General features: G+C 41.6%; 7 protein-coding genes and 1 long non-coding RNA gene across 17 annotated transcripts; 6 read left to right on the top strand and 2 right to left on the bottom strand.

The window, feature by feature from the left end:
• Window positions 1–9,841: 9,841 nt before the first annotated feature.
• CHN1 (chimerin 1) lies at window positions 9,842–106,386 on the top strand. The gene is made up of 13 exons (XM_039554891.1): window positions 9,842–10,039; window positions 31,615–31,653; window positions 34,945–35,000; window positions 42,369–42,400; window positions 43,282–43,395; window positions 56,866–57,154; window positions 76,759–76,836; window positions 89,592–89,676; window positions 101,026–101,199; window positions 101,903–101,980; window positions 103,120–103,257; window positions 104,257–104,362; window positions 105,456–106,386. The coding sequence occupies exons 1-13, from the start codon at window positions 9,937–9,939 to the stop codon at window positions 105,625–105,627; spliced, it is 1,464 nt and encodes a 487-aa protein (XP_039410825.1). The 5' UTR covers window positions 9,842–9,936; the 3' UTR covers window positions 105,628–106,386.
• Window positions 106,387–119,061: 12,675 nt separating this feature from the next.
• CHRNA1 (cholinergic receptor nicotinic alpha 1 subunit) lies at window positions 119,062–130,131 on the top strand. Its single transcript, XM_010406749.4, has 9 exons — window positions 119,062–119,160; window positions 121,007–121,152; window positions 121,298–121,342; window positions 121,784–121,893; window positions 122,124–122,319; window positions 122,926–123,163; window positions 124,253–124,476; window positions 125,774–126,013; window positions 127,953–130,131. The coding sequence occupies exons 1-9, from the start codon at window positions 119,118–119,120 to the stop codon at window positions 128,082–128,084; spliced, it is 1,374 nt and encodes a 457-aa protein (XP_010405051.2). The 5' UTR covers window positions 119,062–119,117; the 3' UTR covers window positions 128,085–130,131.
• A 4,131-nt stretch (window positions 130,132–134,262) lies between these two features.
• Window positions 134,263–190,570, top strand: WIPF1 (WAS/WASL interacting protein family member 1). 4 transcript variants are annotated; one of them, XM_039555099.1, is made up of 10 exons: window positions 134,263–134,385; window positions 136,756–136,850; window positions 154,901–155,012; window positions 173,712–173,800; window positions 175,250–175,379; window positions 177,588–177,764; window positions 178,989–179,750; window positions 182,476–182,688; window positions 184,322–184,435; window positions 185,730–190,570. In XM_039555099.1, exons 4-10 carry the CDS (start codon window positions 173,750–173,752, stop codon window positions 185,783–185,785), a joined length of 1,503 nt encoding a protein of 500 aa, XP_039411033.1. In that variant the 5' UTR covers window positions 134,263–134,385; window positions 136,756–136,850; window positions 154,901–155,012; window positions 173,712–173,749; the 3' UTR covers window positions 185,786–190,570. The 4 variants fall into 4 exon arrangements, with proteins under 4 accessions (XP_039411033.1, XP_039411031.1, XP_039411032.1 ...); XM_039555097.1 differs by having other exon boundaries at window positions 136,753–136,850; XM_039555098.1 differs by lacking the exon at window positions 136,756–136,850 and having other exon boundaries at window positions 134,264–134,385.
• A 2,099-nt stretch (window positions 190,571–192,669) lies between these two features.
• On the top strand, window positions 192,670–229,962 carry GPR155 (G protein-coupled receptor 155). Of its 7 annotated transcripts, XM_010406752.4 has the most exons (17): window positions 200,837–200,983; window positions 205,239–205,744; window positions 209,152–209,551; window positions 210,879–211,044; window positions 212,289–212,444; window positions 213,474–213,557; window positions 214,848–214,968; window positions 215,949–216,033; window positions 216,115–216,205; window positions 217,211–217,493; window positions 218,126–218,227; window positions 219,877–220,010; window positions 221,496–221,591; window positions 222,420–222,484; window positions 223,177–223,314; window positions 225,380–225,626; window positions 228,619–229,962. In XM_010406752.4, the coding sequence occupies exons 2-16, from the start codon at window positions 205,285–205,287 to the stop codon at window positions 225,600–225,602; spliced, it is 2,604 nt and encodes an 867-aa protein (XP_010405054.2). In that variant the 5' UTR covers window positions 200,837–200,983; window positions 205,239–205,284; the 3' UTR covers window positions 225,603–225,626; window positions 228,619–229,962. The 7 variants fall into 7 exon arrangements, with proteins under 7 accessions (XP_019145878.2, XP_010405056.2, XP_010405054.2 ...); XM_019290333.3 differs by lacking the exons at window positions 200,837–200,983; window positions 228,619–229,962 and adding an exon at window positions 192,670–192,690 and having other exon boundaries at window positions 225,380–227,364; XM_010406754.4 differs by lacking the exon at window positions 228,619–229,962 and having other exon boundaries at window positions 200,836–200,983; window positions 225,327–225,413.
• Window positions 229,426–237,343, bottom strand: SCRN3 (secernin 3). The gene is given in 8 exon segments (XM_039554819.1): window positions 229,426–230,999; window positions 231,762–231,942; window positions 232,293–232,455; window positions 234,990–235,202; window positions 235,872–236,071; window positions 236,857–237,038; window positions 237,175–237,294; window positions 237,296–237,343. Coding segments are annotated over 8 exon segments (1,263 nt in total). The 3' UTR covers window positions 229,426–230,843.
• Window positions 237,344–237,450: 107 nt separating this feature from the next.
• Window positions 237,451–259,074, top strand: CIR1 (corepressor interacting with RBPJ, CIR1). The gene is made up of 10 exons (XM_010406755.3): window positions 237,451–237,610; window positions 238,314–238,408; window positions 238,926–238,999; window positions 240,167–240,180; window positions 240,274–240,329; window positions 240,684–240,732; window positions 240,941–241,058; window positions 254,189–254,295; window positions 255,739–255,824; window positions 257,508–259,074. Exons 1-10 carry the CDS (start codon window positions 237,539–237,541, stop codon window positions 258,232–258,234), a joined length of 1,398 nt encoding a protein of 465 aa, XP_010405057.1. The 5' UTR covers window positions 237,451–237,538; the 3' UTR covers window positions 258,235–259,074.
• A 5,871-nt stretch (window positions 259,075–264,945) lies between these two features.
• SP9 (Sp9 transcription factor) lies at window positions 264,946–267,525 on the bottom strand. Its single transcript, XM_039554561.1, is given in 5 exon segments — window positions 264,946–265,817; window positions 265,819–265,864; window positions 265,866–266,409; window positions 266,412–266,628; window positions 267,345–267,525. Coding segments are annotated over 5 exon segments (1,599 nt in total). The 5' UTR covers window positions 267,366–267,525; the 3' UTR covers window positions 264,946–265,046.
• Window positions 267,526–275,020: 7,495 nt separating this feature from the next.
• Window positions 275,021–282,315, top strand: LOC104693860. Its single transcript, XR_752635.2, has 3 exons — window positions 275,021–275,158; window positions 275,865–275,940; window positions 282,175–282,315. It is a non-coding gene; the product is annotated as an uncharacterized LOC104693860 (long non-coding RNA).
• Window positions 282,316–285,495: the final 3,180 nt, after the last annotated feature.

Here is a 285,495-nt window from a genome sequence, read left to right as displayed (position 1 = left end):
TCCCAAACCTGTGAGTTTTGTAATTTCTCAGGAACAAAATGCCATCTAGTGGTAACTGCTGGATATTTTGAGCAAATACTTTTTTTATATTGACATCAAGTTTTCATATTTTTTTTCCTGGTATTCTACATTTTACAGCACATTAAGGTCTTGAGAGAAGAAGATAAAGAGCTGGGGGGAAGGTACAGTCCCCTCAAGCTGGACCAGCGGTGGCAGGGGCGACACGCTTCCCAGCTGCTTGGGAGCTCTCTTTCTGCCTCTGCAGCTGGCCTCAGGCAGGTCAGGCAGGTTTCCCCTGCCAAGCATTGGGTAAAATTTCATACCTAGTTGGTAGGCCACACCTTACTGTTACTTGATACTAAAATACAATCTGGCCATTGTGGTATGAAAAGAGCTGAAAGCCACCTCTGCTTCACTGACTGCTCATCTGTCTCTCCTGGTTGGAGGCTTTTCCCTCTAGGTTGTCATTCTCCAAGGAGCTAAGGGGAAGCCATCTCTTCTGCTCTTCCAGTGAACTACCAGGGAATGCTATAAGCTTCTCCATGGCGTAGTTTGCCTACTTGACTCCTCAGAGTAGAATATAAACTAAAAAATATTAACACTAAAATTTGGCTTCTAGAACAGACTCCTGAAAAAGTAACTGCCATAAACTGGCTTTTAGAGTTGAATAACAGAGTTTATTTGTACAGCAAGAATAAATAATAAAAATAAAACCTTATGGTTCTATTTAAATATATTCATTAATGTAAACAGGGCCTAGGAGCCTGCATGTGATATGAGCGCACTGATGGAGATAATCTGGCTTTACACATGGAGCCGACTGCGGAGAGCTCTGCAGCATTTCATCTTTCCATGGGTTTGTGCTTCATTGTGATAGAGGTTGTGGTGTTGTTTATGGGTCTGCTTTTTCCATGCACTGTTTGAATTCCTCCATCTGCTGGTCCATGTTGCCCTATTCCATTGCAAGATGCTGGCAGCAGCAGTTGCCAGGGCTGTAATCAGACCGCGGGTCTCTGGGATGTGTTCTGCAGGCTGGTGCAGAAATCTAATCTGTACCACTGACGTCACTGTAGAAGTCTATGAAGATGGCATGGCATCGGTTTTACTGGGCTGGGAAGGAGTTTGTGCCTAGCTAAAGAAATCCTTAACCTTTACTCTTGTTTTATATGCTATTTAAAGTAAATTGCAGCAGACTAAAGAGTCTGATTAACAAGGGCACTACCAGCACAGGTCTTTAAGAGGGTCATCTGAGAGTTTGGGCAGCTCTGCAGTCGCTGCTGTTGCTGTGATGCAGCACTCATGCACTCGTCTGTCTCTCTGGAGTGCTGCGGGTTATTTTCCTAGACACTGGCATTGGCCAACAGCCAGTGCAGCTGCAGAGAAACAGGAGGGAGCAGAAACAGGACTAGAGCAGCGCTGCTTTAGGTGGGAGTAAATTGTCATGGAAGCATGTTTAGGTAGGCAGAACAAGAAGAGTTTGGGGAGCATTAGCAAATGCAGACTGAAAAGCACCAAGAAATCTGTCTTGCTTGTGCTTGCTAAAAATAGATGAGGAAATCCCTGGATCTGGGACAATTTCTTAAAGCTAGAATAGTGGCTTTCTCTGAGTAACAACTGCAGTCTTGCATTGCAGCTGTTGCAGCTGCATCTGCCCTTCACTCTCAAGTTTACAGAGCAGCAGGATGCTTTAAGGAGGGTATGATTCTCCACAGTCAGAAGAAAGGCATTCTGTTGTGCACACAGTAAAGAAATTTTAAGAGCAAGTGGCCCTGCGATGAAACCTTGAAACAAAGGAGTAATAGGGGTAACAACTGATCAGTAATGATCCACCTGAACTTTGCATCTTTTTTTGAAGCTGTTTAGCTCCATTCAAAAACAAGTGAAATAGAATATAGTGCCTACACAATGTTTTTCATTCCTTCAAAGAACTGGGCAGAATGCAGATAATGTCACTTCCAGTGTTTTTATGGGGATTTTTTGTCTTTATATGGCTAATGGTTATATGCTATAAGGAGGAAATTATTTTAATGCTATATAACATTATAGTCTGGATTATTGCTTTTGATTTAAACACTCAGACAATAAACTAATTGGATTTTTTTTGGCCCCTGTTCTCCTAAAACAGTTTATGACACATTTGTCATGAAAATGCATCCACGTGGGAGCAGAAAGGAGAGCAGTTTTCCAAAGAAGGACCAAAGAAGCTGTTTTCTGGGGGACCAAAGAAGCTGTTTTCTGACAACAAGCAGCAAAGTGGCCGTTGAAATGTTGCTGCAATGCCCACAGAAATGGTGAGGGTCTGGGTCCCTCTGCTCCTGCAGTATTGCACAGGGTTTGCCAAAGAGCTTTGCTCGGTTTTGTCTTTTCAAAATGTATTTTCTTGACTTACTGGACTTTAAGAAAAAAAACAAAAAACAAAACCAAACTTCTTTGGAAAGTACTCCCTTATCAGTGACTCGTTGGTGCAGATAAACTGAATTCTGAAGTCATTGTGTTGGCACTGAAAGCATTGGTATCACATCTCTGTGTAGAAAACCACTAGAAACTGAGTGTTGGAATAAACCAGGAATTAGTTTCCTACATATCTGCTTGATTGAGGATTGCATGACTTTACAATTGAATACATGAGGTTGAATTCCAGATCTGAGCTTGGTGTGGTGATGTGCAAGTCAGGTTTCAACATCAGTTATCTCTGATTTTGTTTAAAATAAAACTTCCTCTTGCACAGCTGAAAAGCTGCCAAGTCTTAGTCTAATTTAGTTCTGATTTGCTTAGGGGTTTTCCACATGTCTTGGTTAACAATAAGCAAAATGTGCACCACCATGGGATGTAATTATTTTATTATTAAAGAAACGGGAAATAATGCTTTTGTCCTCCCTTCCTTCTTTCCTCCTCCCCCAGGAAAAAAAACAGTGACATCAGGCACAGAAAAGAGAAATTTCTCTCTGCGTGGGCCACATAGTAAATAATGTATTTTGGCTCAGAAGGAATCAGGTAATTTTCTCCTTTCATAAGGAATCTTACTGTTGTAAACTTACAGTTCACTAAAACCATTGTGATACTGGCAGATAAATTAACGAATAGTGAAAAATCTCAAATCCTAATTAAATCCCACTATTACTTCCAGGACAGGTTTATCTCCTCTTCAGGAATACTTGTTTTGAACAGCTTGTTTAACAGGAAGAGCTATTGATCCCTTCGATGACACTTTAGAATCATTAAGAGGAAAAACTTTAATCTCCTTCAGCTCTTTGAAGTTGCTTTGGTTAATGTCATCTCTCTGCGATCCTGAAGAGCTAATGATGTTCTGGAAAGATATTTCCAACATTATTCTCCCTCGCATTTTGTGCCCTGCTGCCATTACCTGCCTGCTCACAGAGTTAGCTGTGCAGTAAAGCAGAGAGGTACCAGTAGTGCATGTGCTTGCCTGCTCAGTTTGGAAGGTTCTATATTCTCCTTCAAAAGTCTTCCTGGTGGAAATATCAGAGATTTTTCGAACTTCAAATTAGTTATCCCGTGCTTCTGCTATCTCAACACTTTGAGGCTTGGACTTAGAAGCATCTTCAAGTCATTAAATTTCATTCTACAAAGGCCCTTGATAACTTGATTGCAAGTAGAATAGAGCAGGAAATTATCAGAATGTTTCTAGACTTAATTTCTTACTTGTTTTTCTAAACTATTACATAAAATTCAACTTTAAATCTGACACAGTTTGCCTTACCAGGGCCCACACATCCTTGTTCATGTAAAGTGCATTACTGAGCCTTAAAATACCCTTAGATGTTTCATGTGATCTAAATCATGGACATTAGCTCCCAGAACCCTAAATATTCTAGAAGGTGCAACTCTGTCTGAGAAGCAGGTTGCATGAGATGGCTAATACCCTCATTAAAAACTATATTTTTGACTGGCTTCAGTAACACATACATTGGCTTCTCTAAGAATGTAGAAATTACTTGGAGGGACTGATATCAGAATATCCAATAACTGCACCAAGAGTATGTCGGTTCTATACAGCACTTCAGAATTGCTGAATTGTTATGAGAAGGTTCAATTTCTTTAAAAATTCCTCACATCCATCCAGGGGATCTAGAATTGGAGCCAGTAGTTCTAGAAGCCTCAACTACTTGCATGCAGAGCCACTGCCAGTTCTGCGGCACAGCTTACGGCTTCAAGTAGGAGATCATCACTCAGGGTTAAAGACATTTTCAAAGATGGGACTAGAAGTATCTTGCAGATTTTTTTTTTTTTGATGGCTAGCTTGTTCTTGGTTTTTAGTGTTTGTGGAGGAAATTATAGTCGTAACAGTTTATTCCTGACTGCTTTGCCAGTGGCTTGCCTTCTGTTTTTTAATTTGCAATTACCAAGCTTTTTTCCAAATACATACAAGCACCACTTCAACTAATGCTTAATATGAATTTCTAAGCATGGTATAAAACAAAATATTATGAAAATTAAATAGAAGGTATAAGCTGCATTTTACAGCCAGTATAAACACACTTGGGTGTTTTATAGCCATCAGTATTATCTCCTTTGACACTTGAGGCTTGTCCCTAGCAGACAGAAAGCAGAAACTTCCTGGAATTTCTTTAATTAGCCTGTTCATTTCACTTAATAAAACAAGAAATCAAAACCATATTGTGTTTCTTACACAGGACTCTTAGAAAATGTAACTTAAGAGTATGTAGCTCTTATATCTGAGCAAAAGTGCGAGCAATTTTGAAATTTCCTAGTATTTTAATAATTTTGTTACTAGCTGATTTCACATTAGGAGTCTATGCTTAGGGGATATGCCAGTAAGTGTGCACATGAGCAATAAGAAAGCTCATAAAAAGTCTAGTGTTCAAATGCATTCAGAGCAACTGCAAATGAAAAAAAAAAAAAAGCCCCTTTTGCAATTATAAATAGTTTTGATATTATTAGCTCTAAACATCACCTGGAACCTGCTGCAAGAGAAATGCCGTGCATGTCAGCATCAAAGTTTAAGATCATATGATTTTGCCAAGATAATATAGGTAGCATCAACTATATCCTATCCATAGTACTTGTTCATGATGTAATTCTCACCACATTTATGCACATCTTGGAAATCCAATTAAGCAGAGTCATGACGCAAAGTTCCTTAAGAGTTCTTTCACGGAGGACTTTGTTCAGGAAACATAGGCAAGAGGGAGCTTTTTTCCTCTGATGCAGTTCCATTCAAAAATGGCACAATGTCTTGTAACATCAGTCTAAACACAGCACATTCTTTAGACTTCAAGCAAACACCATTAGTTTAGTTTTAAAAATAAGACTGTTCTTGTGTGCTCTTCCCCTTAGATCTTGTGGCATTCACTTCTACTGTAACCCGAAAAAAATCCACCTCTAAAGGCTGTCATTGTCACCTATTTCTGTCAAATATTTTTTCATGACCCAGAGAACCAAAAGCAGGTGTGTTAAGCCCATTTTTCATTTCACTGATGTACACCATCCACTGTGTACCAAACTGCTCTAAGTTGTTATGGGACATAGTGCTAGATCATGATAGGATGCCAAATGTGAGTTTCTAATGTGGTAGCTGTGATTCTGTGATTTAAAACAGGAGCTGTGGTAGATGTTATGCGTATCTCACTTTCTTTAGCAATGATCATAAAATTCAAGGTGCAAGCTCCTTCTAGTAACTGTTACTTTGCTAGTCTGTACCCTGTAGATAAAAGAAAAAAAATTATCTCCAAAATCTACAGACTAGCATAAATCCTAGTAAAACACTGATTATGTCTGATTTGCGAAGGTTGTTCATAGCTGCTGCAGTTGATGCAGGATTCTCTCTCCCTCTATGCCTGTGCAGTGTTTGGTAATATTGGGTTTTTTAAATGACTTTGCCATTAATAATGAACAACAGCAGCATCCAAAAGGCAGGCTCAAATGGCACTTCTCTCATCAAAGGGAGAAAGATTATCCAAAATGCTGGCAATGTGCAATGGTAGTTCTGGGTTTGCTGATAGGCTGGATGTTATGTTGAAATAACTGTCATCTATATAAATATTATAATTAGCAAGCTTGGTAGTCAGCCTTCAAACTTTTTATTGATTACTTTTAAACTAGCTAAAATAATTGAATTTACCTTACTGAACAAGTGGTAGAAATCTGCCTTGCTGTTTTCCAAGGAGTAAATGTTCCATTGCAAAAACTGTGAACTCCAAATCTGCTCAGTAAGGCAGCCCTTGGCCACTTCCCTGCCTGCCCCACGAACTCCCAGCAATTACATATTATAAGCTAAATTAAATTCTGTACGTGATAAGGCTTCTACCAATGCTTTTTTCCTGCTGTCAAGAGGATCTGTAGCAGGGAGGCACTAACTGTGATAAGATGCTACCCCTATTCATCAGGTGACATCTCACCATGTCTTTACTTTTACTGCTTCCCATTAATACAGGACAGCTTTAATTTATGGTGGGTTGGGTTTTCTTTTCCTTCACACAACATTATATTTACTAGCTGGGAACCTGTTTTTACAGTTGTGTATAAATCTTTAAAAATGTCAGTGATTAATTTTAAAGTCTCATTTATCACTATATGATTGGTGAATTAGTTAAGGTTTGAAGAATGTCAAGTAATTAGAATCAGTTTTGTACCAGACTCTCAGACAAGGTGATGGATCACAGAAAAGCCACTGGAAAATGGGCCACTGGTCCCACAGTGCTCAGCACCCAGAGCAAGACAGCAAAAGCAGAGGGGCCAAAATAAAAAAAAACCCCTAAACACTAGAAACCAACCCCAAATCCTAGTGATGAAATTTGACATGAATAATGAAGCTGTAGTAACTGACTGCAGTTCCTAAAGAACTTTGAGGTTTGAGAGATGAGGCAAGAAACCTCTGAAGGACAATGAGAAGGCCAGAAAATAGCATGTCACACACGTATTTCTCTTCTGGAGCCTTTATCCTTGAGGTGCACTTTGTAAATCACCCTCAAATATTCCTACCAGGTGGCAAATCTAATAGCACCTTTGCTACACAAAGCAATGCTAACAAGCCAGTTTTGCAAGGGAGGGCTTTTCAAGGGCTAGAGAACCAGGGGAACAAAACACCAAGCTCATCCTTGCTGCCATTTAAACCAAGGTCGCGCACACCGGGATTCTCTTTTGTGCTCTCCCCTGCGAAAGAGCAAACCTGTGAGCTGGGGTGTCTCGGAAGGAGCAGCCCCTCTGGCTGAAGAGGGCCAGGTGGGAGCTGTGTGCCGGCTGCTCCCGAGCATCTGCATTTCCTCCCTTGGTCCCCGTGCACAGCGACAGGGCTGGTGCTTGGGGAGCTCCAGCTCTTTGCTAATGAAATTCCCAGAGTTGTAGTTAAATCATTGTTATCACTTGAGCATGAGATGTGCTGGCTTGATAAGGCATTACGTAATTTTAAGATAATATTGTTGTTAAACAGAAATCTCCATGAGGATTTCAGGTCCATTCAAAAGCAGGATATGGTGGCAGGGGCCTCCGCCTAGTGAATTTCGGGCTAATTTTTTTTCTGCTTTGCACCCTTGATTTCCTCCCTCTGTGATGAGGCTATCAGCCCCTGTAAAAGCCAGAGCTGCCCTGGGTTACATGGCACATACTGTGTTCGGGCACACTCCATGCTGGCCCGTCACTTGCCAACACCTGTGAGGGCTCTGGATAGGAGCCTGACGGTGAAGTCCTTCCAAAAGCTGCTGCTGTTCCTGAAAGCTGCTGGAGCTGGGGCCAAAACATCCTCCTAAGCCAAGCAAAGAATCTAATCAGAAATAACGATTGAGCTCTGTTTTGAAAACTCTGATGGGCTACTCTTCCAGGCACAGTAAAATACAGCTCCAGTAACTAACTGCGAAATGACCAACACGCTTCCCTAGGTTTTAGCAATAACTGCACTACTAGCAAAGGCATTATTAGACAATTGAAATGACTAATCAAATCACTCAGACTGATCTTAACTGTAGTATTGATACTGCCTATTATGAAAAATAGATTTACACTCTGAACAGGAAAGCATTTTTAATGTAAACATCCAGTTGAATAGTTAGCAAAAAAGCTTTGGGAGTAGTGGAAGAGTAAAAGTTGACCATTTAATTGAAGGAAGCTGGAATGAAAGCTTGAGATTTAATTCCAGGAAATGCAAGGGGAAAAAAATCTGAAGATCCAACTTATTTCCAAAAAGCCAAGGAAAACACTCCGTACACACAAAGGTCAAATCATGCAGGCAGAATTGCAAAGATATTTTGTGTTGCTTTATTCCAAACCCATTTTCATATATTTTTAACCTTCTTCTAGCTCTGTGATTAAAATATTGTTTCTTGGTAATCCATCTGCTCAGTAAACTTTTGCACTTTATACATGCAAAATGAAAAAGTTTTGTGAAATTCGGTCCATCATGCTAGAATTAATTTTGGGAGGAATAAAAAGAAGGAAACAACCACTCTCCATTTATTTTTTTTAACTTTGCACACTAAGTAAAGTATATCAACAAAAAAACCTATGTTTTGAAATATTTGACAAATAACAAATGACATGTTTTTTTCTTAAAGAATATTTAGAAATACTAAAAACTCTCACAATCTTTTCCTTTGGTTCTCTACAACAAAGATTAGGTAGAATTTTGAGCATGAAAACCTGAGTGCAGCTAACTGCCTACACCATCTATTTTTTAAGACAGACCTTTATGCTTTAGTTGCCTTGTAGAAGGAAAGGTGTTTCAGTCATTGCTGACCCTGAGCTGCGTTCACAGAACTGGAACCACTAATTGCAGCCTATGTAGATGCTTTTCTTCCTTCAGGCTCTTCTCTGTCAAAAGCCTTCCCTTAAAGGCAGGCTTCCCACTGCACGCCCGCCACCCCAGTGCCCCAGGAGAAGGTAGAACAGGCTCCATGGCGTCCACCACGACACCTGCAAAGCCTGCTTGCCCTGGCTGAGATCTCCGAAGTCTCTGCTGAAGGCGGTGGATTCGTACAGCTGTAGCGGATTAAATTTGCGGGGATTGTGCTGGGGCTGGATTTGAATTCTCGGCGCGCACAACTCGCACCTGAGAGGGGAAGCGATCCCTGCGGGTGGGGAGCTGCTCTACCGCCAGGAGACACGGGCTGGCCACCCTGCCGGGGGGCTGCCGAGTACTCGCCAACCTCTGTGGTGTCTGCTTTCGGGTTAAAAATGCAAGCTGCACAAGAGAGTTACACCAGGAGCGGTGTTGTATTTTCAATCAATTGCTTTTAGCGCTGAAATTTACAGTCCTGGACAGCGAAAAACGATGACAGCTGGGCTGAGTGAAATTTCTCACACGAAATATTTTGAGGGGAAATCTGTGGGTTTGCTCTCTTCATGCTTGCTGGCATTTAAATGGAATTTTCCCCCTCGCTTTGAAAAGAGTCATGTTTTTCACAGGACCGTTGGCTCCTCCGCCGGACCAGGCAGGCGCAGCCCTGTCCTGTCACGGCTGAGGAGACACCGGCCGGGGGAGCGTTGCTTTCCACAGGGCATCTCCTCAGAGGAGCAGCGGTGCCCGGGACGGCCCCAGCGGTGCCCGAGGGCCGAGCCGGAGCCGCTCGCGGGGATGGGCCCGGGGCTCCCCGCCGGCCGTCCCGCGGGAGCGGACGCGCTTCCCTTTGTGCCCGGCGGCGGGGCGGCCGCGTTGCCATGGGAACCGTCCCGGCGGCCGCGGCGGGCGGAGGCGGGCTGTGCGCGGCGCAAGATGGCTCCCCGAGGCGGCGGGACGCAGCGTGAGTAGCGGGCGGGGGGCGGGCGCGGGCTGCCCCCGGTGCCGCGAGTCCCCGGCCACCTTCCCCCGCCACCTTCCCCCGGCCCGGCCCTGCCCTCCCCTCCCCTCCCCTGCGGGCTTCGGCCCGCCCCGCCCCGCGGCAGCAAGTGGCAGCGGCCGCCGGTGCCGCGGGGCGCGCTGACAGCCCCGCGCCCAACTTGTGTTGCAGGCGCGCCCCGCCGCTGATGCGAGAGCTGCCGCCGCGCCAATGCCAGCGCCGCACCGCCCGGCCAGCCCCCGCCGCCCCCCGGGCCCGCCCCGCCGCCGCGATGGCTCTGACCTTGTTCGGTGAGTAAAGCGCCGCCGCCTCGGCCCGGCGGGCGCGGGGCTGCCGCCCCCATTGTCTGCGGCGCGCAGTGCCTGGGCGTGGGCGCCGCCCCGCAGGGCCGGGCCGGGGCTGCGGGAATAACGCCCCGCCGGGGCAGCCCCACGCCGGCCCGGCCGGGGCTCGGCTGCCACGGGCGGGGGAAAGTTAGGGCGCCTCGGGAAGCCCCGGCAGCCGAGGGGCTGCGCGGCGGAGCCGCGGGCCGGCTCGGGGGGACCCCCGGGAGCGTCGGGGCACACCGGGCGCAGCTCCCCGCGGTGAGCCGGTGCCTTCCTGCCGCGGGCAGGTCCGGGAAAGGAGGTTTTGGGAGTGCTGCTCTGGCCGTGCTTCACAGCCTGGGACGGCGTGGTGGGAACCGGCTTGAGAAAACTCTCGTTCAAACTGTTGAACATGTGGGTTCTCTTAAGTAACGTTTTTAAATAAGGCTTGCTTATGCTTAACATGTGCAATTTACAGCGGGCAAACAATAAAAAAAAAGGCTTCAAATTGTGTTTGGCAACATTAGGTTACTGCAGCAATGCAAAGGAAAGCAGAAATTAGTATAACTAAGGTCAGTACAGAGTTAACAGGATAATCGGGATACCCCTTCTTGAAAGAAGCTCGTGCACCACAAGTGATTTCTAGTGAATAGGTTTAACTGAGGATGCAAAGTCTGTTCATAGTGTTTAGACTGTGGATTTTATTTCATATGTAAACAAACGGCTTGCTTTCATTCATCTCCTGATTCCTGCACTGGTACAATTTCTTAAAAGAATAAAACCAGGTTTTTTTTGTTTTCTTAAAAATTGACACCTGCTATATTATTGTAGCATATTGAGCCCCATCTAAAAACGAGATTAGCACATGTTACAAGATAGCTCTCTGCAAATAAAATCTGTGCTGTATTGGATTTAGCTACAGTGCTGTCTCCCATATTTATATTTCCTGCTCGAGTTTTTCAGGATGCAAAAGGTTCATAGGTCACAGTAAACTGTCTCTGTCATTATAGGCCTGATCTTGTCACTGAGTTCTCGGGACTTCAGGAGGTGCAGGTGGGGGGGCCCTGCAGGTTGTCAGGTGCAGGGGTGAGGATCAAGCTCTTTAACTGAGAAGTGAAAGTGAACACAGAAATCAAATGGCAGATCGGTGGTTTTAAAACCACCTCTGTGCATGTTACATTGTATCATTTTAAATTAGATTGTTAGAAAACATGTAGTTTGTTGCGCTGGCACTGGAGGTAAATATTGTAGTTGTCCCTAACAGAAAAAAACTTTTAGGCTGAAATACACACATTCTCCATGCTGAGTGTCATTACAATCTTTGCAAAAATTAAGAATATTTTCATTTTAGCTTTTAAAGGAAGTGGCATTCCTATATCAGGTACCCTTTTTTTTAAACTTATGTGATTCTTTTCTAATTTGTGTGTGTTTGATCGACTGCATGACATGTTCTATTAATACAAATTTGTGTTACAAAGTAACTTGATGTTTTTTGTGTTATCACATCTGTTGTTACAGTAAATGACATTGATACATGTTAATGAGTCAAGAGAAGATAGAGTGGGGCGCTCTGCTGTGTCTGTCTAGTTTTTAAACATTATCTTGCTGATGGTAAAACCTCAGGGTTGCACCCTTTTAAGAAAACAAAAAGTAACGCTAAAACAATGCAACAAATATGGCTCATGTGCATCAACAAATGAATGTGGTGCCTTTCACAAATGTAAAAGCTTTAGAGCACGTCTTAAACTATGAATGTGAGAGTGTGAGTTGTGTAAATGCAGAAATGTAAGGGAGTGCAATATGTTTGCAGATGTGGTTGTGATTAATTTATGGTTGAGCTAGCACAGCTTACTGTGTTGCTGTGAGTCCTCTGAGCTGAGGTAGCTTGCCACACTTTGTCTCAGCACATAACAAAGACAGACTACAACATGCTTGCTTTGAGCTTCAGGAACAGTGTTCAGCCTTTATTTTGAATTTTGGCTGCCGGTGGATAGTTGCATTTTCAGTTACTGTGCCGGAGCTGACCCATAGTAAACCATTAAAAATATACAAAAGAGTGGGCTTTTTTTTGTTTCAACACAACCCCCTACCAAAGCAATGTCAGCGAATCTGAGGAAAGGCAAAATAAATGTCTGAATTAATGTATCTGTTTTAAGGCCTTAAGCAGCTGTAATTTTACAATTTTAAATTCGCATCTATCTTAATCTGGTAAAATTGTCCTGAGCAGACAGGTCTCAGGGGAGTGGTTTCTTTGGTTCTGCTCACTCTCATAAATTCTAGGTGCAATATTGCATTTTTATTTTCCCTAGCCCATAATGATATATCACACTGAACCAAATTTCAGCATTCTCAGGTTGCTTTCTAATAAGTTGTGCTCCAAAAGCATGTAAAATTTGAGATAAATTGCCATGTCAACTTGGGGGGGGGAGAAAATTCACCAAGTTTCCTGGGCCCCTTTCAATTAGCGTGTACTTGTGTGAGCACAGCCAGGGAGAGGAGAGAGTTGGGAAATGTCATAATGTGGTTTCTCCACACTCTTGGGAGTGTTTTATGACTCTCTTGGTGCATAGTCCAAAGACGCTACTAGAAGAGGACTGGCCTAGAGATCAGGGTGACATTGTTGCAGATCCTGGATTAACAGGGACACACACTTACCAGGCAGTTGAAAGTCAGGTCCTGTTGGAGGTTGCCCTTTGCCATTGTCCTCAGAGCAGCCCCACGTTGCCACAGGAGTACTGTCTGCAGTTTGCACCTTTGAGGTGGCACCTTGAGACTCTTGGGAAAGTTAGTTGTGAAAAGAGTTTTTAGTATTAACAGCATTTTTCTGCTACAAAACAAGGCTGTTACCCTTGGGCTTTATGTACCTCCTGACTTACCTAACCTTTTCAGTTACAGCTTATTGGCAAGATTATGATGCAACAATAAAGTACAAGGGAGAAAAACATTAAGACTCTTCACTTTCTCAGTTTTAGTTATTTTGAAATTCTTTTATTCATCTTGTCATTGCCTCTCACTCACGACCTTCCAAGATATCCTGTGCTGACAGCTGGCTGTATGGAAGACAGATAGGGGGCTGCCCATGTTCCCCTGGTGCAGTGGTACAGATGATGAGTCTGTTTGTGGTGTGGGTTATGGGAAAGAGGAGTTCAGCTGCGCCACAGATGGGAAGAGGAAGAGCAGCCCCTGTTGGAAGCGGTCAGCAAGGGGAGAGCCTGGAAGTTTTTAGCTGGAAACATACCTCTGTTACCTCAATCATATGGGCTACTTCAGGCAAACCAGCAGGGTTCATAGTTACACAGAGTTAACACTCACAGACATATGGTGTGATTTTGGCCTGTGCAGGACCAGAACTTGGACTCCATGATCCTTTTGGGTCCCTTGCAACTCAGGATATTCAGTGATTATGTGATAAAGTTACAGAGGCAGAAGCAGCCTGTTGTGACCACAGGTGGTCACCCATATGTGCTGTGCCTTTTGTGGTACCAGTAGGGTACCACAGTAGGGGCAGTAGGGTTTCACCAGTACATTCAGTCTGTGTTCCAGTGGCCAAGCACTTGCAATACAAGTTTGATCTAACAGTGGAAAGCAGATTCTGCACATGGACTGCATCAGCAAAAGACTGGAAGACAGTCAGTTTCTCTGAGAAGTGGAAAAAAAAAATTGCTGTCTGATCCTTTTGTTTGTTGCAAATAACAGATGCAATAGGTTTGATATCCATGTGAATTGCTTATTAAGAGTTGGTGGGGATTTTAAAAACATCTTAGTCCACACAAAGTGCACATTTTCACATACAGTGTGTGTAAATGTCTGGAACTTGAGCAGATGTCCAGTTCTAGTGCTGTTTTTCCTCCTACAGCACAGTCATGTTGTGGTGGTTACAGGTGTAGCCTCCTTTTTCTCTCTATTTCTTCCTGCCTGATGCAGCAGCTGGAATGGTGTTGAAGCCAGTGTCCTTCTCTGCCATCTCAGCACAAAGTCCGGTGGCTGCATGCCCAGCCTTTGGGGAGCTGGGTTGAAGCCACTTGCTGGTTTAGCAGAGAGGTGGCTCAGGGATACCCACCAGTCCCGCTGTGCTGAATCCCTGCAGGGTAGCAGCTTCCTAGTGACAGGAAGAGCAATCAGTCACGTTTCTATGGCTAGACTTCCTAAAGCCATCTGTTAATACCCTAAGATGTGAGACTGCACAGGGACACGGCTGAGGTGTGTGCTGTCATTCCACTTGGATGACTCAACTATTGGAAATATAACAAACAATGTAGAGGGAAAAGGAGGGGAAGTATTAAGTTATCCCACTGTTTGCTTATGTCTTTGAATATCCTGAAAAGTGCTTAAAGAAAGTCAACACTGTACTTTGAAAGAAAAATAGTTTTGTTATGTTAAGTGCTTGTGAGTTGTCCTTGTCTTTTATGAATTCCCTTCCTGTTCATTTATTTGCTCATCAACTCTCTTCTGTGAACAAAGGAAGACATTTCAAAACAGCCAGGAGAGATCTTCATGGACATATTTGTCATTAGTTATTCATGCTCTTGCCTTCTTGCTCACAGCCTGCCAATGGATGAAAACTCATCCCTGAGTATTGGTGGTTAAGAAATGAGAAGTGAAGCAATTCTCTTTTAATCTTCGAAGTGCTTGCACTCTGATGAGTGGCTACAGATGAATGGGATTACAGACAGAGCTGTAGTCAGCATGACAGATACGGTTTTACAAGATGATGAACAAGGGCAGTTTTTAGAGAAATCTATAGGGAAAATACCAGAATGAAAGAAATGAGCAACACACTGCTACAGGCAGAAAGGGCAGGGACAAAGAAGCCAATGATACCTCCATTTCAGGTGTCCATACATTTCTAAAAGAGCACATAAATATTAATTTGCTCACTTCACATAATTGCTTCCATGGCTGTGAGCTCTGATGTCATACTGAACAGAATTAATTTTCTATGACTCTATTTACTACTACAGGTATGAAGTGAGCCTTTTAAAATAAGTTGTTCCATACTTGAAATACTAATTAACAAATTACTATTTCAAGTTCTATGCATCTGTGATTACTGTTCTCCATGCAAACTGTACTTACTGACTCATGGCTGCTTCAAAAGGTAAGATATGCTTATATTGGTTCAAGCACATATTTTCTAATGTGTCTGTCTTAAAGAGAGAAATTTTCCTCTAAATAAATTTTTTGTTTGCTTGGGAAAGGGCATTAAATTTTAGAGTGCTTGGTTAGCACAGGTACATAAAAGTAAGTGTTCCTCTAAAAATGGCTCACAACAGGTAATGCTGCAGATTCTCTGTAGGATAAGGAATACACAAAAATTAATCTGTTTGTTTCTTGTCTTGTGTGCAGAGCCTTCTAAGAACAGGAAATAAACAGACTGCCTACAATTCAAGTTCTTCTCTATATTTATATATGTGGCTCTGAACTATGCTTAAAACTTGTGGTTACCTGTGTTGGTAAAGTTTACTGACAGAGACCCTTAACTAAAGAGTCCAGTCATACCAGAAAAGTGTTCTCTGAATATGATCCTTAACTGATGTAGGTAATGGTTGTTCATGGAATTGGGACATTTATAATAGGGCTTTTGTCACTACAGGGAACATAAATGTAGGATGCTATAGGAACAGTACCTGTAGGCAGGTACTAGATGCTTCTAGGCCAAAAAAAAAAAAAAAGTGTAAAGAACTTTGAAAACTTTCAGAGCATAAGATAAGCAACAAAGTGAATACATATCCTGTGTGGCACTGCCTGTGCTGGGTCTTTTTCACCAGAAAAGCAGTGAATTCAAAGTGACCTTTTTAACCTGGTGGCAATAGATTCTCTTGAAGTGGTTAGCCCTTGCTTAAAATACTTGGGCTTCATTCAGTACTGACTGATACCAAGCTAATTTTAGAGGACATTTAAGCAATTTAACATCTAGTCACAATGGGAACTACAAGTAGTCTAATTAGATGAAACAATTTAGGAATATTAGTACAATGTTTAGGTTTGGGGTTTTTTTAACAGGATTTAAAAATGAAGGTGATTTGTTAAAAATTGAAACCATTTTAGAGAGAAACTAGACCTTCCAACTCCCATTCATGCCTCTGGGAGGAAAAGTATTCAAGTGCTGAGAGTCCTAAAAATATCTTCTCCTAGGTGCTGGGCTAGTCTTTCATGATTTATAGAACCTAATGAAAAAAATAAGGAGAGCAGGCTTGAAAAGGTTTTGACAGCAATGCAATCAAAATAAAAACCTGTATAGGATCTATTAACTAGTAAGTTGGTACAAATTGATCAAAATATCAGAGAAGTGACGCTAACAGTATAGACAAGGATGAAAAAACTTGAGTCATGGCTTCTCAGCTTAGTGCTTAGAAGCATGCTTCACACAGTGACTAGTATAAAATTGTATTTCCTTTCAATTGTGAGTATTGTATAAGAATCTAAAGAAATCAGAAGTTTGAGGGTTGTTGCTGCATCTGGGAAGGATGTGCCCAATTGTGTGCTCAAGTAATGAATTAAGGTGAGATTTAAAAATTTAAAAATTTTAGAAAGGAGATTCTCTTGTGCTATCATCAGCTCAGGGACATCCTTGAACAATCGCATCCCTTTCCTCCATGATGCCCCCAGATCCACTAAGAATGGAGACAGTCTGTGTAACACAGAATCTCTTCTGATTATGTTGGAGTGAAAGACACTCTGGATGTGAGGATCTAGGAAGAGTTCCCCAGCTTTCCTAATGCATGCTTCACATCAGCCAAGGACTGGTGTTTCAGGTGTAAATGTGGGGTTTCTTCTATTTGTTTTGGGCTCAGCTGATGCTTTTTGCTTTGTCACTTTATTCCCTCACTAAGTCTCTCCAAGAGATCTTAACTGGTTTTTTAGGTGTACGAAAAGTTTTCCATTGATAGAAAGCACATCTCAGTGTCAAGAAAAGATTGTGTTTACTCTCAGTGGCAGTACTACAGTCATAATTTAAATACTGCTTTAATCAGTAAGCTCAAAGCATAAAGCCAGTACAAGCCTTGAGGAAGACTCACGCTATTTTTGTTGAATAAAGGCAGATTAATCAGGTTTCCCCAGGGATGCAGACACAGGTAACTGCTCTGTGCAGTCTAAGCTGAATGTGCATTGTTGGACAATTCTTGTTTTCTGAACGTGGGGTGTAGCATCCACAGCTCAGGCTACTGAGCTGCTCCACCCTGTGGACAGAGATTGTACAGTTCTGCACACAAATGAAACAAAACAGACCCGAGACCTGGCCCAAGGGCACTTTTGTGGTTATTAGCAGAATGTGAGATGCTTCCTTCTCCCTGATAAAATCATAAACTGGCTTGGTTATTCTTTCAGTGGCATGGATTGTATCTGTCTTGTAACTCTTCGCAAATGATAGCGGAAAATTAAAAATCCTCTAGATTTTGCTTTTTTGAGTCTGTGTTGAAACAAGGAAAAATGCCATTTAAAGTCTCTGAAATGTTTGGTCTTCTAAAGCATTTAACAATATAGCTAGGACTTTGTAATTGTATGACATCTGGGCCTCAAGCACCCTCGCTGGCCATGCCCAAGAAGAAGCTGGGAAGAGTTCCTGCAGTTCTCCATGCTGTTCTGAGGGTTTGGCTGTGTGTAGAGTGAGTGGTTGGTCAATGTCCTGATTCTAATCGGGGGAGGGAGGAATGTTGGTCACACCTAGCTGGGAAGCCAATAGTATTGCTATGTGTGCAGCAGCCTCTGTGAATGTGTAAAAATTGGCTGACATTTGACTTTTACAGCACTCCGAATGAAAAAGGTATATAAAATGAAAATGGTATCTATGAAATGATTTCACAGTTGCTGGAAATCGTGCTCATAAAATTCTATTTATTCCTGTGTGAGTCTAATTTCCATGATCTATTTTGATATATTCATACCTGAATTTATTTTTGTGACTTTATTAGCAGTTCTGTGATAAGCATCATGGAAGGCTGGTTTGCTTTTGGTTAAAATATTGTTAATGCTGACAGGATGTGATAAAGTGGTCTGTTTTTCATGTGACTGAATCTTAGTCCCTTGGGAGAATGCATTAGGAAAACTGCATCCTCTGGTTGTGGGCCTCTGAAGAAGCTGCAGGCTAGACCTTCCTGCTCACAGCGAGCAGGTAACTTCCTTTTGGCCTCTGTCAGTTCTGCAAGGAAGCCCACTGTCACGTCAAGCTTTGGAGCAGGTGGCAGGATCTGGCTCTGCTGAAAACATCACATGGTTGGGTCTGGATACTCCTGGTGCTGATGGGAAGTGGTGATTTCCTCTCTGCTACAGTCCTCATCTCCATCTCCTTTTTGCTTCCTTTGTTGCAAGAGAAGTCTTGCCATTGAAGAAGCTGAAATAAAAATACATGTATTCTGATCTTGATCAAAAACTGAATCTCCCAAGGCAGCTTGCTTGTGTGAAATTTCACTCTAAAAGTAAAGGTAAAACTCTGCTTCCTAAACACTAGAATCGTTTTGTTGCCCACTGCATTGTGGTGTGCTACCACAGCTAGAGAACCACAACTGCAACCATTTAAATTACATAGCAAGTACAATAGAGCGTCATAGAATCACAGAGGGGTTTCAGTTGGAAGGGACCTTAAAGGTCATCTAGTTCCTACACCCCTTGCTATGGGCAGGGACACCTGCCACTAGATCAGAGCTCTGTCCTACCTGGCCTTGAACACTTTCAGAGGTGGGGCAGTCACAGCTTCTCTGGGCAACATGTTCCAGTGCCTCAGCACCCTCACGGTAAAGTATTTAATGTCGGAAATTTTAGAGTACTGCTGCAGCAATGGATAAGGAGAGACTAAAATATTTATTGTGTGGTGTAAATAGGGGACTGTGGAAAAAGCAGAACAGTTCTGAAAAACAGCCCCAGTGCATTAGTACAGTACCTGACCATTCCTTGTGCTCGCATTGGCAGGGTACAAGTCAGTCTCCTCAATGCTGAATTAGTATCTGATCCGTATACAGACTATAGAGTAGTATAGACTACAGAGTAGTCTACAGACTATAGAAGTCACTGATCATTATTTGGTAGGGCCAGTCTTCCAGTGTTTTTCAGCTGTGCTTTATGGTTTCCATGTGAATCTGGATGCAATGTTTCAGTACAATCTTGGATCGTTTTTCATTTAAAAAAAGCAGCCTACAAAAAAACACCTATACAGGATGTACTTCTTCCTCACCTCTGCCTTACAGGCAGAACATGTATACATGGGTATATCCTTCCAATAAAGACAGCTTGATTTTGACACAGCAATTAATTCTTCTGGTTCCTTTTGGGTTTTTTTTTGTTTTTGGTTTGGTTTGGTTTTTTGGGTTTTTTTTTTTAGTATATTTATAAATGGGACTTAACAAATGTTGACAAAAATCTTCACTGGTTTAATAGAAGCAGGAGGAGAGGAAGCTTGTCACAGCATTTGTTTCCAGTGGTGAGCTCATATGCCCATAGCTGTGCTGGTGCTGTGTTGTGGTGCTCAAGGAGCTCCTGGCTGACCTATGTATCTCTCCAATGCCATGTCAAAGCAAGATGTGGTCACAGTCCCCTCCCAGCATCCTTGTGCACCCCTCCAAGGTGGCAGAGCAGCAAGCACAGCAGTAACTCGATGGAGCATTTCTTATTCCTTAGCCTTTGTTGAAGCTGTACCATATAAGAAGATACCCCACCCCAATCCACCTCCAGCTGCATTAGACCAAAGACGAGGATTTTGTCTCGACTTGCGCTTTTGCAGGCTCAGAATTAGCAGGAGCTGAACCGTAGCCCCTGTGTCACAGCTGTCCCAAAGCGAGATGAACCCCAGGGTGGGACAGAGCACGCAGAACTCCTGGGACAGGAACTTGGGAGATGCCTCCCAAGCAGCCTCTGAGATGGGTGAGTTGCAGACTGCTCTGCCAGGGGGAGAGCTCACTCTGGCTAACTCTGCTTGTTGAGCTTTCTTGTCACTTAGAAAGGTCTGTGAGAAGCAGAAAGATCTTTTTTTATTGCTTTTTTGGTGGGGTGCTGCTGGTAGTCATGACTTTTAAATGTAAAAAACTGGCATCTTCCTTCTCCCACTGCTGTGCAAGAGCAGCTGAGGAAGACACAGGCAGGGCTTGCTGTGTCTTAGAGCTGTCTTAGCATTTGCCCTTCTTTCTGTACAGAAATCCTGTGTATCAGAGTCTCTGACAATTGCTTGCAACGTTCTGCCTCACAGTAGTTCTCACCAAGCCATGTAGTCAGGCCAGGACCATTTTTAAATTATAAAATGGATTTTTGGTCTGTCACATCCTATCACTATCCTTGCATCTGTCTGTATGTGTTTTCCTGTGCTGTCAATTGCCACAATAGGGTACATTTTATAAAGTCAAAGTGGAGCTGAAGGCACCAAAAAAGCTGTTATCCAGAGAGACAATGCTGGCTGGGGGAATACTGGGTTAGCAAGACTTGGGAATAGAGATACTGATCTTTCTTTGATCTATAGGAGGGCCTCTGCTTCTCTCGCCAGCCACTATTTTCTGTTTAGATGTCTTATTATGTAAGACTAAGTCTGCTTTTCACTTGTGGACACTCCATGGGATCTTAGTTCCAGTAAGGATGCTTTGATATCCTAGAAATGTAGCTAATAATTGTTGGAAACCTGTTTAATGTACTGCCATGATAACATGAGAGCTAATAACTCAGGTTTCCATTATTTGTGGACCAATTCGTCTTTCTTCTAATTAGTGGGAAAAAAGGAGAAAGAAAACAATTTCAAAACAGAGACAAGAAAACCATCTGAATTAATCTCCTGTAGGGGGAAAGAAACATATGGAGTTACCTGAAAAAGGACTTGGAGGTTATCTCTGAACATTGATCACATCAAGCTTTCCAGCTATTTCTTCCATTCTTTCAGGGCAGTAGCAAACCTTTGTTCAGCTCTGCTTCCATGATCTCAGCAGCCTGTTCGCAGCTCTGCTGACCTGCTTTTCTCCTCCCAAGCACAGAAGGAACTGAGGACAAATGAGAACCCCACACAGAAAACCTCTCAGTGCTTGCAGAGCTGCTAAAGCACCTCTGAGACCGTTTGGCTGCTGCTCCAGCCCCACAGTGTGCTGGGTGGTGCAGGAATGCACCCAGAGCACAGGTTCTCCATGGACTGGTCCTGCTCTCTCTTCTTTGTCTGGTTCCTGCCTAGTGCAGCAGATGAGCCTGCCAAGGAGGAAAACATTATGAAAAAGATGGTTGTAATGCGATAAATGGGGAGGTGCTGTTGGGTGACTACCTTTCACCATAGTTCTTTGACTGCAGTTACAATAGTGAGTCATGGAATTGCCAAAAGTAATGTGAAGTTTTTGGCTTTTCTCCCTGAAACATCCTAATTCGTTTCATTGGAGGTCTCTTGGATGTTCTATATGAGAGTAGGAAAAGAGTGGTACATCTTTCAGACTGGGGAGAAGCTTACAGCAATTGGAGAATGCCTTTTGGAATAAAAACTTAAATTCAAATTAAAAGAAAAGGCATCCCTCCACATTGTTTCCATTTCCTGTCTCAGACCCTGCCAATAATTTTTTTTAGGACTTTCCTTCATGACACTATGAAAAACAATAATGATCCTGGGCAGGGGTACTTCACTTGGTAGTTGCATCTGTTCTGGAAATAAGGACGTAAATACAAACCAGATTTTTGCCTGAGCTAGTTGTGTGTGTTATTGACAACTGTTTTAGAAAATGAAAAATCTGTTTGTAATAGGAATCATAATAGGTTCGTTATAACTTGATGGTCTAAGAGTTTAAATGGGTCAAGTTTGAGGATGGAGGGGCTACATCTATTTGACATCTGCCACAGAGAGACATGCTTTGGAACATGTGAGTCTGTCTTGATGCCAGTTATAACAGCAGTCAGAAATCAGATCTGCTCTTAATTTTCTGTGGAAGGCTCTGATTTTTGCCTGGGCTGCTAATGGGTGGTTTGGCTTAGTTTTTTCTTACCCCAGGAGGCTGATGAATGCACAGCAGCTATCTTGGTCTAAAATGCAAGGGCAGACAAGTTCTCAGCAGGTTTTTACCAATGGATAGGGTGGCAGAGTCAGTCTTGTGCTCTTTTATTGAGGTTTAGCTTTTGGTAAAGCTACAACACTACTTAAAGGTATATTTTAGAGCAGGAAAGTGAACTTATATTCCTTATCTTGGTGTTGTGTGTGGAAAAACAATTCAAAGCAACCAAACAAACAGTGATAAAGCATGTCTCCCCATCCAGCAAATTAGGGTATTATGCAGTGGATGGAGGGGTTGTATTTCAAAAGTGCTTGTTCTTTTTTTAGGGTCTCTTCTGCTCAACTTTCACAGACATTGTATTCAGGGGAGAAGATTAATTTACAGCTAGAAGATACTTTTACACCGTATCACGTTGTTCTTTTTCGCTAGTAGGGTAACTGTTCAGAATATTTGTGTAATCCAGCTCCAATCAATATTCCCTGTTAGATGTGTTAGAGAAATGAAGACAAAAACTAATTTTGTGAATGCTGTGAGGCTGTGACTATAACAATTGTCACTGGCTTGAAGTAATGGTAAAACTGATGTTCCCTTGTTAGTATTATTAATGTTTGGAAGAAGTGAAGCAAGCAGTGGGAAATGAGCTTTGTCTATGTGCAGGCAGACTTTTAAAATAGGAGACAAAGAAGGATTTGCCGAAGAGACAATAGGAAAGGAGATGTCAAAGGGTAGATGTTTTCTCCTGTATTGTCCCTTGTCAGGGTTGGAATAAGAGCAAATAGCCTCAATAGATATTTCTCCAGCCTTCCTTGTGAACTTCACTGGCCATGACCAAAACAGTGTCTACAAAAAACCAGTCTGGATTTAAAAGCAAAATTTGATTACAGTATTCAAGCTTGTGTTACCTGACATTACTCTGAATTTACAGTAAACAAGAGTTTGCTGTACTGATCTAAAAGATACTTGGAAAAATTTTCTATTAAATCTAATAGAGGTAATTCATCCAGAAAAGGCCTATTTCTGAAAATTTTGACCTTGCAAAATTAGTTTGCAATAGACCTTTTAAATAACCCATAGGGAGGATGGGAAACTGCCAAAGTCATTGATCCAGCACTTCAGGCCTGCAGTCAGAGACAGTTTTGTCACAATAAATTAAAAAAAAAAAAAAAAAGACAGGCTGTTTTTCTTTTAAACAGATAATTAGAGGGGCATATTTGATTTTGACAACATCATCAGTTGGAAGTTGTTTGCTGTGTAAATTGGACATTTCAGGATATATGTGAGCTATCATAACTCCTGGTGGTGATGTAAATCAGAGGGTTACAAGACAGCCTTTGGCCTGACTCAGTTGTTATACCTGCAGCTGACCTGCAGAGCCATGCCAGGAAGCAATTCCCATCGTGTCTGTCTTTTCTTAGAGAGCAAAGGTGGTGTTCCCAGTACTACTGAAAATCAGCAGCAGCCTGTTGTCTGGAGACTGAGATAGCCCCCTGGAAACAGAAAGCAACATTAAATTCTGTCTTTATTAAATGCCCACAAGGTGGCTCTTGTCATCTTTTTATCTCTCTGAGACCCAAATTTTTATACTTTCAGCAACACTAAGAAATAATACTAGATGTTTGGAAATTTGTCTTAAACAGTAAGCTACCTGTGCTTTCAGGGGGTATTTCCCCACTCCTCCATTAAACTACTGTCTAGAGAAAAACAGCTGTGTTTTGCTTGTTGTCATTGCATCTGTGAAAATTTCACCTTAAAATTTGAGATTAATTTTCTTTTTTTTGCTGTAAAGGATTTTTTAAAAAATTATTTCTCATTACTCATGCAGTCATATGCCATCTATCTAGCAAAGAGGAGAAAAAATGAATACTTGCTTCCCTTGATTTGGTTAAATGAAAATCTAGAAAGGAATGATTTGCAGCCTGGTCTAATCACTTAGAGGATGAGTTCATTTCACTGCAGCAGTGCTTGTGATGAGCAAGATATTACTTCTTAAAATTTCCCATCATTCATAAAGAGGCAATAATAATAGACCTGCTCATAAAAGGCATTGAACTCTGGCTGTTTTCAGTGGGTCTCTCATTCAACCCCATTAGAAGCATTCCCACAGAATTTATTGTTGCCAGATCAGACGTTTGTAGAAACAGGATGGCAATGTGATCCGGTTTTTTTCCCCCTCAAGACTGATGTAATTATCAGAGCATGCCCTTCTTTAACCCCCTTCACTTTTGCTGAGTGTGCTTTCTTGTCTCCCTCTTGGTCACATCAGAGAAATGCCATTAGCCTGTGTAGCTTTCTGGGGCATTGTTCACACTGACTTTCTCTTAATCATTTTTTCTCCAGTAATAATTAGAAAACTAATTGTACTTTGTTGGAGTGGTAAAAGCAAAAGCATGAGAGGATAAAAGAGCAAATAAAAAATAAAATGTCCTATTAAAAATTCCTGGAGCACAGTGTGCGTGATGTGGTGCCATCTTGCAACTGAAGGGATGCTTTCATTATTGGTGCCTGTTCTCAGGGATTTGCATTTTTCCCTTAGACTGTATTTTGCTCTTGCTCTCCTCCCAGATGGGAATGCCTTTGAAAAAGAGAAGAAAATACATTGAACTGTTATCTTGCTTAGATAACTGAAACATCATTTAATTTTAAAAGTCCAAAGCATTTAAAAGACCACATGCATTGGAATTTATGGGCACTGAGGAGTGTAGTAGCTACCTGTGCCAAAGGGCAAGGCAAAGGAGTAAAAGACTTTGTGTAGGAAGAGTTGTCGCTGGTGGCTGTCGCCTCTACCCACAAGCTTGGGCACATCCCTGTGGGTGGATGGCTTTAGCGGTGGAGTGCCTTTCTTGTGTGCCAGCTTTCCCAGGGCTGGCCTGGGAGCAGCTGGGTGTGCTTGAGCTGGCTGCCTGTGACCTCTGCCTGCAAATTGCCGTCTCCTGGAGGAGGGGAACCATGTAAGCTGGCGATAGCTCCTTTTTAGACCTAGAGGTAATTCATCTCTGTGGTCAGACTGGGATTTAGTTGGCATTTAGCAGCTACCTCACTCCAGCTCCCCATCACGGCGGGTTGTGTCAGCAGCATGTTGGGTTCAGAGCAGGGGGTGTTCTGCTGGGAGGATTTGCTGTCTGCGCACCACTGGGGTGCATGCTGAGCTCTAACATCTGCCAGCATGTTAAACTGGATGCCTGTCTGATGTCTTTTCCCTACGTGGAGAAGGTGGAGAAAATCTGTGGTGGTTTATTTGGAGACTTGCACTGAAGCTCCTTACAGCAATGGTGTCTTAGGAAGAGCCTTGATATGTCTAAAAGTTTTCAAAGCATTTTTCTTTTTCTTAATTCAAAGGAAATCATATGCCAAAGATAACATTAAAGTAGCATCAAAGACTCAATAACAGTCTAGAGGTATTAGTCATCATTGCTGAGTGTCATACAGTATATTGTACATTCAGGAATTGGCAGAAATGTGGTGCTTATTGCCTGGGGTGTTCTCAGCCCTGCGGGGATCTTCCCATAAACAAAGGAAACTCTGTGATGCCCTGGTTGTGAAACCCTAAGTGTTTTCTGCACGGCCCCAGGCCATATGTGCCATCAGGTTCTTGTCATTAATGTCTTTGTTTTAAGGCACTAACAGAGCAACGTTACGTTTGGGTTAACATTATTTATTCAGTGACTTTTAAACCCCGGCTTTTTTTGTAAAATAACAGTGTAAGAGGTTTTGTTTAAGAGAAAAGGAATATTCCAAAAAGTTGTATGACATATCTTTAAAAATGTTCTGTAAGTCTGTGCAAGATATTTTGGTCAGAAATAGTTTGTTGCCCCTTTGCTTTGGGAAGGTGAAGGAAGGACAGGATTGAGCCAGAGGATCATTTCCCTTTTTGTATTCATGTGGAGGACTTAAATGCTGAAAAAGTATTTGTTTCTAAGAAAACATTCCTTGCCAGGTAAGAAAGCCTGACCACAGCTTTCCGTGTTGTTTATTGACACCAACTGAAGTGCAGTTTTCTGCAGCCTTTGGCAGCTGTGTGTGGCCCCCTGAAGCCGGGGGGGTGAGTTGGTTTCCACAGGACCTCATGTAATGGGCAGTAGCCACGCATGTGACACTTGCTCTTTGCATCAAGGTCCTGCTCCTGCCCACCACCCCATTACAGATTGTCATTTAACTTACTGCTCCTGGTAGCAGAGGGGTGGAAAGAGGCTTTGTGGAAAGAAGGGGCATCCTAAGGTCTTGTGTAGGAGCGACAAAGGATGTTTGGTGTGTGCCCCTTACTTCTTCAGCACACATGGTATAGACAGGGATGGTTTGGTGTTTTCTGCACCCTCCACCCTGTTGCCCCTTTCCAGAAGCTACCTGGCATCATCTTCCCCTCCTGCTGCCAGCTGCACAGGGACTTCTGCAAAACACTTCCAGTGCTGCTGCAGCCAAGGATCAGCTTCTCATATTTACCCTGAAACCATGGAGTTGTAGCCCATCTGTTTTAGCGCTGCTGCCTAGGGCAGTGGCTGTATTCATCCTTCAATTAACTCAGTGCTGTTTGAGTTTTATTTTGGTTGGAGTGTGTAAAAGCCCTAACTGCTAGGGCCTGCTTGGCTGCTGCTGAAAACATTTTGTGATGGCTTGAGTTTAGTTTCTGAAATGCTGTTGGCACTTGTACTCTGAAAGACAGAGAAGAAATTACATTTTCTGTTCAACTGCACTGTTTTTTGTGGCTTGAGAATCTCACCAGCAAATAAATTACAGCTTTGTTTCTCTAAGTCAAGTGATTTTTTAATGTGCATCCTTTGGGCATAGAAAAGGTGCTAATAAGGAAGATCTGGGGGCTGAAGAGGAATTTTCTAGAAGCTGCTTTTCAGGCACAAAAAGGAGTCTGTTGTATGGGTCAGCAACTGGCCGTATCTGCTGGGCTGGTTGTGAATCTCTCCAGGAGTTAATTTTTGACACATGCTGCTGCCAAACAAAGCAAGATTAGCATCTTACGACACATGCTTTTTGGTTAGTGCCTAGGCTGCAGCTTAAAGGAGAATGTTTATACTTTCTTGCATCTTTTCATGTTTGTGACTTACACCAGTCTTTGGCCCTAGATCAGTTCAGAGCATGAAATCAGACTTTTCTTCTCCTGATCGTGTTGGTATTTGGTCCACATGGCTGAGAACTGGCCTCTTCCACAAAGGTCACCACCTGAGGCCTCACCTCTGTTCAATAGAGATATTAGCAAATAAAATCAAAGGTTGGCGTAAGAGCTGCTGTGTCAGCAGATAGATGATTATTTCTTCCCAGACAGCATTAACCTCTGATGTTAGAGATGACCAAGCTGCAGGTACTGATGGCCAGTAAAAGAAAACTAAAACTGAATTCTCTACAGGTAATATCTCTGTAAGTCCTATGTTGCTTTATGGGGTTACCATGCAGAGTTAAGCTGGTGCTGCTCTTCTACCCTAGAGCTGGCTAATCTCCACAGGGAGAGAATCAGCCATTTCAAGCAGAGGTAAACATTTTTATTCTTTCTTTAAAAGGAATACACAAAGACAAGCACTCTAAACAATTTGAGGCAATAGTAACAGTTTTCATATCTGCAGTTAAAGTGTACACTATGAAAGTACTGCAGTTGTCCAGATTTATATAGTGTATAAAGTAGGAGTGGGTAAGAAAGAAGCAAAATAATGAAGGGAAATGCTACATTGTAATGTCACAATTAGTCACATTTGTGTTTATGGAAAATCTGAGATGTTCTCCTAGTGTTTGTGTCTGTATATGAACTTCTAAATGGCTGTATGATTGTCTTTTGGCAGAAGCCCATTTCTGATGGTCAGTCTGTGCTTTTCAATTCTTAATTGCAGGTGATTCATGCTCAGGAGGCATAGGTTCCTTTTTTTTTTTTCCCCTCCCCTTCATGAATTGGTGTACTCAAAGCAGGGCCTGCTGGACCCAGAGAGCAATGCTCCTGCCCACTGTGACATTTCTGGCTGTTGCCAGAAGCTGCCTGTTCTGCTGTTCTGGGCTTTCTGTCTCTGTTTTCTCTGCATTTAAGCAAATTGCAAGGAACCTTTGAGTAGAGATGAGATGAGACAAGATGGCTTGAGAATGAGGTGCTGAGCAGATAGAGTGGGATGGATAGGTGAGTCCTAACAGGACAACATTGGGAAGCAAACCAAAGCACAGCTTAAGGATGAGGGGAGAGGTCTTGCATGCAGATGGAGATTGCTAAGGCTGGGGGAAGGCAAAGTCCTGGAAAAGAGAGGAGTGTGTTTGTGAGTAAAGAAGATGATGGCAAGAAAGTGCTGAGTATCCCGAATTTCTCCTGTGCTTAGAATATAAGGAAAGGAAAGGTAGATCTTCAGGAAACATTGTACTTCTGAATGGCTTGAAACAAAGTGAGAAAGGATGAGCTACTTGGATCACATCATCCTCAGGATTCGACCTATGTGAACTGACAGCATTAAATATTGCTTGTATAAACTGCCAAAGTAAGAACAAATACTGTGTCTGAGTTGCTCTGAGTAAAGTTGGTATAACAGTACTTGTCAGAAGCTTTATAGAAAGCTGAAGAAAAGTGTTTACTGTCTTAACATGGTAAATTTGGCTTGTGGGAAATCTGTGTGGTTTTTAAGTACATATGATCTGTGCTGTGTATGTAACCCAGCTAATTCTGAGTGAAAGTATCTGTCAGCTTGAAACTGGTCTCAGTTTGAAATTGCAATTTATGTACATGGACAGTGTCCCTGATCGAAAATGTCCTTGCTGATGGGAGTGCCTTTGTACTGACAAAAATCTGACCAATGCTGGTAGGATCACATCTGGACAGAGCTGATTGCATCAGCTTATGTATTTATGTTTTCTGTAGTGCTCTAGGCCTTTGGAGAAGAGCAGCTTTAAGCTGAATTGCATCTCACTTAGGCCAGAAAATACCATTAAGATAGAACCTGATGCACAGCTTGTAGAAAATGATTTTATCGTGGAAACATTTAGCAGAGCTGAGTTACTGTGAAAAAATCTGAGAACTGACAGTGTAGAGTTTACTGCATTAATTAGGAAGTGCTGCAGCATTAGTGAGAAAATGTATTTTGGATTCCACATTTTCTGTGGGTTTTTTAATCAGGCCTGTAAGTGCTTTTCAGATGCCTAATTGGAGATGCCATACGTGGAAGCCTGTACTATCTGAAAATCAAACCCTTTTCCTAATAATGCATTTCCAAATACTTTTTGTGTATCAGATGAGACCACATCAGTTAACCTTTAAAAACAGGTAACTAATAGACAGGGTTGGTGTTTATGCTTATTCTATTTCATCCAGTGTAGTAGGTTAGTTTTAGTAATAGAAACATTCTTGCTCAGAAACACACACTACAGACCCTCTGCTTCACTGTTTCACTGTGCTTGTACTTGCTACTACACTGGTTTATATTAGATAACTTTTTTTTAAAATCACAATAGAAATGACCTTTTGTTTTTTCATTACCTCGTGTAGGATGGCTGGAGGGTATTCTCACACTGTAAAGGCAATAAAGCTCACCGACAGATTTTTTTCTAACAAAATCTTTGTGCACAGCTGCGTAACATAAATCATTCCTTCCCATTTCTGAATGTTAGATATTTGTTGTATGAAAGTAACTGCTGTTCTTGCCTGACTTTAACAAGGTTTGAGGTATTTTGTTTGGCACAAATACTGTCTCTTTTTAGCTTTATAACCGTACTGCCCTTAGTTTTAACAATTGCATGGCTTGAGTGTGAGCAAGATTAGACTGCCAAGATGTTTGTATTTTCATAACAGTCAGCTCATATTTTAAAAATACAGTGTGTGTTGTCCTTTACTTAAATTATTTATTTGTAAATTCAACTAGTGCATATATTGCCAGAACCCAGAGTATATCAAAAGCAAATTCAGGTAGTAGAAGAGTTGTCTTCTGGGACTAAAGTAATGCTTTTTACTTACAATTTTGGCCCCTTTTCCATGTGACATTGCATTGCTAAGGGATCATGTTACAATGCTTCTGGAATGAATCGACTTGCACTGCCTTAATTAAAGGTATCAAAGCAGGAATGAATAACCCTGGCTGCATCTGTTGCTGCTGATTTGCTTTTACTGCCACAGTGAAGCACAAGCTGCTTAGGGTCTCTCTGCAGATTCAAGGTGTTCTTGCTGATCTGCAGGATGTGGTAGAGCATCTGCAGGACCTTCCAAAGATCAAACCCCATCATATTCAGGGGGATGGCAGTTTAACTGAGTGCTGCCTTAATAATAAAGTCATAATGAATTGTATTTATAAAACCCACTGCCACCGAGGTGGTCTGCAAGGACTGCACCCTCTTCATGTGTAGAGCTAAAATACAGGGTAAAAAATTGAACAAAATTGCAGTGCAGTTAGGGCAGAGAGTGTTTTGGGAGGGTCTGGCAAAGTCTGTGCCAATTAAACTGGAAAATATCTTATTCCACTAAGCTGTATTTTAGAGATTTTTGACATGAGTCTATGTGTGAGAGATGGACTACAGCAAGTATCTGAAGACAGATTGTGTACTCTAAGGGGAAGCAAAGCAAAATCCTTTCCCAGCTTCAGGCTCAATTTTGGTGGCCTTAAGGACTCTCAAGTGGAGATGCCACTCAGGCCAAAAGTCAAGCAACAGTTTCCCAGATTGCTTGATCTTTATGTAACCTTACAATAAAAGCTAGAAATTCGTGTTTTGTTGGATGCAGCAGGTAGTTCCAGTGAGCAGACAATTGCAAACAGAGCTAAGGCAGGAACGCTGCAGTCGGAAGTGGCTTCAGACAGCAGTGCTGGCTGTGTGGGTGGCTCAGCTTGTGACCCTGTGGTGTGATGAGGATGGAAAAACTCTCATCAGCTCCAAGGCAGATAAGCACAGCATCTTGCAGAAAGCCTCGGTGATTTGTGGCATCAGAACTGCAGCTGGTCAGAGCAGTAAAACAGTGGATCAGAGTCGAAGTTTGCAACATAGCCCTGAGCTCAAAATGTCAGATCAGTTGTAAAGCAAGTCATAAGAGCGACAGAACTTAGAAGATGTTGGGATTTTATTTCTTAAAAAATTGATTTGAGAATTAAAATTTGGGATTAGAAATATGTTGGTACTTTTAATATTTACTCATTACTTCCAAAAAGAGCTTGTAGTCAGTTTAAAAAAAAAACAACCTCCTTTTTTCCAAAATATTTTGCGGTCCTTGCATACTCTGATTTTATTTTAGCAGTGTTAATTGCCATCCAGAAGAGGAAAAACCTAATGGCAGGAATAAGTTGCATGGAAACTCATTTATTGGAATTTAAATTGAGATTGAAAAAAATCTTTCTGGTGTAGTTTAAAATGGAATTTATAGATATATACATAGCAAAATAATATATATTCTCCTTCCTCCTCACAGTATGTTGGCTTCTGATCTGCATGTTTGCCATTTTTCAAATGTGTTTCTACAGTTTCAGTTCTAGCTGGATAAAGAAAATACCTTTTCACATTTTTAGTTTAAGTAAAAAGGGGGAAATCTTAACAAGTTGTTCTATACTCTAATAGTAAAAAGGAAGTTTAGAACCTAGGTGCCATATTATCTTAATAATTCTGCAAGGGCTTCTGCAGTTATTTCTGTGTTGAAGTGTTTCCAACAAAACATCAAGATTTTTTGTTTTCTTTCAGATACTGATGAATACAGACCACCTGTTTGGAAATCTTACTGTAAGTATCTCAGCGTTTTGGGGTTTTTTTCCAAGTCAGAGCTGGAAAAGTTTCAGTTTGATTCTTTAAAAGGCTCATTTCTCTTTTCATCAGAAAGTGAGTTTAAGAAGCCTCAAAGGGGTTCATTTCTGTTTAGAGATAGGTGCAGCCAAACTACCCCCCAGGACAAGTCAGCATAGATTATTTGGAGGAGTAGATTCTCTGCCCCTTATTAACATAAGTTGTCCCACTCCTGGTTGGTCTCACTTATAGTAGTTTGTCTGTCTAGACCAGAGCTTACATAAGCTCCATTCATGCCTTAAATTTTGTATCCTTGCAAACTCCTAGGGCTCCTGTGATCTTGTACCTTGCATCACTACAGCTAAGCTTGAGCTGGTTAAAAAAACTCAAAATAAACTGCTTTCCTCAGGAATTTGCTGATGTATTAAAATGAGAGCATTTGTTTGGCGTGGTGTGACAAATCACAAGCCGGTTTTTTGAAGCCCTGACTAGAAGGGCCTGGTTTGCTACTAACCTGCCTGTGCTCTGCAGGTCTTGGTGTGTGTGCCCTAGCCCAGGGGGAGCTGGCTTTGCAGGCTGCCTTAGTCAGGTGTGCAGGGCAGCAGTCCAGGTGCCTTGCCCTGGGATCAGAGTGCCACTCTCTTGGGAACCTCACAACTTGCTGTTTTCATTTCAAAAAACAAACCCAAACCAAATAAACCACACCCACAAAAAAGCAAACAGCCATTTTTAAATGCAAAGGAATTCCGTGTAAAGGAATGACCTGTTGTTTGGCTGTGCTAATGGAGGTTTAGTGACATGAAAGACAGCATGAGAAAAATGTAAAAGAGCATCGTAACTTCCCACAGTGCCTCACCTTTAAATTCTAGTTCTTTATAGACAGAAAAGCCAAAATGTGAGGCATTTTGAGACTTGAGGAACCACAGCAAGACAGAAGAGTCTTCTGTGAAAAGCAGATTTTGAAAACAGAATGTTTGTGTGTATAACACACTTAACAGTTTAGGGATGTCAGACTTACATTTGCATTACTTTGTATATATTCAGCTTGGTGTCTTCAGGCTGGATAAAGGGATTTTTACTCAAGCAACATTTCACATCAACAAAATGTTTGCTCTCTAAAGGTTGAGGAGATTTAGTACTTGAGAAAATGCAGTTATTTCAAAAGGTTTCCATCCTGCTGTGGGAGACTTTTCAATTAGAGATGTGGAATTAAAGGCTTGGTGAGAACCACGGTTAGAAAGACAGCAAGTGTAAGAGGGCAGATTAAATTATTTTTTCAGCTCTGTACCTTCTGTGAACTCAGGGAACACTGCTTCCTTGTTCAGTTTATTGCATGCCATAATCTATAACAGAGAGGTTCAACCTCTCTAATACCGGATCTTTATTGGCAGCTTGACAGCAGCTGAAAGCCTGGGCACGTGCAAATGCATGTGCACCCACTTTCCAACATGGTTTGCATGTATGGTTTGTGTGCACCCACTCTCCTACAACATCATGGTCTGCCTGCCATGGTGAACCTTCCTGTGGTTCAGAAGTAAGCTTTGAATCCCAAGGTTTGATTAGATTTCTGTCTCATGGCAGATGAAGAGGAATGTCTTGTTTGACTTCCCTGGCAATAATTACAGCAAGGAAACTGGTGTTGAACAGTCTGAATTGCATACATCAGTTAGAGGAGGAGGGATAGGAGTCCTGTTTTGTAACTTAGCTAGTCAGCTTGCTGTGCTTCTTACTAGAACAGAAGAAAGGTATTGCCATTGGTGAAAAAGAATTTCCTTTCAGAAAATCTTTTCATCCTGGCTTGAAGTAAGGTGGGAAACAGTTTTCAGCCAGTTTCTGTGGAGCATGCTGATTGTGGGTCTCCACTGCTCTTTTTTGAAATTCAGAAAAGTCTTTACTTGCTCTTTGATTTTATTTTTTTTTTCCTTTGAACTTGGTGCTGCAGTTCTCAGAGTTCCATATGGACGAGGTCCAGTGCCATCAAATACAACTTTTACAATGGAAGCTAGGGAATCTCTGTGCTGGCAGTGTAAATGCTCATGCTATGCTTAAAATGATACTTGCAGTTTTATGTACCAATGTGGTGTTGTTCATCACTTGCAAAAATAATTTTCGTATTACCAGTACAGTATGGAAATGACTGATTTTAATAACAACAGGAAAAACCATTAGGATTTTTTATTTGGAACAAAAGGAGTATTTTTTCCAGTTTATCTTATGATTCTGTGATCATTGGGCATCTTGCCATTTTCTCCATTCCCATGTAGCTTGATACATAAATACAGCATTTGCCAGTGGAAAAGACTTGGGATCAAATGAGAATTGTAATGAAGTCAAATCGTATCAGTCGAATTAATGTGTGGTCTTATTATGTGAAGAAGGTGATAGCAAATGTTATTAGACCTTGGTTTTAGTACTAATGATTGAAGCATAATTTAATTTTGAAAGATTACAATTCCAAATGTCCATTTTGCCAGTTATAATGTACTATTGAAATACTAACTTAGTGTTGACAGCCTCATTTTGAAGGTGGCTTGCCAAACTAGATTCAGTTGGGATGGAAGTTGAAAGTCATTCCTTTGGTATTATACTAAAAAGTCCACACATACTGGTAGCATTAAATTTACATCTGGTTCCAAAAATCTGTTCTGCCTTGATAGAGCTTATTTTAAAAATAGAGTAAAAGGAGGAGGGAAGATGTAAATATAAGTAAGTGTATGTCATAATTTGGGCCTTAGCTAGTTTATGCTGCTACTCAACTCGTTATGTTTTGCAGATCTTTAGATCTGCAAATGCAAAGGCTATCTTTCTCTTTCTTCAGAAGGGTCCTCACTGAGCAGTGGCAAAGGCAGAGGGTTTGATACCACACAGTTCTTAGTGATTCTTGTAAAGTCTTGACATATTGAAGGTGACTGGATGTGTGCCCAGCATAGTAGGATTGGGCTCCATCTGCTTGCTGAAGAAAGTCTGACAGCTGCCTGATTTGGCATATAATGAACTTTAATTTGTGTTTATTATGATTCTTTTTCTAATCTGTTTGTTGGAAACTTGTCAGGTCTCACCTAGTTATTCCATATTACTTGATCAATTGATTGTAAAGAAAATCAATATCCTGTTTTGGCTTGCAACATTCTTTTTTTCTGACCACTTGTTAGTCAATTTTTATATCCTTGGTATCCTTGCATTAGACTTTGCAGAATGTCTCCTTTATATAAACAGCAGTGTTTAATGTTAAATGCTTACCTTACACAGTGATTCTGTATTAATTAGAATTTAACTTCTGCTTCCTCCCAGTATATCAGTTACAACAGGAAGCTCCCCATCCTAGAAGAATAACCTGCACTCGTGAGGTAGGTATCACAGAGTTCAGTTTTATACAGTCCAGCAATTCCATGTCTGTACTTAATTGTGTCCAGCCCAAAGAGTGGCTCCTTGGGACACTTTGTGCTGTGATTAGAGTGAGTAGCCTTGGGGGTGCTGATACTCGGAAATCCATTTATTCTAAAAATGAAATTTAAAGGATTTTGATGTGTATCATCATTTACTGAGAATCATTTACTACTTTTCGATTCCTAGATACATGGAAACACACCTTTTCTCCTCCTTTTTGCATCAGAAATTCACAGAAGCAAGAGCAGAGCTGTACAGGGGAACTATGCACCTGTTCGTACAGACATCACTGCTAGGTGTGTAAAATAAATCAGCAGAGGGAAGACTAAAACCTCCCCTGGTGCTGTTATTTGAGTCACAGTACTTCAGACTCATTAATAGCAGGAGCTGAGCTATGCAGAGCCACAGATTTTACGGACTGAAGTGGTAACAATGGGATCCCCTCAATAGACAGTGATATGGAAGCATCTGCTCATGGGATAAGCTGTCGAGGTAGACCCCACATTGCTACTGTGCCCTGAGCTGCCATTCAGCAGAGCAGCACCTCTCCAGGGTTGTGGTGTTGGAGGGTTTAACTGACACCAAACATTGGTGCCAGCAAGATTTAGTCATAACTACATCCATCTTGCAGCTTCAGTGAAGAACCTGGGAAACATTAATTTCAATTTCAAAAATGCTGAAATGTTAGGCAGTATTACAAAACACAGCTCTTACTGAATAACTGGAAGTTATTACATTTCTGCAATAAAACTTGAGTATTTTTGTCATGTGCCAAGAGAAAGGAAATTAATCTTTGAGATATGTTATTTGCTTCAATGTAGTGTTAAATACAGAGGGATGTAGCACTGTCTGGAGGGAACATTAATAGCTTATAGTTTTGATCACAAGGAGGAATTCTTGATAGAATTAAGCAGGCAATTTTCTGTCCTTTTTTCAAAAGTCCAAGTATAATTCTATGAAGTAGTCTGGCAATTTTCAAAATAAAATGTAGAGATTTAACAGAAATGAAGTATTGTGTTTAATGGAAGCACTCATTTTCCTCTGTTAATTTGATGTTTCGAAAAAAGGTATAGCTATAACTTACTGCACTTAAGCAAGATATAGCTACAGGAAAGAACAATACATGAATTTTGCAAGAATGATAGCAAAATTTTTTGTTTTGACAAGGATTTCTACTGTTAATGAGCGTCCAAGAAGAGGTATTCTGGTTAAAATTGTTGTGCAGGTACCTTAGGTACATCAAATAAGGTCAGATGGACATTTGAAGGAAAGACAGCTACAGAAGATAAGATCCAAGCTGTGAAAAAATTGAAGTTTTTCCAGTTTTTTATTCCCATTGCAACATTATTAAGAAGGTTCTGTTCTATTTTGAGTGTTCTCTATGGTACATATTTTCATTACATTAATATACAAAGTGTCTGAAGTCTTGTAAAAGCTTAGTATTACAATACAGGTTTATGATTCAGAGTGCTCACCTGGATAGGATAAAGTATTTTATTCCTTGCCTCCAATGGATTGTGCTTATTGTTGTAAAGTGCTGTTGCATAGTTGCTTTTTCCTTCCTCTCCTCAGAAGTATTTCACTGGTGGAAGAATTGGTAGTATGTGTGTGGTTATAGGTACACAGGCATATTGTAAAACATTGAAGGGATTTTTGGTAGCATTCTGACCCTGTTTCTTGAGGTGCTGACATTACGCACGTACGATCACTGTAGCCTTTTCTTTTCTGAGCCTTATCTCTGAGTCCTGCTCTTGTTTACTCCTGTAGTGACAGACTGAAAGTGTAATGCTCATAAAGTAGCCTGACTTGTGGTGAGGGGTGAAAATTTTTCTGTTTCTTCAGTTAGATGCTATGAGAACCTCATCTGTGAATGTTTTAATTCCCACAGAATTAGAACCTTCATTTTTTGTATATATTTTGATTTCTTTAAAAGGAAAAAAACCAAAACCAACAAAGAAATGGAAAAAACCCAAACAAATCCATAATAGAAAGTACCAGCACAGTTAAGGAAATCATACAGTGCTTAACATGACAATTGTAATTATTTTGTAATTATTTGGCTGCACAAAGTATATGTACTCTGTAGTCAGGGAGATACTGTAAACTGATCAAGTAGTCTGGGATATTCAGTAAGAAATGTTGGCATTATATCCCAGGCTAGTTTGACTGCAGAGAAGGGCTTGGGGATCTTTTGCCCTAGTGGTAAGACCTCACTAGCAGATTTCATACTAAGTTCTTCTTCATAGTATTTCTTAGAATACTATTAGCTAATCCAGTCAAATAAGCAGAGGCATAAATGTGTATTCAGTATCTGAAAATTAAAAATTTTTCCTGCCTCTGGAGTGATGGAAATTGTTCAGCTATTGATCAGATACAATTGTCCTCTTTTTAGAACAGAACAAGAAACTTGCCAGCCAAGTATAAAAACATCTGCGTAAAGCTTCTTCAAATACGAATCACAGTGACTACTACAACTTTGTCATCCTCATTTTCACTGAATTTAAATTCTGTTAATTGGAAAGTTTTATTAGCTGTAATAGAGATAGTAATTGAAAAGTCGGACTGATTTATGAAGGAAAATTTGCTATGGGTGAATGGTGTCCTCTAGCCTGTTACAGTCAATGGAGGATTTGCAAAAGTACCACAAACAGTCAAAACACTCTGCTAAGTCCTGTCATGATTGGAGAAAGAAATGCAACACATTGGTGTCTCTAATGTCATATTTCTATGAATTTATTCCAAAACAAGATTATGACATATGACAAACTTTAAGTAAGTGTAAAACTATCCCTGTGTCAGAGTGAACAGAAAAATGATACATTCTGTGTTATTTTAAAATAGCTTCTTGAACTCTGCTGAGTAAACTGGTGTCTGTACCGTGAACATTGTTGTAGAAACTGAGAAATAAAAGCTGCAGATCTAGAAGCTAGTGAGAATTGAAGTAAGTAACACAAAACTATGAAATAATTAGTCAGGTATTCAGCTGCAGAACAGAGCTTATTAAATACACATTTTATCATTGAAGAATTAGTTTATTTTTTTATAAAAAATAGTTATTGGAAGCTTATTTTTAAGTAGTAAAGGTAAAATTGAAAGAATACATTATCAGTGTGCATTTTCGTACTTCTGCATTAATTCTTTATAATGCAGATAACAGTTTTTCATTATAAGTGTTGAACAATTTATGCAGCTGAGCTGATTTGAAGTGAAAATATATTCAGCAAGCAGTAACTTGTTTAACCTTTCTCTCTGGTCTCAGCCTCTCCTGCTTGTGTTGAGCTTTGTGATCTGTTCTTTCTCAGCTGGGTTTCTATTAGCAGCCATGCATGAGTCAATGGGGAGCAGAATCTTTTCCTAAGTGGTTGAATTATTCAGCCGTATAAACAAATTCATAAATATTAGGAAGAGAATTTTGGTCCTGAGAACATCAAAGAGGTCAGTAAGAATGAACAATATGTAGTTTGGTGAGGTATTAGCACATAAATTGCTCTTCTTGCCTTTTTGTAATCCACCTGTTGACAAAAGCAAGAGTGATGATTAGGGGGAAAAGCTCTTGTTAAAGAATAATTGGAAATCACATCATAAAAAACCCCCAGCCCTTTATTTCACGTGCAAAGGCACACATTGTACAAGTGCTGATACTGAGAGGTGTATTCAACAGAATGACCTACTTAACATGAAATGCTTCTCAAATACAAAGAATTCAAGTTTCTGCTCTGCTACACCAGTTTCATATCAGAGCAACACACAGATCAGTGGAGAGACGCTGAAGTAAAAAGAGCATTGCATTCATTTGGGATTTTTTATTGTGAAGGTGTAGCAGAGTCAAGTCTGTTAATACTCCATGAGGTTAAAGTTGATGATTCCATAACATTCTAAGGTTATTTGACTTCTGCATGAGGCTTGCCTGCAAATTATAATGTTGTTTGTCCCATTAATACTGTATTTCCTCCATGAAATTCATATTTGTTGTGCTTCTAATCTTACATACATGTGTGCATGTACAGGCATATTTAGGACAGCCTTGACTGCTATATGAATGAAATGCATTAATGAATGAAAGCATTCCACGAAAAATTTTAAATAACTATACGAAAGGATACATATTGTGGAGATAATTAAAATCACTGGCCTTTTCTGTCCTCTTAGGAGGCTTCATCCTAATTCAGTGCTAATAGTTAACAAGCCTGTTAACCAGCATCTCTGTGTAGTATTGTGAAAACGGTAAAGAAACACGGAATAGATGGGCATATATAATGCACAGCCTTCTTAGAGCTGTTTGTAAGGTGGCTTTATCAGCATGATAGTCAATCAGGATGGCTTTCCAAATTTCATGGTAGGTAAGCTCCTTTCCAAACGCATGTCTACTGTAAGGTACTTGCCAAGTCTGCCTGATTTGCCTGTTCATAAATTTGGTTTCATTGCCTTCACACCTCCATTTAAAAAAAAAAAGGGGAAATTAAGCAATGGTAGATATCTTGTTGACCTTTGTGTTTCTTGCAGGTATCATAGGGAGACCTTAATTTTTTCCCATGGCCTCTACATTAGTGATATACAAATAAACACATTGAAAGCAAATATCTCATGCTTTTTTTCCCCTTTGTTTTTCCTAGGTAGAAGCAATTTTTAAACCCTTGCCAAGCAAACAGCAATAGGAAATTTTTCCCATAAATAAAAGTCCTGAGAAGTCAAAAGGCAGCATGCAGCTGATCTTTCCTGGATACAGAGAAAAAGAAGCAGCTAAGGCTGCCCTTACACTCAGCAATGCTTTGGTCCAAAAATATTGCCAAATCAGAAAGAAACTCTGCAGAGGATAATTACACACTGTATTTTCAGCTATCAGCTTTAGCTAATAGGACCGATTTCTTGCTATCATCTTATTTAAAAATGTATTTCCTTTCTTAGGTGGGTTTAGTTCCAGTCCAGATGTTTTGGTTTTGTCTCCTTAAGGATGACGGACTGTGAAAGTTAGACTAATGAAGCTTCTGAGCTAAACTGTTTTGGCTCTCAGTGTTCATGTGCAAAGGGAAGATACATGGGTGCCTGTGATTGTAATTTGTAGAATTAATTTTGTAGCATACAGTCTGGCAGGAACTTCTTGAAGTCCAAGCAAACACAAAAGACCAAGAAAGCTGCACATTGCTTCTGGTTCTGGTGCAGTTAAGGATGCCTAAAGTAAGAACAAACACTGTGTCTAAGCTGCAAGGGGTACAGTTGGTGTAACAACACCTGTCAGAAGCTTTATAGAAAGCTTGAGAACAGTGTTTACTGTCTTACATGGTAAATTTGGCTTATGGGCAATCTGTGTGGTTTTCTGAGTACACACAAACTGCACTGGGTATGTAGCCCAGTTATTCTGAGTGAATTAGAAGGCCCCTGCTGAGTTCTGATGGAATTTTCTTGAAGTCTTAACATATGTTATTATAGATGTGAAAACCCCCTAATATTATCATAAATGTAAAAACTTATGAAAAAAACACTAACAGGCAGTAAAATTCAGTGAATTGAGGTTCCAGCTGCACTGAGTCTTATGCAAGCAAAAAGTGTTGCATATTGACATTTATACTGAAGTTTTTGCAAGTTGGTAAAACTGATCAGTAGAGACAGAGTGTTAACAGAAGTGGTTATTTTCCTCTTTAACTCATCATCCACCAAATGAACTGCAAACCCAGTTAAAAATGCCTGAAAGTCCTGTGGAGGTTTTTTCAGATGCTTTGTTCCAGTCATCTTCCCATTCACATTTTCAAATGTTTGCACACAGAGTATATCATAAATTGTCTTAGGATTTGCAAGTACTCTGAAGATGCCCTGTCAAGTTACTAATCCGTTTCCGAAAATGAATGTTTTGCTTATATAAATTTTCCAGTACTGTCTTATAAATTCACTGAGATAAATATAAAATCTCACTAGACAGACAACAAAATCTTATTCAAGGATTCTTCTTTTAACAACTGCCCTAAAACTAGTATTTTGGCGTAAGGGTTTTAGTTAAGAATTGTTTCAAGTTTCTGTAACAACAGCAATAAAATGCTTTCATTTTTTCTCTGTTTATGTTGATATCTTCTTATTGAAGAAATAGCCTACATTTAACAAAAAGTATCTAAGACCTTTCTTCTTTCTTGAAATGATCCAGTCTCTTCAGGCCCTTTGAAAACAGCTATCACACCAGTCAACTCTTGTTTTCTGTTATAAAGGAAAAGGAAATCTTTTAGAACATGATAAATCTTTCCAATGATGGAATGTTTTTTCCAAAGTGATGAACTATTACAATAGCTTTCTATTTGCTGGGAATGTGGAAGAATTGTTATTAGACTATACATCAGGATGCATGTTGTTTTTTTGTTGTTTTGGACATCTGAAATCTATACTCCACTGAAATAACTGGAAAGATGTGCTAATATTAATAGGCTTTTTGTTGAAAACATGGAAAGAAGAAACTAAAGTGGCATTCTGTGTTTCAGCATACCTGGATTGTTTTATACTTTTGTAGTTCAGGTTGTATAACTGTAGACTTTTACTCCCCAAAGGGTTTCCTCTTTTAAATTTAGCAAGAAAGGATAATCTGGTGGTTTAGATTATTAGCTGATTTCTGTGAGGTCTGCTGTTCCTCACTTGGCTCTAGACTTCCTGGACAAATGCAGACGCATTCCTTAATCTAAAATAATTATCAGGCAAATCGTACTCTGGCACCCCGCATGTTGTTTGCATTTATACTGTAAGGTCTCTAGAGCACAGACAAGGTGGAGTTACACTACATAACACATGCACACCTGCTTTTGAAGTCTTTTAGGTGATATTGCAGAGCACACAGTTTAATGAAGTCGAGAAGTACAAGACTTAGGCACCTGATGATTTGCCCTCTCTGAGGGGCTGTATAGTAGTGCCTTTATTTCAGCAGTGGCACCAACAGCTCTGTGATGGAAGGTAACCTATACATTTAAGAGTTTCGTAGATGTTTCACTGCACTAGTGCACTCAACAGCGTGGTGCACTTACATGCATGAAATTCAAACTCGTTTCCCCTTTTTGGCACTTTGTAGGAGCAATATTGAATGCCATCAGTTTGTATATGCAGTCCTGAGGATGACATGGTCCAAGTGGCTCATCCTTTCTCACTCCGTTTTAAACCATTCACAAGTGTGATGTTTTCTGAAGGTCTCCCTTTGGTTTCCCTGTGTTCTAATCGCAGGAGAAGTTCTGCAGTAGATGATTTTTGCCTGCACTTTCAGATTATATCCCTTTCTATTTTTGATACTATATTGTAAACAGTCCACTTACTGTATAGCTTCGCTTGTTATGCAACATTACAATTTCTGTTGTTTCTTCTAGGTAGAGAACAGACCCAAATATTATGGAAGAGAGTAAGTAGCAAACATCTCTGAAAGTGGTTTATCCTGACATATTGGTTGATAATAGTTACAGAAAAGGTGGCAAGTGTTTACTCTGTGCCCTTTGTTTCTTCTGTGTGTTTTACAGCAGTGTGTCTTACCATCAGATCATTATTACAGTGCCATCACTTTTGCCTGCCTAAAATTACAGCTGCAATTTCTGATGGATATGGATATCACTGAGTGCTACTTTAACTGAGAAAAACATACATATGTTTCTGTACTTTGAAAGGATTGTGGTTTTTTACCTCCCTCTCCAGCTGGCTTTGCAAAAAAGGTGTTCTGTTTAGGTAAAAAAGATATTTGGATCCCAAACATATATTGGTATGTTCAGTCTACATGTGTCTTCTCTTTCAGGTTGCTAATGTAAAGATGGTTAGATCTAGAGTGGAGAAACAAAGTATATCTTATTTATGTTTATTTTGGTAGAAGATGTGTAGTGTTGCTGGGTTATTACATCAGCAATTACTGAGATTATGGCAACTTGCTAAAATCTCAGGGATTGCATAAAATATCCTTGAATGCTTCAAAATGTTTGATTGCATGCCACTAGCACAAAACATGTGAAGCCGGCAGGAGAAAACAGATTTATTTCTACATATTAAATTGACAGATGCAGATTTAAAAACAATATACTTGTTTCATAGATATTCTTTCCTAGAAGCCTTTCTAAACCATTTAAAGTGACTTCAAATACAGGCAGAAAGGGAGATTAATTTAAACTGTAGATTCCTGCAAATCAGTCATTTTTATGTTTGCTTCTTTTTTAATTACTCTTGGTGCTTTTTAAAGAAGACCAAAAGGTGATTTAAAAGAGAAGAGGCATGTGTTTCAAAAAAATGTTTGTTCCTTAGATTCCATGGGATGATCTCAAGGGAGGAAGCTGACCAATTATTAAGTGTTGCAGAGGGAAGCTATCTCATTCGTGAAAGCCAAAGGCAACCTGGAACCTACACTTTGGCATTAAGGTCAGTAATTAATACTTCATTTTAAAATTTATAAAATATTCAGAAGATTATACTGTGTTGCTGACCTCAGGTCATAAAATCTCTTGTGATTGTTTTCATTTTTTTTTAATCACTGTACTTTTTCACCCTAGTTACAAATTTGGTATCTTTAACCTTCTCTGTCCTTTCTTGAGGTGCTAACACTCCTTATTGTTTGCCCCATCAGGGTAACAGCAATTGTGGTTTTGCTGGTGGTGCTTCATTTTGCCCTTCTGCCACTGTGTTACAGATGTGACCCCATGCAGATGTTGGGAGAGCAGGTGATCAAGAAATAAAAGACATCTCATGAGTTCCCCTGACTAGTCTGCCGTGTGGGTACTGGCTAGGTAGCTGTTGCTGAAGAAGACTTAGTTCTCTCTTGTCTCTCCATGGGATGGCAACAAATCAGGAGGCCTTTTTCACCTGAATACTTGTTAGCTACCAATGTTTGCAGATCTACTTCTTCATTCTGCAAAGTTCTGACAAGTGGATTAGCTATAAATAAAAAAGTCAAATAAAAAATAGTTGTAAGTTTTAAATAGCTTAATTGCTTTTAAAGTATTGGAGGTTATTTTGGCCTGTGCTGTACACCTAAGTACCCAGATGGGAGATAGTGATCATTAGCAATGTTTTAAATCTAAGTGGGACAGAAAAACATTGAAGGAGAAGATGCAGTTACTGAAAGTTTTATATGGGTAAAATAAGATTATAATTAAAATAATAATGTCTTGGAATAAAAATGATGAATTAGTTTTTCAGGGGAAAAAAGAGTGTATTTTAATGAGATATTTGTTTCTGTAGTAATAAGATTTCAAAGAGAAACAGCGTTGACATTTACACTGACTTGCATTAACAGTGTAAATTTGGTATTTCTTGTTAAAATAATACTCAGTTTCATCATCTGCTCTTGCAATATTCTTTTAAAGCTAAAAAGAAATCAGTTGTAACACCTGGCTCGAAGGCAGAGCTCCTGGCCCTTGCTTCTAATGGAGCAGAAGGCACAGGGCCTATAGACTAAGATGATGCTGTAACCCCTTTGAAAGCAATAAAATCAATTTTATCCCAAATAGAAAGAAGAATGGATAGTTGTTCGTAATCAGCTCGGGAAAAGGTTTCAAATGATAGCAAAGTTGTTATCATTGATTTATTTTGATGAAATTCAGCGTTTGGGAAAATACATCAGAATCTGAAACTGCAGCATCTTGCAGCCATTTCATTATGAAGTGCTGAATAACTCACGTATCAAAGGCAGTGGGTCTAGGTGGCTGCTTTCCTGCCCACAGCAGATAATGCTCTGTTGTCTCACTGTTGGCCTTCAAAGTGTATGGATGAGGGTGTTTACTCTCATACCTTAGGTGGAACTCTGTGAACTGCAGTGCTGTGTCTTTCACACATTGGAATTTTACCACTAGGATTTCTTCTTAATCACTACTAGGAAGTGTAGCAGGAGTCTGCATTTCCATTGACTGGAGGGAGAGTTTTGCTCAGTTTCTATTTTTCCTTTTCCTGGAATTATAGATGCAGAATACAACCATTAGCCAAAATGCCCACTGACTGTGTTTCTGAAATTGTAGCCTCTCTTTAAAGACTAGGTCCTTTCTGCAGTCTCTCTGTGCATCCTGACTGTGAGAAGTTTGCTGTGATTGCCATGATAAGTTTATGTAATTTTATCAGTTTTTGAGAGCATCACTTGTGTTTGGGTCACTACACTGCCAGATGGCAAAGATAGCCCTGTCTGCAGTTTAGATAATCCCAGCAGGAATTTAAGAATGTAATTTCCACTGCCAAAAACGGAGCTTGTCAGTAGGATGGTATGTATGAGCAAAACTTTTCCAAGTTCAACAGAAGGCTTCGATTGAGTTCAGGGTCTCTAATTTCACCCTTTCTCTTCTAGCTGTATGAACCAATTTGATATTTTCATACTAGGTTTAAGTGCCCCTCTCTCCCTTAAGCAGTCGTGCTAACTTTAGGATCACTTCGGTATGATTTTTGCTTTTCCTTCTTTACCTTTGTTTTACCCCTTGGAAGCTGTGGGAGGAAAGAAAACTTGGTCAGCTGTTACATAGAAAAACAGACACAGAACAGGTTTCAAAGAATTTTATTAAGTTAACGCAGCAATTCTCTACAGGTGCCCTAATTCTGTAATAACAATAGTGACCAAACATAAAATGAAATATCCTTGTTTTCTGATTGGTTTTCAGGCACATTTTGGTAAAAAAAATGGAAAAAATTGAGTAAAATTTAGATTCTTGAAGGTACCATCAACTCTTGGCATAAATACTTGGTTCCCTCTGTATTTCTGTGTTCTACTCAATCTCTCTCTCACTGTTTGTAGCCTGATGTGTCAGTCTTTGACGGCCTGTCCGTTCTGATTAGGGCAAATTGGAAACTGCCTATGAAGTGCGATTGCATCATGAAATCCCAGTTCATCAAGACATAAAAGTCTTGTGGTAGCTCTGGGTAGAGCAGCTGATGTTGAGACTGAGACAGGTTTGTTTCCTGGCTTGTAGCTGCCGATGGTTCTGCTGGGGAGGCAGGCAATTCAGTGAGACAGACGGCCCAGCACGTCCAGTTCTGGCAGATGTCTTCTTCCTGTGTTTGTGTCAGCATGCCTGGGAATCCTGAAAAACCCAGTGCATCCAGTCGTGAAGAGCAGTTTAGTGAAACAGGATCATATCCCTTCCTGTGGCAAGGTATGATGTCTCTGTAATGAAATGTTTCCAGTCATCTTTTCTGCAATGGAGAAGAACAAGCTTTTTGTGATTTGTCCTGAGGACCCAAGCCAGACATTTCCTCAAATTATCATGGAACACTTTCAGTGTTACATTTGAGTCCACCAGCTATTGTAGCTGATGTCCAAAATCTCAGTATTCATACCAGCCAGGACTGCACATCCTGTTCAAGATGAACTGTGCCACATTTTAGTTCTTTGTTCCCCAAACCTTTCTAAATGAGTTTTTGACCACTATGAAGCATTAGGCTGTGGTACTTTTATGGAACTAGCTTTAGTAGATTTAAAGATCTTGTTCCTGAGCTGCAATAGCGACAGACATAGCCTAGCGCCACTTAAATGACCAAATATAGGACAGGAAAAATAATACTTTTTGCAAGCTTAAGCAAGGCGGTCAACTGTTCTTTGTGCAATACTGTGAAATAGTTGAGTTCAAAGTGAAGATTTTTAATATTTTTTTCTCAGCAAGATAGGGAAAGTGAGTCTTATCCAAAAAAACTTTTCCGTTTTTAAAGTTGCTGTTGACTTACTGTAAAATCTGCTTTCCACTTACATAACAAGCTGCATTTTGCTCGTCTTATGATGAGCTATTTTTGCCTACTTTCATCCATTATTGTGCAATTAATTTGCATCAGGACTTTTTTAAAGGCAGACTACCTTTTAAATCTAAATTTGAAACAAAAGATGGTAAGGTTTTTTCAGAAAATAAATTTCTCAGAATTTGTAACAGAGGTAGAAGTATGTTCTTAAAGAAAAAGAAAATGATAATTTAAATGTTGTTTTAAGTGTGTAAATTTAACTAAATATTCAGAGCTGTCCTTCAAAGAAAATTGATGTTTAGAGCCTAAGAAGGGCTGTAAAATTGTGTCAGCTCAGATACCATATAAAGGAGAATGAAGCATAAACACAACTGAGAGCAGCAAATCAGCACCCTACTATATATAATGCCTGTCCTTAATTATGGATGCATTCACCAATCTTTACTAATTAATTAATCAGAGAATGCCACTGAAAATGTTTTGCAATCTTGAGGTTTAAAAAAAATTGCTAAAGGGAGAAAACTATCATAGATATATATGTGTGTCCATACATATCAGCAAGTCTCTGTTAGAATAAAAATATTTAAAATACATTGTAATGTGGATTCAATGGTCCAAACAGATTAAAAGAATGAAAGTTCCTAACTCACTTCTGGAGCTATTAGATCTGCTTTTAGATTGGCAAAAGAGTAAGTAGTACACTGCTTAATGTTAAGACCTATAGCAAATGACAGTAACAGTAAGACATGGTTTGCAATGTAGCCTTTTGTGGTGGAGAGCTTGTTTAATAACTAGGATGAGGATAAAGAGGAAATGGGTAGAGATTGTACTAGTGGTAGGCGTTGAAGTGTGATGGTACTGCATGTTCTTTTGAGTAGATAGCTGCTGTAGCACATTTAATTGGTTACCATGGTTTCCCTTCCTGCAAATTCTATTGTTGTGATACGGATAATGAATTGAAATAAGGTTCTGCAGCATGATTTTTTAGAAAAAAAAGGTAATAATGTGAGCCATGATTATGAGTCATGTTTTCTTTATGTTTGGGGTTTTGGACACATTGAAGATTATGTAGCACCAGGAAAGAATTCTTCAGGTGAAATAAATGTCAAAAATCAGTAATCTTTATTTTAGTCAACAAATTACATGTATTGTGCAAATTCATACATATATTCTCTATCCCTAAATTATGAAATTTTGTTAAGAAACTAGCCACTGGCATTTTAAAAGAAGACCTAATTGTTAGGCTATTAGAGCATAATGCTGCAAATGAACCTTTTAAATTTCAGAGGACGACTGCTTTGGTAGCTGGATGCTGTTTATTTTCAGTGGGCTCTTTTGGGACACACGTGTAGTGCTGTTCCAGAACATGTGTTGGTTGCTGTGGGATCACTTACATGTGTAGAATTCAACATCTGCAAAAGGCTTCTTGAATTCAGAGATTAAAACCGTTGATCTGCATTCTGCTGAAAAGCCTCATTGTACATACTGGGACAAGGGAGAGCAACTGGAGAAAGAAGAATTGTTTGAAACTACTTTCTACATGATAATAGCTGAATTATGTTTTTTGAATAACGAATGCATCAAAATCTGATCATAGTTTATCCTACATCTATAGCTGATCTATAAGTAGTCAGAAGGAGCCCAGCAAAGCAGTAGCTAACTGCATCTCTTCACTTTACCATGGTAACAGTATCCTGACATCGTGCTAGTTGGTAGGAAAAAATTATAAAGATCATTTTAAAGACTAAACTTTGCATATCTTTCTGTGTATTTTTTTTACCTGATTTGCAAATGCAGTGATTGGCAGTAGCAAAGGCTGAATTCAGTTTCTAGAAACCTTTCTAAAATATTCATACAATATTCCTTGTTTGCTAAATGAAGAAAACCAGAGGAAAAGGTGGTGATAAATTCTGGAGCTTGCTTTTCTGCTCTCAAGTAAAACAATTGGCCCTCTATTTAAATTATCTTCCATGTAAAAAGTTTCTTTCCCTGCATAAAATTTCACACTAAATAATTTACTCTCTTAGTTTGTCAATAACATGAAAGGTTCAGCTACCAGTGAACAGCTTAAGTATCCAGCTTGTCACCTGCATTTTGTGAGTGCACCTGGGCACTACTGAGATGGTTTCACTTAAGTATTTAGTATAATAATAAATAGCTACTAACCTTAATGAGTAATTAACTGGCTACCTAGGTCCTCCCACAGACTAGAATGCTTTTTTCCTTATGGTTCATGTCTTCTTGCTGTGTTCCTGTTCTCCTTCCCTCCTCTTCCCATCTGTTGTTGTTGTCAGCTCTGTTTTCTTTTGGCTAGTGTCTAATTTATCTTTGGCAATTCAGCTTGCTGCAGTCTTTCTCCTGCTCGTGTTAAGTTCAGCACTTCTCAGAGGAATATTCTCTGCTTCAACGTGTTGTGAACTTTTTTGGGAGAACTTGTCCAAGAGATGCCTGTGCTCAGTGTACACAGCTCATGCTCATTTTATGCCATGTCCTTCACCCTGGCTGTAGTTCCTGCTGTGCCACAAAGGTCTGCTGTGATCTGGTGAACAGCAGAGGCACTGCACTTGTGGTGAGGTACCATGGTGGAGCTCAGAAGGTCTAGGCTCACTTCTTGGTTTCATGTATGATTTGGCTTTAGGCCATTAAGTTCTGAAGGCCTCATTTCTCAGTTAGAGAAGATGTTTTCTCTTCTCTATTGTCTCACATTGCTTGTTCAGTACAAAAGTCTAGGATATTTAAAAATGGCCCAAACAGACTGAAAGTTGCATCCCATCTCTCAGACTACCCCTTGTCACAGCTCCTGAGCAGGAATGTGTTGGACTTTGCTGTTTTTATGGTGCATAATGTCTGCCTGGTTGAAAGCTTCTAAGCAGTGTCGGAGTTGAAATAATAATTGAAAAAATCAAATTGTAATGCAATCAGTTGATAATTAAATTGTATATGCAAGTACATAGTGCTTTCCTCTCCTGTCAAAAGCATACATATCTTTTCTGTCTTCTGCAAGTTCTATTGGAATCCCTCTTTTTCTCTACTGCTTTTAGAAAATGCTAGTTAGAAATCTATCTTCAAGTTAGTCCTTTTGATTGGCCTCTTCTTTTGTAATTTATGAAATACATATTTAGGAATTTTTTTATTTGGAGAAACACCTTTATTCCTGTACTTCATCAGCTGTAGATACTGTGGATGCTTTATAGACATGTTTCCAAGATAACACACAGTAGCCTTACATTGTTGTTTAATGTCATTATTGTTTTCATCAAAATATTTATTAATTATTCAAACACCAAAACAACTGACAGCAGTAAGTGTTATCTGGCCCAGTTTTCCTTTTCCTTCTCCCTCCTTTATACTTGGTGAAGCTCAGCTGAGTTGAGTATGGTTCCTCCTGATTTGATAGGTGCTAGAAAGAGAATCAAGCTAATTTTTTTTTATTTTGTATCTTGAGATGAGTAGATGAACTCTAACAGTCTCAGTAATAAATTGACATCTGCCCCATTTATTGCTGCACTTGCATGAAAGAAGAAATTTTATTCTAGAAAAACAGAATATAATAGTAAAAAAGCTATTAATCTTCATTGATGAACTGTTAGTAGCCCCAAGAATTCTAATAATGCATGTTATGTATGCAGGAACCATTTCATTTTGTGTTGTTATGCTTGTTTATTGTTAAGGAATGTAGCTTTGAGGAAAAACCATTTAGAGAGCAGGATGAGTATATTGGTGAATCTCTCACTGTTTGCAAAAAAGTGATGAGTGAGTACTGGAAGATTAGAGGTAGAATATGTTGAGAAAACAAGTTAAGTGAATAGCAAATTCTGTAATACCTTTAAGTAAGTTAAGTAAACCTGCATTGTAAGATTTGCATTAGCAGTGGCTTAAGGCAAATCAGATTTGACAAAATCTCTCTGGAACAGAAATCCTACTGTAGTTTTTTTTAGTCTAAGTAAATTTGGGTTTTCTTGAGACCTTGAACAACAACCTGCTGTATACATTTAAAAAAACCCCAAACAAACAGGAACAACAACTAAAACAATGTTGTTCCACTCTGCTCTCCAAGAACTCTTTCTGGACTTGCAAAGCTATTTTACAATGAGAACATTTCTTTGGTTTTTCACTTGATGTCTTCCACTCAGGTTTCCTTGATACACTGAATTAAAATATCTATATTGTTTTAGTAGGATAAATTAAGAGCAAGTTACTTTCAGTGTGAGAAAATCCCTAGAAGCAAAAGAGAAATAGGGCAGCCATGATTAACTTTTAAACTAAAAGAGGGTCGATTTAGAGTAGATAAAAAAGAAAATCTTTTGTGGTGAGGGTGGTGAAACACTGGAACAGGCTGCCCAGAGAAGTAGTAGATGTTCCATCCCTGGAAAAATTCACTGGATGAGGCTCTGAGCATCCTGGTCTAGGTTGAGATGTCCCTGCTTATTGCAGGGGGATTGGACTAGACAACCTTTAAAGGTGGCCTTTCAACCCAGACCATTCTTTGTCTCTATGAACTTTAGCCCTTGTAGGAAAAGCTCTTCTAAGTGAAACAAAAACGAACATGATTGAACATTATGCTGTGGCAGTTTTCTCTCCATAATACACAACTGCAGTGGAATTCCTGCTACATTTCTGATGTTGTTCTACTTCAAAAATATACCAGAAAAACAATATCATATATGACCTAAAATGAAAATGTTATATGTAGAGTAAAATTTACATACACATTTTAAAGTTTGCTGAGTAGACACTGGTAGGGTTGATACCTTAATTCAGATGAATTGAAACACAGTTCTATTTTAAAGTAATATGAAAGCTTTTTGTAGCATGAAGTCACATGGTAAAATTAACTCTTGAAGAACATTTCTTTAAAAATTTTGGTAAACATAATTATTTACTTAGTAGGAAACTATGAAAGTTAGTAACATTCCTGCTAGTAACATGTCCCGATGATCTTTATCCAGGCAAGCTGGCATAGGTCTCCAAATATTGCCTTCATGTAAAGAGAAGATACCAGGCTTTTAATACGTTCCCATATGCATGTAGAATTCAAAGGTGTCTTAACAACTAACCACAGTGAGTCTATTTCCAGGAAGCATGGAACTTTCATCAGGTAGAAAAGGAAGGAAAACAATGCCCAAAACATTGGTATTGATTCTGATTCAATCATCAAATCAATCCCAGCAATTTATATCAAGTTTAAAATTGAATAAGCCATGCAAGCACAGTACTAAGAAGAGGTAATGCATCTGTTCAAACCAAACAGATTATTTTCAAAGTCTTACCACTGATCAAGAACAGTAACATTTACCTTAAGTATTAAGTGATCTTAGTGCATATTAATAACATACATAGTCCTTGATCAGCTGATACTTTTTCAAAATTTTAAGATAGTGAAAATCAGCTGTTAATAATAAAATAATACATTGAGGCGAAAGAATTATTTTCTTATTTTGTTAGATTTATTTGTGAAATTCTCCATTACAGGTGCCAAGGGCCGATAACACTTTTTCTTCATTGTTTTCAGCAACTGTTGCCTACTGCTGATGCCCTAGAGCAGTTGGTTTGTCCCTGACAGTGCTTATGATCCACAGGGAAGTGCCATTGCTCTGGTCCTCACTGCCTGCTGTTGGCAGCACACTATTTACGCAGTATTGTTTTCCCTCTTGGACAAGGAAGTTTGGGCAGTGATGCAGGTAAATAGTCTTCAGCCTCAGTAGAGAGAGTCTGCTGGGAAGCTGTTATCAGGGATAATATACAAGCTCTGAACTTTTTTATAGGATCCAGGTCAGAAAGAGGGAGTCAAAGGTTGTGTCTGCATTGGCAGGGGATAGACATGTTGCAGTACCAGCTCTAGAATTTGTTTTCTTTTTTCAAGGATGCCATACTTTTTTCCATGCTGAAGTATCATGCATTCAGCCAGTGCATGGGTCTTACCAGGTTTTAGGGATAAGTTTATACTAAATTAATATTCATCAAGCAACAGTCAGCTAGCCAGTACTGCCCCTCCAAATGGCTCTGGAAAACTATCCATAGTGACTGTACTGACTGTACTCTCCCACCCTTCCCAGCCATATCAGCGAGGATTTTTTGTCTCCATTTGCATTAACCCCTAATGCATTTGATTTCATTTATACACACTGTGTTCCTGTAAAATACTGCTCTGGTTTTGAAAACGATGTTATTTGTCAGGCAGGTATTCTGGGAAGTTGGCAAGTTCCAGAGTTCCCTGGCCATCGTCAGAAATGTTGTTGCCAATGAAAGTTAAAAAAAAAAAAAAAAAATAGCTGCTCTCAGGAGCTGGAGACCTTCAGGGATAACTGTGTAGAAGAGGTTTTGGCTGCATGCAAGGCTTGTGCTTCTTTGACAAGGAAATGGGCCAAAAGAGGATCTGTGGAATAATTTGTTTTCACTCCCAAGAACACAGCTTGATTAAGAGACATTCGTGAGTGCAAGATTGCTTATATTGCTGTGGCTTTTTATGGAGTGTCAAGACTTTAGTCATAACTGTTGGTTGAGAGCTTTCAGAAGATAGAACTGAAATTCTGGCACCTAATTTTAAGCAAGACTTCTGCCTTCTGGCTGCAAAGCACATTAAGACTCTTTCTCCAAGGGAAGATTAAGTCCAAGTGACCCTTAGGCTCAGACTTAAGTTTTCCCTGTTCAGTGAATGAAGTTGCTTGAAGCTAAGGAGGACACGAGTAGTCCTGAGGGGCATTAAATTTGTCATTTGGTTGCAGCTACACATTCTAAACAATGCCTTTGTCTAGAAACTCTGCTCATCGTAAAATAGCCTGTAAAAGTGGTGAAAAGCTGCTGTACGATTCTGTATATGGACTATAAAATCCACCTTCTCAGATGGTAAGAGAGTGTGTCTGGGCTCTCAATCCATCACTTCTTCCTTTGTTTTATCACTGACTGCTGCATGCAGGTAGGTGGCTGATTCTGAAGCCTGTCTCTCTCATGGTATGATACCGAATTCAACCCCTCAGTCCTTTATTATCCTTTATTAGCACACATATGCTCTACTGTTTAATACATTTTCCCACATTATCTACTCTGCCCCACTGGCAACCAAAGGAACTGGACAAAGTGATTGCTTTTCAGACAACTTGGAATAAAAAAAGTCTTTTATCTGTAGTCCTGCTGCTTGCAAACAAATGCACAGTGGACACAATGAGACTGTTTGACATGTCAGAGGTCTAATTATTTTTCTTGGAAAAACATCTGATGTTCCCCTGTTTAAACCAAAAGAGAACATAGTTTATCTGTGTCCCACTTTCTACTTATTAAACAAAAAGCAGCTGGTACTAGTACTTGCCTTTAGGAGGAGAGCATCAGGAAGTTGAAATAGCAAATCTTGGCTCTACTTAGTTGCCACGGTGATGTATAATTAACCAGGCTGCAGGAATGTTACAGAAAGTAAACATAAGGAAGTAGTCTTGCTAATGGAAAAATTTAAACCACAGTTTTAAGTAAGACTGAAGGGACTGATGATTAAATCTTTGTTTAATCTTTAGTATCTTTAGCAATAATTTTTAATTGAAAATCTGTGTTTCTTTTTATATTGTAATTTGATAAAAATCGTGTCATCGTGTGGTCAGGAAAAAATTTAAATGAGTTTGAAAGAAATAAAACAGGATTCTGAGACACATTGTTGATGGTACAGTCTTTGTAAAAGATTGGTGTTTCATTGATCTGTGGGGATTTTGGGGGTTTATCTCCTTGTTACTGGTAGGATTCTATTTGAAAACCAGTACATTTCTCCACAAAATATCCAATTAGAAAGGAATAGACAAAAAAATTTGATTTGGAACAAATGGGAATTTAGATGAAGGCAAACCATTCATCTCTTGGAAACTCTGTTCCTTGTAGTATTTCTCAAAGACACACTTCACATGCATCAGTCTCAACAGATGAGTACAGCATAGAGGCTGCTCAGTAAAACATACCTGTGATAGGAGGGTGCACTTTCTGACCCTGATGGAAAGACAGCTGATCTTTTAAGAAGTTCTGTTTGCTTTCTGCGTTTGGTCATCTTGTTCTTCAGACCTGGTTTTCGACTTTGAGGGACGTTGCTAAAATCAAGACATTACGTGTACTTAGTAATAGGCCTTACCATGCTTTTCTGTGCCTTATCCTCTCTTGATAAAATTAGTGTAATACTTTTTCTTCTAGAAAGCTAAGAGCAGTAAGTGTTCTCCAGCCTGCTTGAAACTGCTTTAAGTAGTCAAAGCAGATATCACTGATTAGAGTAGCAATTTACCTGCCTCTCTTAATATAAGTAATTCTAATGTATATTGTATTTAAGGCCCATTATTCTTCACCTTCAAACTTATTTGGTTCTCCCAATGAAGTGAGAACCATCAAGGTGCTTGTATGTGCTCAATGTGCATTATTCCCACTGACTTGAAGAGATGACAGTGAAGGTTGCTCACTTTGGCACTGCAGAGTGCTGAGCGCTCTTGGCTCATGTTGACTTCTCTGACAGTCAAGGGTGTACAAGGAGGATGTCTCATGGTCAAAGCTTGTTTGCCATACACTGTGTTGAATATAAAGGTGCCCTGAAGAGTAAGTCTGAATACATCCACCCCTTCTGCTATGACTTAGGACATTATCTTTCTACCTTCTGAATGACTTGTATTCACTCAGATCTGCATCTTGTGATGAAATTAGTGTTGGGTAAAAATGTATTTCTTTCTGTCATTTTGTAATTTCTCATGTTTGATTCAATGAACCTTTAGTTTGTGTGGCATAAAAATATGCATGGAAGTACCAGTTAATTTGCAGGAAAATGCCCATATAGTTCCTACACACTGTGTCCTCTTTCCTTACTGAGCAGGATGCAGATTCTTGAGGGCCCCTCACATTTGAGTGTTATGTAGAAATAGGAGCTTCTGAAGTTGCTGTCACTGTGAGACTATTGATAGGGTGATGGGAAGGCTTTGCGTTTTGATGTAGAACAGAGAAAATAATACAGACTCCAGAACCATGTATTTTTGCCCGTATTTGTAAGAAGAATGCAATATTTCACCTGAAGCAAGGTCTATAATTATGCTTCCCCCTGTTTGGCGAGGCCCTGCTGAGAAGAGGAGCCACTTCAGCAAAGTATCATTATTTACTGTGTTCCTTAACATCTCCAATGAAGCATTTGCTTGTAAAGTGAAACCAATCCATCCTTTCAAATTTAGTTCTTAATACTTATTTAGCAGATCTGACCTCATAAGGGGGCCCAGTACCCTTGCTGCTGTCTGACCAAGGAACAACACTGGAGTGAGCTGTGAAAGCAGCTTCTTGCCTCCATCTTCTCTGCAGGAAATGTTGCCAAGTGCAAACACTGCTGTATTTTCACATGTTTAGACTGCTTTGAGGCACAAAATGGTTGCAGATTCTAAGTACGGTTTTTTAAAATATGCTACTGTTCAGGTAAATTCAGCATTCCTATGGTTGCTGAGAGCCTGTATCAAAATGCTGTTCTGTCCTGATGCAAAATGGCTGGTGTTGGATCGCTTTCGTGTTATATATCCTGTATGTTACAAAGATTTGCTTGAAGCTTGGGACTTAACAAGCATAACACAGAAGGACTTTTGTACAAAGCTTGAAGAGTTAGTCCTGGGCCTTTGGCCAGGAATAAAGAATGCTTGCCCTTGTGCCATTTTGTGCTGTGCTGCTCCGGTTCTGGCAGCAGTTCTGCTTCAGTGTAATTGTTGGCACTGGAGCTCAGCTGAACCTTGAATGGCCTCTTCCTGCAAGCAAGCAGGGGAGCAGAGGTCCGAGACGGCATCAAAACTCCGTATTGATCGGCTGTAATAGAGGACTCTTATTATGAGAACTCTTCATATCAGAGCCAAGCAAATTGACTATAGTGATATAGTAGTGAAGTACTAAAAAAAGCCATAAAGAGTGTGAATTAATTTTTCAGTTTTTCCATAGATAATGGAAAGGCTAAAAGAATATAAGAGCAAACAGCTCCTTCTCGGACAGTAACTGTTTTGGCTATCTATCTGCAGTTGTTGTTGATCTCTTCTTCCTATCTGTGCTAAGTAGTGGTTCCCCAGCTCAGCTGGACCAGACACAGAGCATAGGCACAGCTTTAAGTGATAAAGTGTTTCTGATTGTTTGCAAAGGCTTGCTTACTCTTATTTATTCTGCTTACTGTTCTTTAAAAAAAAAAACTTTCCCATTTCATTGAGGCAGATTTGGAAGTCAAACCAGAAACTTCAGACTCTACTACGATGGAAAACACTTTGTTGGGGAGAAACGTTTTGAGTCCATCCATGACCTGGTGACAGATGGATTGATTACTCTTTATATTGAAACGAAGGCAGCTGAATACATTTCCAAGATGACAATTAATCCAATTTATGAACACATAGGATATACAACTTTAAACAGAGAGCCAGCACACAAAAAGCATATGCCAACCCTGAGAGATGAACATGATGGCAAAGAGTCTACAGGAGAGGATGAGGTAGCAGAAAAGAGGGTAAGCAATTGTTAACCCACACTTTTTTTTCTGTTAGACTTTTTATTTTGTACTTTTAACCTTTCCCCTCTACTATAAAATATTAAAGGTCTCTGCAGCTATTTAGTCTACTTATTTATTTCCAGTGTTACATTAACAATATCTAAACTGGTTATAGAGTTTTGTAATGGTAAATTTTGCACATTGCAAATTTTCATGATTTGGAGGTTAGTTATTTGTCATTGTGATTCTTCAGCTGTTTCTACAGTATAGATGTTACCATTAAGCCACTCCTTTATTTCAAATGGGCAAAGAATATTTAATCTTAAAATTGTTTACAGTATATAAGACAATTGTATTTTATTTCTTAATATATTCAACTTTCCCTAAACAAATTCATTCCATAATCTATTCAGCAGTCTGCATATAATGACAGTAAAGTTGTCCACATTATAAATAAGACTGTTCATTAAGTTGATAAAATGTTAAAACATTTCACTTGGCTAAGTTCAGCCTGTCAGAAGCTGACAGAGCTATTTTTGGCCTCAGCCAGACTTACAAAGAAGGATTGCTCTCTTCAGAGAGTTGTAGTATCAGCTGAGAAGTAATTGCATCCTGGATTATAAAAGAAAAACAAAGAAGAAAGAAATCTTAGAACCAGTGAACATAAAAATATTAAAGGAGGCTGGGAATGTACTGGGCAGACAAAGCAGCTGCCTGAAATTTCATTTGTGTTTCAGAGACTAAACATAAAAGGAAAGCATAATGTAAATTCTGTTGTGTTAAATGAAATACTTTGTTTATTGAAAATCTGACAAATGAAAGTCTTTTTAAAAGTCATTTTTACATACATGTAGGTGTTAATGCATGTATAATAGTCTGATATGTTTCCCTATTTCACAAACTTCAGAATTATATCCATTAGGACTATCTAATATGCTTATAGCGCGTAGAAGAACTGCTCACCTTAGTTGGGATCTTTTGTCTCTCCAATCAGAAATACGTGATTTTCGTTTTTGTGGATGTGGAGGAAAGGTCTGACTGACGATTTCCAACATACATGACTATGGTAGTGAAACTAAGCTCCATACAGAGTCCACAGAGAGAGAGGCTCATAGGAGGTCCTGCAAATCCTCCTTCAGCAGAATCTGTCATTCTGCACTGAATTTGCTGAGAGATGAAGCACCCAACTTAGCTTAAAGTATGAATCTTCACTGTTATCAGATCATTTTGACAAAAGAAATACTGCTGGGATATTGAAGCTGGCTGACCATGTTTAATATGCAATTTCTTGCCTGTTAGGTACCAGTACTAGAGGGGTGAGTTATCACTTACAGTTCCTGACAGCCGCTACTTCCAGCGTGCTGTTCAAAAGGTGGTTTTTTGCATAGTATCATAGACAGTTTATTATAATGCTAAGCCTGGGTAAAAATCTCTAAGTCTTCTGAAAGTCACCACTTTGAGTTTCTTTGGTAGAATTAACTTTTCCTGCATTTAGAAACTTTCAAGTGACAGCAGAACTCTGTTCTGTTACATTTTTTAGATTGATGAAAAATTGTTCATAGTAGAGGGATTTCAGTGATTAGTATTGAAGAATGCTGTTTTTTCCGTGTATTACATTGTGTTATGTCACTCACCTTCAACAAGGTATACATACTGTTTTGACACATTTTTCATTAAATAGCTCAAGGACTATTGAATATTTCTCAAGGATTGAAATTTTATGTGGAAAACCCTTAGACAGGTTAGTCATGTAATCTCAGCATCCCACCCTCTTCATCTGGAGCTTATGAGCGACTAGAGGGACTTCAGCCACAAAACGGTTCAACAGTAGTGGTGTTTTCAGCCCTGAAGCCCAGGTTTTAATACTCTTCTTTCTTTTGTCTTGTAACTGCATTGATGTGAACATACTGAGGCACACAGACATTGCAGGATAATTAAATGTGGGGATTTCAATTTACTTTTTGAGTCATTATCCAGTTGGGATTGCTATCTGTGGCTGCATGGGGACAATACAGTGTGATCTTTCTCACCACAGAGTGGTGTAGAGGTGACATCTTGGCTGTCTTTGCACCTCTCAGAATTTTGGTGGGAAGATGGCACAGATTTTCCTGCATGTCACTTCACCCAGCAAATCTCCAAGGAGAGTAAGGTATTCAGCCCCATGACCAACATCTGATCTCACTAGCAACCTCAGCATTTGGAACAAGCAGCCATTTATAAATAGGTCAAGTAGTTTTTCTTTCTTTTTGGGGGCAGGGGTGGCAGATTGATTCCTGTTGTCCAATGTAAAGAGAGTATCATTGAATTGCAATGAACCAAAGAAAATTGTTCAGAGTTCAACATGAAAAAAACATTGTCTTATGATCCAAGCAGCAAGATCTGTGTGCCCATTAGCCCCATGGTGAGGATGAAAATTTCCTCGGTGTGTACAGCATTTGGCAATTAATGCATCTTTATCAGTTTTATAATGTAGTCACACAGCTTCTCCCTGCACAGTGTGCTTCTTCCTCTGTAAAGGCAGAAAGAAGTCCAGGTCTTTAACGTGATCCTGAGCCAAAATACATACCCAGATTTGTAGACTCTGAGGCTGTTCAGATACAAATCTAAATTTTGTGCCTGTGACTGTTGCCCAGTCATGTGTGGGTGGTGTATGGAATATAAGCCCTTCAGAACAAGGAAAGAAGAGACACAAAGACACAGAGCCTGTGGAACAGCTGGTGGGAATGGAGTTTCACTTTCTGCCATGGAAACTGCCATGGCAGCTAGAGAATACACCCTAAGCTTAAGAATGAAATATTAAAGGGCACTCACCCAGTCTCCAGTTTGGCGTGGGGCAGTAGCAGGAAACGCTGCATTTTGTGTTAGATGCCTCCCATCAGGCACTTGTAATACTTTATTTGTTCCTTGCTCTTTTCTGCAATTAACATATGGTGGAAGAATTGAGTATATGTTGGGTGACACTTTTCATATGCAATATATTAAAAATGAGCCCTAGTAAAGGGGAAAGATTTAAAGACTATAAGAGATGAAAAGTCAAAAATTATGCAATCATTAGACAAGGATTGTAAGACACAAATTGCAATACTCCTGAGCTGTGCAAGAGACCGTATTGTGGCGTGATTTAAGATGCAGTTTTTAATGGGAAAAGCATGAGAATATAATCCCCTGCACAGCGTGTGCTTCAATGATTATGAGAAAGAATATGACTGCATACCACGTACAAGTATATATTAAAAGTCAAAATTCTTGACTAATGGCTTAATGCTTTTTTGTAACTTATGAAGGAATTACTAAATAGTCAGAGATAATGGGAGGAGGAGAGACTGAAAACAGGAGAGTGCTTGTCCTGCTTGAATGTCCCAAATAGACGTTTTAGCTGCTGCGCTGAAAAAGTGATGCTGCTTCCCAAAACAGTCTGCAAATTGTTCAGCACTCAATTGTGGGGCCATCACAGTCTGTGTGTTGAGAGGACTAAGAATGATTTAAAAGAGGGCTTCCCATGTGGATTCAATCTGTTTGACCTAGTGTGAAAGTGGAAATAATACCCAGTATCATAAGATTTAGTTTTCCTCCTGTGCCTTGAACACTGATGGGTCTCTGAGCATTCTCTACTCTGAAAGGCAATTATGGCCTTAGAGCAGATGACTTGATTCAGTTAAACACCTTATAAAAGTGGTAGCTCTCAGAAATTAGTAAATACCTAGAAATATATCAAAGTCCTTCTTTAAAGCCCTGCAAAACATTTTTTTTTATTCTGACATGTTTTTGATTTCTTTATATGTATAATATGTGTAAGAAGTTGTATGAGTGATTGATTCAAGATTTAGTATTTGTTATGAGAAAATGAAATAATTAGTTACGAGTTACCCTGTCTTTCAAAATTAGATGCTGGGGTTAATGTTAGGATAGCAACTGAACCACATTTATTCATGTTTACTTTGGTGGTATGTGCTATTTCCTCAAGAAACTTTAGTGGCTGCAAATCAATTGAAGACCCCTTCTAGACTGTACTACATTCCATTCAATTCCTGTAGATGGAAAGAACTGAGAGAAGGTTTGTGGCAGGAGTCACTCAACAAAAGCAATCTTTTTTTCTGTTTTCAATTACCTTAGCCGGTGATACCATTTTTTCCTCCATAGTAAAGAAGGCTGATTTTCTGCAGCTCTGTGCAAGGAGATCTGGAAATGTAAATCTGTATCATTTTAGTAGGAAACATGCTTTTACACCTGCCTTTGAAGATAATCCAGATCACAAAGTTAAGTGTGATCTGTGTACATTTGTAATGAATCCATAATAGACTCCACACACAAAATCAAGGGTGATACTTATTGGTGTTTGCAGAGGGACCAGTCTTACTTTCCAACCTTAAACTGACACTGGTATTTTCATTAATGACACCACTACTTTTCTACTTTTGCTCTCAGTCAAATCTGCTAGTAAGATCTGCTTAAACCTTTCCTTCACCACAGCTTATTTTATCTTCAGTGACAGTACACGAGAAGCTGTAGCCGAGGAAGTTGCAGTAGCTGTCAGAGAAGCACAGGCACCCTTATCGAGGTCTGTGATGGAGGAAGACAGCTTTGAACGGCACTGTTGGGTGCCCAGTAATGCCAATTCTGGAACTGATAGGGGCTAAAGAGAAGATACGGTCTTAATAACTGGAAGGAAAGTGTGCTTTGAGAGGTGAAACAATCTTCATGCTGGAAGTTGTTTGAAATACTTCCATTTACTTGAATTAACTTATAAGAAAAGAGGGTGTATCTAAACAAGCCATAGCTGTAACAAGGGTAATGATGAAGCAGTAATGTTTTTAAAAGTGCAACTAATGAATGTTTACCTTAAAGTACATTTAAAGATGCAGGAGACTGAGCGCTGAAGAATCCCATGGGTTAACTTGAGGAGATTGTCAACTCTTTTCTCACAAATGTTCCTTTCCAGTCCCTGCGCGGGTGTCCATGACAATCACTCTGTAACTTTAATGTAATTTATAAATAAAACATAACTCTGTGGAAGGCAGAAACTTCTATTTATTTCTTCTGGGTTTAGCCCATCTTTCAGCAGAGACTTCAAAGCACAGACAATTTTGTCAATACCGAGAAAGTTCTTAGCAGGATGAAAGACAAGCCTACTTTTTAGGTAGCTGCTCCAGCATATCAGCAACATCATGCTCAGAAGAGATTGCCCCAGCCTCAGTCTTCCTCATCTTTCCTTTCTGTGCATTAGCATTTATGCTGGTGGGGAACCAATGTCATGTATGATATTGTATATGGCAAGTACAGTTCAAGCTAAGATTGCAAATTGTTACAAAGCCTTTTTAAAAATATATATGTTTTTAACTTAACCCTCTGTTTATTAATACCCAAGAGAGTTAAGTGCATATGTTACCCAGTGTACAGACATCAGCACAAAGAAAATCCTTTTCTCCAAACTGCAGAGTCCTTTTTCTACTTATAATCACCAAGAGTAACCCAAGCCCTTATTTGTGTTCATTATGGCAGTAAAATTGATTCACTAAAAAAGCTTGTATAAACTGATTTTGTTTTAAGATTCAGAGCTTCCAAATGAAGCGTGCGCTTTGCTAATTTAAACCCCAGGTCACACACAGAATATCTAGTTTATGCTTATCAGTATCTCATGCTTATAAAAGACCAGTTAGGAAGCAAAACTTGTTTTTTAAGGGTCTCTGACTGGGCCTCCAGTGCTGAACACTCTCCCATAGTTCTCCTGTTTCTCCCAGGCCAAATTCTTTCTTCTTCTGTTGATGCCAGCTCTGGTTCATGCTCAGCTGTGCTCTGTTAATTCCTGCAGGTTACAAATGGCCTCCTGGCTGATTCCACTGAGCCCTGCAGGACTTGCCTGCCTGCCTCTGTGTATGTGTCTGCACCTCCAGAGCACATTAATGTAATGGTCACACGATAATGTGGGGGATTAATGTGAAGTAAGAGCTGTGTGCTCGTGTTGGTAGCCCGATTGCATGTTGCTGATGTAGTATTACCAAGGGTCAGAACAAATAAGGCTCCACAGCCTGCAGACAGTGAGGAGTGCCTTGGGTCAGCCTGCATTTCAAGCAGAGACTGCACCTCCCATTGCTATGCTTCTCCTGTAGAGGTGTTCCCTGTATTCTGAAGGTAAACACAGTTGAGGATCAGCATCCTGCTTCAGCCTTTTGCCATGCATACAAGTCAGCTCACTGCTTGCTGAGATGACCTTTCAAGTTACTTTCTGCTTTTTCAGCTAAGCGTGGCTCTTTTATGATCTGACATGTGAGATGTATACACAAAGATAGTCTTCAGAAAGTTTGGTGTCAAATTATACTGAGACAGGCAGGTGCCATGTGAAATCGAGTGGGGCTAGTCTTTTAGACTCACACATCAGACCCTCAGCAGAAGTGGGATGAGTAATTACCCTCAGCATATGCCCTGTGCCTGATTGAGCCTTTGTAAGATGAATAGTGTGCAGAACTGTTAAAAAGGCTGTAAAGCAGTACAGTTGCTGTGCAATTAATTCTAAAGAATAGTGCTTGTGTTGTTACTGATAAAATGAAACCATTAGTAGTGAATAAACTGTTACTCTTTTCCTGTGTTTCTTGTTTTTATGAGGTCAGTCAGTGTGAAGCCCTCACCTCGGTTCTTTTCAGGATTTCTAATGCTTGGTGGTTTGGATCTGGCTACATTTTTAATGCCCTTCAAAAAGTACTGTATAGCACTAGTCTCTCTCACATGTACTGGCAGAAATTTCCTTTCTTTGTAACTGGAATAGGCTAGTGCAAGAAGACACACAGGGAGTGAGGGAGGACTGTCCTCTTGAAGAGCCAAAGAGGATAGCTTTCTTCGGGCTTTCTCCAGGGTGAGAATGAGTTTTCCCATCCTAGTGCACTTTAGTAGTTGGGACATAGAAATACAGAGGTCCAGCTCAACCCTGGATGAGCAATGGAGAGCTGTCGTGACTTCAGTCCCAGCACACCATAGGAGCCTGCTGCTGACCTTCCCTAGGGCCTTACACTTGAGGCTTCCAAACAGGCCACCTAGATGTACACTGGGGAAGCCATAGAGACACATATAAGTAAATTACAATCTTCTCTCCCCCTTTTTTTTTAAAAACCCCTGTGGCTACTCTTGGCTTTTTATGCCTTCTCACTCCATGTAGTGGCCACAGAAGGGAAAGGGTGGGTCTCTCTCAGAGCAGCCTCTAAAGCAGGTGTGTCATTCTGATTTATTGCTTGTGCAAAGGGCTTTCTGGATGGTGAGGGACTGCAGTGGGTTGCTAGCTGGCAGCTCCCTCGTTTGTTGTTCTCATTTCTTAGCTGTGTGAGTTTGGGGTCTTTTTTTTTTAACTCCTCCTCCCATCTGGCAGCTCCTAATTATTTTCTATTACTAATCACTTCTACAGGAAACAGACTGGACTGTTGAATTAAGAGCCCTATAAAGGGATAATTTTGTTATTTACAAGTTTCTTACCTCACTTAAACTTTATAATGTGACACTGTATAGCTGGTGATAATCACCTTGGGCTACTATTGTGTCCAATCTCATAAACTGGGCAGGGTCAGGTCTGGTCACTCGTAGAATGTGAGAGGCCCAAGGAGAAGCTGGGGTAGTGCAGTTGGTAGCACTTTTGGCTGTGAACTAATATCTGAAATATCTTGCATTTTATGCCTTCTGCAGCTCTGTGTAGCCAGTTCAAACCTGTGTTAGGAGTCTGACTACCAGGGATTTTCTCCAGTTACCTCTCTCTTTGTTCAAATAAACTCCTTTCTCTCCTTACTGTTTGCTCTGTGTATGTCTAGATGGGAGCAGGGAAGGCATTTTACATTGATCAGTGTTTACATGCTTCTAACTGCAAATACATGTCTTTTGGCTTCTGTACAGAGATGGAAAGGATGTGGAGCTGTGGTGGTCTGATGTGTCACCCCCATCCAGTTAGAGAATGCCCTGATAGGCAGGCATATCTGCTCCACTAATAATTGCCCATTCGTAAGTGGTTACCAAATGCTTAAGACCCATGGAGAGTGAAATGCTTGTTTTAGAGGTGATAGCAGAAAAAGAAGTAGTTAGGTGTTCGTAAAACAAGTATTAGACTGTGAAAGAAAAAAATAACGTTTTTCCTGCAGTTAATGCCACAGAAGCTGATCTGTTCTGGTCCTTCTTTCTTTTTAATCTTTCACAAGAAAAAAGATATTTTCAGCTAAAACTTCTCATGCTTAATTTTAGTCTCTAGCTGAATGTTTTCTGACTTTGAACAAAGTAAGGAGAGCAGTTTTATTACTAAGCTCAACAAACTACTTGCTCCTATTATTTCAAACCTGTCACACTTGTCATCAGCAAAGACAGCAACTCTTGACAGTTTTGCAAAGTTTTCCTTTGATCATTAACTTTTAGAACATTAAACTTTTCCATATTTAACCTTTCTTCTGCATAGCATCAGCAGTTAGAAACACTGTTGCTTCTGGCATTTAGTGTTCCTACAGTCTTACTGTTTCAGTAAGGTAAGAATCACCATGCAGGAAAATCTGGTTCTCAGTTCTTAGTTGTTGCTCTAATCATCATCGTGTTAGTATTGATATTCCTCAGTATCAACTTCCATACAACTTCCAAGATAAGTACAGGATGACATGTTTCTAATAGTGAAGTTCATATCATAATGCACTTTGATTATATTGCTATGTAGTGAGGATTATTATTGCATTTTCTTAGAGCTTAAGCAGTTAGAAATAAGTTGCCTAAGGAACCTTAGAGCTAGTATCAGAGAGTATAATGTCCTTTATTAAGCCTTAGTCATCTGTGTATGTGATTTAATAAATTTTTTCATGTTTTCCAACTTGTGAATTAGATAAATTATCTAATCTCATTTAGTAATCTTGCTTAAAGGCAAGCATCTTTTACCCTTCCTGAGAGGGGATTGGAGGAATTCTGTGGAAATATGAAAAGGCTCTGTTCCCAATTTCCATTTTGCATGTAATGGTGGAACATTTTAAAAGCTCTATGCTTTATATCATGTGTCAAATAGTTTATTGGTAGAAGATTTCTGATGATTTTACATTGCTGGAAAAGTCTTGAAGCCATTTCCCAAAGTTAATATGATAGTGAATTACATTTGCATTCAGGCGTTTCTGTGAATTGGATGATGATTAGAGTAGCAATATGTTTAATGCAAATGTACAAAAATTGCAGAAAATATCCTGTGTTCTTATGTTTCACAGAATTTCAAGTGCTCAGTCTCTTAAGTGACAGCTTCTCATTCCCTCCAGCTTCCATCCAAATCCTTGCTAGCGCTGGTCACAGCCGGTGCCTGGGAGCTTCCAATCACCTCTGCCACAATGAAGTTCTCAAGGCAGACTCACTGGTCAGTAAGCTGATCTTGCTGAGAGCTTACTGGATGATTTTTATGGACCTTATGGATTAATTCTCTTGGGCTGTTTTTATTGTTGAAAATTCACACAACTTCAGTGCTAGAAATTTTACAAACAGTGTCATTTTTAAAGTGCCAGTTGATGGTGGCAGTACAAATGAAAAATTGCCCTGTAAGATAAGATAAAAAGCATGCTAAGAAAGAAGGAAGAAGTTGTGGTGGTTTAACATTTTGTTCATTTCCACTGAGTTTAAGTAATGCAAATATACCCTAAACAGTCTTTTAGCTTTGATGTGACATGTACTCAAAATAAAAGCCATTGGTCAAAGACCATACACATCTGAAATCCCAGGTGTAGATTGTGACCTGGGACTAGAGTATTTCAACTGAAAATAGTCATCTGCTAAATGTTATGTTGTAAGAAACCACTGACTTGCTGGGGGCAAAAAAATAAAAACCCCTAGAGTCTCTCCTGTGTAACAGAGGTTGTATGATCTGTCCATGTGCCAGTGCTTCTCCCTTGAAAGGTAAATATTCTGTATAGCCAAGATTTATGATGGGGAGTTGCATTGCCAGCCCCATTTTGAATCATTCAAAATCATTCCATTTTCAAATCAAGTGGTTATTTAAATTTGTTTCAAAGATGCTGTGTTTGACCATTTGAGATGATGATTTCTTGAGTGCCTGTCTCAAGAATTTTTAACAGTCATAGCTTTCTGTAGGGAAATGGGATGTTTACTGCCCTTTTATGAAAAATTTTCCTGACAGAAGCATTTTAAAATGTTAATTAGGAAATTTAGAGGGAATGAATGGGAAAGATGAACCATATGTGTAAAAGAAGAGAAAAGAAAATTGGAACACTGGTCAACAGAAGTGAAATGAGCCTTTTCTGAGAATGTGGTCAGGGATTAGAGGACTTTATGGGTGGAAATAAACTGATAATTCATTAATAACTGATAGTATGCCTTTGGGAGCAGACTAATTCCACTGCCTATTCCACTCTGGTTTTTCATTCATTGCAGGTTTCAAAGCAGTCTTAATTTAAATAGAGATTTATGCAAGGGAGTCCACAGGATACTCATTTGAAGGATGATCAGCCCATCTGATTCTCCAAGTGTGCCTAATTGCACTGTATAAAATGAACAGACCCTGACCCACTGGTGCAGCTATGCCCATGGACACACATGGACCTTCAAAACTGGTAATCAGGGTCCATGAGGAGTGTTGGTGAACACTGGGGGTTACCCCATTGTTTAATTTTCTGCAGTGAGGTGGTCCATAAGCAGGTTTTCACCATTATAAATTTTGCAAGCACATTGCATATATCCATTTGACAACTCTAGTATTCCTTCAGGTTAAACATTGTTTTCACCTTGACTCAGTTCAAATCAAATGGTAATTCAGGAAGGATTAGGAGACTTTGCATTCTTACTCTTATTTATGCTAAATAAGTATGATTATGGAGTGAAAGTATGATTAAGAAAGAAACTGTGACAGCACATGTATCATAGCAACACAGCTTATTCAGGAAGAAGTGGATGGATTCAAAATAGAGGCTGTGCCAAAGGAGCAGGTGTAGTCTGAAATACAAAGAGTGTTTAGAAATTAATGAGCTGCAGTTTTCAATTATAACATACATTGAATTAATCTAAATTGAATTACCGTGTAGAACAAAAAAAGGCTAATATTAAATACATTAGACTGTCAGTCAAGAATAACGTGAAATGAGTATTATACATCAGATAAGAAAATATCGATGAGACATAAAAAGAAATTTCCATACCATTTGCCCATGTTATACCAGTAAAAACTCCATGTCATACCAGTAAAACTCCTATTCCACAAGGAAAAAATTTAAAAACACCTAGTAAATATAGAAAGAGAAAGACCTTGTGGATTACACGTTTTTCATTATCCCTAAGTGTATATACATTTTCAGTTACAAAAGATAACAGAGGTTGATTGTAAAAACTGCTTTTATCAATAAGATTGTTAAATGGATATTATAAAGGAAATGTAACTTTTATATTTCCTCATCAAAGGGTATGGCTAAACTTCTCTTTTATTTTTATTTTTCCTTTTATTTGAAGATATCCTTATAACAGTATGGGCCAGATGAGGAATAAAACCACCAGTCCCTTGTGGTTTCGAAAGATTAGTCTTAATAGCCTGTTTTCTCTTATGATACTTTAATTTAGTGTATCAGTAATAAAGAGCATTTGCCAAAAGAGGAGCATTCATGCCACTGCTGATTTGCATTACATTTTAACTGCTATCATTCCTAAAGAGCAAATGGCATTTATATATTACTTTTAAGGTCTTTTTGGAATACAGTCTGCCTTGACATGTCATGAGTCAAGAGGCTTTTGCTGGAGTGACCCTTCACTGCAATGAATGCCAGTCATGCCTCAGTCCCTGCAGACCAGCAGGGAAACATATCCCAAACAAAGGGATGGGAAGAAAATGCAACACTGGCAGCTGAACTAGGAAATGCTGACTCAACGAGAGCAAGATGGAGAAGCTGCTGAGGAACAGGCTCTGTGTGGCTGACCAGGGTGAGGGTTGCTCCCTTAAGACAGAGCTCCTTGTTTCATCAGCTCGCCTTCCTGAAGGCCCTGTAGCTGCAAGACAGATCTCTCTAGCTCCGATTTAGCGATGTGTCATGGTGTAATAATTAACTTAAACTGTGTGAGTAGTCCTCCAAGTCTCTCTGCTCCTGCCTTGCCCAGGGAGAGCAGTACCTGACCAAGGTGTATGCTTTAACTCACTATTTAGCATACCACCTCCACCCAGGCTCCTGGCAGGAGGGGAGGAAGATAGGATGAACCAAAACTATGAAGGATGGAGGGGTGGATGGGAAGGACAGAAAGCAAAATTGTAAAGGACAGTCTTTGTCTGGAGGATTTACTGGAGACAAATTCCAGTGTTTAATGATGCTTCTCTTCTTTTTCACAAATCATCTTGAGTGGTTTGCCTGGGGAACAGTGATGCTGCTAGCCCCCTGAGGCAGGGAGGTGGTACCTTCTTGTCCTCTACCAGTTCTTGGTCTCCTGTACTTTTCCAAGTTTGGTTGGGGTTGGCCCCCTTTTAAAGCAATTTGTTTTCAGGCAGAAGAGTGGGACTGTGATAAGGAGCTGCTACAAAGCAAAGAGACACTGAGGCTGATGCCTCAGCTTGAACTCATAGTCATGGGAACTGCTTTCTTCACCACAGTCAGAGTTAGGAGCTCAGTTCTTAGCTTTTATCATGGTGTTTGATTGGCAGCTCCTGCCTCAGTATCACACAGCTTGGTGGCAGCTCTCCTTTTGTCAAGCAGTCACATCCTGCCTGCCTCTTGCAAGCAGGCTGGTAGTCTCTGTAAGGAAAGGGCTGGAGCAGTGGGTTATTTTAACAGAGACAGCTGGGGCCATGGGGGCCATCTTGCACTGGTGTGTGCAGGGAAGAGCCCTGTGGCTCCTGCTTGTCCCAGGATAAGGGCAGGACTACACTTTCTCATCCACAATGCAACTCTGTCAGGAGGCATATCACTATGCTGCATAAAGGAAGTTGTAGCTATAGCTTATAAAACCAGTTAGCACCATTATTGATTGCAATGTCACACCCCTACCTGTGCATGTTCCCATGTGCCCACATACACCCCTGCAGTGGGATTTGTACCAATGGAGTGTGGAGGAAATCCCTGGAATTACCTGTACATGGCGGGCCAGTTGCTGACCTCCCTGAAAGCTAAGTCGCTTGATATTAACAAAGTCCTCCAGAACTAGACCAAAAGCAGAACTTCTTTTCCTGAAGGTACTGAGAAATTTTTATTTTATTTTTGCCATGTCTAGATCCATAGTTATATACCAAAATACATTTCCCACACCCCAAGGAAAAGAATGGGTTGTATTTCCCACTGAAAAGTGCCTTGCTTTTGTGCCACTATCCAAAAAAGTAAATGTTCATTAGTTTTATCTTGCCAGTTACTGAAAGAGAGGAATAGGCACATGGGTGGTTTTTGCTGGCACACAGTTTGGAATTTCCAAAGGGCCATATCAGTAACTGCCAGGAGCAAATCTACAACCCGTCAGCCACTAGGAACAAAATAAATGCAGATCCTGATCAGCTGCAGTGACCAGGAGGTTACAGGAGTAAAGCTACAGAGAAACTTCTCTGTTGGCTTCCCTTAAGGTCTCTCTGCTTTTTCATGAGTATGCTCCACATGGTAAGCCCACCAGTGAGAACATACAATCTTCCCAAATAATGCCAATACACTTTAATTGTATTGCACAATACAGTACTGAAGGAACTCACTTTTGATGCAGTAATTTCTAGCAGCAATATCGGGCAACAATTTTTCCATAATTTAATCTTTGGATTAGATTATTTATTTATTTATTTTAATTTAACAGCCTTACTTTAAGTCAAACTAACATTTTGGCTGAATTTGTTTAATTAAATTTTCAATTAAACTTTTTTTTAAATCTTCTTTTAAAATTCTAGATATAAAAATGTTTGTTACCAGCTATAGAAATCATATATGCTTTTATCAAAAATATAAATAGCCATTTCTTTAGATTTTGCTATAAGTATTTCACAGGAGGGAGTGGGGAAGGTCTGATTTAACTAGAACTCAGTCCATTAGGAAAATTTTGTTATAAAACCCAAAACTTTTCTTAGCAGTACTATTTCATCATTTAACCATGACTTAAACCCAACTCCCCTGTGGGTAACTGTGGACTGAAAGCGGGGCTCTGTGTGGCCAGAGGATTCCGTTCTGCTTGAGCCCTGTGGGAGCCTGAAGGTGTCCACGTGCCAGGTAAATGCGGCTGTGTTGGAATGGCAGCAAGAGAAGTCCCTGGTGGCTGAGACTGTGGGATGGTCCTTCCCACCCAGCTTCTGAGATGTCAACTTTCAGGATGAACTTTTCTTTTAATAGCATTCCTACCCTCTGCTCACACCATGTGGGCAGAGGCTATGCCTGGCATTAGCATTCTACAAGTGAAGAAAATTCACTGAAAGCAGCTTATCACCACTTTTACTTAAAAAGTAAAATTTTGGGCTCCTCTTTCCCCTTCAGAACAATCCTATGAAAGATATGACTGGGAAAGTTATATTTAGCATGGAACAAACTTCCACTAAGAGCAGCATTGAGGAAATTTGTCTCAGTTTCACAATCTGACTGATTAGCTTTTGAAAATCATGTACTGGGGCCATAAAATACGCTCATAAAGTGTTCATACAAGCAAGGATTTTCTAAACATATGCATTTGGCTAAGTTAGCTATACAGTGAAATAGAATACCTCAAAATGTACAGTGGTTCACTGCATAGTAAACCAAATGTCTTGTTTCTTGATATATGTACAATAGGGCATCATCACTGATGTTTTAAAAAAATGCATGCAATATAACTGCTGGTTATTCTTAAAATACAGGGAAGGGATCATATTATATATAAATTCTGAAGCAATAAAGGCATATTTAGTCATAACAACATGAAAATACCATTTGAGAATGAAAAGCCTGCAGTGTGCTATACATGCATTCTGAAGAAAACATGATAATGTGTTTGAGAGTGGAGCCAGGTGCTCAGAAAACTAAACATTCCATTGTATTGGAAATGCACATGGGCTTCAGGATCAACTGACCAACTCTAATCTGGTTATTCTAGGACTTGTGATCTTAACCTGACTTGAATTTTTCTGTTTTGGTTTGGGTTTGGTTTGGGGTTTTTTTTTCCTGAAGTAATTTTACTTTATTACTCAACAAATGGGAACGCATTGATTTCCCTTTTTAGAAAGATAATTTGTACGATGTTGACTGAACTGTGTGACTGGATTAAACTTACATAATGTGTCTTTCAGAGAGTGACTAATTGGAATTTACTGCAAGTCGCGGATGACTTTTAAATCAATTCTGTGAAGGCTTCATAATAAGACCTACTGATTGGGAGATTAGTACCAGAAAACATGCATACATTATCCAGCTAGCACTGAGAGCAAATAGTGCTCCAGAGAACAGCTGTTTTTCCTGCACCCTGAAGGACTGCTCCAGGGACAAGTGAGGAAAGTGGAGTCCCAGTAGGAGCTTGACTGAACCACTCTTATGGTTGAGGTTTTATAACTAATGGGAACATTTGAAATAGCATGTTACAGTCTTTTTTCCCTTTTTTTTTTTTTTCCCCTTCAGTCCGTATGTACAATGTAGAACCTCTAAACAGATGTCGTGGTTTAAAGGCTGTTGTGGGTTTGGTTTTTAAGTGCTTAAATCACTGAAATGTACAGGACTGCAGCTGCCCTGGTTGCATGCTCTGCTGGGAAGTTGCTTGGCTGTTGCTCCAGTCATTCCATTTTCAGTTCACCTCAGTCCTGTGAAATCACGTCCTGAAATTAAATTTAAGAATGACAGCCTTGCAGTTTTCTTCCCCATGGAGTCGGCACAGCATATTTGCTCCCTGCATGTGCAATTGTGATTGCAAATGTTTGTCACAAACAATTACTAAAAGAAAAAAATAAAATTAAGACTTAGGAAAGTGGAAAGGAAATTACTTTCCTCTTCAGATTTCTACCTCTTTTTCATCCAGTATATAGCAGACAGTATCTTCAGGCAGCATCTTCAGGCAGAGCGAGTTATAAAGATAATTTGTTGGAAAATGAAAGGGCTCTGGAGAGGAGACTTTGCTGGCGGGTGGGAGTGCAGGAGCCACTGGTGGAGAGCAGGCATTGAATCAAAAGCCAGCCAAGGGTGTAAGAAGAGGGGCAGGACCTGCAGGCTACAGGCAGTAGAGACAGCACAGAGAGCCTGGAGCAGGAGAGTGTCTTGGGAGGGGAGAGCTTCCTGCAGGATTTGAGTTAAGCCCCTAGACTGTGACTTCACTTCTCTGCTTTCAGGGATGATGACTCATCTCTGCAGTGACTAGGGCTACCTCAGGACAGTGGCTTACTCTCTCTTACTTTATTACCTCACATACGAAAAAGTTAAAGATCTGGACCTGGCTGATAACCCAAACTGTTGTCAGGAAGGTGTGTACAACAGAACTTTCATTCTTCAGTTTGGTTTTCAAAAGAAGGGATTTGGTCTGTGAGCATTACTTTGCAAAGCCAAACTCCCAAAGTTAGGCAATGGCAGAAGAATGAGCATACACATTATAAAATTGTGTCATCTGAAAGCAGTTGTATAAATTTTAATTTTTCAGTTGCTAGCTTTATGACTTTAACTTTCTTTCAATCTCTGTTTCTGGTGTACAGTAGTGTAGAGCATATAGCCGAGGTGAATGGCTGTAAGGGTAGGTGGTGAGCCCAGTACTCCTTTATTTGTAAACAGCAGAAAATGCTTTGCATTGAACAACGGGAAGCTGATTTATGTGAAACCAATAAGCGGTCTCTGTTAGAGTACTGTAGCACAAAGCAGTGTTAAAATTAAAATTCATAATTGTATAACTACTTTCCAGATTATAACACGTTTTCATAATTACAACCATGAGATACGACCTTTCCCTGTTGGGTAGTTTTGCTTACCTTTTTATTGGTATTCTTAGATTTAATTTTCCAGGATCCAGAGATCTGTTTCTACTATCATGACTCTAAAGTGCCATTGAAAATAACTCAGTTCTTCAGAATTAGGAAAAAGGAAGCTGACAATTAAGGAGTAAGTATGCCAAAAACCAGATATGTGCTCTACTAGCAATTGAAAGGGAAATTCAGCCTGCTTTATCTTGCTTCTTAAGTGGAATTACACAAAATAATAAGAGTTGATTCTGATAGTAAACGTATTGTTGAAAATCACTGCATTATTTATTTCCAACAAATTCCATTTTCAAAGATTTTATTTCCAATATGAAGTTTTGGTGATGCATTTTTTCCCTTTAAAAAATAAGAGGGATTTTGGGTTCCAGAGAAAAGTGTCATGAAATGTTTTTTAGAATTCATTACTTACTTCCTAGCCTGTTGTCATTCAAAGTTGTTTGGAGAGGATGACTCCTCTGGGGCAGGTGTAGGTCCACCTTGTTCCATGAGGACTTTCATGTGATATAGTTCTTGGGAATTAAATTGTGAAGTGACTTTAGCTAGAAGGAAAGGAAAGAATGAGCTCAAGCCTGCCTGCTTCCTCCTCCCAAGTCCATACTATTTTCACACTTCATGTAGATGAAGTAGTCAGTTTTTGTCATCTCTTTTGTCATCATCCAGTTTTCTTGATCTCCTATTGCCATGGAGTGTTAACACACTTGCGAGGATGGACAGAAAAATGCTTAAGGAGCATTCACCTGCAGCAGAAGGGAGTGGTTAAAAGCAAGATAGGCAGATTGAGGTAGTCATTGGAAAAGTATTTCTTGATCAAGCACCCCCCTGCCTGCATTGAAACTGGGAACTGAGTCAGACCCCTGTATGAGCCAATAATGCCTGACAACATCATTCTGTGTAATCTGTAGCCAGTGTTCCAATTATTAGTTTTATTGCACATTAGTGTTTGGTGAAGCACCAGCCTTGATCCTTAATCTCTGCACCATGACCCTATGCTAAAACCCAGCAAATTTTTAAAACCTGTTGAGAAGGTACGGGTGGCCACACTGGAGAACAGAAGAGGGGCTCTCAGTGAGCACTGTTCTCAGCTGTATTGGCAGGACTGAGCTAAATTGGAACACTGTGATCCAGCTGCAAAGCACATACCAATTCCACCCAGAAGCTTGTGACAAACTGTGCTTGTCTTTGGTTTCTGACTCAGGAGAGATAAAAATACCTCTGCTGCAGCAGGGAGAGCGGTTGCAGTGCGGCAGCCTGTGCCGGGGGAGGGAGGGCTGCGCGCTGGCTGCCTGCACAGGCAGGCTGTGCACAAGGGAAGGTCCTGTGGCACCCTACATCTCAGCAGGGTGGTCAGCCCCACGGTGTAAAGCTTTGCTGTAGTCAGATCAAGGGTCCGTTTTTGCTGTCTCTGACAAAGACTGTTCACACATGCTTGGAGAGCACCAGAAGGAAAGGGGCAGAGTCGAGTGGCCACCGAGGTGAATCCTCCCGGCTGTCAGTGCTCAGCTGAGGGAGCCGCCTGAGCTGGGCTGCCCTGGTGGGCAGCTCCGGGTGGATGTGACATAGTCTGCCCTGCTCCTCTGTGAGCCCCTTGATTTTGGCTCCTGTGGCAGTAAGTTCAAGGCTTTTATGGTTGTGCGAAATAGTTTCCTTTGGTTTGTGTGAGGGCTGGCCAGGACCGACTGCCCTGTGCACATTTCATCGTCAATTGCATCCGTCCAACTTCAGGTTTTGGTTCAATGGGAGACTGTGGTCATTCACCTTCTGCTAGGATCTGTAAATTCCTAAAGAGAGGCGTCACCAGCAGTTCGGGATTCAGGTCTTTGCTGGATGGAGTGGTGAAATGAACTTGGGGTGACATTTGTGTTCACAGCTGTACAAGATGTGAGACTGGTGAGCTTGTTTTCACACGAAAAGCACTGAAAACCGTACTTTTAAGGGAAGAGTGGTGCCTATCAGCGGTCACATCACCCGCTCCTGGCCGTACCTCCTGGTGCACAGGCCATGTCAGACGGGGAGCTCGGGGTGAGCCGCTTCCCGCCGTGTGCCCTGGGGCTGCTGGTCGCTGCCCTACCTCCCGCGGCAACCCCCGGAGCGCAGCGGGGCCATTTTCTAGCGGTGCGTGGCTCGTGCGGCGGGTACCCCTCCCAGAGCCCGCCGTGCCGGGGGCCGTGCCGGGAGCGGCGCTCCGGGCGGGGCCGGGCCGGGCCGGGAGGGGCCGCGCCGCCCGCCCCGCCGGGGCCCCATTGGCTGAGGCCGCCCGGGGCGGGGCCGCTCCGCTCCGCGCGAGGCCGCGACGCCCCCGCGCCGGGCAGCGGGCGGGAGCAGGGTGCGAGGCGTGCGCGTCCCCGCGCCCCCCGAGCCGGCCGCCGCCGATGGAGGGAGCGGCCGCGGGCTGCGCGTCCCCGCCGCTGGCTGCCGCCCGCCCCCGGCCCGCCGGCCGCCTGCCGGCAGCGCCGAGCCCCGCGCCCCGCCGAGCCCGTGCCCTCCATGGCCGCGCCGCCCGCCCCAGCAGCCTAGGCTGCGGCATGGTCCGCGCCGCCCCGCCAGCCTGAGTGTGACACAGCCGGGCGCGGGCGGGCCGTCGCCTCCACGGCAGCATGCCGGCCAGGGAGCCCTGGGCAGCGCACCGAGGCGGCGGCAACGCGGGCACCGCGCCGGGCACGAGGGCCGGCAGCGCGATCTGCTGCTCGCAGCCTTGGGCATGAAACTGGGCGCTCGCAAGGCGTCTGTGACAATCTGGCAACCTCTTAAACTCTTTGCTTATTCGCAGTTGACGTCGCTCGTCCGAAGAGCAACTCTGAAGGAAAATGAACATGTTCCAAAATACGAGAAGGTTCATAATTTCAAGGTAAGGCGTTTTCCTACCTGTTTTTTAGATGCAGAGACTTTATCTCGTGTTTTGAAATGGGTCAGGTATTGCAAGGAAATGATATGTATGCAGATTGTGACTTTCTAGGAACTTAAAAGCTGCAAGTAAACCTGATTGCCGGTTGCATCAATTAGGCGCGTTAGAACATACGGCAGAACTGGGATTTTGTTGTTGGCTGCTTGTGTGCACACATTTGTTTTGATAATATTTGCCATATGTAGGCTATCTCTTATTTAGAATCGGTTTGTACTGAGATGCTAAAAGTGAGAAAAACAGGTAAAGTTTTCTTTCAACTCAAATGAATGTAGTCCAGTTTTACTATTAATGCCAAAAAATGTCTTAGATCTATAGTTAGAATATTAAATTGATCTTATCTCAGTTTGTCGCTGGCAAGTAGCTTTGGAGGTACGAAGTGTGTTCTGCTGCATCTGGATTGAGCAGATGGTCTGCATTTCCCTTAGTTCCTGGCTTTTCTCCTGTGTCAATGAATTGAGTGTGTTCAAACCGGCATGGCTTATACCATGGGGCTGTTGGACATGCTGGCATCGGCAGCTACCTTGTGTTTTAATAAAATTTACTGTGTCTTCTGTGTAGGTTCTAATTATTAATTGCTTTAAATAACCAGTATTCTTTGGTAAGAGAGATACATGTCAATACAACATATTCGTGTTTTGTAATAAGTGTCCACTAAGGACTCAGTCATGTAACCTTTTGGCGGTCAAAACATTTGATGATAGGCAGTCTGAATTTTTATTTCTTTTAAGAGAAGGGGAGATTGTTAATATAATATGGGCATCTGATAATATAAACATCTGCTAAATGTCTCCTATTTTCAGGTTTGATTTCTATCACACACACACACATGTTGGAATGTGGGAATGTCCATATGCATGCCCATACATTAATTTACCTGTCCTCCATCTGATTTTATTTAAACCACTTTCTGGCTTTTGAGTGCAGATAATCACCAAAAGCGGAAACGTTATGTGACCAGGATGTTTTGTTTCATCTGAGTTCTTCCATAAAGCACGAATTTGAAAACCATGTAGAAAATGGTTTGTAAGAAGTGTTTCATATGAATGCTTGGCATAACATAATTGTGCTGGCTGTCAGTTCAATGCAGAGCATTTTTTCACAGGCTCCTGAGGTGTCCTAAATATCTGCAACGTCTTGCAATTTTCATTTGTTCCTTAGAGTTTGAAGATAATTCCTGCAGATGCCAGCAGATCATGATTTTCCATGTACTACAGTGTATGTAGGATAATAAGGATTTAATTTTGCACATCTGTGTTCCCTAGTTGCTTTTCTTTAACAGCCTGAAACACATCTGTTTTGAAAATAATCCGATAACCTGATTTTCATTCATTTGGGTTTGTTTATATCTTTTTCTTCCATAAACTGTTTATGGAAAGCTTAGGAGCTGTGAATTTTCCAGTCTTTTCCAAAAACAGACTGTGTGTCTGCTCCAAGGTCATAGCCATGGCCCAGACTTTCCACATGGATTGTTTTCTTTATAATAGTTGTACTGTAGTTCCTTTATACATACTGTTGCCAGAAAAATATACCTTGAGAAGTAACTCTATTCTCAAGTCACTGTGAAAGGCGACCCCGGCCCAGATAATTTTTGCTATAAAAAACTAGCAGGGGACAAACCCCTTACAGGGCATGCTTCTACCAACCTTCCCACTGAAGGAATGCTGCTGGCATTCATAAACTCTAAATGTGGCCACTCTCCCATCAGAATAAAAAGCAAAAACATAAGCTCTTAGTAATTTCTGTGTTATGGCTTTAAAATGGTGGCCATCATTAGCTCGTGTGCTTCTCTCCTTTATAATTTCTTTGCATCTGTCAAATTTTTTTCCTCACATGTATAGATGTCATAATTTAAAATGTCTGCACGAGTCTCCCAGGTTGCCTGCCAAGTAGCAAATCTGTCACCCATGCGGAGAGGAAGGGAATGTCAGGTCCAGAGTCTTCAACCTAGACTTTTGAGACAAAACAAGAAAAAACAACTTAGAAATTAAATAAATTTATCCAGTTCAGCTAATCAACAGTGACTGCTGTCCCCAGAGGCTCCACAGCAAACAGGAGGGTGTCCGCTGCTTTGTACCTCTGTGGCTAATCTGCTTTTTGTGCTGCAGGCACAAGGCACCAGATAGGGACCCCTAACCCTCTCCCAGCTGCTTCTTGGATCAGTCACATCACTGCTCACAGAAATGAAGGGGTCTCAAAAATCCTTTTATACTGGAAATGCTGCAGCATCCTAGCAGAGAGGGGAGAAATGGAGAATTGCAAATTCACAACAAGCAGCAATGTTTTCTTGGAGAAGGGAAGGTGTCAGCAGCAGCCACTCCAGAGGCAGGCTGGGGTTAGCAAACATCCCAGAGACTTGACTCCAGGCTAGGGGACCTCAGTTCTCCCTCCCCCCTGCACCTCCTGTCTCTGTGGGATGGGTAGGTGGGGACACAGGTGCCGTTTGAACCCTCAGACTGTTGCCTGCAGCACAGCTCAGGTAGAGGAATGCGGTGCAGAGGAGCAGCGTAGTGCATCGTCATTACAGGAGTGCAGTGCCATGGGGACGAGTGAACATGAAAGCTGCTTTTAAATCATCAAGAGGTCTCCTGAATAAATCCGTTAACCTATGTTTTGCTCCAAGGGTTGTTTGAAAGAAGAATGTAAAGACAGTTTTACTAGGAGTGCTGACATGGCAGGGGTTTTGAGGGGATTTAATCTTACTTAAATCTCCTGGAATGTGAGTTGTCTCCTGCCTGAAGGGAACAGGCTGTGTAGCCAGGGTGACAGGGAGCTCTGCAAGCAGAGCTGGTCGGTAATGATCTCCAACTCTGTAATGTTCTCCTGGTTGGGGAAGTCTGGTCTCTCATGAGCACATGTCAAATGCAAATACAGAGTGCCTGAATTCTCTTAAATTAATCTCCATAAGTAAAGAAAGGGGTGATTATTTATAAATGTTAGTTCTGACTGAGTTTTAAATGCATGTCCTTCAGGATGAAAGCTAGGTATGAAAAGTATTTTAAGTATATTTTTGCCTTTTCTAATTTATAAAAAAAAAAATAATATTTCTGTGTTCTTCTCTATAAATCTAATACAAAAGATCCATTTTCTAGTAATTCAAATATATCAGACAAAAGAGACTTACATTGTTTGATACAGCATTTTATTTAGCTCTAATTGAATAATGGAATTTGAAGGAGAGTGTGACTTGATTGGGTCTATCTTTTTGCATATTTGGATTACTTTTGCTTTCCCTCTGTTTACTGTGCTTTTTTGAAATCCAGCACACTGAATGAGATCTCTTGTAAAATGAATCATTAGACCAAATCAGGACAGTCACTTCACCATCCTCAAAGTTTCAGCCCCACCTTTTCTCACAGAAAGGCTTTTTCTTTCTTTCCATTCGCCTACCCATTATGGGGAATAAATCCCACAGTCTCCCACAAACATATCTATATGGACAGGGGTGTGTGTGTGTGTGTGTGTGTGATGGATATCAAGCTCATTCTTCCACTCAGTGTAGATGAGCAAGAGCATCTTCTATTTGGAAGGTCTGGGAGACCTGTGCTCTTTGAAGTGCTGACAAGGAGCATAGCTGAAGCCAGTGGTGTTATTTTCTTAGGAAAAGAACTTAATCATAGGGGAAAGTTCTGTAACAGAAGAGCTACAAAGTTCAGTAACTTCATAGAAGTGGACAGAATAGGTTCATACCTAGTCATTCCCATAAATTTATTCTACCCCTGGACCCTACTAATAAGAATGCTTTTTACTGTCCCTTACAATTCTCGTAGTTGTTTATATTGTCCCCAAAAGGCAATTAACTGTGATAAATTAAAATAAAATTTGTTACCCAGCTGATATTTAATCTATTCAATAAGTTTAAGGGTAGGAAGCAGCTGGGCACCTCCTGGGCAGGCAGATGAAGGAGGAGCTTGAGGAAATAGAGGAACCACAAATCTGAGGTGAAAAGGGGCCTGTGGCAAGGTGCCATGTGGATTGAAAATGAGAGGAGGACCAGGAGAAGCTCTGGGTTAGGAGGTGTAGTGGGCTCTAGGCCAAAAGAGTTAGACAGCAGGGTAATCCAAGTTGGGTTTAAGGTTTTCTCCATCTTCCCTCTCTAGTGAGGCAGTTTATTGGGGTGGTGAACACACAGGATTCCCCTTGCTCGGTCTTCTGCATTTTCCCATTCTTCATCTCCTCATCTCTCCACTTCTGTCTACATCCCATCGTTTTTGCTGATAAAAAAGATACATCTAATGAGGTACTTTCTGCCGTGAGTCCACCCCATTTGACATGGAATATCTTCTGCATCTCCTCACCACGTGGTGCTGTGCTTTTGGACTTGGGCACTGACCTCACTCCTTTGCCTGCTGTTTGCATGGGGCTGGGGAAAGAGATAAAACTATGCTTGAAAAATGTTCATGGTAAGGAGGGCAGTTTTGGAAGAGGAGCTGGGATTTATGGGGTGATATCTTAGAAGGAAGAGGAAGGTGAAAATCTGAGATTAACAGCAAGAAATCTCCTGGGTAGTGACACTTGTTAGTCAGAGCAATCACCTTCTCATCACTTGGCAAATTTAAAATAAGCCTGGACAAAACACCTTAAAGGTCTTCACTCCCCTCCAGCTTTTCTGACTCATGGGCCCTGGGGCAGTTTTAGCTCCCTTGGTTGGTTACAGGTATTCCTTTGGACATCTCTGGCTCCTGATGACCTGAGCCAACAGAACACCCTGCAGGTGTTCTCTTACTGCCAGTAGTCCAAGGCACAAACCCACTCTTCTGCCTAGATTAGTGCCATGGTGCTTCACTGAAGCAAGAAGGTGTCTGTGCCTGTCTGGGCTGGACTGAAACCTGTGCTTCCATGCATTATTTTCCCCAGGATATTGTCTTGTTTCTTTCTTGAGCTTCACAAAATAGATCTATCTCCAGAAGACTTTTTTTTTGCTATCTCTCTGTGCAGTGCATGGTACTGTCACGCTGTTTCCTAGCCACTATCTTACTAGTGCTGCTGGCACAGTCAATTAATTTTAATAAATAACAGTTTAATAAATAGCAGCTTGCTAAATGAGTCAACATTCACAGCATAATTCCCTTTCAAGCCAACACTTCTTCCAGAGAGATGTTTTTCCATGGTTGCTTAAACTAAGTCAGCCAAGATGATGATGAGCCTTGTTTGTTGAGATTCCTCATCTCCCTCCTCGACTGAAGCAGTATCCTGGCTTTGTCTTTGAGGATGACCCACTTGAAAGGCCACATGGGGAGCTCCAGAGGAGACAGCATGCTTTGTCCAGAAGTAACTGGAGGTAGAACATAACCTTAAATATGCACAAGGAGTGAAGGCTCAGGTGAGGACCAGTCCCTGCTGGAAAGACTTTGCTAGTATAGACAGACTCAAGCATCACCTTAATGGAGACACTGCTGATTTTAACAAGAGTTACTCTGGCAGTGAAACTTTTACCACATCTTAGACACAAATAAACCCACCTGGCCCTGGCACAGGCCCAAATTTTACTGGAGTAATTGCATCTGTGCTGGGTGCTTTGCTAGTGTAAAAAAATCATAGCAAATTACTTCCATGCCACATGTTATTCTAACAAGAGCTGCTCAGTAGAGCCATGCCTAAACACTGGGAAACTGGGAGATGGAAAATGCAGAAGTGCTGCAAAAAGACCAGAAACTATAACAAACTCTTACTATATTAAGCAGAGCCATTTTTCTGACTTCTGACAGGAACTCATTTCTATTTCTGATGTTCTAAAAACTGGGGCAGATGTCAATTTCGGGTAAATTGATCTAGTTCCACTGAAAAGAGGATGCTGGATTTTTTATTGGGAGCAGAACTGGCGCTGGACTTATTTTCAAAATATCTTTAATTGAGCTACTGCAGTAATATGAATATTCAGAGAGAGAGCTGGGTGCCTCTAGTATAGTCCCTGGGGAGAGTCAGTTTGTGTTCCCACAGATAAGAAAACCTCAGGAAATTTGATGTTTCTATTAGACTCCTAGGACTTGAGGGGAAAAAATTTGTTGAAAGGCAGGGAAAATACCTGGAGAACATACCTGGAAAAAAACTTCCACAAAACTTCTGAGGAGACTTCATCAGCTCTATGTTCTTCCTTCTGAAACTTACATTGTAAGACAGTTCAATCCAGAAAAGCTTTTAGCCACGGATGGATTTTAGTCTCCTAAGTATTTATTTAATGTTACTTGCATTTTTTTTACTTTTTTGAGGAAAGCCAGGGCTTTTCCAAAGTGGATTGCAAATAGCACAATATTACTTAAATGTTTCTGGTTTCCTAGTGCTAGTCCCTGAATTCAGGCTTTGCCACTGTTAAAATAAAAAGAAAGGGAGAGAAAGCCTTTTTTCAAAATCCTTAATCTATTTAGTCTGTAATTTCTTCCCACCACACCAACAGTTTTATTAGTCCCCATGTGTGGACCCTGTGAGTTTGCCTTGTGCACAGCCCAAAGCCAGACCAGCTCGTTTCTGTGATAAGGCTAGGAAGCGCTCTTCTGGGGAGGACTGGGACTTTGCCTCTAGAAATTTGTAGTGCATGTTATGCTCTCTCATCATCAACAGCTTTTCCTCCAAATTAGCCTTAGTATCTTGACAAAAGCATTTATTTAGGAATCTCTCAGGGGTTTGTATTCTATTTACATCATTACATATAGCGCATAAAGTACGTATGTATATACAATTTTAATTCTATGGATTTTATTCAATTTTCACCTCTAGTTTCAGAATTTTCTGTATGGAGGCATGTATCAAGTAAGTTGGACCTGGAATAAAATGCAAAATGTTCCCGTTTCCAGATGTCAGTTTAAAGAAAATCTGCTGTTCCATCCTGAAAGAAAGGTGGCCATTTTCACTCAATTTACAAGCAAAAAAGCCAACAACCTGCAATTTTCATTTTCCGCCTTGGCTCTTGTAGAGCACAGACTAACCTCAATTTCCAGTTGTTCCCATCACTGGTGACACAGTCAGTGCAAACCAGAGAGTAAACAAGATGTGACAGCGCTTCTGGCTCCAAGTGGGTGAGGACATGGAGGGAGGTTGTCCTGCTCCACATTCTCCGTGCCCCCACCGGCGATAGCAATGCTATTTATACTCCACGCTCTGGGCGAGGCAGCGCTCTGACAGCATCTCTCCTCTCCAGAGCTGCTGCACAGTCATTGGGGAGGTCCCAGGCTGGCTCCCCATGGTTAACACCCCAGCTGGGCTAGGCAGAGCCAGCTCTATTTCTGGAGAAGGTCTGTTCCACTGGCCTCAGTTACGTTCATTTCTGTTACACCTTCACATGAAAGCAATTATCTTGCATATACTGCTCTGCCGTGTGGGTTGTCGTGGCAGTCTCTTTGCTTCTCAGATTACTTGTCAGCAGCAATATTTTCCTCACAGGAGAATTATTGTGTGCTGGAATATTCAGAGTGCTTTGAGACCCTTGTTTTAGAGGCACTATCTAATCATCATCATAATATATACAGGGATAAATTGAAGCATTGCCCAAACTGATGGTTGAGTTTCTCACTCCTATCTCTTGTCTACTCTTCACATCCAGGCAGTCTGTCTGGACCAGGGATGGATGAAAAGGACATGCCTATTGGATGCTAGCATGGGTGCGCTCAGTGCCTGATAAAATCAACTGTGACAGGGAAAACAGACGTTAATAATACGGGCTGAGTTCATCGTTTGATTGAGATTTACAGTGTCTCCCGTATTCAATTAAAAGCTTGGTAAAGTCCCAACAGGCAGAATTCCGCCGATGGAATTGCAAATCAGCTAGGACCACTGAGCTGCCAGTCTCCATCCAGCAGTGTCTCATCATCCTTGGGAATTTGTTTGAAGAACAGTATAGCCAGCAGACCTGAACCTTTGGAGCACCATGTGGTGCCAATGCTGGGGGTGTGCCACGTGTTCAGTCCCTGGTGGACTTGGTCTCCTCTCTGAGTACCAACAAGACTTCTGCCTGAAGTGTTGGGCTCTGGTAACCCAAGAGTATAGATGAACAGTATTTTTTCCCTTTTTCAAGGTCATGTATCCCATCCCACAACAGATGGTAATGCCTGGATTTTCCAAACCCCATTACTCTGACCAGCAGTTTGGTGTGGAGGGCTGTGGAAGAGGTGCTCTGTAGGGAGCGGGGTCTGATGGAACAAGCATTCACTGAGACTGTTGAAGCAGCCTCTCAATAAAGGAAGCCTTTTTTGTATATTGTCCCAAACACTTCTGTTTTATGTGCTTGGTGTTGGTTTTCTATAACCATAGATTTTCAAATCCAGTCCTGTCTTCTTCCTGTCAGTGGCTTCACTAAAGCTCTGCTGATCCACCATCTTCCCTCATATCACATTTGCACAGCACTTCATTGATATTTTCTCATTCTCTTCCTCCCTGCCTTGACAAGTGATAAAATCTAAGCCTCCCAGTTAAGAATACAAATTATCTGCTGGCTCATTCCTGGTCTTCAGGTAGCAATCAAGGGTAGCTGAATAACTGCCTCGGAAAAACCAAAAGCATAAAAAATAAGTGGAGTTACAAGATGCACGGGTAACTAACTGCAACAGTGACCTTTATAGAGCCTGAGAAATAATGGGGAGAGATCTGCTTGAGGAGTTCACAGCTTGTGGTATAATCTGCTGTCAGAGCCACTGGGTCATTTTTTACTTGGTTCTCCTAAAAATTTGTCTTTTCTAAAAAAATTTTAATTAAATGCAAAACAAAAACAAGTGAAATTTTCTAACACTCAGAGTGGTTAATCACAAGAATTAAGTTTTTTTTCCTTGTGTATAAGAAAATGCCTTTCAAGCCTGAGCAAAAAACTGTTCTCCTACGTAGATCACAGTAGTTAAATGTTTATTATACTTTGTTGATAGTGCAGGAGAGTTCAAAATAGAAATGCCTAGGGTGTAAACCTAACATGAGGCTCTCCTCTTACTTCAGACTTGCAGGACAGCTTAGATTAATAGTATTTTATATAGTTTCTGAAGCTATTGTCCTTGAAAATTATCTAGAGTTTTCTTTTAAAATTTTTTTTCTCCCGGAATTTTACAAATTACAATTAAAACGAGTTTAATTTCTTCTCCCACTTACTCATTTTCCAGACTATTTTAAAAAATTACTCCCATTTGGAAAGAGAGAGAAGAAGATTTTTGGGTGGGAGTGAGAATGGAAGGATTGGGAGATATAAAACCACAGTTGGCAATCCTCTCTCACATTTTATAAGACAGTAAAATCTGCATATGGCAGATGCTCTTTTTACAAGGGGAAAGAAACCCCTTGTAATTTAAGTCAGGATCTCTGGGACTCTGCTGGGTGTGTTTTTAGAAATTTTTCTGGAAAGCATCTTTTCAGTTTTGAAAACAAAAAGTTGCTTGGCAGATTTTTAGAATGGGGAATTAAATATAAAATCAGAATGCTGTATTAAACAGTGTCATGTAATAAATGCAGTATTGTTTGCAGGTGCTGGCCCTTGAAGTATCAAAGGGATGCTAAGGTGTTTCTTTTTAGCTGCCAGACCCCACCCTCCAGGATGAACTAGGATTAGAGGCTGTTCTGGCCTACCTCAGAAGACCAATTTTTCAGTATTTCCTGGCATCTCTTACTGTGTCTGATTTAATTCCCAGAGAGGGTGTGTACTCAGACCAGTGCAGGGTTAGGTGTCCAGTTCCACTCCACGGCAGCGGGAAGATTGATGCTCTGGCACTACTGAGCTCTGGGAAAAGACAGCACTGCTCAGAAACCCCTCAGAAACAGAGGCTTCAGAGCTGATCTTGTGCGGTTAAATACAGCAGGACTGGAAGGACATGATGACCTTTGGGCCTCCTGATTAATACTGCCAGAGACCCTCCCCGTTGCATCTCATATAAAGGATGAAGCAAGGCAGAGCATCATGGGACACAGAAAAACCTACGCTCACCTTTTAATCTGTTTTGAGTTTGCAATCAGAATAATGGATAAGGAATAGTAATTTGGATGAGGCAGCATAAAGCATAGTGGGCTCTGGGTAAATCTAACTGATGATATGGAAAGGCATTTTAGTATTTGGAGGAAGCCTGGCTGCATGGGATGAGACAACAGTGCCAGTGCTGCTGAGACAGTGGTTCTGAAGGACAAACTCAATCCTGGGCTTGTGAAAGGTGACCAGTACATGCAGTGTTGGCAGGGAGGAAGAGAGTCCACCTTGTCCTTGTCATTTTTAGGTTGATGATGAGTCATGTATTCTGGGGGGCAAGCTGAGAGCCAGGGTGGTGTCAGGGGAGCTGGCTGTGGTAGAATCCAGGTTAATCATAGTTACCACACGTAAGAGAAACTGAGCTCCTAAAAAAAGTTCATAATATTAAAAATGGAGGCAAAAGGTTGGAGCGGCAGATTTGGGATGTGATAGACCCTGCAGAACAGTTTCTAGGGAGACTCAGGAGGAGATGAAAATATTCAGACCATGGTGGGGAGCAAGATCCCAAGAAGGAAAGATGTTCACTGCTAAAGCAGCCAGTTAGAGATTGGACATCTGAGGTTTAGTGTGTATCAGCATTGGGGACAGCTCTGGAGAAGCTAAGTTGGGTCTCCAGCACCTAAGGACAGCATTAGAAATGCTTCAGCAAATACCACATTTGGTGATTTGATGTTTGATGAATTGAAATCAACATCTACAGAGACACAAGGTAGGATAGTATAATTCTTTTTATTTAGAAAGAGCTAATAATGTGTCAGCATTTTAAGGAACAAAACAAAATTCCCCCTCCTTTTCAATCAGAGATACTAAAAACAAAACAACTTACAAAACTGAAAAGTATTTTGAAAAGAAATTCTTTATTGTCCAGACTTTTGAAATCTCATTTTTTGTTTCAATTTTCCTCAAGAGAATTTTTTGAGAAGTATTTTAAAGAAGTATGTTTTGGGGGGAATTTGACCCCCCCTAAAAAAAAAAGAGATGACTGAAATGATGCCTTCCTTTTTCCCTGAAGAAGTTCTGTTAGTCCTGCGGGCATTAAAGCATAGTGCTTTGCTTGAGGATATTAGAATGTTCTTATTCTGGGAAGGGAGCACTGCCAAAAACTTGGATAAAAACCACCAGGCTGAGGAAGAAAGCCAAAAGGATGTGGGTAGTGCAGGTGGGTAATGGAACAAACGGTGTGAAAAATCTCTTTGTGGTGAGAGGAAAAAAGAAAATGGAGAGTACAGGTGCTGACAGCCTTGTCATCGTTTGCTTTGTGGAAGTCAGCCAGAGCTGCAGGGAGAAGAGGCCTCGTGGAGCACATCTCACCTTCCAAAGGCGTGTGGGATGGGTGGGGATGCTGGGGGCAGGCAGGGCTGGGGCAGGCAGCCTGTGCTCACAGGCAGTCAGGGGTCTCCCTTAGCATAGATGCGCATGTGAATTACTTGGTGAGTTCAAGAGTAACTTTCCAGAGTGTCTCAGCAATCTACCTCACTGCTGCTCTGATGGTACCTCAAGCCCAGGAGGTTGCAGACCTTCGTTTAGCCAGAACAACTGTGGTCTGAATTTCAGGGTGCTGCTCTGGGTTGCCACTTGTGGGGGTCAGTGTCAGCTGAATCCAGCTGCCTCTTACATCAGTGGCATGGGGGACACTTGCCACCTCAGTCAGGCCACTTTGCCTTTCAGTGTTCATAGCCAGAGCTCTGTGCAGATGTCAGGAGCACACATTTCCACCGGCTCCTCCTCTCTTCTGCTCAGCACTGATCCGACCGGGCGCTGCACACGCGTGAGGTTACTGCCTGCTCCCACACCCGCTCAGCACCTCTGAGGGACAGAGTGACTTCAGCCTAAAGCATTTGTACTATATTTCACTGCAAATTTCATTTCTTTGTGATCATCAGCTACTGATTCTATTTTCAGCCTGTCTATTCTAAATAGCAGCTCAAAGCCTTTTACGCTGGCTAAGGAAGTAGTGATTTTTTCTGTAAAGAATCCTGTGGTTTCCTACAGCAGGAGCTTTATCAGAATAAAATCAGAAGCAGTTAATGGTGGCTGCAGGATTTGTAACAAGCATGTGAGCCAGGAATGAAAGTGGCATTGGGGTTTTTCTCTTCTTTAGCTTTGAATTTTTTCCTGGTTCAGTGGATTCTTTTTTTATTTTGGATTTTGGATTTTCAATATGTAGCATTAGTCTGAAGAAAATTAATTTCCTTTTGGAGTTATTCTAAACTGGAAAGTCTCTAGGCAGATTTACAGTATTTCTGTGTGGCACTGGTATTTTTGCCTGGCAGGACTCATTCCATGCGAGGTGAAATCTTGCAGTCCCCCACCCATTTCACACAGTGCCTTATGAACGCAAGGCCATAGCACAAGGCATTTGAAATTGAAAAGCCAACTCTTGCACAGTTGCTGCAAAAGCCTTGCCTTGTGGCCAGAATCCTGCCCAGACAGAGGGATGCCAAGAATTGGGAGAAGGGCTGTGCCTGCTTCTCTGCCTGACATGGTCTTGGAGCAGACCCCCACAGACCCAGTTCTTCTGCTCTGGATGGCTCAGGATGGAGGACTCCAGTTTTCCACAGGTCTGCAAGAGTCTTGGTTATTAAATCTGACTTAGTTCCTTTCTTCCTTTCCTGCCATGGTATAGGGAAGCTTCCAGAAACTGCACGTGGTACCTTCAAAGAAGAGGAATTCTGCACTGTTTAAATGCATTGATACTGATGTCTGTGATACTGATGCCTGTGAAATGGTTGGGTAACTTTCTGTAATTTTCCTTTCTGCTACTGTCTTCCAGGTGCACACGTTCAGGGGCCCTCACTGGTGTGAATACTGTGCCAACTTCATGTGGGGCCTCATTGCTCAGGGAGTAAAATGTGCAGGTAACAGTCATTCAGTGTTCTTTTCCTAAGTCAGTCCTCATGTTGTAACTCATGTGCAGCCTGCTCCGCCGCGGGGCCAGTCTGCTCCTTGTTCAATGGAAGGAGGAAGCATAGCCACTCTGCTGCTGATGGTTTCAGGTACCTGTTTCAGTAACTCACTGAAACAGTAACTGCAGAGCCCCCCTCAAGTGCTCACAGAGAAGAGACAATAATCATCATTAAGAGATTGTTTTTTCCCACCCTCTTGGAAGGGAGGAGAAAATAGATGCATAGTTAGCTTCATTTCTTTTATACCATTCCATGTATTGGTAGGTGTGAGAAAGTCATTGAGGATCTTGATGTGCAAGGTGGGCATCAGCAAATTTCGTGTTGTTTCTGTGAAACAGACATTCAGGTTAATTTTATATATAAACCAGCAGACTCCCAGAGTGCCATAGACCTTAAGTCATGTCTCATACTTGCAAACTGAAAGGAAAGTAAGAAAAGGGATGATGAATAAGGGGTGCCTACTGAAATGTTACATAAACATTCAGGTGCTGGTAGAAATGTATTACACACATTGGTGTCACTGCAGGCGTTTCTGGGATAAAGCCTCTCCAAAGGAAAACAGTTTGACAGTTTTATTGATAAGGTTCTTCTGAAAGGAAAGGACAGTCGGCCTTCTTTCAAAGGCAAAGAAAAGGATCAAAGTGATCAAAATAGTTTGCTGTATTTAAAAAGGGGTTTATGACATTCTAGCAAACCGCATTTATAAAAATGGTGCAAAGAGATGTTGATGTATGGAGACCTGCTTATGTTGCCCTGGAAACTGAATTTTCAAGCTAATTTAAGAAAATCTGCTCTGTCTAAAGCTTTCTGAAGTCTTGTCTCAAGCCAATAAGAAGGCTTTTTATCACAGAACTGCAAAATAATGTAAAGTCATTTCTAGCCACATAGGATTGAAATTTTTTTAAATTCTTCACCCATAATTATTTGAATGCAGTATTTTGTTGTTACCATTAGAGTCTGCACTGTCCAGGATGCATTAGAGAGTGCAGCTGTGTTTTAAGACATGATTGTGTAGAAGTGGCATTTCCTTTCTCAGTATTTTGCCTCTGCTAAGAATATAGGATTGCAGCCATGTCCTCCACTTGTGAATTAAGATTGTTAGTACTTTTTATTGCTGTTGACTTTACACAGGGTGTACAGTGCTAGGAGAGGAAGAGAAAGCTTGATTTTCGTTTTCTGATTAGTAAGTTTTTGATGACACTTGAATTAGTAAGTGTACCATCTTTATTCCTCTCTTTAGATTCCTCAGTTTGGGCATTTAGGAGAGATATCAAGTATTTTTCAGGTCAATGTTAGGTAATTTTGATCCAGAAAAACAATAAAAGTAAATGGTATGAAGGCTTGCAATGCTGCATGGCACTGTGGAATTAATATTATTGCTTTTACAAATAAACCCAAAGTGCTTATTATTTTGTACTGCCTTTTTTTTTTTTTTTAACTGAAGTAGATCTGATTTTATGGATTTATGCAGATTTTTCTAAATTGTGGGTTTCCAAAAGCTTAAAAAATCTGTTTTCTTTCCTCCTTATGAGGATGGTGGTAAGTACTGCATGTATCCTTTCTCCCCCTTGCAGTGTAAGGAACATATGTGTATTAGATGACTTCATAGGTTCAGGAACTATAATTAGGGCTTTCTGTCTTGTGTGAGGTTTCACGTCAGTGTTGGTAGCTTCCAGTAATTTCTATGATCTTATTTGTGTTTTAAAATCCCATGTTGTACGACTGTGTTTGTTGAAGTGTCGGCAAGGATTTGGGCTGGGCTGAGGCTGGCTGAGCTGCTGATGTGCAGCACCATCAGCTGAGGTGTGAGGAGGAGCTGTGTGGGGTCGGGGCTGCCCAGGGTGCTTCCCCAGGCCGGCAGCTCGGGTGGCTGCAGAGTGCCCTGTCCTGCCTGGCTCCCCTGCGGATGAGGAGCGGGAGGGTCGGGCTTTCCCAGGGGCATGGGATGCAGCCCACCTGCCTGGCTCATCCTCCCCTCACTGCAGGGCTGGCTTTGAGCCACTGGCCATCCTCAGCAATAGCTTCCCAGGGCTTCCTGAAGGGTTTTATTCTCATAATTTTCATAGAAATCAGCAGCTGGGCAGAGGAGAAGGATTCTGGGCAGAGCCCAGCGGAGGTGGAGACGGCAGGACAGGTTCAGCAGTTCCCCACTCTGCCTTGTCTGTGCCTCACCTGCAGCAGTGTCAGCCTGTTCCCACAGCTGAGGCTGTGCAAGCCAGCAAAGCCAGAAGCTGCACAGATCTGGGCATTTCAGAGAAGCATTGAAGGTGCACAGATGCAGAACCAGGGCCTGCATAGCCACTGTTAATGTGCTAGTGTAGGGGAGCTCAGGCTTGAGTGCTGTAAGTTTGGCTGAGTTTATGTGGTCTTACAGTGCTTTTTTTTTAAAAAAAAAAAAGTAATAATTTTGCTTCTGAACTGAGTCATTTTAATATGGAGACAATGAGGCATAATAAACCAGGAGCCACATGAGGCCATTGCTTTTCAGAGTGGGTTTGTACTCAAAAAAAATTACAGCTTTTAGCAGGATGCAGCCCACTTGCATTCAAGTGGGGTTCAATGCCACTCCAGGAAAATCCAGGAAATCTGTTTGGTGGTCTGTACAATTATTTTATTGAAAATACCTATGAGCAAAACTGCATGGATCATACGTCATTTTACACTTTTTAAAGCATTTGCTTTTTATAGCAGACAGTTACACATCTCAAGAGGACTCTTATTTGCTGTACAGAAGTGATAAGTTTAACAAATAGAAATGGATTACTGCATGGGCTACTCTCGACCATTTAAAATCTTACTCTCTGCAGAAGCACAAAAACATGCAAGAAGAGGAGAGTGCGACAGTCCAAGACCAGACAGCAAAGATAAATGTCACCCATTTCAGAAAGGAGGAAGAGCCAGTAGAAAAAACAGCTTATTTCTAATGGCTGATGGTTTATGCTACACAAACTAAGCCAATCCTTTAAAAAATAATAAACCAGAACTAAACATTCATAACAGTACACATGCCATAGCAACCAGCAAGGATGCCTTAGCAACTTCAACTTGATTTGTGCTTTGTTTCAGTCCAGCATGGCTGAATGTGTCCCTCTCTGCCAAAAGACAGACTTGAGTGTATTCAGGATCTTGTCAGGTGTAGTCCTGTATTATTAATCCCTGGAAGGTGGATTCTCCCTAACTTATCCTTGTTTGGGTTTTATGGTAGACAAGGAGGACCATGTCTTTTCCTTCCTTAAAGATGAGAGGTAAACATAGGCACCACATTGGACACCTGATGGATGGTTGTTGGTTGAAATAAGATGTTGGGTGTTAGCTGGACTGCAGAGGTTTGGGGATTGTTACAAACGACCAAACATGAGACGAACTTCATTGTCTTCCAAAATTAGAACTTGGGGTGGTGTCTGGGATTTGGATCCTGTAGGAAATTAATTGGTGGGCGTAGTACGTAGCCTGACTTCTGCTTAAGGTATCTAGCAAAGCAGAAATAGTTTCTTTTTCCTTAAATGTCATTCCTTCAAATTTCATCATTATTTCATCAGCTTCTTTAAAGACAGATTTGCTTCCTTAGAGTGAATCCTTGTAATTAATATCTGCCCTACTGCCTCAGAGGGTCATACTTCCAACTTTTGCATCCAAGCCACAGGCCCTTAAAATTTTTTTGAGATGAAGACACATCTGTATGCAAGGAATCTGCCTTTTCTGATGGCATGCCCCATCTCTAGCATGCTTTCCTGCAGGCTTCTGCCATAAGTAGAAATGACTGAAGAAGTATTTGAAATTATAATGCCACCACTTTGTGTAAACACTGAAGCTCAGAAGTTGTTAATGGAGACGTGAGTTTACCCAGATCAAAATTCAATGCATGAACTTAGAAAAATTTATTCTTAGTTACATTCCTCCTGTATAAAGCTCTCCCATGCTCACAGGGCTCATCCCACTGCCCAGAATGTGTTCAGAAGAGAAACTGTAACAATATTAAAAGAAAATTTGCAGATATGCACCAGGGAGTTCTTTTTTGAATGATACAAACACGTAACTAGCAGTAGCATTAAGAGAATAGTGTGTTTTCAGAGACTAGAGCATTAATGATGCTGTTTGTGTGCTGCCCAAGTGGACTGGTGGACAGGCAGATTAGTAGACTTGTCAAGCTGCCACATGTATCCAGCCCATCAGAACTCTCCAAGTCCTTCCTCTGTACCCTTTTGCTTGTGTGTCTTAATGAATAAGCAGTTGAATCAGAAGATTTTTTTTGGAACAGGCTGGTTACAAAGCATTAATTAGCTTATCTTGAAGATCATTTTTTATATATCTATTTCACTGGATGCTTTTGATGGTATTCTGGGCTGCTCCTAGGAACACCAGGCAGCATGACCCTCTGAGGCTGTACGTGAAGCAGCATTTCTGCTCCTGTCACAGTTTTGCTCCAGACTATCTCAGCCTGCTACCCACGTAGTGCTTCCTATCTTCTGCATTCCTTGGAGCAGGTAACTTCTCTGAAGAACTGATAGAAATTAAGTTGCAGTTGAACTATCAGTGTGCAGAGAGCCAGCTGCCACTGGCAGAGCCCAAGCAGTATCGCTGCCAGCCCTGACCACAGTAAGCCCTGGGAATTCATTTTCAAAAAAGCTGAAGTACAGTCTCAAAGCAGGATTGTTTTGTGAATTGCTGCTTAAGTATTTAATTTCCCCATGTCATCTGTTTCCTTCTCCAGCAATTGAAAGATGTACAGCTGCCCCGTTTCCTTTGCTATTTGTTTTGCCTTGCTATGAAATCCTTTGTGTTGGACAGCCCTGTGTTGCTCCATTGGTGTGTAAGGATGAAGGCGAGCACAAAGGAGCCTGTCCATCCTCAGGCATTAATTGTGCAGGCAGAGTGCTCACACTTTCCATGCCTGGAAAAACAGCTGATGCTCTTGTGACTAAAGTCAGCAAAGGAAAAGGCAAGGTGTTCTCATCACATTGCCCACTCTCAAGGTATTTTGCATGTCTCAGTCATGGAAAGCTTCCCTTCTGCCCACGCCTGTGCCTTAAAAACACATCCAAGCTCCTTCTGAGATGAGCACCCAGATTCTGGTGGTTGCGCAATGTAGGGCACAGACGGTCAGCCCGGTATAGATCCAAAGAGCAAAGCCAAGCTACAGAGGTCAGGGCTGTGGGAAGGGGACTGGACAACAGCCCCTGCCCAGTGCAGCAGGTGCTGTGCTGTTGGAGATGTGTGCTGCCTGACAAGCTGTTCCACCAGCTCGGGATCTGGTGGTGTTCCCGTGAGGAATGAGCTCCAGAATTTTGAAATGCTAATCAGTCAGCAGAGCCTTGCTTCAGAGCCGTTCCCATGGGGAAGCTATTCTGGAGCTATATATTCTTGAAACTCTAAGTCCTAAAAGCAGCTTTATCTCCAAGCCCACACAGACCTGGAAGCCTTGAGCAAGCCAATGGCCCAGCCAGGGAGCTGTGGAGGAGGTAGGCAGGTATCATGGCAGAAAGCCAGGGAAGTTCTTGAACAGACTTGGTCTAATCTTTCAAAACTTCCATAAAATTGAACCATTCTCACTAAGCGTTTTGGAGGCACAAATGTAAGTATTCTTTTGATTTGAGATGAGGGAATATTGGCTGGTTTGATGGGCTGTTTTTTTCATCAGCCCTAATTTTTCTGTAGCATTAGGTAATTTTGTTGCCAAGTAACTAGCTACCCTCTAGAAATTCCTTTCTTAAAGTAATGTATCCTGTAGTGCATGATACAGTGGTGCAGATGAAAGCAGGTTTCAGGGAGCATAGTCACATATTTGGAAGCAATTTTTGCCATGGCGCTGCTTAGTGAAGTGGCTTAAGACTCTGGTGGGACCAAGGTTGCTTCCAGATGTGCATTGCACATGAACACATAGCACATATTTGAGACGCTCTGGTGGCTCCAGTGTGACCACCCAAGTTGCAAGCTGAGGAGGAGGAAGAGGGCAGACATTCGCAGCACCCCGCTGGATTGTGCTCGGAAACACAGCGTGCAGCACGTGGGGCCCCTGGGGCTGGTCCCCTCACTTGCCTGTTGGAACACGCTGCATCCCACGAAACAGAAAACATTGCTCCCTCTGCTACAGAAAGAGCATTTAAATTTTTAAAGAAAAGCTACGAGCTCATGAGTGATGTATGAGAGCAAGTTCCTTTCTAACCTATTCACCCTTGCAGAAGGAACTATGCCAGTACTTGGTGCTTATGTAGAGGCCATTGTCTTCCTGTGTCAGCTCAGGTGTGAGGGTGTTGCCCTGTCTGGCCGGTGCTGCAATGGACCAGCCCAAGGCAACGCTCGGTGCCAGCACTCCAGCTCCACGCTTCCCATCGTCCTGCACTTACCACAAACCTCCCAAGAGTCCTTCAAGACTTCAGATAATGTAAATGTACCCTTTAGCTCTTAAAGCTGCTCTTCAGAGTGATAGAATGCATCAATTTTGGGGGGCATAATTTGGACATATAGAGTGATGTATGTAGCGCATGGTATCGTTCCGATGGAGCATGATCAGCAGCCATGTTTGCCAGTAAATCATAAACCAAAGGAAATCTAAAACTGACTGAAGTCAAATCAACAGTATAACAAAAAGTGACAACTAAGTATATTTTAGTCTCTGCAAATATTTATGTGTGCTCATGGGGCAGTAGTAACATACATATATCTTTTGGCTCTGCTCATGCATTTAATATGAACATGTTATTTGTTCTTTTAGCCCAGTGGACTAACATCAGTATTAGCTGTTTCTATAACATTGCCAAACCTTCTTCTAGGCATCATAGGAAATTATTGTCAGACGGATTTTAAATTGAATACTTCTCATAGAAGTAATGTCACAGCCCATCTGAACTCCTAGATCAATATGCTGTTAAAGCCAGGGCAGCTTATCACAGACTTTCAAACCTGTCATCTAAAATTACTTTCTGCCCACCCTCCTTAAATTTCCAAACTTCCTATAAACTCTTGAATTTATGGCTGCATTGTTTTTGGTCCATGTGGTATATTTGAAAGGTGGCCACGGTTTGATAGCGCTGTAAAAGGAATAGTAAGAGTGACTTACAGTTCTGCTTCAGAGAAATCATCTCTATAAGGTGAAACTGATTAACTGCAGTCAGCAGAAGTTTTACTATTGACCTGCAAGAGCTCATGACTGGATTTTTTACATCTGTCCTATATTATTATAGGATTTTTCAGCAGATACAAAGCTTTAGGGGGATTTCTCTGAAGCTCCTCACCAGCCAGCAAGTAAGTGCTGATGAATTTCTGTAAGAAATAGATAAAGCTCCTGGTTACTTTAGATCCAGAGTAAAGCTGCTATTCTGGATTTATTTTGACATAATGAAAAGTAAATAGACCCTCAGTTTGAAATGAAAGTAAATCTCTTGGTCTTAATGAATTCAGCCAAATTATGAAGCTCATGTGCAAACAAGGCCAGCAGTCCTGAGACTTCACTCTGCGGCAGCATGCAGGGAGATTCAGGACTTGGCTTTCCTCTTCTTTCCTACTTGATTCTAAAATAATGGCTTTTGAAGCTTTCAAAGCATCTGCAATGAGAACAAAGGGCTTTTTTTAAAATTTATTTTATAGTATTCAGTTAGCAGTATAATTCCTGTCCTTTAGTACTAACAGGTAAGTTGAGTATAGTTAAGTACAAAACCGGCACATTCCCAGTGCTCTGTGGAGAGGAGGACTGATCTCCTGCCATGGTGCTTCTTACCTTGCTGGAGTTAGTGAGACATCATCCTTCGTTACCAACTGAACCAGAGATGAGTGACTGAGACATGGATGGTCTGCCTTTTATGAAGGGTTAGAGGGTCAGCTGGGGTTAGAAGCCTGCTTGGTTCAGGAAGCACAGCAATGATGAGTTTCAGGTTCTTGATTGGAAAAAAGTACCATTTTCTGATGCAAATTCACGGAAATCACCTTGATATACTTACTGATATGAAATTGCTAAAGTGAGGTGATTTTCTGTGCTTACACAAGAGGCAAGAAGCCTTAGTTATTAGAAGGACACCACACAGCCCAGTAGTACTGAACATAAGGCTCACACATTTTCTAAACATGAAATACCTGAAGTATTTCAAGGTTTTAAGTGTTTCTCAGGAGTGTTGATAAGCCCTTAAGCAGTGGGTTGGTACATAAAATCTAATCAAATGCAAAGGAAGAACAAAAGAGAGAGGAGAAAATTTGACTTCTGCATTTGTAATTATTATTCTGGGATTAATGAGGTCAGATTCAAAGCCCATCCAACTCTATGGGATTAGCAATAACACAATTACTGTCAGAAGCAAGGTTTTCACAATGAAAACATCTCTAAGTTGAGATTTTAATGAATTGAAACTTTTTTGTGTATAAATACAATTAAGATGACCTCAGTCAAGGCAATAATTGGTTTAAGTCAAGTGTAAGATACTTGGGAGTATGGGGTTTTTTCCTATTTTTTGTGTATTTTATTCTTAATGACCCTTGGGTTTCCAGAAACATAACTCTGAGCTATGTTGCTGTCTGTGTGAAGCAGCTAATCTGCACTCACAGAATCCTTCATGAGTTCTCCTGAGTAAGGTGCTGCCATTCCAGTCTTGTAGACATCATTTTTGATAGATATTTCTTGCTTGTTGGAAGAGGTGCTTCTTGAGGCAGTTTTAGTAATTGTATGTACAATAATCTTACTAGCTTTTGTAAATACTATTATTGCAATGTTATGGTTTATTCCTAAATAAAGGAAGTCAAGACTTAAGATTTCCTCTGTGGTCTCAATTTGCTTCCCTTGTGTGTGTTAAGATGTTGCCTCTAGTTATTTGACTATTTATTATTTTTACTCCACAATTTTCTTTATTTTGATAGCAGCCTGCTTTAATAGCACCCATTCAGTATTTTGTCTTCTTGTTTTTAAAAGTGCTGGTCTTACTAACAACACACCATTCAAACCTTACACCAAAGAAGAGTAATTTTACCTCTGCATTTCCGCAAACATGTATTGATTGGTTTCTACAAGGCCCGGAGGAGGCAAGAACAGCTTCTCCTTGCCATGTTACAGCTGAAGCAGTGACTCTCTAAAGGGCTCAGGTCACATGTTTCAGTGAATGTGGGTTCCCTATTTAAAGCACAGAGAGACCTGCTTTTTCAAAGTTCAGGCAAAGTATGGCACAGGACACAGATATTCAGAGCATAGGAGGAGCTCCCCTTGCCTGTGCTGGCTGGCGAGCTCAGAGTTTCTTTGTTCTGTGCCCAAAAACTACAGGTAGGGAGATGCTGGGCATGTGGTCACTTTGGGGTCACTTTGGGGTCTTGGAGCGCTTGACTAAAAGTGGGATTGAAATAAGTGCTCGGGTGAAAGCAAGGCTGTCACTGCTCCCTCTCTGTCAGGAGCAAGATGCCTTTGCAAACACTGAAGAACCTGGGTGACCAAACCCCACTTCCCCACAGGGGAGGGGCAGCAGTGGGGTCTGTGCCTGCCCGGGGTCCTGCACAGCCAGCTGTGACCAGGCAGCTGCTGGGGAGAGCCCAGGAGGGCTGGGGGCAAAGCAGCCCCCAGGACCCTCGGGGGCAGCGTGTCTTTGCACCATTTTGGGTTGTGTGGCTTTGCCCACAGTGGGGTTCACAGCACAGAATCACATCCAGGAGAGAAACTCAGCATCTGCAGCTCCCTGCCCGTGCATTCCCCACCTCTTGTGAGGAAGGGAGGTCACTCCTGCACAGAAATACCTCTAGAGAATTCCAATCAGCCATTTCATCTGGATCAGGATCTGTGCAAGTTTTGATTGATTGAAGGTGACATGCCAAACTTTAATTGCTACCAGAGGATCCTAAGTGACAATTCTGGTTGCTTTATAGGCCTTTTAAGTAAACAAAGTGCTTTTAGCAGCAGGCTGCAGCTGACTTAGTGAAAATGAAACTTAGCCGTGAATTCTGGTGTTTACTGTTTTGGAATTATCTAAGTCAAATAACTTGGAGCTTTAATGAAAGTACAAGTATTGGCAAAATCAGCAGGAACAAAATACAAAGGGATTCTCAGTAGATAGATTCCCAGTCCTGCAGTGAGAGAAGAAAGTACAGGTTTTCATCAAGGCATTGATCCTTCAAGCTCCTACATCCCTTAATCCTGTGACAGTCTAGGGCTCTCTGGATGGCAGTGCAGGAAGGTGCAGAAATGCTTGCAGAACAGGAGTCCCTGGGTGTACCAAGTGCACATCAGAGCGTGGCAGCTGCCCTCACTGTGATGTGGTGCTGTCCTTGCTGGGTCCAGCTGTTTCCTGACAAGCACCTGGGAGTCTGCATGGCAGAACAGGAGAGATGGCACCGAAAGCAGAGTCATGGGCTCAGCGCCAGAGCTCTGCTGCCTTATGGTGCTGATCACAGTGTCAGCTTAGCTTGAAGGGTGCTGTATTGCCCTTCCCATCTCTGTATAAATGGTGGTTTCACAGATTTTTCCTTCCCAAACCCTGAATGTTATGTTCTTAGTGGTTTTAAGGCAGAACTGATTTCAATTAAGTTTCACTTAAACTAAATCTTGTTCTCTGTTTTTACAATAAAGCTGTGGAATTGTTTGATTTTGTTTAAAAAAATACAATCTTTTCCTAAGTAATTTTAGAGTAAAAAGAATCCTTTTGATGCCCTACAACACTATGACAGAAACACTCTGTGAAATAGCATCAAAATGCCTGTCACTTTGACTTAGCAAAGTCTTTTGCCAGCTGCTTGGTAGCAAGAAATCACCAGCCAGCTTGGTGACCATGTCTGTTTCTGAGCTCCCCTCCAGGCAGGGCAGGGCTGCCACACCTGCCCAGAGCTTAGAGGTCCCCATGGTGGCTCAGTTTGGCACTGCCTTGCCAGCTCACTGCAGAGGGCTCGTAGGCTGCTTGTAACCCAGTCCCTACCTTTATCTCCCCTAGGGAAATATCTAAAGTGCCATATCCAGGACTACACTGAAGATGGTGGTGTTAGGAAATCCCCAATAACTTGGCAGGAAAGTCTACATTGTGACAGCAGTGTATGTAGTAGTGTGAACATAATTGGAACTCTGGGAACATAATTGACTCTTAGCTCCTGATTCAAAAAACATATGGAAAGCTTGTCACTCCATGTTAGACCTTCTAGAAACAGCAGAAATGTCTTGGGTAGGAAATCCTTCTGACTTCAGGGCTGTCCCTACCTCAGGTATTTGATGGTTAAGGGCCCTCAAGAGAAGGAGCAGTTGTGAGCTGAGGTCAGATCCTGCTGGAGCCATTTGTACTCCACAGCACTGACCTCAGGATACATTTTCAGCAAACACCAGCCTAATTGTGTTTTCATTTTTTCCCTCAGATTGTGGTTTAAATGTGCACAAGCAATGTTCCAAGATGGTCCCAAATGACTGCAAGCCAGACCTGAAGCATGTCAAAAAAGTGTACAGCTGTGACCTTACCACGCTCGTAAAAGCACACTTCACCAAGAGACCAATGGTAGTAGATATGTGCATTAGGGAAATTGAATCTAGAGGTAAGGCATCATTAATGGACTTTTTGTTGCTTTACTGATAATCCATTTAGATTGATCTGGGTCATCTGGGTTTCTGTTGAATGTATGGTTGCTCAGAACAGATTTGCACAAGACATTTTATGACTGCCAATTACCCTGCACAGCTAGTATTTTACTTTGCATTATTTCATGGTTCATGCCATTTATAATTTTTATAGATTCTGCTAGAAATTGCTTAATGGGCAGTTACTGGTTTGTAGTTACATATTAGTGCCTATCTTTCAATAATATATTTATTTTAAAAATTAAGTGAATGTGGCAAAACAAATGGGGTTAATACTAATGTGTTCACTTTTGCTAGTTCCCCTAGCCCACACTGAGTATCCTTTTCTAGAATTAGGGTATTTGTTTTCATTCTGAAATACTGACTGATCATCAAGTATGTTAATCTGAGTTATTTTTAAATGAGTTGTAATTGGTTTAATATGTTTTTTCAGCTCATTGCATAAATACAGTTCAGTGCTGATAGTACAAGGCATCTGCTGCAATGGTCAGGGTTAAAAACCCAGGATAAGGTTTCATTCTGGAAGAAAAACCTGATAAGGCTTTTAAAGCATGTCTGCTTTTTCTGCCTTAAATTAAAAACTTGCCAAGGGAAGAACCAGGTGGAAGGCAACTGTAAAAATAAGGACTAATTTTAATCTTGTTAAAATGTTCATTGCAGGTCTTAATTCTGAGGGACTGTACAGAGTCTCAGGATTTAGCGATCTTATCGAAGATGTCAAAATGGCATTTGACAGAGGTACAGTCTTTCCTGCATGCTGGAACTTGGTGCTGATGTATTAAATATACACAGTTTTTCTGCAGAGCTTCTGTCTCACGCTCCACTGCACCAGTGGTCTGAAGGAGTCCGACGGCTGTGCTGGCAGGAGGGGAGACTCCCCATCAGAAAAGCATATCAGCTTCACTTTGGCCTTTATTACAAAAATCTACTTTTCTCCTTCCATCAGTATCTGTGCTCCAGTAACCATGTGTGTAGGAAAGGACAAAGCTTTCTGAACTACTGCCCTAGTTTGCAAGTCAAACTACGCTCGGAGGGGTGGGGGAGGGAGAGAGGGTAAGTGGTGAAGTGCCTTAAGAAGGCTGTGCAACTTAAATCCATCTTTCTGGATGAAAGCTCCAAAATAATAAGATGAATGCACTAGTGCAAACAAAGTTTGAATTATTACAGACTAAAAGAAGGTCACTGAGAACAAACTCTTCTCTCTGAGAAGAGACAGTGGGAAAATTAAAGGCTTTCCAGCTGCAGTTCCTCTATCCCAGTAGAAATCAAGGCCAGAATCTGTGCTGGAAACTCTCTTTCCTGTTTGTCCGGAGGACTGGACCTGTTCAGACAACATCTGCAGTGTTAGCAGGGTGGGGATGTGCTGGAGAAGCCAAGTTCTGGATCTGTGTCCACTCCAGTTCAGAGTAGGTACTATGTTGTAGTTAAATGGTGAACACATGTTTTTCCTATAAAATAGAGGGGCTGTGGACAAAGCTGGTTTTTCTGCCTTTTCCTTTTTTCCCAGACTCCCTGATTTCTCATTCAGTGCTGATGAATGTGTTGTTTTGCAATCCAGTGTGTTCAGAAATAACTGAATGTCCACACATTAATACAAGACAGATACTGCTAGGTGAGGCAGGCAGGTTTTAAAAAAACCCCAAACTGTGTTTTTTAGTAATTATTTGAAAGAAAGGATATGTATAAAATGCTTGAGGTTTTCACCCTGAAACCTTGAATGTCACAGTCCAGTAACTCTGTTTTACTTACAAAAGCCAAAATCTGTAGCTGTTTCCTTTTCAATAATGTTTGCTTAAGCAAGTTATTATTTTTCTTTTGAATGCTGCTTTACATCTGTTTACATTTCCAAGGCTTTAATGTCAGTGCCTTCTCCACAGATGGGGAAAAAGCTGATATTTCTGTGAATATGTATGAAGATATCAATATTATCACTGGTGCACTTAAACTGTACTTCAGGGATTTGCCAATTCCACTCATCACGTATGATGCCTACCCAAAGTTTATAGAGTCTGCAAGTAAGTATAACGTATTTTTCATCTGCTTTTCATTCTTAGCCTTTTCTTCTTCTTTTTGTGCAGGACTGTCCTATTCATTTTACAGCTGTCCCATCAGCTCTTACCCTGCATGCCCATTTTAGTAAGGATTGCAGGACTAAACATGCAGTGCACATTATGCCCTGACCGTGTGATGCTACGTGAGCATGGTCACATTTTCCTTTGCCTTTGTCACCAGGAATGTTTTCTACTCATCTCACATTATGGATTGCATCACTTGTGTGTCTTGCATGAGTCCTGGGTACTTGACAGTGATATTTAAAGTGTGCTGGGTTTATGTTGCCAGAAAGAAGGTGATTTATGGAAATGTTTAGAAATAAGATGTTGTTTGTTTCTGGAATTGTCCATTTTGAGTGTTTTCATAAGCTGATAACCACTCAACATCCTAAGGCCACCTTTGGGGCTGGCCTTGCACGAAGAGGGTCTACAAGCACGACAGTAAGCCCAGCTGGAACATCTCTCCCAAACATCCTGGCTGCCTGAAGCATCTCTGTGATGTGTTCACACCAGCCACACCTGGAAAGGTGTGAGGTAGCTGTGGGTAGAAAACAAGGACTGCATGCTGGCCTTACAACTCCTCTGGAGAAGGCTTTTTCCAAGTCATATGGAGACAGCCAAAGGCACTGATGGCAAAGTTCCCAGTACCTTCTGCTCTCCCAGAGTTGCACCTGTAGGTTATTTTTGTAAAACTAGTCCAGTCAGCAAGGATTGCCAGAGGAATTGTTTCAGTAGGCTGCAGGGAATCTTTCAGTGGAGTGCAGTTTGCTTTGGGGAGTCTTCTTTGTCCAAAACCAGTCACGTCCTTATGCTGCTCTGAGCAGCTCTTTGGACAGACAGATCCTCCATGAGCAATCCAGCAGAGCTGTGAGACCCCACCTCCTGTGCAGGCCACCAGTTGTTGCCTTTCTGTGTGTGAGTTCTGGCTGTCCGTGTGGCGACAGTTGAACATCTGTGTTTCAGAAACCACGGATCCGGATGAACAGCTGGAAATTCTCCACGAGGCGCTGAAGCTGCTGCCACCTGCACACTGTGAAACATTACGGTATCTCATGGCACATCTGAAGAGGTGGGTGGAATAGCTGCAAAGAACTCTCAGCCACACTCATTTTTAGCAAAAGTCCATGTTAGCACCTCCAGAGAAGTCTGGTCAAGGCCCACCAAATCTCGAGAGGGACTGTGGCAGGAGCGGTAGTGTGCACAACAGCAAATACTCAGACACTGGATTATTCCTTGCAAAGCAAAACCAAGGTGGCATGATAGGGTGGCCATTTTAGTTTCTCAAGTAACATAAGTTTACTGTCAATATGTAAGAATCATTCCCTTTCCTTAGAAAAAATATTTTAAGCTCTCTTCTGCCTTTTTTCATTTTGTAGTTCTTCTACAAGGAGGACTGCATTGACTGCTGAGTGCCTCAGGCAGAGTTCAGCTACAGTTTCTGCCTGATTTGTCCCTTTATTTCAGTGACATTTCTAGTGGGTGTTTTAAAATGGACAAAGGGATGAGAGACATTGGAACAAAAAATTCCACCTTACAGCTCGTGAAGTGTGAAGTGAATTTTCCCTCACCCTGTTCAAGATTAGCTGTTGGTGCTCTACCTAGCAAGTTGCTTTTGCACATTGTATTTCTGGTATAGGTGAATGATAAGGTAGAAGGGTGACAAAATTCACTATTTTTAAACTTCTGTTTAATACTTTTACTAGAAGGAGCTGTGCTGTTCAACAGGCCGTTGTCTTACTGCTGAATTCAGGTAATCAGACACAGCTCCTTTATTTGGAATATTTACAGACTGGAGACGCAGCAGCTTGGTAACATCAGTCTGACCTGTTTTCAAATAAAAATTAAGGCAGAAAGGGAGAAGTGGAAGAAAAATCTTGAGTTCATAGTTTTTGTATATCAAAGGACTTGTTCATGCAGTGCAAGTGAGCACAGTCTGTGTGCTCTGAGGAGGACAGAGACACTGACTCACCACAAACCCACACAGCATTTGCTTTCACTTGCTCCCAAGTGTTTCACCTGACACTCCCATGTGTCACCTGCTGGAAACAGTGGCCTCTCCTTGGGAAAGGAACACGTTTCTGTCCATTTTCCCTAATTTTCAAGCATACACGGGCATGGTTTGGCACAGAAGAAATGTGAGAATCACTGGGGTTTCTTTACAGAGTAACACTCCATGAAAAGGAAAACCTGATGAGTGCAGAGAACCTGGGCATAGTTTTTGGACCAACTCTTATGAGAGCGCCGGAGCTGGACGCGATGGCTGCACTGAACGACATCCGCTATCAGAGACTTGTGGTGGAGATGCTTATAAAAAATGAAGACATTTTATTTTGAATATTTTGGGGGTTTTGTAATAAAAAAGGAAGCAACAGTGTTCTATGGATGAAGGAATATTTTGAAGTAATTTAATGGCTCTTGTCACTGAATTCCATATTTGCTAGAGCTTTTGATGTATTCAGGATAAAAATGAAGGAACTCTTTGTCGTTTCTGTAGTGCCATTCAGCTGATGTTGAAAAAGGTTAACACATACTTTCCAGTACTAGTAATCCTGGGTGTTTATCATGTCAAAAAAAAAAAAAAACAAAAAGCCTAAAGCTATTGCATGATTTGCTCCCTGTTCTCCCTGTTCTGGTGAGACTCATTCCATGAAGAAAACAACTGAACTGGTGCAGCATCTTTGTTCTGGATAGTTTGTGATTGTAATTCAGCATGTTTCTCCGTGTAAACTTGTTGTGAATTTGCTTTTTTGTTCTATGTAATTGGTTTCTGATACTAAAAAGAAGGCAGACTTATGTGAAATGGAGCCTCTGGCCATTTATTGACGTTTCATATTATTCTCTTCCACTTTTGGGGCTGATTTCTTCTTGGGTTTCTTTCCATTTTTTCATCATATAGTAATTTGTTTTTAACAGAAACAAAATTGTACTTTAAATGTTACTTTAAGTAATTCTCCATGATGTTTATGGTGGTTGCAGTGAAATCTGCAATACTGAACAGTGTTCCTTTATTATTATTGCTATTTCAATTGTAATTTTGTATTTTTATCTGGCATGCATATATTAATTTATTAAATTTTGCTTTTAGAACTCTAACATTAAGCTCTTTATTTTTACATATGGAACTTATTTCAAAAATACTGTTTGTTTTGTTTCTTACACTGGCACTTTAACGCTGAACAACCTCTGACTTAAAGAAGTGAGTTCGTTTTACCAGTTTTGACAAGACCATTCTGATCTAAATATTTTGGGTCCTGACACTTTGCTAAGGTTCCCCCAAATTTCTGTCTACTTTGAAAATTCCTTTCTTCCTTGTCCAAGATGCCTTTCAAGAAGGCTTCAGAACTCTTAAATAAACCAAGAAAAGTGTTGTCAAGCTGTCTACTACTTCATAAAATATATCTATTGTTATAGTGGCCTGTATGTGAACTGGAATGGCAGTCGACAGTCACACAACTGTAGCTGCCCAGAGTAGGTGGATACACCACCGACTTTCAAATGCAGACACATCCCAGACCATTTGCTTTGCACTTCAAACGTTCAGCTCTGGTGCAAGCACTTTGGTCTGCCCTGCAAACACCACCTGGAGCAGGAGGAGAACAAGGAGGAATAATCCCCTAGTGATCACAACCAGCTGTGCTCACTCCTGTCAGCAATAAGGTGCCTCCCTGCATCCCACCCTGCCTTGCCTGTCTGGCTAGGAGAGGAGAGGTGAGAAGGTGGTTCTTCTGCAGCTCTCCTGAACTGGGGACTGAGGGGTCCCACGAAGGAAAGGGTGAAGCTGGGGATGCACACTGGTAAGCGTGTGGGAGTGGTGCTCTGGGCTGGGGGGGGCAGAATGGGGGAAGTTTTGAGAGAATCTGAAGTATGGTTTGGTTTGAGGTTTTTTTCAATCATCTGTAGTACTAGAAGTGGCTTCCTGTTATAACTCCTGTACTAATTAGTGCCCATTGTCACTTTATTTATGGCAATGAACTGCCACAGATGGAAAGCTCTATGTCTCCAACCATAGCCTTGCCTCCCCCCAGCCCAAAAGGAGTGGCCCATGTGCTGCTCAGTCACAGCTGCCGTGCGCTCCAGCAGCCGCACGCGTTCACCATTACCTTGCTCCAAGCTGACTCCTAAACGTGCTGTATCTCCTGCCGCTGCCCTGACACTTTGTGCTGCGTTTCCTCACTCGGCCCCGTGTTTTGGATGGCTCCTCGGGCCATCCCTCACTCCTGCCCTCCCTTCGGGCTCCCTTGCTGTGGCTGGCCCTCGGCAGTGTGCTGTCGCTGCGCTCAGCTCTCAGCCCCTTGCCGTGGCAGCACTCAAGTGCCCCCGGCTCTGTGGCCAGGAGAAGGGATGTTTTTTCCAGGTAGCGCTGCTGGGGTGTTTGAGTGCCCGTTCCGTGCTTGTCCTGGCAGCCGGTGCCGTCACAGCGGCTGTGGCAGCAGCCTCCTCTTGCCAAAGCGCTCAGCGGGAGTGACACAGGGCCGGGCTGTGGCGGTGGCACCCCGTGTCCTTCGGCAGCCTTGGGGAGCCAGAGGAGCCCTCGGCTTACCTGAGCAAAAGGCATCTGTTGTTCCCCAGCGCTGTGCAAGTAAACGTGAGTCGGGAAGCTGTAGTTCCCCCTTCTAAAGCCTACAGCAGGAAGGACGTAGTAAATAGCAGTAATTAGGATAATTACATCTTCTTCCGGTGTGAAATATCCCGCTTCTCCGTCTCGGTGCAATAGCAGGCGGATGCTGCTGACACAGCTGCTCCCCTTGCTTTGCTATAGGTGCTTTCAGCTGCATTTGGAAGCAGTGGTGGCCACTGAGAAGTGGATCAGAGAGAGAAGACCGCCAAAAATAGCAATCCTAGATTTGCTCTGGGGATGGTCAATGCACACAGGGCAAACAAGGTTTGTTAGCTACTAGTGAGCATCAGCCTCCTGCTGGAGATGCCCCCTCTCAAGCAGAGTTTAACAAGTGATTGTAGTAATGAAAGTTTCTGCAGGAAACGAGAAAAACCTAAATGGGGGCCGGCTGCTGAAAGAAAACCAAACAAAAACCCCAAACATACACACATACAAAACCCCAAAACCAGAGCAAGCAAAGGCTCTACAACCCCCCACACCCAAAAGTAAATAAAACCACCCCCCAAAAAGCCATGTCGAGAAACGCAGCTTTTCCTGACGCCCACTGCCCCAGTGAGCAGTGACAGCAGCTGCAGGCACAGGAGCTCGGGGTCAGGCAGCCCGGCCCTGCGGGCATTCACACACTCTGTTCTCCCCAAGTCTCCCATTCTGACGGGCTGTGAAGGAAATTGCATGCCAAGGGATGATTCAGCTTCAGAACGTGTTTAACACCAGATAATACCGATATGCAACTAATTAAGGCTGACACTGTCTGCTAGCCACCCTGCTCAGCCTACAGGGAGCAGAGCTGCCCCTACAGAGTGCATATCTCTTGGATTCAAGTGTGTGGGTCCCGTGTAGCATTAGGGTCAGGAATGCGGGATGGAGGCCCCTAACAGTCGATGAAGTGCTTTCTTGACTTGGAATCCCAGGAATCTGTATGCAGTGACTTTTCTTTATTCTCTCTAATTGCAATTTTTTATTAAGCGTGTAGGCAAAAGCCTCCATTTTAATCTTGCTTTTGTTACTATTGTAATGAAATGCTTATCTTTCCTGAGTGGTAATCATTAAAACAGGTAGTGCAGAAAAAATGTCTTTGGAGTGGATTTGATACTTCTTTTTGCTAATCAGGAAGATGTTTTGCATAGGCATACAAGCAATTGCATGATTTAAGTTTAATTTATTCAATTTTTAAATTAAACATGGAAAGTGGGTATTTTTAATATTTGTATTAAGTGACAATAGAATAAATAATCTAGGCCTATGAAAAGCAAGGGCTATAACCAAGTTGATTTCTTCTCTGAAGGAATTGATTTCCATGAGGAATAAGTGTTGTCTGTAGTTCAGTTGATCTTGTCTCCAGTGCTGTGGGGTACACGTGGACAGCACGGCAGAGACACTGGCAACACCTTATCAAAGGGCAGCTGGACATACAAAAGGATAGGAAAAAAGGGATTAAACTGCAGCTCCCCACTGGAGGGATGTGTGGGCATCCCCATTTCAGGCTGCAGAGCTCAGGGAAAACACTGTGCTGAGGCCGTAGGCAGGAAACCTCTGGTGAGGCTTTAGGAGAGCTCTGTCATGAGGGAAGCAAGCTGCCTTCTGAAAAAAGAACACAAGCTCATGTCAGGTTAGCTGACAGGATGGAAAAACCTGTTATTTATGATTTGATGCAATAACAAACTTTTCTGGTCCTTCCCCCTCCAATGGCAAAGGAAGGAAAAAAGGCTTCTAAAAGGCATATATGATATACTCACTTTGTTCCTGACCTGATTTTTGCATGCTGGTGAATGTTCTGCGATGTTTTTATTATAGCTATAATTATATTGCAATAGGGGAGAAAAACATCTAGTGAACCTAGCAATCATGGGTTTCTTTTTTAGTCGTGCAAAATTACTGCTTAGCAACTACACCTCAGCCCTAGAAAGCTTATGTAATGCACGAGGAGGAGGGCCAGGACATCCGTCCTGGATCAAAGGGATTGCTGAGAAACCATGTAAGGCAAGAAGAGAGCCTTGTGCTCTGGCCACGTGCTGGCAGGACTGCAAGCAAGGGGCAGGGGCCCGGTGCCTGGCCGTGGGGTGTGAGGACCTGGGCTGGGGCTGCCACTGCTCCTCCAGCAAACTTCCCCAGGGTGCCCTCCCTGCAGCATGGGACTGGTTGGTACCCTGAGCTCTGCCTCCAGCTGAATCCCAGGCTGATGTACTGAGAGGAGGAAGTTTTACCTGTGCATTGAGGGGTCCAGCTCTTCTTCAGTTTTTCAGCACATTCTTCCTGTGCCTCGGTCATGGACATTGGAGTTATGCTCTTCACCAGAGCCCTTGCATAATCTGATCATTTCTTCATGCTGGCCTGATTGTGTCTCTCCATGATCTGGCCCACACCACAGGGATACTCTTCTTGATGCCTCCTTCTATATCTCAGTTTGGACAGTGTGATTCAGTGATTGTCTAATATCTGTTGCTGATTTCATGGTCAGAGCAACATTTTACTTTGATCTCCCCCAAGAGTGATGTCAGTAAGCTGCTCAAGGAACTTGTTTAAGAGCTTTTAGTTAGATGTCCTTTTCTATTTCTCATGTATTTTGTCTCAAGGACATGTATAGCTCCTTACATCACTCAGGTGTTTATCAGTACTCTGCCTTGGTCAATTGAAGCAAATGGCTCATAGGCCTCTGGGAGCCTCAGATTAATGTATTTCCTGAGGCAATTAGGCATTATTTTGAAATACATATTTGGCAGCCAACCAGGATTTATTTTCAAGCATTATGTTGCCTGTAATTTTTCTTTCTTGCTATCAAGCCTAAAGATTGAATGCTAAGCATTTTCTCTTTGCCTCTTATTTTTCTATGTCTCATTACTAACTGCATCACTAATGCAAATAGGATTGTACAAACTATTAAAATTACTCATTTTGTAGAATAATATTCATAAGGTAGTGTATCCTAAAGCTTGCTTGAAGGATCACTCACTAAACTCAAAAGAATTTAGCACGATGCTGTTGCTCACTGCTCATCTCCAACACCTACTCTGCTCTCAAAAAAGGGAAGGGGAGAGATTTCTATAATTTGTTATCTGTTATTTTATCCCCTTTCATGTTTTCCAGCATCATGATGCTGGACATATGTTTTTTATACCACGTAGTAACTCTTCTATGACACCTTCCAGTAAACTACTGGAATTCAGGTACACTGAGATTGCTGCAAGGTGAGTTAGACACCACCAGTGTGGTGCAGGACAAGATACCTTACAAAAAAGGAGGTTTAACATCCAACTGAGCACTTTTATTTAAAGTAGGCTGAGGCCAATAATGAAATACGTGTGGGGGAGGTGGAACATCTGTTGCTAGCTGCTGCAAGGTCAGTTGCATTGACATTTGCAAATCGCTTCCTCGTGGAAACGATGAGCTTCTCCTGGAAGTACTTCTCCTTGTCATTTGGAGAAAAGGCATCATTTCCAAAGGTGTTACAGTACAGTGGATACACTGGGTTTAAATTTTGTTCAAAAAAATCCCAAACCCCAGCAGTCAATGTTCAGCAATCCAAGTGCTCACTCTTCTCAATCATTTCAAATACGGTGCCATGCTGAGTCTCTACAGCTCCTTCATGCCCCCTCACTGGAGGAAGAGTTGTGGTCTGCCCACAGCTTACTCTGAAGTTCTTTCTCTGCAGCCTAAATCAAGAAGTGTTGGTCTGCAGTTGCAGCAAAGAAGCGGCTTGGCAGTGACTGGTGAGGGTATTTGTAGAGGAGGAAGCTAAAGGAGGAGTCAGAGGTGCTGCCATGGAAAGTGTGGACTGGCTTGTTCAGTGGTCTGTGTCCATCCTTGGTTTGGAAATCTCCCCCAGCATTAGGAGGGATCTGACATTCTCTTTCTCTTGCACAGGTGGGAGGAAAACTGCTGCTGATATTCCATTTTTCATCTGCAGCTCTGATGTCAGGTTTAGCCTCACACCTAAGCTATGGTCAGTTTGCTGATGGTGTTAGTTAAGGATGAGGCTCTTGCTGCTGTCCATAGGCTTCCTGGAGAGCCAGCACTCAGCACAGCAGCCTTCCCCATACCCAGCCCAGTACACCACCAGTGACCTATAAGTGCAGGGGGCACAGAAAGAGAAGAAAGGGAAGACAAAAAGTTTTCAGAACAGGTTACTTAAAGTAGCCAGGAAAAGTGACCAAGGAAATTGGTCACATGGAATATTCTTTTTAGTGAAGGCAGTATGGTTGGGCTGGATGGTGCACAGAATGACGTGTATCATCTGGACACTGCTAAGCTGCTCACACCACAAAGCCACTTGCTGTGTGGCACTTCAGTGCTGAAGCCTTTTCTGTGTGAACACAGGCTGTGTGCAAACTCCAGGGCCGTGTGACAAGTCAGCGTAGATGTGGCCTTTGTCTGCTAGGAGGATGAACTTCACAATCAGGCTAATCTGTGAACTAGACTTTGTTAAGAATCATTAAACTGGAACTCTTTGTTTCAGTGCCAGTTTCTCTTATGAGGCTGCTTCTCTGGCTCCTGCACAGCTTGGGTTACACTCACATTGCTCCCCTTGCTGTGGAGTGTGTTTACCAAGATATTCCCCCAACTGCCTTGAGTATGGTGTTTTAAACTCCTGTCAGATCCCAAATATTGGTGAGCAGGGAAATCTGGAATTTGGCTTCATGTGAAATGCTGAGTAGAAGTCTGTGGGGCTGTCAGAGGAGTGGGAGCCACCTCTGACTCCTGCCCAGTGTGCAGTGTCCCATCCATGTGTGCCTCACCACTGCCAGCCCCCACCCTCCTGCAGGGACCCAGTTATCACTCTGAAGGTGTTTCTGGAGTTTAGGGTAGATTTTTGATTTTCTGTTCTATCAGTTGTCAACACAAGTTTGTAAGTTCCCTGTTGTCCAACACAAGAGGAACATGGCAAAGATCTTCCAGGCTGCCAAGGAGGCAAAATAAACTTTGTGTGACCGGTGAGAGCTACACACCAGGAGCCACAGAAGTCAGTATTTTCCACTAATTACCAAGAAAATTCTGTGTGTGTTGGCAAAGATCCCAACATAAGCAATAAAAGTGAGTATTTGACATGAGGTCAGCCCCGGGTAAAGCACATATCAACAATTCCAAGTGTGTCATGTGCAGGAGCAGAAATCTGTCTCTGGGAGCTAATGGACAGCATGGCTAGAGGGTGACATTTCCTGCTTTAAAACACTCTGAAGGCTCAGGTAGCACAGTGAGGTAGATGTTGACTTTTTAAAGGCAAACACTGCAGCCCCAGGTGAGAGGGATGCTTTGCAGATATCTAAGTGTTTTCTAGGATCAGTGAGGGCTTTTGGAGGGGAAGCACCATGTGGGAAGGGAGACGGCTTTGCCACTCAGCCTACTGGCAGAATTTAAAATTAAACAAATTATTGCTATGTATTTATCCAGATCATACCAGCAATGAGAGAACCTGCACCCTGAGGCTCTCACAGGGTTACAGAGGTGTTCTCAGGATCACAAAAGTTCACCTTAGTTGCACTCACTGCAGATGTGATGTGGGATGGTTTAGCATGTCTGCCGTTCACCACAGCACAGGAATCCCATGGGAAGCAGGTGACATCCAGATGGATATTTATGCTCTCATCCCATAGCTGGGGTTATATGGGGAATGTGCCATGAGGTGCTCCATGTTCCAGGATTTGTTTTGTATTTGGGAGTGATGACATTGCAGAAGGGTTGTAGTCAATTATATCCCTGTGGCAGCAATCAGAGAAGGGCCTGTGTCAGTTAATCTGTGCACCAGCACAGATTAAGCACTAAAACATACTCCCTGCACTGCCAGCTCTTCTTTCCACTGGCTGTTTAGTGGAGCCCCCCTCAAAATGCCTTCAGGAAAGCTGTGAACTATGGAATACTGGCCAAAATATGTCAGACCTCATGGGAGCTGAACAAGCAGCTTTTATGTGAAGCTAAACTTGAACAGTCTGCTCTGCAGTTACTCCAGTGGAGAATCATCTGCCTTTAGAAACAGATAGAAGTATTTAAACAGGTAAATGTGAGCATCCAGACAAATACTTCAGCCTAAATGCTCCTGTGGGCCCACTCATGAAAGCCACTGTATGGAATACAGTAGGGATATGACACATGTATTTCCAGAAGCCAGGTACTGCTGAGCTCCACTTTCTGCACTGGTAGTAACTCAATTATATACTTACAAATAGCATCTAAATATGCACTTAAAATGTAATAATGTCACATCCAGAGGCAGACACTCCTAGGAGAGCACTTGGGTACCTAACAACCATTTAAACACTGCTTTAGATGTCTCCACCATCAGGATGCAGCAGAACTGGCAGCAGAACTCGTTCCCAGCTTTGACATCCAGACCACCCAACCTTTCTGCCCAGTTTTACTATCAGCTGCCAGACTTTTGTGTTTTGTGGAGTTTCTTTGCCTCTGCAAAGAGAAAACTCATGGCTGGTGATTATAGACAAAGTTCAGAACAGGTAGCAGCAGTGGTCTGTGCCAGATGAGTGCATTTTTCAGCTTGTGCTGCTGAGGAAGGGCAGAGCCTTTAATAAATACAGGTGTCACCTAGCTGCATCTGAGAATTATGAGATTTTCCTGACCACAGAAGCAGAGTAGCTCAAGAGTCCTGCTTTGCAGGAAGGTCTTCCTGAGGGGATGGACCAGCAAAGCTGCTCCTTTGCAGTCCCCACCACTCTGGCATGGCTCACACAAGCTGCTGTGTTGACAAGGTGGCCCACAGCAGCAGGGCAGAGCAAACCTCATGGCTAATGGACTTGTCCTCTTCTGATTCTTGTTTGGCTCCCCAGCACGACTCACCTTGGCCCCAGAGATAAGCCTTGTACTTGGATGGGAGCCCTAGAAGCAGCCATGTCAGGGATGTCAGCTGGAGTTAAATTTGCCACTGCTCTATTCAGCAGCTTTGTTCAGTTCCAGGACTGGTTTCCTGGTGTGTCCATAACAAAAAGCAATGTGAAGCTGCAGCCTGCCTACCGATTCCTTGGGCATTTCGTGCTGCTCAGCTTGTGCCTGTCACCTCTCCTGATTCTGTTTTCAATTATTCCTGTCTCCATTCTTGCTGCTGTGCCTGCCTTGCCCAGAGTGGGAGAATGAGTCTCTGTTAACAGTGTCATTTCTGTCTGAGAAGTGTGACCATGAGGGCCAGTGCCAGTTTAAAGGTGAGCAGTGTCTCCTCACCTGCATTAGATTAACACTTATGCTACTGATCTAACAATGTCTTTTGTGATTGTGGTTTCTCTGTTTGACTGGGGACCTTTTCCTTGCTCTACTCTTTCTTTCCAGACTCAAATTCTTTCTTTTTTCCAGAAGCATCCTTCAGGCTAGGTAACTGTGCACCATGTCTCTGCCATGATAGGAAAGCTCTGAAATTGCAGAGGTTAAGATCACTGCTTTTGAGCAAGTTTTCGGTATTTTCAATTCCTTTGGGTGATGCAATAGAAAACAAAGAAAATATGTGCTGAAACTAAATTTGCTACAAACATTATGGGGATAAAATGTGTTTGTGGGTTGGTGGAGGTGGGTCTCAGTATGGAAAACTGCAACTTTGGATTTCTTGGTTTGAGGACTTTAATCTTATCTATCAAAACCTACTGACATGTATATTAATGCCCAGCATGTTCTAATGGGCACCGGAATAAACCGGGTAAGTACAGTCCTTCAGCATCTCAAGACTGTTACTAATTCCTTGAATTAATTTCGTCTGGAAAATATTTGCTCCCTATGTTTTCTCTCGCCACAGGGACCGTTTGCGGTCGCCCTCCCGAGCGCCGCCGTGCTCCGGCTCATCCCCTCGTCCAGCTGTTGCCATCTGGTGGCCATGGAGCCGAGCGGGCTTCCAGCGGGGAATGTGTGCCATGACTGTAACCAGGGCAATCTGGGAACCAGCACATGGCGAACGCACAAATACTTGTCTAGCCATCTGCCTTATTCAGTGCTGCCATAATCTACTGTCGCCAACAATGCCATTTTTCTGATACAAAAATGCATTAAAAAAGGTATATACTGCATTTGAAAACTAAAACTGCTGGACAGTGCTATGACTTTTAAACTTTTGTTCCTTTCATTTCCCTGATGTACTAGCTAACCTTTCTCTGTTCTTTTTATTAGTTTTGCTTCTGCTTCTCACTACCTCCACCCTCCCCCAGGCCCTGTCGTCCATGTATCTGTTGGAGCCTCTGGCACCTGCTCTCTTCCATCGGGCATTGCCTCTCTGCACGCAATTCTGTGACCAAAATTTCAGTTAAACTCTTGTATTCCTCACCCTGTCAAAAGCATTAGGCATTCTGCTCACTGGCACCGTGTCTGTACAGTATCACCCTGCCAAAGAGACTCACCTGCAGCAGTACTTGTTCACAGCCCGCTTCCTCTGGGCAGGAGCCCTAGCAGGGCTTGCTCCTCGTACATGGATGGAAGGAGCAATGCCCTAAATTCAGCAAGCAGTGAGATCTGCTGCTTTCCAATCAATCTCAATGAGGCTGGTCTGCCATTAGCACGCTGTGTAGTGGGTTTGTCTGAGGGCTGGGGAAGGGGCTCATAAAAACAAGCCAGGAAAGTTGGAGTCAAGATAGATGTAAAAAGGGGGTTTTGTGTGGGAATGAAACATTTGACAAAAAATTCTCTGAATACTCTGAAGGAAAAAAGAAAAATACCCATCCTAGAAATGGATCAAATTCAGGCACTCAGTGTACCTCAGCCCCTTCCCTTGCCTTTTCACCTTGGTCACGATGGGTCACATTCCCCAGTTTAACAACAAGCAGCGTTCACTTCTCTGTCCATATTTAACTGCAGTAGCTCAGGTTGCCTTGGGTTTTTTGCAAGGGAAAAGGCTTTGTGCCTCTGCCAGGGAACATTTCTCGCAGCCAGGCCATTGCTCCCCAAAGGCCTTCTCCAAATACCCGCTCCTTCCTCTTCCAGCTTGAGCTCTGACTTCCAGCCAGTGAGGGGAGGCTGGCTCCCAGGCTGGGGGGTCGGCTCAGCTGCAAGAGAAATAACCCCTTGCTGGGGCCACAGACTTTTTGGGGCCCCTTCAAACTCTGCACCCTGCCAGCTCCAGGAGCCAGACCTTGTCAGGAGGGACAGACACTTTTCTTACCCAAGAGCTGTCATTTGCCAGAGTGTGGAAATGACTCTTACCCAAGAGAGTCATTTGCTCCTCCGTCCGCCTTGGAGCAAACCTGGCAGCCCTGCCTGGGGTGGGCAGGAATGCTTTGAGACCCTGAGAGGATCTGGAGGGCTGTGGTCAGCATTCCCACGATGCCTCCATGCAATTGTATCTCCGCTGGTCAGGGCAGCTGCCTGGCCTGGGATAAAGGGTGGAAGCAGTCAGACGCGGGTTTGAAACAAGATCCCCGCAACAATGGGAGCTGCCGGCCACGAATAGGCCAGGAACAAGGCCAGAGTTATGTAGATGGAGAGTTTGTACTGCAGGATAAATGTAAATGCAGAGTGAAATGCTTACTGGAGGGGGGTGGGTGAGGGAGAGTGATATAAAAAAATAATTAAAATAATAATAAAGGCATCCAGCATGAAACACCAAGCCAGCTGGCAGACAGCACAAAGGCTATCCAGCAGAAATAGAAAATACATCTGGTGTCACCCAGAGGCAAAGCTAAGAAAGGTTTTTGTCGGGAATGTTTTCTGGAAAAGGGAATTTGGAACACTGTGTAAGAATGGTAGTGGCAGGTCACTCAGTGCCATGTCCTATCTCCACATGGCAGTTGCCTTAGAAAAATGCAAGAACACCACTACTATTAGACAATCCCTGGGACACGACCCCAGTCCTGAGACTTGTGACTCTGGGACTTCTGTGACAGACTTCTTAGGGGGAGGGTGCATGTGTACATTCAATAGTATGAAATTATTTAGCAAGGTGTTTTTTCTGAATACAGATAAACCTCTGCAAGCAGACACTGCTGTGGCACCGAACTCCACTGCAGACGCGCTCTGTGAAGAGGTGTCTTGGTTAAGCCTGACAGCTCTACCCTCAATGCCCTCTATTTTTTTGCATGGGGACAGAAAGTGAATCCAAATATGCTTTCTGTAGACCATTTAGGATTTTACAGACCCTACCAAAGCTCTCTCTCACTTGCTTTTCTTTCAGACTGATGGTTCATACTCTCTATGTGTTCCAGGTAGAGAAGCCAGTTTGTACTGTGGATGTTGTTGTCACTTTCTCCTGGGCCTTTTCCGAGTCTTTTGAAACCAGATGACCTGAACTGCAAAGAACATTCATGGATTTATAGTGACATCTTTCCTTTTTGCTTTATTTCCTTTCCTAGAAACTGATGAGCACTTCACAGGACTATCTCAAGGTTTTGTTCCTGAGTGATATCGTTGAGTTCCAGAGTAGATAATTGTGTATATATATGTGTGTATATATATATATACATAGATATATAAAAAATTATCTATAGTTTCTTGTTTTCTTTGATAGCCTAAATGACTGTTATTACTAAACACATCACTTTTCACTTCTTTCCAGGTGATTTATGGTAATAAAGAGCAAGCACTTGCATACCCTACAGAAATCCACTGGATCTGCCCTGCTATAGAAACAAACCAGTCATGTTTCTACCACTTGACTTTCTCAGTTCAGTAAGGACAGAGGTGGTGGCAGCCAGGGGGGTGGGTTCTCCTCTTACTTAGTTAATAGCTTTCAAGGTGGGGACTGGTAGATTCAAGGAGATGGATTGGTCTCGAGAATATTTGTTCACTTATTCAAAGATTTCCCATCCCTCTGTGAAGCCAAGGGAGCAGCCCCCTCCCAGCATGAGGTCTGTACGCTGGTGAGGGTGTTTCAGAAATAAATGACTGTGATCTGTTTTGTCTCAGAGAAACAAAACCCTAAACCTGGCAAGTTTCTCTGTTCAAAAAGAGGTTCTGAGTTCTCACCAAGATGTTCAGTTACTTACAGGTAATTCTTTCTTAATTTTGTGTGTTTATTTGTTTAGTAAGCCACAGATCACATTGACACTCAGAAAAAAAATTACCTTCTGTAAACGGCAGAAGATATTTGATGGGTGAAACACACTGTGCTCCCATTTCCAGCCCGGTGGTGCAATGGTGCTCAGCTGTCATTCCCAGAACAGGTGCTGTAAATCAATACCCTGGTGGGTATATTTTGGCAGCACCCTGGCGGAGGCAGCACAGCCCCCTCTGAAGGGACCTCGGAGGTGCTTTGTGTGTGCCTCCATCTGTATGACTGCAGCAAGAGGGAGCTGGGATGATGAAGGTCCCTTGCGTACTCCTCCTCCTCATCTCCACAGGTAAAGGTGTTCCAGCCATGGCCTTGAATGGGGGTTGTCTCCTTCCTGAGTGTGTGGGACTGGGGCTTTGTATATACACCAGTGTGTGTTCTGGGAGCAGCCTGTCCTACTGGTGAGGTTTTATGAACACACCAAATCATTTAAAGGAAACCTTTGGAGTGCATTAGCAGCAGCTCAGATATTTGTAATTTCAGGCAACAGATAATTTGAACTGAGAAGTTTGTGGTTTTTCTATCACTAATCTTTTTTTCATGCTCCCGTTTACCCTAGTGCTACATGTATTTCAAAATATGTGAAAGGAAAGTAAGCATGGCTTGGAATGTGAAAAATCATTACAAGAAATGTCATTAAGTTGTGGGGTGACTGACAAGGAGGTAGAATTGATTTGCAGCTGCGTGAGTTGTACTGAGATAATTGTTTTTAAACTGTCCCTTAAAAGAACAAATATTTTGTCATCTTAAAAGCTTTTCAGAAAATTCAAGCAGTACACTAAATACCTACCAAGCCACACCAGAAGGGAGCAATGTGAAAGGATTTTAATTGGATTAATAAAACATAGAGCTTCAATTAGACGTGATGCTGTGATCATAACTTAAAAATTGAAAGATGTCTCCTGCCCACCCTTGCTCAGCCTCTTGGCAGAGGAAGCAAACAGTGCCTGTTTGCAACAGACAGCTTTTCTCATTGGCATCCAAGTATTTTAATATAATCTCATGGCGGGACAAGGCCAAGGCAGAATCTTTGGCAATCTCAGCTCAGCTATATAAAAGGAGTTGATGAAAAGTCAGTTAGGATACCAGGGGAAATCCTAGCTTAAGTTGGAGTCAGCAGCAAAATTCTTGTTGACTTCTGTGACCCAGGATTCAACAGAGAGGGGGAGACAAGGGTGCAATCTGCCAAAAATGCTTGCAATGAGGCTCGACTGTTCTGTTCCTTCTCACTACCTTTAAGAGGGGAGACATAAAAAAACACCCCCAAGCACCCCTTCCATTTGCTTTCCTGCCCTGGAACAGTGAAGCAGCTACAGTCTGAGGACATCATGTGCCTGCTTGTTCTGCCACAGGCTCTCTGGAAACAGGGCCCACCTGTTTTCCAGTGCCCTTGCTTCTTGGGAGTGCAGTGCCATGCACAGGCACTGGGAAGGCCCCACTGGAACAGGGCTGCTCCCTGCCATTTTCACTTGTGAAGCTCTTCTTACAAGGCTCTTCGGCGCAGCACTGCCAAGTCATGCTGGGCAGCCTGTGGGGAGAGCTATCCATGGAGCTACCCCGCACAGTGAGTGGTTTCCTTCTCTCACCACCTGCACAACCTGAGCAAGTCCCGTTGCAGAGAGGAGCTCTTGTTCCACTTAGATTGTGGCTGCAAGGAGTCTAGGTGATGATTTCTTCTCAGTGACTGGTGTGCTTAGCCTGCTCCTTTAATGTTACTGTCACAGGAAGGTCTGTGGAATTGAAGGTGGAAAAGGCAACATTAGAAATCCCTGATACTGGATATCCTCTGTGTTTAACTGCCCATAAGTACTGCCTGTTAGCACAGTTTCAGGCTGGGAGACTCCTGATGCTCACTCTGATGTCCACGATCCTGGCTATTTGGATTTGTTCATCTCCTGGATGGAGGCCATTGTTGCCTTACTCCTAAGCTGGTGCCCAGGTCAGACAGGCAGTTACCCCGCTGGCGGTACTCGCCCATGGTGCGAGTCTGAAGCGAGAGTCACAGGGAGGACTTGCTGTTATCCCCCACCAGCAGCTTGCTGTGGGCAGCACTTCCTCCATGCCAGCCTCAGATTGGCGGTGCTGTAGCCTGTTCCCTGCCTCATCTGACTGGTGCCACCCCTGATGTCCTGCAGCTGGGCTGGCCCTGTGCTATGAAGATGAGACTCGCCTGGTGGAGGACTTGTTCAAGGACTACAACAAGGTGGTGCGCCCCGTGGAGGACCATCGGGACGCCGTCATTGTCACCGTGGGGCTGCAGCTCATCCAGCTCATTAGCGTGGTACGGTAGGAACGCGGGTAATGGGGATCCGCTGGCTCGTGTGATAGTGCCAAGTGGTGGTGTTTTTCTAAGGAAACAGTTTTTATCTTTTAATCTTGATGCTTGCTGATACTGCCTTCTTTTTTTTCTTTCCTTTTTTTTTAAGGATGAAGTAAATCAGATTGTGACAACCAATGTACGCCTGAAACAGGTAACTCTAAAAATTCTTACCCATTTCATCTAATTCAAACAAATGCACTGGGCACAGTCAGGAATTAACTACACTGTCATACTTTTGGGCAGGTGGGTCAGGTAGCAGAGCATTTCTTCTTACTGAGATGTCAAGAATAAAATGCTCTAGACACTAAGAGTCTTAAGAAAAGCATTTGGGGTTGTATTTCAAACAGTAGGCTTCTGATGTATTTGTCCTTGTATTATTTTCTTTTGGGTTTTTTTGTTTTTTTTTTTTTTTCTTAAGCTTCTTAAACCAAAATTTAAGGTAATGTAAAAAATGATCTGGGGGTCCCACTCCCATATGTTTATGCTTACATGCATGTCCCAAAGCAAGGGAGGAGCTGTTTCTGGGAAGTACTCAAACTACCCCCAGAAGCGCTGGGAGAGGCTCTCAGGGGCTGAAATCTTCCCTCTTTAGCAATGGACAGACGTCAACCTCAGATGGAATCCAGATGACTACGGTGGCGTAAAAAAAATCCGCATCCCCTCAGATGATATCTGGCGGCCAGACCTTGTTCTTTACAACAAGTAAGGGGTGCCAGCTGCCACGGGAGAGAGGGAGGGAGGAGGAGCTCTGCCTCATGGCAGCACTCTGGTGGGACAGTTTTCCCATGACATCTGCTCCAGTGGGTACAGTTCCTCAGAGTAAGCCTCTCCAGGAGCAGGCACTGGGGAATCATTTGACCTGTAGCCAGAGAAATCCTTTTGTGACTGTGTTAATTATGCTGCCCATATTGCTTTTAATGTTCCTTTTGCAGTGCAGACGGTGATTTTGCCATTGTAAAATACACCAAAGTCCTTCTGGAGCACACAGGTCTGATCACCTGGACACCACCAGCTATTTTTAAGAGTTACTGTGAAATTATAGTCACACACTTCCCATTTGACCAGCAGAACTGCAGTATGAAGTTGGGAACCTGGACATATGATGGTACAGTGGTTGTCATTAACCCGGTAAGCAGGGAGTTTGTAATGGGGAAAAGCAGCAAAGACCTGTATGTATTTTTAGGGAAATCTCAGATTTAGAATGGAATATGACCTAGTTTTTGACTGGAAAAACAAGCAGACCTTACCTGTAAAATAGAAAATCCTTATTTGTAGATCTAGCACAAGATTTCCTGGTTTGGCTCCTAAATTCTGCATACATATTATCCCTGTGCCCTACAGTCTCCTGTCTGTCCTCTGACAGCTTTGCACCACTTTTTATGGTCTTACCTGTTCTGCTTCTGCTTGTTTTCTTGGGTTTGGGGTTTTTTTGAGGGGGTATATCTTCTCTGCTCATGACTTTCCATTGCTAAGGACTCTTTCCCTGTCCCCTCAGGTATGCCTCCTATCCGTAATATTTTTTCAGTCTACTATCCCTGACTATAATATTTACTTGAATGCTGTGTAGAGGCTGATATTCTTAGGCAAAATAACATGGACAAGAGCTGTTTACTCACAAAAAAACCCCAAAGTACATGAGTTATTTGGAATCCTCTTCCTGAGCCAAACCTGCCAAGTTTTGATTTGGTTCAGAATACACAGTATTAAGAATTTGTTTGGGTATTTTGCTGCCAGGAGAGTGATCGTCCAGATCTGAGTAACTTCATGGAGAGTGGGGAGTGGGTGATGAAGGATTACCGTGGCTGGAAGCACTGGGTTTACTACGCTTGCTGCCCTGACACCCCTTACCTGGACATCACCTACCACTTCCTCATGCAACGCCTGCCTCTCTACTTCATCGTGAATGTCATCATCCCCTGCCTGCTCTTCTCCTTTTTGACAGGGTTAGTTTTTTACCTACCCACAGATTCAGGTATGTAAATTTATTCATTCTACTGCCATAGAAATATAGAAATTGCTCTTCTAAAATGTTCCTGAGAAATTCCCAGTGTTTGAAATCATCAGCCAACTTGAAAGCCAGAGCATATTACAACTGGACATTTCCACTGAAAGTAATGGCTTTAAATATTCTGCAAAGAAAGGATAAGTGCTGAAAATGGAAACTGTTGATATAAATAAATTGGGGTGCTTTCCCATGGAAATTGCTATCTATCCAGCTAACTTCTGCAAACTAAAGATGCAGCTGGTTAGTTTTTATGTTTTGCCACAGGTAGTCATTTTGTTAGTATGTCCTGCAGTAAATGAGCACACAGGAGTGACAAAGGCCCTTCTGCATTATGTCAGAGCAGAGAGCTCATTACCTGCTTGCACACATCACCTCGTGTGACACAGAGCAATCCTGACCTGTTCTGGCCTCCTTTGTCACTGCTGAGCCACTCATGCTCCCTGCAACCATTTTCTCCCCTTCATTCTTTTTGCATTTTTGTCAGCTTTTCATACTGCTTAATTTCAGTGCAAGCCCCTTCTTATGAAATACTTGATGCATTTTTTGAGTGGAAAACTTCCTACAAAGTTGAACTGGATTAAAAAAATGTGTGAATAATGTTTTATGGTTAATTTCTGACACCCTTCATATGTGAGGAGGTCTTGCATAGCAACTGACCTGATGTCAGATGTGATTTTAGTCCACTCCCTCAGCCCACAGACAGAGAATAAGGCAAGCAAACCCTCAGGAGGTGGTGGAGCAAACACTAATCAGGTGTATATGCTTCATTGTCCAAAGTACACAGCCCATGAAATGCTCCTGGCAAGTAAAAATATCCACCACCCGCACCTCAGCCCAGTCATTCCTGGTAATTCCCACCTGAGTGCTGGAGCTGATGGTGTTAGGCTCTCAGGTTTGCCCTGCCTAGTTACTGCTTTGGATGCTGGCAGAGACAATAGCACTGCAAATGCACACGTGTTTGAGTGAACAGCTATCACCCACATCCTGCTTCTCAAATAAATGCTCTCTGTACTGAATGATAGGAGCAGCAATGATTTTGGGGTTTTTTAATGACAGGTGAGAAAATGACTCTCAGCATCTCTGTTCTGCTGTCTTTGACTGTGTTCCTGCTGGTCATCGTGGAGCTGATTCCCTCCACCTCCAGCGCAGTGCCTCTGATCGGCAAGTACATGCTGTTCACCATGGTGTTTGTCATCGCTTCGATCATCATCACGGTCATCGTCATCAACACCCACCACCGCTCCCCCAGCACTCACACCATGCCCCACTGGGTCAGGAAGGTGAGCTCTATGGCTTGGCACGTTTGCTGGCTTCCACTGAACGCTCCATATTTTATTGGCAGATTTTCTAATAAAAGTCAAAAAGAATTGGGGAAGTAAATGCATCATGTTAAAGGTCTCAAGGCACAAGAGCCAGTGTTTACTACTTAGCTGTGCATAAAGTCAGCAAGATTGCTGAAGTGCTCCTTTAAGTAACAAAATTGTCCACTGGGGTAGAGTCTTGCAGGGAACAGATGAGGCAAAATGTGGGTTTTGTTTGAAGGCACAGGGAAAATAAAATGTCCATCTAGACTCAAATTACATTTCCTAGTCTAATTCTCCATCTGACTGCAAGGCACTGCTGCCTGCCAGCGGCCAAGTCCATCAGCCTGTGTGAGTGCAGAGCACAAAGGCCACAGGGAATACCTGAGTTCAGCATCCCATTTTGCAAAATATGGTTTAGCAAAAGCTAAAAAATCCTCTCTGTACTTTTCCTGTATAGAGTTGGTCTGCAGCCCTTGGGAGTAAAGGAGATCCTTGCACAGGAGTCTTAATGGTAATCATAAGATGTAGAAAAAATTGGTTGTCACTACAAGTTCTTTGCCTGGGAGACAGTATCAAAGATCATCTGATTTATTCAGTAATCTTTGCTGTTTTGAAGCCTGCCTGAGTTCATACTAAACCATTACATGAAAGGGGATTGTTCTGTGTATTTCTAATTTTACTTTTAAGGTTACAACTTATATAGGATTCCCTCTGCAGCACAAACAATCCCTGCAGAAGAGAAATTTCAACAGGAAACACTGCATGTGCTTAACATTGCTCTGGCAGCAAGTCTCTGTGACTCCAAAGGAATTTATTGTAAACCTTATATGCCTGTATAGCAAACATTCATAATAGCAGAATCAAACCTAAGTAGCCAAAAGAGGTTCTTTGTCATCCATTCTTCAAGTCAGATTTGTAGGCAATATGTTTCAAGTTAGATGAGATAGCTTGAGCTCTGTCAGCTCATGCTAGCTGAGGATCTGCTCTGTAGCATCACCTCCTGCTTCATGTGTGGATGTTGGGTGTGTGGCAGAGGAAATGGCTTTCAGAAAACGTGTGGCAGGCCTGCGGGAGACTCCCTCTGCCCCGGGACACAAGGCTGACAAAGGCCCCAGTGTAAGTAAGGCGTGGGTTGTGACATACTCGGAGAGGGAATCTGCAGCAGCTCCAGCACGGGAAGCGATCTGGGAGCGGAGAGGCTTGTCTTTGTTCAGCACACAGCTGCAGCTGTAACACAGCCCCAGAAACTGTCGTCTTCTCCCTTTGTTTTCAGATCTTTATTGACACAATCCCAAACGTCATGTTTTTCTCTACAATGAAACGACCATCAAGAGACAAACAAGACAAAAATATTTTTGCAGAAGATATTGATATTTCTGACATTTCTGGGAAGTCAGGTTCTGTGCCTGTCAACTTCTACTCGCCGCTTACCAAAAATCCAGATGTGAAAAATGCTATAGAGGGAATCAAATACATTGCAGAAACGATGAAATCGGACCAAGAAGCCAGTAATGTAAGGCATTTTTTTGTGCATGATTCATTTCTAGCTTTCAAGTTGCTACATCTTACTTTTTTGGCAAAATATCCCTGCCTTACAAAAACACTCCAAGCCCTGGTTTGGCTCTAGCAGTGGACAATCTTCTCCCCTTGATGGAGTCAACAAGGAGCAGCAAATACTTGTCACAGATGTTAACTGAATATTGGCTTCCCAAAATGACAGAAAAGGAAAAAGTGTCAGTGCTAAGGTTTTCTTAATGTGATATGTGAAGCCATAGCGATGGAGTGTCTGTGAGTAGGAAAGCAGTTTCAAGAACTCTAAGCAAGTTCCAAAACACATTTCTCCTGTCTCCAACTCAGGCATCTTGCCCCTGTGGTAAGAAAGATCCTACTGCTTTTGAAAACCCAGGAAGCAAGCCAAACTCCAAAAGACTAGTAGTGTTATCTGAGAAGTGTTAAATGTAACTTACAAATGATATTTCCAATTTTGATAAGGTTTTGTTTTATTCCTGAATACTACAAGTAGTCCCTCCAAATGAAGTATGTCATGAGGTACTCTGATTACTGACTTTTTCCACATTGCAAGCCAAAGGAAGGATAAAAGCATATAGAGTCACACATGGCAGTGTTCCCTAGGAAAACCTAGCTCTGCCTCCTTCTAGCACATTCAGTACAATTAACCCCTCTTTTATTTCAGCTTTCACAGATCACACAGCTTTTGCAGGGGTAATTCAGTCCTGGTATTTCATCTTCCTTTCGCCTAAGTGGTCATAGACCTCTCCTGTTGAGCTGCAGGCTAGTCTGAAGACAGGCAGGTTCTCTGAGAAAATTATTTGGCCCATGCTCTTGAAAAGGAGGTGCTTCCTTCCCACGGACAGGATTTACACCACAGTGTTTGTTCCTGAGACCAAATTCCTGGAGCATGTGAAATGGCTCTGGCTGTAGTCTCATGTTCCCGTGACTCCTTTGCCTCTCTGCAGACAAACTGTTGTCTTCAGCAGGGCTGGCGTGGCTTCAGCATCTCTGGGCTTCACTTCCTCCTTGGCTCACAAGGAGGGTCTTCAGGTTACCAGCAAATGCCCCCTTCGGAAGTGGAGCCCAGCTGCTTGTGTCATCTGGGCACTGTTGATATATCACTTCCAGGGGGTTTCAAAAGTCAGGTTCCCCAAATAAACTGAAGGTTGTGGCTTGTGAAGGCTGTCACTCCATTGCATTCACTTCTGAACCACCTCAAAACAGTATTCATTATCAGTATCCTCTAGATAAATTGCAACAGCCTCTTCTGCTTGTGGGAGAACCAAGGCAAAAGCAAGGTGCCTTGAGCCAGCATGTCACTCCTTAAGGCAGAGTTTTACAGGGTGGAAATCCTGAGCCCTGCTGTACTTGGTGCCTTGCACTCTGCATGTTCTTACTGTGCTGGGTTCCCACCAAAAGCATCCAGTGAAAAGGCACAGGGCAAGTGGTTCACGGTGTCCCACAACTGGAAAAAAATACTAATGGAGCTACCAAGAAGGTTTTACAAGACATTCGAATGTATGGAAAGCAGGGATTAGGGTTAGATTAATAGCAATTGTCTAGATATCCCATGAGAACAAAAAAGCAATGGAAAAACAAAAGTCAGCTGGGTCAAACTAAGCGTTTTGCTTTCAAGGTTTTAAACTCTCTTTCAGAAGCAACATTGGCCTAACAATTAAGCTTTTCAACATTTTTTTAAATGAAATTGTTCAGCATATTGCTAGGGTTTCTGGTCAATTTCGCATTGAAACGTTTATTTCTAGGTATCTTAGGCTTTCTTAACCACTGACCTGCTTTTGAGAAGAGAATGAGCATTTTTTGCATTACAATAATGGCACTTATGGAAGAGCCTTCCCCTTGTTCAAGACAGTAAATTACAAGAATGCTGTAACAAACAGGGCTCTGCAGAGATTTTACCATCTCCTTTGTTTCTTTCTCAGGCTGCAGAAGAGTGGAAGTTTGTTGCAATGGTGCTTGATCATCTTCTCCTTGGCATATTTATGCTAGTTTGTTTTATAGGAACATTAGCTGTATTTGCTGGTCGCCTTATTGAATTAAATCAGCAAGGATGAATGTCAGCTGGAAAGTATTTGCTACCCTGAACATCTGAAAGCATCATAACCATGAAAATCTGGCCAGCCTCTGAAAGGTTCACTGACAGGAATCAGTAACCCCTGGGAAAAAGCATGGATAATAAAATGTAAGGCTCCATACTTAGCACTTCTGAGCTGCTGCTCAGTAGCATTTAATTGCCAAAAAGAAACACTTGCATTACAGGTAAACTTGAATGGCTTTCCGCCAGGTTTTGATCCATTTTACCCTTTATTAAAGATGTTAATGTATTAATAAGACTGTCTGACTTTGTAAGCAACAGATACTAGTCCAGTGAAGTCAACAGCAGTGTAACAAGCTTTAGCTGAGCTGTTAATCTGTATCCAACTTTAGCATTCAAGCTGGTTTTAATATCTGCTCCGTGGCTTTTGTATTAGCAGAGTCACCCCTCTCATAACGCTAGATGTACCCGTCAGAAATGTCTCAAACTCCATGCTTAAACACTTGATTTTCATGCACAAATCTGAGCTGACTGTCATGCACGACTCTACCCGTAGAAGGTCTTGCTGCAGCAAAGAGGAGAGACTTACTTGTTCCTTACTGTGGGAAGGATCCAACCTATTCCTTGGATAATCTCCATATTCAACCTACTCTGATCTTGGAAGGTTGGTTTCCACTCTGCATTTGGAGTGATGACTAAGGTTGGGGGCACCTTCAAACTTGGGGGTGTTTATTTGAACACAGTTCTCTCTGTTTCCTGAAAACTGTCCCCTGCCCTGCTGAAATAGACCGTGAGCATTAAAGTCAGGCACAGCGTCACACAGCTCATTCCCAGGGAAGGTGTGGATCTCAGCTGTACTTCTGCGTGACACGGTGACAGGACCTCTCCTCCTCTGAGCAACGCCGGGAACTGCCCGAGCTTGAGTCAAAAGTTGAGCAGCAGCTCTCTCTGGTGGCCAAAGCAAAGTAGTGCTGCCTCTGGCCGAACACGGCTGGAGTTTGTTTACTCCATATTCGACGTACGCAAGAAGCCTCTCTGCGTTTCAATAGCGCGGTGTGGCAATACCAGCAGTGCTGCCTCTTCTTCTCAAAAATAAGTAAGGGTAGGTGGGGCAACTGCGACAAGTTACTCATCTTTTCCAGCTGGCTGTCCAAGCCAAGAGCAGTACTTTGCTAACAGCTGTAAACAATTTGTTGTGAGTTTAGTAAAATACTTCGTGTTATGTGAATGCTCTACAGAAGCGTGTCATGCCTGCAGAGGACAGGCATTTGAAGCACTATAGGGAAAAATGAGGCACTTGTGTAACGCTCCCATCATTGCGTAGTGTTTGTTGGACAGTGTTGTGGTGAGCTGCAGTCCTAAGCAAACAGTTTGTCTGGGGTAATCGATCACTTGTAGCACTCTGCTCTGCTCTTACGGTTTAAAGGATGATAATCCTTTGCCTCTCTGGATGATCATTAACCCTGTAAGCGAAGGACAAAGATGTATTGCTGGGCGACACCTCTGCTGACAGAGGGAGTGTTCGCTGCAGCTGGCTTTATCTGAGGTGGGAATTCCCGGCGCCCAGCCCTTGGGGGAATTCAGCAGCTCCCTGCTCACGATTAGCTAAGCTGCAGCATAATGGTGCCTGGAACTTAATTTGAGAGCCTGTGATTGGCACTAAAATTGACAGAACAATCCTCTTAGAGCAGCATGTGGTTGAATCTTAGCATTAAATATAAACATCAAGGAACATTCACAGCATCTTTGTTCAGCTTCCTCAAGGCAGACCCGGGTCTTGGCCTCCAGATTCCCCCTATTTGTGTGCCAGAGTGAGTGTGTGCACGTGTGCCTGCCTGCTTGCTTCTCCAGATCTCCTTGTAGACATCTAGGTGCCAGTGCTTTCCTTCCACTTCCTCAGAAAAAGGTTTGAAATTATTTATTCAAAAATTTTCATTTGTGATGTTTTGACCCATCTTATAGGCACAGCCTATAAATCTTCTGCCTTTCTGTCACTCTGACTCTTGATGAACTACTTGTGTCTCAAATGATGTGATAGCAGGTAAAAATAAATGCTAACGACTTCCCTTCTTAAGTTGCAGATTCCGGGCATTGTACACTGACTCTCCAAATGGTTCTCCAAGCATCAAATAAGCACACTTTTTTTTCTTCTTCTTTTTTTTTTTTTTTTTTTTTTTTTTGCTTTGCTTTGAATACTTGGTCTGTACCAGCCTCTATTTTCTGTTCCTAGATCACCTTTGTGATACATTTTTCTTGCATACCACTTGTGTACCACAGTATCCATCTACTGACAGAAACCCTTACCTACCTGCAGACTATTTCTTCTCAACTGCTACTGTCCTTTTAAAGTCAGCACCTATTAAAATAGTAGCTTTGGAGGTTGTAAATGTTGTGTCTCGGTCACAGTCACAAATAATCTGCTGCTAACATGTAAGTATGTATAGTCTAATGATTTCTCATTTACAGCCCTGTAATCCCCCCTTGCAATCTTAACACTAAACTCTCTCCTACATGGGTTGAATCAGTAGCCCCAGGGACATGACCCTGGATAATACTCATGCAACCCACACATGCATCTCTGCTGCCTCATTGCTTTAAACAGGCATATATTTCAGCCCTGAGCTTCAACTAACAATTCCCACAAGCAAAGCAAGAAACAGGTGTCACACACTCATTGCTAAATTTCTCTAGTAAGTGTAAAAAATAACGACGTGAACACCATGGCACTGATGTAAGCGGACCTCATTTAAATGAAGGCAGACCAGGGGCATCTGGGTGGGAAGGTGTTGCTTTTATAATGATAGTACCCAGAGCAGTTAGCTTGTCCCTCTTTTCACTGCCATCTTCTTGCTACTAAAGCTGCTTTTGTTCGCTTTGAGCTTGTTGATAACACCCTATTTATATCCTTAACATAAAGGCTTCCTGGAATGTCTCCATCTTTTTCAGTTTGATTCTCTTTCCAGTTTTCAAACCATTTGGTGGTTAACTTTCCCCTTCCCATCCATTTAGCTGACCTTAACTACTCTCTAGTGTGCCATGGATATGTTGCTCTCAGAGATGCATTCACTCCCAAATGTCTTTCCTCTTTGGCACTCCTGCTCTTCAGGAGACCTGACCCTTCTGAGAATTTTTAAAGTCCCTTATCTTGTACTGGCTCCAAGAGAGCAGTTTCACCTCTGCATGAGTCTATAATCAGAACAGGCTGCTGCTCTCCACCATCACAGACAGCTGAGCTGAACTCGTTGTCCTTATTCTGTCTCTTCAGCCAGTTGGATCTTGGCTTCGTAGTGGAGCTGATCAAGAGACAGAAAAATGACACTCGCTGAACTCCATGCACTTGATTATGAGCTTGCATCTGCCAGGTGTGAGCATTCATCTGCCACCAGTGCTTGGGTCCTGCAACCTCCTTCAGTTTGAGAGTTTTTAAAAATCAGGTTATTGTTTCAGGCAATTGTAAGACAGTTTAAGTACTCTTTTTTTTCTCCAGGATATAAGTTGCTGCCAGCCTCCTTGCTGTGGCAGTCTCCCCAGAGAAGTGTGAAAGCAGTGTGAGTTTCATCAGCGTGCTGACTCAGCAGTTCCTGTTTCCACAGCTGAGGCAAACCACAGCGGGTAGGGACAGCAGGGCAAGAGAGAATGTGTAACACAGGACCCATATAAGTGCATAAACACTGTGCTGCTGGTGGAGAAAGGGAGCACATTACCTCCCTGAAAGGTTTGTTTTCTGGTATGGTGGCAGGCAACCTATCACCTTTGAAGTCACTGATAGTTCAGCACAGTAGAAATGCTTTTGAATTTGGACACTTTTAGAAGGTTGCTGTCCTTGGCTCCAGTCACAAGATCTCACATTTTCCATATGTTTACTAGTGCTAGATAAAGTCTAGCACAGCCTCCAGGCCCCTGGGCATGCTGCTGGCTATAAATTACCTTTCTCTTTCTGTTCTTAAAAATTGTGAAACCAATATGAAGTCTCCCAAACTTCTATCACCTGAATGTTGCACAGACACTGACTTCTAACAAAGCTCTGGAGCACTTGTCTCTTTCTATGAATCAAATCCCAAATACAGAAAAGGCACTCATGTATACTGCTTTGCAAAAGATTCTCTAAAATGATCGTACTTCAGTCCCTGATAAAGTATAAAAGACTGACACAGTTATGGAAAAGAGCCAACCTGTAGGCAAGCATTTCCATGCTCACTGTGAGAGCCATGCTGAGTCCTGCTGGCTGCAGGTGGGTTATCTACAGCAAGGACAGGACAGTTTCATTTGTTCCCATGCAACAGGCCAGCCTGACCAGCAGGCAAAATGCCATAGGAGTTTGTAGGTTACTGCAGCACAGTGATGATGGATCACTCAGTGGATTCCCCCTAAAGGGACAACTCTTTCCTAGCAAGGGTTGTAACCATTTCCTGTGATCCCAGCACAGATTCTCCCATTGCAGCACATCTTCCCAAGCTTCTACAAGCTGAGCAGATCTGTATCAGTGTTTGCTATTTATCCCATATGGAGCCTGGAATGAACGCATCACATGGTATTTCCCCAGCACGTAGACAAGAGTAAGCTGTTTGCCTCTACGTGACTTTTCAGCTAACCAATGACCCAAATGCTGTTTGCCGTGCTTAGGAACCTCATGTGGATTTGTGACCCTCTTTAGAGAGCTTTGGGGCTGTAAAGACAGTAAACACAGAGTACCTGCAGTTTTACAGTTTGTGAGGACTGAAATTTTTGCTTGCAAGCTAATCTGCATTGTGTCCGTGGGTCAGAAAAGGGTAAACATAAAAAATTGTTCCAGTTTTTGCATTTGTCTTGTAATGCTCCAAGCATACAATGACACAGAAACAGAGAAATGACCTACATAAAAGCCTGCCAAGGTTGCCAACCTTACACTGAAGGCAGCTCAGTAATGCCACTGCTCTTATGACAGCATGTCTCACCATAATACGGTGCCTTCAGGCAACTGCTCATCTCCTGGTGAAAACATGAAAGTAAGTTGCAGCAGGTTAACTTAGCACACTCAGTCTTTGACCTTGCTGGGACACATTGCTACAAGTGAATCAAGAGCATATTTAAGTTCTTCAGGACACCTGTCCCTAACATTTTTATTTTAGATAACAGTGTTATATAGCTGCTGAGCTGGACCATGTCCATGCATGGCGTAAACAAAAACCATCTCAACACCTCCAAAATGTGAAAGCCTATGGAGACAAAAGCATGTGAGATCAGTGTCGGCTCAAATAGACACTCAGGACACAGCTCTTGCACTTCTAACTTTGCTCCTATCTACACAAGTTACGCCATTCCATATACTTGGGCATTTTCCCATCCAAAACCTCAGTGCTGGACATAAAAACATTAACAGAAATTTTGTTTCTAGAAAACTTAGTCAAGCTGCGGGGGGAAAGGGAGCAGAATCTATTGCTTGCCTGGCAAAGCAATCTCTGCGGGAGTTAATTGAGGTATGAAGCACAAATACCTTTTGGGGCATCCTGCAGAGAGGGCTAATTGACCTTCCCACATCTCGATATACTGCAAACCTTAACAGCGAAAAAGCAAGCACCTCTTTCCCACTGTTTAATTACGTTTCTACTCTACCGTGTGTGTCTCTGCCTGGTGCCTTAGCTATTCCCCAGGTGCCACTACCCCTTCCCCGCTGGCTGCTATCAAGGCCATCGGAGGCAGGTAGGGAAAACAAAGCGTGTGGAGAACTCTGTGGCCAAACGGGGCAGCGGGAGCAGGGCCGAGAGGAGCGGGGGCTGTGCCGAGGGCCGGGCAGTGCGGGGCCGCCAGGGCGGCGCGGAAAGCAGAGCTGCCCCTGCGGTGAGGTCACGGCCGGGGAACCGCTGAGGGTTTGAACGGGATGTGTCCTCGGCAGAGCTACCAAAGTCACAGTTCAGGGCGCTGGCACTTGGGGACCGGAACCCATCTCCCTGTGAGGGGGCTCTCTGTAACTCTGACTAGTGTGAACTCCCACCGGGCACAGAGGGATGGGGGCACGGCCATCACCGGCACCCCGCGCTACCTGGGAAGGACCACCCCAGAGGGAGCCCCGCTCCGCCGGCCGGGCCGAGGGGCACAGCCCCGGGAGCGGGGGCAGGGGGCGGACACCCACCCGCGGCGGCCCGGCCCGGCCTCGGGCGCTCTGCGGGGCCGGGGCATGTGCGGCGGCGCGGGCGGCGGGGGAGCGGCGCCCCAGAGCCGCGCCGCGCCGCTTCCTGCCGCTATAAATAGCCGCCCGGCCCAACATGTCCCGGCCGCCGCAGCGGCTGCAGCGCCGGCGGGACCCGCCGTGCCCTCCCGCCGCCTAGCCCGCACGGAGCGCGGTAAGGGGGCTGCGGGAGCCGCACGGGGCTCTCGGCGGGGGACGCGGGTCTCTGGGACGGGCAGGGCTCCAGCGGCCGCCGCGCTGGGGCAGCTCGGCACCCCCGGCCCCACGGGATGAGCGCCCTGCGGGTACAAGGGTCGGGAGCTGAGTCTCGCCTCGTGCCTGTCTGCTCTTTCTCTCTTTTCTTCCAGACTGCTCTGTCTTGGGCTGGACGCGTTCCTCCTGCCTCCCGAAGCTGTGCTGGCAGGCTCCCTGCTTCCCCCTCGCATTCCCGCTTCCCCCGGGGTTGGGCGCGTGCCCGCGGTGGCGGCCGGTGTTGGCCTCTGGGCGCAGCCCCCGGCCCCTCTTGGCAGCTTGAACCGTGCCTCTGCCCGGGCTGCCAGGGAGGTGCCCGGTGGCATCCTTGTCCATCTCTGCTGCTCTACAGCCACGGCTGTGAAATCCTGGCGGGCATGTCAGGGTGGGGAGAGCCACGCTGGGGCTGTGGCACACGCTGGAGCCGTGGCACACACCACTGCCCACACGCGTGGCACCCACGCAGGGCACACTCGCAGGTGTTTGTGTTGCAGCCTCCCTCAAGTGCTTTCATCTGCAGCGAATGTTGAGGCAGACCGTGTAGTTAGGCTTTATGGTGGAGTCAACAAAGCAGGTCTCTGCCCTCTGAGCTGGCTCTTGGGGGCTTTTTTGAAGGAATCAACTTAGGGAACCTCAAGTAACCAGTCTTCAAGTTTTAGCTTGTCCTGCATTTTGTTTGCCTCTGCTACTCTAATGGCTGTGTTTCATCTTCTAATGAACACCTTCTGGAGTGCAGAGCTGTGTGCCTTCCCAGGGAGTTCCTCAGCTAGCATGTACCCTGTTTGAGCGGCCTCTCCAAAACAAACGCGGTAACAGCACTTGTCTCTGGCACTAAGGTGTGTTTGTTCGGGAACTCACCATGAGGTTCTTCCAAATTGCTCCTTTACTCCTGAAGTGCATTCTCAAAGACAGGGCTGTGATAAGCAGCTGTTCTCAGTTTTGACCTCCAGAGGATGGGCAGTGTTTTTCTTCTCATTCACACCCTTTTTAACTCTGTCCGTCAGCCTTCCCCTCAATTTCTTCTGTCCACTAGCTCTTCCAAGCCCAGTTTGGGAGGACAGTGCAGAGACCCAGGAGGCCACATAAAACAGAAGACGTCCTCTCAGAGCCTCGGCTTGGGAGCCTTGCCTTCAGTGAAGGCAGGAGGGATGGCAGTGCTGCTCTGGCTGTGCACTTTTTCAAGCGCTGTCAAGCACGAGGCAAGCTGAGCTGGCATGTACTTTCCCCTCTGCTGTGAGGGGAAGGCGCATATGAGGGAGGAAATACAGCAATACAGCTGTTCCAGAGCACTTCTGCCCTCTGTCCAGCGGGAGCACGTGAGGGGGGAGGACAGACGCAGAAAGGGAGATTCAGGAAGAGAGTATGGGGCGTTGGGGAGGGACGAGGGGAAGAGAGGAAAGCTACAAATGGAAAGGAAAAGCTCTTTATATGTGCACAAATCTTATTTAAAGATCTGTTTAGCAAGAGCAAATAGCCTAAAATTATGAAATTGTATCTCGAATCCCTGTCATTGTTCCTCCAGAAAGTGTGGCTTTTCTTTCCTTGAGTATTATGTGTGTCTTTCTGCCTCACTCTTTAGGCTCTTCAGCATCGTCTGACCTCAAGCTGAGCAGGATGTTGCCCTTAGCATCTTCCTGTCAAATGTGTAGTTCTCCATGTTGTACATGAAATTATTATTTCCATAGTTGGTTAAGGCAAGTTCCCGAGGAATGTGAAGCAAGAGGCATGCCAGTTCCTGTGGCTGGCCTTGACTGGAGTGCAGGCATTTTGGGACAGGGGCTGTGCCTGGAGGCTGTGGTTACTCTGTGTTATTTTGGCAGCTTAGGGATTCTTCCCTCTGCTCCTGTCTCTCCCACCCTTATGTCTTATTGCTGTTCACCTGTTCCTCTGCCTGTGCTGCATCTGCTTCAGCCTCTCTGAGTTATCTGTGGGGTTGTGCTGAAAAGCTCAGAAGTCTGAGTAAGGAGTAAAAGAGAGCAGCTACTCCCTTGTCTGTAGAGAAGTACCCTCTCGGGCCTGTGCTGACTCTCCCCTGCATCCTGCTTTGAGATCCCTCACCTCAACAGCTAGGAATTAAAGCAGTTGAAGCTCTCTAACTTTGTCCTAACTGCTGCTGCTGCCTTGCTGTTTCTTCTGAAATGACACTTTTAACTTTCTCCAGGATTGGTTTACTCTCTGAATGGCATCTGGTAGTAAGGCCCTGTCTTTGGGGACTGCATGGCTACAAGACTACTAAACGTCCTTTTTTTTTTTTTTTTCCCCCCATGAAAATCCCAATTACCTACCCCAGCAGGGTTTCACTGCTTTTTTACCTGTGTACTACTGAAAGTGTGCATCTGAGAAAAGGTATTGGCTATAGAAGGAGCAGTTTCCCACCTGCGATAACAGGTATGACCTTTACATCTGATGATCTCCAGACCCCAAAAAGGCCACTGAGAAGCACAAGCCATGCTAATCCCTTTGAGAAGGGAGCATGCTGCAGTATTTGTCTCCAATACCTACACTGCATGAAGTTCTAACAGCTGTTTAATTTTCTGCCCTGCTTGTACAAACACCCAGCTGCTTTGTAGGGAGAAAAGAGTGTATATTGGTGTTGTCTGACAATTGTGACCTGACAGGAAGGCATAGGCTTCCTTTGGAGCACATATATTGTTCATGGCGTACATGTACAATTTAGTAAAATGTCTTTATGCAGCAGCTTTGAGAAATGTTCTGTGCTTTTAACTGCATTGGATCTCCATCTGGTTAATGGACTTGTGTATAGAAACCATATGAAATAATGATGCAGCAGAAGGGAGGGTTTCTTTAAAGTTTATGCTTTTACCATGGTAAACATATCTTAATTATGGCTTCTTCACAATAATGAAGTGTTATCAAAATTCAAATCTAATTAAATATGTCTGTGATCTTTCTACTGATTTCTCTTATTCTTTACTCCAACACTTTCTCATTTTCTTCATGTGATGCACTCTAACACTTGGTCTGTGGGATCTGTTATAAAAAGGAACTGTTTACAGTCTTGGTTCAAAATCCATGGTGCTAGCTGCTATTTGAGTAGGGGTGTGGAGACCCAGTATATGGGGAGATAATTAAATTCTGGGATGGTAGAACAGATTTTGGTAGTACTAAAGAAGTGGATACTGTAAGTAGCCACAAATCTTCAAGGCAGCTGTCTGTCCTGTGTGCAATTAACACCTACTTGTTTAGCTTCTTACTTCAAAGAGGCATGTGAAAATCTGTTACTGAATAATAACTGCTGAACTGTTAGTTGGCAAATAGCCCAGAAAAGGCATTATTAAAAAGTAAATTTAATAAAGATGTCTATAATCCTGCTTTAGTAGAAGGCTTCGTTTGAAGTATTTTGTGTGCTTGTGGTGACCAGAATGATAGCGTAGTGCTCTCATGAAGCACCAGATACATGTATGCAAATATCTGGGTATCTGAAGAGGGGGAAGGAGAAGTAGTAACAAACTGTTTACTGTGTTAGTACTCCGTTGTGGTTCTCTGTGAGGACTGTGTCACTGCTGCTGAGCTGAGAGTGAAATCTGAATAGTAAAAGGATTATTTTTTTCAGTGGCAATAACCTTGAACATCAAGGCCCTGAAAAGTACTGGAGTTGCTCCTCATCCTTGCAGGCACACAAGTCTGCAAGTGCAGCTGTCCTTGGGCCTCATCCAACACAGTTCACAAAGATCAGTGAAGAGTGTCTCTAAGGCTGGAGCTGCAAGTGGCGGGGGAGCAGTTTCATCTAAAACTGCGAGATCAGAGGAGTTCCGAATAGAAAGTTTTTCCTAATTCCTGGAAGGAGATAAATGGGAAGCATGAGTAGTAGTTTGAGAGTCTGTTTTGTAACACTTAACGCAGCCATAACCTCATTAGTGTTCTTAATTTGGATCCAATTACACATAGGTCTGCTTCGGAGTTAAAATATATAGTTCTGTAATTCCTTAAACTACCAGTGTTATAGAAGCAAAAGTTTCTAAGTTTTAATGTGTTTATGTAGCACCCCTGATCTTTAATCTCCTCAGTGTGTGTATGTATGTATTTCCCACCATTTCCTTCTTGGGATAAAGCCCATAATGCGAAGGGCCGTCCAGTCTGCCCATGCGTGCTTTCCTGAGAGCCCTCCTTCTGTTTGTGCTAAGCTTGAGCACATAACTCCTGCTGAAGAAACTACAGGATATTCTTTAACGGGAAGTAGTACAGATGTTAAAATAAATGGTCTTAGCAGCCTCAGTGAGCCCAAAATAGCTTCTGCATGTTTCTCTTATGATAAGTTCAGGAAATGGGGTGATTCCCTCTTCTTCCCTCTCCGTAATATTTTGAATGCTGAAATCCTCTTGCCATGAAGAGCAGGCAGTGTGGAGCAGGCTTCTCTGTATTTTTCTGGGCCCTGACTTAACAGGGCCAGAATTGAGCCCCAAACAGAAATTTGCATTCTTTAGCATATTGTCCTGCTTCCTACAAAAATTTCCAATAAGGTCCTTGGTGGTGAAGGGGGCTAACCACTGAAACTGATTGTCCAGAGGGATTGTGGAGTCTCTGTTGTTGGAAATAGTCTAAAAACTGGATAAGGCCTGAGCAATCTGCTTGAAGCCAGGTTAGTGCTGAGCTAGATGAGATCCAGCAGTTCCATTCAGCTGGCTGTGTGCCATGTTTTTGCATTTGGGGGAAGCATGGCTGCCTTTGTCTGTCCCCAAAACCAGTGGGAATAAATGTAGTCTTCAAATATCTGAAAATGGCCTTGAGAATTCTGAAGAAAGACTTCAAAAATTGAAGTATGTAGAGAAGCATAGCGTGAGGAAGTAATTTTGCCCAAAGTCTCATAGCAGCAGGTCAGTAATAGTGCTGGGAGAGAATCATAAATCTCCTGGCTGGCAGACTAGTGCCTTGGTAGCTAAAAGAGTTTGTCTTTACACATAAAACTACTTCCTTTCCCTACTCAACTATTTTCAGATCACTTGGCAACAGAGACTACACTTACCTGCTGAGAGATATCTTCTTTTTTTTCTCCCCGCCTTATCTGTCATGTTCATAGGGAGTTTCAGTACTAAAGAAAAATGTAGTGCATTGACTTTTTCAAAAACCTAGAAAATTTTATCTGGAAAAGAATTTGGTGAAATAAAGACAAGAGCTGCAAAGGAAATTTTTAGAAAGTGATGTTATTCCCAGATAGTTGCACAACAATTAATCTCGTATTTTTTTGTAAGAGCAGAAAATAGCAGACAAAGCTGTACACTGAATCCAAGTTTGAACCTCTATTTGTTTAAAAGAGAAAAATCACTTGAAAACTCTTAAAAATCTGGAAGCTGAGAAGAACACAGATCAGCATTTTAAAGAGCATCATGGAAGGAGTTAAGCTGTGAGTTAACTGCATCTGTGTTTCAAATCCAAATGCTACGAACAAGGCACCATTCAGATCTTCAGTTATAAGTTATGCTGAATTCGTTATGCTGCATTTGTTTGAATTCTGTTCAGAGGAGAAAAAGAAAATCATGTCAGATAAAAAAAATCATTACTCTTGTTTTGGTAGCTTGTTTTTTAAGTGATGAAGTAGGATTCTGTTTTTTTGTCTAGCACTTATGCAGGTCATCTGCTAATTATTAGCAGCTGTGGAACTGTGGAGTTGCATAAGCATAACTAAAAGTCAGTGGAGCCTTGCATCATTCTGCAGATCTATCCATTGCTTATTCTCAACAACAGATGAGTTGTGTAGTTCAGTTGACACAAATCCCTAAATGTTAAGAGGGCATCAGCAAGCATGGCAAGTTGGGAAATCCTTTAAGTAATAGAAATCAAGTAGGACAATGCGTTATTTTATTGTTGCCACAACCTGCTGTCCAGTTAGACATGTGCCTTGGTGGTCTGTGAAGAGAGCTGTGTGTCTGAGTAATGCCCTGCAACAGCTGAGCCTGCCAGCTACATAAACCTGTTTTGTCTGGGCAGCTTTGCTTGGAAGATGGGCATGGCCACTATGTGTGGCTGCTGTGGAAGCAAGGCAAGTGTGAGTGCTCTCAAATGTATCCCAAATTAGCCATGCTTAGTGATATGGCTGAGTACAGCAGTCTCTTCTAAGCGTTAGAAAAGGCATCTTTACAATGGGGACACATATAGAGCTGAGAACTTGGAATGTCTTAGCAAGGGAAATACCTGCAGTGCACATGTGAGTGTGTTGGCAGCAGCAGCACAAGGCTGGCAGGTCCAGCCTCTGCCCCCAGGTTTATGATACTGGCTCAGCACATTGCAGGATTTGGTTAGCAGGGGGCATTTCTTCCCACTGAACCTGAGGTTACAGAGAACTTAATCTCCTGTGGTTCTGACTTTAAGTCACAAAATATGTAATGAATTTTCTGGTCCAGACTCTGGCTTTATTTTCAGGGTTTTTTTTCATCTTTTCTTTTGCTGGTTTAAAAATCTCCACAGGCAAGAAAGACTCTGAAAAGGTGAGTACAATGTTACCAAAATATGATCCTTACAATACTTGTTCTTGGAAATTAAGAAGGTAAAATTAGTTTCAGCAGATAGTGTCCCTCTAGACCAGTCCATGCACCCCGTGGCTCAGAACTAAGCCCCATCCCCTCTTTCAAGAACTGAAAGAGAAGTTTAGGTGAGCTCCCTTTTTTCCCCCAACCCTTGTATATTTTTTCTTTTTTTTACTTCCCCTTCCCCCCCTCCCCTTTTTTTCCCTGCCATTTTTAAAGCAGTGATATGAACAGTTAAGTGAGGGTGCTTCCCCAGATTAGTGGTGTTTCTGCTGGGCACAACAGTCAGTGCTTCATTAGCTCGCCTCACCAGCAGGCTCTGAAAATGGTGGGACCTTTAGCTGTCCTCAAATTGCCTTGGTCCCTGAGGAAAGCTGTAGGTGCTTGGAGGCAGATTGCAGCTCCAGTTGAAGTAGCACTTTAGAGCTGCAAGCGTGGCGTGAATCAGGAACCTTCCTTTTTTAGGAGTCTGAACAGGATAGTAACTGTAACTAGCACCAGCTAGGTAGCTGTTGAGCAGAAAGACATAGAGGATAAAATGTATTTGGTGGTGAGGGGAAGGGAGGATTGCTTGTTCCCCCCCTTGCCTCCTACCTGAGGAAAGCTTCCTCAGCTAATAATTAAAGGATACTACATCAATGCTCTTTTGGTTCAATTTGATTTGCAGTTTGGCAAACATGGACAGCATCAGTCATGTAGTACTGAGCTCTACAGATCGCTCTTCAGTTTACCCCAACTCATCAGTCCTCCATCATGATTACCATCACATCAGTCATTGCTCTCCTTATGCCCTGGTTACCCAGCACTGACTGACCTACTTTACCTAACATATTCCCAAAACTGTTTTTCTGGCATGGAAATGCAAAATAGAGAATTTTCACTGTTACTTTCACATTTGAAGTTACTGAAGACAGTTTTTAAAGGAAGTATTAAATGTAAACCATAAAGGCTGCTGTGTTGTGTGTGTTGTAAGTAAAGAAGCCATTTGCTCACCGTAAGTGAGTTTGCATGACTCAAATAGACTGTCTTTATATGGATCTCTGTTTGGTCAGATGTTCCTTTTTGTATTTCATATGACCGTATGCCTTGTCTTTGATTTTAAGACTGCTGAGATAGGGAATGCATTTGAGCAGTGCCCTGTAGAATACATTTTCTATTACAATGGGATGAAATGAAAAATCAAATGCTAGCAATGTGGTAGTAAAGAAGGTATCCATGTGTGACTATTTCAGTTTTAGAGAGAATGCCATTCAACTGAGGCGCACAGGCAACACCTACTGGTAGATCATTGTGTATGTCTGCAGGTTACATTTTAAACCACTCCAGACTAAGACTACTTTGAAACAGAAAAAGATATTTCTTAAAAGTACGGCTTTTCCAATCTGTAGTCCTGATGGCATCTTGGAATCTGAAACTCTCAAATGGCAGCAGGCAGCTCCAAAACTTTGTTTTAGTAGTAGGCAGAAACAAGTGACAAATAATTATCACTTGGAACTTCCTACTGTATTTTCAAATAAAAGTTCCTCATTTGATCTTAAAAGGTGACTTAGTGAGGTGCCAAATAATTGCTTCTTGGCACAATTTACTTGAAATAGATTATTCTTAATTGAATTGACCAGTGTCCCTTGGGTGTCAATGAACAACTCATGTTCTTATCTCATTTGAAATTAAAACAAAACTGGATAATGCTTTTCAAAGTGAAACTCTGAGGAGTTGCTGCATACTTGCACTTACTTGTACCCTTAGGTGGAACTAGAGCAATATTTATTTTCTCATTTAGTGGTTATCCTTTTCCTAGCAGCTCTCTGCAGGATCAGTGTCTGTAAGTTTTATTATAGCTTTTCCTTTTTTTTTTGTTTGTGCGTCCTTAAAGAAAGTGTGCATGCTGACTGATGTCAAGAGGAAGACAAATTAACTTGAGCTACTATAGGGAACTAGAAAATGAAGTGTTCCATAACTGACAAACAGCTTGAGATGACTGGACAAGTTCCCTCTTTATTAATCTAAAATGTGCCAGTTGTTTAGCAGAACATCCCTGATAATGCGAGTGAATTGCAGGGTAAAACCCAGTTGGATGTCACCATGTGCAGTACTTAAATGAGAACACTGAGGGATTTTGTGTTTCCAAGGGAAAGAATTGTCATTGTTGTCTTCTGTTTTGTGTTACTTGAAGTTCCTCAAGAAAGTTTCCTCTTAGGAGGAATAATGGAGTTTATAGTAATAATGGTTTATGACTGCTCTTTTTTATTTGAAAGCTTTTCTACTTCTCAAAAAATGTTTGTTCACCATCCACTCACTAATTGATCAGACTGAGGAGGCACTAAAGAAACCATAGTAATTATACCACATGATATCTAATACCACAGCATTTACAGCTTCCAAGGCCTTTGCTCCAGGCCATCCACTGTGAGATGTGGATAGAAGCAAATGAAAATAGAATGGAAAAACTTGCAAGAAGGAAAGTAAAAAAAAAAAACCAAAAAAAAACAACAACAACAAAAAAAAAACCCAACAAACAAACAAAAAAAAAAAACAACCCAAAACTGCACTGCCATTTCTTAATGAGGCAAGGCTTTGTGCCCTAGGAAGTGGGAACAAAGATAAACAAAAAAATCACTCTGAACTAGCAGTAGTGTTGATAGGTGTAACCTGGGTCCAGTTGTACCCTTGATGTGAGGTTGCTTTGGAAAATCAGTGCTGAGATGACACCAGTGGAGCAGGATTGCCCTAGACAAGGTCAGGACAGCATTTTCCAGGACTTTCCTCTGAGCTGTTTTCTCTTAGGCTTCTGGAGTTGTTCCCTCTCTTGTCTGGTAGACACTACTGGTTGTTTTTGGAAATCACCATTCTCAAGGCAGGATCACTCTTTCTTCTGCTCTAGAGCTCCAGTGCCCTTGACATCTTTGCTTTTAAGTTTTGCAGGGTCACTGTTATGTGATTGTGCTGGGGAGGAAAAAGCCCAGATTATCTGCAGGCTTGTTTGGTGCATAAACCTGAGTTCTGTCAAGTGACATTGACAAAAATTGCAGCTTAAAGTTTCTGTATTAAAGTCTGGCATGTGCAGGTTCTGGTTTCTTAATTTCTCAATGGAACATGTGACCCCTGGTATCACTGTCATTTCCTCTAATGTGCATCAGTTCAGGATTTCAGACCCTGCCTCTAAGGAATAATGTCTGGTATAGGACAAGTGTAAAAGAGAACTTTTAAATTGTTCTTAAGGGTATAATTATGGATATAGCCTTAGGGACAACCAAGGGTCTTCAAAATCAGAATTTCCCAAAGTGATGCAAAGTGCTGGCTTTGGCATTTGAGGTTGATAGAACAGTCCTTGTCCCATTTACCAGCAAAAAGCCCAAAGTTAAATATGTCACTAAGTTCACTTAAATCCAAACTAGTACCATCACGAAACCTCAAGTAGGTATATATAGCCTGTATCACAGCTGGTGCAGCCGAGCCCCTGCTGACTGGCAGCAGGTGAAGAAACACCTTTAGACTCCCACAGTGCCTGGGGATGCTTTGAGGCATTGCTGACAAGAGCCAGGAGTATCAGCTCACAATTCATCCTCCGTAAGGAACTGTGCTGGGTCTGCTGGGACTTGGCCCACAGACCAACTGGAACCATTGGGCTCTACCAAAATGCCCATGACTAATCTTTCCTACCCGAAGGGACCCATGCTGTAGTGTCCCACTTACTCTGGGGCAGCTCTAAGTTTTCAGGCCAAGCAGGAGGGTTTTTAGGAGGTCTTTGCTGCTTTCCTCTGTGCTGTTCTCTTAAGTCACTGCTGTGGTGTAGCCTCTCAGGAAAGCCAGCCAGCTTTGCTGAATAGTCTAGAAATTGGACTGTAAGGTATTGCTGCTCTGTTAGCAGCACTCTTTCAGGCAGCCATGCTTCAAAGTACACAGTCTGGGGTTTCTGTTAAGCATAGGTAATGCCCTTGGAGCCATAAGCCATAAACTTAGCTGTAAATTTAATTTTTCAGTTCTCTGCTGTGTACTTGGTCTTTTGCTAGTGGGAGAGAAAAGAAGAAACAAAACACATGTAGAGTGGGATGCAAACAGATGATTACATCTTCAGTGATAGTTGTGTGTTGAACTTCTGCTAATGAGGGAGACCAGGTGCCAAGCTGTTTTGAGCCAGAATATCATATTACTGCCTCTGCTTTCAAGCTCCACCTGCATATTTGGGTTATCCTGACTGTCAGTTCCCATCAGAATCTGCATCAGAAGTCCAGCTCCTTCTATTGGTCTGGCCGTGGGTACAGTGGGCTGTTCCCATACCCTTTTGAGGTAGAGGTGTTGCTTTGTCTTGTGAGTGCAGTCTCCTGACAACTGACTCAGTTTCAGCAGCTGATGAAACCAGGTTTTGGTGAATGGCAGTACAGGGCATTTTATTCTAAATCAGCAGTTTACTCCCTAAGCCAGGTGAGCTGTGGCTAAACATTGCTTTCTGCCAGATCTAGCGTAGTCTACGTGCAATGAGTTGGTAACTCCAGGTCTGCAAGACAAAAGTTCCTGCTCAAAATGGTATTGCATGATTTTCATGCTGAAAGCCATCATGAAGTAGTCAGATTGTCAACAAGGAACTGGGCTGCTTCTGATGGCTCATGAGTGATCCTCTTGGACCAGGGCCCAAGGTGGGCATAGTGGTGTGAGCAGTCTCGCTTGGATGTGTCCCATGTGGCGATACCTCACATGCAGGCAGGATGTAGGGTTTCACAACAGGGCTGAGGTTTTTTCACTGTCTAAGGAAACAGAGAATGTTAGTCTCCAAGGCTGTTAATCTGGATGCTTTTCATGGACTCTCTGTCACTTTTTTAACTACTGCTCTCTGAAATCATAGTGGCAAACTCTCCTAATTCATAGTAATTGCACAGATAATTAAATGATAACATGGTATGTGGTGTATATACATATTCATATACTGAGCCTCCCTTTCTCCTGTTTATTTTTGGGAGAATATAATTGTTGATAAATATCAATGAAACAAAACCACATGATCTGATCTTGTGCATGACCTGGTCTTGCTTACCTTACTTGGATATAGTTCAGATGAGTATGGGATTGCTGGCACTTGTAGCTAAGCAAAGAATAAAATTTCATCCATTATAAAGCAGAGAAGCTGGTTCTATTTTGTAATCACCCAGCAGCTATGCATAGGCTCCCATCTGTGGCTATATTTGGCTTCCAGTTATTCCTGATGTGGAATATATCACCCATGGGAAGAATGCAAGAAATGGACTAAAGTTCCCAAAGACTGGGACTTGCTTTCCCTTTAAAGAAAAATTAGAAGGGTGTGAGCTTTGGCTAGGAGATTTAGAATGTAAAGTGGAAATAAACTAAGCATCAGTAACAGCTTGAAATTGTATGGCCTGTGTCAGATGAAAAATTGCTCTTACTAATGAATATTGTTGTGTGGCTTTAAAATGTATGATGTTCTGGCAAATCACGACTTCTAAGATGTAGGTTTGTTTAGCTTTATTTGCATGTATCCATGTACATATATGTACACAAATGTTAATGGGAAGTTTGAATATAAAATATTACTCAGATTCAAGTGTGATCTTTTTAAAACTGTTGATGTTTTCTACTGAAATAACCAAGTATATAAAAATACGTCATCAAATATTCAGTTGAATACTTTGAAAATTTTCTGACTCCTGTGAATAGCTGAAGACAAGTTTCTCAATAATAAATAACTTTGCCATCATAGCAATTCTCATGTATTGAGAAAAGGTACTTGAAGCCTAGACATGTGATTGGAAAAGTATAGCGAACACTGCTCTAGAAAAACAGCCACACAGATTTTACTGGACAAAGAGTGTTGAAATACCCTTTGGAAAGATAGCATGGATTGTTTTTCTCTTGGCTGACCTGCTGAGTAAGTCCATATTCTTTGATAGGTCAAAGAGAAACTGTGTCCCAGGATTATTGAAGAAAAAAGCTACAAACTAAGAAATCAGGTTTTATGTGAAAATAAGTATTGGAAGCCACAACCAGCACTCTTACTTTTATTAAAACTTCCTTTTTGGTTCCTGAGAACATACTAAGGTTATTAGAAGTATGTATAATGATATGAAGGGACTTCCATGCAGAGTTCTCATTTTAGAAATATATATAATTATATATATGTATGAAATAATACCTATGCACTGCAGAACTCCTCTTCAAGAGTCTGTTAATGTCAATGCTAAAGGAGCAGGGAGGACAAGTAACTTTGAGAGCGAGGTTTGTCTGTTCAGCAGTTTTTACTCAAGAAATACATAGGCATTTCTAGGCAAAAGTACGTTTTTCTTATGAATGGCTTTTATTTATGTGGCTGTCCTCTGAAAGGATAGCCTGTGGCTAAACCCAAGAGTGCTAGCTGAAAATGTAATCTCATATGCACATAGCTGTGTAAAGGGCTTTGGCCCAGAAGTTGTTGAGTTTGTGAGGAGGTGGTTCACTGTTTTCAGACAGGACTGGAACAGTGTAAAAACTCTTCATTTTCCATAGAGACATGACTAGAAAGTGGGAATCTGCCAGAACATTTTTGATGATCAGATTTTGTCCACATCCTGGATGAAGGACAAAATAGATTCCCTGTTTTATCTGGTATGATTCTCCCACCCCCAAGGAATGTGTTAATATTTTATCATTTTGAAGAAATGTAGTGGGCGACATTAAATATTTACATCTCTCCGAAGTCACACAGATGCCACCAGGATACCTAGCTCTACATCACACATGCTCTAATTCACCCCAAACACCCACTGTTTACTAATCTTCAGCCCCCGTCTGTGCCGATAATGAGAAAGAGGAAATGGAAACAGCAGGGATTATATGCTACTGAGAAGTCCCAGTTTCTGGTTGTAATTCTTTCAACAAACTCTTGCCGACTGTGCTCCTGCTTTGAAGTTTGAACACCTCTGTATTAGTGCTTGGCTCTGGTGATTTGGCTGACAGATCTGGGCATGGTTGGTTTATTTGTAGTTGCACATTCACAGTTCCACACGATGGTTTACTCTTGCACTTGCCTGTGTTGTGCCTGCTCAGAGTCGGGGCAGTACAGATCATTTTGCCCAAGCACTAAGATGCTAATTGCTCAAATTTGCTGGTGACAGGTACCAGATAGAAAACAGTCCCCACCATATCCACTGTTCTCTCTGTGTGTGTGTGTGTGTGTGTGTATAGTCATAGCCATATTGGTGAATGGGGTGGGTTTTCATATCATGAATAAATATGGCCCATTTTTATAAGGCAAAAAGTATGTGTGGGTTTTGAATGCTGGGTTTCAGCATGCTCTGTTAGTCTGGATCATTGTGTCTAGTATACTCAGATGTGTAGATAGTGCAAATTTCTAAACCAAAAACCTCAGAGCCCATGATTGCATTCTTATCCCTGTAGCACAGGACGAGGAAATCATTTGTGTAAATAGCTTTACATCAGTGTCTATTAACATCCCTCTGTACCTTATCTGTCAGGCCACTGTGCAGCTTGTTCTCGCTGCTGGGGTGGTCCTTTATTCTTAAATCAAATTCCGTTTGATCCCACGGCAAGTTGAGGGGAAGTCAATTTATGGTTTTAAAAACAACTTGTGCCATCTGCAGGGTTACTAACACACGTCTCCATTAAGTACCCAGGTGTACATAAAGGAGAGCTTCAGGTATGCTTTCCACTCAGAAGCTAAAGAGATGTCTTGTATGTGTATATATACATATATATATATATATATATATATATATACGCGTAAGCCGAGACATAGCATTAGTTGCAAGTGGTTTGCTTACACAAGATGACTGCCAAAAATCCCTGTTGGAGCTTTGTTCCTCTGAAAGATGCCAGCCAACAGATTTCTCATCTGTGACAAGGATGGAGAAATAAATGGTTTGTTTACAGGGGATGGAATTTATCAGGCTTTAGATGTTTCTCTTCTTGTCTTAGTGGTCCACAGTCAGAGTTGACAAATGCTCTGGTGTCAGTGGTGACTCAGCAAAGCCCGCTGTGCGAGAGCTCTGGGCACGGTGGGTCCCGCGGTGTCACACAGCTGCCTTTGCTGTCCCTGCCGTGCCTCTCCATGGCCCCGCTGAAGGGCACGCCGAGGCTCGGAGCTTGGCTGGAGCAGCACCCTGGGAGGCTGTTTTCTTTGGGCGCAGATTAAAAGTGGCTGGGAGGCTGCTGCGAATTACCTGCTGGGTGAGCAAATTCCTCCCATCTTGAACAACCCCAAATGTCTGAGGGGGATATGAAAGTACATTTGCCCCACCAGCAACTCCAAGCACAGCTCTGGCACAGTCCATTATGTGTGACTAGATCCTCACAGAGAGGTTGACACATTAAAAGTGACTTTGTAAATGTAGCCCCTTGTTAAAATGGAGAGAAATAACCCATCTCTTGTGAGGGATCCAGGCTGTCTGAAAGCTCCTGGGGGAGCAGCTGGGGGAGGACAAAGAGGCAGTGTGCTGAGAGCAAGCATGGCCACTTCCTGAACTCTTCAACTTCCCCTCAGCGCCTCTGAAGCTCGGGGTCTGGCATATCATGTCTCTGCACGCTTACCGAGGGGAAAATGCTTAAGCTGCATGAGCCTCACAGTGCTCTCAAGTGTCTTCCAGTGTAAATAATACCATGGCCATTTGGCCCAAAACCTTCAGCGGGGGCAGAGCAGGTGCATCTGCAGACATGTGTTTGCACATGCTTTCCTACTACAGCTGCAGGAGCTCAGAGGTGCGTGCACAAGTAGGGGGTGTGTGTGAGTCTCATGCAAAAGCATCCATTTTATGGGCTAGTTCGTTGTGGGTTTTTTCAGTCATGCATGTATTTCCTTTTGCATGGGTGTCCTGTGCATGTTTACACATAAAACACTTACGTCTTTTATTAGCTGGGGGTAATTTGTTTAATACTTAGCTGCTTCTCTGTAAATCGTGTGTTGCTGCCTTTTTGCCAGAGGTCACTGCTCTCACATCTCTGTGGGTAGGAGGGATTTTCAAAACCGTTATTACTCTGTTTCCAGTTATTTTAACCCCCGATAAAAATTATTTGAGCTAGTTTGGCATATTTGATGGTAATGAACTAGTGAGCGGTGGTAAGAAGCCCTGAGGCAGGAGGTGGGAATGTAATCCCTGGCTGGTGGTCACCAGGAGGCTGCTCCCAACTTTGATGGCTTCATCTGGCACAGTTTAATTTTAAAGATGACATTTTAGTGAAAACTTCTTAATTTATGTAGAAATTGCATGGAATTCATCCACCCATGGGCAAAGAAGCAGCTCCCATTGGCTTGCTCTGGATCTCTCACCGTAGCCATGGTTTTGTGTGACAGCCTGGGTAGTGGCAGAGCCAGCTTCCTGCTAGCACTTGTCTGGTTTTGCCTGAGAAAAAGAGGGGAAAAAAAACCTAATGAGCTTTCAACCACTAGATCAGCTCCTCAGTGTGGTCCATGGCACAGGCTGTGGAACCACTATGCCAACACACCTGAGGCAGCTGTGGGGTACAGCGGGAGAACTGAATGGTGGTGGCAGGACAGCCATGAATGAGTGTTGCTGCCAAAAGCTTTGCATCGCAAATTTGCAGCATCACTGGCTGTTCACTCTCTTCCTGCCTTAAAGGTTTTCACATTCACACTTAGGTACAGCTAAAGCAAATCTGTGCCCCAGCACAGATGTTTGCAGTCAGTCTGTAAGGTAACCCCTCTGGGTTTGTAACCCACCGCATTCATGCAGGCCTTGCCAGGCTGATCAGTCCTCCAGGCACAGGTCTGTTGTTATTTCAGCTCTCACTAAATAAAGGAGTGTGGCTTTTATCTTTACCCCCTCCATTAGCTTGATTGAAGAGTGTTTAGCATTTTCCACAAGGAGCATCTTCCAGCAGAGCAGTATCTCTTTGCTGAGTCTGGTGTGACCATTCTGTCTCTACTCTGATGTGATAGTCCTCAAACTTTATCTCTGGGCTGTGTGTGTTTATTCTTCTGGTGATGCTCTTAGGGTTAGATTGCCTTTCCAAAATTCATGTGTCTTTAAAAAAAAATAAATACTGATAAAGCACCACCTATTGACTAGTCCTGTAAACATACTGCTCTAATCCAGGACTTTACTGTCCTTCCTTTTGTGATATATGTTCAGGCCTGTTTGCCCAGTGCTAGATAACAATATGTGGATGCACACTGCTACAACTGATAAAATCTCTACTCTTCTGAAGACATAGACTGCTTTTCATAGGACTGGAACTTCTGTTTGCTGTATTCAAATGAAAGTATTTCTGATGACTGCATCTGTTTGAATTCATCAATTCATTACTACTCTGAACATTTGATAAACAAATGTCCTTGAACTGAAATTTCCCATGCCTGCAGTATAATTACATTCTCCACTACTGCATTTGTTTCCCCTTTAAAATAAGGGAGGGAGGGACACGGAGCATACTGTGACAGAATCACATTCAGCGTTTGGTATTAATATAAAGAAATAGTACAAAAAGGTCCATTGAATCATGGAGTGACTCAGAAGGCAGTAGAGGAGGGATTTCTGGCTATGCAGAAATGTCAGTGGTTCAACATTAGATCAGAAATTTCTTTAACACGTTGTGAGGGACAGTTAGTTGTTTCATCTATATTAAAACATAAGCAAAGTGAGTCTAGCAAGGTGCGGGGAGGAAGTGTGTGTCACATGTTCCTCTACAGGAAACGAGACTGAAGCTGCTGAGGAAGTTCAGAACTGGGCGACCTCCAACAGATTCAAATAGCACAGGTTAGTTCTCTCAAAACATCTCTTTAGCTGTCCTACAGGGGTTTTGCACATGTATTTTCAGTGATTTTTTGCAGCAGTGGATAAGGAGTGGTCTATATGGCAGTTGTGGCAGCAGGTAGTAAGTAGCATGGGATTTCAGAGCAGAACTCTACAGGGCAAAAATAGGAAGCTCATCTGCGAGTTAGTTTGGTTTGTGAGAAGCTTGGAGCCTGCCTTGCAGTACAACAGCAGTGTGGGCCTGAGTCACATAAGTGTGAATGACATCTTCTCCATCTTGTTAAGACTTTCATAAAATAAGTTAAAGGTCTGGATTTTTAATAGAAGTGTTCAGTGTTAATAAATACCAGACAGCACTTTTCCAAGCACAGGTTAAAATCATTTAATGTAGTGAAAACTTCACTTAGTTTGTTTTGGCTGTACCAAGTATATAGCTTTTCTCTTTGATTTTACTGGTGTAATTTCTTGTTAAGGTGTTCTCTCATTCCTGTTGATTTCTGTTGAGAAATTGCATCACAGCTTTTCTGTGCTGGGGGGTGTTGACTTGGGAGCACATTGCATCAGGAATGAAATGAAGCTGGGTTGGTGCTGGAGAATTTGGGAGCTCTCAGAGGGAGACTCTTTAATGGGATGTATGTTTTGTACTCCTGCACAAAAATATATTTGTTACTTTTAAATACTAGACAGTTGTGATTAATTACAAATCTTAAATGCAAAGTTGGAGTGAAAGTTACAAAGAAAACAACGTTCAGGATGATAAAATGTATAATATAGTAGTAAGTGCACAGAATCTGAACTAAAATTAAATCCCAGCGTGTGATCCACGTGCTGCTGGGACAGCATGGGGAAGAGGAGGTGATGGTCCCACAGCCATCTCCAGCAGTGGTGGCTGGAGGCCTAGGTGCTGGCTCTGCACAGAGAACCCTCCTGCTTGCCCAGGGTCACAGCTTGTGACGCAGAGGAGCTTGGACAAGGATAGTGGCAGCAATCGAGCACGAAATGCAGCTGCTGGGGTTGACAGGGCTGTAACAAGGCTGTGCCAGGCATTAAAATCGGACATTTGAGCAGCAGGCAAGTAGTCCTAAATCTGCCCATACTTCTTTCCAAATAGTTTTAAAAATATTTCCCTGATCATGTAGAAAACCAGACTAAGTTGCACAGCTCTTTCACCCTCCTCATGCCACCTAGTGCATTCATCCTGATTGCCGTGTAGAAACATCTGCATAAGATCAACACAGTGGCTCATGGCAGACCAGGCTGCCATCACCTCCTGCATGTGGAGTTGGATGCTGCACCTGGCCCTGCTGCAGGGCTTGGAGGGTCTTGGCAAGCTGGGAATAGCAGGGCCCTGTGTCTGGGCAGTTAAACAGCTCTGTGGCTCAGCCTTGCACAGCTTTGCTCTCATATTTCGAGCTTCGGGGTTTTATATGCGGAGAAGGCTTTGGCCTTAGCTGGGCTCCTCTGCTTCTGTAAAACCAGCAAGTTTTCAGAGAGCTGAAGTTTTGCCCCAAGTCAGCCTTTCTGATGTATTAGGGTTTATAGCCTTCACTGGATCACTGTTTAACTAGGAATGTGATTTAAAAGCAATTTAGTAAAATCCCACTGCAGACATTTTCATTTCAGCCTAATCCTGTCTTATAGCGGCTCATCTCAAATAGATTAGGAGTTGTTTTAAGCTAAATATAATGGCTCGTAAATAATATATTTGTTCCTCCACGCAGTGGCTTGTACCAGGTATTTGAAATGGAATTAAAAAATAAACTGATATACTTTCCTAAATAAATAAACCCTAACACTTCTACTTTGCTACCAGGAGTGAACATAGGCAACCAGGATTGAAAGAGCAGGAGAGTTGTTGAAGGGGGGGGGATTTCTGAATGGGCCCTTTCCAGCAGCTTGTATTACGAAAACCAGAGAAAGAATGTTTCTCCCTCAGATTAAAAAGGAAATCTGCAAAAAGAGGAAAGGGACTACACAGTACAGACTAAACAAAAATGACTTAAATATGCATTGGAATGAGAAAGAGGGAAACCAAAAAGAGAAATTAAAAATGGAACCAGATGGGGACAAATTCTGTGCTCAGGAAGAAAAGGCTTTTCTTCTCCTGCACTTCAGAAGCAAGAGAGACTGTGTACATGTATTCATGCATATATATCATGGAAGAAAAATTCATTTTTCTGTATGATTTTTTAAATTGTTTCTTTCCCTTCAGCAGTGTTAATATAGAAGTTTATTGATTTGAGGGAGCTTCATAATTAAAGGACCTTTAATTCTGCAAATAAATAGAACAAACCACTCAATGTCACCTTAATCACTGGCTGGTTTTATTCCCCGAGAACTACTCAGTTGCATTGCACTGTTGGACTTGTGTCCACTGTGCACTTGGATCCATAGCACAGGGTTATTCTACTCTCTGCAAGGGAAAAAGTAGGAGTTAAGATGTGCAACACCAGCTAATGCAAACCTGAACTGCATAGGCCAGCTTCAGAGAGTTTATAGCAGAGTCCCCTCGTGGGTCTCATTTCACCACATGGTGTATGCAAAGGTTGCATGACTGTGAGGGACTGGCGTCTTGAGACTGATTTCTAAACAGAAGTAAATCTGTAGAATGCTAAATGCCTACCGTTCTTACATTTTATTTTTAAATTACTGGATTTTTAAAGGTTTTATTTTGTTCTAATACTAAATGGACAAGTGTATTTTTTGCTGGGACATTATTTGCAGCACATTTGTCACATCTTCCAGGCTGTTCCCTCCCCTTTTCTTCCCCCCACACATTTGTTTCAGCTTTTGCATGCATTTGTCTCTAGCCTAAACTATAGAAACCTCCTTATTACAAAGCTAGTTGTTGAACCATGTCTCTTACGAGGGAGCAGCTGTTGTAGTGGATAACTCTGTTCAGTCTTACCATCACATCCATGGCTTTTTATGCCTTTCTGTTTTCCTTCCACCATTTATATTGACTTTTACTATGTACTCTATGCTGAAGTTGGAAGAATTGTCTTAAATTTATTTGAGAACAAACTGGATCCTTTGGCCTCAGGGAGTGATATGGAGAGCCCAGCCAGTGTGTTTTCCTGTTCCGATTCCTCTTTAGAAGGAGGGGGACTCTTCTTTACAGTACGCTGCCACTTTCTCATGCAGAATTTCTACTTATGCAAGGAAATACATGATAGACACATGCTCAGGCTCTGTGATCCCCAACAGTTCACAGTTAATAGTTCTTTTTCGTTCTTCCTTGCAGGATTGTGCAACCTGGGAAATGTTATTGCAATTTAATTAACTTCAGAAAGTGTATTCTGGACTGAATTGACCAGACTTCCTTTTCTATGCAAGCATCTCCTGCTGGTGACCAGGTAAGAGCCTGTGGGGTTTGCACTGAGGGATGGGAGTGCGTGGGAGTCATGGTGTGAGCAGCAGCACAGAAGTGTCTCTGGTGTCCTTCCTGGCCTGTAAGCGTTGGAATGTCTTAGGTTTCAGTGTGACAATACAGGAGTCATTCTTCTCCAGGGCAGGATTAATGGCAGTGCCAGTTTATGGGCGTGCTCTGATGTGCCACACCTTTCCTCATGTCAGATTTTTATGGGCATGCTCTGATGTGCCACACCTTTTCTCATGTCAGATTTAGGTGCCTTAGGTCACATCATATTTTATGCCAAATCCATAAGCTTTTAACATGTGCAGTGGGTTGTTTTCTGTTTGGTTTTTTTTCCATTCCAGTAGTACAAGGCTAACAGTGAAGGGATCTAAGGCTCGGCAAGTAGGCCAGGAGACCTAAGGTATGTTATGATCAGGAACGATGAATCTGTGGTTGTCCTGACTTAGAGCAGATAACATTACACTTGAAAACTGCTCAGTGAAGCCTGCAATGTTTACAGTTTGGTGCTGATGAACAGGTATAGTATGAAAAGGTTCACTGAGACACGTGGTTAATAAGAAAGAAGGAACAGTGATTTTACTTTTCTTTAAATTTTATTTTTTCATTTAATTTTTAGGTGGTGGTTGTTGTTGTTGCAGCAGGAGCTCCATCAGAAAGCATGTGCTGTAGATAGGCTGCAATGTACTGATCTAGAGCAGGTGCAGTGCAGCAGATCAAGTATTTCCTATCTCAAATGCTCTGTGTTGTAAGCTCCAGCTGTGGCTTCTTTAAGATTAGTGGGCCAGGTAGAAACTGTGATGCTGGGAGGGTCCCAGAGGTGTTTGGGATTTTGGTTCTCTGTAGGCATGAGCACAAAACCATTCAGGGTTTCTTCTATGTAAAGTCTATAGCTGGTCCATGCGGGTTGATGCTTTGGTGTAGTTTCAGCAGTGCACTTGTTTGGAAACCACAGTCTGGAGAAATCTGAGTGCCAGGCTTGGGAAACGTGAGAGGGAAAAGCTAGCCCCAGGAGCAGACAAATGTCTCACTTCATTCATGGATCCATAACTCTTATCAGGCATGATGGACTGCTGCTGGGTGAGGGTTGGTGCAAAGACTATTATTTGGAGAGTTGTTCCACAGGACCAAAAAAGATGGAACTACTGTGTGGTCAGTAGTCAAACATACCTGTTTGGGTAGGGAGGGATGGCCTGTTCGAAGAAGGGAGACATGCAGATAAGGATAATACGAGTATTTTTAAACTGACATTTATAAACTTACAATGCAATACTGAGATAAAGATGGTGCATTGTGTCAGTCTCACCCATTTTACATATGATATGGGATTATGGAAGGTCCCAGGAGCAGCAGTAATGATGACAGCACAAATACCACCTGTGAGGAAAGACTGGAGGAAATATGATTGCTTAGCCTAAAGAGGAGAAGTTCAAAGAGACATGTAACCGGTTTTCATGTCATGAAAAAGAGAGGAGTTAATTCTTCAATGCATCACTTGTAAATAGTATGAAAAATAGTAAATGAAATCACAGCAAATGGAGGTCTAAATAAAGTACTGGGAAAAGCTTCATTAGCTGTTAGGATAACAAGACAGATGACTGAGGGTATTGCAGGATTTCCATCAGTGGAGATTTTTAGAGAAAAAAGAGCTGAATACTGCCAGGAATGATATACTCCATAGTGACTCAGGGCAAGAGTAGATGCCTTCTTCCAGCCCTGCTTCCTGTTGTTCTGTATTTCGTTCTCCTTGTTGACAGTGACGTTGAATTTTTCTGGTTATTGATGAAAGCTGAATAGTTGTTTTAAAGGCAATAAACGTTTCCATATGGATGGTACAGTATATTTCGTACTCCACTTTGCAGGGAGGGAATGGAAAATGCTGTTTCTGATTTTTCTCTTGGAAGCAAACAGATAAATGAGTGCATTATACTCTGCACTGTGCGAAAGCATTGAGTTATCATTAGCAGCTGGCAAGGTAAGGACCAGGTCTGCTCCTGGCATAAGAGGGAGACCTGAAAAGGCAGGCCCTGCTGCTTTCTCAGGTGAACAGTTGTGGGAAGCCAGAAAACTGCTCATTTGTATCACAGTTCTCAAAAGTCTGGTACTAATGGCAAACTTCAAATTCGTGCTGGCTGTGCAAAACCAGCTTGGTCTGCATTGAACAGCATTCCCTAATTGCAAGTTTTGATGGATCAAGGCTCACCTGAAGAAGCATTTGGCTGCAGAGTTCAGGCTTTGTTCACACAGCAGCTGTACCCTTTCTGTGCAGAAGCAGGGCTTTTTCTCTGTGTGGTGGTGCCTGCACTGGCACTCCCTGTGACCCAGCCTCCTGTGAGCCTGCCTGCTCACAAGGGCCTTGGCAGATGTGAAAGGAAACAATGATCCCTGCACCATCATTTTTTGAGGACTGCCAGTCATCAGGGCGGCAGTCTAAAAGAGAAAGTAGACTTCATGAGAGTAATAATGTCTTATGACCTGATAAAACCAATATAAAGCTTCCTTTCAGCTGTGAGTTTGATCCAGATACTACAGCTCTCTGAGTTTTGAAAAAATTTTCTTTTTATCTGGGAGCCTGTGGCCTCAGATTTGAAGTGGCTCTTAACTCTCCATCTAATTACAAATTCTGGTTTTGAAAGCAAAGATGTTAGGAGTTATATGTCAGTCTGCCATATGCTAAACCTAGCCTTCAAATTTACTTAAAATAAAGTTTGGTTTTACCCCTGCAAGCTAACCAAATTGTTCAGCCAGTTTGACCAGGGTTTTGGCTGTATTTGCAGGATTCAGCAGATGTGATGATAACTTTAGCTAGGGTTCAACAACTGTGACAGCGACTCTACAAATACATTTAAGGGGAAATGGGTTGCCACCCTCCAGTACTTGCTGTTTCAGGGCATGTGCACTAAGCACTACAGCCTGCAGGGACCAATTTGTTTTCTCCTCTGAATTGCTGGTAGACTGGCACTAGCAAGGACAAATTGGAGCAGTCCTGTGGAGTAAGATGATTTTTTGAATGTTCTAAAGAGGAAATGCAAGTGCTGAATGATGTTATGTGGCTGCTTTTGGTTTTGTGGGTATGTTTTCACGGCAGTGGTATGTCATACATATATTTTTTTAGCTTGAACTACACTAAACTACTACTTTTATGCAATAAACCTGCATTTGGAATACCAGCAGGAGCTCAGCTAGACCTGCTATCTTGAATGGAGGCCAACAGCCTCCAAACCCGGCTGTTCTCTGGGTCCCAGTGAGTTCCTGCACTACCTGTGTGGCAGGCTGCCTCAGAGCTGCAGCTAACACAGAAGTGCCGAGCTGACTGGGCACTGTTTCCAAAACACTGGCAAGAGCCAGGAGCCGCTGCTGACCCTGGAGCAGCTGGGTGAGGCACCCTGTCTCTTCTCAAGCAATGGCTTGCGGCTCCTACCGAGTTCAGGCAAGATGTGGATTTGTCCCTCTTGGCATATTCACCTTCCTGGCACGTCTGCCTGGGTCTGACCCATGCAGTCACTAGATGTGGCCTCACGTGGGATGTCACTACAGTGGCCTGAGCCCCCTGGTAAAGCCATGCCCTCCAGGGCAGGCACCCACCTGGCACACTGCATTTGGTTACACTTGCTGCATGGAAATATTTGGTTGTTGAAGGTCATAGAAAACAGTTAAGAGATAAAAATATTTGAAATAAAATGCAGATAACTGAATGGAAGCTCTTGGTTTTTACTCACCATGACTTGAGCAAACGCTCTCTTTTAATGTGTGTTGACTGAACCAGTTTCATAACTATTAAGTGGAGGGGTGCTGTATGTTTCCAGCCTGGGTAGCTGCAGTAGGCAATGGAACTGTGCTGTTTTCCCTCTCAGGAAGGCAGTGCAGGACATGCCTCCTCTTTGTGTAGGGGAAAATCAACTAGTTTGTGTCCTGAGCTGTGAAAGACTTTGCCTTGCCTGTTATTAATGGATTCTGCCAAAAAAATCATTCTTTCCAGCTTCTCCTCTTTGCTCACTAGCTAAGTACTTGCCATGTGCAGCTGTAAAAAGTTGTTTCCAAAGAGAGATAAATTGGAGCAAAAACTTCTGTAACTGGAGATGGGTAGGAAAGCAGAAGGGTGTTTTCAATTTGTTGTCCTTGATTGCTTTTTGTTTGATTTGTGCCATGCTTTGAACTAGAGCCCTTTACAGGACTGTGTGCCCCCTTGCTTGTCTGCCTCTGTGTCCTGCCAGTCTTAGCTGGAGCAGCACCCATTCGCTCGTGTCCCTCGTGGGACCAGAGGATAATCGGGGCAGTCAGCATCAGTCAGAGAGCCCTGGGCTCTCAGCAGTGCCATGTCAATACATATGGGAAGCTTGGAAAACATAAGCATCTAGCAACTGGATTTAGGTGCCTAAGTTGGAAAATGTAGTTTGGATACCAAAGTTATTGATTGGCAGTTACAGTGTTTGAGGACATTTTTATTGAAAATATTTTCTAATTAAAACCATCAGTTTATCAAAACCTTTTTCCCCCCCCGAGATCAAAGGTGAATTTGGCACAAAATTTAAATTTCATGAATAAAAAATTCTAAAATTAACTTTTAAAAGAAGTCCAGGATACCTGAAGCCAAATATAGAATCTGCTAAAATTTGCACTTCTAACAACAAAATGATTGCATTGTTTTTTAATTCCTTACTAAAATAGAAACCTTTCCAAGTCTCAAACTTTGACAAGACATAAAAATAGTTTCCCTCTCTCTTTTCCCCACATTATTAAACACACACAAATTTTAGTGCCTCTCCAGGTAACTCAGGGAATTTAAATTCCTGCATTGTCTTTCATGTAACATTAGAATTGCTTTGAGTCTGGAAAAACCGCAGGCTGATGAAGAACTGGTACCTTGCCATCTATTAGATAATTGCCAAAACAAGTAGAGCAGCCTATTTCATAAATGAAATCTTCAGAAGGTATCTTTACTTATAGGGCTTCCAACTGAACGATGAAACCTTGGATTAGATATAGACAACTTAACTGTGTGCCCTTACTGTAGGTGTTTAAATTGGCATCATGTGCTGCAGATGTGTGCTGTGTACTCAGATGCATATGTGCAAATTTCATGGTCCCAATATCACTGAGCATTCAGCTAAAGGCCCAGGTGTATAATCTGAAGCCTCCGATTCAGTGTTATCTCACTATATTCCATAAATGTCTATACTGCATAAATATCAAGTCCTGCTGCAAAAGTAGATGAAAGGATTTATGTAAAATTGGCTTTACAAAGCTATTTTGAGTAAAATTTTTATTGTAGCTCTGTTCTAGTAAATGAAACAAAGTGTAATTGTGGTTGGTCAATACTTAGATCTCGGCTTGGCTTATAATGGTATAAATATGAAGAATATTAGTATTGCCTGGATTTTGTTCTTTGCATTTTGGCAGCTTATTTATGAAATAATTGAAACGTCTCTTAGCTGTACCTTTCTTTTCCAAGTGACTTTTGACATTTTTTTCCTGCCAAAAGGGAGTGTTGGAAATACTTAACAGAAAAATTCATCCTTGTATTACTCAGGATGTTTTCCAGATTGGACCAAATGGAAATTGCCGGTGATAGGAACAGCACATGAGTATTGCTGATGATTGCACACATGCAAACTCAGATGCTGAAGGCTAAGGTCTCTCCTATTACCCATGGAGAGGTGTTCAGTGTGCTGTGGGTTAGATTTTGACTGCTTTGCAAAGAGACAAATTAAATCCAAACAGAGGAGGAAGAATTTCAGGTTTGTCCTTCCACTGCTTCAGCTGTGGATGGGAATCTGAGCGGGCAGCCACAAGGGTGTCTGACTCCTTGCCTGGGGATCTCTCTAAACACTAGTCCACAGGTTCCAAAAGCCCCTAGGTTGGAGCTGACCTTCTGCAGGGCACTCACCAGGCCACTAATTTCCTTTGGAGCTGCTCTTCCCAAGGAGTGAATCTATTGCAGGAGATCCTCTGCAGGGTTTCTATACATATTTCCATTAGGTAGCAGTTCTTTTTTGTCCAGGAGCTGGTGTTGGAGGCAGGGAAGTGCTGGTCAGCTCAGGATAAGACATATGGTGGATTCAGCAGTTCAGTACTCAAGAGGAAAAGATGAATCTTTATTGTCCCTGCAGGTAGTCTGCTTTAGCCCTAGAGCTTCACTGGCAGCCCTCACCATTTGTCACACAGGTTACTACTTTTGGATCATATCTTCCTCTGGTAGAAGACTTCTTAGGTCTGGAATGAAACCGAAGCAGTTCCCATCAGCTAAGGACAGCTGATACTCTTTTTTTTTTTTTTAATTAAAAAATTAAACTCTTAAAAATAAGCTTTTCTTATTGTAGTTCCAACACAATTAATATGAGTATAAAATCTGTTTTTTAAAATAGAGAAAATGATGGTCAGATGTAGTAGATTTTTATATATGATACAAAGAACCAGACAATGTAGAGATAATGGCAACCTTCAGTCTACTTAACTTAATGGTTCCTTAATGGTTATCTGGTTTGTTAGTTTTGAGCAACCCATCTAAAGATAGTTTTTGAGTTGTCTTACTGAACATTTTTCAATAGCAGTAATATATTGCTTCCTCTATCTATATCTCTGAAGTTGCAGAAGTTTACTGCTGGATTCCAGTCAGGCAGCTAATTTGGTGGTGCAGGAACATAATGTTTTGGCTTTGTTTTTAATATGGATTAGAACAAGGCATTGTTTGCCAGTACTGCCAGGATATTAGGTGATCATGTAATTTCACATGTGCAATAATGTGTTTTCAGTAATACTTTTGCTTTTTTTTTTGTTGGTTTTAAATCAATCCTTTTCAAACCAAAAGGTGTATGGTAAGACATTTAAGATTAATTTTAATCTCTTATCCTTGATTTGCTTTTTGGTTGGGTTTTTGATTGCTTTGGATGCAGTTTCTAAAGTTTTGTAGACCATTTAGAACAGATGATGAACTTTTGGCCACAGTATCTTGAGTAGTTTGAGGTGAGCTAAGGTTGGCTCCAATGTGAAGAAGGGGCGATTGAAGTCCCAGAGTTTGGGGAGGGGTTGTTTGCTCAAGAAAAACCCTCTCTTTGCTTCAGATTACTTTTTGTCCCCTCTTTTCCCTCTCCTTTATTATTTCCATCCTGATTTTAAAGTCTCTTCCACAGATTTGTTTTTGTATTGCCGAGAACCTTTAAAAATAATTACTGAAACCATAGCAGCCCATCTGAAAGCTTTCCGAGACACAGTATGAGCTGCAGAGCAGGCCAAACCTCAGAGGGCAGAGGCTCTTTTCCAAGCGAGGAAAAATGGATACTGAGAGTTTCTTTGGATGTTTGTGCAAATGGGTGCTTTATTGTCCAGCTTCTGCATGTGTGGATGCCCAGCATACATTGCCCAGCTTCATGTATGTCAGCATTTTGGGGAGTTGAAAGTGGTATTTTTAATTACTGTAAGCTAACATGTAAAATTTGTAAGAGAGAGTTTCATTTTGTAGCTGTTCTCAGAGGAGGATCTAAGATAAAATACCTACCCTGGTAAATACTAAAAGTATGCAAAGTATTGGTATATTTTGTGTATATTCATTTATAACTCGGTAAACTGAAATTTTTCAATTGCTTTGTTTGCAAACTTGTACTAATTCCTTAGGGAATGTGAATTGTAAAAAAGTAACTGTTTCGTAGCAGCCCAGCAGAGTCTACAAAGAACTTCACTTTTCCTGGCTGAAATAAGCATTTAAACTGCAGATCAAATGCTGTTTTACAGCTTTTTGGAGTGGAGATCAGAGAAGGTTTGTGAACACTGGGGATACAAGTCATATGCAGAATGAGTTCTCATTTAGTACCTAGTCAGTTAGTAAGATGTGATGTGAGTTTCTGTTCAGTTTGTGGTCTGTGAGCAGGGCACAGAGGGTGAGTTATGGGAAGTTTTTCAATAGGTTGTGATCCTTAGAGACAGATGACAGCATATCTTGCTGGTTCCTCTCCCCAAGTTCATGGAGCAAGGTATCAGCAGTGCTGAACACAAGGGGTGGCATCTCTGTGCAGACTATGGATGTGGTTCTTGCTCCACCAGCCTTTCTGGTCCAAAGGATGGTGTTGTGGGAGTCAATGCCAGCCTTGCTTGCTGACTGTGACACTTTTCAAATTCATTACTTACGTGCAAATAGATTTGATGCCTCACAAATGATCTGACTTAATGACTAACCCCAAGCTACAGTACAAATCCCTGCATAGGAGAGAACATCAAGGGACTTCACAGGATGCACTCTTCTTAATCTCAAAGTCTGATCTCAAAAAGTTCTAATGCTTCAGCAAAATCAGAAGGTACAATGAGTCTCATCCAGTCTCCTCTGAAGACTGGCCTGAGCCTTTCCATGAACTCTAATGAGAATAAATTCAGGCTCTCCATCTCCACCCAGTCTAGTGGAGGTTTCTGAGCACTTTGCAGCCTCAAATCATTCAAAATTAACTTTCAGAATGGAAAATTAGATTTTTTTTTTTAATTAAAATCTCTACGAGACCTGGTTGCCTGTTTCTCACAAAACTGATTTATGGGTCTTGCTGCGCTGAACCGAGGCTTATTTGACAGTAACCTGGCTCTGAGGTGGTGGTTTTTCTGCACTGTCTATGGTGGAGCAGGCTCCCTTACATTATGCAGATCTGGGGCTGGCTTTTGTTTTGTTTTTCCCACACTCCAGACAGATCAGTCTTTGATTGCTCCTCTAATGACAGGTATTCAAGTTACTCTAATTTACGTCAACACCTGGGCTGTAAAAACTCTAATGCACTCTTGCTTGTGCAGTTGGTCTTTCCCTGATGACTGCCCAGGCCACTTAGCTTTTTGTTTGGGCTTTTGATGTGAAATCTGAACTGATCTCTGTGCACTGTAGTTTTTCAACATTCTTATAGGAATATTGCAATATTTATAAGAGACAGGGATTGGAAAACGGTGCTTTAAATTCATTCCACATGTCTGGCCCTTATATGCCTCAGATTTCCCCTTTAGAGGCAGTTACTATTTTAATATCCTTTTATAGATGCTGCCTTTAGTAGACCAGCCACAATTCACTGCCTGTTTAGTAAGACTTAGTTGATTGTGATGAAGAAAATACTTTATGTTAAAAAAGCCTATTTGAATGCTGAAGCCAATTGAATTCTAAACTTACACCTACTGAGAAATAAAACAATCTGACACTGTGGGAGATCCTTGATCCTTTTCTATAAGTATCCATTATTGTAAAATGGTTTTGACTGCAGCTTCATGTCATCCTGTTGGTAAGAGAAAGATGAATGAAGGCACCATCAGCAATGGTGTTTTGGAGGTCACATCATTATTAATTTAGTGTCCTGGCTAAGGAGAGGGCGTGGTGTGGGGTGTCCTGTAGCTCCCGTGATATAACCTGTGGCTCCAAACTGTCTTTTTTCATCCCAGCCTCAGGATTTGCAGAGAGAAGCCCCTCTCCTTATAACTACTGCTCTGAGGGGGACTGCAGCACACCAGTTGGCAGCTGTGGGCAGCAGAAGTTTACCAGCAAATCCCAGAGCTTGCTCTCCATATTTGATTGCTTTTTTGACTTTTTTCTGTGCATACTAAAAGTTGCGACAGCTCAAATGTCAAAAAAAACCTCGATTCAGACTAATTTATGATACTTTTGGCCTGTCATGCCACAAAAAAAAGTGGATAAAAGGGAAAAAATTCTCCAGGTCTGTCCATTTGATTCAAATAGCAGGATTGCTGCCATGTAACACAAAGCAAACAGTGGTCAGAGCTGTAGCAATCTAGAAATAAAAGTGGAGCAATAGGTGGAAAGGCAAAGGGTGGATATGCTCATGTAAACAAAAGCTGTTTTCCCATGGTTACAAGCTGGGGATTCCAAGGGCCAGACCATGTCTTTCTGCCTCTGGGTCACCAGGTGTGGGTTGTGGGAAACATCCTGTCCTGCCCCTCACTGTTTGCTGCCTGCCACTGCCAGGCCATGAGTGACCCTGTCTGGTCAGAGATGACTGGTGCCATGTGTGAGGATAAGATGGTGGAAAAAGTCCTGTTCTTAAGTGCAACTCTTTTTGTTCTGGTTAGGACTGAGTAATCTGGAGGCAATACCCAGAAATCCTTAATTTCCGAACGAGCCTGTTCACCCTACCAACAGCTCCTCAAGCTTAAAATGCCTCATATTTTGGGGAGAAAGCTGTGCAGTACTGAGCAGCCACATGACACTGAGTGATCACTACTACAGTGATGAGACACTGGAAAAAGGAGCCCCATTGCAGAGAGGCTCTTGGGCTATATGTTAGGAATGCTATTTTGTGAACACAAAATGCTCACGAGGAGGAATAAGCTGGAGAGAGACATCAGGTCCTTCATTGCTGAAAGTATGTTGTCCCTGTGTGGAGAAGTTGTCCCTGTGGCCTCTCTAGAGCACTAGGAGTCAAGTGTCCCTTTCTTTAGGTCTGACTCTGGTCACCTCCAGCCCGGGTGAATCTTCCTTGGCTGTGCTGGGGCAGTGTGCCTGGATAACAGCCTCGTGTGTTGTTTCCAACACTCGGCTTGACTAAAGGCTGCTGTGGATGGTAGACAGTGGAGTGTTGTGGGCACCTCTGCTCTGGACAGCTGAAGAAGAGTTCAGGCACAAACAGCTCGTCCTTAACCATCACTTCTGTCTGGGAGAGAAGGTGAAGCCTTTTTGTTGCAGGGCTTTTTGCGGAGTGGTTGGAGGAAGGGCTCTTCATTTTTTGATGTGGGGGCACCAGTGGGGATGGGGATGGAGCTGTCAGAGGTTGCAGTGTCTAAACATGTGTTCTCCTGTCCTGAGGACTGGGGTACAGCCCAGTAACTAGACTTTCCTGCTGGATTTGGTCCTGGCCTCCTGCTGAGGAATGACACACACATGCCTGTTTTAAAACGCTGTGGAGACTCCCTCCTGAGGTGGCAGGGGCAAGGGCTTTGCTCCAGGTGTCCTTTGCAGGGCTGAGGTCCTGTTCCCCAGGACCAGGTCGCTGTGGTGGGGAATGTGACCTGACCCTTGTTGTCTGAGCAAATAGGAATATTTTTGTACAAGTCCTCTGAGCACACTAGCTGAAAGAAATTATAGGAGTATGGATTAGATGTAAGCAATTTCTGTTTTCAGTGAGTCAGATACTTTCTGCTGTAGTGTGTTTGCTCTTACATTATCAGCTTTTCTCAAGTCAACATCCAAACACTTAAACTGACCAAAAGCTTAGCTGTTTCTTCCAGACAGGGACTATATTGGTTACCAGAGGCAGTCCTCCAAAGCTAGCTGTTGCCTGTGACTGTCTGCATATCTTGAAAAATGTTTCACTGAAAATAAAAGTCTTTTTTAAATACTTGGATTAAAACAACATTCTGACACCATAGCAGCCTATTTCTTAGCTGTAATTTTCCATGGATGCAGCACCACTGGATTTTCTCCATATAACTCTTGGTTGTGTTTGACAGATGAGGTTTTCTGGATGCAATTTGCTGTGGATCATAGGTGCATCTGGCTGTTACTGCCCTTGGCACCCCGTAGTCATGTGCTGGCTCAGGGGTCTGTTGACTCGTCACTGACACACACAGTAACCTGCTCTGTTACTGTATTCCTGTGGCAGTAGGAAGTAGTTGCAGTGTTTAGGGGGTTCTAGGTCTCTGGGGAATTGCCCAGTGTGATCTGCTGACCATGCTGCCTGGAGGATCACTGCACTTGGCTGGATGCACTGGGATGAGGGAGGTGAACATGAGGGGTGTGGAGGAAGATGGAGATGCTGTAGGGTTGACAGAGCACAGGGACCTGGGATAGCACACATGGAGGTGTGAAAGCACCTCACAGCATCCTTGCATTTTTTTTCCTAACTAGTCATATTGTTTGTTTGCTCTTGCTGTTATTTATCTTTAATGGTCCTCACTAGCTCCCCAACATCTGCACCTTTCACACACCTCTTACAGCAGTGTAACTGAGCTAAACTAACTCTGCAGTTTATTGAGAAGGTATGTCTAAAACAAAACAAAAAAACATATCCTCTCTCTAAAGCCTGAACAGGGCAGAAAAAATGCTCAGTGTGAGACTAGCTTGATGTCTGTTTCTTTCCCAAGAACCACCCCATGCACTTCTGCCAGAGACCTCCAGGCTCTTGCCTTCTGCTTCTCCCATTTTGGTCCCTGCCTGCAGCAGGATGGTGTTGCATCCCCCACATCAATCACTGCCAAACTGGGAAAGGTCTGCTTCCCTATGGAAGATCCTCCTGTGTGTTGTTCAGCTTGGGCCAAATCCTATTTCAGGGCCATGTAGGCGGCATCCACTTCACATGTGCATGTGAATAAAGCTTATCATCCACCATCCCTCCAATGGCAGTTTGTGGAAAAAGAAAGGTACCTCTGGGTCTAGGCAAGAGCTCTCCATTGCTGACTGGTACAGCTCCTCTGTCCTGGTGTTGTGTGTAAGGGGTGGTGTTTTTCAGTGTGGTGGAAAGGCATGCTCAAACCACTCATTTCGGGTACCGCAGAGAGTTTCCTTGAAATGCCAAAAGTCCCCAATAAAGTAGGCTTCCTCTCTCTGGCAGCGGCAGCTCCCCAGAATTTCCCTGGGTCTCAGACATCCAGAGTAACTTCTTCTCTGTTGGTCTCTCTTTTGGTTGTCCAGATCTCTGCAAGTGGTTTTAAGGGTGAGAAGTTAGTGCCTCCTTTTGCTACCACAGCTTCCTCCAGACAGGATAGGACAATTTACATTCTCACACCCTTGCAATGTCCTGTGTCAGGCACAAAGTCTTATAATCCTTGCACCAAAAGGATTGTCTTCTCAGCCAAAAACTATTCTTAAAAGACCAGTCACTGGTATTAAAGGACCCAAAAATACTGACAGTAACATTTTAGATGTCACTTTGTTCCCCAGAAGCTCCTCAGATTCAAAAGTTTTGTCTCAGGACAATGAAAATCCAGGCTCTCCTGCTGAGTATAGGCTTGTTATACAGCAGTCCCCAGTATCTCAATTAAAACTTGTATCAGGTTACTTGAGTGCCAGACAGGCTTTCACTCCTCCCTGTGCAAGTGATTGAGGCCAGAGACTCTTCTAAATAGTCTTTCTTCACCCTATAAGGGAATTCTTCTTCAGTATCTTCTGGTAACTTCATGCTCAGCTGAATTTGGTTTGGTACCCTTGTTGAACTCTTTAGGGACTTAAATTCATCTATCTGTATGATTTGTTTATAGATTTATATATATTTAGAAACTCTAATAAAAAGAGAAGAAGAAAAATACCTGATTTTTTCAGGGGGGATTTACTGGCATGGTGTTGCATGGGAGGAGCACCTTCAGCATCCTCTAAAGTTCTCATTCACACTGTGCCACACTCCTGGACTGACTCTTGGGGCAGGCAGCCCCTCTGGCCTTGGGAGGATGTGGTGGTGGTGGAATGTGGGACATGTAGACCTCCTAATCACTCAGGTCTGCCAAGGAAAGTGGGAGCAGGGGCGATCAACTTTCCTGATGTCACTGTAACTGTTTTTGGCAAAAAAGTTTAATAGCTCAGTACTCTGTTAAAAAAATGATTCATGAAAAATATTGTGGTCTGTATAAAACTGACTGTAAGTGATTTTCCAACTACTTTGTAATGTGTTTACAGTTAGCTGTCCTTTTTGTTTCGAGGGCTACCTTACTAAAGTACTTGGTAATGCAACCCAATTTCCTCAAATTCAGATGTAAAAAATCCCAAACAAACCCTTCTTTGATTCGGAGAAAGTAATGCATTTTGGAAGGACTGAATCGACACTGGTTTGGAAGTTGGGTCCTTTTGCATAGGGGAGCAGTCAGCATTTTAATTGGCAACTTCAGGTTTTTTTCCCCTTAAATTTATCGATTCTATCTAATTCTACAGTTGTTTGTTCCTTCCTCTTTTTTTTGCTTGGAAATTAATCATGCAGGAAATGATTAATCACAGTGGGTGTCTGTCTGCCTCTGACTCAATGTTTAAGAGGGAGGGCCTTCAAGCAGCTCAAAACAGCTGACCAGATACAAACCATGCACTTGCACTCTGGTTGTTCACACTGTCCATCCCACAATAAAGGTCATGTTTCTTCTTAGCATTTGTAATGCTCCTGGAATGATTTCTGAAATACCAAATTAAATGTGAAGTGCCCAAAATTTGTGTTTCACAAGATTCAGTGTAGTGCCGTTTTTGCTCATTGCTCTTTATGGACCGCTTTGCAGAGCAAGGGGTTCTTTGCAGAACACGATGTGTACTTCCTCTCTCCTCTATTTTGGTTTTTAAAAGAAAGGAGTCTTTATCATGATGCATAGCATAGCATTTTAATATCATTCCTGATGGCGACTATGCATGTGCCTGGTAGTTTGAAGAAATTAGAGTTTCTTATGCAGGTATTTACTTGGGCAGCTTTGGAGCCTCTCATTTGCTAGCAGCGAGGGTGGCTTTCTCCAGAGGCAGCAGACATGGGCTCTGTGCACTCCCCTCTTGGGAAGGCTGCAGCAGGCTGCCCCAGCCCCGGAGTTATGGCCAAGGCCAGGCAGGGAGGGTGAGGATTGCAGTGGTGGTGCCTGTTCATGGCACTGGCAGCCCAGAGCGAGTGGGTGGGCTGGATCTTCGGAGGAACCAGCACTGGGCACGGTGCTGCTGGCACCCGCCACACGGTGGGAGAGCAGCTGCCGCTGCCAGCTGTGGAAATCCTTCTCTCTTGCTGACGGTACAGAGCTCTGTGCTTGGGGCTCAGTGGCTGATGCTGCGGTGTACATCCACGGGTTAGTTACTGCAATCATTTCTGCCGCACCTCCAACACTCACCTAGACGTAACACTTCTAAAGAGCTTCTGAACACCTATGATAATTTACACTGCTGCCCAGAAAATATGCTAGGACATGTGTCCTTGGTTTCCAAATACCAATACGTCTTCAGCCTTGGTCTTTTGCAACCAGGTCCTTTCCAATACCCTGCAGTACCAAGCATTATAAGAAACTTGGTTATTAACAGATTTGGTGGGTAACATTTATTAGCAGGTGGATTGGTTACTATTTCGGGTATTTTATAGTGTCAGCTGTTAGCAATTTAACATAATGTCTGTTTCTTAAATTCAGCTCTTTCTCATTGGCCAAGAACAAATAATTATCCGAGTCCATTGCAGAAGTGTAGAACAGTAACCAAAGCTTTCCTCTAATTGCAGAGTTACACTTAACATCTCAGGACATCTCTATGCTCTGTGAGAAAGAGTGATCCTGTGAATTGGTTGTGAAAGCAGCTGCACAGTTTGAGTTCAGCAGTGTGCTGACTCAGCTGCTTTGGTTCTGCAGCCCAAGAGGTGCTGCTCATCCCAAGGGCAGCCCCCAGCACTGCCATGTGTTGTGGCAGCAAGTCACCAGGTCACTGCATCTCTTCAGAACATTATTATTCTTCATATAGGCTTATAGTGATCAAATTTTAAAATCCAGAGAGCACCTCTTTTATTTTTGCTTACAGTAAGTCAGGCAAAGAAATAGATTGTACAAAATCTAACAACCGAACAGCAAGGGTGAGTTAGAGCTTCGAAGACAGAGGTGCTGTTTTTTCCTGCAAAGTTTCAGCTTGAGTTTCTAAAAATTTCTTTTTTATCAGCAGAAGCAGAGTCAGAGTGACAAGAGTGAAGAAGCTTTGGTTTTAAACTAAAATTTGATGATCTAGGGTGTTTTACGGGCTCTGTAAGTCTATGCATTAAATGTTTTTGTGTGGGCACACACGTTTCTCCATCACACCATGTGATCTCTTTTCTGATGGCTCCTAAAGGAAGTGTGTGCTCTAGAATACCATGAGTAAACAACCCTTCAGGATGCTCGTGTTAAACTTCAGGCCAGTTTTGCTAGAGATCGGTTTATTACAGAAGCTTGTCCTGTGCTTCCAAAACGCTGTTTTCCAGCCTTTCTCTGAGGGCCATAGAGCTTGTTCAACAGTAGCAAAATGCTAAGCTCACCAGTGTGTACCTAATTTCCATGGCAGTTCTGTTGACAGAGCCCTTCAGTATCGGAAGTGCTAGCTAGTGTGCAGCAGTTGACTACAGGTACATGTAAGATGGGATAGGGAAGGAGGGAACAGCTAGCGCCTTTTTCCCCACTGCCTCCTTGCAAATAATGTGTGCAGGGAGGGTTTTGGAGAAGCTGGATGTGTCTGTGGGTGGTGGTTTCCCCTTAGAAAACTCAGGCTTCAAGCATCACCTTAGTTCCTCTTTATGCCACCAATTCCTTAAGAAGCTGATCTAAAACAACCCAGTTAAAAGGGAAGAAAAGTAGAACAGAGCAGCCCAAGCAGGAAACAGTCTCTAACTGACAGGGAGGTAGACAAGTCAGAAAGCGCTTCACAGACCACCTGGCTCACTTGCTGCATTCAGGTCTGCTGCCTTAAGGGATTCGTTTAAAAGTCTGATATCAAACCAAACTGTATTCTGCCTGCTCCAGAAACTTTCCTGTGACACATGGAGTGCCAAGGAGACTCATGGTACATTATCTAGACTGCTTTGACCTCTTAGCAAAGCAGTGCAGGAAAGCAGAATTTCTCTTTTTAATCAGATGGAGCAGTTAAAAGCTTGGTGAAATATCCTCATGGCACAGTTAAGCTAGAGACAACCGCAGCTGTGAAAAGACTGTGTTAAGAAACAGGATGGTTGTGGTCTACTGTAAGAAATAATTTTCCTGTTGACTATTTTTTTAAACAGGAAGCTTAAGAACAAAGCAGCATTAGTCTTGGTGCTTTTAATAGGTTTCAGATTTCAAATATTGCATTTAGAATATGCTGATTGGGAAAGGATAGGACCTTGTGCAGAGTTTTATGTAACAACTGAGAGCTACAAATTTGGAAGATGGGAATATAACTTAATTCAAGCAGATGCTCTGAATATGAAGCTGTTGTTTCTCTGGAGGAGCTTAGGATGTTCAGTAATGCAGCAGAGGACTGATGAGAGCGGGCTGGTCTGTTTGCAGGACTTTGTGAATGTGTGCATTTGCACAGCACTGTGTAGGCTTGGCTTCACACAGCTTCCTCTTTGTCAGTCAGTCTGTCTATCTGCCAGCTTCCCCTCTGCTCTGCTTGCTCTTTCACAGTAACTGGAAACAGTTTCTGCAGTACAAGAGAAGAAAACCTACAGACACTAGTGCCTCACACCACTTTGAACTCCATGATTTTTCTAGATAATTAGCCAGAGCTATGGGTGATGTGTCTGACTCCTTTCTCCCTAAAGACTTGACACAATATCCATTAAAGTCTTATTGCAGAAAATATTTCTTCTGAGGAAGGTAGCTCAGCAATTTTTTTTGGCGGGGAAGGGGGATTATAGCTGTGTTCTAATTCTTTTGAAGCATGAGCATCTGATGAGATAAATCTGTACTTTTAACAGTTTTTTTCTGACACAGATATCATGGATCATGTCAGAGCCATTACTTCGTAGGTGGTGACTCACTGCAAATGCCATTTTGTTTAAGTCAGCGCATTTTCCTAATGGTCTTTTTAGTTGTTGGTGTGACAGATACTGTGCTATTACACTTCCCCTTGGTTTCATCAAAAACAATTAAGTTACTTAAAAAAGTAAGAGCTGTGTATTCTTGTAAATAACTGCCCTGGCGACCTCAGCCGTCAGCCTGGGGTTGTCTGGAGAATTACCCTTATTCCTATTCCCACTGTCTTTACTTGTCTTATGCAAACATTATAAAAGTGGTGGCAAATCATTGTTACTAAAGGTGGCTCAAGTGAATGGCCAGCACAGGTGAAAGCTCAGATAAAAGAATAAAGCACATGCTGAAATGCCATAGCCCCATTAGAAATGCCCTAAAGCCCCTGATAGGGGCTGTGTGCCAAAATGCCACAAAAAGCCCTTGTGACTTGAAAAAATAGTCCTTGACACTTGGACTTTGTTGTTGTTGCTGTTGTTCCGTAATTTTCTTGCAATAAAGTTTTGTATCTCAGGTGTGACCCTCCTAGGATTGCCTGAGGCTGAAAGTTCAGTTTGGGGTGGGGAAGAGTGGGAGCCTGGTCTCTGTCAGGGAAGCTTGTAAAAGGCTGAGCTTTAGCAGCCAGGCTTTTCTGTCTGCAGTAGCTTGCAGCTGAGAGGCCAGGCTGCCTGCTTGCTCTTCCTCCTCAGGGAGAATACCCAGAACATGACTCTGTGTGCTGCTTCTGAGGAGGAGGAAGGTGCATTCAGATATGATGATGGAGCTTGGGATCTTCAGAGCGAGCAGGGAGAGAGGAAGAAGCATGAGTCCATCCTAGAGCTCTGCTCTTCCACTCTACCCATAACAGTGTAGGTGTGGGACTCTTTTAGCAACTGAAGGGATTTAACAGGTCAACATCTTCTGAGTATGATCTTAAAGTATGATGCCTTCTTGAAGTAAGGGTTGATGGCTTAGCTACGGGACTATCCTGAAGCACTTCCGTGGGAACAAGATTGTTGGATTTAACAGAGTTCAATTTGGTTACTGCATTTTGTGCACTGCCATAGCAATGCATGGATTGTGTAAGTGTTCAAAACTGGATGTGTGTATCTATGAGTTTATATGGCAGTGGGGATCATGTAGGGAACCCCTGTTTAAATATGCAGCTGGTTTCCATACAATATAAAGTGCTTTTTACAGATTATTTAGACTCAGAAATGTAGAATATAAACCTGTTAGCTGCAAGGATGTTTTTTAGCTGAGTAGAAATTTATTTATTAAGATGTATTAATCTCTGGACCTTGTGTGTTTGTGTTTTGCTGTGCAGGTTTCTTAGCGAGAGCAGACAGAACTCAGCCTTCCACCATGCCTGTGCCTCCCCCTCCAGCTCCCCCTCCACCCCCAACATTGGCCTTGGTAAGTTTTACAGGAGGTAAATGATGCACTGTTCTCTGCTGCTGCTTGTCACATTGAATAGGATGTCCAGAGATACTGAGGTGTGGATGAGGGTATCCATGATATTTGGGGAAAACTCTCCAACATTTTGTTTATGGTTGATCACTGATCCTGCAAGAAGGACCATCACTTCCACTGCCTTCCAGTGCTCATGTGGGTGTCACTATCCACTCTAATTCTCCATCCTTTTATTCCTCCCGACACTGGTGGCTGATCTGGTGGAGAGGAAACAGCTGCCTCTGTCAGGAGAGTTGAAGTCTTGCTATCCCCTTGCCTTTCTCCAGACCTGTACTCCCACCTTGTCTCTTGTTCTGCTCCAGTACTTATGTGACTTGAGATGGAAAAACTCGATCCTATTGTTTAAATTTGGTAAGGATTGCTCTTAGCTAGCACAGCTCCCTCAGCCAGCCTGTGGTATCAGAGCACGGGATCCACTGCTGACACAACATGGTGGGTGAAACTACATCGGACCTGACTTAAGCTTAAACTGGAATAGGGCTTGTGCTGTGCTTGCCCTCCCAACAGTCAGCCACCTCACTGACAAGAAGGAAGAGGCTTCTTGAAATGCCATTTTAAAGTACCCAGATATTTTCAGTGAAAAACCCTAGCTGATTACACAGAATGGGCTGTGTCGCTCAAGAGTCTTTCCCTCATTTTCCACCACAAACAGTATATGGACTCTGCTTGGTCTCTCCATGACAACTCTTCCCACCTTTCAGGAAATCTCCATAACACTGATCTGATAAGTTAGAAAGTGTTTCCAGAACCATTTCCTAGAAGAAAGAGCCATATATATGTGCATGTATATGTGCATATAAGTGTATTGTTTGGAGGTTTTTTGTCCTTTCTTGAAAAACTGTGTCACCAAAACATAAAATGAAAAGAGAGGACCATTGAGACAAACCTCTTACGTCCAAAGGTTTTATTTTGTCTATATGGAGAGGTCAATATTATTGAAGTGGTGATTGCCATTTTGAAGTATTTCTGTCAAAGCTAAAATAGTAGACAAAGGTCTGTCTTTGCTCTGACTTATCTAGAATTTGTATTTCACTACAACTTTCAAGAACGTCCACCTTCTCGTATAATCAAGTTATGTGTGTAGACTGTTCTTGTTCAGTCTCCAAGACGGCAATTTGCCACAGATATGCCTTGGCTTTAAAAAATCAGAGACTCTAAATCATGAGTTAAAAAAAGGTGAATTCACATAGAAGTGTTCTGTTTCTGATGAATATTGTGGGTTAGAATAGCAGTAGTGTTGGGGACTTCAAGTCAGTAACAAGGCCACATACCTTTAATATCATTCACAAAACTAGACGTGACATGCTACCTACCCACTCCTATTTGAGAAAAACTTTGTATGTAGAAGCTGAGGTTTATTTTGCCTCCTTATTTTTAATCTTTGTTTTGCAGGCAAATACTGAAAAGCCATCTCTGAGCAGGTCAGAACAAGCAGGGAGAAATGCTCTATTATCTGATATTACCAAAGGAAAAAAGCTCAAGAAGACTGTTACTAATGACAGAAGTGCTCCAATTCTAGACAGTAAGTATGATTCTGCATGTTGGAATTTCTGTAGGCATGAATAGTTCTACATATCTGAAAGCAGAAAATTATTTTGTATATCATCAGATGAATTGCCATGAGAGTAGATAAAAGAAAGTGCCAGAAATTGGCGTGCATAGAAATAAATTCTGTTCATCATGAATGAACAGTCAGCTGAGAAATCAAGTACTGCTTATGAAATGTGAATGCTAATTTGTTTGCTAATTCTCATAAAGTGGTTTATTTTCCTGTTTGCTTATATCAGAAAACTACGTAAGCCCTACCAGGAGTTCTGCTGAGGACCTGCAGCAGATCGGGCAAACAAAACCCCCATAAGGACTGAGGAGAGGGCAGAGAATAAAGTGGAATGTCAGACTCTACTTTTGTATAAACAATATAAGAATAAATGCATGCCTGGCATGACACCATTGCCTCCAGGATCACTTAGAGCAAAACCAGAGCCAGAAGCCACAGGTCTACCTGTGTGTCACTGCTGCATGCAGTTGTGCCACTCCTGGAGTCACTCAGGGGTGTTATCTTTTTGGCTGAGCCTTGCTGCTCAGCCTGCCCAGCAGTACTGCACAAGGCAGTGACTCTCCTTACCTGAATGGAAATAAGCTCTCTCTCCAGCTGTGCTGCTGCTGTGTCTCACAGCACATCTTGGTAGGTGCCGAGAGGAGGCTGGGGAAGCCCATGTAGCAGATTGGGAAGTATTGGGAAGACAGAACAGAAACAGGAACATAGGCCTGTGCTGACAGAGGAACAGCATTCATTACCTAAGGAGAAAAGACTCTTCTACAGACAGAGTAGCAAATGTGATATACTTCAGTCTAGGTTTGGCCATGAAATTAAAGGCTGGACTGTGATAGGAACATGATGAGGAAAGAAAGAAATGCCCAGAGGAGTGTGACCAAATAAAAATAATTTTAAAAAAAATTAGATACAATCCTGCTATCAGCCAGCTAGTTTTTAAAGATTATCTCTGAATGTCAAGTTACATGTTCTAGTTATTGTAATGAGCTGGAGGGGATTAAAGGAGGGGGTAAACATTAAGATAAAAATGATGCAGCCTATTATCTTGTTTACATGAATTAACAAATAATGATGAAAGACTAAACAGCATTTCTCCAGAGGTTCACACCCTGTCTGAGTCAGAGCCAAACTGAGCTGACATGCTTAAGAAAGAGAAGGATAATGTGAAACATTCCCCCATGGATACAATCTTCCTTTTCTCGTAGGGAAATTTTTACAAGTGCTTTTCATCCACAGGTTTTAATTACTTTGAAGTCAGTGAAATTTTTACCCACCCAAAGTTGTGGAAATTAAGATTCCAAGAAATTAAGCAACTGATCTTAGCCCATGTAGCCCAGCATCTGAGAGCTGATCACCACAAGATACCCCAACCTGTGCACCTGCTCATTTTGCAGTGATGCTCTGAATGGGGCTCTTCTTTGTATTGTAGTTGTGGAAACACTTTCATTTTACTTTTGACAACTCAGCTGTCACAGCAGAAATACTGACATTAGAGAGAAATGGGAGAGAAAGGGGGAGGGCAGTTAAAATAATTCCTGCCTATTGGAAACATTAACAGCTAATGATCCTGTCCCTGCACTTCTGAACCTACTGGAATGGCATCTCCATCCCTACTAGGCTTTGTTTAAATAAGTGGATATGTTGCAATGTCATCAATAATGAGAGAGTTCTGTGCATTCCCAGCAGTGATCCCGAAAGACACCTTCAAGAGGAAGGACCCTCTGCTTTCCTTCCCTTTTTCCCATGAGATTGCCCTGTCTCTGCTTATGGGGAAGTGGAGGAGAAGGATAAGAGAGCAAAAGTAGGAAGAAACGGAAATAAGCAACTAAGATGCTAACAAAGACCACATGATATTCTCAGAAGTCCCATCCATGCTCAGTTCCAAATTCTCTGCAGCAATTTGCTCTGCTGTCCAGTCTATAGCAGACTAAAGTGATGGCTTAATAAAACAGAGAGGCTGTGGTTATTATGGTTACTGCACCACCACAGTTACTGCACCACCACCACCTCCATGATGCAGTGGCAGTGGGATGATGGTAGCTCTGATGACCCAAACCTTGTGTGTTTTGAAAGTTCATCCATTTTTCCCCAGCTACAAGCATTACTCTAATGAAAGAGGTGACTTTGCAGGATCAATCTTGCTTCACTAATATGGGGGATTTTTTTTCCCAACAGAACCCAAAGGATCTGGTGGAGGTGGTGGCGGTGGCTTTGGAGGAGGTGGCGGTGGCAGTGGCGGGGGTTTTGGTGGTGGCAGTGGTGGTGGCTTCAGTGGAGGTGGACCACCTGGCCTTGGAGGCCTTTTTCAAGCAGGAATGCCAAAGCTCAGATCTGCTGCGAGTCGAGATGCTGGTAAGAAAGACCTTGAATTTTCAGTGGGAAAAAATGACATTGCTTTAAACCTTCATAGCGCTAAATTACCTGCTGGGATTGAAAAACCCATCAAGTATTGTAGGCTCTTAGGAAATGTAATTTTCAGATTGAATCTTGGTTTATTCTTACTATTAGGTTTTATGAGGGAGAAGCAAAACTCCCTTTCCACCCATCCTCCTCATTATTGATGAAAACTAAAGATCCTGGTAGTGTTGAATTGCTACCTGCAAAGTACAGTCAGGCAGATTACATCCTGCCTTAGCTGCTGGTGTACAGGACCAGAGGGGAACACAGGAGGATCCAGGCTAATTCTTTCTTGTGCACCAAGAAAAAGGATCTACTTTCCAAATGGAAAGTACTTCTGTGTCAGCTCCACAGCAGCATGATTTGCTGCTTAGGGAGTGGTGAGGCTTCCCAGCTGGCTGGTATGCACACTGCAGGTAGAGGCTTGTCTGGAGCAGGCAGTGTGCTTCTGGCTGACAAAACAGCTGCCCGAAGCCTCATGCCCCTTTAAATGAAGGACATCTGGGGCCACTGAGTTTTTTAAGTTTAAGAACATAGGATTTCATGCTTGTTGAAGAACGACTATGCAATGGGAGTTGTAGAGTGTTACAAATATTACATATTTTATAACCTAACATAATTTTTCAGCACGTGTGTACAAAACAGTCTCTCAGAGCTGGTATTTTTTGTTGTGTCACAGTCTATTTTGTGAACTTGTATTAATACAAAAGCTCCTGGCATCGCAGAACAGTACTTCTGAACTGCAGGGCCACCTGTCTTCTTCCTGATGTGCACAACTAGATCCTTAGATCACAGCTACTAGAAAGGGCTGAAAAGAGCCTTTTGCTGGACTTCTGTTGTTATACATAATTTTAAAGCTAGGATTTATTTGCTCTCACGTTGACAGTATTCAGAACTTGTTCTTCACCATTTCTTCCCTCCCTGTTCTATTGCTTGCTGTGTGACGGCCGCACCACTTGTGTTACTTTGTGGCCTCTTAACTCGTCCCTCATAAGCAATATCAGGATGTCACCTGCTACTCTGGCACCTATGGAGTGGTTCTCCAGCGGTACCGGGGTTGGGGCTGAGCCTCAAGGCAGGGGTGGCGGCGCCCTGGCCGCTCGCAGTCTCAGGACGCGGCCCGTTCGGAACCGCAGACTCGGTGCGACGGCGCTGATGCTCCCTCTCCTGTGTCCACAGACGCCGGGGGAGGCCGCCCGCCCGTCCTGCCGCCCGGAGGCCGCTCCGCCGCCGCCAAGCCCTTCTGCCCGCCGAGCGGCCCGCCGCGCTTCCCGGGGCCGCCCTCGGGGCCGCGCACCGCCGTCCCGGACCCGCAGAGGAGCCGCGTGCCGCCGCCGAGGCCCGACGCCGGCTCGAAGCCCGAGGCGGCACCGCCGCCGGTGCCCAGCACGCCCCGACCCATCGCCTCCAGCCTGCACAACCGGGGGTCGCCGCCGGTACCGGGGCTGAACCGGCAGCCCAGCTTGGGGCCCTCGCCCCCGCCCTTCCCGGGCAGCCGGGGCGCGGGGTCGGCCGGGCCCCTCCGGCAGCCCGGCCCCGGCGCGGCGTCCCCGTTCTCGGGTCGGCCGCCGCTGCCGCCCACCCCGGGCCGGCCGGCGGAGGACAAGCCGCCGCCCCCGCCGCCGCCCCCCGCCGGGCACCGGCCGCCCGCCGCTCGGGAGGCGTCTCTGCCGCCGCCGCCGCCGCAGAACAGCAAGCCGCCCGTGCCCGCCGCCCCCCGGCCCGCCCTCGGCGCCCCGGCGCCCCCGCTGCCCCCCAGCAGGCCGGGGCCGCCCCCGGTCCCGCCCGCCCCCGCCGGCGGCGACGAGATGCCGCGGCTGCCGCAGAGGAACATCTCGCTGGGGTCGTGCCCGGCGCCCGGCGGGGGCCGCTCCGGACCGCTGCCCCCGCCGCCCGGCGAGAGGCCGCCGCCGCCCGTCAGAGACCCGCCCGGCCGCTCAGGTAGGGAGCGGGGACAGGTGGCACGGGGCCAGGGTGCTTCGGCCGGGACAGATGGCACGGGGCGAGGGTGTTTTGGCCATGCCCGCACCGGCTTCACATGCTCAACAAACACATCCCAGGATGACATCCTGGGGGCACTAGGGATTCTGCAGTTGGAAGCGAGGGTTGATGGGCATCGTGGTGGCTTAAGGAAAGTCACAGCGAATCACCAGTGTGCTCACGTGTACTTTTGCAGATCCGGTAACTTTGATTATAGTCACTGTAATTGAAAAGGGTTGCAAACGGGATTTCCCCATTATGTTCTTTGATGCAAAGAAGCTTCTGGTAAGGTGACAGCATCTGACTTCCTGAGTCAAGCAGCGTGAGTTAATGGTGGCGTTCTTGCGAGTGGAGGTTTGCGGAACCTGACCTTCTACGTGTTGGGAGACACAAACACAGTCGAATACAAACAGGTTTAATAAAAGACCTAGCCAGCAGTTGTTAAATGTAATTGCAGTTGTTACAGTGTGACTAAGTGTTGTTACTTACCATATGTAGATATGAAATTAGACTAAAAGTAGAATTGTTTCCTTTGAGTTATTTCATAATGTACTTTGTCCTCTGTGACAGCTGTTGTTCATAACTTTTAAGAATTGCACATCATAACTCAGCTGTCTAATACCTGATAGTTGTCCCTTTGGAGATGAGAGAATTTAGGCACAGTCAGGCCCTGTAACATCAGGAGGAGAAAAGCACAGAAGATACTGCTGGGAAACTCCATAGAGTTGCCTTTCATTTCATCCTTTGAAATAAACTCAGAAATCATCTCTAGCCTGCCCAGTCCTAGACAATAGAATTGAATGTCTTGGGAACTCCCACAGACAGCTATCTATGTTGGTTTCCAGCTCCTTGAACCAGCCTGGATCTCCAACACCTACAGCAGCTGTGCAGCTACAGAAAATAGTGGTCCTGAAACTGTGCTTTGTAGAGCTGGTTGTGCACCCAGAGGATGGCACAACGCTAGTGCACCCTGCAGTAAATAAATCAGAGAAATCCCATGACAGTTGACTGGGAGGATGGATCAAAGTTGCAGAGAGTGTCTGCAGTTATTCAGTCACTTCCAAGAGTTTGTTTTGTGATAGCCTTCCACCAGCGCTTTCCTAGTTGACTCTTTGCAGATGGCTTTAGCAAACCTGCACTACCTTTCTTCTGGCTCAGTAAGTAGAAGGAAGTTGTAGCAATACATTCTAATCATAAATACACCTATTCTGCAGTAGTTCAGTATAGACAATGAAGTTTAGCTAGGTTTAGAGAGAGCAAGCAAAACTATTCTGAAAGTTGCTGAATGCTTCTCATTCTTTGAAACCATTCCCTGAAGGCAAACTGTAGTAATTTGTAAAATAAGAAGTACAGCATGTTTCTTGAAACATGTTTCAATGCTTGTTGCTGGAGACACAATATCTACCGCTCTCTTTTTCAAAGTGCATGTCTGTAGATAGATTTCATCAGGACACGGAAGCATTTATTCAAAATTAGCATAATTGTCAGTTGCCCAACTGTGCCAAACAGAGGTAGTGAGACTTTTGAACATGCGTAACTCTCCACACCCTCTGCTTCACCTTCTTGTGTCCTAACCATGGGCACTTCTTTCCCTGGCAGCAGCAGCTTTCCTGTCTTTATTTACTTTTCTTGTAGAAGCACCCTTCCCCCTGCCCTCAGGACAGCCCTGGGTCTGTATTACATGGGCTGTGCCTTCACATTTGACCTGTTTCATCCTTGCCAGTTACAGATACACAAACACTGGAAATGCCAGTCTATGTGTGAGGTCTGTTTCCAGTTTAGAGGGAGATGGAGATGCTCCACCGAAAAACCTGTCATGCAGCCCATTTGTTTATAAATGAGTGAGCTGATGAGCTGCTGCTTAATGCAGCCGCTCCTGGGCTGAGCTCCCCTGTGCACCACCGCGGACGCTGGCTGTCACACCCACAGGGGACCACCCCTATGGACAAAGAGCCTCTGAGGGTAGCAAGTGTCTTCCATCCTCTTGCCTTGCAATGGTACATAGAAAGGAAATGTGTTACGATTTGGACCTCCACAGCACCCTGAATTCCAGCTGTGACTTCTGCTTGTTGTGGCCACTGTCGATTTAGAGTGGTTTAAAAGTAGCTTCAAGGACCAGCACCTCTACAGAGGGAAATTGTTACAGCGGGGATTACTGTAACACGCATATATCAAACCAGGAGTCCCGTGGAAAAGAAATATATATGGACCGACAGATTCTTGGTAGATGTTTCAGAGATGTTTATTTCTCCAGCCGCATGGCCGGGGCTCTGCCGAGGAACTGCTCAATCCCGGGACCCGAGGGTCCTTGCCCGCGCAGGGGAACACAAAACAACCAATGGGGAACGAGGCTGACCCCATGTCTGTCCCCAGGACCCCTCTCCCAGGGCTACAGGGTGGGGGGGGGAGACCCCAATAGGAAATGGGAACATGGACACTGCAGTGTATTTATGTTTAGATACATCCTGCTCCTCTGAGCTGTACTCTCCAAATCAGCACTAAATCCCTAGAGAGCCCTGGAGAGCAGGGAAGTGGGTGCTGAGGGCCATTACCCCTTGGGGCCAAGGGTCCTAAAACAGCCCGTTTTGTTAGCGGGAGGCCTTGGAATGCAGGCAGTGGCTTTCCACTGGCATAGTAACCCCTGGTGTTAACAGCATTTGTGTGCTTGCCTCTTGCTTTGCTCTAGGCCCGCTCCCACCACCTCCTCCCATAAGCAGGAACGGAAGCACTTCCAGGGCTTTGCCCACTACTCCCCAGCTGCCTTCCCGAGCAGGGCTGGACAGCCAGAGAGCTGGACCACGACCTCCGCTTCCCCCCGACCGGCCAGGCTCAGCAGCGCCGCCGCCACCACCGCCACCTTCAGCAGCTGTCAGAAACGGCTTCCAGGATCCAGGTGATGGTGAGCCATCCTCCCAGCTGTTTGTCCTCCACAGAGAAGGTGTAGTGGCTTTTGGCCTTAATACCTAAAAAAAGGTTTGCGATAGAGGCTTTGTTTCTAGTGCCAGCCTTTGATTTCTGACCAACAGAGGTGTCACTTGGGTCTCAGTTAACCCTGTCAAGTAAGAACAGGATAAATATTCTACCTAGAGCAGAGTTGCAAAGTCATCAATACAATCTCCAAAATAACCCTTTGAAAAATACCCTCAAAAAAGGAAGGGGATTGTTTCAACTCTAATATTAAGTCAAACCACAGCTACACTGACACTTTGGAAGTTGGAACAAGTTAGATGACTCAAAAGCTGAAAAACAGATGAAGGAAGGGATTGTCAGAACATTGCTGAAAATGTCAAGTATCTATTTCTGCTAGTGTTTATTGAAAAGATGAGGTCCAAGATTGCTGTGTTTTAAAGATTCATCATGCTTTTCAATTGTTTTCTATTTACATAGAACACATAAATCCTTCAGTTAATTACGGGAGGCCAAAATTGGTATTTCTGACATTTATAAGGTTAGAAAAAGCAAACAGAAAATGAAACTGTAACTCACGCTTTTGAAACATCTTTACACATCAGGTATGGCAGAAGGATCACAGGCATATTTTTTCCTACACAAGTCATTTGCAGGGTTCAGAACATGCAGTTCCTTTACACTCCAGTTTCTGATTGCAGCTTTGGGAGTAAACATAGAAAAAGTGGATGCCAGCAAATAACCACATGTACAAATGCCAGGTAGAACTTACTCAGCTGTTCATTACATTATGCAGTAAAATATCACAATATCACAAGAAAGTTATGGTTGCAGAGTCCTGAAGCAAGCAAGTGAAGAAATGATGAAGTTTAAATTAGCCCACACTTTCTTCCTTAGGCTTTCAAAACCAAGTGCAGAACAGAGCTCTTGGAATATTTCCTATTATTTCAGTGGAGAAACCGGTCAGCTTGCTTTATTCTTTAGAGTTCTGTAGACTCAATAAGTACAGCAAAAAGGCCTCTGTAGTCTAAAGAGATACAGCTTCAAGTCACATATTTTTCCATTTTTGACAGTAATTATATATAGGATTTTCTGTCATAAACTTTAGCATAATGGCCCCAAATTTTCTTCTTCCAGTATAAATATTAAGAGAGAAAACCCCATGCTTATAGGAGTGTGCTTTTAATGATGCTTTTGAGCTCTATATATCAATGGCACATGAGTATCAGGAAATTCTGTACCAGGACCAAAATACTGTTCTGAAGCAGGAGAAACTAGGCAGTTCTGGTAGCATATATATACATATATATATATATATATATAAAAGCAGATCTGTTACACATGAAAGGGAGAGTAACACTTATTTTAGTGGAGTTATGGCTGATTTCCTGATACGAGATTTTGCATTAAATTGGCAAATTGATCAATCAAAGTTTAAAAATTTTTCATTCCCAAACTAACCTAAAGCATCATCTTCCCTGGCTTCCTAAGAGAATGCTGGTTCCATTCTCACCTGTGTAAGCATTTTGCGACATAGAACATGCATCAAACATGATGTTAATGTCAATTTACTTTCTTAAGCTATGTCAGAAAACTAATGATTGAATTGCATGGGATTTTTTCAGATGAATGGGAAAGCAGATTTTCTTTTCATCCGATATCTGATTTGCCACCTCCAGAGCCATATGTACCCATGAATAGAAGTTATCCCAGTAAACTAGCAAGAAATGAAAGTAGAGGTAAGTTGGAATTTCAGTGTATTGTCCTAAAACCAATGTGGATGGGAAAGAGTCTGGATGCTGAAGTTTCCAGACTTCTCCGACTAACAGTCTGATCATTCTTCCTCACCACACAGGAAAAGCTAAATGCAGTTTCACAGGTACAAGCCCTCTTAAACTTGTATTTGAGTGGGGAATTGTTTGGTTTCGAAGTTGAAACATGTACTGTAAGTGACCAGCTCTGCCATTATAGTCAGCCCTTCTGCTCTAGGTAGCCAGAACCACAAAATCCCTCAGGACTTTCTCCTCATTTCCCGTCTAAATTCATGCACAACTCATTTATTTTCATGCCAGCATCATCCTTGAGTTTAGTTTCCCTCTCTTCTTGTGTGTTAAACTCCTCGTGTTTTTTAAGACAACAGTCCTCTCAGTTCTTGTTTTGATGGGCTGATTCAGTCCGGATGTACTACACTCTGCTTCCAAGCCATCATCTCTGATCATCAGAGCTGCTTAGGTATACATTTCAGTTTGATTTTTTCTTTTCCAATTGGTGTTACATGCTGTTCCAGTTCAGATTTCAAACATCTTCTCCAGCAGCATGAATGTTTCCTATCTTCATTAGTGGTATTTTGCCTGATACACCCAAGGATCAATGACTTCTTTCACAACCAGTGACATTGGTGGCTCATAGTTATCCTGTAATCATCTGTACACTCAGATGTTTCTCTCCTGTTTCCAGATGATGAAGGTTTGGTTTGAAGCAGAGATTCCTGTTAGTCTCTGACCCTTCACTTTGCCCTTTTACCTTTCATCCCATTTGTACTGGTCCACAAATGAAGGCAAAGTAACATATGCATTTTTTTGTGTTTCCTTTTATGAGTTTGCTATGAAAATCTTCATACAGGGAAAAACATTAAGAGCTTTGAAATTTTACTGTGTTTAGAGTTTGCCACTTTTCATTGAGATTTGCATGTATTGCAAGTAGCACTGAGAAGTTGTGTGTTCACATAAGTTAGTAGGGCTAACAAGAACTATCAGTCTGTTTAGAGAAGGGGACAATGGACCAAAATACGTGTGTTTTCCATACATTAGGGACAGCATTGGTTAAAAACGTTATTTTACAGTGTTTGAAGTTCTGATGTTGTTTAATAAACTAACCAGAAACTCTACAAAGTTGGTTTTTTTTAATGGCCAGGCATGAAAATTAGTAGATCTTCACCAGTTGCTTTACTTAATTGCTTGGATGTAAACTCCTCCTTCAAAAGAAGGAGCATTCCAGGAAGAGTAACACAAAAAAACCTTCTTTCTCTTTTAGGTGGGTCTGTCCGAAAAGAAAGAGGTGCCCCCCCGCTCCCACCGATACCAAGGTGAAATGGGTTCTGGCCCATCTTTGGGTGACATCTGTTCTCAAGTTTCCTTCGGGTCAGCTCTCCTGTCCACATGACTGGAAAGTTGTCTGTCTTGATTGATTTCCACTTTTGGCTTGTCAGCTGGAACAAACTTCAGTCTCTATTACAGAAGTAATAGGTGTGGCTTATGGACTATAGTTGCTCAAAGCTATGAGTTTTATTCGCTTATACTGCAGGCATTTTGTGGACCTTACACAACGTACGTGCATCATGCTTACCGCATCCAACCCTGTCCCCTGGAGAGCTCCATGGGAGGTCTGGCTTTGAATTTGATAGAGCTTGAACGAAGCTGTTTCATTCACTTTGGGTACAGTAGCTGTGTTATTTTAATGATAAAGTATTTGATGTTTAAAAAAACAGTTGCTGGGTAAAAAGCATAGCCAGGAGTCCCCTGGATCCTTCTTTGCATGCCTAACTCAGCCCATCTGCTTCTGCAAGCCATAGACCTACTACATGGTGACAAAGAGTTCATCTTTAACTTTTTCACTTAAGCTTAGTCAAGCAAATCTTAAGCAATGCACAGCACATCCTGCCTCAAGGATGGAGTGTCTCTGGCCTTGTTTTTATCTGCAGAGAATCTTCCAAAGAAAAGCACAAGTGAAGAATTCATCAGCATAAAAATATGTATATTTTTTTATCCCCTCTTTCCTATTTTTTTAGTAGTGTTATGTGTTCTGTGACCTAATTCTTTCCTACTCTTACCTGGACCAACCCACATCATGTCATCTGTACCCTGGATTACTGTAATGCCCTCTGCCTGATACTGCATGTGAAGAGTCCTCAGAAAGTAGTCTGGGTGCAAACGCAGCCTGTAGTTTCAGGCTCCTCCTGTAAAGCATCACTAATGCCAGTGCTCCACAGACTGCTTTCCAGTTGTTTCTTTGGTACAACTAAATGATGGGGTTTGATTTATAAAGCTTCTTGGCACTTAGGTAACAGAGAGCTTGTATTTGACTTACATTATGGTAGAGCAGCCAAGGTGAAAAATGTTCCTAAGTGAAAGCCCTTTGATGTTCTGGAGGGGGTCCGAGGTTTGTGCATTCAAGTGGGAGCATCCAAAATTTGGTGTCTGCACTGGTTCAAGAGAAATGGAAAGATTTGGTCTTCTGAGTTGGCCATGAAGCCTGTCCTTTCAAACTTTGCTGAAAGGAGTCTCTACAGAGAACTGCAAGGCTTACATTAATAGAAGACAGAGTAAAGTATTCTAACATTGTGACAAGTGGTTAATATGTTTAATGGCTTTTGAATTTGTGTATGAGAAAAGAGCTCATTGTATGAGTGAATTTTACAAGTGGATCTAAGTGTGTATAAAATGCCTTTGGAAATTAAGGAAGGTTATCATTCTGGATTTGAAATATTGGTGAATGATAGTTCTTTGTTAATTGGACCTCTGAAGTTTAGCCCTGAAAAATTACCCCTCAGTCTCATCAGCAGTATGTTTCTTCAGTGTGCTCCTTGGGATCCCTGCCAAGCCTGTGTCAGCAGCCATGCATGGGTGTTGCTCAAAAAAACCCAAAATAAAACATAAAAACTAGTCATGTAGGTTAAGAAAATGTTTCTCTAGCATGGGAGACATGATCCTAAGTACACTCTGTGGCTAGAATGAGGTCAGTCCTTGAAAATCTAGGGAATTTAGCCAGAGAGTCTGGACCCTACTGAAATGTCTGTGCATAGGGCTTTTTGCTCTGTTTGTGAGTGGGGAGGGGCAGATCCACTTTCTGCCTGGCAGCCTGGACATCGCATTGAAGGGGATGAGACCAGAGTCAGATTTGGCCAGATCAAATTTAATTTGGTCTTTTCAGTGTTTGTTTACAAAATCTTGTTAGCTGTGATAGCATTTGATCATGTACCTGTTTTTTACAGTTTTATATCTAATGACCTATTTTAAGTTACTGTTTATGGTCTTGAACCTGCAATTAAATGCGCAGGCGCAGGGATGTATCTACATCCAGTTGCAGGATCGTGGCTGTAAGAGTTTCTTAAACAGATACTGGTGGGACCTCCATGTGACAGGTGCACCTTGGGATCAAACCTGGCACAATGCTGAATTTGTATATGTATTTTATGGATGTCACTTAAACAAAGTGCCTATCTCTTTTGGATATTATTTTGTGAATAGAAGTCCAAATAAGATTTTTAGGATAATAACTTAAAGGATAAATTATTGTATTCATATTTTAAAACCGAAGTACAGAATAACTTTCTAAGGAAAAATATTTTGAATTCAAGAATACAGTATTTTCAATACCTTGACCTGCCAAATCCTTGTTAATATCCAAATAGCTATGCAGCCAAAAAAAACCCCCAGCCCTCCAGAAATTATATCTTTTTTATAACTTAGCTGCTTCCAACATGACTGTTTTATTTTGATAAGTCAATGAAAATGCTGCCCAGTGTTCTGCCAACTCTCTGTATCATAGAAATTATCCTGTATTTGATCTTTTCAGCAAGGTTTTCTGACCAGAAATCTGGACCACTACCAAAGACTTGGAAAACCAGCTTCAGTTTCACTTTAAAATGTGCCATGTAAAAGGCCCCCAGTTAACAAGCCAAGAATCTTGAGCTGCTTAGGTTTTAGCAATTCTTTTTTTTTTTAGAGATGTTTGGCGTACATGTAAAATATCTTAACACTGCAGAAAGAGGCATTTTTGTTCACATAACAACAGCGTTTCCATTTATATGTTTTGCTGTAAAAGTCCTTAGATATATTCCAGAACAATGCAGCCTTTTATCATTCAATATATTGCTTCATGTAGCAGTAGCTATTTACAATATGATCAGTATGAAAATATTTATTTCACTATGAAGTGTTAAAAAAGAATAATACAAAACAGATTGAATCAATGGTGCCTTATGACTTTTTTAGTCGACTTTTCTGTGTCTCAATAGAAGAATTAATAGATGTTGCTCTTCCAGGTCCTAACATAAACAGTGCCGACAGTAGCATTTTACAGTGTTTGAGCCAAGCCCTGCTGTTGTTATGTGCTTGATCTGCTAACTCCAGGTGGAGCTCAGTGTATGGAGAGACCACTGGATCAGTGTGTGTTGGTGAGGTGTATGTGGGCCCTGGTTGGCTTCACAAGCAATTGCTGGGATTGCTCTGAAAATTTAGACCTGTCCCAAAGCCAGTGTCTGACACTGCTGCCCACACAGCCCAGCTGATTTCAGTGTGGTTGCATAGGTTACAGAACTAAATTTGGTTCACTGCTTGCATATCAGATTTGCTGGGTTTGTTTCAATGGCATTGTATTACAAACCTTCTCACCTCATCTTCTAATGTTATTGCTAAGGCTCAGACTGCGTGGCAACAGCCACGGATGTTCATTTTTGTTTAATTCAACTCCGTAAATAAAATGAGAATAATTTTGTACCATGTAAAAATAATTTCTGCTCTATATTTTTGGAAGAAAAGCACATGTTATGTTTGTTATGACTTTCTGCACCAGCTGTTGTGTGAAGAGGTCACAGTGATGAATGTTCAGAGTTGTTAAAGGAAACTCAGCTTGTGATTCAGGAAGTGTATATTTCTGTAAATGAAATAAATAACATTGCAAAGTTCTTGTTTAAAAGCCAGCATTTCCCAACACTAAAAGAATCATAAGGATTTTTTTTTTCTGCAAGACAGAACTGTGAAAGAAGTTCCTTTTATTGTCATTTTAAAAACTGGTAGTTTCTCCTTGCAGCATCAACTGTTTACAGGACACTTGTAGAAGCAGATCTGTCTTGGAGCAGAGGATAAAGGAGCCAAACTGCTATCATGCCTCACATGTATTGTAACAAAACAATTTTCTGTGCAGAAGTATGGAAATAGAAAGGGTACTTTTTGCCTTGGAAGAAAAGAATGGAGTTAAGTGATCAAACCAAGATTATTGTAAGCAGAATGTCAAATGTTGAGAGACCTTGAGAGGGCCCCTTGGCCACAGGATGCTGGAAAAGAGAAGATTGCTCAAGGAAATAAAAACCTTGTTGTTACCAGTACTAGAGTAAAAATTATGGTATAAAATGTGCATGTTTGTAGTTCCACATCACAGTGGTGTCAACAGCTTTGTCTCACAGCTGGGTGCAAACAACCTGTTACAGCGGTACATTGACTCCATGTAACACAGATTGTGTGAGCTTTAATCTTTCAAACAGTATTCACCAGAAAACAAGGAGAATCTCTCACCTAAGATATCCAGGAGCACATTAAGTGCAAATTCATGGAATGGTTCTTCATGTACATTGGAAGAAAACAGGGACCTTGTAGCCTGTAGGATGGATGTGTTTGGACCATTCAGTTAAAAGGTAAACTGGAGCATTGGCAAAGAGGGGAGTATTGGAGTAACTCAGGCAGAAGCAGGGCATATGTATATGGTCTCAGTGAGTATGCAGCAGGTGGGTGTGCTGACTAAAAAAGAAAAAATGGAAACTACATATCTTAAAAAAGGGAGTAACCGTTTCTGTGTGTTGCCATTTTGAAATACAGTGTCTGTGATAAATATTCCTTAGTGTAAACTAATGCGTGCGGAGGAAGACATCTAAATTTGGACTTCCAAAGCCACACAAGAGAGAGGGAAACATAAAACAGGCTGAGCAGAAAGTAACATTTCTATCAGATGCTTAAAGTTTGAGCTTTTTATAAAATATTAATCTGGTTCTGTGAAAGTTTTTGCTTAACATGTATTTTGTAAGTGATTTTGTTCTCCTTATTTTTCTGTCCTATACCAAATAAATTTTACTTTTATTTAATTGGTGGTGCAGACTGTTACATTGAGGACAACCACAGTTACTTCTTTGACAAAAGCACGTGTTGGCTTTAGCAGGAGTGTAGCAGTGAGCCTGGCAGGAGCTGGGGTGAGCTGTTCTCCTCCTCTCCTGTCTGCCATTGCACAGCAGCGCAGCAATAATGCTCAGAGGACTTTGGTTCTACATACAATGAAGGACATCTGCAGATAAGGAGAAATAATGAGTTTACTTTAGGATAAAGAATGATTGAAAAGCAGTGGTTAGAGATGCTGTACTTGTGTGTGGCTGTTGGGTGAGCTGTGGCCATTGGCTCTTGGCAGGGCAAGCTAGGCACTTGCTGGGGGAGATGACAAGGAAAATCACTGTAGTTAAGTGTAGATTTTTTAGGTTTGTTGTGTCTCCACTCACAAGGCAGAAGGCTGACAGGGAATATGAAATAGACTAAACCCTCCTTTTGACTTTGGAGCTCTGTTCTTGATCATAGGTGTTAAGCTTTTCAGATAATTTGGACCAGGCTCATCAAAGACCTTTGATAAAAGTCCAGAGGAGGTTCAAATTCAGACTACACTTCCAGCTTCTCCTTACAAGAGTCATTTAAAACCCTGAGCTAAAAAGCTCTGTACTATAACTCATCTGTCTTGCAAAGACTTTAACATCAGATTTACTCTTACACAGGCTGTGGATCTTTTGACATCTCTGGGGACTGCTTGTTGATACCTTCATTTTACAGACTGGCTGAGACAGAGCACTTTCTTAGAAGGCCACCAACACTCATGTAGCCTGGAGACCCAGCAGTCCTGGTGCCTGGGCTACAGGAACAGAGAAACCATGGTGGAGAGTGGGGCAGGGGAAGGTTGTGAGCTGTAAAGGAGCTGGCTCAGCAGGCTGTGAGACCTTTGTTTGCAGATCTCAGTGGCAATAGCCTTGAATGAGAACACAGAGGTGTGAATCTAATCATCAGCTAGTAGGACTGTCTATCGCATGTTTTACCAAAGAAAACATGTTTTTTTCTGATTTTCAAGAAATCAAATTACTTGCTTGGCTTCAGGAAGAGGGAACTGAACTGAGCATGCTGTGACCTTCGCATAACCACAACATAGTTCTTCCTTCACTTAACTCAAAAAATGCTGTTGATTTAAAAGAAACCCATGGACTACCCTGTAAAACAGTTCTGACTGCTCCCTGCAGTTGTAGGAAGGCTCATGTGTTGCACACAGCACACACAGAAATATGCAACTCCTTTGATCATGGTTCAATAATGTCCAGTGACCTTCCTGCCTCCTATGCACAGGCTGCTCCCCTCTGCCCTCTCACCCAGTCTGGCTCCGTTTTACACTGAACATAGTAAATTAGTCCCAGCAAATTACTGATTTGGGAACCAATAGCAATCTATCATGAAAGCTGTCTGTATGATAGTGCAATAAGGCTCTTCTCATTCCCATAATTTTTCCTCTTTGTTATTTCCACTCCTTCTTTTTCTGCAAATAAAAAAGTTATTTCTTCAAGAATGCTGAGATTTAGCCTACATAAATACATTTCTCATTTTCAAAATCAAAATGGGATTCTTCTTAGGGGTTTTTTTGGTTGTTTTTTTTTTTTTCCCCTGGAATACAGGAGATACCTCTACCTAAGCACTTCTAAGTTAAAGGCAGATGGAGGGGCTGTTGGTTGCTGTCCATCTTTTCTCTCTCCAAAACAGGAACTGGTTATCTCTCTCTGCATTTGGGGCAGGGCTTTATCCCTGTGCAGTGCCCTTCCCAAGGGGGCCACTTTGGCTACCTTTTGCATTTGCCTGTGTGCATGTATTTTTTGGCTCCAAGCTTGTGTGAACAATGTACCTGATAAGGCCTGTAACCAGTTCCATTCTGAAAATGTTTTTGTATTCATGCAAAGATGGATGTTTAGGCAGTGGGTGTTGCTTGTTACACGACTTGAAGGAAGCATTTGTGTATACAGGGCTGTGAAAATGAGTCATTCCTGTCCTTCTCCTTTCTAGCAGAAATTTTAGTAAATTCAGAGTTACTGGTGAGCCCCTGCATGCCCTGTGGAGCAGCAGAGCCCCTGCATCTGAAGGCTGAGCACTACCAAGCCATGAGAGCAAAAGGCAGCTGAAGCAGTCAGAGCACTTGTGAAGAGAACAAGGTAAAGGTTGTGTGTACAAGTCCAGGCTGAAACCCCAGCCTCTGTCCATAGGTATTTTGATATTGAAACTAGCGTAGATAACATCATTGTGCTGTTTGTCAGAGACTGCAGAGCCCATCAGTACTTTCTGTGCTGTCTCAAAACCAGCTCTCACTGCAAACTGCTGAAATCCTTCTGTTAAAGTTTTTCCTCTCCTTACTTAAAACAGAAACTTTCACTTCTGCTATTTGACCAGGAGCTTTGGTAACTTATGAAACCTGGGAACCTTTGGTTGAGAACACAGAGATACGTGTTCCTTTCCTCTAAATACATACTTTCATCTCCTGAACTGTGCCTGCAGGACTGCTGCTGTGCTTTCATCCAAATGCCAATCAACTGTGGGACTGGTGTGTTTACTCCAGATTATTGCTGATTTAAAAACAGTGCCCTGCTGTGTGCTGTAAGAGAATTACTCCCTGTGCCAGAACCTTCATTCCTCCCTCTCTTATACATCTGGCCACTTGTGAGCAAGGGGAGGAACTGTACATACATTTTTTAGCTGCAAACGTGTCTAATCTACGTCCGAGTCCGAGCATGCCTCAGAAAATGAGAAGCCTTGTGTGTTCGTGTTTGCTTTTAACCAAGCAGGTGGGAACAGGTGTGATGCGCCCCCAGCCTGGCAATTCTCTTTGTGCAGCGGATGCTCTCTCCCGAAGCCCGGGGGCTGCTGCCGGGGCATCGCGGGGGGAGCTCCGGGCTGCGGCCGCTCGGGTGCCGCGGCCGCGCGGTGTCGCCGTGGCCGCGCGGTGCCTCCCGGCCGGCCCGCGGGGCGAGGCTCCCCGGCGGCTGCGGGCACCGGGGCACGGGGCAGCGGCGGTGTCCAGCCGTTCCACGGCGTGCGTGAGCCGCGGCTCTCAGCCCTGCTGCTCCTGCGTAACCACCCACAGCTGAGCCGCCCGCTCTAGGGGAAGGTGTCCCTGCCCACGGCGGCGGGGCTGGAACTGCATAGCCTTTCAGGTCCCTTCCCACCCAAACCCTTCTGTGAGGCTAGGCGCATTTCAGCATTTTAGGAATACTACGCGCTGTTTCACCACAGTGATTTTACTCCAGGTGCATCCGGCCTGACTCTTCATGCAGTTACACAGTTCTTGGGCAAGGCAAATTCCAGTATTGGCATTAAAATGACGCAACAGAATAATACACCTGGCTCTACTCCAGTTCATCAGAAAGCAGCATGCTACGAGACATAAATAAATAAAGTCTTTAGCTAATAAAGTTTAACTGCAGCTGGAGAAGGAGATAAGAAATAAAATAAAATACCTTTTTTAATTGAAAATGCCAAGTAGAAGTAACAGGGAGCTGTAAGAAAGTTACTCTGTCAATTTTGCAGTCTTAAAATCAACGCTTACTCAAAGAGTTAAGAGAAGAAAGAAATTTGTCTTGTTATTGGCCATGAATTTAAATGTAATGACAAATTGCTGAACATAATGAGAAAAAGGTACCATAGCTTTCTGCAGGAGAATTCAGGAATAAGAGGGTTTGTTAATTCAGTCCTGTGACCCAGTAGCAGAAAGGACTGAGTGGTGTAGCAGTGGTGAAATGAATAAGAAATAAATAAACAAAAAACAATTGGACTTCTATCGCAAAAGACAATACACTGCAGTCAATACATTTGATGGACAACATTTAAACCATATTTGTGTAAGCAATAAATAGTGGCTTGTGGAATGGTGGGATATGGTGTGACCACAAATAGAAACTTAGTGTGGGGAGAGAGTTTATGGAGATTTGGGTCATATTCTGAAAATATTTCCAAAGCTTTTAATTTGTGATACCAAAATTGTTTTTATGGGTTGTTTGTTTGCTGGGGTTTTTTAAGGGGAGTGGTATATTTGGTGGGATTTCTTTACTAATCAGTTGCTTGCTGAATAAGCAACAGCTGCAGCAGGTCACACAGCAGAAACAGCTTATTTAAGCACTGCAGCTTGCTTTAATATGGTTTTCCTGAGCAAAGCAGCACCTGCTAACTTGTGTGTAGCACTGATAGATCTTCTGGTTCTGCTGGGTTTTTTGGTTGGGGCTTCAAGTTTTTGGCTTTTTTTGAAGATTCATGCCAAATTTGAGTAGTCTTCCAGTGACTGAGCACTCAGAATACTGAGAACGTGTAAGTAATAAACTGCCTAGCCCAAAATGAGTGAATAGGTTTTTGTAGGTCGAGCAAGAGCTAACTCTTATGCCCTATTCTTAATAATTTCACCACATACTGTTAGTACGTGAAAATAATATAATATTATTATAGTATTATAAAAATACTTAATATTTTAAGTGTCTACACACAGTAGATACAGCTCAAACCATAATATGAGGTGAACGGACAAGACTTGATAATGATTTCCCAGATAAAGCATTTGTAATCTGTAAGTTAAAATACTGATTTCTTTGTTTGACTTTTGCATATTTTTTCCCCCAGTCAGACTGGTTAACTATGTAACCAATTTTTGAGTACTTGCATTTGAGTTTAGCATGCTTACCTTCTTGCTGAGCCAAGTAAAAGGCTGATGCCCTAGCACTAAGGATGGAATTTGTACATTTAGGAGGTCTCTTCAACATTGTTTTGTCTCCCTTGAAAGCAATTCCAGAAAAAAACTTCTAGTACTAAAATCACATGGGGTTATTCTGAACTTTATTGAATTCAATGTAATTTAATTTGAACTTTTCTTTATTTTTTGCTTTAGAGAGGTGAATTTCACCATGCACAATGTTTACTGGGCTTAATTTCTCGAGCAGTCTATTTCAACAGACCTGAACATATGTAATTATTGCTGAAGTGTTAGTTTGACTTTCTGCAAGCTGACTGTACTAGCTTCATGTATTTTCTTTTGCCAGATAGAGTATTTTGAAGCCTATAATTGTACCTAGAGTTCTGTGGCATACCAGTAACACATGCCCTTGTCTCGGCCACAGAACAAGGTGGAAGTGAATGAGTGCAGTACAGTAAACATGGTTTCAAAACCAGCTTGAACATACACACTGTCTTACAAAAGATGCTATATGAAAAATACCAATTAAGTTCCCATAACCAACGCAGATAATGAGGCGGACTACTGCGAAATTATAGATGAGCTGATAAATTGCTTTCTTAAGAAGGAAGACCTTTTACAAAAGTGTTCCAAGGTAACTGAGGCAAATGTAAACATCCAGTGCATCCCTCATAATTTGTGTTAACAAGCTTCGAGCTTATGGGTAACAGTATGTGACATTCTCCTGGTCTCTGTGTTATATTGCTTTCATGACACTCAGAATTCCTCTCAGGTGTTGGATTTTTTTATGGTACTTAAACTTCAGAAGTTTGGGAAATTCTTTCATGGAACAAGCACTTTTCATTTGACACCACCCTCCAGAGAGAAAATCCAGGGGCCTATTTCCTGTTTACAGATTAATTTTCCTCAGGTTTCCCTTGTTGCTTAACCACCTCATCAAACATCTGTGTATTGTATGCTATAGTTTATTTGCCAGTAACCATGTGAGTCAGTGTAAGTGACCAGACACATCTAGGTATAGATAAGCACTTCACATTCTTCCTGAACGCCCTACGCACAACTGTAAGAGAGCAGACACCACAAACCAACAAACTTTCTGAACCCTGAACTACAGTTTTAGGTAACCAAAGTTAGACATGCATTTTTGGATGGAATCAGCTAAGGAAATTTAACAGAAGTTGAGCATGAGTCCCTGCCTTGTGCATTATATAATCCATTTACTTATTAAACAATGAGCAGTATGAGAAGGGTATTTTTTTCCAGTACTGGAGTTACAAGGCCACATTGTCTGTAGGTATAAATCCAATTTTCATATAAGGTTCAGCTCACTGTCAATAACCAAGGATCATTGAGGAAGTATTTTTCCTGTAATTGAATATAAGGAGATTACCTAAGAAGTGCTAGTGTCTCTACCCATTGTTGCAATTACTGTGTTGGTAAGATACTTGGATTTTTCCATGCTGTTGAAAACTAGGTGTGCAGCTGTCTGGAAATTGCACTGAGATTATACCTGTAAATTTCCAGACAGATTTCATCCTGGTGCATTTGCCAATGTTCTTCCTGTCTGCTCATATTCTGTATTCTTTTTTTTTGTGTCTATTCTTAGAAAAGGTATGTTTTTATTATATTTAGAGAAATTTTGCACATTTTTAATCAATAATGCTGCTTTGAAGCTCACCTGACACTTCCTATTGTAAGGTAATGTTGTCTTTCAGTTATCACCATACCCTAACAATTTGACTACAACTTCCATTCTAGCTTGCTAGGAAAAAAAAAAAAAAAGCCAATTTTACTATTTTCAGAAACAAACTGGAGAAATATACTTGCTTACAGTAAATTCTTGAGTGCTTTTCTTCAGAATACTCCAGCATTTCAGGTTTTAAAACAAGTGCTTGAGGTTACTGGTAGCCTTAACACCTTGCTATGTTTACCAGTGAAGTAGCCTTCACACTAAGTACAAAGATACGTTCGTGACTTTCCAGAAAACCTTTCCAAATTTGCTCAGTTGTATGCCTTTGTAAAATGTTTCTGTGTGGTTACTGCCAGGTCTCAAAAGCCACATTGTCTGAAACCTGCTCTCACTGAGAAAGTAAACCTCTTGCAGTTCCTGTGTGGGGCCAGCCTGTGTACGTGTAATTGTTGCAGGTAAATGAGTATGATGAAAGCCACAGGACAACTTATGTAATGGTTGCTCCAGCTGCTTTTCATTGGTTAAGCTGCTGCCCAGATCAGAAAGCAGAAATTGTCTGTCATACAATCTGTTGACTACTTTGGTGGCACATAAGTGGATGGAAACATCCAATTTGAGTGAAAAACAGAACAAAAATCAAGGGGGACAGTAGTTCATGATTATACAATGTTACATAGTGTTAAGGGAATGCTCAAGAGGATTGAATTAAAATTTTGGGGACAGCTTTCAGTTTTATGTTTGTTTAGTGGCTTTTGGAAAGCTTGGCTTTGCAATGCCAGTAACTGTATTTTTCTGTGATCTACAGCTCAAGTGCCAGAGCTGAGTTGCCAGTGGTAGAGGATAGCTGTGATCAAGAGCTGTTGGACTCTATAAACCTGTCCTCTCACGAGTTTGTTACAAAAAACTTGCCTTTCCCATGCATTAGTTACACTATTACAGCTATGGGCATTGCTATGTTTGGGTGTTTAATTAATTCATGGGGGCTTTTTGATACTTCTGTGGGTTGGGTGAGACTTCACGAGAATTGATGTCCATGGCTGTCACCCTTTGCTTACAGAGATCTTAAAAGGAAAAAGAAATTAAACTGTATTCTAAAGCTAGGATGTTGGAACATAAAGATGCTCCATGGAGCACAAGGGTATGTTCAAGGCCAGAGAACGTGTGGCTCATAAAAAGAGCCTGTGGAGCTTTGATTAAGCGTTGAGGGAGCAGAGAGGAGGTGTCAAGCAGTGAGAAAATACTGTCCTTTGCTGTTCTGGGAAGCAGGACTTTGTATGGTCTTTGGAAATGGACAGGAGTATCTTGTATATTGAATACTGCATTGGAAAGACTTTTTGACTCCAATATTGTTATCATTGCTAATTATCCAGACTGAAAAATGCCAGAAAACTGTGTTCCTAACCTTTCCCAGCCAAGTGGAGAACTGCTCCTGTAATCCAGTGTTTGAGTTACTCACAGTGCTGTTCTGGTGGTACGGTCTGGTTAATAATGATTTCATGTTTCTTAACAGGGCAAGGGGTCAGACCCTAGTGTTCTTCTCTGTTCATCTCAGAAGAGGCTACATGTCAATGAGAGATAGTTGCTGGGCTGCTTATGTTTAAAAAGATTAAAATCTGCAAGAGGAAATATGCTATATTGACTCCTATTTATATCACTTTCACTTCCTTTATTTAGACAGCAGCTATAATAATTTCATTGTATTTTTTTCTTATCACGTGCCTTTCATACTACATTTTCGTACTTTTGAGTATTTTACTTTTTCAGGGTTTTGGGGTTCTTTACTATTTACTTTTTTTGAGTATTACACTTTCTGTGTTCCCCAAAAGAAGACACAAGGCTCGGGTCAAGTGTGCTTACCTGATTTAGTATACTGTGCATGCTAGACCTGAGATGGAAACACAGCCCTGTCCTGTTACTGCTGATCGCCTGGGAAATCCTGGTGGTGGTTGGTGGATATCGATAGCAGTCAATGAGCAGCCTATCCTGCCAAATGTATGCTCTTTGAAAACAACTGAAGGATTCTCGTATTTTAAATACTTCATTAAGTGCTAAATCACTAGCTATCTTTTCAAGGGGAAAAAAATCAGTTCAAGAGAAGGGTAGGCATATGTTTTTACCAAGAGTTCTTATTATGGTCTGGTACACCTCCCTTGCTACTGCCCAGAGCATGCTCCTCTAAGGTGTGTCATTTCTATAGGAAAGAATGAAAGACAGAAAGCCAAAAAATTGGAAAGACCTTTTTGTATTGTATTTCCAAAAACAAATCCAAATCAGTCTCAAAGGGGTCTTTGTCAGCTGCCAAAGAGAACCTTTGACAGTGAAAAAATTAACAAAAGAGTCTTCTTTATTAGTTTTTGCATCAAAACAAAAGCTTACCCTAACGTTACAGTGGGTGAGTGTTACCCAACAGGGTGCACCACCTTCCAGCAATAAACATACATATAAACCTTGGCACAGCTTTGGAACAATCCCTTCTTGATCTTTTGCTTGGGCTGTGTTGGCCCAGAGTTGGGACAGGATGTGGACAGGAATGAGAGGCAGTGAGGAGTCAAGCACTGACACTGCTGCTTCCTGTCAGTTGAGGTTCTATTAAGTGTATACAGTTTTAGTGCAGAAACATAAAATTTAAGCATCAGTACCTTTTAATTAAATTTAAAGCAGACATATGATATCAACAACATAGTACCTTCCAGAAGTTTCTAACAGCCATGTTTATCCCAAGTTTCTATCCCTGTCTGCATTTTTTATGGGATTTTCTTAACCGTTTCTGGACTTACAATTAATTCCCTTAAGTGTTATTTCTGTTACATTGCTGCTCTTACTATATAATATCATTTTTGTTTCTGGTAAGAATTTCAACAGTAGGCCTTGTGAACAGAACTGACTATGGGCAAAATTCATGCCTGACACAGTGCTTCATAAGTTGTCAAGCACGTACATCTTTTTTGGTTGAGATAATTCTCCATTCTGCTCTGTTTTGGTCTTTTTTGGGTGTTATCTGAAAGGGAAAGAGGAATGGTCCTTTTCTTCCCCCCCCCCCCGGAGGTTCCCTGTTTGGAATGGGAAACTACTGAGCACACAGTCTGGATCACATTCTAGCAGTCGGGAAAAGTGCCTTACTCCGGCTGGGACACCTGTAGCCATGTGTCTGCCACGCTTAACAAGTAAGGCAAGCTGGTTTGCGTCTGATCCGCTGTGGAGAGGGGAATACAGTACACAGAATTCACATCGGTTCTCTTTGCAGCAGCGGTATCTGTCTCGGTTCTTACGAAAAGGGCAGCTGGAACTGCTGTGCCCTCAATTGCATTACAAAGGGGAAGCCTTGAGAAAGCTGTATCCTCGTTTTTTCCAAGAGAATCTTTGGTCATTACCAGTTTTTACTGGGGAAATCACTGACGGACCAAATTTGTGGAACCGATGGCACATGGAGAACACGGCGTTTTGTTCCTAAGCGCTCTGGCTGCTAGCAAAGCTGGAATGAGTGTAGGAGGTTCAGGGACGGGCTGCTGCCGGGAGCCAGCGCCGCTATCGGCCCCGCCGAGCTGCAGCGTGACGCTGGCTCGGGCAGATAACGGGGGCGACCCCGCGCCGGCCTTGCCGAGCCACGGGGCGAGCGGCGGCTGTGCCCGGCCTCCAGCCCCGCGGGGCGCAGCGCCGGCTGCGGGCAGGTGGCGGCAGCCGCCCGGGGCGCCCCGGAGGCGGTAGGAGCTTGTTCCTCTCGCGTACTCCAGGGGAGGCGGCTCCGGAGCGCGGGGGAAGCCCGTGGGGCCAAGGCGGCGGCGGAGACCCGCCGCACCCCCGCATCCCCTGTGCGGCGGCCGGCGAGCCGCCATCTTGCGGCTGCTCCCTCCGCGCCCGCGCGGCCCGGGCCCGCCCGCGGCCGCTGCCCGGGGCCCGCCCGCCCGGGGCGCTGAGCCGGCTGCGGCAGCGGGGCTGTCACCGGCGGGGCGGGCCGGGGCGGGCCAGCCCTCCCCTCCCCGGCCTCGGTACCGGCGGCCTTGGCCTTGGAGGGGTTCTCAGTTTGGCAGAGTACAAACCCTCTCCACGCACCCCTGTGCGGAGGCGCCTACCGAAAGCTAAGTAGGTAAGCTGCCCGCTCCTTCCCCCGGCTTCTGGCTTCATTTTCTACTGAGGCAGCTGTCACACAGGGCAGTGCCGCTGGTTTTTTTTATTTTTGACTGAAAATGCTGTGTGCTCGCAGCTGGGGTGACCATGGGAAGGAGAGCAGTGATGGGCTGGGAAGGGGCAGGCGTTGGTTGTGTTGTGGCTTCCTGGCTGGAAGTCAAAGGATTTTACATCCCAATTTGGCAAGTGGTGCAAGTGAGGTGCTTTTTAAGGGGTGCTGGCAAGACAATGTTATCTGCCTTCTGAAAAATGCTTGATTGTTTGCTTCAGAACTATGTATCTATCTGTTGACAAGCCCAAAGATCAAACTAAGTGAAAATTAAGGGGAGGTATGTTTTCCATTCATTTTCTGAGTTGACGTTCTGTGCCGCTGGCAACTGTTGCTTCATTTGGTCTTGTCAGAGCTCCTGTGCTGCCAGAGTTTTGTGGAGCTTTAAGTGTTGCTGTGTGAGCTGTGCCAGTCGTGTGCTCAGGGCAGGCCTCGGCTTCCCCGGGTGTCCAGAGCATGTGGCTTACCCGGCTGCTCCACAGCCAGGGGCTTTCTTGGAATGGCATCATAGGAATAGAATGACAAAGGAGATGTAATCTTGAAAAACAACTACTCAGAGATACATAAGGTGTGTGATATTTCTTGTGGCACTGTCTATATTTCCAGATGTATGTGGCCCATTTCTTGTGTTAGTTTCTGTTGCAGTATTTTTCTCTCTCTGATTTCTTAGCCTAATGAAGAGAAAAGTAAAAAGTGTGGTTAACTTTCAAGAATAGGAACTGCAATAATCACTTCTTCCCACTTACTTTTATCATTGTATCTCCCTAAAGTTACTTCCTCTTTGACTTACTTCACTAATTTTTACATGAAAATGCATGTAGTACACGCTTACCTTATCTGAGAATGGGGTAGTATAGCTGCCACCAGTAGTAACTCTTCCTACCCCAATTCCATTTTAATCTTCCTGAGTAAAATAATGTGTCATCCTTGGGATGTCTCCACATTGCATTAAAGTAGGAGAGTTTCTGCATTGCATTGAAGTAGGTCATGTTGTGGGATATAATTTATGAACAGTGTGCACGGTCTTGCCAGTGTCACCACATTATCCTGAGACTGATTATCAGTTGAAAGCTTAAGAGTGAGAGACCACAGAGGGAAGATACACATTGAAGTTATCTCTTCTATTCTCTCATGCTGTCTTTGACTTTCATTAGAAAAAGAAGATGAAAGGGATTTTTGCCTTCCTATGGTGAGGGAGACAATGTCTCTATTTCTGTACTCGGACAGGATCCTGATGTTGCTTAACTCACAACTGCTGGAGAACTGAGTTTCTGGTCTGGTGAATTTTAAGGCTTTATAAATATTGACAACCTACAAGAGAAATGTTTCATGGGAAGTTTAAACTGCATTTGTTACTTGCTCTGTTTCTACTGTTGGTTTTCATACAAGGCTTCCTCTCGTGCGAGCCGACAGTCTGGCTGCAAGCAGCTATGCTTGGCACAGAGGACAGCAGATAAGGCAGCATTAGTCCTAAAAGCTGTGTCTGTACTGGCCTGCAGTTCCCAACAATGCAGCTGTGGCTGAGTTCTCAAGGATTCAAATCTCAATCCTCAGTCCCTGAAGGGATAACTACAACTCATATGTTCTATGGAGTCAAAACTTAGTGCTTTCCCTTGCAACTGTATTATATTTCCCTATTTTAGTGTCATTTGTCTTGTTAGTTTGCTACATCTACTATAAGAATAATCTCATTTCTGTGTAGAATAGATCAGGTTTTGGGTTTGCATGAGATCGTTATCTTTGATTTCATTAAGAGCTGTGAATTGAAAATAATTTCACTCTTGTGAGACGCTAGTTTGAGATAAGCCTGAGGTATAACAAGGCCGTATATTAAATCTGTGATTAGTCATTACATAATCTCACAACAGTTATATAAATGTCTACATCCTACAGAGCAAAAAGCACTGAGACGTACTCACTGCATTAAGCAGCAATGCAAAAGCTTGCATTTCTGGAAAACACTGCTCTGCAATAGATAGTCTGTGTTAAATGTGAAGGGTTTGGGATGTGCATGTCTCTTGAGCTGAAGAGATGATTCACTCTTAAAACCCTCTGGGGAGTGCCAGTAGCAGCTTTTACTGTGATGCAGTTCTTCTCTTTGAAACTCGCGTGGTTCACCAAAAATTTGACCGTATGACTTGACAGGGTCCCTTGTAATGAAGTTGAAGGAAGCCTCAAGGAAGGCTGCAGGAATCTATCTATCTATCTACCTATCTATCTATCTGTCTATCTCTTACAAAAGATGGTTTGGGATGTGTGGGTGTGTATCCATGTTAGTTTTGATCTAGTGAGGAAGATACAGGATTTAGTGTGTGCTATTGACTGATACAACATGAGAGTCAGTCTTCTGCATATTTGTTTAAGTCCTGAATTATGAAATGGGGACAGGAGCACTTCTGTATTTTGTGTCAGTTTTGTGAGGAGAAATAATGATTTTAATACAGAAGGAAGAGAGCCTTGTCATTAGCCTGAAATAGGAAGGCACAGGAGATGAGAAGGAATGCTAGAATTTAGGGATAGATATGGCTGGAATACAGTTCCACTACAGATCAAATGTTGCATTTGGTTAAAAAAGTTTCATCTCTGTCTTATTGCTGGAAAAAAAACACCTTGAGAGAGCAGTGAGAAGATTGAACACGGTGCACTACAGGGAGCCTTATCTCTATGCAGTGCTCCAAGCTTGGAGAATTTTACTTGGGTCTATGCCAAAAACCTGCTTTTTACCTTGCAGCTAATGTAGAATGTGGCTGATTTCTTTCAAGAATTCAGTGTTGGAAACTAGTCTCTGAGCCTCTTTTGGACATTTTGCAAATTCCAACAACATCCTTAAGTTTTTATAGTAGAAGAAAATGGTTTGTTGTTTGTTTCATTTATTGCAAGTTTTTCCATTGTTCTGTAGCAAATAATGCTTTGAGCTCCTGGTCCAAATACATCTAAGCTAATGTATCATCTATAATATAAGAAAAGTACAGCCTTTGAAATAAGCCCTACTTGGAGTGAGACTCATTTTCCTTGGAAGAAGGGATAGCCAAGGCTACTGGACAGATTTGGATGATGCAGCAGCTCAGTCCAAATGAGTTACAACAGCATCGTAGAAGTGCTTACCAAAAGCCTCAGGCATAAATAAAAGTCATGAGTCAAAGAGTTGATGCTTGTGAATATGTATATGCTGGATGCCAGGGTGTGAAATAGACTTTAAAAGACCTCACCTTTGCACTGACTTGATTTACTTGCTTATTTACCTGGCTGCTATGTTCTGTGTTCCTTGTGGATAGGATACAAAGAGGCTGGGAAGACTCTTAAACCAGTTGTTAATTTGCACAGATTGTGCAGTACAAAGGACTGTTTGGGACTTGGCAATCTTGACTTTACCACTGGTACATTAAATGACTTAAGGGAAATCAGTTCACCTTTGCCTTAGTTTCTATCCCTGCAAAGTAGGGTAAGTAATCTTGACTTTCTAAACAGAGTACTTTAGGATTTAGTCATGTTAGAATTTTATGTGTAGAGTTAGCTGATGGACAGGTTTCAGAGCTGTGTTGCCAAAGCCATATCTGTTTGTGGCAGGACCTTGCTATTGACCAGTGAATATTTGTGTTTGATGTCCACTCTCTGATTTGCAGACTTTACACGTGTGCTTGCATATAGAACTTGCGGTGTTGTAATCAGCCCTTTCAAAGGGAATCGCTGCTAATGAGTGAGGACCAGGGGTCACCAGATATTTCTGTTGTACATAAATATGTAATGTATGCTTAAACTTCACTGCTACAGACCTACAGAATTGTATGTAGAAATATGGGTAGACTCTAGTGCAATGAATTAGATCATTGGCTGCTGTGTCATGTGTGGATTCTTTGCTAACTGGAAAGTGTATCATTAGCACATGATACTGAAATGGTGGGAGAGGTCAAAGTTGCACAAAGCAAGGTACAAATTTCAAGGGTGATATGATGATTTAAACTCTAAGTCTTTCTGGAAGGTAGAGAGGACCTTGTCAAATGTTTTTGTACCAGAGTGGAGAAGCTTTGATTCTTCATCAAATTTATCTTCCTTTCCTGATGCTCAGTACTTGTAAGGGCTATTCCTATTCTGTAATAATTTAAGAGGGAGTAAGCTTGTATTTAAAGGAATAAAGTTAATAAATGTACTTTTATTCCCTTTACAGATGAGATCATTTCATACTCTTCTTTTGGAAGAGGTGGTCAAAGGAAATGGATAGCTATTCAGACTTCGCTGCAAAGAACCTCTCATCTTCAGCTAATATGTCTCTTTCTTTGCCTGGACAAGCTGGACTCAATACCACCAGCGGTACTCCTTCTATGTCAATAAGCAGGCTTTTCCCAGCCCTGTTGGAATGCTTTGGAATAATTCTTTGTGGCTACATAGCTGGAAGAGCCAACATCATCACATCAACTCAGGCCAAAGGACTGGGAAATTTTGTGTCCCGTTTTGCACTCCCAGCTTTACTGTTCAAAAACATGGTGGTACTTAATTTTTCTAATGTGAATTGGTCCTTCCTGTACAGTGTTTTAGTTGCCAAAGCTGCTGTGTTTTTTTTAGTCTGTGTTTTAACATTGTTAGTAGCCAGTCCTGAGAACCGATTTAGCAAAGCAGGTTTGTTCCCTATTTTTGCTACACAAAGCAATGACTTTGCACTGGGATATCCAATAGGTAAGTATGCTTTCTTCTTTAAAATTAATTGTCACTGTTCTAGACATGTTTGCTTTTATTTTTCCATAATTTGAAATTGACTTCTGAACTGAAGTTCCATGCAATTGAAGTAATTTCAGAAGTGCCTCTCAAATTCTCTGAGATTGCTTATCATCTAGGAAAGGTTAAAAACAAAAAAAGAAAGCAAGTTGGTTCTAGCAAAACAAAAAGCAAGATGTTTGTTTACAGAATTGAAAATACAATTACGAAGGAAAGTTCAAAGATGCAATTCCTGATTATATGTGACAAGCAGATCCATATTTTAGATTACTTTACAAGTTAACTACCTTTCTCCTTATTCCGGGGCAGCATGCTCAGGAGAATCCTCAGTCTTTCTTATTCTCTTCAAATTTGCTTGATATGTATAAAATTTAGACAAATGCATACTTTTTTTTAGATGAAAATACTGTGTTTTCCTCGGTCACATCTCCTGAGATTTATTCCTCTTGAAAGTATGCCACAAATGGGGCTGTGAGGATTATATCTTTGCTTGTTGGTATGCATTTTAGATGCCAATTAGAGTTTCTCTTTTTTTAATATATATATTTTGGGGGTCTCTGAATGTATTTGCATTGTATCCTGGTTAAAACATTCTTTCTACTTTTATTTTCTTGTCAGACTGCATATTTCTTCAGGTTTGTAAGACTTCATGATTTATAAGATATGATTTATATTTTTTCTATGTATGATCTTGCTGAAATCTACACCATTTAGAGCTTTACTGGAATAGTTACTGCAACAGAAACATTTTAGGCTCTTGAGGTTTGTTTCCTCTTGTCCGTTCCCTTCTCCCATCCCTAGTGTTTGGTTCATGCTGTCACCTGTACAAACTTTTTACTGTTAGTAAAATATTACCTAAGCTTCTCTGAAGTGCTTGCAGGACTGGTCAACAAAGAATGCCTTTCTGTTTTTTATGTGACAGAGGTAGTGTTTTGAACAAAGCCTGATCTTTTAATGAAAATATATTTAAATGCTGTAGCAGTGCAAATTTGTGAAGGAAAAAAATCAATATTGACAAATTGTGTACTAAACCAACACTATTTAAAAGGGCACTTTGAACTCTTAATAATTTCTGAGTCTTCATCCCATGTAATTTTTTAATACATTACTATTACTATTTATTATTACTTTACTGTGCTATTTTTTGCTGTTTGAAAAGATTTGCACATAGGAAAATCAAAATGCAGGTCCAATTTTTGAAGATCATCGCTGTTTTTCTATTATCATGGTTATGACAGTTCTAGATTTAAAAAGTGATGTTGGGTGAAAAAGAAACAACTGGCACAGCTGTTAGCACGCTGCTGATGTAGACAGAATTACTATGATAGAAAGCTTTGGGGGTTTTTTATTACTGGGTGATAATGATACAACTCTGACAAACAGGTTCACTTATTCTCTAGAGCTGTGTGTGGAAGCACAGGTGTAGCAGAAGTGTTGTGTGGATGCCAGTTACTGTGACCTTAATCATAGTCATTGTATTTAGCATGGACAACTAGTGTGTGATTTATATGTAATTTTGAGCAGCTGGGACATGGAGAATTGCTTTTTAAAAATTTAAAGTATCTTTATTTCAGTTTTTTGTTATGATCAGCAAGCAGGTACTGTGATATAAATAAAAAGAAAACTTTTCATCGGTGATAGAAGTTGTGGATTATTTTTACTGTCTTAATGATTCCTTAAGAGTGATTTCTTTTTTTTTTTTTTCACCCACTGACTAAGTGATCTAATTCCACTTTTTGTACCCAGGAAAATGCATTCTCACATCATACATGATTTAAAGTACTTATAGACCTTAATATATTGTCTTAAGTATGCAGCTTCACTTTGCCAAAAAGTAAAGATTTTTTTAATTTTTCACTCACACATTACTTGTGACTTGTGTTGAGTTGTGTTCGAATGACATGGCCATTCTGTATAAAACAACATACAGTATCAGTCTCAGGTTTGAGGTTTTAAGAAAAAAACCTATTTACATAAAAAGTGTCTAGCGTGTTTAAAGTGGTTTTATTTACCAGGATGTATTTAGTGCTTGAAACTGTCTTGTTAAATGCAGTAACTAACCCCAAACTTGGTACTTCCGCTCAGCAGTTTTTTTAGGATTTTAGTACAAGTAGTTCTTGTACTCTAATAATGGTTTGTAAAAGTAAAAACACCTTTAGTGCCTTTTCTTATATATGTGAGAAATCAGCTAGTTGAGAATGTCAGTTGATTTGGTCTAAAGAGGAGACTGTTCAAAGTGAGTGCTGATTTAGCACTTGGAAGTTCCTGCCATTCCAGAGGCTTAAATAATATGAAGGTAAAACTCTTTGGATTTTGAAAAATGTAGTCACGAGGGAAAACCTTTTCAGAAAAGGTTAATAATGTTGTTATTAAGAATTATGAATTGTATGGATAGTATATATCTATTAGATCGTATATACAATAATTATAATGATACAATTAACTATATATTCATATATTATAATTGACATGCTATTAGTACCCATGGCATATTATTGATAATTACTAATAACAAGAAAATTATTGAATATAATAACATTATAAGTCAGGTAGAAGAGAACATTCTACTTTTAAAGCATCAGGGTTTTTTTTTTTTTATTCACCTTAGAATTGAATCTTTTATATGTTTCCAAAGTATTTTCATTATTTTTGAAGTGCTGTTAGTACAAACTTGGAATCAGAAGCAATTCTACTTTGACTCAGAAGCATGTAGTAGTAATGAAAACAAAGGCTCATGATTTAGAATTCCTTGAGGGACCATAACTATAGCATTAACTCTTTTTCTAAGTAGTCTCAAAGAATGAACCAATAACTATGTGATAAACTTTTTTTTTTGGTTTTTGCTTTGTTGTGTTGTATTGAATCAATGTAGAAGGAACCCACTGAAAACTGATTAAATTCCAGAGAGGTGAGACTCCCTTGAGATGGGAAGCAACTTGTATCCTGCAAAGGTGCATTTAATTCTCCACACCTGTCATGTTTCTGGGCAGGAAAAGCAAGTCAGAAATAAAATCAAAATTTTTCCTGCATTTGGGATGACTCAAAGGAAACATAGAATTGTTGTATTGTTTTCTTTCCTTTTTTTCTGTAAATGTTGACTAATTGTAGCATGATTAAATAGTATTGGATAGTTAATCTTTGGTCTTTAATGTGTTCTTTAGACGACTGTGGCCTAATACGATTGGACGTACTTCTCTTCCTGCATCATCTTATATTGATTGTTAATTAAATGGATTCCTTCAGTTTCTTCTGGAGGAAAATGAAATCATTTTCTTTAGTTTTCAGACAGCAAAATTTAATTTCAATATTTCAATGTATTTTTCTACTGAAATGTTATCACTCATAACTCTTCATTTCCTGTCTTCTAGTTGAAGCTTTATATCAAACCACTTACCCAGAGTATCTCCAGTACATTTACCTAGTGGCTCCAATATCTCTTATGATGCTAAACCCGTTGGGGTTTATCTTCTGTGAAATCCAGAAGTGGAGGAATAATCGCACTGTGTCACAGAGCAAAATCAAAATAGTGGGCCTAGCACTCCTTCGAGTTTTGCAGAACCCAATTGTATTCATGGTCTTCATAGGAATTGCCTCAAACTTTATTCTTGGCCAGAAAATTCCTGAATACCTTGAAAACTTCCTTGATGGACTGGGCAGTTCATTTTCTGGCTCTGCACTTTTTTACCTTGGACTGACTATGGTGGGACAAACAAAAAAACTGACAAAGGGTATGTTTGTTGCACTGATCCTTCTCATCACAGCTAAACTGTAAGTTCAGTTTATATATTTTTATAATTTTGTTCTTTAGATGTCTTAAGCTCTGAATACGCTGGTCAGATGGCTTTTCTCTCAAAAACATTAGAATGATAGTACATTTCACTTCCAGTATTTTGAGTGAGTGTTTCCCAAACTCTGATAGAATACAACTGTTAATTTTTAAAGGAAATGTAGTAGACTACAAACCTGTTTTCAGGCTCTGCAGAGAATGAAAATCGGGGAGTACTGTGCCTTCGTGGACTGCCTGCAGGCCATGTGTTATGAACTGGGTGTTTGGAGAATTAGTAGCTTAAATTGAAATTTATTGAATAAGTAGTTAGACAGTAGTGAGCTTAAGTTTATTTGATTAGTATTTGTATTTTATTTGGCTTAAACTATGCATCTCTAAATTAGTTGTTTTTCCTTGCTTTATCTATAAATCTTTGAAACTGCTATATTGGAAGAGCTTAAAAATGGTCACTTTATGCTCTAAAACTGCTTGACTTGTAAGCACGAATAAATGGCAAGCTCTATTTAGAACTTACACTATCATTATCTTCCCTCAAATATATCTCAGGGAATATGTATTAATTTAATATTAAATATTTTATTTCCTACAGAACTACAATTAACATAATAGAATATTTGTAATGTTTTAAGTTTATATTGTAAAATTTGAGTATCAGTACAACTAACTAGCAAACTTAAAGACCTAGTCTTTAAACCCGCTCAATGACAAATTTTGTAAGAACATGAAAAGAATTGGGTTTTAATGTTACCACTTTGCTTTACTGTAAGCCTGTGTAAGGCTTACATTAAGTCTGTGTGAGATCTGGGCTATTGCTGAAGGTGAACAAAATAGCCTTGATGCAGGGGGTTTGCTGGCCAAAACTTTTGGCATGGGATACTTAAGCTTGAGCCCTTATTATATTTCAGACAGCTGGCAGAAATGTGGTCTGAATTTCAGAGCTGCTGACTGCTTATAGCTACTATTACTGTAACAGTTGAAAAAGGAGGGAGTTTTTTATGTTTTGGCATTCTAAATTTGAAGTTTGTACAAAGAATGTGTCTGCACAATTAGGAAAGCTGCTTATATGCCTGAGTTTGTTGTCATTTTTGTCCTTAAGTGTAATTTGTGACAAAAGATTTTTAAGCAGGTGGTAAATGTTTTGATAACAGTAAAGGCAATCATTCAAAGTGACATCAGTATTTTGCTTTTCATAAGTAGTATTCAAACAAGCCTTAAGTTTCCTTTTTATTAATTTTCTGGGTAAAGAAGAGTCTATTGTTATAGCTTGAGTAATATTTTTTCAATTACTTTTTTTCCTTCTCTTTTCAGGCTCATGATGCCATTTCTCTGTAGAGAGATGGTGGAGCTCTTGGACAAGAGTGACAGCGTGGTCAATCACACCAGTTTATCAAACTATGCATTTCTGTATGGAGTTTTTCCAGCAGCACCTGGTGTTGCAATATTTGCAAGTCAATTCAATATGGAAGTAGGAATTGTATGTAGTTAAACTTTTCCAAATATGTCCTAACTTTGAGCTTAACTTTGTTGATTAAATAAATAAATAAGTAGGCTTGAAGAATTTGCTTTTCTGTAGCATAGGTATCTTAGAATTACTTGGATTCCCAGGATCTTTCCTGATGTCTTAAGTGTCTTGATACCATATGTTTGTAAGTAAGTCCTCATCCTTTTTTTTTTGTTTGTGACTCTAGTAGAAAGAGCTAGGATAACTTTAGCTATGAAGAAGTTGTATATTTTTTGGGGTTTGGGGTTGTGGTTTTTTCTGGTTTTTTTCAAAGACTTAATCTTTGAGATACTGTTTTTGTAGGGGGAAAAAAGAAATTATGTTACTGACTTCAGTAAGAATAGTGTTAGTTTAAACCTCAACATTTGAGAAAGATCTTAAGCTTTAACTGATTCAGTTGTGCTGCCCTTTTGTTAAATCTTGTGATAGAAAAGCATTTTACTTTTTTATATATATATATAGGTGAGGGTACCAATTATCTTTTCAACTTAAAATAGAAATTTTAGAATTGTTTCTTCCATTTGAAGTGACATTAACACATTTTTGTTGAATTTCATTGTTTTTAATGTTTTCTATTTGGGAGTTGTTTCATTTTTTGGTTGTTTTTTTTTTTTTAAGAAAAAGGGATACTAAAAGTTAATCTTGTATGTAGAATTTTATGGCCTACAAACATAGGAAATCTCTTTAAAGCAGAGTCTCTAGTATGAGTAGCAATTCACACTTCCATCACTGTGTAAATTCTAGAAAGTACAAAGACAGTGAGGAGCCAAACTAGAAATCACCGGTAAATATATATGGTTTATTCTAATGAATTGGTTCATATTAATATTTGCATAGCTACATGTTTTTTTAGTTATTTATGGTGTGAGTATTTATATCCAAAAGCAAATTGTGACAGTGTAAATTCACCCCTAGACTGTAGTCATTAGTATATTTGGCATCCATGATAAAGCTCTGTAGAAATCAGCAGTAGGGAACTCTCTACTCCTGCTATTTCAGAAGCTTGTTAAACTTTTCAGCTTAGCTGTATGTATAAGCCAGATATTTTCTGGCTCAAATTCTAAATAATTCGTTACAGAAACAACTCATTATTTGTTAAAGGTCTAGGTATGTTTAATTCAAAGGTGCAGTTTTGCCCATGGTTGTACTCCTGAAAGCAGATTATTATTAACTTGAGATGTGATTAACTGTTGTTGTTTCTGTTTGACTCTTTGCAGATTACCTCAGGCATGGTGATAAGCACGTTTGTGTCTGCCCCCATTATGTATGTTTCTGCATGGCTGCTGACCATCCCATCCATGGACCCCAACCCCCTGGCATCTGCACTCCAAAACGTCAGCTTTGACATCAGCATCGTCAGCCTCATTTCTCTGGTAGGTGCTGCCCAGGTGAGACACAAAGGCACTGTTGGTCAGGGCAGCCTGAGTGCGTAAGCAGTAAATTGAGTCACAGCAAGACTTGTATTTCCTCATCATATCCTCTTGCAGAAGGATGAGGAAGGAGTTAAAAATCTTGATTTAGCAGTGGGTCTGCTGCAAATCTGTACTGTAGAGAAAGATGAGTGACTGAATTTAGTACAGAGCTTGAGAGGTTTTTTGTTGGGTTTGTTTTCCTTTTTTAATAACAGGGTGTGAGGGAATTAAAGTACTAGCTTACACCACAGAGACTAGTTGCATCAAGCCAAGTGAGGTGCTTGGATATCACAGTAATGAAGGCTGTGTACAAACTTCAGCTCCAGAAATGTCAGTGCATATTTATTTAATGAAGTCTTAATGACCATTAATGAAATAGTTTAACCTGAAAAATTTATGTTTATCAAATTCCTTTACTAGAAATTCAGTTGATAATCCAGAAGTCCAATGTGAATTTTGTTTTGGTTTTATAGAAAGTACAGATAGTATGATTATTTTATTTGCTTTTTTAAAATAAAAACATCCATGTTGGAAGGAGTTGGAATTTTCTGAAGTTGTCTCACTGAAGTCCTCTTGTCTTGAAACTGTGCCTGAAGGGAAGCCAGAAGTGAATGCTATCTCTTGCTGTCAGATCATTTTGGGAGATTCAGGGGAGGTGGTTGTGGATTTTAAATTCTAAATTGCCAAGCTACTCTGTGGTCATTTGTGTCCTGAGGAACAAACAAGCTTCTGCATACTCCAGGCGAGTTCTTGGTCTTTCCTGGTAATACTTCACCATCATGAGAAGACAAAGATGCATTGCTTTTTCTGACTACAGCTGCTGAGGCAAAGGGGCTGGCAGCATACTGCAGCAGTATGGAGCTGCCTACAGTAGTCATGTTGCTAAGATCTGTTGTATATTTAATTTCACTGTTGTCTGCCTGAATATTTATCTTGTTCTTTTGGGGTTTGTTTCAGTCTTAAATTAATTTTTCTTCTTGTGTGTTACAGACCTGGTCTCTTACTATTGTTCTTCTGAGTAAGAAATACAAACAGCTTCCTCATATGATTACAGCAAATCTACTTGTTGCTCAGGTCAGTAGTAAGGAGAATGCTGTTGTGTGAGTTTTAGGGTTTAAGTATTTTTTAACATTTTTGGAAGTTTGGTTTCTACAGTGAGGTCTTTATAGCCAACTGTGGAGGTCAGGTGAATCTAATGTGTGACTTATCTAAATAATTTCTGTGCCTCAAAATACACCCTTGAAGAAAATGATAGTTAATGTGGGCACCGTGATGCCTAAACAGAACTATAAACAATCAGAATGGAGAGTGGCTTCTGGAATGTTTTCTTAATTATTGCCCAATACTTTTGAGTGTGGTTCTGTTTCAATTTATACCCATATGAAGGAGCAATACCAGGAGCAGCAGCCTGTGTTTGACTCTGTAGTGACTCAATTCAAGGAGCTAAATAGAAAAATAATCCCTGTACTGGTTTATGCCCCTGAAGCTCTTGCTGAGGGATCAGCAGGTGCAAGTGCTGGTGCAAGGAGGGTGTGTGGGAATGCATGGCTGGTAGCTAGGGAAGGCCAAGGCCGAATATCTCTGGATTAATTTTAATTGTTATTTAATCTGAGAGAGAACTACAGAGTACATGCTCCTTATTCCCTTGAAGTCAGCTGCACAACTGGAACAGCCTGTGCTTGTAACGCATCTGTGTGGTAGTGCTTTCTGAAGCGTTCTGTAGTTTTTTTTTCAATATCTCTCTCTATATATAGTAAACTCTCTGAGCTCTGATCCTGGAGTCACATTTGAAAAATGTCATATATGAGGTGCTTCTGTTCTGTAACAACGAAGCTAGCTTTCATCTTCAAAAAAAAATGAACTATTGTGTTACTGTTTCCATGATACTTCAGCCTATCTTTTCAGATTCCTCTGGTGCTAAAATTATCACATATGCAGTATCACTGGGTGACAACTGGTATAATTCTTGGCTGAAATAATACCTGTTGACCTCAGTTTCATGTGCAAATCATTTCAGATAAATGGTTTGTACTTACCAACACCATCACCATTTACTTACTATAAGGTATATAAAGTTGGGGGGTTACCTGATTTGCCTTATTCCTAGTGTATATGAGCTGTATACTCCCTGTCAAAAAACCCCTCCAGAAAATAAGGTACAGTAGTCAAATGACACAACTGTAATACTGAATTTACTGTGGCAGTGCTTTACTGCTGAATGAAGTATCCAATGCATAAAATCACCCTCCAATGTATCTGGGGGTGGAGTTTTGAAACTTACTGCAGGTATATAGCACCGTGTTCAGTTTTTCTTGTCATCCTAGTTTCCCAGTTTAAATGATGGCATCTTACTTTTCTTTCCAGTTTATTGCTTGCATTGGAATGGTGGCATGGAATTTCACTGTTAAAGAGAAAGACATCACCATACAGATCCTCGTATTTATATTCCTCTACAGCTCACTTTATAGCACCTACCTATGGACAGGTATGATTTTTCTAGGCAGAGCCCGGGTACTGTAATAAAAGATTAATGTACTGAAATAATGTTATTATATTCTTCGAAGTACTTGTTCCTTTTACTCGTTTGTAGTTCTGCAAATGGGGATACCTGTCGGTTGTGCCAAGCTGCAGTGCTGGCAGCACAGGGTTTAGTGCCTAACAAAACCAATGTGTGTGTATGATTAATGCAGGATTTGAAATAGAAAGAATTGAAAGATGCATCAAGAAGCTGGGAGAACCTTATATATATGACTTAAAGAAAAAAAAAAGAGACTTTGGGCATTCAAGATATTTTTGTCCAGAATCTATGAGTTTAATTTCTGTGCTGTTCTTCTGGAGCGAGTTGTATTTGTTTACTGAAATACATAGCTCCTGATTGGTAGGGCCTAACATAAATACTAGCTTTCCTTCAGTGTGAGAATATTGCTGAGTTGCTGAGGTGTGAGTAGGATAGGCAGTTCCAGAAGATACTCCCAGAAAGAGTTATATACATAAAAATATGCCAAACTTTTTTGTTAAATTTATCATTGACTTTACAAAGGACTAGGCAGTTTTTAAAGAAATGTTATAACTGAATACAACACTATTTATTGCTTACTAAAGAGTGTTGGGATAGAAAACTGCTGTTAATACCTAAAGAAATCAGTTACTTGTATCTTAAATATTTTTATGACATCTTTTTACTCTTGTGAACCTTTCTTAGCATTTAGAAGTGAATATTTAATATAAAACTTCCTGGAATTTTTCAATGTTTCACTATTAACATGATATTTTAGGCAATGGGTGTTTCTAATTTACTTTCTCAGAATACAACTAGACAAATGATTTTGGACTATTTAAAGGTCTGAGAAGAATATCTTAAGCTATTGAGCAGGTCACATCATAGAGTTTCTAGTCTCTGTACTTACCAGTTCCCTTTTTAATAATAAACAAGGTATTTCTTTTGGTTTTGTTTGGCTTTTTTAGGTTTTCTATCTTTCTCTTTGTTTCTGTTGAAGAAGAGAGAAACAGTAAAGATTCCCATTGGGTTTATCATCATAGCTGGATGGGGGTAAGTTAATTCAAATGCTTCCCTGCTGAATTAGTGTGAGCATGCTAAATATGTTACATACTTCCTATTTTGTTCTTTCAGAGTGCCAACAGTTCTGGTAGGAATCTTACTAATTGTTGGTGAACGTAACAACACTAGCATTGACTCTGCCTTTTTCTATGGAAAACATCAGGTATGAGCATATTCTGTCCTCATCACTTCAGACTTCTGCCATGCTACGTGTGCAAGTGGCTTTCAGTCAAAGTACAGGCTACTGTAATAAAAGTATCATTGTAGAATGCTCATAGATTGATGCAAAAACGTATTTCTGTAATGAACCATTAGGAGCATTTGTTTGGAGAAGGACCTTCATGTTTAGGCAGCTATGACAAAGAGGGAGTAGGCTTCTCGAAGAAAAAACTTAGGAGTGGTGATGAATTGCAGAGCCCTTTTCCTGATGATTAATTTGTATTTTAGCATGATAGTTATCTAAAATTGTTATTATCCAATAGCTAATTATTGGCTTTTGGCCTGTAATAGATAGGATATCTATCACCTGTGTAGCAGTAACTGCTTGCACTATGGTAGACTTCTCTGCACAGTCATGGGTTGAAAGACCCTGAACTACTATTTTTACCAGTAAATAGTTCCTCTTATCAGAGGATATAATGTGTACTAGCACAGGTATCTGTCACGTTTTCTCCCTCTCTTTCTTGTGGACAGAGAATGCATGAGTCACTCGGGATTGTTCAGTGGCACTTTCACCAAGTACTAAATGGCCTCAGAGTGGAATCTGGGTAGCAGTGGCAGATGATTAGAAGTAATCAACAGGGCACGCCCCATTGGCTAAAGCATGTAAATTAGAGCACATTCCCCTTTGGAATTTAAAGGTACCTGAGCAGAACTTAACCCAGAACACTAGTGATCCTGAGAGGAAAGGGAATGACAATGAGGGGATGTTTTTGGATTGCATGGGAAATAGGGGTCCACACAAACAAACAAACAAAAAAGCTGAGTTGCTCAGGCAAGGAAAATTAGTCTCTTTCAGTGCCACGAGGTGCAAGAGCAGTAAATACAGAAAACATAGTCTTGTTCAGATGCATTTGTAAGTGTATTTAGAAAAGTACAGAAGTTAGAAAGACAGACATATGCAACTATTTTCCTGTATTTAAGTGCATTTTCTTTGCTTTCTTAACAGATAATTACCACAGCAGTGATACTGTTCATCAGTATATTGATGTCAGGTATCTCACTTATGTGCATGAACAGAAGTAGGCAAGGGTCAAGCTATGGGGTGTTGAACCCGTACTCACCACGTAGCTCAGTGGAGGAGGCTGAAGTGGAACGGAGTGAGCAGAATCCCATTTCAGCCACTATGACTCAGTCTTCTCCGGAATCTTCTGCGCAGTCTTCTCCAGAATCTTCTGCGCAGTCTTCTCCAGGATCTTCTGCACAGATATCTGCAGAAAGAGGTAGAGAAGGTAGATTTTTATAAAGAATAATTGGCTTAGGGTGCTGTAAACTAATATTCCAAATGTAATTCTGACCTGGGAAGGACAGTTGACAGCTTCAGGTGTTAGACTAAGAGAGAAGAAAATCTAGATATAACTGCCCAAGTATTTAGGTTTATGTTTCTAAGAAAAGTTTGATTGTTACCTTTGTAAGAGTTGTGGGAGTGGACAAGAAGAAAAGCCTGTGGATGATTTTATGTAAGTAGAGGCATCTTGATAAGGATGTGATAAATGCAGCCCACTAGGCATCTTAGATTGTTTACCCACTAAACCATCTCTCTGAGAATGAATTAAAAGCACTCAATGTGTTTCTAATCCTTCTTTTTTTGTATGTAGCCTTTTTGATCACTTCCCATCTTTTTTCCTATAATAAAAGTACTTATGTTGCATCCATGGTGGTAGTGTTACATTAAACACTCCTATGTATAAGTATTGTGACCCGTTTACCCTCTCAGCAAATTGGAAAAATTAGGTCTGTCTTCTCCTTTTGGGTTATTTTTGGGCATAATAGTTAAAGCTGCATAGAATGTATTGTTACACTTGGAAAATAAATTATAGTAGTGAAGAAAGCTAACTATTCTATTACTGTATATACTTCATAGGTTGCTGTTCTTGTCAAACAACAAACGGTGAATTATCCTGTGGTAAAGACAGCAAAGCAGAGTCAAATGCTGTTGAAAGCAAGGTTCCTCCAATTGAGACAGGTAAAGCAGTAATATCTCTTTGTTTTAATACTACAGGTTCTTCTTTAACATCTGTGTGTTGTTCTCACAAAGAAACAGTTGGAGCTATTGTTCTCGCAGCTCTACCTGGATAACTGACATTTTGTATCAAGTTCAATTATTAGGCAATATTATAGGTGTTTGTTCTCTTCTGCTGATAATTGTTTGTAACCTTTCAGTGCTCAAGATGGACAGTTGTTTTGGATGTCACTTTTTTACCACAAAGTTACTTTGATGTCTTCTGAGCATTCCGACTTTACTTCTCTGTCGTTGTCTTGTTTGGATGCTAGGAAGTTAAATGTATAACCCTGCTTTGCATCAAGCTTTTAACATAAACTACGTTTTTACATTCTCATATCTTTTAAAAAAGCCTTTGTTTTAATCAGGCACAGGTTTCGAACACTAAATGAGATCTAGAGGAGCAAGTGCTTACTGCAAATTAGATTAAATGTCCGTGCTGCTGTGTACTATTTATGTCTAGAGAAGAGAGATGGAGAAAATCGACTAAGAGGGCCTTAGGAGTCACTTAAATAGGAAAAAATAGATCAAACTGACTGTTCAGCACCTGTCGGAAAACTGCCTGCCCAGTTCATTCTCGCTCTGTATCACTGTCAGTAATCAAAGCTAGCTGCCAGTACCGCCTTCCTCTTTTTCCTATTTTTTTATTGTTTTCATGCATTCTTAACAAGAAGTTCATATCCTCATGCTTTTTTTGCATGCAACATAATTTTCAATAAATCTAAATATTTACACTGAAGCATACTTCAGTTGTGTCTCCTCTCACAAAATACTTGCTTTCTGCCTATTGCCAACTGTTTTATCTATTAAGTAATTCAGACAAGCACCATAAGAATGTCTTCAAGAATAGAGGAAGGCAGATTTAATTTTCTTATCTTAAAAGATAAGGTAGAAAATACCTTATGGTTGAGTGGAAATTATTTTGACCTCCTGAGTGAACACTTCAAAACTATAAATCAGTAAAAGCAAATTGTAGTGCATACCCTTGTGTAACTTTGGCTGCAATAATTACTAATTCCTCTACTATCTCATTGAACTGCTGCGAGTTATCTAGTGCAAATTCTTGGTATGGCCTTGCCAGGAAGTTTTTCACTGCCATCTAGAGGAAGATAGTCAGAATTTCTTAGACCTTTATAGCTGGAAGACAAGCATCTATTATGATGGTGTTCTGATATACTGTGTTAAAAATAGTCATAGACCTGAAAGAAATATGATTGTCTGATGTAGAGCTCAACAACACTAAGATGTGGAGCAAAAACATTGGAGCTGACAGTATATTTGATTTTTTTCAGAGATAAATATAAAATTTAAGAATTGCCCAGAGAATTTTTTTTCATTATTTCTAGTAGTGTTTTCTAAATGTTAACAATGCGTTCAGTTTGAATTAAATCTTTGAAGGAAAATCTCTGTTTGTTTTAGGAGCACATGTAAACTGTCTCATTTGAGAATAGATTTCTGAACAGATTATTGTCAAAGCCAATATTAAATTTTGTGCATGTCACTCCAGTAGAGATACTTAGAAGGTAATTTGGCTCAGCAAGCTGCATTAGCAAATTTGATCATGGAGTTCTCAAGATAGAAGCCTAATGAAGAATTTCTGATTTGTTTTTCAGTGGATCAGTGTGTGAGTCACTGCAGTGCTCAAACATGTGTATTGGCTCAGGAAGAACAGCTTCTACAGACTGGAGACAAACAGCTGGCCAGACATGTGCTGCTGTGCTTACTTCTTATTGTTGGCCTATTTGCTGTAAATATTTTTTCTCCCCATGTTAACTCATTGAGGTAGAATGATTTTTAGGAAAGCAATGTAGACAATCCAGTAAGAATCTTCCAATTGCCTAAAGAACAATTAACTAAATAAAATAGAGGCTATATTTTGGTTCCTCGCTGGAAGAGGGATGTCATAAAATTAATTTTTCTGTGCCACATCATAAAAGCAAGTTAAGATTGATGATTGTGAGCAAAACATACCAGAGAACCCTAAAGGCGGGGAAAAAGTGAAGTTATATCATTATATCATTCATCACTACTGCCCCTCTTCCCAGTTTTCTCAACAGTTGGTCTTTTTCCCTAGACAATTATCAATTAAAAATATGAACTGAATTCTACTTCGGAAGGAGACTACAAAAATTGTTCCATCTGATGAGGCTTATGTTGGAACTTGGATTTCTCTGAGGTGTTAAGAATAATCTAAGATTATTTTAAATGGGAAAATGCAATTTTGTTGGTTCTAGTGGTGTTTGGAGCAACATAGCTCAGTTAGTGTTGGCACTTGTCATTACTGACTCCAAGGTGTGTTGGTGGTTGCTCCTGTGTACAAGTGTGAAATACCAGAATGTAATGCATTGGGGATATAATTTTAATTTTTAACTGTGACAAAGGTGAGAAACCACTCTCTCTGAATGTGTAATGCTCAAAGTTGAGTTTCTTGTGGATGACAGTTGGGGGAAGTATTTTTATTTGAAATGGAAAATACTGTGGCACAAATACGTAATACTACAAAGTAGGTCAGTGCAGCACATCAATTGGGTTAATAGCTACTGCTGTTGCTTTTCAGGTTCTCTTAAATTACAAGATGAAATGTTTCCCTCTCTCAAATTTTCTGTATCAAATATTCCGTGCTAGTATATTTTCTTACTTCTTTTATATTTAAGGAGTAGCCTATATTTTAACTGTATCTGAATGATTACATAGACTCTATGAAACAAGATCAGTTACTTTAAAGACTTAGCCTTTACACCCAAATGGGTTAACTTTGGAGGTTTCCTCCTTCTGTCAGGCATCTCAAATAGCTGAAGTGGTATGTGCTTCAGCTTAACATAATCCTAACTCTGCAGGGAGTATGTAGAAAGCACTGGTCTCAGCTAAGCAGCCTGAAGACAAACACTGCAAATCTGTCTGGGCTAATATTGTCTGTGTTGTGTTGGAAAGCTAAGTATGCTTAAGGCAAGTTCCTTACATAAACATGTAAAGAGGCAGGACCTCTTACACTGCTGTTTTGTATTATTATGCTTAAAACAACCAAGCATCCCCCTCCCACCAAGCTATTAAGCCTAACTAAAATTGTTTTAAGGTGTTTATTCCCTCTTACTTGTCTTTATCTGAATCATTCCTTAAATGGAGACCATGAAAATTGTGCAAGAATTATTAGCATGTGAAGAGAAGAAAGCTTTTGATTTTTAACAGTCAGGTTATGTTTGTGGGTTTTGTTGTTTTTCTATTTTCTTTACAGAATCTCTCCAGCTGTTTGTGGTGGCTGTTCAACCAAGAGCCTGGAAGGCTGTATGTGGAACTGCAGTTCTTCTGTGCTGTGTTTAATTTTGGTCAGGTACTTACCGATGTTTGTTCTGAAAATGACTTTGTTGGTGGGTATTGCAGTAGATAATGCACATCTTCTATGACCATGAACACTTTCAAAGGTGCAGATGACAACTGAATGCCAAATGTTCGTGGAAACTGAGTAGGAATTTAGCCTTATTTGTACCAAGGCTTCACTGGGGAGTTACACCAGTTGCAAGACAGCTTTCTGTCTAAGGTTTAAATGCCTATCTCTGGTTTCAGTGACAGCACCACAGGGAAGAGCTGAAGATGGATGCTGGTTCTGGCTGCACGTGGCCTATTTCAGTGCACCTGACACACAGCAGCTTTGTTACCCACAAAGGTGAAAGCCAGGCAGTGTTAATACACATACTACAGGAACAGTTTACAGCTCCATGGGCACATGTGCCTACAAGATGCACTGCATTATCAACTAATGATAGTAGTTTTACATAAAAGCTACACAGAAAAATGAATTAAGTAGAGAGCATTCTAGCACTCAAATTACACTAAGTGTGTTCTTTCCTTGACATTAACAAGGATTTCATACCTGGCTGTGTAAGGTTGTCAGTTATCCCAAAGTGTCAAGTGGCATGTCACAGCATTAGTTTTACTGAACTATTTCAGTAAAGATGATGGATTGTTAGGTATTGATATGTCTTTTTAAGGTCCAAATGAAAAATCAAAACAGAAACAAAATGCATTTTGAATGATACTTAAAGAAGAGGGGTACTTTCCATGTATATGTGAAATGTATTTGACACTGAGTTTTTAACTTGTGTTCTATAGAAACCAAAGTTTTTCTTAATGTTGCTTTTTCTATATTTTTTTTCTCCAGGGCTTCATTTGCTTTGGTATTTTTGGCTTAGATAAGCATTTAATCATTCTACCATTCAAGCGAAGGTAAAGAGAATCTTTACACTTACACCTATGAACTTAATTATTACTGATAATCATTTTTGAAGGGTGTTGAGTTTTCAGTGCTATAGCATTCCATTTCCTATTTGGTTAATCTTTCAAATTTCTTTTCTCTCCCACTTGTGGAGAGGTAATTGCAGTTCACTGTGTGCGAGGTCTTTCTACTGTCCTCATGACACTTTCAAAGACAAAAATCCTGCAGGCTCCCGAGAGGTGAAATTTTTGCCAAATGATGGATCTTCAGAAATAATTTCAGCTGATATATTAAACTTAGATATGGATGCTGAATCAGAATGTATCATCACTGTTTTAAAGCCTTGTGTTCATAACCTCATGCAAGTGCTTTGTGTGGACAGGCACTTCCACAGTGGAGGAGTGAGTTGTGCAAACTGCCTTTACCTTCGAGCTAACTGGCTGCCATGTGAATCCAACAGCTAGAGCTGGCTCCCAGCTACTCTCTGACTTTCTTTCTGCCCAAGCCTAGAATAACACCTCTGTGTTCAAAAGCCATAGAGATACATTAGGAAGATTATACGTGAAGTATTGGGCACAAAAAGAGGTTGTGATAAGCTTCCTGGGAGTTCCATTCTATTATTTGCATTTTCCAAAAAAAATGCCCCTACTTGATTTGCTGTCTTTAATTTTTCTTTTTTTTTTTCTTTTTTTGTTTTTTCTAGACTTGAGTTTTTCTGGGGTGGAAGAGAAGCAGCAGGGCATACAGATGCCTCTGTACCTGAGGAAATCAGGATGACCTGTCAACAGTTTGTTCGTTATCATAGAGATCACTGTGTCAAAAGTATTGTCAGAGGCAGAAGGTAAGGTTCTTCCCTGCACATACAAGCTGTTACAAAGCACATAGCTCACCTTTTGAAAATAATGAAATGCAGTTAATTTTGTGGGTGATTCCTGTTGTGGCATACTTATTCAAACCTTAAGATACAGATTAAAAATGTAACGCTTAACAGAGAAATGTTTCTAGCCTTACACTGAAATGTTGAGGTGCAATATCGTAATATCCCACCTAGGTTTTAAATAAATTATAAAAAGTTTTGTATCATTAAGGGATTTCCCCAGGTTTTGCATTTAACTGTAGTTTGGAGGATAAAATCTTTCTAAAAAAATGTGTATGATAATACCTGTAATAATGCATTGAGACCCTCCCTTTGTTTTGTTTGTAAAGTAAGATGCTGTCTGTATTTGTAAGTAAATGTTTACTAATATGTAGCTCTTATAGGAGGTAAAACTGCTGCAACTGATTTTAGTGTGTACTCAGAGGCCACTCAGTGTGTGAGATTATAGTGGGTCTAGGGCTTCAACAGCTTTTGACTTTATATAATTTCTTTTGCTCATACCTCTAATGAGGCCTAAGCCTCAATTTATGAGGTCAGTAAAGATTTCAGGGGCAAATTATGATACCTAAATCAAGGATTGTGCTTTCAGATATGTGTAGGTGGATGAGAAGAGAAATGCAGACAGAAGCAGCAGGAACACAAGAAATATTCTGCCTTTATTTAAATATATGAAATGGAGACATGAAGAATTGTTCTGACAGGGCAGTTACACTATTCTTGACATGTAAGCTTTTAAGTAGGACTAGTTTGGCAGGGTGGGGTGGTCTTTTAATGGCCAGGTAGTCCAAACCCACATTGCAAAACTGTTCTAGGCAGCATCATGATTTTGTTCAGTCTTTTCAGAAGCCAGTAATGTTCCGTAAGACAGATGTATCAGAAAATGTCTGTTGTGAAATAGAACAGGTTTTACAGCTGTGTTTCCCATGCCTCTGCTGCTGTTGTGGTTTCTTGGGCTTAGGGTTCTTAATTTAGTTGGATTTCATGGTTTTTATGAATCACATAAACACCCGAGAATACATGAAAATATGACATTTGTTGCTTTATTGTTGTAATATTACGTTTGTGCAGAACTTGGTTCATGTCTTATTTCTCCCTGTGAATTAAAACAATGCATTTATATTCTCATTTTAAATATTCATCTAACTTGATCCTATCCTCTTTGATTTGAATGTGCTGTAACTGAGACCTTGTAACCATGGATTTTAATTTATTTTCATTTTTGCATCTGCTAATAGATTTTAACACTTGCTCTGTGTTACTGCTGTTTTTAACTTCAAAAAAAAATAGGGAAAAAATTTGGCTTATGCTGTCTTTTAGCTCTTAGTCACCTTTAGAAACCCTGTGCTTGGGTTCCACAGAGTAGGTTTTAGATAACCAGAAACATTCATTGCTGCAGGTAAATTTTTGCATGGTATGTCTATTGAAACTAGGTAGATGATGGCATCATTACCTCATAAATGCTTAAAAAAGATAATCTTGTTGTAAAGGTTTTGTTTATTCTTAGTACTGCCCATGTGGTAAATATTTAACAGGATATGCAAGTTATAAATGGGGTTTGTTTACAATATGTGTACGCAGTTAGTGTCTGTTTAAAAGTATTCAGAAATTAGAAGAAGAATTAAAATTCAAACGGAATCCCTGTTTCTGGGGACAGGTTGGTCTCAGATCAGATATTTTGTTGCAGAAAGGGTCATGGTAAGAAGTACATGGGAAGTAAGTATCCGAGAAATAAGAGTTACATTGTGTGAGGTTTTAGGAAAAATGCTACGGATGTCCATTGAATTTTTTTTGCACAAGCCTAGAACAACTTTGTATGTACATATTGCTTCTCACTGAAATGTCTGTAGGAAAAGGTAGTGAACATTGGCATGTCCCTAATATACCAAATTTGCAAATTCTCTTCTAACATGCTCTTAACTATCACGATGTCTTTCCTTGTTTCCTGCTGTTTTTCCTTGCCTTTCCCCATCGTGCAGTGATGGTACCAGATTTACAGAACATGTGGGTGAATCATTCCTTTGACATACAGGTGTGGTGCAAAGATCTCCACTGGCATCTTCTTTGGCTGTGACCTGGTGAACTGGCTCATGCAAGTTGGCCTTGCCTCTGACCGAGGAGAAGCTGTGGTGTATGGGGACAGGCTGCTGAAAGGAGGCATCGTCCAGCACATAACGAATGAATTTGAATTTCGGGATGAATACTTGTATTACCGCTTTATTCCGAAGAAATCAGTTGCAGTTGAGAGCCATTGACCTGAGCATGCAGGCAAAGGACAGGTAGGGGTGAGTGGGACCACCTCCTCTGCCTTCACTACTGAAATTGGAAGTATTTCTTTCTCAGAGAACTGCGTTAGTTTCCCTTGTAAAATTAAGAGATGTGGTTCTACTTGTGTCTATTCTGAAGAAGATAGTAGCAAGTTATATTTAGTCAGCATTCCAACCAGAATGCAACTAAACAAAACCAGATGCTCTGGATTTAGAGCATTTTTTTCCATTTTGAGCAAAACAAATAGTAAAATGATATGTGTCACTGTTGTATTTTAGAGGCATTATAACTGCAGCTTTAATGACTGATACCACAATTAAGAAAAAAAACCCCATGAAAGGTATCTTTCGTGGTGCTGGATGTTCTCCATATTTTAGTGTGATGAAGTATTGATGCCTGTTGACAGTCAGGCTTCTCCCTGACTTCACAGAAGTAGGATTTCTTCTATCATACCTCAGTTTTTACTACTCTGCTCTTGTCTAACACCAGGAACTTTTTTTAGCTGCTTACATCTCAGATCAGGTGGGTTTTTTTCTCCCTTAAAGATAAAATACTCCACTTATAAAGATAGAATTGCTGTGACAGGGGATTAAAGCTGAGCAAATATTGAGTGGAATAAGTAACAGTTTTGTACAAACCTACCAAATCTTAAAACCATAAAAATATCCAGCAATTTCCCAAAATAGGAAATTATATAATGGAATACACAATTTGTTCTGTAAGTTTGCCTTATGGAGGTAGTAACAGCTTTATCAAGAGCAGATTTTTACGTTCTGAAATTAGCCTTTACAGTTTAATTCAGAAGTGCCAGCCTCAAGTAAAGATTTTATGGAAGCCTTGGACACATGTGCAAGTCAAGACAAAATTCTTAAATCATAAAACTTTAAAAATTAAATTAATGACTTTTAAATCTGTTATATAAAGAAACCTAAATGAACATCCAGATTAGGGTTTAGAGTAGCTAAAGATCCTAGGTTTTAGTTCTTGCCTAATTTAGATTGCCTAACACAGGTTTCTAATAAACCTCAGGTATCCTCCTGCAAGTTACTTTAGTGTCATTCAGATTCCTGTGCACTGAAGGCAGAATCTGAGGACCTGTGTGTCTTCTACAATATTTTAAAAAGGTTAAAGACAAAGTATTGTATCTGATAGCCATTATTCTGCCCTTTTAAAACTGCAAGAACAGCATTTATATGTCTATATAAAAATTTGATGTTGTGAGGGAAAGGAATCCAGGTATTAAAAATTATTTGCTCAAGCATATGAATAACTCTTCTCATCCATTTTTAAAAAAGTCTTCCCCTTCTATTTTTCCTTTTTTTTAGTACCCAGATTTTTATTACAGCTACTTTTGCATCTACCTTGTATTAAGAATTAAATTTATTTTAGCAGCATAAGCTACTGTTCAAGAAGCAGTTGTTTTATGGTTGCTATAATTCCCTGCAAGACTTACATTGAAAAAATAATTCCTTTTACTGTCAGTCTGATTGCAGTGTGCACAGAAACATAACATCCTGCTGCTGTACAACCTGGTATATTTTAATGTTTTCCATCAACAAAATAAGTGATGTTTGTGTCAGTCTGTGGCCACAAAGGAAAACGATAGTGTGTTTCCATTATGAATGTTGAAGACAGCTGCATCAAATATTTTGAAATAATTAGATATGTGCGACTTAAGAGCAGAAACTGCGAGTATGTCTGGCTTCTAAATACTGCAACTTGTCAATAAATCTGTTCCTTGATTTCAGAGTTCTGAGCTGTGATGTGGTGTGTGAGAGGGTTATGTGTGCGTGTCAAGGTTTATGACAAATGTATTTTTCTGAGAGATTTGTGAACATGGCTCTTGGGTTTCAGTCCTAGTATTTCTTAAATCTGCCCTTGATGCTTTATAAGTAAGCAGAGCACTTGTTAATGGTGTCCACCCAAAGATACATCCCTACTAGAAGCAGTTTCACATTATCATCTACTTACCAAATACAATTGGTTTTTTTTTTTTAATTCTTCAAACATTCAATAATTTGATCTTAGGGTAGTCTTACAGTTTGATTTATAGTCATTGTTCTTGCACTCTTGTCTTTCTCATTTTCATCATAAAAGTCCCGCTTCCCTTTTTATAATGGCTCTGCTGTCCCCTAGATTTGAACACAACATATCTGTTTTAAGTAAGAAATTGCTCAAAATTTCTGCTTAGAAAAGGCTGTTACAAATCTAATACCAAGAACACCTTTAATTATCCACCAACACCAAATTCTGTTAGATTTACTGCTACAACATTGTGATGTTGATATCATACCCATTATGATGAATCTGTGATGGTTACTAAATAGACTAAAGAAACTAGAAATTAAATACATGGATGTAATACTTTGTTTCTAAATCACTGGGTACTTCTGGAAGCCAAGAATAGACTTTGAATTGCTTTAGAAAGTTAAGTATCCCTTTTATCTGGTAAATATTTGCTTCCACCAAGGAGCACTAGCAAGTTTTGAATAGTTGACAAGCTCATGTTCTGTCAATAGCTGATACCCTGTTGTGTGAATTTCTGGTAGTTAGAAACAGTTTTGGTTTAAAGAAGTGGTCAGTGGTGCAATGATTTCCTTTATTTTGAAAGTGGATTAGTTTGGGATAAATCTCAACTTGGAAGCTAAGTTCCATGAAAACACCTATTGAACAAGTCTGGAGGAATGTGCAGTGAAAAATTGGATCCTTTTTCTAGGACTAATCTCAAAATAATTGTCATAATGAACAGGGATGGATATAACACTTTATTTTCTAGTAAGAAATTTTAGTACTTTTTTTATTTCAACAATCATCCTTCATAAAACTCTAGACCTTTTAAAGTCAGCTGTAAGATGCATTCCTAGGTGAAAACCCATGCAAAGATTGCCCTCTAGGGGACATTATGGTTGTTTGGGTTTTTTTTTAATATATGGTTGTGGGAGGGAGGATTATTTATTTCTGATCCCATCTTTATTTTCTGTTTTTACATTGCATGTCTTCTAGGAGGATGAAATCCCAAGGAAAAAGGTACTGAAATATCGTGTACTCTGTTGGCCATCACTTGAACTGTCTCCACACATTACATTGTTTTTACTTTGTATCCTGTAGACCAGTAAGGAAAAAGCAACACATAAGTAAGGGGCACGGTTGGACTGTATCTGCCTACATTACAACTGGATCAATGTGCTTAATTGTAGTTAACACCCCAGAATTAAGTGGCCAAGAAGTTCACTTAAAGGCCTGCTCCAACATCACTGTTGTTCTTCCTGTATAACTTCAATCTTTGCACTGTAGCATAAAACTGTTTCGCTTGGTTTGCTGTGCTGCCTGAAAACTTGATTCATACCTTGGTTTCCAGCAGAGTTTCACCTGGCATTTACTGATGCTTTGAAGCTATGAAAGAATCAGTGTAGAATGGCCCGTGATCAAAAATAGGAAAAGATACATAGTTGTTAGATCCAGACATCCCATAAGGAAAACAACAAAGATAAATACAGCAAATTTTTATTAAATCTACCTTCCAGTGAACAAACGGGACTATTGAACTTCTGTATTGCACCACTGTGCTATTGAACTTCTAAGCAATTTTACTGTCAGCAGAGGTACAAAATGTTCAGTCAACTCAAACACTTTGTCTTACCTCCCACTCAGTCTTGCTTGCTACTGCCACGTGGTACGTGTTAGGTCATTAGAACTAGAAAGTTCACGAGCCTTTCCTAACTCAGTAGTTTTTTGCTGTGGATCTGAACACAGCATCGCAAATTAATTTCTACTTTTATTGTAGGATCAGAAAGAATAAATTCTGCCAACTTCATTATTAATTCTGCAAACTTTATTGACTATCTATTCTTTATATTTAACTTTTTTTTTACCAGTGGGGTATTGAACAGTTTACAGAATGAGAAAACTGCATGTGAAAAATCATCAAAGAATGATCCTTCTGTGGTTTGCTGTGTCTGTGGGGATGCAGTGTCATGTCCCACATTGCTGCTGCAGCTCTGATGCACAATTCATATTACATGTTTTCTTCTGATGGTTTGCAGAAGTGCTGCATTTTGGGTGCTGTATTTGTTTTTCCTTACAGTCATGCTTGTTATTCTGACTTATTGCTCATGTGGTAAAATCAGAATCTTCTTTGTTGTTTGTTTAGTTTGTCCCTTGCCACAGATAATAAAAGTGGTGTCATATATTAATCATTACTTTTAAACAGGATCAGGAAGGAAGAGTTCATGGCAGAGCAAAAAGCTTGATTAAATTAAGTCCATAGTCTATTAACTTTGGCAAAACAAGTCATGGTTTAAAAGGCTTTATATGAAGTGAAAAAAATTAAAAGTACTTTTAAGTGTCCTGCTGAGTACATGTATATACTTGTGTACCCCAGCCTCTTCTTTCTAATTGCCCAATTTTAAAAGATAACTATTCAGGAAACATTTTAGAACTCCCCCATGATGTTATAAAGTGCACTGCAGAATTAATTTGATAATAATCATCTTGTACATAAATAAGTTTATTTTTCACTATCAGGGTGGAGAAAATAGGGAAATGAAATCTGTGGGTAACTTACAGGATGCTTGCATTGTTGAATTCCATGTAATAAGATTTCACAATCACTAACAGCAAAATTACAAGTATGATTTGTTTTTAATATACCTTGAACTCTTACCCTCATTCAACACTGAAGGAGTAGAAGGTTCATATATGAAATGTATCTTAGAATAGTTTTACCAAACAATTGAGTATCAATCTTACTTGATTTGTTTATCACTTTCCTTTTTCTTCAGTGTTCATCATAGCTTCTACATTTTAGAAAGTCTTCAGCATGGCCATTTTAATTCAGGTAGTCTGAAACTCTGCTACAATTCTCTTGACTACAAAAGCTACACGTGTTTGTGGGAGAACTGAGTTCTCCAAATCTGTGTTAGCATTCTTCATTCAGAGATGGAGTTTTTTCTCCAGTCTAGTCAAGCTATTGCATTCTAATTGCATCTGTTTGTTGGCAGAGTTTATCTCTGCTGACAGCTTTGTGCCATGTACAAAGCCCCTGCCTGGCTCTTAGGAGTCTTTTCAGCATTGCTTCTTCAAATAAAAGCCATTTGCCCTGAATATGAATCCGCATCTTTAAAACTGTCCATGCTATGTGGTATACTGAAAACAGGATGTTAATCTGTATAGCCTATTCATTAGAAACCCAATTATAATAGAAATTTTACCACATTAAAAAAATATTCTTAGCTATATATTTTGAGTTCTTCTTCTACGCACTGTGAAAAAAGATTAACCACTTGGTTAACATCAAGACATCCATTTTGCAGGATTGATTCCATTTGATTTATCTTCTGTTTCTCCAACTCCTGTATCTCTTTGAGCATTTCTTTACCTTTGTCCTGTGAAAAGAAACATTTATTTCACTAAAAACTCTACAGAGTACATGGTGATCACCCTAACAAATTATTATTTTAATCTTTTAAGAGTTTCTAGGGTACACATTTATGTTGGTAGAAGTCAGTATCATGACAGGTTTTTCTTAGGTATCTTTCCTAATCTCTAGCACTCACTTCATCTCCCTGTCTGATGGATTGAAGAAAAATTAAAGCTGCTTTAGATATTAGTTACCAAAACTTAAATGGGCTATGACTTATTTTTGAGAACATGTATCTGTAAATAGGAGAGATGTTAGTGCTAAAAGTAAGCAGCTACCTTCCTGCTTCACATTTGTGTTCAGCTATCTTTGTCATCCTGTTTCCTTTCCTGTCTGTACCAAGCAATGATCAATGGCAAGCTCTCCTTTCCACCTGAGACCAGGGGCCTGAATAGTTGTAAGAACTCCTAGCAGGAGTTGTGCCTGTGGCTGCTCAAGCATTCCCCCATTATCTGACTGGTGTGGGAGTCTGCAGGGGGCTGCTCTGCAAGGTGAGCAGCACAGATCCTCACCTGGGGCTTGGCCTGCCAGTCCAGCACAGTGCTGGTTGCAATTTTCAGTGTTAGAAACACGTGCCTGCCAGATGCCAATGCACTGGGCTTCTGGGCCACTGCACTGCTCTTTGCAATCCATCAAAGGGCATTAAATGGTATCACATTAACAAAATGTGAGCAAGGACCTTATATAAACCACCTGCTTGCATTGAAATCTAATTTAATCAACGTACCTTGATAGTTTCCATAACTACAGCAGCACTTTCATGTTTTTTATAGAGCTCATGTCTTCGGTCTGGCTTACTCTGAAAACGTGGTTTCTTCTTAACTGGATCATCATGACCAAATGTAGGGGATGTAGTTTTTAATAACTGAGTAATACCAGGCACAAAAATGAAAGGCTTGAATACAGACCTGGAAAGAGAAAATAGCACAGAGATCCTTCACTGACACAGTTTTGTTAAAATTGTTGAGTCAGTAAACTGCTGTATTTTTTCCCATTCTTCTACTTGCTTCTTTTAAGAAAGAAGTATTAAAAAAACCATCTAACTGATGTATTGTCACAGCAGTGTTTCATTAAGTAGGTTGGTAGATACCATTAATGTACATAATGTACATTATGTTCCTCCTACGTTCTGATTGTGCTTTTTCAGGGGGAAAAAAACCCCAACCCTAAGCAAAAAGGAATATAATTAGACAGATTGCAACACTTTTTCATTTAGATATTTACAATTTTTTATCCAAATTACTTGCTGCTACATCACCTGGCAGGATCTGGAGTTCCAGTAAAGAAGTGAATACAGGGCAGATTAGGCTGCTGAGGCAGTACAGACACCATGCTGCCAGTTGTCATAAATCCACCTTCCATGTTAATGCCACTCTCTTTGTCACGAAGAATTTCCATCATTATTTCAGAAGTGATAGAGCCTATTCAAGATACAATACAATTATTTAGCCACAGAGCTACTTGTAATATCAGCTGAATGACATGTTCCCTACAAATGGCTGCTTTTTCCTTTAATAGGCAATGCCAGTTTTAGTTTGTCTGTGTTGGCAGGGGAAAAAAAAAATCATCCTAATGGCATACCTTAATATGTAATATACTTGTATTGCTTTCCCCAAGGTATTTATTTCAAAGAAAAGTGATAAGAACATGACTTAAAAAAGGGAGAGTAGAAAGACAAATGGTATTTCCCAGAAAGGTAAATTACATAGGGCAAGCAAATGGTCATTCACAAAGTAACTTTTCAGATGAAAATTATAGCTTGGATTAAATGCTGAACTTTGAGCACCCTGTGGAAGTTAAGATAAATCATTATAATACTGAATAGTATTTGAACAGAGTTAATATCCCTATGTTGCTTTGAAATCATAAAAATAGTAACAGCTATGCATGGATTTTGTGTGAACCTTTGAGAATGAAACACCAGGACTGTCACTTGTTTCGGGGGGGGTGGGGGAGGGGGGTTGGTGGGTGGTTTGATTTTTTTTTAATATTAATCCTCTTCAAGGATACAGTAGAGTGGCATTACATTCTATGCTCAGCAACTACAGTAGTATATCCATTTGTAGAGAAGTCTTAATCAGCAACCTGTGTGAGGTATAATGCCAAGTGTCTATGAAAATAACTCCTTCTGCTCAGGAGGAGCAAAACCCTTCCCACATATGCCTGTTCTGTTGCTGTGTAGTGTATGTTGAAGCTCAGATACTGGCATGGTATCACCAAAGCACCCAATATTCTAACAGGCAGCACTTGCAGAATGGTTTTATTTTCACATGTGGTGTACCAGCAAAGGATATGCTTATGGCAGAAAAACATTAGTTCACTCACTCTTTTTATTTTTTATTTGAAGGTGTCATCTACCATTTTAATATTTTAATGTTTCCTTAGTGAGTTATAACTGTGTAAAAATTTTTTTTTTTAAAGTGCCTTGCTGTTTCCTCTTGAAATAATTACTCTGCTGCTAAGTCAGATGTCTCCAATATTACTTTTTCATACATGACCCAGGTTGCCTGTAGACAGGCATGCAGCACTACATTTCAGCAAGAAAACACTCTTAAGTATTCCTACATTTGGCTAGGAAGGTTGGAGAATTAAAGAAATTGGCACTAGATGAATCAAAGAAATTAAAAGAAGCAATGGTCAATTTGTCAGCTACAACTTGGCAACCTGTCCAGCATGGAAGAAGGTACTGCATATTTTCCACTAGACTTTATTACTTTGTATGCCTGAAATACATTCCCTATTTTTTGAAATATAAATAATACGTCTCTAGGAATGGCCCTCACATAGTAGGCAGCCTGGAAAAACCCCACAACTGTAATGCCACTGAGTGAAGAAGCAGGGAAGATGGATGAAAAAAACAGTGATTTTACTGATGGTGTAAACCAAATAGCTTTTAGTTAGGGCACGTATTTAAAATAAATCTAAGCAAAGTGAACCATATGAGGCTGATAACATGAACACCTAGTGGGATTTTTAAAGTGGCTCAGGTAAAATGCCTGAAAATGGGGATTTAGAATGAAAACACAGATACAATCTCAGCATTGTTATAATACAAGTAAATACAGGTATTATGAAAATGCTTTCAATTTTCAGAACCTGCAATTCCCAAAATGAATGCAGGATTTACATGATCTAGAGCAAGATAGCAAAAGTAATTCACTCTGATGCATTAAGTAAATGCTAAACCTGGTCTAGCAGAGTTCAGCCAAATAAATAAAAGAAACAAAGGGGTGCAATGTAATCTTGGTTCAGATTCATTACTTCAAATGAGCACGTGAATACAGCTACAGCAAAAACCTGCTAGATGGATGCAGTTAGAAGAGAAGTAATAGGTTCTTTCTCTAGAAGTCTGAAAAGTAAGTGTATGAGTTAGTGACTACTTAGAGTACAGAAAATTATTTTGTTCTACTCTTGTGTGTTTTAGTAGACTACACAAGTTTAGAGTAGCCATTACAGTGAAACTACAAAGATTTAAAAATCAATGTCAAAAATAAATGCAAGATATGTATCTGAATGTTGTGCTGTTGTCTTACATAAATGGTACCTGACTGAAGCTGTTCATAAGGTTCTTTGTGGCTGCATACTTCTGGGAATCTGGTTTAGCCTCTAGGTTTTTCCTTAGCAATACAGTAATATAGTAGCCTATCAAAATGTTTCATAACAGGTCTTGCAGGGCATTTAGTAGTATGGTCATAATGTGACCTCTCAGTGTTGTTACTGTAGCTCTGTATGTTTTGACCCTTGTTTTAATTTTTCCTCCTCAATAAATTAGCAAAAATGGGTAGAAACTTTCAAGTTCAGTGCTTCTCTTTTAGGCAAAAAATTACTCTAGTAAGTTCTGTTTCACCAAGTCATGCGAATGATTGCCTGCATCAGATGTATAATCATTTATGATTTAAATTAATGTAGCTCACTAAATACTTTGCGTATCTTGAAAAAAAATTTAAAAGGATACCTTTGTGTTTGTTCAGAAGTTTATAGCCTTCACAATATCGGCCTCCAGATGTGGTCATTCTGGCAGTGTTGACATAAGAATACGTGGCAGCAAAATCAAATTCCTTTTCCCCATCCCACCAGCCATTGCTTTTGGCATATTCCTTCAATTCTGGGTGTTCTCTGTCAATCTTGGTTGTGATAGAGAGCTGGTTGGAAATATTCCGTACACCTCCTGTTTGTAAGTTGTGGAAAGAATTGTTTTAATACATTGAATTATTTTTCTTGGTCTTTTGTTTACAATTAGCTTAGTAAAGCAAATTAGCCCTGAAGAATTTCCTACAAGATGAGTGAGTCTGGTGGTTTATTTTTGGTTCTCTCTCCCCAACTATATGTATTTTTCTGATTGAATTTTCACTGCCACTCACTTCTGACTCATTTGCTTCTATTGCCACCATTGTATTTCAGGTTCTATCCTGATTTTTCCCACCTTTACATTCTTCCTCTGAGACCTCCAAAGATCCAGCTTGTCCTCCTAAGTCCACTGGAAGAATCAGCCACTTCAGGGCCCAGTACATCAGTCCTGTCCCCAAATGAAATTGTCATGGATGGCTACCATCCTTAAGACCACACGTACTGCTGTCATTCTCATGCTGACTTTCTTGCTGTCCTCTGTTTTCCAAGTGCAGGAGTGGTTATCTGAAAAGGCCCCTGTCACTCAGCTCCTCTGACAAACTGCCAGCTACTCCACACTCATGCCCTAGGAAGCAACTCCTGTTGTTGACAGGCACATGTATGTAGCTCAAAGTTAGTTTGATGCCTTAATGAAATGGTAAATTGAAACTGGAGAACTACAAGTGGTCATTGCACTTGAAATGTTTAGAATGAACAGCATCATCCATACCTTCTACTTTTTCTGCTGCCCAGTATTTTCCTGATGTCTCCAGCACCCATGCTTCCTTTCTGTCGGCTATCAGAAAACTGTTGTGGTATGTAAATGCCATGTGGCTCTCCATACAGTTTCCTCCCTGTCCATATTTTTCCAGCAAATCAACTATGACACAAAGAGCCTTTTCAGCTGTGTCTGCTCTCTCAAGTCCAAGCCTAAAAAAAAAGGGGAAAATGTTATTTTTGGAACTATGAACTCCACATAGAACTATTCAGCCTGTATTCAGATTGACCTGGAATGGTATTTCTATGTGTAGCTGCCAGTTGTATGATCTGGTAAGAGGAACACAAGTCAGGTAAAGGGCTTCTTTGAAGTGGGTCCTCTATGTACTTGACATGGGGAAAAACACCAAATGGAAATACAGAAAGGCAGGGAGAGGGATCCTACAAAATGCCTACAAGTCCTGTGCAGGTATTGGACTGGGGCGAAACTTGTACCAAAAGAATGGACTGACTGCTGCAGGTTAATGAGAGTTACCATGGCACCCATAGGGTAGGAACATGAACTTGTTATTTACATGGAAATGGGCAGCTGAGACCAAAACTTAAAAATAAGTTTGTGAAAGATGGGGAAATAGGAAAGGAGTACAGACCCTAGGAAAAGGCCCAAACAGTAGTACCTGAAGTCCACCTGTGCTCTTGAAAATCTTGTTTCAGTTTAGTATAAATATTATAGAAAGAAAAACGTTTGCTAATTTCTTTGACAGATTCTGGTACAGTGCCTGATAACTTCTTACGGGCTCCTGGCAGAAACCTAACGCCTGTGCCAAGAAATACTCATTTTAACCAGGGCTAGAACAGGGAAAGAGGTGTCTTCTGAAAGTGAAAGCACATATATCCCCATATAACTCAAACCACGTTTCCACGTAAATTCCAAATCCGGTAGCATTTACCAAAAACGAGGGAAAAAAAAAAAAAAAAAAAAAAAAGCCTGTGCAGACCTTACGAGGTCCATGCCGAGGAGAGCTTCCCCATCGCCGATCTCCTCCCTGCCCCACACCGCCTCGTTGCCGATGCACACGCCGTGCTCGTTGGCGCCCATCTCGGCCCCCCAGAGCCAGGAGGGGCGGCTCAGAACCACGGCGTGGGTCCTCTCCACCTGCTCGATGCTGATGTAGGTGCACTGCAAGAGGTCAGAGCACACATCGAGTCACCGTCCCCGATCCGCCGGCCGAATCGCGGGCTAAGCACGCAGATAAGGGCTGACAGCGGTGTTTTCGCCGCCTCCCGCAGGACCCGGTCCTGCCCCGCGCCCTCACCTCCAGCGCGGCGCCGGGCGGGTGCGCGGCGGCCGGGAAGTGCACGACCTCCTGCACCTCATCCGCTGGCCGGTCCGAGTTCTTCCCGAACACCACGCGGCCCCCGGGCGCGGCGGGCGGCCAGCGCCACGAAGGTGTCGCAGGAGCGGGGCGGCGGCCGGGGAAACATGCTGAGGGCTGAAGGGCGGCGAGCTGCGGGCCCGGCGCGGACAGCGGCAGCACCGGCGCGGGGCGGGGCCCGCGGCGCCCGCGGAAGGCCCGCCCGCCGACCCGGAAGGCCCGGCCCGGGCGGCCCCGGAGCGCCTCCGTCCCCGTCCCTGTGCCTGTCCGTGTAGGGGCCGGCGGCTCCCGCCCCGCTGCCGCCATGGGGAAGTCGTTCGCCAACTTCATGTGCAAGAAGGATTTTCACCCCGCCTCCAAGTCCAACATCAAAAAGGTGAGGGGGAGCCGGGGGTGCCCCGGCGGGGACGGGCTGCCGGCACCGCAGCGGCCTTAGCAGTGCTCCTCACTGTCCTGGGATGCATCGGGGCTGGGGCAAAGAGGAAGGAGGAGGCAGGGAAAATAGTTAAGAAATACTTGGAAGTTTCGAGTTTTCTTGCTCCTAGGTGTGTACGACTGTCGCATTCTCCTGGCTCAGGCTTTTCAACGCCTGATTCTCAGGATAAATAGGCACTGTACGCCGTCCAGGAAAACCCCACCTGTCACTGCTCATGTTTTCCCAATATTTCATACCTGCCTCGAGCTGGTTGCAGGTGTCCTCCCCAGAACCGTGCCGCGTGCCAGGAACCCCCGAGGGGACCTGGGGCTTGGGGTGTATTGAGACTACACCGAGGTCACCACAGGGAAGACAGTGGCACCCACAGGGTGTTTTCTGAGCCTGCTTTTCCTTTTGAGCTACCAAATTTCCTCCTGTCATTTCAGTGTGCAAGTGTTGTTGTGACTTGGAATTTCTCAAAATTACTGCTTTGGGAAGTTCATTTGTTAAAATACTGTGTGAAAATAATGTATTTTATGCAATTAGAATGGTGATCATCCCTCGTTAAGCATTTTAAACTGAGTAAGCTAGTTATTTGTACATGAATATATTTTGCAATAGTTTTTGTATTTGTTTAGAGTAGAAACTTAATTATTTTAACTAGGTATGGATGGCAGAACAGAAAATCTCATATGATAAGAAGAAACAAGAAGAATTAATGCAACAGTATCTGAAAGAACAGGAATCCTATGATAACAGGTGAGAATTGGCTTAAGATCACATGCTTCTTTCTCCTGTGTTGTTTTCATGGTAGTGAAATTGCTGTGAGCAATTTGAAGTACTGTCTCCCATTGACTGTAGTAGTAGGAGAACACAGTCACTCATTAAGTGATGTCTGATTAAGCAGAAGTCTTGAGAACTTTTTAAAGTGGTTTGTGCCTGTCCTCTAATTAATTTCAAAATACATCATGTTGCACAGGACAGTAGGTAACCTTGTATCACACAGAAATCTGTTTTTCGTAACTCTGGACATGTTACCTTTCAGTTGAGATTGAAATGTGTGATTTTTAGTACATAATGGAGCATGCAAAAGCATTGACTGGTCTCTCACGTTTTTGGATACTCACATTTTGTCACTCGCATTAAAAAATGAAAAAAATGCTAGTTATCACAATAATTTCATACTGAAGATTCTTTCATTTTTTTCTTTTTTTTTTTTTGTGTTACCCATGTGACTGTTTTGCGTGTAACACCCCAAACTGCCCTTTTAATTTAGGTTGCTTATGGGTGATGAGCGTGTGAAGAATGGTCTTAATTTCATGTATGAAGCCCCACCTGGAGCAAAGAAAGGTATTGCAGTTTCCTGATTGTGGGCAGACAATACTAAAGCTAAAAACCTTTTGATGAAATAAGCACAGTATGTTTTATTTTAAAATAACATGTTCATAGTGAGGTAATGATAGGAGGTATGATTTTTTAATTCTTTATGTGGGAAGATGCAGATATATATATATATATAGATAGATGTAGTATGTAATAATTTTGATCTCACAAAACTTTAATTTCTTTCAAAGAGAATGGTTGGGTTTTGTTAAGCAACAGTTCAATTTGATGAGAAAGACCAGATAAAATATCTTTCCAGGAAACAGCATAAATTCTGTCCTCGACCAAGGGTGTTTCTTTAGCCAGTTATAAAGCCATTGGATGAGGAGGACTGGACCTTACTGAGGCAATGACTCAGACAACACAAACCTGTATTTTGGCCTGCTCTCCTTTACAGATATAGCAGATTGCTTTTGTTTAAAAGTTATGCCCATAATTCAGCTTGATGCTTGTCAAACATAGAAAATACAAGAGCAAGAAATTATTTATCAGAAGTTATAAAAATAATAAATGCTGAGATTCAGTAGTCAAAAGTGCTGCCTGAGCTGTGTCTCGTGAGTCTATGACTTTTTAGTAGTGTCATAAATGGAAATTACTAAGTACATGCTGGGCACTTGTATCATTTTAGCAAAGTGTGACTGTGAGCAGAACTAAGAAAATATATTCCCACTAAGAGAAAACATGTTCCCTTTAAAATGCATCTTTCCCATTTGCATGAAATCACTTGCAAATGGACTCATTCTTGTAGACCAAGTTTTGCAATTATTTAACTTCAGAAGCTCTACGAGTAATCTCTTAAGTAGCAGTTACTGCTAAACTTTTTCTTAAAAATATCTTAAAAGTAAATATTGTTGCTACTCCTGCAAAAATGTTCCAAGTTTTTTATTCATATAATAAATGAGTATAGTTTTAGGAGATGATTCTAGATTTACAGGATTTGTAGCTATATACTAGAGGCTGGTTATTTGTAAGTGCACTCTATTTAAATAAAGCTACTTCCTGAGTGTTTGCACTCTTGATTAGTATAAACCATAAAATGTTTTGTCTTTAGCTTAGAGGGGGATACTATCTGCATTTTGCATATATAATTAATGCATCATTTCTTTTCTTTGCATGCTGTCTGAAAATTCTAAGAGGAAACAAAAGAGGTATTTCATTGCATCATTTCTTTAAGTTTTCTTCTTGCTTACTTAAAACGTAATCTGAAAAACTTCAAACTTACCATGTTTTCTATTTTATAGCAAGAGGGAGAGACTGAGTACAAATTTGAATGGCAAAAAGTTGCTCCTCGGGAAAAGTAAGATATCTGGATTTTATCTGAATAATTTTTTTTCCTTATTATTTACCTTTCATATACTTTCCTTTTTTCCCTTTTTTTCCCTGTTTTATTTTTGAGCAGGTCACTTGTGTGATCTTGTCATGTCCTGACAATTAATTAGTAAAACCTGTAAACCTGGAACTATTTCCTTGCTCAGCTTTATTTTTGTTTGATACTTAATGCATGTTTGAAAATGCATTTCAGACAATGTTTACAAGAATTATACCTCTGAAATGGGTTCACACTTAACAACAAAAGGTAGTTTTGTATCTGATGTTTAAAAAAAAAATAATAGTGAACTGATTATTTGTTTCTTTTGTGTTTGTGTAACAGATATGCTAAGGATGATATGAATATCAGAGATCAGCCATTTGGTATCCAGGCAAGTTACATAAATTTCACTCTGTGGATGTCTTGGGTGTATTTCAAATGTTGTCTAACTGCAGAACATTCACATGGACTCTCTTAATTTTATCATCTCTTTTTCAGTGAGTTTAAAAGCTTCTCTTATGCCTAATAACACAGACATTTCTGTAAATGTCAGGCTGTATTGTTGACTAAATTGTGTCAATTGGCTTCATTGCCTTTAGGTGCGGAATGTGAGATGTATTAAATGCCACAAGTGGGGACATATAAACACTGATCGAGAATGTCCCTTATTTGGCCTGTCTGGAATCAATGCAAGTTCAGTCTCCAGTGATGGTTCAGGTAGGCAGTGAATGGTTTTTAAAGGTTCTGGTTAGACATATGGGGGGAGCTCATCATGTTTAGTTTTAGAAAGTTTAAGTCTATCATATTTAAAAGAGATGATGAATTCTAGAAAACAGTTAATTCCAAATGTAGGATCCACAATTTTGAGTTAATTATTTCAAATTGCAGGGACCTCATTTTCAATTAGTAACTCTTTTAAAAAAGATTCTATATTGTTTTGATCCTATCTGTGCCAAAAACTGAAAAGCTGCAACAAGACTTTAGATCAGAATGACAAAATTTGTGTCCCCAAAAAAATGAGTAGATTGTTAAAGACTGTCCCTGTTCAAATTCAAGCAAACTGCTTGGATAAGCTGGAATATATCACTATATCTTTGTTGATCACTTGGTAGAAAGGAGAAGTTTATGAATTTTTTTAAAATATGTAGTTGTATTTCTGTAAGTGGACAATCAGTTGAAACCTAGATTTCCAAATGCCTGGTTTCCTTTCATCTGACTTCTTGTTGCTTCTTTAACTGTAATTTTTTTTCTTCTATTAGCTTTCCTGTTCCTTGAAGTCACACAGCTAGATTAGGTTTGAAGAAGTGGGTATAAACATTCAAATTGAATAATATTTTTTCCTACAGTTTTGGGGTTTTTTTCTGTGAGTTAACCCAAGTTGTAATGCTTTTAGGTTTCTTAAAATTGGGGCATGCTAAAGAAACATCAGGTGGTGTGGATGAGCCTTCAGCCTTGCTCTGCTGGGCTTTGGTCACGTGTTGTGTCTTGGATTTTGCAGGGATACCATTACAGTTGCACACTTGGTGGTTTCTGCTTTTCTTCTGTCTTCCTTCAGGTTATCTATTTTATGTAGCAGCTCCTAGGTTTGTTACATATTTAGCCTACCAACAATCTTGCTTTTCAGAATGAGGTCACTTAGATACGTATTTTCTTTGGGATGAGGCCTGGAAGAGTTCAGTTAAAGAAAATGGTGCCTCTTACTCTCCTTTTTTTTAGGCATTGTCTGATGATTATGCCGTTGTATTACTCATCCTGTAGTTGACTTGCTCAGCCTTTCTATTCAGTAGGTTATGAAATTAAATCACTTTCTTGCATGATTCTTATCTTAGAAAAAATTGTGCTTAGAGCATTTGTTGGTGGTAGAATTATATTGTGCAGCTCTTGCATGTCAGAGATGCTTTTGTCCTGCAGAACTCACTGTCCACACCTCAGTTCAAATGATATGGGGTAAATTTTAGGAGTATTTGGTTGAGAAAGCAGAAAATATTTGTATGTGCTTGCACAAACCTTAATATTCATTCCTTATTATTCATTACAGTGTAATACAGACACTTTGCAGTGTCAGTAGAAGAATAACTGCTTGTTTCAAACCTTACTGAACTACCTAGGTGTAGGCAACGTTTGACTGCTGCGGGTGTTTCCCACTTGAAGAGATGTCTCCCAGGTGGCTTTTCAAACTATCTTTCTAAGCCTAAAGAGAGCATTTAGCATATATGATGAATTTTGCATTAACGAAAGTGGTGTAAAAGTACTTAGATGTTCTCAGACTGTGCCAGTGCCCTCTCATTTTCAACTTTGGAACTTAGAAGGCAGTGTGCTGTGCTGAGCTTAGACTCTTGTAGGCTGAGGAAGGATTTTTAGGGAATAGGGATGGGCGACAGATCAGGATTTGTATATATAATTTGTAAGACACTATTCTTGGATTTGAATAGTCAGCTGTAATGATACTGCTACTTTCTCTTTCTTCCAGGGAAACTATGTAAAAACACTGTAGGTAAAGTTTAGAGTTCTTGATTTCATAGCAAATACAAGGCTTAGAGAAAGTGGTAATATTAATTACAAAATCATATAAAAGGTTGTCTGCTTTTTCTAGCCTCAGGAATACAATCCTTTAATCAACTTTTCTAAAACTTCGTCTGATTTAATAACAAGTTAAATTCCACTGCTCTGATGACTTCTGGAAATGTGTGTAAATGAAGCACTACAGTAAAGTGAGAACATAAATTCTTGAATTCACTGCTTCTCTTAAGACTCATAATTCATCCACATGGTTTGTTAAAGCTTATGCAACATATTTTTTTAAAAAGTGTGGTTTGTTGTTTTTTTTTTTTTGCTGAAACACTGACAGCAATCCTGTGTTGGCTGGGATGGGAGTAAGTAATTACTTTGCATTGCTGAGAGTTCTGCCCAGTTGTTACAGTGCTGCAGATCCTCAGTTTGCTCTGCTGCATCTGTTTCCACCTCCAAGAACCTTCTTCTGTTGCTCTGTGCAGTACATCGCCTCCAGCTCTGTTTCTTCCTGCTTCTCTTTATCAGTTATTGTATGCACTCCTAGGCTGCTTTCTAGACTAAATTCCTGATTATTCTTTATTGCTTTATAGTACTGCAATAATGCCCATTGCCACACTGTTCTTTAGACTGGCTAGAACTCCAGAAAATACTAGTTTGGAAGGGACAGAGACTTTTTATGAGATCATCTTTTTATGAAACCGTTCTGTGTTTTGTGAACTGATGATTAGGTTTAAAAAAATCCCTTGCACTTGAAACAAATTGAATTGTACATGAATTGCTTCCCAAGCACCCCCTCTTCCACGTGTCACAAGTGTCTCTTCATGCTTAGAAAGCTGGTTAAAAGCATGTTAATAGTCCACAGTTTTCATTTGCCATTGTTGTCAGCACCAGGAAAAAGAAAAAAGTACAAAACTACTTGGCTTCTAAGGTCAGGTAAAGTTCGTTCAATTTTTCTGAAGCTGTTTGTTTGTTTCTAAAATGTAGAGGTTAAAACACGTGCCTGTGAACAGAGCAATGAATAGGGATTTCAAGGGTAGGCAGTGATTACTGGTAGTATACAGCAGGTCTGGAATGCGTATTAAATTTATTTGACTGGGCTTTTTAATAACTCAATGTGTAAAAATATGTTTACAATGAACTCTCAAAGAGTTGAAAAATGTTGGACTAAATTATTAGAGCATATAGTACTTTCAAAGGTCAGGAAGTATTGCCATATTTAGAAAGTGGATATTTATTTCTAGCTCGTGTTTCAGGAAATCGAAATATAAATATTGTCTCATAAATTAAAGGGTACAGCTGAGAAATACAGATATAATGAGGAAGAAAGGTGAAACCAGAGTAAAATATTAGTACAATTTAGTAGTCAATGTACAAGGATTCTGATTAGTTTATGAAATTAATTGTATTAGAGGGACCAAATTTAAGTTCTAAGTAACTGAAATTTTTTTTTTAAAGAGCAAATCTTTGGAATTTTTTTATATTCTTTGGAAGGAGCTCTATTGCTTTGAAGTTACTTACTTGGTAGTGCTTTATTTCTTCTGATTTATGATCTTTTCATCCTAATAGAAGTCGATCTTACATCCTTTTCATGCAAATTGAATGGAATAATTTTTTTTTAGGCAGTGCGTGGTAGTTACTCTAGCTAAATTTAGGTTAGAATTCTTCAAACTTTGCAAATACTCTCCCTTGGTAGAGCACACCATGCATCAGCACAGTGTTGGAAGACTGGTCCGTGTGCTGCTGGTGATGAATCTCTGCCCAGTCAGTCGTGGGAGCACTGAGCTTCATGGTTCTGAATCTGGTATGCTAAGGGCACTGGCATCACTAATTTCTGCAGAAGTAGACTTTAAAAAATGGTCTGGCTTTGCTGTCAAATACTTGTAGCAGGCCTTGATACAAGTTAGTTTGTGTTTTGTTTTTTTTCCTGCTTCAGAAAGAGCAAAAAAAAAATGTTTTATTTGGACTCAGACTGTTTTCAGCATCAGAGGAAATGTTTGAGTGCAAATAAATGAAAATGAAACTCATGTCTGATTTAGTTGACTTATCTAAAGTTCCTGCTCTGTTTCTCCATAAGGAAAAAGAAAAGTTATTAACTGAGATATTTCCCCTCCCCCATCATATCCAATGTAGGTTTTTTCTTTCCCATGAATTTTATAAGCTGTGATTCTGTCATTTCAGCAGAAGAATAGCTGCCTTTTAATCTGATGTGAAGACTACACTGTAATGTTCCTCTTGACACATAAAACTGGTTGGCAATTGGTGCTCCGGATTCAGTGTTGAATATTTTGTGTGCAGAGACCAGTCACAGCCTTCAGTTTCCTCCAGTGAAACTGCTGCAGGGCAGAGGGTGTCTGTGGCACACACCTGTGTTCTGCTGTCTTTCAAGATCTGACATACATTGCAGCGCTTCAGCAAACAAAAAGTTACAATCAGTACCTTAACTTGGGCATGGTGGCTTGGTTATTTTGCTTCTGGGACCATTTTACTAATCTGGCTGGTAATTCATACAAAAAAAATAATAATCTTACCATTAAAAAAAGCACCTATTGAATAATATCTCACCAGTGAATAGAGATTATTTTTGCAATAAGGCAATTTCAGTGGATGTGGTTATCATGGGATAATCACACCCCTGGGGTACAGCCTTGTCTGTAATCTCCCAGGAGTGTAATTATTGCATGATAACTGCACCCCCTGGTGTTGCATTATTTCTATTATGAAATTCTTAGTTTTAGATATAAAGTAACTTACTTTGATCACTGGAAACTGCAAAGTAGTGTTAGAATGTTCCAGCTGTGAGGCTTGTGGAGACCAACTTAGAAGATTTACTTCGCCTTTACAAAGGTAAATTAGGCAATCAAAGTGCTTCTTTGGGCTAAACTGATTTACAGGGTGTTTTACTGATAAAATCCTAACTTCCAAAGTTCAGACAAGATGAAAATATTGGTTGTGCTTCTGACTTAACATGCCAGTGTGTATACATATATATGCATGTATAGAAGACAGAATGCATACCAGCAAAAAAACCAGCTCACTACCAACTCAAAGTTTGCCTGTTTTCACAATCCTTTTTTATCATTAACCAGCAGCATCTGTTGGGGTTTGTGAGGTTTTTTTGTTAATCCTGAAAAGCCATTGACTTGATTGGAACAGAGATCATTAGGTGTCCTGTGCAAAATGTTTTGAAATAATGCTGTTATTTCACCTCAAAATTGCCTGTGACTTTCTTGGTCAGGTGAAGTTAGGACAAACTGAATACTTCTTTGTTTTTCCCCTTTCCCTCCTTCTCTGCAAACAATCCATCCCATTCAATGATGGTTTGGGCAGACGGGGGAAGGGGTTACTAAAAAGCTATGAAAGCTTGAATGCTTACAAATTTTATTATATGGTTTTTCGAACAAAGAACACACTATGGATCTATTACTTTTTTATGAAGAAAGGTATTACCGTCTTAGGAAGGGAGGCTAGTGGCTCAAATTGTATGAATAGCATAGTTAGAAGGGGGATGGTAAGGTTAAAAGATGTTCTTGCACCCTTGGCCTGTGAAAACTAAGCCTGGGGGTTGCTGGGCACCCTTCTCTGCTGTGGACTACTTTGAATGTCTTACAGCAGACTGGCTCTGTATGTGATCCTTGCTGTGGAATTACTAAGGAAAAAGTACTGTAAAGGGCTTAGCATGTTGTGGAAAATTCAGGCAAATAAAGGTAAAAGTGTAATGGAGCAACATGTATGTGTGTCTAGTGTCTTATGGTGTCCCAAGATAAAGCCACTCTAGGTATGGCTGTGCAGGTGCAGCCTTCTAAAGGCTCATTAGCCAGTTCTGGAGTTTGTACCCTCTCTTTTCATCACCTGAGTGCCCCTAAACTAACTGTGGGTGTTGTTCCCATCTTCTATGATTTAGTGTGTTCCACTGATCTTTAGCTTGTAGGTGAACTACCTTTCCAGGGTAATCATTGAAATTATCAGTCACATGGGGACAGCAAAAAATGAAATCTGTCTTTATGTTACATTATGTCTGTATCTCACTGCAGTTTTCTAGTGACAAATATGGTACCTTGTTTCCCAACAGAGAAAATTCTCCATTGTATTGGGAATGCAGAAATTTTTTAGAACGTTCTCTTGAATCTGTAATAACAAAGAAAAGGTATTTGAATATGTTAACTGTGAATATTTGTATAAATGGTCATCTGTAGAAACATACAGTGTGTGAAACCTTCCTTTATGATCTGCAGCTGAGACCTTTGATTGTGAACAGTAGGAACCTTAACTAAATCTTCACATAGTTTAAGAACTGTCACATTTTAGAATAATCCTCCATTTATGTTTCAGAAGCTTTGGTATTTGGTGTGAATGCATAAAATACCGATTCTATTAGAAATCTTGTGCTTAGCATTTAAGCAATAAATATGGATTCCAATAGGAGTTTGATAATGTTAAATGGTTTTTACTACTCCAAAAAAGTAAAAAGGAAACTCAGGTTTCTCTGAAATACCATATAACAAAAGCATGGCAAATTACAGTGAAATTCTGTGCTAAAGTGTTAAATACAGTTAAACTGCAGGCCCTCTGAAAAAGAGCTAATTAAAAGCCAGAGGTTTTAGTCATTGATTTCTCTCAATGCCAACTGCAGCAGTTGCTTTGAAGTGTAAATATGGTCTGAATGCACTCATCTCTGAAATAGATGGAAAAATTATCAGTAGAAGATGATTGATTCTGAATTAGTGGAGGCAGCATAAATTTACTATGTGTCATGATCACATAATTTTGATAATAGTTCTTTGTCCTTTAGATAAAATAAGTGTCTACTCTCATCTCTGTCACAACTTCAGTAAAAGTTCACAGACTATGGAGTGTGATTAAGCTCAGTCTGTAATTTTTTTCCATTTTTGCTCAATTTCCTTTTAAGCCATATTAACAAAAGCCATAGAAAACTTGGAGGACAAAACAAGAAAGTATATGGATGTATTGACAAAACTGTCTATTCTAATTTTAAAGTTAGTTTCTCTTTTAAAGCAAAACCTGAAAAGCATTCTATCATATGTTATGTCTTTGCTACCACCCAGAAAAGGCAGCGTTCTGAATTCAGAGTATATTTATCCTTCATGTCCTCGTGTGCTGGACTGAAACCCACCAGCAGAATGTTTTCTAAAGCCTAGTTAATTCAAAAGAGGTGTTTTTGTACTCCCTAAGTATTTATTTATGCACTTTTCCACAGCAAAGCATGGCTCTAGTACAACTATTAAGTAGAAAACCAAATAAATTTCAGTTTGGAGGAGTTACGGCCTCATGTGGTCCAAGCTATGTATATGAAAGGGTGAAGACAACATGCTTTAGGCCTACCTTGTTAACAAAGGAAGTGTAGCAATAAAGGAGAAGCCTTGAGAGTACCTTGTCCTTGATTCATAAATTAAGTTTTAGGCATGGTAGCATGGAGTTTACTGACCCCCACATATACTGGCAAATTGATAGCAGATAGACAAGTGTGCTATGTTTACATTTATTCATGTAGATTGCACTCTCTTACCAAGTCAGGAGAAGTGTGATGGTGTGATGATGTTTTTAGATTAAAATGATCATGTTTGTAAACTAAAAGATATCCCATGCCAGAACACATTCTCAGAAAGGGAGAAAAGCCTATTCTAAAAGCCATATTCTAAATATTCTGTTTTGATGATACAGAAAATTAGCATTAGTTAAAATAAAAGCACATAGTTGCAATTAAAATGGTGCTCTAAAGAATCTGCTGCCTTTTCCAGTAACTTTTATATAGTGTACTCTCTTTAATTTCATAACAATACATAGAATACAAAACAAAACATACATACAACCTTAAATATCATAGTTCTGTTAACTGCAGCCACTATGTAAGTACAACTGGTTACTGCAATTTCCCCTGCCACAGATGACAATAATTTTTACAGTATTATTGTTTATGTCTTTGCTTTCCATTTATATTCCACAATAAAAATAATTTAAAACTTGACTGATTGTATAGAATAATTCAGTTTACTTATCTACACTGGTGACAGTAGTGAAAGCTTTTATCGGTAAATTGGGCAAATACTGTCAAGACTGTGCATCATGAGTAGGTAGAAGTAAAACTGCTGGTTTTGTCGATACTGGCAAATATAACTTCATGGTCTGTCCTCACTGCTACTGAAGCTGTTGCAGAAAAAGTGGTATTTAATCACAGTTGTTATGAAAATATGTCTTAGCATACTGTTCCCTCATATTGAATAATTTGAAAAATGTGCTTTACACATCCTAATGGAGGCCTGCTAGATGGTGTGTTACAGCTGGCATTGCTCTCCCAAAAGTGCCCATGCCTCCTAGAGGAAACATTCTGGCAACAACATGGTGTTACATGCACTCTGCATTTGCTGTTTCAAGAGAAGTACAGACAGAATAGAAAATTAATTACATCTATAAGTTTCTCTGGTTTCTGGGACAGGAGTGGGGCAGTAATGCAGGGTGGGAGAGTTTGCTGTAAGGTAGGCACTCAAGTAATTGAAATCCAGAACTCTATTCCCCTCCTGATTGCTTAATAGAAGCAGAACTGTTCTGTTAAATTCATCTCAGTTGTGTTATGAGAAATTGGAGTGCTCTTTGTTCTAAAAAAAGCAAATATACAGTATGTTATAGAAATCCTAATACGATATTCTTCTGCAGTGCATTGTAATTATGTCATACATGCCTAAGAAAAAATCTATTTACATCTCTTCTGTTTATTTAATTGTACAAGTATTATAAAGATGCACCAACAGCTGTCAGGCTAAGGTTGTACTTGGGTAGTGCTTTGTGAAGATTCAAATCCTTCTTTTCACATTTCATTGCATGTTTTGAGTTCTAGATTTTGTGCCCTAACTCTTTGAGTCAACTGAGCTGTCTGAATTGTATCCTTAAATAGTATCTTAGACAGAAGATAACAGAGAGAATTAATGCTGCAAGACCTTCTGTGGAAAGTGAGAAGCAGGAAGAAACTGTAACCTCTTTGCTTGAAAATACTGTTTCTTGAGAATTATAATAGCCACAAAAAAAAGTTTAAAAATCCTTTGGTGGGTCTTTAACTATAGAGACTTTTTCATGCAAGCTCTTAATAAAATTTTAAGTACCTGTAACTGTAGAAAATGTAAGCAGTTGTCAGTTGTCTTAATGCATAAAAATAAATGTCATATTTACAAGCAGTTAATTACGCTGTATGGCAAAAAGCTTTTCCAAGACTATGAATTGGTTTTAAAGCAGATCAATGTTTTAGTTTTAGCCAAGTGGCATCTGGGAAAGTTTAAAATATTTTTTTCTTTTTCCTATCAAAATGCAAAATTCAGAAAATAACCATGACAGTCATATTCAAAAATAGCAAGGTACTGTATTTGACTTGTCTCAGGAAGAATAAGAAACAGATGATGAAACATTGTAACTTTGAACTTATTTTTAGCTTGATGATGAAAGAATGCTGAGAGACTAGCTGTCAGAAGTTGTAGCAATCAGCTATTTTTACAGGATTCCTATAGCTAAAGTTCTGCCAGCTCATGGTATAATATCTCTAGATGTTTTCACCTGCATGAGGTCACTGAGGTAGCTGCTTCACAGGCAGTCTCACAAGTCTGTAAGGAATGTGTATATGAGCAGATTGATTTTCATAGCATGTAAAAGATTTTTGTGCCTGCTGTAGGAGTGACCCTTTGCAAGTTGATGGGTGCTGTTCAAGAATAATAAGCTATCATCATAGCCAAAGATTTTAGCCAACTGAGAGCCTCTCAGCTCAGTCTTACCTGTTTTGTAGTTGATGACTCAGCTGAAGCATAGGGCTGCCAGGTATACCTAGTACTGCTTTGTCTGGCAGTCTTGGAGGGTGAAGACACAAGTGTGGTCACAAGCCAAAGGCAAGCTGAAAAGATTTACCACTTCGGGTTACCAGGCAACCTGGTGGCATCAAGGTTTAAGCTTTAACTTGAATAGGGAATAGGGAAGCCAAGGACACTTCTGAGAAGTTGCTTTTTTCAAATCTCTGTTAAGTGAGGTTCAGTTTTTAGGGTTTCTTTTACAGGTTTTGTCTCTCATTTACATTAGCCGGGAGAAATCCCCAATTTAATTCTATAGTGTGGAAATGGGAATGTGGTTGTTTACTCACAGATTTAGGCATTTTTTAATACTCTGTGAAAAAGCATCTCAAAAGGAAGTATGTTGCAAGCCTCAATGCTGTCACATAAAATAGCTGTGCCCAGGAATCCTGAGAGACCTCAACCTGTCACTGATATTTCAAAGAAAATCAGATCTGCTTTTCAACATCATTAAGATATAAATCAAAAGCAGTCTATTGAGGTATGGATGGGAGAAGAAAGTCACCAAGCATTTGATTCCTTTGATTCCAAGCAAAGGAGTTATGAGAATAAACATTTTCTTGATTCTTGTTCTGTTGCAGAAAGTAGATAGTAATAGAGGTTTGCAGTTAAGCTGTGCAGCCATTGTCAAATATGATGTCTTACTTGAACTTAACAGCCTGGACTTGTAACCAGGTAGAAAACAGTCTCTTTAGACTTCCCAGGTCAGAGATTGTTTTCTCCTTACTGTGTCCCTACAGCTCTCTTGCTGTCATTGGGCAGCGGAACTTCTGAGAAGCTCAGTGGCATCAGTTGTTGTAAAAAAAGTGTGAGCAGGTTCATCTGTTTCATCCTCTCAGAAATGTTAATGTTTTTCAAACTGCAAGGATGCCATACTGCAAGGAAGTGTCTTCCATAATCAACCAGTTCTGGACAGCTGCCCATGTCATGCCTGGCTGGGGTCTGCCCACAGAAGGGTTGTGAAACAGGATTGTGTTTTGACTCTACTTCCATTTATGGGGTTGATTTATTTTCTTAATCTCATTTCCTAGTGTTTTCTAAAACCTTTAGTTACAGTAAAAATAATGTACTTAATAAAGCTCCTTGGAGATTCCTGCATCTCCTCACAAGCTAGGCAGAACATAAATTGCTGCTTCCCTCACAACTGTAGGGAGACCAAAACAGGAATAATTTATTTCATAAACCACTTTAATCTCAAGTTTCTGTGGATGCATTTGATGCAGCTTGTATACGTCCACAAAATAGGAATAACAGTAGTTTGGTAACTGTCCTTATCATGGTAATACTGCGTCGCAACTAAAATACTATAGGTGGAGCTATGAATTTCTCTGACATCATTAATATACAAGAAAACAGATGCACAAAACTCAATAGCGTTGTGCATTCATTACAAGCTTTTTCTTAAAAAAGAAGAGGTTATTTTGCTTGCCTCTTTCCAGTGTTATGCACAAAGAATGCTGAAAAGGTTTGTTTCTGGAAAATAATCTTGGACTGTGCTTTTGAAGGCCAATATGCCTTCATGTCTCTCTGGTCTTGATTCTGACCATAGTCCTCAGAGGGAGCCACAAAGTTAGGGCTTCTGTCTTGATTCTTTAGCAAGTCTCCTGTGTAGATTTGGACAAGTTGCATTCCTCTATTTGTCTAATCACACTAATGAGAATAATTAGGTATCAGATACACACCAAAATGTGTACAATGCTGAAACACTGAAGGGGAATACCTAAGAACTTACTTAAGTTACTTCATTAGGCAGTGGCTCTTTGAGTAATAGGGGTATTCTAGGCTTGAATTGGTCAAGTGTTTTGGTTTCTTTGGTATGGAGAAATCTTCTTTCATGACTCTATGCTTTGTCTCCATTTGGCTTCCTCATACAGGGTTTTTGACTGAATTATATGGCTCTTTTATATGGACTTTGCAAATCAAGGCCTTTTCTGGTACCGAATTCTGTTGTTAGGTGTTTGTCTGATGTTAGTTTCTGTTCCAGCCAGAGTAGATTTCGGCAAGCAGACCAAGGTTTTAAATTTGAAATATGCAAAAATGTAGACACTGGAGCCTATATACATTGATTAATTGTGAGTTTACAATTACACTATAACACAGAAAAAGCACTTTTGGTAAATTACAGGGGGGATGGGAAATAATCCCCTACTTAAGAAAAATGCAAACTTGAGGGAAGGCTAAAAGGTATCTCATTTGAAAGTTCTTTTGCCCGGCAAAATAAGGAACTTGTGAAAAGAAAGTCATTAATGTAGGGGCTCCATAAACCATTTCCCAAGTTTTGTTTTATTCCTTCCTGCTTTACATGTAGGCCTGTTTGTTTCTGCAAGGTAATGTATTATACAGGAAAACTAAGAAAAATGTTACTTCTTCTGAGAAAGTTCTATATTACTTTCCATATATTTTCTGTAACAAAAATCTCACTTTATTTTACATACTTGTCTGTGTTAAAAATCTATGAGTTTTGTCAGTCTTCACAGCTAAGAAACTCTTAAACCACAAAGCAGGACAATACATTTCATAAGGCTAATTAATCTTATAATTTACAGTAGTTTACTGAAGTAATGGTAAACATGTGCTGCATACCCTGTTTTACATTGCTTTTAATTTAGATTTACCTTACACAGTTCATTGACAGTAAGGTTAGTGAAGGGACTAGGAAGGAAATTTACTGGAAGTGACCTAACGAGAGTGAATATTTAAGGTGAAGAAAAGATATCTAATCAGACAAGTACACGACATTATGATGATCACAGGGATTCAATTAAAGCATAAGAGTGAGTTACATGGTTTGTAAATTATGCAGTCAAGTCTGAACGATACATAATACATCCCATCTTTTACTCCTTGTTAGATTTTTGCAAAGAAAGAAATCATGTGCCTAATGCCAAACACTTACTTTAATGAAAAATATAGCATGGTTTTCAAGCTAATAAAACCAGAAATCTCTGAGGAGATAACAGTCTAGAGGCTATGTATATTTGGCAATCCCTAGAATAAGTAAGGACATAGATATTTTTCACGTGTTTATTTATATTCCATATGTATTCTTCTAATGTTACTTTTTACATTGAAGTTCAAGAATTTGTGTCATTATGAAAAATGTGTTTATTAGTGACCTATTAGAGGTGCATTTTCCCATTGTTTTAAAGGAGAGGAGGCACCTGAGTCCTATTTAATGTGCTTTATTTAGATCTCCTGTGCTTTTTTACTATAATAAAAATATATTACTAGACTTACCTGATATATTGTTTTCAACATTACAAAGTTACATAAGAGAATCCCCTTGTACTTAAAGAAAAATGCAATTATTTTCCATTCTGAATCTTCAGACTGCTGTTTTAGAAAATCATATCTGATTATTTGCTCAGCAGAAGATTATTGAGTTGATTTTGCTGTGATTTTACTTAACAAAGCTTCAACTGAATTCCTACTGTGGAGTCCAAAAAAGGTAGAGAGATATAAATGATACATTCAAACTGTGATTTTTGTGAACAGGGCCATCAATGCACCCCTCGGAGCTAATAGCGGAGATGAGAAACAGTGGGTTTGCGCTGAAACAAAATGTACTGGGGAGAAACTTGACCGCAAATGATCCATCACAGGTAATATCTTTTTACCAGTAAGCTGAAAATGTCTATAAATCTAAATGTGATTGCTTGTGAATTGTTACTTAATGTTTTCAAATATGCATATCCATAGGAAAGCTGAATAGTTATACCAGTAGAAAAATGTCAAAAAACTTAGAGTTTTCCAGATTTGTTTCATACAGAATGGTGAATCATAAATTACTTCTTTTAAAACCACTTATAATAAATTAAATCCCTCTTCTTGGTGACTAGAAATTGAATTTTTTATAAAGGGGTGGTTAGGGCTTCTGCTGCATACTTGTAATTCAGTGCTACCCTTAGGATAAAGTTTGAGGCAATATGCAGAAATAATTACTGCCAGGAATGCTATATCTGAAGGGGTTTTTTTACTTGATTCACTATTGTTCCAGTTATTATTTCTGGGGGTGAAAATGGTTCAATTGCCTTTACTTAGACTACGCAAAGTGTACTACTAAATGAGGTGCTTTGATAAAAGTGTAAAATGAAAGATTAATATACACTCCTTGAAATAACCTTTGTTCATAGGCAGGATAGTCAAACCACTAGTAAAGAGGGGATGACTACAAGCTGGTCTTGAAATCTTCAGTAAATCAACAGTTCATTGTGCCTCTGCAGATGGATGTACCTTTGCCTTTAAAAAGCTATGTACCCCGAAAAATGTAGCATATGGGCACTGTTAAATGAATCACGTTGATATCAGTATGTTTGCTTTATGTTAGGTGTGCTGGGGTTTCTTTGTAAGAGCTTTTTAGTCTTTATTTCTTCTTTCGTCTTCTGAGTGTGGCTAAAATTAAAAACATCACTGTGGAGAACTGTAGTGTACCAGATGCACATAATTTGAGGAATTCAGGGTCTTCAAAGTAGTTTTGCTTTGCTGATTGCGTTACTGTATGTAGATTATATGATTACAGTATTTTGCATTGCTAGAAGACTTTGTGCACATTTAAAGACTAATAACACAACAGTGAAGTAGATGTGTTACCCATTTTCCTAATGACTAAACCGAGACAGAAAAGTAATTTGCTTAAATTACTCTGAGTTTGAGCAGGACTAGTGTCTAACCTATTCATCCAAGTGTGATAGCAATGGAGTGACTTATCCTGGGGAATCGTGGGCTCCAAAATTGGCTCATTTTCATTAACTATTTCAGAAATGTTTCTTTCCCTAGCAGGGATTTTTTCATATGTTAGTAATAACTCGTGTTGTATAACCCCCACATTATAACACCTACTCAGCTCTGAGAGAGAATGTCGGGGTTTTTCACTTGATAGTGGGTATTCTGCTCTAACCAAAGTGTCATAGGCTGACTTAGTAATACAAATATATTTCGGTCTGTGCAAAAATAAGGTACATAGAAGCACCACTTTTAAAACAGAAATCTGAATGAAGTTATTATTTTTATACATAAGAATTTAATGGCTTACTGCATTTTTCTAGGAGTTTGTTACAAGTGAAGGAGATGATGATCCAGAAGTTGAATTTTTAAAATCACTGTCAACCAAACAAAAACAGAAACTTCTAAGGTACGTGTGGTACCTAGTGGAGGGGATATGTATCAGCAGTAGTTCTGACTACATCCATCATTGCCACTGTAACTCTTTGGTGCCATTTAGCACCATCAGTACAGAAGAAAATCAGTTCAGTTTAACATACACTTAACCACAAATGGCATTATGTAGCACGATTTTTTAATCTGCTTATTTTAATCTAGTTTTGATGCCTTTGACTGGGGCTCATTTCCAATTTAACTGGGATGCTGAACTACTAATTGGCTCACTAAAGATGCTGTGCTGCTATTTTAAAATATTATTCTGCACTCCATTGTTTACAGTATCTTCTTCTATGATTAAAAATTCTGTGTTCTTGTTTACTGGTTTACAACTTGACAAAGTTTGTCTTCTCCCTGTGGCTGAACTGAACCTGACCCTGCACCCCAGGGCCAAGGTTGGCCCAGCTGCACCCTGTGCTTGTGCCAGGGTTTGCAGTTCACTGCTCCCTGTGGGTGTGAGTTAATGAGCTTCCCGTGCTTTGCTTTTATCCAACTGATTTTGTGTGCCAGGTGACTTAGATTTTTTTTCTCTCTTAATTTGCAACATTATCCTGAAATAACCTCAAAATGTTTAAAATCAAAAATACTAACTACTGACATGTAGATCCCGTACAAGCATACAGATAAAACAAGCTTTTAGGTTAAAAGATGTCATGTATGTGGGGAGTGGGAGGAGGGGGAGAAGGTGAATGGCTAAGCAGGTACCTGAGTAGGTAGGTACATATGGTATTCACATATGTAATAAATAATTCTCTGAAAATAGTTGGCATATTTTATGTTCCTTTTAAGTAAGGAATGTGTATGTAGTTAGAGTAACTTAAAATGTTATTTTTGTTTGAACTTCTGCTGGCCCAACACATTGAAATTTTTATAATCCTTTATATTTTAGAAGTTGAAGTTTACTAAATATTTAGGTCCTTTAGGCTTTACTAGTCTGAAGGGATTTTTTTTAATACACTGGAAACAGTTTCACTATTCAGTCTCTGATTTTCTGAGCATAAATAAGAAAGCAAAGTAAAAACTATTTGAAAGTAGCCAAACAGCAGTGAATGCATGTGTATGATGGAATATTGTATATTTACAGATAGCAAATGTAAGTTTCTAGTTGTGAAAAAAAGAGGTTACTGGGAATATCTGTATTATTTGCCTAAAGAACTCGAAGATGTATGTTTTAGTATCAGTTTTCATCAATAGTAGAAAATGAATACTGATTGCATTTTTTCATTTTCAAAATACGTTTTTAAAATGCACAAGCTAAAGCAGCAGTGGTTTTCTAAGGTCTCCAGAGCAGCCTGACAGGGGGAAAAAAAGCACTACTGAATGTATTTATTCCTAGTTACAAGGCCCAAATTGACATCTCTTACTTATCTTTTTGAAAATTAAAGAATTAAAAAATCATATTACTCCTGTTTTGAGGGAGCAGCTGTGGATTACATACTATGGGTAATGTCAAGTTAGAAGTTTTAAAGTGAAACTTTGCTGGAAAAGGAAAATAATTCAATATATTTTTATGGAAATGAAAGTATTTACTGTGTAGGTCATCAGAAGTAGTGAACTTTAAAAGACAATGACTTTGTAATCTAGTATATCTTAACTTTGTAATGTAGTATATCTTAACATGTCTGATCATGCTGCTCCTTTATTTTGAAAATAAAAGGAAGTTGGATCGTCTAGAGAAGAAAAAGAAAAAGAAAGATAGAAAGAAGAAAAAGCAGCAAAAGAAAAAAAGCAAAAATAAACACAAGAAACATAAGATGAGATCCTCTTCCTCATCCTCCAGTGAGACTTCAGTAAGCAGCAGTGACAGCGAGACTGACAGCAGAGATAAAGCAGCACAAAAGAAGATGGATTCTAAGAAAAGAAAAAAAGACAAGTTTTCAGAGGCTAGCAGCAGCAGCGATTCAGAAGGAAAGGCAAAAATGAGGAAGGAAAAACTTTATGAAGATCTCTCCAGTAGTCACGGTAACAAGGACAAAGATAGGGAGAAGTACGAGCTTTTAAAGCGAGATAGTTCTGCAGAGAACAACAAATGGAACTCCTGTGAGGGGGAAAGAAAGTCCACAAGCAGATACCATAGCACCAACACGAGAGAGACTGAAAGAAAGGAGAAGGATAGTAGAAGCCAAAACATGAATGAAGGGAGCAGGAGAAGCCTGTGCTCAAATCACAGCAGTTCCAGGCAAAGGCACATAAGAAGAAGTCCAAGTCAAAGCCCTGGTGAAGAGCGGCACAGGAAAAATGAAACCAGAAGCCCCAGCACAGATGTACACAGAGAGAAGAAAAAATGTAGAGAAGGCTATGGGGACAAGTGCAGTAAAGTGGAACACAGAGAAAGGAGCAGACGCAGTAGAAGCAGAAGCAGAGAAAGGAAAAAAAATAGATAGTATAGAGGACAGGTGCAAACAAGAATTTCTCTGGGTTTTGATGAATACCTTTAACAAGGGCTCAATTACATACTGCTGTTCATTTTCCAACCTCTGTAACTAGCATATTTCCTACATAAACCCAACAGCATCAGTTCTATCGTGTTGGAATATTTGTAAATTAGGTATAAATGTTAAGGTATTTTTTTACTGTCTAAATATGCTTATTGGCAAATACCTCTTATATACATGCAGTAATTCATAGACCTGATTTTAGGATTTTAAAATATTTAAAAGCAGTATGCGATACTCTTGGTTTCATCCATGATGATTTCTGTTTAGATGCAGCTGTGAGGAGGAAGAAGCCTGCAATATGCTGAATGCTAACAAACATTTGAGATAGTTCTGGATAAGATCACTGCTTCAGCTATCAAAGCATTGTCTTGTAGAGGGTTTTGTTTTTTTCATACGGAAACATTTTTCCTGAAGTTCCCTGTAAGAGATCAATTTCATGAGTTAAAACAACAGAGAGACATAGTTCACATAAGTGTATAGCCAACATTTTTTGGCCTCCTGCAGTGTACAGCTTGGTCAGGGCTATCTAAACATCTTGAACCCCTGTTGGTATGTGTCAGTACAATGTCAAGTTATTGTTCAATAATCTTCTCAAGACATGAAAGGAATATTTACTGCCTCAACTGTTTCAGGTATTTCATTGTTTGTGGTAGTAAGTTAGTGTAAATAGTCATCCTTTTGTTTTCATGAACCTTTTTGTTGTTTTAGTGATTCAGTCATTTTCTGCATACATTGTTACGAAGATGAACTTACCTAATAAAATACCTTATTCTTTAAAACTGGTAATAATTGCCATCTTCTTCAGAGTTCTGAGTCAGTACAAATGCACAAGGCAACACTTCACAAGGTTTTTATTGCAAAGGAAAGGCTTCTCTGCCCTTTCAGGATGGCAGATGGAAGTACATTAGTTAGTGGACACATGAAACAGTCACTGGGCTCAGTATTCCAGCAACTTTCTTACCCTCCTCACTCACAGGACAAATGGGACTATCTTTTATTACCAGTCCACTTCTACTTCACTCAGAAGATTTTCAGCACTGCACAGAGTATAATAATACATGGTGAAAGTGACCTGGCTTATCGTTTAAGTGCATGTGAAGAGTTTGAAAGGATGAACCATTAAGGGATGTCACTTTTTCAATGTGTCTGCATTAGGTTGCTCTGGACATTCTTGCTGAAGTAGCTGGGAGTTAAAGAGCCCCTGCAGTAGAGTCAGCCCCCCTATATTGATGTGTGGAAGCTCTGATTTAGAAAGAACAGGAGGAGACTGCCAAAATACCTGTTTTAGCAATCTAAACAAAACTTCTCATGAAGGATTTATTATCCTTCTGTGTAAGAGAGGACAGAGTAATGTGATAGGGGAAAAGGCGTATTCTGGTGGAAAATTTTCATGTTAAGTGCCGCAGGAAAGATAGGAATAACTGTAAGGTGCCTCCGTTCCAAAGGAGGGTCTCTCCAGTTGTTTTGTGTTTGGCTCAGGAATCTGCCAACCACAAAGCAATTGACTCCCACCTGAAGAAGGGTGGACAGCTCGACATCCGCAGCTCTGCGCTCTTTTGTGGGCTCTGCACTTTACTGCTTTCCATGTAGTTAAACAGTGTACTATGTCTATCCTGCCTTTTCACATAGGAAAAGACTGGCAGAAAAATCATGACATTTTGGATGTATCTGTCTCAGACTACGTGTGGAAGAGCTTTGAAACAAACCAGTCATCCTGCCAGGGGAAGGTTGGTGCGGCTGTGGAGGCAGTGTCTCACTGCTCCCCGTACCTTCCCTAGGCCAGTTTGTGTCCCCTCACCGGTACGGAAGCGACCCTCGGGGCCCAAGACGGCGGCTGCGGGAGGGTGGGGCCGCCTTCGCCACCGCGGGGCCCAGCCGGGATGCTCCGGGCAGAGGGGCTGTGCCGGAGCCGCGGTGGGGCGGGCGGGGCAGGCCCAGGGCGGTGCTCGCCCGCTGCGCCCTCACGGGCCCCGCCGGCACCGCCCGCGGCGAGGGGCGGCTGCGCGCGCCCGGCCCCGCCCCGGCCCGCGGGGCCTTGGGGCGCCACCGCCCCGGGCCGAGCGCGGCGCTCGGCAGAGCCGACGGGGCCCGGCAGGAGGTGCTGTCGCTCCGCAGATGGAGGTAAGAGCAGCTCCAGCGGTACCGTCATTTATTTATTTATTTATTTTCGTAAAAGCCGCGGAATAGGGTTAACCCTCTGCGGGGCTGGGCGGTGGGGGCCGCGGCGCCGTGAGATGGTTCCCTCAGCCTGGCGGGGAGGGCAGGGCTCCCGGCAGGGACTCCCCGGCGCCGGAGCGGGGCCCGCGGCAGTCCGGGGGCCGGCGGGCAGCTCTGCCGGGTGCTCTCCTGCTGCTTGCCCCAGGGCTGGGGCTGCGTCGGGACGGGGCGGGCCAGCCGGGTCCGTCGGGCGGCTCTCGGGGCGGGCAGGGGCGACGGGGAGCTTCGGGCGAGGGGTCCCGGGCCGTTTTTCGGGCGTGCCGCCCCGCCGGACCCGTGGCTTAGAATTAGCACTGGGCAATAAATTATTGCTACTCTGAAAGTAAATAGACGGGTGACTCCCAGATGGGGCTCCTGCTCGGATCGGTACAATAAATATCCCTGAAGGAAGCTCTCTATTTATGTTGTCATTGATTAATTCTCGCTACCTCATTTGATTTCGATTTAGAACGATTTGATTCTAATTTAATTAGCATGTAATTTGGATGTACATAATTACTGTAATTATGACATTCAGGTAAGGCAGCTTTAGGCTGAAAGGCAGTTTCAAATTTTCTAGCAGCCTACTTTGTGCCGGGGAGCGGACAGGGACCCCGCGCCCTGCCAGCCAGGTACCAATTAGCACATCTCGGGAGCAGCGCTGCCGCGCGTTTGTGGAACAACAGCGGCGCCGAGGCGGCGGCGGCGGCAGAGCCGCGCCCGGAGCCCGCCGCCGGATGCCCACCGGGAGCCGCGCCCGGCCGCAGGTGCGGGGCCGGCCCGCGGGGCCGCGCGGAGGTTGCGGAGCGGTGACCGTCGAGGGCCCGGCCGCCCCTCCGGGTGGGGGCTCAGGGAGCGCCGAGGCCGGGCCGGCTGCCCCGGGGCGGGTGTGCGCGCGGTCGCGGCGGGCCCGCCTCACCCCCACCGTCTCCCAGAGAAGTTCGCGCTAGCCCGCCCGCTCCCCGGGGCCCTGCCGCGCCGCGCCCCCGTCCCGCCCCAGCCGCCACGGTCCCCCGCGCCCCCGCTGCCGGCTCCTCGCCGCCGCCCCCGCGGCCGGCCCGGCCGCGCCCCCAGCCCGCGCCCGCCGCGGCAGCGCCTCTAGGTGGCGCCCGGCAGCCGCCGTGCAGCCCGCGCGGGGCAGCGCCGGGAGCGTCCCGGTGTGCGGGCTCAGGCTTGTTCCTGCTCTCCTTTTTGTAATGTGTGAAGGATGTTATTCCTTGAGGAAATTTGTAGCTAAATTATTCTTACTTAAAATAAACACTTAGCGCACCAATTACTCAAAGGGGCGGGCTGTCTGTTAGTTTCCCTTCATCTGCGTTTTGGAAGGGTGGGAGAGGATCCTGGCGAACAGATAATGGCTGCAAATAAATTACAGCTCCCGCAGATAAAGTTTCCATTTGAATTGAAAGACGCAATTAAGAAGCTGTCCAGGCACGAGATCGGGTGTTTATATATTATCTCATTAGAACAAAAACATTAATGTTACCTTTTAAGTGTAAAACGAGCCGCTGGGTCTGTAACTCGCCGCAGGGGGCAAGGGACACGCTTCCTGCGGACGGGCGACCTGGCGATCGAATGACGTGTAGTAGATAATTTCTCCTGGCATTTTACCTTCTCTCCCGTCTGTGGTGGTTGCTGTCGCTGGCTGGTTGTTTGCCGTGTTTTAACGGGTTCGCGGAGCCGGGTTGAAGTTGCTGTCCGCGAGGTGTGGGAATGGGCAGCAGTAGCTGGAGCAGGATGTAAATGGGAGCTAGGCTCAGCTCACGAGCAAGCCCAGGGTGAGCGGGGCCAAGGCGGCGGGGAGCCCGGCTTTCCCTGTGCCTCCCTTCCCGCCGGAGCCCGAGAGGGCACCCCTCTTGTTCCCGGTGCTCTCCCGCTCTCGGGTTAGCGTCCTCTTACTAAAGAGGTGAACTACTAAAGAGGTGATTCAAAGACCGAAATCAGATTTATTTCTCGGTTCTCCCACCGTTTGTTCGTTAGGTATTTTTGTGTAGAAGTTCCCCAGACCATATAATTATCTCCAACATTTACGAAAGAATGGTGTCATTTATTTTTTAAAAAGGTGACACGCTTTCTGTTTTCTCGGTTAAACGAACCGGCTCTGCGGCCCAGAGCTGCTCCCTTCCTCGTTTCTGGGGAGTCTGTAAGTGATGGACGTTTTCTGACCCGAAGGGGCAAAGGCAATGCAAAGAGGTCCTTGATCACTGAGCTGAGAATTGTAACCCCGGCCTGGCAGCAACTGGACCTGGATGGTGTCCTTTGATGTGTTTTATTATAAATCGAAAACAAAGCTGACTCCTGCCCGGCACCCCGCGTGGGTGCATTCCTGCGCAGCCCCCAGGCCGCCCGGCAGGGAGGAGAGCCGGGTCCCGCCGCCGGCCCGCTCTGTGTGTTACCGCCGCCCGAGCGCGTCCCCCGCGCCCGCTCCCCTCCCTTGCCCGCGGGGAAACCTGACGGCACCCGCCCGGGGGCGGGAGGAAAGACACCTTGCCGGGATGCTTTTGGCCAGGAAAATTCCGGAGCGGCTCCCGGGGAAGGTGCTGTCGGCAGCTGGGATGCGAGGTGCCTCTCCCGGGAGGCTCCCTTCCCCCGGGCCGCGGAACGGCCCGCCGGGCTCCCGCCGCCACCGCCCCAGGGCACAGGCGGTGTCGGCACTGCCCGGCCGCTTTTGTGCAACAGTGGCGCGGAGGAGGTGGGACGCGGTTATTAGTATTCACGGCAGATGTATTTTCTTTAACGCAACGTCTTTATTCCAGTTGGTGGTCGACAGCAGAATCCGTTTCCCGATGCTATTAGCATTCCCTGTTTTATGGAGGATTAAAATATTTGTATTCATCCAATCTGTACCGGGCAGAGTAAATTAACTTTTTTTTTCCCTCACCCTCTTTTTTTTTTTTTTTTTTTTTTAATAACACAATTATCTCATTTAACAATTTGCCTTTAAAAAAATACTGTGGCTGTTAGGTTGGTGGTCAGGAGACAAAGGGAGTGAAAATAATTTTCATTTCAATAATTGCCTTCTGGTCAATTTAACTGTGCCTTATTTTGAAAGAGCCTGTCTAAATGAGATTCCTGTCCCAAATGTGTTCCCAGGCCTTAGCCCAGCCTTTAATTATTCCTGAGTTTTTTTCTTCAGAATAAGACGCTGCACTGAGTAATCACAAAGAAGTCAGAGAGCATCCTTGAACCTTTTCAATAGCAGAGCCACTGATATTCAAATAACATGCAAGGACCATTTGACTGCATGGGGACATAAGCATTTCCAATTCACTATTTGCATAGATCAACTGTCTTTGAAAAGGAAAGGAGCAGTTGTCTTCCATAACATTAAAAAGCCTAGTTATCAAATCAAGTGCTTAGTTTGGGGCTTTTAAAACGTTTACATTTTATCTTAGGTTGCCCTTTACCGTTTGACATGCAAATTTGGTGCAGTTAATTTGGACAATTAAAAGGATCTTCAAGGGAGCTTTGTCACCGAGAATATTCGGAGTTTTCCCCGTGGACCAGCTGAGATAAAGTTGGCCAGAACAAATGATGTCTAGGAGATTAATTAGATATTTGATAAGACATGAATCCCTAATAAGGGAATACAAGGCACAGGGGGCTGCTGTGTGCTCTAAGTCAAAATTAATAACATTTAACAAGATTTTCATTTAGGCATGAAATGTCTTTTCCGGAGTATTGACTCTAGCGATTTATTCCCTCGAGATCACCTCCCAGCCTAGGCAGCCTTGTGGCGCTGAAGGCTTTTAAAATTAAATAAATAGTTCCTCAGCACAGTTTGCCTTCACTCGATTTTGGGGACGGTTTCACCAAAGACGCTTAGGTCTCAGCATGGTTCCCAGCTGTAGCAGGGCTTAGACTCGGTTAAAATTTGTTTGGTTTTTTGGGGGGGTTTTGGTTTGTTTTTTTTTTAAGTAAACCAAAGCAAAGGCGGTTTGAAAAGAGTGAGCAGAGTGGTTCAGTGCGCCCGGCTCGGGGGCCGGTCCCATCCCCTCCCAGCTATAATTGCTGGCTGTATTTTTAATCACAGTGACTGTAAGAACGATGGAAAGGGGTGCGAGGGCTCCCACTGAAAAAGTGACCCCTGCGAGGACTGGGCGGGGGGAAGGAGGGGACACGAAGAAGAACAAACCCGTGAGTATATTGTTCAGAGTCCTTTAATAATACCAAAATGAAAATATGTCAAGATTTTTTCCATACAGATAAACGCATTTAATTTCTTTAAGAGACCTTAACTTATGTGTGTTTGAGTGAAGTGTTAACTCAACATTTTAAATATCTTTTACATATATACTGACTTCCACAAAGTGCATCAGAAATTTAAAATTAAAAAAAATTAATCAGAACCCCAAAACCTCCCTGAATTTCAGGAATTCACCAATTAAAAAAAAAAAAATCCCCAAACCCCCTATCAGATCAACATTTACAAGAAAAATAAGGGAACACGATCTGGTTTTCTTTTTTTTTTTTTCTGTTTTTCTTCTTTTTTGAACCCTATTTATACAGATGTTTATGAGATACAGAGGGACCGTCTCAGAGTTGCAGCTGTATTTCTCACCTTAAGCCTCTCTTAGGATGCTTGCCTTCCAACAGAAAGAGAAAAGGGAAACGGAAGAAAGTGTCACTCGGTACCCACTGGCCGGGCGGGACGGGGGCCGCGCCTCTCTGGCCCCGCCGTCCACCGGCCCGCCCCCGCTGCGGTCCGGGGCGCCGTGGGCGGCGGGGCGGCTCGCGTCCCTCCGGCCGGCGCGGGGCACAGTCCGAGCGGCTCCGGCGGCGCTGCCCCTAGGAGTCGCCGGGCCCCGCGGTAGGTTCCTTGCCCGGTCCGCGGGCGGCGGCGCCCACCCCTCGTGCAGGATGAGGTCGGGGGACTCGGAGCGCGGCGTTTCCAGGTTGCTGGCGTCCGTGTCGCTGTCGCTGCCCTTTTTGCCCCCGCCGCCCCCGTTGTGCGTTTTGATGTGTTTGCTCAGGTGGTCGCTGCGCATGAAGCGCTTGTTGCAGACGGGACAGGCGAAGCGCTTCTCGCCCGTGTGAGTCCGCAGGTGCCGCTGCAGCTCGTCGGAGCGGGTGAAGCGCTTCCCGCAGAAGAGCCAGTTGCAGACGAAGGGCCGCTCGCCCGTGTGCCAGCGCAGGTGCGCCTTCAGGTGCGAGGTCTTGCCGTACACCTTGCCGCAGCCGGGGATGTGGCAGCTGTGCAGCCCCTTGCGCCGCAGGCTGGCCCCCGCCGGCCCCAGCCGCTCGGCCTCCTGGCAGTTGGGGCAGTCGCAGGTGGCGCGGCCCGAGTAGCGGCGGGCGGAGCGGGCCGAGCCGCCCCCGGCGGCGGCGGCGGCCGGCGCCCGAGATCATGGCGCTGGCCGCCGCCACCGCCGCGCTGGCAGTCCGTGTAGGAGGGCAGCACGGGCTTGAAGCCCTCCTGGGTGAGCAGGTGCTGGCTGGTGGAGAGCAGGTGCGAGGCGGCCGTGGAGCCCAGGCCGGTGGAGCTGAAGGCGGAGTGGGTGAGGGAGCTGAAGTCGGGGTTGTAGGTGCCCAGTTGGGAGTGCAGCGAGGCCTGGGGGGCGCCCGAGTGCAGCGAGCTCTGCAGCCCCCCCGCCGGGTTCTGCACCTCAAGCCAGGAGCTCGGGTTGGTGTGCACATCCCACCAGGAGGAGGCCGCTCCGTTGGCCACCTCGCCCGCCGAGAGCGTGGAGTGGAAGCCCGACTTGTACCAGGACTCGTAGGGGTGTGCCATGCCCACCCGCGGGTAGAGGCTCTCGGCCGCCGAGCTGTGCACTTTGGAGATGAAGGCCGACTGCCCGCCGGGCTCCTGCGGGGACACGCCCGCCGCCGCCGCCGAGTTGGAGAAGAGGCCGCCGTAGTCGCTGCTGAAGGCTGAGGAAGTGGGCGAGGTGGAAGCCAGGCAGAAGGCGCTGTTGGCGGTGCCGTGCCACTGGCCAGTCCGTTGGAGCCCCTGCTCGTGGCCACCGTGAAGCCCGAGAGGCTGGAGCCCAGGTTGCAGCTGGAGGTGGAGCGTTTCCAGGGGTGGAAGCCCCCTTTGGCGAAGGCGCTAGACTCGGGCAGGGTGGTCAGGGGACTAGTGTTGCCGATTTTGTTGCAGGTAGCGGCCAGCATGGCCAGGGGAGTCGTTCCAAATCTCGGCTCTTCCTGCGGGAAGAGACAAAGCCGGCCCGTCAGCCTAGCCCTTGCCACCTCGCCAGGCTCCCGCGGGGACACGGCAGCGCGGGTAGAACCGCGGCTCAACGAATGGTACCGCGGAAAAGTTTTCTCTTTATTTTGGAGGAAGGCTCCAGCCCTGCCACTCTCGGCACAACTCGTTTTCCGCCGGGGACCGGTCTGATCGCTCGAGAGACTTACATCGCAAGCGGGTCCCGACGGAGACAAGCGACACGCGTGTTCCGAGAGGGCTGCTCGAGCGTACCGCCGTTAAACCAAAAATCCCGTGGGAACGAAATGCGGCGTCTCCTCGAGCAGCCGTACAGGAGCGACGGAAAAAAAGAGATGGCAGCAAGGCGAACAGTGTGCGGAGCCTTCCTACCGTCGCCTCGCGCAACGCCGGGCTGGCGAAAATCTTTGGAAACCGAGCGTAGTTCTAGTTAAAAAAAAACAAACAAAAAAATCCCAAACCAAACCAACAGCAAAACAAAAGAAAGCAGAAGCAGCGCGGCTTCTCTCCGGCCCAACGAGTTTTCAGGCTAAACTCTTTGGGAACGACCCGATGGGCAGCCCGCAATGAAATCCCCCGAGGCGGGCCGGGATCGCCTCCCATCCGCGGGTCCACGCGATTTGCGCAAGGGCAGCCTTGCGGCGGCAACGACAGCTTTTCCAGGGGGAAGCGCGAGGAAGCGCGCGGTGCGACTTACCCCGAGGATAGACGTAGCCATAGCACGTCCGTGGGCTGGGCGGTGGGGCGGAGGGGACGGCGCTCGGTGAGCGCCCCGCGCTGCCCGCGGCCACTAAGGACACTCCCGGCGCGGCGGGGCCAAACTCTGCCTAAGTGCGGGCAGCGCCCGCTTTGAAGTACCGCTGGAGGCGGCGCTCGCCCAATGAGGGGCCCGGGCGGAGCGGCCGCCGGAGCGGCTCGGCAGCCAATCAGGCTGCGCGGAGGTGCCGGGCGCCGGGCGCGGGGGCGCGTGCCAGTCAGGCGCGCGGAGAGAAAACTCCCGCTCCGGCCCGCGACGGCGGCGGCCGCGCCGTCAATTACCGCCGGCCCCGGCGCCCCGGGCCGCGCTCCCGCCGGGCCGCGACTCCCCGCCGCCCCCGCGCCGCCTGCCCGCCGGGGAAGCGGGGAGAGCCGCAAGGGCAGGAGTCGAGAGCTAGGTCGCGCCGGCGGAGGGCTGGTGTCCCGCCTGACGCCGCTCGCCGGCGCCTGTAAACTGTGCAGGAGGTGTCCGATGCCCCGCTGCTGGTGTAGTCACCTGCGATCCTCGCGACCCGTAAACCATACCTGTGTCGCCTTTATTCAACAGGCCCTTTGCCTCCTTTTCTGGCCATTTGGGAGCTGTCCGTGTTGGATACAAATAACCTAACAGCACCTAATGACATTCTGGGAAAACACGTTAAATTTTTTTTTTGTTTTCATTACTAAATGCTAGAAGTGATTTCGTGCACAACGTATTTCTTACTTCCATTGCAAAAGGAACTGAGGAGGCTTTGTGGTTATATAAAGTGCCAAAAAATTCTAAAGCCAGGGAACCGCCAGACATCCCTTTGCTCTCGTACCAGGGCGGGAGAGGGGACGAGGGGCATTTGACCTCCTGTCTCTTAAGACAGAGGATATTATTTTACAGAGTAATCGCCAGCAAAGCAAAACACTTTGAAAGTCAAATTCGCAGCCTGCAGCACGTTTTTCAAGCCTCATATACTCCCGTGGAAGCAGTGCTGCTAATGGCAGAAGGCTTGCTCCCTCCTAGCAGTGCTAGGGCGCTGCTGGAATAAGCCTCCCTAGCACTTGCCTGTGGCCTCTGCACTGTGCACACTCCACGCACCCAGTGAGCGACAGAGACTTTACCTGCTCTCTGCATGTGCGAAATGTAAGTCCAAACCTCGGCTCCTCAATGTCTTGCGAGCTAGTCCCTTTGATTTGTAATTATTGGAGGCTTCTTAAGTAATTGGCTAGAGCTTGCCCGTACTGTGCCCGCGGAAGATCAATAGGCGTGCAACTTTTCATCATCGCGGTCGGCTCTGTGAGAATGGGAATAGGAGCTTTTCCCCTTCCTTTTTGCCGTTCCCAGTGCAGCTGAGTACAATTCTGAACCAGAAATATGATGAGTGCGTTCAAGCAACGCCGGGCCCTTGCTCTGCATTTCAGTCAATATTTCCTTCTTCTCGGTGCCGCCTCAGCCATCCAGTGTAAAACCTTCTAGCAGATGCAAAATAGGCATCCCTTAGGAGCAAGATGGAGAAACCGGGAATTTATGATTTCGCTTTCCTTTACATGTTTTTATATATATATATTTTTTTTTTTTTTTTTTTGTATGTGTGTGTTTAAATAAGGTGGGCATTGCGTTTTCTCCTACACTGTGTTATGCAACCTACAGGACGACTGCCACGCTAGGAAGGATGTCCCTGGAGATTATCTTTTATTTAAACGTCTAAGGCTATTTTCAAAGGGCGCTCGCCTTTTTGTTGCCGCGTATTAAACAGAGTCGGGGCAGTAGGAGAAAATACTGTTCTGCCCTTAATTCTTTCCACATTGACTCGCAGCCGGCGCAGGGGTCCGGGTAGAGCATGGCAAACCCTTCCTTCGAAAGGTCTGCCCGGAGCAGATCCTGAGCGGCGGCTGTACCCAGGGGGGCTGTAGCGCTCGGCGGGTGGAGGCGGCAGAAAGGCGGTGGCGGGGGGAGCGACATAAGCCCCGCGGGTGAGGCAAGGAGTCCGACAGGGGCACCCGGGAGCCGTCGCCCAACAGGTGACTCCTTCCTTCCCTCCTTCCTTCTTTCCTTCCTCCTTTTCTCCGGGGGGGGAACCCGCTCTTTCCCTTCCCAGGAGCCTGCCGTGGTGGTCGTCAAGTGGCAGCGCGGCGCTTCTGGCCAACCCCAGGGCGGTGGGGGGAGAGGGTCTTTCCTCTCATCTTGTGGAAAGTCATCAATAAAATACGGCTGGAAGGCAGATCGAGAGCGTGACGTTTAAAAATGTTGCCTCTACATCAGCGAGTAAAGGCATCCGCTGCCCGCTTGCGCTCCCACAGCAAAGTGGGGATTCTGCTGTGCCTGAAGACTGGCGGGTGGCTCTGCCTGCCGCACATCCATCTCTTCGCCCCTTTGTAGTCGGAAAAGTAACTAAAACCCGCAGGAACGAGGCAGGCGGTGGAAAGGCTGAGCGAATGGCGGCGGAAGGGGGAACGCTGCTAAAATCTTTAGGGGGTCAAGTATTTTCTGACAGATTTTTTTCATACTCCAAAAATCGAGTTTTTAAACAAAGATCAATGTGTTATGCTAAAGTGTTGAGCTGACTGTTAAAACATTTGGGGGGATAATGACAATGTAACAAAGGCCTGGTTTGGAGTGAATCATCACCCTTTTAAAAGTTAAAGCAATTTTCAGGAGAATAGCTTTCAGCAAATGCTTTACATTATTCAAAACGGCCAAATAATGCTCTATTATAGAGCCTGAATGCTGCCAGTCAGCCCATAAGTGCAATTTGTGCAAAGGCTCGGTGCCTTATCTCCACTTCTTTATAAAGAGGTGAATATAAAACAATTTCTTCCAAACCCAGACAGAGAGCACGAAAATTGCTTCCCTTTCTGCAATCAGGGCAATTTAACTGGAGTGCAATTAGCACTATTAAATGTCGATTCTGCATAAACAAATCTGACTAAGAAGCGAAAGTGGGGTGAGAACCTCATATAAACTGAAACTGATTTTTTAAAATTATGTATCCGGGTCCTTTACAATTGATCCGTGACGTTTTCATCTTGGAATATATTTACATCATAAATACATTACAGTTAAATCAACATAAATCTAAAAAAAAAAAAAAAAGAAAATCTCAATATGAATACTAATAAAGAATAGCCTAATTAAATGCAACAGTTCACTTCCTTTGAACAATATTGTTTGCCATCTTCTCTCTACGAGTGTCTTTTGATCTGTGCAACTACTAAAGTTGCTGTCTTTAGGAGGTAGAGCTGGGAAACAATTCGTTCATTACAGATGGTTGGGAAGCTCCTGGGTTTATATTCAAGAGCATCAGATGAAATGGCTCGTCTGTTCAAAAAGAGCTCTGGGAAAGAGCTGCCAAATATTTTCCAAATAAATCGATTTAGCAGCAGTTAAATGTAAGGTTGCTGTACAATCTCCCCTGCTTCCTAGGAGGGGCACGGAGTTTTACCCAAGGGTGTTAGGGGTGGGAAGGGGGCAAACCCTTCCAAGTTTAAGAGAAGCAGCCTAATTTTCTGCCAAACAGAAGGGATGTGGGCAGGAAACAGGCAAACTGCTCATTGCCGAGATAAATGATTGCGTCCTGCCAGATTTTTTTTTTTTTTTAGCAACAGTTCTTCCGTGCGAAACCCCCTCCCCCCCTCAATTACACTCTTCATTTACGTGGTCTAGAAACCAGCATTGATTATCAGAGCAACTCAGAGGGGTACCTGGTGATAAATTAATAACTTCAGTTAGGAAAAGGCTTCCCCGCTATTCTGCCCAAGACTAGATACTACAAGGGGGAAGGATATATAGAGATAGTGTTTAAATACAGACCTTGGTGCCTGTTGAGTCCACTGAATTCTTTCCACTGCAGAGTTTTTAATTTGTGGGTAAAGACGAAGTGCAGCTTTTGATTAGAAGGAAATCTTTTATAGCTAATAAAAAGGGGATGAACGCTGGGATCAAATAGATCATGGAAATTAAATGAAAATTATGGCACTCTCCCACAATTTCTGCTTGATCTTTCATATGATGTTTGTTACATGGTGCACTCCCCTCTCCTCCTGCCCCCTGCACACTGAGCCCCGAGGTGGAGCATCAGGCTGGGCTTTCATCTTTTCCTCGATCTTTAAGGTGACACTATTTAGGAGTAGCAGGGAGACCCATATTATCCTGTGTTTAAAAAATCTGCACAATAGTTTCAGAAATCCTGTCGCCTACTGAACGCAGTCAAAAGCGTGTCTGTGGAATTAATTCTCTTCCGCTAAATTTATTTGGACCGTGTATTTTAAAGCTCCCTTGTTCTGTTTATCTCAGCCGGAGACACGTTAACAATTCAAGGGAAGACTAGTGTCAAAGGAAGGAAGGTGACTGCAGACTGGATGATGATTTTAATTACTACAATTATTGGGAGATTATTCAACAGCATCATAGATTTGTTTTCTGCCTTGGTAGGAAAGTCTGAGGAACATTGTGCAAGAGCATTGTACGAGGATTTTACCTCTTGGTTCACATGCTTTCCAGTGCTGTTACGATGCATAGGTTAGGCATGACAAGCTCAGACTGCAGCAGGTTGGAAATTCAGCCAGTGCTAGCGTTCAGAAAGCTTTCTTAAAACGCAGGTGTTTCTAAATAGAAAGAGTTTAATTAGTAAACGCTTGCACCCAACGTTTATAGAGCGTGAAACCGCCTTTCCACCCAAGTCCATTAAAGCAGCTCTGCTGACTCGGTAATGAGGTGTGTGCGGTGAGCAGGGCAGCGGCGGCTGGGACGGCGAGCTCGGCGGTCTCTGGCAGCGCCCGGCCCGGCCCGGCCCGGCCCGTTCGGCTCCTCCGCCCCGCGGCTCCCCCGGCGGCGCCGGTCGGGGCGCGGGGAAGCGGCAGCGCCGGGCGGGCGAGCAGGGGAGCGGCCGGGTGCCTCACCGGAGCAGCCTCACCGCGGAGGACTCCTGTCCCCACATTTCTCCTAGCATCCCGCTTCCGGTACCCTCCTAGCTTTTCATACCGCGTTTTTAGCCAGGCGTGACTCAGAGTGTTGATTGTGATTAAGCAAGCTGTCTATCTACAGATAGAGATATGTGGCAGCGTAATAGGCAGGATGATTGACATTACAAAGTTCCCTTCGGTCCACAATGACCAATAAATCCTCCTGCAGCTTTTGCCATTTAATGAATTGCTGGTTTGGTAGAGGAAAATATGCCAAACCCCCGTTCCTGTGTTCCCTTCTCCCCCCTCACCCTGTCCTGGGATTAGGGCAAGGAAAGAAGGGGAGCCGTTCATTATGCTCTTTCTGTGTTCTGTAATTACTGGAACTCAGGCTTAAGGTGAATTTCAGCTCAGATCATGAACCATTTCACGTTCAGATGCAAGCTTGCAATACTTTCCTAGTGGCAATTAGGAGCCTATTACAAGCCATTAGATTGATCAATGTACCTTAAACAATGTGAATGATTTATATGGCAGAGAAAAAAACCTTCTTACATCCATTGTACTGTTCCAGCGACCAACCTGGCCCTGTGTCTCCATTCATCACAGCTTTAAACAACAAAAGCAATTTATTTAGAAAAACTTAAATGCAAAGAAACAGGCTCAGTTCTTCGTCATGTAGGGCATCTGAGCTTTATCTCTTTATTGTCAAGAGATGTAGGCTGGAAGAATTCAGATTTGTGGGGGAAAAAGGGAGGGGTGGATTTGCTGGTTTCCAAATTGATTAATTCACCTTGTACCTGAAAGAAGGAAACAAAGAGATCCCTGACTACTTCCTAAAGAAGACACTAATCTGCTGTGCATACGCAACACAAGGATGAAAGCAGTGGTTTACACATATATTCAACAAAGTGTTTGGTTAGATTATTGTAGCCTTTTAATGACAGCAGGGACACAGAACCACAATGCCTGGAAGTTCCAAGACAACTAAGGAGTGGAAAGCAGGCTGGGATGTGCCAGCTGATGGAGGGACAGGGTAGGTGCAGTCTTCTCCACCACGGATGATTGTTCTAACCATTCTACAACTAAGAAACTACAAAATATCAGCTGCTATGAAAGCCAGAGCTGGTACCCTGTAGGCCTTGGGTCTGTCTTTGCCTCCCTTCAGAAGACCCAGGGAACCTCTCACACCTGGAAAATTCCTCCTAGCTCCTGGCAACCCCAGAGAGAAGGGTTGGGAGAGACTGGTGACTTTGCGCTTGCCACCAATTTGTTAGGGGGATAGAGATTCAGTTCAGACGGAACAGGACCATGATTTGCTATTCATTGAACAGATGCCCTCTGTTTCTTGCATTTTCCTTACCTTTTTGCTAAGCTTATTCACCTTGATACTTAGCACTCCAAAATTAGTCTTCTCTATACATACCAAGTGACTTAATGAATCTTTGGCTTGGCGTTAAACAGTTCTGACATGCTCCAAATTGAAACTGCTGAGAAACAAAACCCCACACATGTGAACTAACTAAGCCATTCTTTAAAATGCGACTTTAATGGGACCAGTGTAACTGGTGACAGTGTTTGTTAGAAAAAAAGCCAAAACATCTGTAAGTCTTGGTTCAGCTGGAAATTTATTTTGGAATATCATATGAGAGAGAATGTTATTAATTTAAGATTCCAATTATTATTTGTGTTTCAGCTACAATCTGGTCTCTGGAAATTGCTGCAATGCTTGTCAAAAGTCACTGTTTTATCCCATAATTTTCTGCAAGGATGTAAGCATAGAGCTCCTCAGTATCAGTGCAAAGAAAAGAAACAAGGGATGGGTGTTAAGTTCTATCAAGAGATACAGCTCTTTTACTACAAAACGTGGATACAGCCATTCCTGATTTTCAAAGTTGTCCATATAGGATTGATAGTATTCACTTATTTAGTTATCAGCTGCTTGCTTTCTTGCTAGAAAGGATTAGTAAAACAAAATATCAACCATGTAAAACCAAATGATAGTTTCAATAGGAATAAGAGCTGTCCTCCCCCTTCCCCAAAGGAGATCCCACATAAAGAAGAGCATTTATGTTGAGAGAAGACCATTTCTCTTCAGTCTGTCACATACTAAACCCAGTTCTTCCCTTTCTTGTAGACCCTACGCTATCAAGAGCTTAACCCATAGAATCAGCAGTGTGTCCTGCTTACCTTAAACTTGTTTTTTATCATGGAGGAGACATCAAAGAAGAATAAAAGTTCTGGAGGCCTCTTTCAAAGATTTTGTAGAGATTGTCCATTTAGTCACATTGTGCTTTAAAGTCCTTTTCCTTTTCCAAAGCTTTGTATTTGTCACTTTGCCCAGGAGTGTTGCTGGGCCAATCTCCTCAGGACATGTTCTGGCCTTCCTCTACTTTAAGTATTGCTACAAAAACAGTCTACTTGAAGGGATTTCTGCAATCCTTAACTACACATACACAAAAGCAGCCTATGCTTCCTAATATGCTGTTTCAGGCCCTTACATTCCAATCTGGCTTGCATTGCCCTTTAATTATCTGTCTTCTTATTGTGATCAAGTGAATTTTTACTAATCTCCACATTTATTGTTAAGGTAAATAGATGCTGCTTTTAATCAGTATGGAGGGCCAGACCAGTGCAGTTTGAAGTAACTTAAGTCAACTATAAAGGGTTCAATGTGTGTATAATTACAGAGGACGTCAGCTATTCACTCCAGTCTAATCCAGTGTCTCTTTAGAGACAGGCCTCTTCCTTTCCTCTGCTCCCTCTCTCACCTGATTTGCTCCCAACTGCTCCGCAAAGCCAGCAAGAAGAATGCTGTGGAGGCCAAGCCAGCAGCAGCCCTCCTGAACTTCAGGCTGGATTAATTTAGTGGAATGGAACTCCTAGGTGAGTATAAGCATACAGGTGCAATGTAACACCTTCTTCCAACAAAAAATTGCATCTTGGCCTCGGTATTAAATGTGCTATTATCACAAGAAGCTGGAATAATGCATGCAGTCACTTTAAAAGAAAGCAGGTTTCCTTTGCGAGCATACTTATTATTTCAATAGTATTTGAGAACTAGTTTAATAGTGGCCACGTTGTTGCTTACTAAAATATATTTGAATTTAACACATATATATCTAGGTAGTTTTTCTTAATTTTAGTTTGAATTATTCCTGAAGTTCTCATTAAATTTACCATTTGTAAAGGACAGATTAAATGAAAATGGCTTTTAGAAAAATAGAGCTGGAAATTATTTTGACCTTTGTGACCTGGAAGAGGTGATAATTTGCTGCAGCACTAGATACTGGACATATCTGACATTTTAGGTATTCCCTCATAGTTCCGGACCTTTGTACAGATGAACTCCACCTGGGACAACTCAGCAGTCAACTTTTTGTTACCTTAATGTAAATGAGAAGACTACAGCTGTCTTAAGCAATCTAGGTGGACACCACCAATGGAAAATTAAACTTGGGCAAGGGCAATGCTAAGAAAAGAATGTCTATTATCCACAATAATGCTCCTAACATTTTCTAAACAGCTATTACCTGTGTCTGTCCATAATTGTCCTTGTTACAGTAACATTGCAATCTTTCTTTCTGAACAGTTACAGAAATTTCTCTCCACTGACTTTTCCGTATGTAAACAACCTATACAGCATCTTGTAATGTAAAACAAATGTGGTAAGTAGGTTCCACATTAAAAAATCATTTTGAGTGGAATGTCTGAAATGCTCAAGGGATTTTGTGGGGGGAGGTTAGAAAATACCACCACTTGCATTCAGTTTCCAAATGCATTCCCATATATGCAGATGAGTGTCAGTAGGACCTATGGAGCACATTGCTGCTGAATTTGGATTGTCACTGAGAACAAATAACTCACTTTCTCTTTTGCAAAATGATGCAAAATAAGCTGTAGTGGATTTTTGTTATCTAGTATTTCTCATGGCTTTTACTGCACATGAACATAACTAAATTTTTATATTGACAATAAAAATATTTGTCTATTTAGAAAACAACATGACTGCAAAATTCCCAGTTACGGCAAAACAAATAGAAGCAAAAATCTCTATCACCACACTCCTCTATTTGTAATCTTTTTAGATCAAACATGCTAGTTACTCTCATTGAAATGTGATTCTCTGTCGGGGCAGACCATTATACACCTCAGAGGGATTGAAAGCAGTGAAACAAAATGCAAGTTTCACATTTCTAAAATCTCATCTCCATATTAAGAAATAGGATGTTCACAATTCCCATGCAGTACTTAACACAGTGTAACTTGATCCTCCATGATATATTTTGGAGGAAATTTAAAGCTCCAAGGTTTGTTCACCTGCGACATGTACAAAAATGTGTCCTGTTTGTCTGTTTTTTTGTACACATCCTGGCTGAAAGCACAGCTCTAAGAGGAAGAGCAGGCGGTGTCCTCCAGCTCTTTCCTATTATCACTGTACATACATCAGTATGAAAAATCAAGCAGCCAGACCTTCCAGCCAGTACCCAATATGTTATGCACTAACTTCAAAAGAGACTTTATCTGAGTGAGGATTACATGCTCCTTCAAAGTAAGATGTTGAAGCTAGTGCACACAGAAACTTGTGCTTGTTCAGAGGAAATTTTCTAAAAAAGTGTAAAGTGTAAAATACTTTGGAAGGCTTTGGAAAGATATGTTGTATGATGCTTTAACTCCAAAAACTGTTTTGGAACCCTCTTTTCCCAGCAGTGGGAGGGAGTGCTGATTTCCAGAACACAGAGAGGCAATACTGCATTTTTCCAGGGAGTAGCTGTGGTAGCCACAAATTGACTAGCCACATTCCCTGAAGCAACAGGAGCACAGGAACAACTCTTTGTGCCAGAAATGCATACTGGAGATGCTACAAAATGTGTTTTATTGCCATGTGGAGGATGGGCTGAGCCCATATTAAACTGGATGTTCTAATGGTGTGCAAAAACCTGCATTATCTGGAATTTTGCAGCTCCAAGACCGAAATTTTACAAACACTAATTCTTTGCAGATGGTGCATTACCTTACTTACAAGTGTGAGTGTCTGCACACTCACACGTGTAACTGCATAAGGGAAAGGGAGGGGATTTCTGTAAATAAACTGCTTAAAAAGAAAACCAAATAGTCAAACTAACAGCTTGGTAGTTTGATATTAAATTGCCTATTGTTACAGTATTTTTCAAATAGCTGTTACCATAACAACATATTTTTTCTTTAAATTTTTTTAGCTGTTTGGAAAAAAATTCTTGCCAGAGTTCTTCCATAATAGCTTCCATTAATAGCACTGTCTTCTGTTGGGGAGGCCGGTGCTGATGTCTCCTGCTGTCACAAGTCACTCACACATCTAGCAGATGTTTTGCTTGATAAGGCCAATTTGAGCTTTATAGAACACGTTGTGGTTTTTCATCCATCCCCAAAGAGCAAATATCAGTTAGGATGAGATTCCAAACGGATCATTTGCTAGAAGACAAGGCACATGATACTTGTCAGCAGAATGTGACCCACCCCTGAAAAACTATCTCAGACTGAACTGTAAAGATTCTCCTATAACAGAGCAATAGTGTACCAAGCACCAAGAGACAGACCTTGGAGCCATACATATAACAAGAACAAAAAATAAGAAAAGGGAAGGAGGGAGAAAGGAGGTAAAAATCCTTTAGGAGGCCAGTATTTTTCTCCAATTCTATAGCACATATATTACTAAATTCTTAATGTAAATGCTATAGATGAAAGGGTTTTATCTGTATCAAACAAAAGTAAAAACCATTGGAAAAAGTGAAAGAAAAGGAATCCACTTTTAAACATTGATGCTGCCCCAGCAACACTGGCAATTTTATTTTGGATTCAAGTAATATGCATGACTAAGAAAGAATCGCTCTTCTAGCCCCTCCACACACTTGAATGTGGCAAACATGTCCAGATTATTATATTTAATAATTTGTCTGCTAATACCATCTTGTTTCTGGAAACAGAGACAAAACTATTTATTTTTGCAAGGCTTATTTTATAATCAGATTTTTTATTTTATAATCAGCTAGGACCATATTTTAGTGTAAGTTGTTTGAGTATTTTTTTAAGCATTTAGCACAGAATAAGAGAAGGTTCCATGAAATACTTGAATGCTATATAAAATTTCTCAGAGGATGAGAAAATATTACTGTATGTTATTTCTATGTTAATTACCTGGATCAAAATGAGTAGCAGCTAGCCAGCCCATAGGGCATGCTACTTTTCTAGAGAAGGTGTGCAGCTGTGTCCATCCAGATGTGTGCATATGTGTGCACCTGTGTTTTCTTTGTACTAGCTAAATAGAATATTTAAAAATCTTGAAAAGTAAAAAGCGTTGCTAAACAGTGTACTTTAATTTCGGTACTCTTTTACATAAAGCTACATTCACAAGAGTAGTTTAAATTAATTCCAGATAGGACATTCCACATTTGTACTGGTGTAAATGACATTGCGAAACAAAATGGTTATCTGGTCATAAGGCTCCAATGAGACTACTGCCACAACATGAAATCTTCTGTTTAGCTTGTGAAGGTATAAAACATTTCAGTGAACCTGAAGACAGCAGTGTTGAAAACAGCATCACAAATCCTGTTGCTCTGTTTAAAATTCTGAATAGGTAGGGTGAAGTTCAGATTATTTTTTTCAATGTGTAGCTGAAAATATTTCTGTAAGTAAATTATTTCCCCCCCACATTTCAGTGTATTTAAAAACATACACACATGGACGTATTTCCACTTTTAGGAATGCTAGTTCCAGTTTTAAGAATACAACATGTCCAGCATTAGTCTGTCTGCTGGAGTTTCTGGTTTAGCAAGAGAACTGTATCGGGTTGAACTAACACATTTTGATCACACATGATTTGACATAAAAAGGTGAAAGTGGTACTACAGATGCCTGCAGTTTGATTGATAATGTTAAGAATGTTCATCCATACATTGCCCATTAGATTTGCTCGGCTGAAGTGAGGTTACTTAGCCTGAGATCATTTCATACAGGCAATAAATCTGAAGTTTTGGAATCAAGTGACAAGTACTACACGCTCCTCTTTTATGCTCCGTATTGGTTGGATGTGAACGTAAAAAGTGTTAATGGGATGCATTAAATTTATTAACAACAAAAGTCTCTTGCATTCACACCACTCTGCTGTAACTAGGATCGAGAAGACAAGCTTTAAACAAAAAGAGCTTTCATACCCTGCTCCAGGAGTGTGACCAGTCATGGTAGGTTGCCCTTGGGCTCATAACTACTGAGAGGACTTTTGAAATGGGCACTATTTGAACTTCTGAGCATGGTCTATAACCTTGCTTAATAATTACATCAACTGCGACAGTTTAATTCAGTGTAGGTATCTAAAACTATTCCCGAAATTAATAATACGCATGCTTTATATCTTATGCATGTCAAAAGCTATAAGACAAGTCTCATCGTGGAACTTAACGATTTTAACATGACCTTTTAAATAGTCCAACCATTTAAAACAATTATATAACATTTTTTATCCAATTTTTAAAACAAAAAATGTTTCTTTGTATTTATAGGGTTGAATATAGTTAAGTGACCTCTACAAAAACTTCCTCTTTGAAGTGTTCTCTGAAGAGATCTTCAAGGAAGTTGAGTGCCTCAGATTGTGATTTTGTAAGGTTTTGATGCTAGAAAATTGTTTAACAAACGGCTCCAAAATATTGAGATTTTGATTAATAACATACAGTGTCATGGTATTTAAATAATATAAAGTTTGAAATCTAACATGTGGTAGAAGAGTATGTGTTCCACATGGTTAGGAGAATGGGAATGGGGGCATACCAATATCTGAGCAGGAGGGAAATAGTTCTACAAAGCCAATTAAACTGTTGTTTAGGAATATATTAAACTGTCGTCTCTACTTGCGCCAGAACTTTTCCCCTAAATTCATGGTTGAAGAGGATGTTTCTTCAGCAGAATAGGGAGTTGGGGATACTGTTGCTTTGTTTTTCAAATGTACATACTGTATGACTCCGCAGAACCCTGGATTTGGTTAACATTGACTTCTCAGCAGAGAACAGTTTTGGAATATTAGCCTAATTTCTTAGTATAGTAATATGTGAATAATATAACTCAGGGAATCTAGTTGAGTGTAGCAGTCTTGAAGAGCAATGCTCACACTGAAATCAGTCTTAGGGCCTCAGAACCTTTCACTGTAGTTAAATTCCTATAGAGTTTCATACTCTTCTCAATGCTGAAACTTTACTCATAAAAGAGTACACTGCCAAAATAAGTTTTACTCGGTCTAAGGAAGTAAAGTACTACTGTATTTGGAGTCTTTCCAACGACAGGACTTGAACTAATGTTAAGAGATGCTGTACTAGCCTACACTGAGGGGTTAACTTAAAAATCCCACCTCATTTATACCCTCATTACCACTAAATTAGGATCGCATCTAATCCCATAGTAATTATATATTAGCTATACATGTTAGCTCTAGAGTGAGATCTGATGTTTGCATACAAGTATTTATTTTACTAAGTGAAAAGGAGAAAAGACCTACCCAACTCTGGCATCATACATCTATACCCCATTTGCATATATACCTTTTAAATTCTAAACCAGAAAAATTTTGTAACTTTAATTTCCATTTTGGGGTAAGACAAAAAGGACTTTAAAAAAGGCAAAAACATTGGTTTGGTTTTGTTTTTTAAATTAATTACAGGAGCAAAATGCAAATTGAGTAACTATTTGATGTGAATACATTAACATGAGAATATTCAAGTTGCCATTTACCTTGCCATTGCAATGCTGCAACTGTCCAGACATAACACTGTTGGAAGATGAAGTGTACCTGCAATTCTTATTGATGCCAACATTTCTGTGTTTTTTTTAATGGTTGGAAGTAGTGGGTAGCCACAGAGATGTACAGTGGAAAATATTCATAACCTATCTTTCTGAGCAGTTTTGCATTCGATCTATCAGTTTGAAGGAAGTACTTCCAAATGCAGTTCTCTATTAGTGATGGGAAGTGGTTGCAATATGAATATGCTTTCAGCAGTGCACTATGTAAAATGGACAATGAAACTAAAGTTATTCTGTCTTCAGATCAATGTAGGCATTAATCTTAAAAATGTGAAGAAAATAGCTCATTCAGCAAGCCCTACTAATTATGTCTAGCCTGCATTTGCAAATTGTTTAATTGTGGATTGGTATTAGTAAATATCAAGGATTATTTTGCAGTTGTTGGAATCAACATTAAAAATAGTCTCAATTTAATCTCTTTCAGAAGAGTTGAAGCTAAATGTTACAAAACTAAAATGTAAATAATGAATAAGAGTCTTATAGCCGAATTATTATCTAATGACTGGAATCTAACTTCAGAATCATTACAGAACAACTTTTTTAGTGTTCATTCACCCCACCACGGATATAATTTAATAAAGATTTTAAAAGGACATTTTAATAAGCAGGAATATGACAAATCTTTGTGAGTTAGGGTTTTGAGACTGTAGATTACCATCTTTAATCTCAGCTAAACAGAAGATAGTCTCTTAGAATTCTTAAGAACAAATACATTTTAGTTAGATTTTTTTTTTCCCTAAATATTTTTCCTGGGTGAATTTCCAGTCTATTGATGCACATACCTACCACAGCTCACAGTCTGTTGCAATTTCAAATTTCAAAACTAAGTAGGCTGGTATTTCTTCAGTTAGTAATGCTGAAAGGTGCATACTGAAAAAGGAGGAAACCCCTAAAAGCATTAAAATATCAAGTATTTTCAAAATGCTTAACTCATGCAGTCTTCAGGAATTACAGAAATTTAAAACTGCAGTACCGAAGTTGCTGACAAAATGCTTTTACTAGTGAGCTCTTTGTCATGTATGGGAAGGCTAATCAAAGTCTGAGGCAGCCTTGTTGTTCAAATTTCGTCTTTCCAGAAAGACTGGTCTCTGAGATACTGAGGCTGAGATGCTGAGATACTGAGATACCGGATTTTCACCTGATGGATTGTTGATGAGACTTCACCACCAAATCCTCACAGTGTGTGAGTTACAGAGCTGGTTCTAGGCAAGTTCAAGTTAAGCTATTTGTATCCATGTCACTTTGGATGTGTCTTGTTTTGTGAGCAATTAAAAAATATAGGTCATGTTTTGTACTCTGGAGATATTGCTGTTTGTGATTCTCTCAAAATTTAAACATTTTGCATGCCTCAGACCACTTGCAGGGTAAATGGAGTCCCCTGCTGAGTAGCTAATAGGGGAACTCACACTTTCAAGAAAAGTGTGTCTAATAGCAGGGGATTACTATAAATCTCCTGGTTTGATGTACACCCTCACTTAAATGTTACGGGAGTGGCTTCAGTATCCTACAGCTTCTGCATCCCACTTGTAGCTGCAGCCAGGCATATTTACAAATTCATTGAAGGCAGAAATTTTTAAAGAGGAGTTATCAGCTCTCCTCAGAGATACCAAAAATCAAAAATTAAGTAATCAGTTTACCTTTCTTCCCTCCTTCAGAATGCTACACATGCTTATTATTTTCAAGTTGAGGTCACAGCTCTGGAGGATTTTTGAGTTCTGTGATAGTTGAATGTGGACTGCATATATATTTATTTGACTTTAAGCAGAGAAAGTAAAAGAAGTAAAACTACTTTTGAAATTAATTTATAAACTCAGTGCATTGCATATGTTGGATACTAGATAGTATTGATATGAAACTGACCTCTGAAGTAAGAAAAATGTCCAACCAGAAAATATTTGTTTGGTAAATATAATGATTGCATTTGTTCATGTTATAGTCTTGGACATAGCATCTCCCAGGCACTGTTTGTGATTCACAGACTGCTGATTATTTCCAAAGGAATCTCTGGGAATTTTCAGAAAAACTAAGTTCATCCACAGAACATCACTTGTGCAATTAATGGTTTTCACTAATTTTGTAGTTTCCTGAACACTAGAGAAGCTTCCTAGATTTTCTTTTCTAGGCCAAAGATCTCTCGAGCTTTGTCTGTTTCCTGAAAGCCCTTGCTTGGGTGTTTCTAAGACAGCTTGATGTTCCTCAGCTGGACAGAAGGCATTCAAGCAGGTGCTAAATGTAATAAAGCTAGGTAAGAGAGCCATTGTGTTTAATTGCCTCACAGCTGTCAGTCTGATAGCAGACATAGCTTCAGTTCTGTGGAGGTTATTTACCTCCCTGTGTTACCACAGCAGTGAAGTGAATACAGGTACTGGTGACCATCATTCTTTCCTGACTGAATGCTGTTCTTAGGCATTTTGTGCTTCACAGTACACCTCTCCAGAAAAGTGGGAATCTTAAGCTCAAAAGACTCCTGAGGCAAATAGTATTTCAGTCTCATTGAAATCCAGTGAGGCACCAAGCACTGAACAAAAACCCCACAGAAATTACAGAAGAAATAACAGGAGAGACTTGAAATCACCTGAATCAATAGGAGTTCTTACCCTGCCTTGCAGATAGGTGAGTTCTCAAATATTGCTGCTGCTGTTGCTAATTCCCTTGAATATGTGATCCATGAGACTGAAAGTGAACTGATAGGATGTTTTCTGTGTTGCCACACATGAATAACTCAAAAATATGCAGAAGATATAGGCACAGTATGATTACTGGTTTCCTATGAGGAAGTCTGAGCTGGTAAGTGTATTGAGGTTTCTGTTGGGTGGACTTTCAGTGACTCAGAATCATCCTTGATTATTGAATGCCTTTAAAAGTAGCCTGTGTTTCGCTGGGACCATGCAGCAAACATTAGCCAACATGAGAAGTGTCACAGTTAATTGTAGTGAAAATGGTTAACTTTATCTCAGATTCATCTGTGAAGTCATCTGGATTTTTATTCAGTGAAACATGAAATGAATGTGTGAGCCCCTGTTTTTGTTCTGAAGTACACTTCCTTCATTTTTAGCTTATTTTTTACAATGCGAATCTTTCTATTTTTTGTGTATTTTAATTATTCTTTTGCTTTGAAAACGACATGGTTTGTCTCTTTGCATAGCAAAATTAAGAATGTCATCATGACATTCTTAAATTGGGGAATTAGGGAAAACAACTTGGATACATTGAAACATTTTATAACTTTTGTTTTCTGTAATAGAAATTGAGGTTGATAGGGACAGTAGTCACCTACTATTTCTGCTAGTACTACTCTGAAACAAAGAATGATGAGGACTGGAACTTGCAGATTCAGAAAGGGCAAGTATGTTTCCATTCTAAGAGTTAAGAAAAGAGAAGCAATCATTCAAGTTATTATTTAATGATGGATTGAAACTTGCATTTGAGAAATGACTTCATAATTTATCCCAGATAAAATGAAAAGAGAAGTACCTTTTACCTGGAAGATAAAAAAATAGTAATACTATTCTCAACCATCTACTTAAGAAAATTGGGTATAAATTGACATAAATTGGTTATTGAAGCAGAGGTACCACTAAAACTGTGACTGATTCTATTAAGTCTTCTCCCACTTTGTGCTGCAAAACAATCTTATCTTCTTATTAGAATGGTTGGGGACAGCTCTGTGAGTGACTGTAGATTTCTTTTCCAGAATCTGTAAATGTTTCAGATGCATCTGTCAGGCCATACACCAGTTACATGTTAATATTAGCCAAAAATAATGACACTTCATTGTTACTGAACTAACATAACACAGCTATTCAAACTTGGCCACCTACCTATGCATTCCAATCTACAAAACACTGTGAAGGAAGAAAACTGAAGTGGGATCATCATACATATCATAAATTAGCAATCTTCCCAAGGCTTTTCACTGAACCAGCAGTGCAGCTAAATAGCTGTCACGGAGGCACCATGTTCACATTGTAAGTGAATGGCGTAAGAAGAAATCATTAATACAAACATTATTAAACAGTCACTGATTCTTTGGAAGATAAACTGAGAAGGACATAAAAGCATTCTTAGCTGTATCAAGGCACTGAGGTAAGGAGTGTCAATTATTGAAAGCTGCTTGAGTCAGGACCCCGAGTGAAGCATAAATGCATGAGAACCTTTTTCCACCTGCTGAGGAGCTTGGCTGCCTGTGCTCGGGGTAGGACTGTCACCTGGGATCAGGTGCTGTGAACAGACCTGTGAGAGAGTCTCACTGGGGACTTGTCTGTGCTTGAGAGCTATGTTTACACTCAGGTGTGATGTTGTAGGTGTGCCACCCCCTAGTTCTGTCACCTTTTGTGAAGATCACGTGGTCTGATATCCTGTCTATTTTCGCTTGGCTACCTGGCTCGACAAAACAC

Source organism: Corvus cornix, chromosome 7, assembly GCF_000738735.6.
Source record: "Corvus cornix cornix isolate S_Up_H32 chromosome 7, ASM73873v5, whole genome shotgun sequence".
In the NCBI taxonomy this organism is placed as follows: domain Eukaryota; kingdom Metazoa; phylum Chordata; class Aves; order Passeriformes; family Corvidae; genus Corvus; species Corvus cornix.
Note: the sequence above shows the minus strand (reverse complement) of the source record. Positions and strands in the feature narration are given on the sequence as shown.

Coding starts and splice junctions, on each gene's coding strand:
- CHN1 (XM_039554891.1), top strand. CDS start 9,937: ATGCGAGAGCTGCCGCCGCGCCAATGCCAGCGCCGCACCGCCCGGCCA. Junction 10,040..31,614: donor GATGGCTCTGACCTTGTTCG/GTGAGTAAAGCG, acceptor GTTTTCTTTCAG/ATACTGATGAATACAGACCA. Junction 101,981..103,119: donor CAAAATGGCATTTGACAGAG/GTACAGTCTTTC, acceptor CCTTCTCCACAG/ATGGGGAAAAAGCTGATATT.
- CHRNA1 (XM_010406749.4), top strand. CDS start 119,118: ATGATGAAGGTCCCTTGCGTACTCCTCCTCCTCATCTCCACAG. Junction 121,343..121,783: donor CCAATGTACGCCTGAAACAG/GTAACTCTAAAA, acceptor TTCCCTCTTTAG/CAATGGACAGACGTCAACCT. Junction 126,014..127,952: donor CGGACCAAGAAGCCAGTAAT/GTAAGGCATTTT, acceptor TTTCTTTCTCAG/GCTGCAGAAGAGTGGAAGTT.
- WIPF1 (XM_039555099.1), top strand. CDS start 173,750: ATGCCTGTGCCTCCCCCTCCAGCTCCCCCTCCACCCCCAACATTGGCC. Junction 173,801..175,249: donor CACCCCCAACATTGGCCTTG/GTAAGTTTTACA, acceptor TTTGTTTTGCAG/GCAAATACTGAAAAGCCATC. Junction 182,689..184,321: donor CTTCCAGGATCCAGGTGATG/GTGAGCCATCCT, acceptor GGATTTTTTCAG/ATGAATGGGAAAGCAGATTT.
- GPR155 (XM_010406752.4), top strand. CDS start 205,285: ATGGATAGCTATTCAGACTTCGCTGCAAAGAACCTCTCATCTTCAGCT. Junction 212,445..213,473: donor TCGTCAGCCTCATTTCTCTG/GTAGGTGCTGCC, acceptor TGTGTGTTACAG/ACCTGGTCTCTTACTATTGT. Junction 220,011..221,495: donor TTATTGTTGGCCTATTTGCT/GTAAATATTTTT, acceptor TTTTCTTTACAG/AATCTCTCCAGCTGTTTGTG.
- CIR1 (XM_010406755.3), top strand. CDS start 237,539: ATGGGGAAGTCGTTCGCCAACTTCATGTGCAAGAAGGATTTTCACCCC. Junction 240,733..240,940: donor ATCAGCCATTTGGTATCCAG/GCAAGTTACATA, acceptor CATTGCCTTTAG/GTGCGGAATGTGAGATGTAT. Junction 241,059..254,188: donor AGTCTCCAGTGATGGTTCAG/GTAGGCAGTGAA, acceptor TTTTGTGAACAG/GGCCATCAATGCACCCCTCG.